General features: G+C 36.6%; 12 protein-coding genes and 1 long non-coding RNA gene across 24 annotated transcripts; 5 read left to right on the top strand and 8 right to left on the bottom strand.

Annotated features, from left to right (window-relative positions):
• Positions 1-9,109: 9,109 nt before the first annotated feature.
• LOC123880533 (CCR4-NOT transcription complex subunit 1-like) lies at positions 9,110-26,889 on the bottom strand. The gene is made up of 10 exons (XM_045928691.1): positions 26,832-26,889; positions 25,777-25,887; positions 23,898-24,254; positions 23,040-23,180; positions 22,260-22,394; positions 15,944-16,375; positions 13,521-13,705; positions 11,607-11,867; positions 10,719-10,753; positions 9,110-9,594 (listed from the first exon to the last, which is right to left on the bottom strand). The coding sequence occupies exons 2-10, from the start codon at positions 25,789-25,791 to the stop codon at positions 9,575-9,577; spliced, it is 1,581 nt and encodes a 526-aa protein (XP_045784647.1). The 5' UTR covers positions 25,792-25,887; positions 26,832-26,889; the 3' UTR covers positions 9,110-9,574.
• Positions 26,890-27,926: 1,037 nt separating this feature from the next.
• On the bottom strand, positions 27,927-28,702 carry LOC123880540. The gene is made up of 2 exons (XR_006799281.1): positions 28,666-28,702; positions 27,927-28,093 (listed from the first exon to the last, which is right to left on the bottom strand). It is a non-coding gene; the product is annotated as an uncharacterized LOC123880540 (long non-coding RNA).
• Positions 28,703-29,362: 660 nt separating this feature from the next.
• LOC123880532 (transcription factor 25) lies at positions 29,363-66,511 on the top strand. Of its 4 annotated transcripts, none has more exons than XR_006799278.1 (15): positions 29,363-29,582; positions 29,776-29,871; positions 31,229-31,362; positions 31,455-31,631; positions 35,096-35,274; positions 35,621-35,700; positions 37,011-37,122; positions 39,270-39,336; positions 40,958-41,068; positions 42,677-42,992; positions 43,394-43,538; positions 44,232-44,376; positions 45,826-45,939; positions 53,222-55,133; positions 65,550-66,511. XR_006799278.1 is itself a non-coding variant. In XM_045928689.1 (15 exons), the coding sequence occupies exons 3-14, from the start codon at positions 31,243-31,245 to the stop codon at positions 50,652-50,654; spliced, it is 1,674 nt and encodes a 557-aa protein (XP_045784645.1). In that variant the 5' UTR covers positions 29,364-29,582; positions 29,796-29,871; positions 31,229-31,242; the 3' UTR covers positions 50,655-50,696; positions 53,222-53,354. The 4 variants fall into 4 exon arrangements, 3 of the variants coding, with proteins under 3 accessions (XP_045784646.1, XP_045784645.1, XP_045784644.1); XM_045928689.1 differs by lacking the exon at positions 65,550-66,511 and adding an exon at positions 50,547-50,696 and having other exon boundaries at positions 29,364-29,582; positions 29,796-29,871; positions 53,222-53,354; XM_045928688.1 differs by lacking the exon at positions 65,550-66,511 and adding an exon at positions 50,547-50,696 and having other exon boundaries at positions 29,364-29,582; positions 53,222-53,354.
• Positions 57,423-59,212, bottom strand: LOC123880537 (ATP synthase subunit O, mitochondrial-like). The gene is made up of 4 exons (XM_045928703.1): positions 59,060-59,212; positions 58,730-58,984; positions 57,901-58,092; positions 57,423-57,678 (listed from the first exon to the last, which is right to left on the bottom strand). The coding sequence occupies exons 1-4, from the start codon at positions 59,084-59,086 to the stop codon at positions 57,523-57,525; spliced, it is 630 nt and encodes a 209-aa protein (XP_045784659.1). The 5' UTR covers positions 59,087-59,212; the 3' UTR covers positions 57,423-57,522.
• LOC123880531 (histone-lysine N-methyltransferase SUV39H2-like) lies at positions 61,548-65,415 on the top strand. The gene is made up of 3 exons (XM_045928685.1): positions 61,548-61,800; positions 62,185-62,359; positions 63,876-65,415. Exons 1-3 carry the CDS (start codon positions 61,741-61,743, stop codon positions 65,399-65,401), a joined length of 1,761 nt encoding a protein of 586 aa, XP_045784641.1. The 5' UTR covers positions 61,548-61,740; the 3' UTR covers positions 65,402-65,415.
• A 5,321-nt stretch (positions 66,512-71,832) lies between the features above and the next one.
• Positions 71,833-96,342, top strand: LOC123880528 (solute carrier family 15 member 2-like). Of its 4 annotated transcripts, XM_045928678.1 has the most exons (16): positions 71,833-71,916; positions 72,142-72,225; positions 73,151-73,292; positions 74,336-74,422; positions 75,729-75,813; positions 76,495-76,684; positions 77,247-77,329; positions 79,268-79,447; positions 80,085-80,321; positions 81,809-82,054; positions 89,188-89,291; positions 90,047-90,193; positions 91,537-91,780; positions 92,613-92,720; positions 93,199-93,342; positions 96,051-96,342. In XM_045928678.1, the coding sequence occupies exons 2-16, from the start codon at positions 72,144-72,146 to the stop codon at positions 96,243-96,245; spliced, it is 2,274 nt and encodes a 757-aa protein (XP_045784634.1). In that variant the 5' UTR covers positions 71,833-71,916; positions 72,142-72,143; the 3' UTR covers positions 96,246-96,342. The 4 variants fall into 4 exon arrangements, with proteins under 4 accessions (XP_045784634.1, XP_045784635.1, XP_045784632.1 ...); XM_045928679.1 differs by lacking the exon at positions 71,833-71,916 and having other exon boundaries at positions 72,008-72,225; positions 90,047-90,175; XM_045928676.1 differs by lacking the exon at positions 71,833-71,916 and having other exon boundaries at positions 72,008-72,225.
• Positions 96,343-98,063: 1,721 nt separating this feature from the next.
• LOC123880535 (trypsin beta-like) lies at positions 98,064-120,543 on the top strand. 5 transcript variants are annotated; one of them, XM_045928699.1, is made up of 8 exons: positions 98,064-98,169; positions 99,269-99,396; positions 101,265-101,398; positions 101,877-102,038; positions 103,627-103,717; positions 104,733-104,855; positions 105,756-105,952; positions 120,438-120,543. In XM_045928699.1, the coding sequence occupies exons 1-8, from the start codon at positions 98,151-98,153 to the stop codon at positions 120,463-120,465; spliced, it is 882 nt and encodes a 293-aa protein (XP_045784655.1). In that variant the 5' UTR covers positions 98,064-98,150; the 3' UTR covers positions 120,466-120,543. The 5 variants fall into 5 exon arrangements, with proteins under 5 accessions (XP_045784655.1, XP_045784653.1, XP_045784656.1 ...); XM_045928697.1 differs by lacking the exon at positions 120,438-120,543 and adding an exon at positions 106,942-107,427; XM_045928698.1 differs by lacking the exons at positions 98,064-98,169; positions 101,265-101,398; positions 101,877-102,038; positions 120,438-120,543 and adding exons at positions 102,104-102,626; positions 106,942-107,427 and having other exon boundaries at positions 99,353-99,396.
• On the bottom strand, positions 107,990-135,260 carry LOC123880529 (protein scabrous-like). The gene is made up of 6 exons (XM_045928681.1): positions 134,998-135,260; positions 123,027-123,192; positions 121,697-121,864; positions 110,369-110,830; positions 110,066-110,266; positions 107,990-109,933 (listed from the first exon to the last, which is right to left on the bottom strand). The coding sequence occupies exons 1-6, from the start codon at positions 135,162-135,164 to the stop codon at positions 109,211-109,213; spliced, it is 1,887 nt and encodes a 628-aa protein (XP_045784637.1). The 5' UTR covers positions 135,165-135,260; the 3' UTR covers positions 107,990-109,210.
• A 14,026-nt stretch (positions 135,261-149,286) lies between these two features.
• On the bottom strand, positions 149,287-174,037 carry LOC123880527 (intraflagellar transport protein 122 homolog). Its single transcript, XM_045928675.1, has 25 exons — positions 173,889-174,037; positions 172,867-172,980; positions 170,426-170,656; positions 170,033-170,243; positions 169,521-169,668; positions 167,921-168,075; positions 166,771-166,968; positions 166,127-166,264; positions 165,055-165,183; positions 164,333-164,497; positions 163,682-163,822; positions 162,620-162,717; positions 162,230-162,383; positions 161,709-161,867; positions 160,962-161,122; positions 160,275-160,403; positions 159,584-159,729; positions 158,521-158,671; positions 157,754-157,942; positions 156,929-157,037; positions 156,365-156,530; positions 155,524-155,702; positions 154,795-154,947; positions 154,058-154,261; positions 149,287-151,435 (listed from the first exon to the last, which is right to left on the bottom strand). Exons 2-24 carry the CDS (start codon positions 172,926-172,928, stop codon positions 154,079-154,081), a joined length of 3,555 nt encoding a protein of 1,184 aa, XP_045784631.1. The 5' UTR covers positions 172,929-172,980; positions 173,889-174,037; the 3' UTR covers positions 149,287-151,435; positions 154,058-154,078.
• LOC123880536 lies at positions 170,079-172,727 on the top strand. Its single transcript, XM_045928702.1, has 3 exons — positions 170,079-170,197; positions 170,746-170,837; positions 171,127-172,727. Exon 3 carries the CDS (start codon positions 171,133-171,135, stop codon positions 172,180-172,182), a length of 1,050 nt encoding a protein of 349 aa, XP_045784658.1. The 5' UTR covers positions 170,079-170,197; positions 170,746-170,837; positions 171,127-171,132; the 3' UTR covers positions 172,183-172,727.
• Positions 174,038-223,917: 49,880 nt separating the features above from the next.
• On the bottom strand, positions 223,918-232,117 carry LOC123880234 (fork head domain-containing protein crocodile-like). The gene is made up of 2 exons (XM_045928231.1): positions 231,029-232,117; positions 223,918-224,218 (listed from the first exon to the last, which is right to left on the bottom strand). The coding sequence occupies exon 1, from the start codon at positions 232,054-232,056 to the stop codon at positions 231,043-231,045; it is 1,014 nt and encodes a 337-aa protein (XP_045784187.1). The 5' UTR covers positions 232,057-232,117; the 3' UTR covers positions 223,918-224,218; positions 231,029-231,042.
• Positions 232,118-240,006: 7,889 nt separating this feature from the next.
• On the bottom strand, positions 240,007-241,570 carry LOC123880233 (origin recognition complex subunit 5-like). Its single transcript, XM_045928230.1, has one exon. The coding sequence runs from the start codon at positions 241,467-241,469 to the stop codon at positions 240,063-240,065; it is 1,407 nt and encodes a 468-aa protein (XP_045784186.1). The 5' UTR covers positions 241,470-241,570; the 3' UTR covers positions 240,007-240,062.
• A 3,981-nt stretch (positions 241,571-245,551) lies between these two features.
• On the bottom strand, positions 245,552-247,390 carry LOC123880235. 2 transcript variants are annotated; one of them, XM_045928233.1, is made up of 4 exons: positions 247,280-247,386; positions 247,083-247,193; positions 246,112-246,245; positions 245,552-245,825 (listed from the first exon to the last, which is right to left on the bottom strand). In XM_045928233.1, exons 1-4 carry the CDS (start codon positions 247,287-247,289, stop codon positions 245,733-245,735), a joined length of 348 nt encoding a protein of 115 aa, XP_045784189.1. In that variant the 5' UTR covers positions 247,290-247,386; the 3' UTR covers positions 245,552-245,732. The 2 variants fall into 2 exon arrangements, with proteins under 2 accessions (XP_045784189.1, XP_045784188.1); XM_045928232.1 differs by having other exon boundaries at positions 247,083-247,390.
• Between the last annotated feature and the right edge of the window lie 3,836 nt (positions 247,391-251,226).

Genomic DNA, 251,226 nt, shown 5'->3' with positions numbered 1-251,226 from the left:
GTCGCACTATACGTACAAGGATCTTTTGGTAGGTACTAGGTAGCATGACATTGACAGGGGGGCGTAGTTCAAGAACAAAGGCTGCCAGTAAATAAAATATCCTCAATTTTAGAGAATATTATGTTGAAAATGTCAATGATAAAAACCGAGTAAGCTATATTTACTTTTAACTGAATGAGAAATTGAGCTATTTCCACAGCGAGAAAGAATCATAAAAACTATTGATAGGTACCATGAACTAGCAACCTATGATATTTACCTGCTCAAGTAATTTATTTACGTAGTGCTAAATACATATAGTTAGTTAAAAGATGGAGACACATATTTTTGCAGTATCTATGGCGCATGAGACGGCTCTGCACGCGCATTTCAAAATTAATTTGGTTTTTAGCTTTAACTAATACGACAAAGTAGGCTTTGGCAATTTAATTCCGACAATGGCAGTATCATTTTCACAGGATTACATAAAAATCTTTACTTGAAAGTATTCAGTTTAAGAAATTAGTTAAAATAATGAGTTTGACATGAGTTACTCACAAATTAGTCGATACTATAGCTAATTTCTTAAAGTAGACCCTTTCAAGTAAAATTTTTTTAAAAACCTGTAAGGATGACACTGGCATTTACGCAATTAAAATGCCATAAGCCTATGTTGTCGTATTATTTTACAAATTGCGAAAAACTAAATTAAATTAGAATTTCGCGGGCAGACCCGTCTCATACCCCTTAATGTCTAATCTACCTATACGGAGTGATGGAACGACTCTAATATTTTAAAAAAAAGGGAACTTCAGATTATTTTACAGCTACACCACATAGAGTCCGACAAGGATCTTTTGGAAATCATTGGCAAGGGGCATAGTTGTAGCACAGCACAAAAGCTGCCACTAAATAAAATCTTCTCAAGCTTAAGGAATATCTTGTAAATATCAATGTTGAAAATCGAGTCAGTTTTATTTAATTTTAAATGAAAGAGAAATTAGGAAAACCGTTCCTGTCTGTTGTATGAAAAAGAATCATAAAAACCATTGATAGAATAGAAACCTATCATGATTACCTGCTCAAATACATACTACATTTATACCTATTCCTAAATATAGCTATAAGATGCACCATTTCTGATGTACCTATCTATTATCAGGATCCATCGTGATGTTATGATTAATTGGAATGGTTTGAATATTAAAAGTAAAAATGGTGCATTTTAGAGTTTTTACTTAGCAACACCACGCACAAGGCGACAGCGTGACACTTCACAAGATGGCGGCGTTGGGCGTCAGCTGTTCCAATTTTGGCCACGCGCCAAAAGAGCCTTTTGCTTGTCGCTAAGGATTATATCGATGGCAGAAAAAAATATAATAAACTAGTAGGTACCTAAATTAGTAAAATCCATCAATCCACAATTATTTGTGTTAGTCATTTACAGCACTGAGATTAATTATAGGGTTGCTCTACTTAACTAAATAAAACAAAACATTTGAGTTCCAAAATAGGTACCTATTCTTTTTTCGGTCGCACTTGTAATTATGAAATTATCACTGTCATAAAACAATAAAAATAATAATAATTACAATAAAGTTAAACATCCATAAAGCCCGACTACTACCGCCGATAGATAGTGATAGATATAGTCTGGCTAATGAAAGATGAGACTGAAATCGCCCGGCAAATTTAAAAAAATATCGGAGGGCATCCCCAAACTTATAGTGAATAAATTTGAATAACTTAATTTGATACTTGCAATTATTTAATTTTTTAAATGTTAATTTACAGATTAGAAATCTTTTCACACACATCTGGTTTTACAAACTTCTACGATTTTAAAAACTCATCAAGGGATTGGGGGTTCGATTCCCAGACACTGACGTCCCTGATACATCATCCAGTTTTATTATCAAAGGAAACATTTTTTGTGTTAAAATCAGAAATCATAACCAATGATGTAATATCGTATCGCTTATAATCGTAATATATAATTTGTAAATATATCATATAGAACTGGAGATATTAAATAAAACAAATTTTCAGCTTTAAAAATTATCATATAATTTGAAACACACCAATAATCAAAATACAAAAAAATAACTCAAAAACAAAAATCGAATCTCTTCTAAAAATCAAAATAAAAAATCAAAATTATTGCTCGAAATTGAGACTGTGTAAACTGAGACGTCTCAAATTACTCACAGCTTTTAATTAGTTTAAGCACCTAAAATAATTCAGACAGTTATACTAATAATGTTTTTAAGTAGTTTTTCTAATTTTAACAACTTTGTTTTGAAATCAAATTAAGTATCAAAAGTAGGTACCTAGGTTTTAATCTGTAAAAAATTGAATGTTTGGCACTTAGATTGACTAAATCACATTAAGTAATACTTGCACGTTATTACAATTAGGTACAACGTTCTAAAATTAATTATTACCTCTATGAGGTATTTTCGTCTTAATTCTAATTTATTCAGTCTTAAATCTACATAATTATCATCTTCAGTCTTTACAGTAACAGAAATCAGTCAGTTTAATTAATTAACAACAAAACAAAGTACCTAAAATAACTTTATAAAATTCTTATTTTTGATTAGTTTCTAAAAGCTCAACAATATATGTACAGTTGCGAGATCAGTATAAATCAAATATGGCACATAACTAGACATTTTTTCATTTAACTATAACAATTGAACTTATTTATTAATATTTAAAAAAAATTCCTCTTTTAACTTGACTGGGGTTTATTTTCTTCAGTATTTTAGTAATATGAATTGTCATTATATCGTCCACTGTTGGGAATATATAAATACCCTTCTTTTCCGAAAAGCACCTCATAAATCGGCATGTTACGTTGTTGCCAACAATGTTTTGAACTTGTGCAATAAATTTCTTTTTTGTTTGTTTCTTTGAATTGTTATTATACAATAGTTCGACAACAACAAAAGAAGTTGGTGATATTTCTTTTGATTTATTTAGGATTTCACGATCAATATCTTTAGAGCAACCAGCTTCATCATCTCCATGAAGTAATGTTAAACTGTTCGTATGTGAGAACTGAGAGCTCATAACATGGAGGTTAGAGAGGAGGAGAACGATCGCTGTAGAAAATAGTGTCCCCGAAATACGGACAAAATAAGTGAGGCGCTGCGATCGCTAAGTTGTCTCAATAAAAGCGGGCTGTTGTGCGCTAATTTGAAATGATATATCAACGTTTAATATACGTGTATATAATATTATTCAAAGGAAAAAAAAAAATAATGAAATTATTATTCAATGTGCTACTATGAAGATAATACCTTTGGTACTTTAAAAAATGATGATTGACGTAAATTGTTTTTCACTCTATTTTTCAGATCAGATGCTAAACCACTTGTACATCCACGCACAATACAATATTTCACCATTTTTTAATGTTTCTTTTCGTCAAAAATTAAAAAATTACGGAGCACGATTATTTTCTCACCGATGCCGCGAAGAAAATTTACACATTATGCAACTAACTTCATCTACTTGTACTCATAAACAGCTAACTTCACAGATACTCCTTACCGACGACAGCGCGGCTGGTGGCTGAAAAACGAATTATAAATTCTACCAATTTTCAGGGACAGGCGCGCTAATGCTTTAGCGCGTAGCGATCGTTCTCCTTCTCTCTAACCTCCATGGCTCATAAGATCAATCTGTACCGGAAGCGGAAACCTGGTTCTTTATGCTAGTAAGTAGTAACCTAGGGCGCGTTTTGCTACCGCGTGCAATTACGTAAGCCTTCTGAATCTTTAAAAGGAAGGCACTATTAAAATCACAGTGAATAAAACAAAAAACAATTTTCAAAAAAAACTTTAAAATGTTTATTTTAAATAAAAAAATATAAGTACAAAACTATGGTTATTACGGGCCTGCCCGACAATGGACCACTTTAGTTTCATATAGGCACTATTTGGTGCTATTGATGTTTACACTTTGTTTTTACTTGCGCCACCCAATCGATCACCGGCTGGTGAGATCGGGCATCTCCGGGAAGCTCTGACAGCTTCTCCTCCGCGCAGACAGAGCTCGCGGGCAAAAACTGGCTTGCTCAGAAAAGTCTTCAGTTTCTTCACGGAGCGGTGTAGGGCGCGTGCGCAGTGGACGACTGTAGCCAATCCGTGAAAATTCGGTCCGTGCGCTTCCTGTTATATCAGTGAGATTTTGTATCGCAAATCCCCATACGATTTTGTATGGAGAATTTTTGTGGAAATACTTGGAGCGCTTGAATGTTTTTCATTAAATAATGAAAGCACAAAAGTCTAAAATAAGATGGCCAATTCTACTTCAATTTCTTTCATTTGTAAAAAGGATTTTTGTTTCGTGTTTACTGCAGTAGACAAATCATATTTACGGGAACTTTACAAGGCGTTTTGGTTGATTTTTCGTGATTTTAGCAATGTGTTTCATTTTTTCTTTGGATAAATAAGGTATTTTCGTCAAATCCGAAAGGCTCTCAAAGAAGATCAACCTTTTAAACTTGCTACACTATTTTTTGTTTCTCAAAATATTTCTGTTTAATACGTTAAACAAAGGTAATTCGTGAGCATGTTTAGCGTATAAGACCCTTAACTTGTGCGCGTTAAAATAATTGAATTTTTATTGAAAAGTTTATTTTACGATAAGTACTTATGTAGAAATAAATAATTAATCACGTTTACTTTTAAATGTACCTATATACTAAACTAAGTCCGTAGTATTTATCTGACTTTCGGAGATAGGTATAATAATATTTTTACCTAGACCATCTATTTAATCCCTCAGCTCAATTCAATTTAAAAAAATTACCTAATAATTTCATAACGTATTTTAATGAATACCCGGACCTTAAGTCTTGTATTCTTGCATTTTGATTTAAGGGCATGAAACGGGCCTGCCCGCGAAATTCAAATTTAATTTGGTTTTTCGCAATTTGTAAACTAATACGATAACGTAGGCTTATGGTATTTTATATGCGACAGTGACAGTGTCATATAAAAATCTATACTTGAAAGGGTCCAGTTTAAGAAATTAATTCCAGTATCGACTATTCTCACAAATTAGTCGATACTAGAATTAATTTCTTAACAGGGCTCTCTCCGTCACTCGTTTTATACAATCGTAGTTCCAATTTCATTTGAATATCAAGCAACCAAAGTCCATGAAATTTTGCAGATATATTCTAGAAACTAATATCTGTGTCTGTGGTGTTTTAGATTTTTCTAAAAATATGTAGTTTTAAAATTACAGGGGCTCAAAGATTTGTATGTAAATTTTTAAGACCGCGTAACTTTGAAACCGAATATTTTAACAGAAATCTGGAAAACCACAGACATAGATATTAGTTTCTAGAATATGGAAAACCAAATTAAATTTGAATTTCGCGGGTAGGCCCGTCGCTCCCACCATAAGGACCCATAAGTTAAATGAAAAATCCGAAGCACTACCAACTCTTGAAACGTAATAATAATATAATTATTTATTTAATTCTGTTATTTTTTCTGTTGTTTTTGTTATTTTATTGTTTGTTGTTTAAAAATAGGGTAAAATGTGAAAAAAAAATGATAGAAAAAAAAAATGAGAGAAAAAAAATATATAATTATAATAAAAATAAAATACTTATATACTAATAATACTATAAAGTCTTATTCATAAAAATTTGTAGAAGCTTTATTAGCTTGTTATAAGCAAAGTTCTCAAAAACATTATTCATAAACGTTCAATAGTGCTAAAAGTGTTCAATAGCGGCTCCATAACTTATAATAGGCTGAACCCTACTATAAACCCTTATTAAAGAACAAGATGGCCGCCGTCTTGTCTTAACAGCTGATAATTTGTTTGACATACGAGATTGAAGTGAGGTTATTTTGTTTTGGTTGATTGTAGTGTCATTGCATTGTAATTATTATTTAAGTACGTTATTTTTTCTGGATTCGAGAGGCTGTGGTAATTGACCAGAGTTGCAAGTTTTAACTGCCATAAGATGCTAGGGACGTCGTAAAGTAGGTACCTAAAAGTTCCTACTTAATTTCGAAGTTTCTTTTCATGTAATCATTCCTTTAGATAGGTATGTGATTTCTTCTAACGTAAGAAATATGGCGGTGATTCAGCTCAGAACCTAACTACATAAACCGAGGATTTGGGTAAAAAAAGGGTTGGCTCATTTTTTGCGCAACGGATCAGCCTGGCTGTCCAGCGTGGAAACGCAGCCAGTATTCTTGGCACCATTCCACACGGGCATGATTGTATAGTAATTAGATAAGGCTAGCTTTAAGTTTTACTATAATATTTTCAATTAAAAAAAAGGATTACATGAATGTCCAGGTACTGTATCTAATACATACTTTTACCTAATACATGTTTTTTTTAAATAGTATAATAAAATCTAACGCTAATTTCTAAATTCCTTTCTGTTTCCATTTTTAATTTAAATAAATCGGAACAAAACTCCGAACGATAATACCTAACTATCCTCCAGAACTCAGACAATTGACCGAAAACAAATGTCACACCTGCGTCACTTCTCTGTGTAGAGCCCAGTTTTTTTTGCAATTTTGTCTATGAATTCATCAGAACGACAACATTACAAAGCGAAACTAGCCTATAGCGAGAATTTAGTTGAGAGCGGTTTATTGAACTTTTATGAATAAAGAAAGTTATGAAACGTTTAATAGGCCTAATGAGCATTTTAGCTAATGAACGTTTTAAACCTATAATAAGGGATTTTTATGAATAAGACTCGAATAAACTATACTTAATAAATACTTATAAATATGAGTAACATTTTCAGCAATACCTACTTATACTATAATGAGATCTTTATTAGAGGTATTATAGTAAGTATAACAAAATATTCTTAGTTACAAGAAAGAAGGAAGAAGGTCCAAAGGCATTTGTGGGAATGGAAATAATCTTTTATAACAAAATTCCTCAGCCAATTTTGGACTTTCCTTTACACAGGTTCAAAAAATCTATTAAAAATATGCTCCTGAGAAAAGCATATTATACTATCGAAGATTATGTAAATGATAAAAGACCGTGGATTAGACCTGCAATTCGCTCCAGCAATGCGCGGGACTTCAATTGCTTTTATACATGGCTTAATATGTATTGTATATCAAATCTTTGAAAAGAGCAACCGCCGAGTTTCTTGCTGGTTTTTATCGGTAGGAAAGGCATTCCGAACCAGTGGTAGATGCTTTTGACGAACTTGTAAAAGTCTAATTGAATAAAAATATTTTGAATTTTGAATTTTACTTATAAAAATATGAGTATCTAATATTTTCAGGAATACCTACTTATAATATAATGAGATCTTTATTAGAGGTATTATAGTATAACTAAATAGTTAATAATTGTTTGTAAACTTAAACAAATGTAAATACTTATAAAATATGAGCAAAATTTTCAGGAATACCTATTATAATATAGGAACTTTATAAAAGATATTTAGTTGCTAAATAGTTATTTTTTGTACTAAATGATTACTTACTCAAATAAATATTTATATAATGAGATCTTTAACTAAATAGTTAATATAGTTAATTTTTTGTAGACTTATAAAAATATGAGCAAAATTTTAGAAATAACCTACCTATAATAAATAATGAGATCTTTATTAAAGGTATTATAGTATAACTGAATAGTTAACATTTTGTAGACTTTATATAATAAAATACGAGCAAAATTTTATTACAAAAAATAACTCTGTAATTATTTAATAATAATAATAAAAAAAATTGTACTACTCAAATAAATATTTATATGAGATCCTTGTTAAAGGTATTATAGTATAACTAGTTAATATAGTTAATTTTTTGTAGCCTTATAAAAATATGAGCAAAATTTTCAGAAATAACCTACCTATAATAAATAATGAGATCTTTATTAAAGGTACTAGCGACCCGCCCCGGCTTCGCACGGGTGGTAATTTATTTTTTCTATTTTCCGGGATAAAATATAGCCAATACGGATTCGGAAGAATCCCTCTAAGTAATGGTAAAAGAAATTTTGAAATCGGTCCAGTAGTTTTTGAGCCTATTCAATACAAACATACAAAAATACAAAGGTTTCCTCTTTATAATATTAGTATAGATATAGATTATAGTATAACTGAATAGTTAACATTTTGTAGACTTTATATAATAAAATACGAGCAAAATTTTATTATATATATACCTATTATAATATAGGAACTTTATAAAAGATATTTAGTTAAACTAAATAGTTATTTTTTGTACTAAATGATTACTTACTCAAATAAATATTTATATAATGAGATCTTTATTAAAGGTATTATAGTATAACTGAATAGTTAACATTTTGTAGACTTTATATAATAAAATACGAGCAAAATTTTATTATATATATATATACCTATTATAATATAGGAACTTTATAAAAGATATTTAGTTGAACTAAATAGTTATTTTTTGTACTAAATGATTACTTACTCAAATAAATATTTATATAATGAGATCTTTACTAAAGGTATTATAACTAAATAGTTAATATAGTTAATTTTTTGTAGACTTATAAACATATGAGCAAAATTTTCAGGAATAACCTACCTATAATAAATAATGAGATCTTTATTAAAGGTATTAATAGTATAACTGAATAGTTAACATTTTGTAGACTTTATATAATAAGATACGAGCAAAATTTTATTATATATATATATATATATATATATATATATATATATATTATAATATAATATTATAATATAGGAACTTTATAAAAGATATTTAGTTGAACTAAATAGTTATTTTTTGTACTAAATGATTACTTACTCAAATAAATATTTATATAATGAGATCTTTATTAAAGGTATTATAACTAAATAGTTAATATACTTAGTTAATTTTTTGTAGACTTATAAACATATGAGCAAAATTTTCAGGAATAACCTACCTATAATAAATAATGAGATCTTTATTAAAGGTATTATAGTATAACTGAATAGTTAACATTTTGTAGACTTACTTTTGTATTTTGTTGAACTAAATAGTTATTTTTTGTGCTAATTATTTACTCAAATAAATATTTATTAAAATATGAGTAATATTTTAATAAATACGTATAATACCTAATATAGATACTTTATTAAAGGTATTAAGTTTTTTTTCTACAGTAAATCTAGCACCCATCTAGCACCTAGATATTAATATAGAATAAACATAGCAAACATAGAAAACATTTGCTATGTTTATTATATTTACAATATGTAAAAATAGGTAACAAAGTGTATAAACATGTATTATATTATATATGTTGCTATGCAACAAAATATAAGTTTTTATACAAAAAATGTCGTTAGTGACATTATCCGGTAAAAAGTCGAGTTTAGCCACATCACCTATATAATCAGGCGAGCTGGGAGTAAAGACGGGTATGCGTTAAATAAAAGCGACGCACCGCTTTTATTTAACGGCAATTAATGCAGTCATTGTGAGGCCAAGCGGCGTTGTTCTGGTGCTGAGGTGTAAAATAGATGACCAATGGTTTGACGAATCCTTGATAACCTCAAGCATCTCGATACTGCTAGACATTGCGTTCGTGTTACAGGACGAAGAACCAATCAAATCTGTTGTCCATTGTCTGAAAGCAGTAGTTTTTTTAAGAAAAAAAATCCTTCAGGCCCAAAATGTTGAATTCTTATATTTAATTTGCAAAATATCGAGTCTAAAATGTTGAATTTGCAAAATGTTGAATCCTAAAATATTGAATTCGCTAAATGTTGGATCTTAAAAAAAAAAAAGAATCAACAAAGACTTCCCGTCTATGTAGTCAATTTTTGACCATTTTTGTGGCTATCTCAAAAGTTAAGTTTGTCCCTGAATCCAGTTTATCTTTTCGTTAAAGAACTATTTACATACCCAAGTTACATACCTACAACATTATACGGAACTCTCAGAACGCGAGTCCAACTTGCACTTGGCTGTTTTTCTGTTAATTACGTTTAAGCATATGTGAATTAAATGCTTACCTTTAAGATTCAACATTTTGGGATTCAACATTTTGCAACTCCGAAATTCATCATTTTGCAAATTCAACATTATGAGAATTCAACTTTTTAGAAATTCAACATTTTGAACCTGAAGGAATAAATATAAAAACCGTTTCCGCGTTTAAAAAAATAGAGCTTCAAGCAGGACTCTGTCATCATGATCATCATCATCATCATTATTAGCAACCGATAGACGTCCAGAGCTGGACATAGGTTTGGACTTCCACATGCCACGGTGTTGCACCGCCTGAATCCAGCGGCTTCCTGCGACTCGTTTGATGTCGACCGTCTCCTATAAAGAGGGATCAGCTAGTCCTTCATAAAAAAGACTTCCATCATTCTTACGCACATTATAAATTGCGTTGCATGAAATACATACATTGTAAACAATTTCAGATTATCTTCTTCAAGGAATATATTACTCTGATCCTCTTTCAGAAAACACTTTATTTTAAGTTTGAAATATACAATTGTCAATTGACTATCGGATTGGTTTAAAAAACGAAAACCAGCTGTATTTCACAAATAAAACAATAACTTGCTTTGTCACGCTTATAAGCTGCCACGTATGTACAAGTATCTTGCATGCAAGTTAGACAGTACCCAGCAGGTGGCAGAAAATATTGCAAATCGACCTTTGGAAAGAGATAGCGGTTTCGTATAGCGTTGTCTCTATCGTTGAGATCGACAAAACGTCACATAGGTAAATACTTACAAATACGATGTCGGGTTGCGATAATGCGAGCCACACTGGAAACAAAGACCACATATGAACGCTAATGCCAAGCCAACGTGCAGGTAATCATAAATAGCCCACAAGGCGTAAAAATATGCCCAAAAATACCCAGCGTCGATTAACACACAGTACTAGACAGAAAAGATTGTTACAAATCGAGCCTAGATAGATATAACTTCCTCATCAACAGAGACGACTCATATAGAGTCGACGAGACTGACAAGTCAGAGACAAATGTGAAATAGATATAGTATGGGTATATTCATACCTTAAACATATAATTACATTATGGACTATAATTGTGTTATCTTTTCTGCCAGGTACTGTATTTTATATATTTTTTTTGTTTATTAGGTTTATTAACAGTTTATAACCTCTAAATCAATTACAATATTAAGTAAGTTTACAAAGTTCTTAGACAAAATGATAAGCTAATTATTATAGGTAAATACTGTATGCGAATAAAGAGTGTCAAGTAATCTAGCAACTAAGAATTAAGAGGGCAGCGAAGGATGAATTGCCCATACAAACGTAATACCAAAATAATTTGTAATTCGAGAATATCTCTACCGTATTATGCGTTTATTTGGATTCAAATAGTATTTACCTAGGTTCCTGGACATATATATATATATATTTTCAAAATACTTTCTAATTTCTATTGCCGCTATAACAACAAATAATAAGAATTTCAAAATGACCGTCAGGTACGGAGCCCTTCGTGTGTGAGCCCCTCTCGCGCTTGACCGATTTATTCCCTTTTATAAATATAAACATGTTACGGCTGGATCCATGTCTTGTCAACGAGATCATTGGTAATAACACCCCGCCGACGAATCCAAAAATAAATTAAAATTACATACTTACTTTCCGATGTCTTGCTTGCAACGGACGACGAACTCCTGCGTCCAAAATTTATAAACAGGATCGTGAACAAGTTTGTTTAGGGTGACGAGTATTCCCCAAGGAATCGGGCGCTCCGCAAGGAATCTTTCGAACAAAACCCGTGTTATTTGTTCTTTTATATTGACAGCTTCCGCGAACAAATACAGCAGACAGCAGCTAAAATAGTGCGTGTGACTATTCGGGTATCGCAACTGATTTGCGATCGCGTTCAGAAACAGCGCTCTGAAAAGGTAATAGATAATTCAACAAAAGACGTAAGACATTAAATGCCCCCAGCATTTAATGTCTTACGTCACGGGTGGCCGGTGGGTAATAAATAATTGATTTCAATAACACCACAATATAACGTTTCGTTATATTGTGCGTTTCGTTATATTGTGGTGTTATAGAACACACCACGGACTTCGTCTGTGGTGGTGTTTGCTGGCGCGCGTGCTCTGCCTTTTTGGAGTGTTTTTTTGTCAAACGTGGCCGGGATTTGTGTTTTACTGGTGTTTTTGGTGGTGGAACTGACTGGCAAGCGCTCTAAGGGGGTGCCGCGCGTTTGTCGGCGAGCGCCGGCACAGACGAAGTCCATACCTATATAGTTTCCCTAACTTGTAAATAACTACAAACTTGACATTGGCTAATCTTTGTAAAGCCAGACGAGAGAGAAAAAAAAAGACGTTTCGCAGATAACTTTGGGAGGGAATTTTCAATAGTCTTAACTCTATGGTTCGTGTTTTTGGCAAGTGAAAGAGACGCCATCCCTCATCAAAGCGAGATAGAAAATTTAAATCACGCAAGTGAGAGGGATGCCATCATACGTCTAAGTGAGACAGAAATAGCAGCATGACAACTAAAACCTCCTTGTAAGGTTACATTACATCCCTTAAGGCTAACTGTCTGACTAACTGTGGATTTCAGTACAACATTGGAACCTGGCTAAGTCATAGGAACCTTTAGTGGTGTGAAAAGATGATTACAATTTTGTGTACTGCAGTTTCCATACACTGATGCAACACATGCCAGCCATGTTGTTGTGTAGTAGCGAGAGCAAGGTGGCTACACTTGTATTTAGTAGTGACTACGTCCGTCTAAACATTATATTGCTGTTTTGGATTTTGGATTCTATAATCGAATTTCTGCACATATGTATATAATAAAACTTTTATATAGCCACTTACAACTCAGAATTGTAGGTACGACTTGCACTTCACTATATTTCGACCCCACCTACGCATTATGTCGTAAGGCACTTTGGTGAAAAATTAGATTTTTAGCTCATTCCAATAACAAACATTAACTTTTCTTCATAATAACCGTGATATTCAAAATCGTGGTTATTTTCTAAATCTTTCAACATTTTTTCACCTGAAACCTAGTTTCGAAGTAGACATTATGCGTAGGAGGCGTCGATTTTTAGGATCACTTCGTTGACTTTACGTTTGTCTGTTTTGTCGTGTCTGTCAATTCGTGGGAATCAAAACCTATAGGTAGGTACTTTCCAATGACCTAAAATCATGAAGTTTGGCAGGCAGCAAAGTCTAATAGCACAAAGTCTTAAAACCGTGATTTTATGTTTACATCCCAAAAGAAGAAAAAAACAGTGTTCGCAGCCAAATAATAGCGTACGTACGTCATTAACTTTCAGTGCTCTACAGTTGTTTGTTGGAGCGACATACTGATTTGAGATTTCTTGTACGATGGTACGGAATCCTTCGTGTACGAGTCCGACATACCGATGACCGATAATATGTCACATCTGACATCACCATTTCAACGTATCAAAAGCACCTTCGTAGCGTACCGCAGTGGTTGTCATTTATTGATTAGTGACATCAAATGTTACTAATCAATAAATGATAACCACTTTGCGCTCGAATATTTACTCACCGTCCTTCACAGTCAAAGTCAACTGCAAAGTTTTGGAATATATCCATATGCGCTGAGTGGGCTATAGTAGTCATATTCGGCGTTTGTCCTTTCGCCCTTATGTGAGCGATAGCTTTCGTGCCCACGTACAGAACCACTGCGTTCATCATTTTGGTATCATATCGGCTACCCAGCTCGTTTACTACCTGCAAGGCAATTTTTTTTATCGATTACAAGTTAGTTCTTGACTCTGAACTCCCCTGATGGTAAGTAATGAAGCGCGCTAACTTGGGAGGGGTGTGTAAGTTTTTATTAAACCCACACCCCTTATTGGTTTCTGTAATCGGGAATCGAACCCTAGACCTAGCATTTATAAGACCACAGCGCTCGCCATTGCGCTAAGGAGGTCGTCAAAATTCGTATTCATATGAGACTGGAGACTAAAATTACTTTTAGTGCTAATCTACCTGGTAAGTCGGGCGTAATTTTCTTCCACTTGCTCGGAAATCGGTTGATTATTAAAAAAAAAAACATCAGTTGGCTTTTATCGGTACGCAACAAAATACGGCAATTTCTAATAGGATATAGTATATTTCATTAGAAGTGTGGAAAGGCTGTCATTGCAAAGAGTTCCGACAAATGTCTCCCCGAGCCGAGGCGTAGCCGAAGGCGAGGGTTGACAGTCGGAACAAGTTGCAATGACGGTTCCGCACGTGTACTGAACGACTATTTTTAATACAGTTGCGAAAAAATGAAGCAATTTTATAAAATAATAAAAACACAATAAACTCAACTAACTTAATTTAATTTAATTTAAAACAACTTTATTGTTAATAGATAGAAAAAAACTAGGTTCAAAATTACTCATTTTGTGCAACAAACAACTAAACTCGCAAAGAAAATTTCTGAAAATTGTTAGAAGTAGAAGTAGAAAAGAGTAGAAGTTTTTTATTGATATGAAATGAAAATGAAATTTAATGAGATGAAATGAAATGAAACCTATCCAAACTCATTCAATCAATTAAATCTGATATTGAAACAAATTAGTAGCTTCTTATTAGAAATACGTATTTGCATGAATCATAAAAACTTCTATTAATTTTTTTAGTAAAAACTTCATGGTTGGTTTTTCTTTTTAATATTTTGACAGTTGGGAAAGAAAAAGCACGAGTGCGGGAAAGGTAAAGAAAAAGCACGAGTATGTAATAGCCCACATCCCGAACGCTATACGTCCCTGCAATACGCCACTTTTTGAGCAACTGTATTAAAAATAATATAATAGCCTGAATGATGCAATGAAACTTAATGAAAATCATGTTTTCATAACAAGTTGTTAAATATGTGTTGTATATGAGTATTTCTTTCACCGAAATAAGAATCATTACATTACATTTTACAAGGCAAATGTATTCAGTTATAATTACCGCTGTCTAGCTGTACAAACTGAATTCCATTTTTAGGGTTTCATACATCAAAAGGAAAAACGAAATCCTTATAGGGTCACTTTGTTTTATGTCTGTCTGTCCGTGTGTCGTGTATGTTAAGAAAACCTATAGGGTACTTCCCGCTCACCTAGACTCATAAAGGCCTAGGTCTTACAGCACAAGTAAAAAAAAATCACGAGTCACGAGTTTAGCTAATACCTAATAGCAAACAATTTCGCGAATGCGTTTTACTAAATTTATAACAATACTAGCTGATGCCCGCAGCTTCGCCGGCGCGGATTTAAGGTCTGAAATCCCGTGGGAACTTTTGATTTCCCAGGACAAAAGTAGACTATCTGTAATAGCCCGTCCCGGGGATGCAACGTGTTTCTGTACAATTGTACAATACAAATGTATTTACAATACAAATGTATTTAAAAATCTCGAGGGATCACCAGAATTTAGGAACGCAATTCCTTACAGCATCAGGGTTGAAGAGTTGGGTCCTCGAAGTCAACGACAAAGTCTTTACTTGGTACAGTTACCTTCAATATCAATCAATTTATAACCAACAGTTTCTAAATCCCATCAGTATTGATGGTGAGGTCCCCTGCAGCATCAGGATTGATCAGTTAGAATCCAATTTTTTTATGAAACAATGTAGCAAAGTTCCTCTATCGATTAAAAAAAAAATTACGCAAATCGGTTCAGAAATCTCGGAGATTTCGGTGTACATAGGCAGAAAAACATAACTCCCTCTTTGAAAGTCGGTTAAAAAAGTAGCCTATGTTACACCCTGGTCAATTCTCTACTTGTCTGTGAAAATCCCGTCAAAATCGGTTCAGCCGTTCCAAAGATTAGCCTTTTCAAACAGACAGACAGACAAAAATTTTAAAAACATGTGATTCAGTGTTGGTATCGTTCAAATAACCATATGAGCTTAATATGAGGTAATTATTTTGAAATTACAGACAGACACTCCAATTTTATTTATTAGTAGTATAGATATAGATAATTCACCTGTATGTTGCTCCGCAGCTCTGATAGGAAGGTAACAGGCGCTTGGGCCTCTAAGTACGCGTCCAGATCCTTCTTGAGTTTCGACGAGGGGATTATGGCCTCAAAATGTATGGCTGTACGCGGCGGTAAGCTCATCTCGGCTATCAGATCCACATCTAGATTCAGCGAGAGCGGGTAGGGCGGTATCATGTTCATCGGGTAGGCCGAGAGGATAATATTTCTCATCTGTATGCAATTCGGCGGAATCTCATCGCAGAACCTGTAGTGGTAATCGCACAGGAACTCCGGAAAATCGTGGACCAGAACCAGTAACACTTTCAGGGTCCCTTTGTACAGCATAATGACCGGCGGGGCCCACTCCGTGTTACGCAGGAACGGGTGGAGGAACTCGAAAAGGAGGATGAGCAGCGTACAATACATCATCCCCGCTCCCTATAAAGGAACAATCGACATTTAGTATCAGAGCGCACCGACGATTACACCTCAATGGAAAAGCGATGATCAAGCAATATAATTATGAACATTAAACATATTTTAGGCGTATGAAATATTTCTTTTCCGAGCGAGAACACCGAAATAAACCATCGAAGAATAACACAAAACATGTTCGTTCTTCGGTACTTCCCATTGACCTAGATTCATGAAATTTGGTAGGTAGGTAGGTCTTATAGCACAAGTAAAGGAAAAAATCCATAATAGTTCTTGATTTATCGAGCAAAATATCGGCAAAAATACCCGAGTATGGAACCCTCGATGCGCGAGTCTGACTCGCACTTAGCCGGTTTTTTTATTGCAAGATAGACTTGTTCTCGACGACAGCCACTACTTGATGGAAGACAAAGATTCCACAGCAAGAATAGAAATAAGAATAGCTACTCAAGTTATATGGCAAGTTGTACGAGTTGTTTGTGATAAACAATTTTAATAAAATTCAAATAGGTAATTTAGTTTATTTTTTTTAAAATAAACAATTTCAGATTTCATGAGGTTCCTTTCATTTAATTATCAAGTTTCTTAGAGAGATTTGATCCTTATAATTGATCCTAACGATCTATGCAATAAAAGTACACATTGTGATTTTTACAGATTTTAGTCAGTTCGATTCCCGGGTGTGGCAAGCGAATTTGCAAAAATCTTTGAATGCAGTTTTCTTTCTATTCAAAAATAAAGGAATGTTTTCTTTAAGTAAAATTTTCTATCTACAGTATTAAGAGTACTTTCCCTCCAGGTGGCATTACAAAATTCCACCCTGTATATGTATAGTCAGTAATGTATAGTGAGTTTGGAGTCAGTCTCTTAGTTAAATAAAAAACAATTACACAATATATTATTGGCCAAATACTGTAAATTTGAGTTAAATAGTATTTTTTTAAATTCTAGTATGAGTTAGAACATTTGCGCAACGCTGTGAGATTATGAGTATCATAAGACTACAATGTCAGAGCAGAATGGAGACTAAGCCCCTGTTTTAAAGACGACATTCAGTACTTCCATTTGTATTTTGGAAAGTTTCCACATGGTTACGGCAATTTAGGTCCGATTCACTTTGCCGTTATAGTATTTGTTCGAAATGTATTAATGTTTTCGCTGTCTCGTTCTGACTAAATCTGCTCAATTTCTAAATGTAGTTTATCCCTAAGATGATTATCTAATGAGTAAGCTAATAATAATAATAATAATTTATTTTTAGCAATTAGCAACTGTAGTCGGAAAAACAGATTTCTCATTGAAGATAGTTACCAAAACACAAATGAGAGTTACATGTAACAATACTGAAATCTACAAAAAGGTTATACAGTTAGTTAGAGAACATAATCTTATAGGTCACACGTTTACACAAAAAAATGAAAGACCATACAGGATTGTAATTAAAAACCTACATCACACCACACCCCTGGAAGCTATAAATGATGCAATAGAAAAAACTGGCAACAAAGTCAAAGGGCAAATAGTAAATGCTAAGTATGGGTCGGAGAAAATCCCACTATCTACATTCTTTGTCAATCTAGAACCCGGACCCAATAATAAAGCGGCTAAAGAAATCAAACAAATCTATAATACCATAGTGACCATAGAAGACCCCAAACGCAAAAAGACAGTGCCACAATGCAAACGTTGCCAACAATATGGCCACACGCAAAATAACTGCATGAGACCTTATAGATGTGTCAAATGTGCAGGGGCACACAGAACTACAGAATGTACCAAGAAGGACCGCAATACTCCTGCTAAGTGTGCCCTATGTCTTGGCGACCATCCTGCTAACTACAAAGGCTGCAATGTTTATCTGGAAATTAAAAACCGAAAATTCAATAAGAAAACTGATCAGTCAAACGTGTACAACAAACCAAATCCACGTTCAAGGGAAAAAGATGACCCAGCAAGCCAAAAGCACACTGACCTCCAGACAGAGCAAACAGAACATAACAATCGAAGTGAATCACATACCACCAAATCTACTAGAAAAACATATGCACAAGCTGCTGCCAACAAAGATTCAACACATCTAGAAAAACTCGAACATCTTCTCACAAAACAAGCTGAAAAGCTAGATATACTGATTGGACAAATGAGCACCCTTATGGGCTTACTGACCACAGTCATTAACAAACTAGCCAAATAACGGCACTTAGAATAGCAGCATGGAACATAAACGGCCTTTTAGGCCACAAACTAGAATTATCCACAATGATAAACATAAATAAAGTTGACATTATGCTCATAAGTGAGTCACACCTAACAGAATCAACAGCCTTTTCGCTTCAAGAATTTTGTGTGTACACAACTAATCACCCCGATGGTACAAGTCACGGAGGCACTGCAATACTCGTAAGAAAGAACATCAAGCACAATCTTGCACCATCATTCCGCACAGAATATATACAAGCAACAACAATATGTATACATGACAAAATTGGTATATTTAATGTGACTGCTGTATACTGCCCTCCAAAGCATAAGATAGATGAAGCTACCTTTACCAATTTTATCAAATCTCTGGGCCCAAGATTCCTAGCAGGTGGAGATTGGAACGCGAAAAATGAATGCTGGGGTTCTAGGCTTACTTTAACCAGGGGCAGGGAACTAAAAAATGCGATGGACAAGAACAATACTAAAGCGCTCAGTACAGGACAACCAACATACTTTCCTGCAGATCCTAACAGAAGGCCAGATCTTCTAGATTTCTTCCTTTACAAAGGTTTCACAGAGCACTACCTGAAGATAGAAAGTTGTTTCGATACGTCAGATGACCACTCGCCTATTATCGCTACTATCAGCACTACTATAATTGATAAAAGCCTTAAACAACATCTATACAATAAAAGAACTGACTGGTATGCATTTAGCGAGTTTATTACTGAACACATTAACCTCAACGTATCTCTTAAGACAGAGGAAGAAATCGAAATAGCGACGGTCAATTTCACAAACTTGGTTCAAAAAGCTTGTTGGTTGAGTACACCTCAAGAATCAGCCAAGCCAATTGCGTTCCAAAATGTACCTCTTTTGACTAAAGAAAAAGTGTTGGAGAAAAGACGCCTAAGAAGAATATGGCAAACACAAAGAAGAGCAACAGACAAATCGCAACTTAATAAAGCCATTCATGACCTAAAAGCATATCTGAGAGAAGTAGAAGATGAAACCCTTCAAAACAGATTAGAAAATATGTCTCCAACAGGCAATAAAGAACATTCCTTATGGAAGGCTATTAAGTCGACTACTGGCCCGCTGATTCAGTCACACCCGTTGAAATTAGACGATAACACATGGGCAAAAACTGACTCTCATAAGGCAGAAGTGTATGCACAATTTCTCAATACAATTTTTACCCCGAACACAAGGGACGAAACCTACAATAATGAAAAAGAAATTGACGATTACCTGAACAGCGATCTCCAACTTAGTCTTCCTATCAAATGCTTTACCCCAGCAGAAGTCTCGCGAGCAATAAAACGCCTTGATAACAAAAAAGCACCAGGATTTGACCTTATAACTGGAGAAGTTCTTAAGCAACTCCCAAAGAAAGCTATCGTATTTCTCACAACACTTTTCAACTGTATACTCAGGACATCATATTTTCCACAAGTATGGAAAGTTTCCCATATAATTATGATACCAAAACCTGGGAAAGACCCCCTTATTGTCTCATCATATAGACCCATCAGCCTACTACCTGTCATATCAAAACTCTTCGAAAAACTTCTTCTAAGTCGTTTAAAAGCTATTATCACGAAAGAAGCTCTTATACCAGATCACCAGTTTGGCTTTCGACAAGGTCACTCAACCATAGAACAAATCCATAGAGTAGTTAACAAAATAAGGCAATCCCTAGAAAGAAAAGAATATTGCTCAGCCGCATTTTTGGATGTTCAGCAGGCCTTTGACAGGGTTTGGCACAAAGGCCTTTTATACAAAATAAAGATTAACTTTCCTCATAATATTTATACTCTGCTGAAGTCGTATCTACAAGACAGGATATTCCAAGTCGTAGTAGGAGAGCATTGTTCCCAGTTCTACGATATCAAAGCTGGTGTTCCACAGGGATCAGTGCTAGGGCCGACCCTTTATACCCTATACACAGCCGACTTACCCGAGACACCGAGTATCCTCACCGCAACGTTTGCTGACGACACAGCGGCACTGAGTACTCACTCAAATCCAACGGTAGCATCCCAGCGACTACAGGGCCACTTGGATAATATTGATAAATGGATGCGAAAGTGGAGAATCAAGGCTAGTGCATCCAAATCAACCCACGTAACCTTTACACTTAGGCCCGGCGATTGCCCAGAGGTGAAACTTGGCAACGAAACTCTGCCACATGGTAATGTAGCCAAATATCTTGGTATGCATCTTGATAGAAGGCAAACATGGCAAACACATATAAAAAAAAAGAGAGAAGAGCTGCGTATACGCACGAGATCGCTAATGTGGTTACTTGGCAGACACTCCCGACTATCACTCAATAACAAAGTACTCATATACAAGAGCTTTTTAAAACCCGTATGGACATATGGCTTGGAGTTGTGGGGCACAGCCAGCAATTCTAACATAGAAATACTACAGCGCTATCAAAACTCAGTCTTTCGCACAATACTGAATGCTCCATGGTTTACCAAAACAAGTGAAACACATGAGTATCTTGCAATGCCCACAATCAAAGAAATTAATAATAATGCTAAAAAACACAAAGCCAAGCTAGAAGTCCATGCGAATAGTCTGGCAGTGTCACTTACCACATGCAGCAGAGTAAATAGGCTAAAACGAGCCACAATAGAAGAACTGTCGTGTGGAGAATAAAGCCAGGGATAGCCCTATGAGAAGAGTCTCTTGATGGAGTGACCTTCTCCAAACCCGCAACGCACTCATACAATCTGATTATAGTCGGCAAATGACTGATTGCAGATAGCCTAGAAATATCAAAAAAAAAAAAAAAAAAGTTTATTTTTTTTAAAATAAACAATTTCAGATTTCATGAGGTTCCTTTCATTTAATTATCAAGTTTCTTAGAGAGATTTGATCCTTATAATTGATCCTAACGATCTATGCAATAAAAGTACACATTGTGATTTTTACAGATTTTAGTCAGTTCGATTCCCGGGTGTGGCAAGCGAATTTGCAAAAATCTTTGAATGCAGTTTTCTTTCTATTCAAAAATAAAGGAATGTTTTCTTTAAGTAAAATTTTCTATCTACAGTATTAAGAGTACTTTCCCTCCAGGTGGCATTACAAAATTCCACCCTGTATATGTATAGTCAGTAATGTATAGTGAGTTTGGAGTCAGTCTCTTAGTTAAATAAAAAACAATTACACAATATATTATTGGCCAAATACTGTAAATTTGAGTTAAATAGTATTTTTTTAAATTCTAGTATGAGTTAGAACATTTGCGCAACGCTGTGAGATTATGAGTATCATAAGACTACAATGTCAGAGCAGAATGGAGACTAAGCCCCTGTTTTAAAGACGACATTCAGTACTTCCATTTGTATTTTGGAAAGTTTCCACATGGTTACGGCAATTTAGGTCCGATTCACTTTGCCGTTATAGTATTTGTTCGAAATGTATTAATGTTTTCGCTGTCTCGTTCTGACTAAATCTGCTCAATTTCTAAATGTAGTTTATCCCTAAGATGATTATCTAATGAGTAAGCTAATAATAATAATAATAATTTATTTTTGTTGTCCGATTAATCGGACAACAAAAATCCATATAGTGTTAGTAACAAAAAAACTTAAAAATTATGTTAGTACTTAAACACTATGTAGATAGTAACAATACAAACTTAAAAACTATGCTATAGAGCTATAAATACCTGTCGTATCGAAGTGGCGACGAGCACTCTGTGCATAAAGACCCTATGCGCGACTATTTCTAGCCACGCGTAGCAGAAACCGGGTGCAGCGCTAGGTCTCACGATGCGAAGCATTTGGTAGAATTCAAAGACTACCTACACCAGGAAAATGAAAAAATACTTGTAACGTGAATTTTTCCTCCCTTCATGTCACTTTGTTTTTAATTAAAAGTTTTAAGCTGTTTGAAGAATTCCCTAACTAGATGTTAGTGAGGAACAATACTAATAGGTCTCGGCCCCTCACTAGAGATTAAAGGCCCATCGCCCGGCGAGTCTATCCGAGTAAATTTTAAGGTACCCTTTTAGGTATGTACCTAGTTGACTGGCGCCCGGCTCTATTATTTGTTTTTTCCTTGATATTTTAAAGGGGGATATATTTTATACTATGATTTTTTTTATATTTAAATTTTTAAAAATTTTCCCTTCTATTTTAAGTGAGAAAATTTTCTATGACATACTTGAAAATATACATAAAATTCGTAAACTTGGCTTGAGGTGAAATGTCTGTGATGCTATATCTTAAAGCTTCGGCCTCCTGAAATGGAGGATCCGGGGTCCGATTCCGGGCACTCTACCCACTAATGTACCATCTCTAACTTCTTTCTGGGGTCACGTGACCAACTGGCAGCGTAGTAATAAATAACAAGTATCCTTTGGTAACCTATTCGCAGAATGAAGTTATCTCAAACAAAAACAGAATCAACTTCATTCCGCGGATAGGGTATAGGTAGCGTTTGTTACCTCATAGTTGACTATTGCCATGTCCTCTTGTGTCATTTCAAGGAACAAAATTATTATCAGCCTGTGATAAGGAAGCTGATGAAAATGAATTCCATGCTCTTCCTGGTCTTGGAGCAAACGACCAGCTATCGTGTTAAGTATCTGAAAAGATCATTTGACATTATAATCCGCCACTGCGTAGAATGTCATTTCTGAGGGATATGGCTAACCTTTTTTTTTTTATTTTGATAAAAGTTAGCCCTTGACTGCGATTTCACCTGGTGGTAAGTGGATGCCGTCTAAGATGAGAGCGTGCTAAATTGGAAAGTGTATGGCTGTTTCAATAAACCCACACCCCTTTTTGGTTTCTATTTTCTACACAGCATCGTACCGTAATACTAGACCACTTGGGGGCATAGCTGTACCGTAACTAGCTATGGCCAACCCTCCCACCATACCAGACCACCTAACGGAAATCAGGGCTCCCAGTATACATTTTAGGCCGCATTTGAAGCACTTATTTCATACTGCCCACGTGAATTTCGGTTTTGTAATCCCGTAGGAACTCCTTGATTTTCCAGGAAAAGTAGCCTATGTCCTTCCCTGGGATGTATCCCAAGCCTGTACTAAATTTCACTAAAATCGGTTCAGCGGTTGGGCCGTGAAAACGTAGCAGACAGACAGACAGTGAGACACACTTTCGCATTTATAATATTAACCATATCGCTATTAGAGATATAGTCAAAGTCAAAATCATTTATTCAAAGTAGGTATACAATTGTACTCTTTTTGATGATCGAAATTGTTAAATTTGTACGATATAGTGGTGATAATTATTTATGTAACTTAAAACTAAAGCTACAAGTATATTTTACTTACCATTGGTAACAATTTGAGTTGCGGAGCGGGGTTGGCGCTGTGCGCGTTTTTTTTAATCAATAGCGAGACGAGTTTGATGAACGAATCGCACATCACATAATAATTTTCCCTCCTCGGCGGCGCCTTGTCCTTGTTGAGGAGTTGGTACACATTCTTTACACACATTTGTGTGGCGATGCGGAAGAACTCTGAGATCATTTCAACGGATTTGAAGATGCCGTTCCTGTTCGTGTGCACGAAAATGTTGAACTTCTGGTCTATCTCCATCTCATTGCGGGAACTCTGAAGGATTTTCCCCCATTCCCAGAGGAGGTTCGCCGTCTTCTCTTGGATACCGTTGTACATGTCGTTACATGACTGTTGGATATACATATATGCTCTTTTAATTATATACATATGTCTGACAACAAATTAATAAATCAGAATTTTCGATTAACAAGGTAAAGTTGAAAACTAAAAACTGACTGCGATTGTTCTAATAAACACTGAAATATTAGCGCAAAATTGTTTTTCTATCGCTTGGTATATTTTAATGTTGTATATTTATATTCATGAGCTCAGAATTTTTTCCTCTTTCATTTTACATCCCACTCAATACAATAGTAAAAAAATTTTTTGGAGCCCTCCACTTTTTGTGATGTAACATCCGTTAGGTCAATTTTTTTTGTATAAAATATTGCCTGTCACTCGAACCTTTACAACAAATCAATTGACACCTCATTCATCAAAATCAGCCCAGCAGTTTAGGCGCAACGGTGGAATACACAGAATCTGGATACAAACATACATACATACATACACACATACATACATACACACATACATACATACATAGACTGCTAAAATCATAACCCTTCCTTTTGGCTTTGTCGCAGTCGGGTTAAAAGACTTATCAGAAACGGGAGGCAAGCGGAATTATTCGCTAACTCAGTGAACATCACTGATGGACTTTGAGCCAGCGCGTGCCAGACCTTTGTACTTTCATAAAACATTGTAATGAGCCACCAGAGGAAAAATTACAATTCCAAGTTTCCCCTGCCATCATCGAACCTGGGATCTCCCACTGAGAAGACCACAGCGCCAGGGAGGCAGGCAAAAAATGTATTAAACGGCTACTCCAAACAAAAATAATTTCCTCTGCAATTGTTTTTGTTTGGAATGAACATCTAGTACTACATAAAGGTAGTTGTTAGCTTATCTTTAATATTATCATCACACTTCACACTATCACACTAATATTATAAAGCTGAAAGTTTGTGTGTATGTGTGTGTATATTTGTTACTCCATCACGCAAAAACTGGACGGATTTGGCTGAAATTTGGAATGGAGATAGATAATATCCTGGATAGGCTACTCTTTATTCCGGACAATCAAAGAGTTTCCACAGGATTTCAAAAAACCTAAATCCACGCGGAAGAAGTTGCGGGCATCAGCTAGTCATCTATATATGATAGACGACAAATCACGCAATTAAGTATGCAGTACAATGTTACTCGGGTTAGTTAACAAAGCATGGGTTGGATGGAAGCATTTGTAACATAAACACCCAGAATGCAGCACTCAGTAAGTGCGCTTTTGGCGCTTGTTATGTTATATTATTTTATGGCGCGGAGCTGCACCAGGTGGGCGCGATTTACTTCGCCAATGACGTGATATTGAAGAGACACGAGAATGGTTGGTGATAGCTGAGAATTTCGAGCAGCTTTTAAATTTGGGTAATTTTATAAGTGGCAGGTTTTTTCAGAATGTCATTTTATAGGGTTAATTTCTAGCCTGGAACGACACAATATACAAAATACACACTATATTACATGGATTTATAATTACAACTTAATATTACTTGTTATGTTAAGATGTGAATGAATATTTGGACATTACCTGTTGGGCAGTCATTTTGTCATATCCGTGTGTAGCTATGAACGCAGTGTCTCTGTTTTTGGCGGTCGCGATAGAAGGCCAGCTGCCTATGCTCCCGGCGCAGTTCGCCACCTACGACAACATCAGCATTAACTTTTAATATATAAAATGCATAATTGTTATTCAGCAAGACACTATTTCTGGCTTGAAAGAATGAGAAGGCTACATCTTGGATGGTCATAGCTTTCAGCAATCTCGCAAGTCGACTAAGTAGTGTGTGTTAAGGCCTGAAAACAAAATTTATATAAATAACTAGCTGATGCCCGCAGCTTCGCCCGCATGGATTTAGGTTTCTAAAAATCCCGTGGGAACTTATGATTTCCCAGGACAAAAGTTTCTTGCCAGAAACACGAAGCGTAGTTGGTCTCTACATGATCATATTGGTTCTGGTCCATAGACTTGAAAATTCCCTCCAAAACTTATCTGCGCAACCATATATTAGGGTGTTATTGAAATTAATTATTAATTTGAAATTAAAATGTCGAATGAAAACAATGATGACAGCAGTAATGTAACTCCGGAAACTATTAATGCTCAAAGTGTAGACGTAAATGCACTGAGTTGCTAAGATAAAATGTAGTATTGAATCGTACGGCAAGACTCCGCAAGACTCTCGTCGAGTCCCGCTACACTCAAACTTAGTATTGGCGAGTACCTACGTTTTGATAATGTAACTATGTAATGGCTACTCGATTGATGCTTAGCGAAATGCAGCAATAGTAGCAAGTACTGAATTGTTTTGCTGCACTTTTCCTTAGCGCAGCTAACATTTTCATGCAAGTACTGAAAAAATCCTTAGCAAAAAACATACTTCCAATGGAAATTTTCCTGAAATATTTTTTTGTCGTATCGGAAAGCTCCTTGGGAGTCCATTTTGTAAAAAAGTAAAAGTCTCAAAAGTGTCGATTACTGCATAAAGAGTTACGAAGGCAGAATTCCTAGTCAAACTCCTTATTCGAAATTTGGAGAAATGCTGCGAAAACACTACAAATTAAAAAGAAATTACAAATTTTTACCTGGAATATTCGTTTTTTGGCGTCCCCTGTTACCTGTGGGCGTCCCCAAAGAGTATGTACTTACTATGTAATCAAAGAGTATGTAAATACTTAGTCTGTGGTAATCACTACTCCCATGCTAGATACTCCCAGGTAGGCGAATCTTTCATAGAGTAGAGACCAAAGACTCTTTGGCAAAGAGTATATAAAAACTATGATAGAAACCAACTTGAACCTATAGTCGGAATTACAATTCGATTCCACATTTGACATTAGCTACTGTCATTTTGTAAAATTATGATACCACAGTACCACATATAATACTGTAGTGATGAACACAAAAATCGATAAACAATCGCGATTTATGTTTATGTAATCATAATATTGGTGTGCCAATTAAAGACTAAATTATTGATTTTTATTTAAATAAATAATTTTTCTCTCTCTTCTGGCTTTACAAAGATTAGCCAATGTCAAGTTTGTAGTTATTTGTAACAAGTTAGATAAACTATACTAGTATGAACCCCGTCTGTGCCGGCGCTCACCGACATACGCACAGCACCCCCGAGCAAAGACCTTACACTTCTAACTAGACTGTGCAGTGTGCACCATGGCGAAAAAGCCGGTCCGCATGAGAGGGCTCCCGTTGGTAGTGTGTCCTTTTCTAATTAGGTGACCATGATAAAACAGAACACAGGACATATTGTTTTGTATACTCCGACTTTTAACTAGATGCAGAAAAATGACATTTCGTCTTTTACTAAACTCCTAAATAACTGAAAATATTATGTACGCATGTACACTGTACTGACTCGCTACACTGAGTCTATCTGTTTCTCACACAATATTAGGTTAGGTGAAATAGCAAGCAGGGTACACCGTTACCCACGTGCGCCGGCAACTTCGGTCGAGCTTACTGCGTACTCATAAGGGTCAGAAGTACTTTTTTCTTTTCTGTAAAATAGGCATCATCTGACATACCGTTAATTTGACAACAACCTTACTAACTTTTCACTCCGTATTGAGTCAGTACAAAAAAGCTACATAATATTATTATTAAATGATTGATATGTCAAATGAACGTTATGCATATTCTAGACGAAAAAAAGACTAAAATTGCAATAATTATTTAATGATTTGTTTTTATACATTGCATTTTCCTAATATAACCAGGAATAAAGTCGTCACATTTAAAATGCGCATTGCAAACAACAGACGATTTTGAGATTTTTCCAGGCACTGCATTTCCCCACTTCAATTTCTGATTTTCATTCTTTGGAAACCTACAATACAAGAAATATAATGACTAACATAGATTAAGTTTCTGTTACTAACAAAACTTCGAGTCAACTTAAGTTAACATAACATAGTGTAACCTTGTTAGGTAGGTACCTATCCCAAAGGTGTATGCAGAGGTGAATATCACCCACATTACACCAGCTATGTTTAGGACCCAATAAAGGGCAAGTCAAGAGCTTCGCCGTTCGTCGGACAGTATTTCCAACTTCGAACTAAGATTTTTCTATATTAAAAACTAACTAGCTGCTCGACCCAGCTTCGCCCGGGAATTTCGAATAATATTTTTTATAAAACCATCTCCTGATACTAACAAACACAATAAAATGAAATATCCAATTTGGTGCCGTCGATCGGAAACTATGCGCGTACAAACATTTCGGAGATTCATTTCTATTATTTTGCAGTAAGTTTCATTTCTATTATAATAGTAGATTATTAGTATAAATCTCCAATTTAAGTCAGTCGTCGTATCTGCCTACTTCTACGAAACTAGAAAAATCTTTGATCCACATAATTCATGGTTAACCTAAAGAATAGGATTGTTGTTTTTACTTACCTATGGAAAGAAAAGCTGCTACCAGGATAAGACTCATATTGCACCCTGTCACACAACTTGAATTCACCATTTTTCATGAAAACAAACAGGTTTATTATGAAAATGTACACAATCGCAAATCGAAGTACGAAAATCAACCAAACAACCAAGTAAACAAACCACCATATTGCATTTAGTATTACCAGTCCCAAACATTTAAGTACTACTTTTACTCAGTTTTAATGGATTATTTTCTAAATACAACGAGATAATTATTATTCATATAAACTGTAAAAATATTAAAATTGAGTTTCAAAGTTTATGGTTTGTTCGTTTTGGTAAATCATAAAAATGCTAAATATAAAATTTACTACCATTACTACCAAACCCAATAAATTAGTTGAGTTGGCAAGACGTCAGACAAGGACACACTACCCCTGGAAGCCTTCTCACCAGGACCGCTTTTAGATAGCTACCGATCATAATGGAAATAGCTACCCTAAGATAATGTAATAGATCTCATTTTAGCCTAACAAAAATTTTTGGTACACAGTCTAGTTAGAAGTGTAAGGTCTTTGCCCCCGAGCGCTTTCAAAAGCGCGCTGCGTGCTCTGCCTTTTTGGAGTGTTTTTTTTGTTAAAAAAAAAACACTCCAAAAAGGCAGAGCACGCCCGCCAGCTAACACCGACACAGACAAAGTCCAAAAGCACACTCTATGCATACTGGTATATCTGTGCTGATCTGTGGTGGTGATCTGTGCGCATTTTGAGCTTGAGCTTAGCTAACCGTCCTGTTAATCTGATTATTGGTCCCTCCTATATTTCCATTTCACTGTCAAGTGTCAACAGTCCTCTTGGATCCTAACATTCAGTGAATTCTTTTTATTTCAGAATCCTGAATTCCAGTTCCAGTTGGTGTTACGTGGCATAATACTTCACGTAAGTAAATCATTTTTGTGAAGTCATTATAAAATCATTGTAGGACTTCACCATTTTTCGAAAGACCGACAATTTTGCAGACAACGAGTTGGCGGGTAGGTGGACACAAACGTACTGGAGTGACACTGCATAGGTCGCCACGTTGTCCAGATTGCTGTAGTATTTACATGTGCTCACCTGTGCTTTGTTTTAGGCATCAAGTACTTGTTCCAGAATACAGACGCGATCCGCTGCAACACAAACCGAACCTGACAACGAGATAACAAACACACTAGTAGCGCATTTCTAGGTAAGCATTCATTCATTAGTTATTGTTCTCAGTATATTTTAGGTTAGTGGTGATTAGAAATTGTTTGTTTCCAACAAGAAAACCTGAGTTGAGGTTGACAAATAGCTATACTTTGAGAATTGAGTCTTCGTAAAAATCGTTGATATAAATTATAATATGATGTCTCTATTGATTCAAGTCTATTATACAAATAAGTACTAGTTTTTTTTTTAACTTTTAAGTACTAGTTTTTGTTTAACTTTTTTGAAACTGTCTTTCATTGTTAAAGCAATTGATCTAAATCAACTATTCTATGTATTGAATCAAAAAAATGGTTTTATAAGGTTCTAATTTTTGTGATGTAGTAGGACGTACCACAATTTCAATATACTGTATTGGTGTTTTTAAGTGTTGACCTGAAAATCTGTCCTTTGGGAAAAACAAATATAGTGGACCCCCGGTAATCCGACAAACGTTTTGCAGGGCAGTGTCGGACTATCGAATTTGTCGGATTATAGAGAACTGCATAAGACCCCCTACAATCCGGCGTTTTTTATTAAAGAGTACCTTGTAATCCGACAAATTAAAGATCCAACGATAATATTCTATATGTCAAAAGTAAACCACATCACATCACACTAATATTATAAAGGGTAAAGTTTGTGTATGTGTATATGTATGTGTGTGTGTATGTTTGTTACTCCTTCACGCAAAAACTACTGAACGGATTGGGCTGAAATTAAGGATGGAGATAGATTATCCCCTGGATTAGTACATAGGCTACTTTTTATCTCGGAAAATTAAAGTGTTCTCACAGGATTTTTAAAAACCTACATCTACGCTAACGAAGTCGCGGGCATCAGCTAGTTCAATAATAAAATAAACTTGTCGGATTACAGGGGGTGCCGGATTAGACAGGGGCCGGATTACCGGGGGTCCACTGTATGTCCTAAAAAACAAATTTCATATTTATTGTTTTTTACTACAGCTGTGCCTATTTATCTCGTTTGTTAAATAAACAAAAACATAAATCAAATTAATTAATGATTAATAATAACTTTATAAATAATAAGTTAATAGCCAGGGACAGCATTTGAAATAGTTGATCCACCCAAATATCACTTAACAGTGAAAATACAGTGAAGAAACCTTGCACAGAGTTCTCCAAATGTTGAGTACATTTGGAGAACTCTCTCAGACATGCCAGTGTCAAGTGTGTCAAGTCTGCTAATCTGCACTTGGCCAGCTTGCTGGATTTTAATTATTCTCATTCTGAGAGGAAAGCCATGTTCTGAAGTGAGCCAATGGCTGTGGAAATGGGTCAATGATGATGATGATAAGTGTACAACATTCAAGTACATATTAATTTTGTTTACAGGTACTGATAAATTCATGTCTCGACAACTGAAGAAAGTACTTGGGCCACCTCAAATAGGTCCTGAGCACAGCTCGTCAGGGGAAGAGGAAGCTCATTGTTCATATGCTAGTAAAAAACGGATCTCATTTGCAGAGGTAAGTGAACAAGGTTCTTATAAAAATAAAATAGAATTTCTTAAAATAGAAAAACTAACAAAGTAATGTATTCATTGCATTTTATTTAACAGCTTGAGGTTCAGTCACCTCAATTAGAATATGAAACGTTTGAGTCGACAAGGAGTGAAGATAGTGCCTCAGAGGCACCAAGAAGTGCTATAAAGCAAACACATAAGTCCAAGAAGTCAAAGAAAAAGTCAAAGAAGAAGTCAAATAAATTGAAAACAAGTAAATCAACCTCTGCTACCGTAAGTATCAAACCAATTTTGGAAAAGAGCAACCGCCGAGTTTCTTGCTGGTTCTTCTCGGTAGGAACGGCATTTCTAACCAGTGGTAGATTATTTTGACGATTCAAAAGCATTTGTAAAAGTTAAATTGAATAAAAATATTTTGAATTTGAATTTGAATTAACTGCATGCAGTCTTGTTTTTCTTTAATTATTATTATCATTATTAAATTACTTATAAATGCACTACTGTTATAGTCCGCGCATTATGAAATGAGAGTATAAAATTACACAATGAATAAAATATAATCTACATTTAATATTTATAAATATTTTATTACATTACAAGTTATATTAATACGAATCATCTGTGTGGTCACTATCGTACACTAGTGAACATTTTCTCGTGTCTTATTAAATAGAGGCAACATGGCACTGCTTACTATCAAAATATCACTGCTCCACTTTACATTATAAAAAATAATATACTCGTAACTACATAATTACTAACTATAACTACAGTATTATTTTTATAATTAGTACTATTTAAGACGGGTAATCCAATGCTAGAGATGTCTTTTCGTATAAGAAAATAGTTATTATATATTTTCCATACAAACTTGGAGTTACCAGCTACTTATAAACCAGTAAAATAACCAGTATAAAGTTATAAACTACATTCTGTCATTTACTCGCACGAGGATGTGTTAGAATTTATTAGAAACTAGCTGTGCCCGCGACTTCGTTCGCGTGGAATAGTGACTTTTCGGGCAGCATGATTCTTTAAATTGATACATAACTTTTTTATTTATGAACCGATTGACATGAAATAAACACTAAATGTTAAGTGAAGCTTACTACAATATATTAGTGAAAATCGTATCTAATTCGAATAAGCCGTTTCTGATATTAGCGTGCACAAACATACAGACAAACAGACAAACAGATAAAAAAAAAATTACAATTTAGGGTTCGGCATCGATATAATAACAACCCCTGCTACTTTTTTTTATATATTTCCACTGTACAGACACCACTTTTCTACAATTTTATTATATGTATAGATAGATAGATATAGACTAGATGCCTGCATCTTCATCCACTTAGGTTTTTGAAAATCCCGTGGGTTCCCACGGAATTTTCAATTGCTTTCTTTGATTTTCTTGGGTAAAAAGTAGGAAACGCAACCCGCTCCAGCAATTTAATTATTTACTAAGAAATTTAATAATATTAAATCTCAAATTAAGCTGGGATATTTTTTCGGGATCAGTTTTTAATTCTTTTAAAATCAAAAATATATTATGAGTAACTATTCGAGTTTGCCCATTAATATCACCTTTTAATGTTTGAAATCCACGTTAGAGTATAAATTTTCCATTATGTAAAACTGTCGGCACCAAGCTACTGATATACAAAGCAATAATAAAGCCAATATGGTCATATGGCATACATTTTTGGGGATCAGCATGAATATTGAAGTTATATAAAGAACTCAAAGTTACATTTTGAAACAACTGTCCAACGCGCCATGGTTCCTGCAGATATCGGAAATCCACGAGCACTTAACAGGGCTCTCTCCGTCACTCGTTTCATACAATCGTAGTTCCAATTTCATTTGAATATTAAGCAACCAAAGTCCATGAAATTTTGCAGACATATTTTAGAAACTAATATCTGTGTCTGTAGTGTTTTAGATTTTTCTAAATATATGTAGTTTTAAAATTACAGGGGCTCAAAGATTTGTATGAAAATTTTTAAGACCGCGTAACTTTGAAACCGAATATTTTAACAGAAATCTGGAAAACCACAGACATAGATATTAGTTACTAGAATATGTCTGCAAAATTTCATGGACTTTGGTTGCTTAATATTCAAATGAAATTGGAACTACGATTGTATGAAACGAGTGACGGAGAGAGCCCTCTTAAACATCAACACAGTAAAGGAAGAAATTAAACCTTACAGTTGTAACTACAAAACAAGACTTACTAATCATCCAAATCGCCTGGCAGTGCAGTTGACAGCCGCAGGCAATCCGTCGACTAAAGAGAGCATATACTGGACATTTAGCTGAGACTTATAGAGTTTTCCCGCTGGGGAAGTTGTCTCCTAATGAACGCCAACTTGTCCTCCAACCAATCTGCTCATAGTCCACCGACTGATCGCATGATAAGGCAACCCCTCAAAAAAATATGTACAACTGTCAAGATCTAAGTGAGAAATAGAAATAAAATTCATGTAAAAAAGTCCTTATCTACTAGCTATCTATTAACAAGGTAACAACAACAAACAACAACAAATTCATTAAGGGTAGCTTTGGCCGCCGCGATAAGTTGGACTCAGGTAGCGAGTAGCGCACCGGTGGCACATCCTTACTGTTATTGACATTTATGGCCTGAAGACTCAATTCATAATGCGCGCACTATAGTACACTATTAATTAGTACACTACTATTACTGATAAAATATTATATTTAAGTAAAATATATGAGAGAAGCCATATTCTAGATCTAGGTAAATGCATCATGTCTTTTTCTATTTTTATTGTAACAGCATTTTTGGTTAGTGAAATAACAGAAACTAAAGATTTATATGTAGCAATTAAAATTGCCTTAAAAACACTGATAAAATTGTCTCTTCTTTGTTTTGTTTTCATTAAATCTAATTTGTGTGTTTTTTTAATAGACTAGCGCTTGGCTGTAATTAGATCTGTTGGCAAATGATGATGCAGCTTATGATGAAACTTACTTGCCTAGAAGATGTCTATTCACTAAATATAATATGTACTAGCTGTGCCCGCGACTTCGTTCGCGTGGAATAGTGACTTTTCGCGCTTTATATAGCCACGGACGCTCAGGCGCGAGGCGCCGTGATTCTTTAAATTGACATAACTTTTTTATTTATGAACCGATTGACATGCAATAAACACTAAATCCTAAGTGAAGCTTACTACAATATATTAGTGAAAACCGTATCTAAATCGAATAAGCCGTTTCTGAGATTAGCGTGCACAAACACACAGACAAACAGACAAACAGACAAAAAAAAAATTAATTACAATTTTGGGTTCGGCATCGATATAATAACAACCCCTGCTACTTTTTTTTTATATATTTCCACTGTACAGACACCACTTTTCTACAATTTTATTATATGTATAGATTGACAGATCACATATTCTGTAATCATAAGTTACCCACCAATAATAGTATATTATCTAAACTTATAAAAGGAAAAGCTGACTGACTGACCGATGCACAGCTCAAACTACGGACGGATTGAGCTGTTTGGCATGCAGATAGCTGTTATGAAGTAGACATCTGATAACAAAGGATTTTTGAAATTTTGACAGTTAAGAGGGTAAAATAGGGGTTACAAATTTGTGTAGTCCACGTGAACAAAGTTGTGCATAGTAAATAAGGAGACAAGCTAATTATGTATAAATATTTGAATCTGAAGTTTTAACTACTTTTTTATTATTTGACAGGCTGATGATATTGATGAGGTAGTCCAACAAGTGAATAATATGCTGGGAGAACCGTCTCCCAAAGAAGAAACAGTTTCAGACAAAAAACCCAAATGCAATATATTTTCAATAAGAAAAGTGCACCTAAATGCCTGTAATGAACTAGACAGGCGCTTTCCTGACGACACTCAGAAGAATCGGTGTGTTGACTACTTCTACTAGATATGGTACAAATTATAGGTATCAAAAGATGACTAAGGCATTGTGAAGCCTCAGGATGCTCCAGTGTCATTAGAGTGAAATGTACAATAAGTATGTTCTGAAAGATTTATGTTGTGTTGTGTATTGGTGGAGTGGTTACAAGCTTAATTTGCTATAATCCGCCAAAATATATAAGTCCGTATAGTACAACATGCAATACACCTCCCACTACTAAAGAAGCAGGAAAACCAAGCAACCTTGTATATCATCGATTTCCGCAAAGTAATACCTGCTTCTATAACTTATATATTATTTCTGTAACTTATATACATATTTATTTTTCAGAAGAAAACCGAAAGAAGAGCCTAGAGACATTGTTAGAAACCCAATCACTCCTCTAAAATCATATCAATTCAAATGCATGGGTAAGTGTATAAACCTATACAACTGAACCAAATGTACCTTTTCATAAATCTATATTAAGTACAATAATATAAAATATAAATAGGCATCACAAAGGAATTGAACCCCAACTATTTCCCTAAAAAACGTATTTATTATGGTAATTGGAAAAACGTCGGCCTCCTTGGCGGGGTATGATCCTGGGCACGTTTTTTTTTTTAAAAAAAAAGAATATTAGCCATGTTAAATGACTAATATTCCCTTTTCCACTCCAACTAAGCGTCAGGCTTGTGCTAGGAGTAGGTACGACAATAGTGCAACGGGCGGGGTTTGAACCGTCGACCTTTCGGTTTTCAGTCCACTCCTTTACCGGTTGAGCTATTGAGGCTCAATATTAACGTTATATATGTTTTAAACAATTAAATATCACTTGCTTGAATGGTGAACGAAAACGACCTAAGAGTCCTCCATAATGTTCTCAAAGGTGTGTGAAGTCTGCTATTTAACACTTGGCCATCTGGTGGACTATAACCAAAGTTTACCAGACTCTTAATAACCCCCGACCCAAAAAGATGGGTGGTATAAGTTTGCCGTGTGTATCTGTGGCATCGTAGCTCCTAAACTAATGAACCAATTTTAATTCAGTTTATTTTTTGTTTCAAAGGTGGCTTGATCGAAAGTGTTCTTAGCTATTATCCAAGAAAATCGGTTCAGCCGTTTGAAATTTATCAGCTCTTTTCTAGTTACTGTAACCTTCACTTGTCGGGGGTGTTATAAATTTTTAATTTACACTTGTTGAAAAAGACCTCAATAGTGAGCCGACGACGGGTTGATGATTATGATGATAAAAATGCCACTGCTTTTAGACCTGACAGTTTAGATACGCAGATTTGCTCTGGATTCGTTCGGGAGGAATCTTTCAATGGGATTCTAAGTCAGTATGAAATGTGTAACTGATGTGTGTTGTTTGTACCTTATGTGTTATTTTACCATTCATCCGATCGCAATGAAGCTTTGTACAATTCTCATTGAGACTTGCTGGAAGGTTTGAAGTTGAATCCCTCGATAATGCCCACGACTTAGTTCACGTGGCTTTAGTGGTTTTTAAGAAGCCCTTGAAAAATTTGATTTCTCAGCCCCCGGGATGCAACCTATCTCTGTAACTTTTGTCAAAATAGATTAAACACATGGCCTGTGAAAATCTAGCAGACAGACAGAAACACACTTTTACCTCCATAATATTGGTATAATTTGTATAGACACAGGGTGTCCTTAAATTGATACAAAATATATCTATTGTTATTAACTAATAAAATTGTTTGTTGTTTTTCAGGATTATCTATGGCAGTTATGTCTGTTCAAGATGGCATCACTTATTTTGCGTATACCCACAATGCAGAATACCAGACGCGCCACAAGCAAATGTTATCACTCTTGGCACAAAGGTTTGTTGTTTGCTCGAAATATATCTACTCATTTGAAATTAACCATGGCTTTCCCTATACCATAAAGATGTCTCTCCATTGAAGTTCCAAGTCCTGCGAGAGAGCATATTATGCTATTCCAATTTCGCTTTTAAGGGCAAGCTTCAGCACAGTCAACGCTTCTTATTATGGGTCAGTGTGTAAAAAATAAAATCATAAATATTAGGGACCATATTTTAACGATGAGCATAATAATAAAGTTTTAATAATAAAGTTTCACATCACTTGACCATGACCATATTTGTCACTGAGATAGCTTACATGTTGGAGTCGGAATAATAATACTTTTTATCCCGGAAAAATCCCAGAATCGCGGGCAGTAGCTAGTTTTAATAAAAGAAACATTACTGTCTAGAAGCATTAGACGCATACAAATGTTTAGCAATTGGGGATTAATTTAATGTGTTATTACAATTTTAATGTGTTATTCTACTATTATGCTTTGAATTAGTTTTCATTTATTTTTTATGCTTTGACTTATTTTTTTAATAATTATTAGAAAAGACTAATATTAATCTTATTTCGTAGCTGGTTGCGAAAAATTTGTTACCAAAGTGGATTGAAGGTTTTTCTCTCGCTCCCATGTTACCTACAGTATGGCCTCAAGGCAATAGTCCGTACTAAGGGACGCACCAGGCTGGAACTGTCCATATTATGTAGGATTTTACATACAAGTTCCATGCTCAGTAATCTTAATGGTATTTTAACTAGATAAAAAGTTGAACAGCACTAAAATCCAACTTCTACCTGAGTACTGTCTATAGATAGTACTAGTTGTATGTAGTAAAATTGTTTTTCTCTCTCAGTGTATTTTAACATTGCACTATATTTATGAACTCAAAATTTTCTACTCTTTCATTTGATATCTCACTGGATATGATAGCAAAAAAGATTACAGAGACCCCCACTTTTATGTACATAACACCTGTAACTATGTACTGATTTTGTTGTAAGTATGTACTGATTTGTTCATATAAATTGTCACCGGGACCATAATAACGAACCAATTGATACCTCATCCATCAAAATCGGCTCAGTAGTGTAAGCGCTACGGCGGAACACAAATAGAAAGAAGAAAGAAAGAAAATGAATTTATTTCATCTTGTGCAACTCACGTCAATTACAAACAAACTTAGGTTAGTAATGTGTTAGTAGTAGTTTTTAATAAGTACGTAATAATTATTCTTGCACCCACGTGGCACAAGATTAAAAAGGCCCCGGCTCAGCATTAATGCTGGAGGCTTTAAAAGTAAAACCTGAGCGCTGGTATTCTGCCGGGACCAAGACGAGTGACGCGCGAGTTCAATAGTTAAAGTAAAATAAAAAGTTATTGTGATATATAATCTTAAAGATAATGATTAGAAGGACAGTAAAATAAATAAAAATAAAAGCATAGTTAACATATTGTATGACTAGCTGTGCCTGCGACTTCGTTCGCGTGGAATAGTGACTTTTCGGGCAGCATGTACGTTAAAAATGTTCGCCGTGATTCTTTAAATTGACATAACTTTTTTATTTATGAACCGATTGACATGAAATAAACACTAAATGTTAAGTGAAGCTTACTAAAATATATTAGTGAAAACCGTATCTAAATCGAATAAGCCGTTTCTGATATTAGCGTGCACAAACACACAGACAAACAGACAAACAGACAAAAAAAAATTAATTACAATTTCGGGTTCGGCATCGATATAATAACAACCCCTGCCACTTTTTTTTATATATTTCCATTGTACAGACACCACTTTTCTACAATTTTATTATATGTATAGATAAGGTATAATAGGTATGAAAACGAGACACCAACGAGATACGGGCCAAGTGTAGTGAAAATATGTGAGTTTAATATAGCAAATAGCAGCTTCAAACCACCAAACTGAATAACCTAGAACTAATTAGAGATTTTGATCGTTTAGGAGTTTCTTTTTTAGGTTGTTCTTAAACGCGGGAACTGTACGTAGATACAATCATACAATGTACATACAAAGTACGTACATACATAGGTTGCTAAAATCGTAACTCTTCCTTTGCCGCAGTCGGGTAGAGAAGACAATAATTCACTGTCACTGTTGTCACTGTTTTTTGATTTTTCAACTTCTTTTCAGGAAAGCTGTAGAAGTAGTGCCTGTGTATGAATCGACACGCAATATGCACGTAGAGGGAATGCTAGAGGTCAGTCCAATTTTGTAATTTAATATATTTTATCTATGCTCACATCTTAAAATCTTGATTGTGAAATCAAAATGTGTTAAGTAGTTATTTTTTAAACAATTTCAAAAAAAGGAGGTTCTCAAGTTTTTTTTATTACTCCGCCAATATGAACTGATTTTGATAATTCTTTTTACGTTTGGTAGGTCATACTTCAGAGGTGGTCCCATTTTAGTTTGGTGAAGATCTGATGAATATCTTCTGAGACAGAGAACAGAGCTACTCAATGGATAAGAGTAAATTGCTCATGATCAGTTAACCAGACATAGCATATTTTAATACAGTGGGGCCACTAGAAATTGTAAAATAAAAACAAAACGAAAAAAATAGAAAAAGCTGACTTCTATAACCATAAACTCTTAAAAGTGAATAAGTGTAAATTAATAATTTATAACAACCCCTGACAAGTGAAGGTAGTAACTAGAAAAGAGAAGACTTTCAAACGGCTGAACCGATTTTCTTGGATTATAGCTAAGAGCACTCTCGAGCAAAGCCATCTTTCAAGAAAAAAAACTAAATTAAAATCGGTCCATTAGTTCAGAAGCTACGATGCCACAGACAGATACACAGATACACACGTCAAACTTATAACACCCCTGTTTTTGGGTCGGGGGTTAAAAATAATTTAATTCATTACCGAATATGTTATGTATACAAGAGGTAATGTAGTTCTATAATGTCATTTTTTGGAGTCGGTGCCAATGAGGTGCCAATGTGGAGTCACAAACAATATTAAGAATAGACTGTTCATATGCGGCTAATATACATCTTCTCCAAAAAATGTAATTTTGGAACTAAATTACCTCTTGTATACATAATATATTCGGTAATAAATTAAATTATTTTTTACTTTACTGCGTTTAATATTATTAACTTTTTTATTTTTCAAATGTACAAAGAACTTATTAGCTAGGGAAATTGGCTTTGTGGTTATTGAAGTGTGTGTTTTTTTATTTATTGAAAATGTTACAATAAAATTTAAAGTTAGACTTGTCTAATTAATTGTAGTACCAACAATTGAAATTTCATAATTTGTTAATTAAAACATTAGTTTAGTTTCAACATTAATCGGTACTCCGAGTACTATTAACATTAGCGTATCGGTTGAAACTTTTACCCATCCCAAGTCACCCACCGCGCGTAATGAAGTTTCCATGTTAAAAATGTACTGTGCAAATATTCCTGTCACAGAATAATTCTAATGGACCTATAAGATGGTTGTTGTTGTACAATCTTCATGATTTTGGAACATTAAGTACACTTACATTACACAATAAAGAAAATAATAACAAATTCAATTCAATTTTGTTTTATGGCGCGGAGCTGCAACGGATATATTAACACGTTAGCTCTAGCTTTTTACATACCAATCATACAATTTGATACGAGTAGATAACGTGATAATTTTTAGGGTTCCGTACCTCAAAAGGAAAAACGGAACCCTTATAGGATCACTTTGTTTCACGTCATCTGTCAATAATCTGATTGATCCATTAAACACATCTTCATCCATCTTCGCTGGTATCCACCAAATACCCATACACCAAGTGTCCATGGCACTAGGCTTAAAAGTATTTGTGCTTAGCTTTTCAGGCTATATTGCCAACAAGAAGAATACACCACAGCAATTACGCTGCTAGAAAATCTGATTGGCTACCTACAATTTATGGCACACCCCTTCTTCAACCTAACTAACGTAAGTATACATCTGAATCACACTAATATTATAAAGGAGTAAGTTTGTATGTGTGTGTGTGTGTGTGTGTGTGTTTGTATGTTTGTTACTCCTTCACGCAAAAACTACAAGACGGATTGGGCTGAAATTTAAAATGGAGATAGATTATACCCTGGATTAGCACATAGGCTACTTTTTATCCCGGAAAATCAAAGAGTTCCCACGGGAATTTTAAAAAACCTACATCCACGCGAACGAAGTCGCGGGCATCAGCTAGTATAGTATATACTGCTGGCCCCCGTTCGGTTGTAAACTGATCTCTAAATAATATGTTGAGTATAATCAGGGAGTGGGATGCAAGCTATACTGTATACAAGCTGTACCAAATTGCATGAAAGTCACATCAACAGATGGGCCGTGAAACCTAGCAGACAGACAGACACACTTTCTCATGTGCTTAGAAAAAATATAGACTCAATATTAGAACTTAACTACATTGTTAAATATTACCAAACAATATGAAAACCATAAAATACAACACACTTGTTATAAATTAATAATTATTTTTGTCGTACTGTAAAACAAGCTGTGTTGAGAGAACTTTCTAAAACAGGGATGTCATCTTCAAGCCTGGTGCGCCAATTAAACTTCCATCCTAGCCTCGTGAGGAAATGGGCGGTATAGTCTGAACACTTCAAGTATCAGAAGTATTTAAGAAAACCGGTATTGAAGTCACATCATATTGCAGCTCGACTTGCATTTGCAGAAAAATACATTAGGAATTCGGATACTTGGCAGCATGTGATTTTTAGTGACGAAAAAAAATTTAATCTTGATGGACCCGATGGTTTCAGTTATTATTGGCACGATTTAAGATTCGAAAAAAAAATTATGTCACGACCAGTTCAGGGAGGAAGATCTGTCATTGTTTGGGCTGGTATCTCCCGAGTTCAGAAAACCTATTAGCCTATATAAAAGGAAGAATGAACGCTGCCGGTTATCAGAATTTGCTTCATGATTACTTATTGCCTTTTATCACCTTAATTGAAGATTCCAATGTAATTTTCCAACAAGACAATGCACCATGTCATGCAGCTTCTACTACTATTCAATGGTTTAAAGAGTTCGGGATTCAGATATTGGAGTGGCCGCCTGCAAGCCCCGATCTCAGTCCAATGGAGAATGTGTGGAGCATATTAGCAAGGAAAATTTATGACCAAAATAAGGCACCAATCGCGAATGATCATCAACTAAAAGAAAGACTGGAGTTATCATGGGCTGAAATTTCAAGTTCTGTTTTGATGAAGTTGGTAGACAGTATGCCTGATAGACTGATAGATGTACTTAAAAATAAGGGAAAATGGACCAAATATTAATCAAAATTGAATTAAAAAAGACATTTGAGTTTATAATTTTTCTCAGAGTTTGTGGCATGTTGTAGACGTTATTATTAAAAACAAACAAAAATAAATATAATGTTAGGTTTTAATACTACTTGTAGTACTTTACTAACATATTTTATTTAATGTATTATTACTATCTTTTTAATTAAAGTTCTATATCTGCTTGAGTCTATATTTTTTCTTAGCACTGTAATGGATGGATGTGAAATAAATTTCATATTTACAGGTGAATCATCGGTTGGAGTACTCGTATGTTGAGAACCGAGCTTTTCACATAGCTATATTGTTATATAGTTACTTGCAGAGCAACATAGCCTGCCACAGAACCGCTCTAGAGTTGGCGAAAATGTTAACAAACCTGGACCCTTCGGACCCTTTGGGGATGATTTTTATAATTGATACATTTGCTATAAGAGCTCGGGAATACAAGTGGTTGATTGAAGCAATTGACTATTGGGAAGCGAATAGAAATGCAAAATACCTGTTTAACTTGAAGTACTCCTATGCTTTGGCCCATTTCCACATATTAAACAATAAAAAAGGTTAGTTGTAAAATGTGAACCAGCACTATACTGTTTGCTTATTTTTTGTTTTGAATTTGAACTGTGTTTATATAACGCATTGCAAGTTTTTGCATTGCGGTGTATTAGTACTTATTTATATGATTGTTTGTTTCATATTTTGTAAGACAAATCGAAAAAACTGTGTCCCGGTGATATATTAATTGTGATATGTAGTGTAATTCAACGCCTGTTACGTCTGGTTAAAGTGACTTAAAATCGGTATAGCTGTTTCAGAGTTGATCGGTTACAAACAACCAAACAAATCTTGATAATTTTAGTATAAATGTACGAAAACGGGTGAAGTCGCGGGCATCCTCTAGTAAAAACACAAGAGAGATTGATTAGAGAGATAATTAATGCATGTTTATGTGCTTTTACAGAGGATTTAAAAGTAGCAGATGACCTACTCAAGGAGGCTTTGATTATGTTTCCCATGGGCTTGATGGTTATTCTGTCCAAGGGCACGGTACCGGCGAGTAGACTGGAAAAAATTCGTTCTCATGAAATGTTCGCTGACTACAAAAGGTTAGGAAAATGTTTATAGACCTAAACTAATCATAATCATATCGTAACCTATTATTTGCTTAAAACACGTTAGCAATTATTAGGCGTTGGAAGATAATATTGTTGAGCACAAATAATTTACCTGTTGGACATGGATAATTTATTACCAGATAATGAATTATGGTAAATAAAATAAGTATTAAATAATGATACAATGATAACATAATAATAGCTTATAGTCTTTTGTACATAATCTCTAAATGAAACTAAAATGAAATGAATGCAAAACATGGAATAACACTTTATTACAATTAAAAAAATCGGTCAAGTGAGAGTCGGACTTGCACACGAAGGGTTCCGTACCATTGTACAAGATTTCGTATTTTTAACTTTTTTAGATGTCTTGGCCATTTTGATTTTTTTATTACATATTTATTTTATAGCGATATATAGCAGATATAATAATATACACACTCATTAGAAATATACACTGAAAATTTAAACCCTCTAACTATTACGGTTCATGAGATACAGCCTGCCGACACACAGACAGATGGAGGGACTGCTTAGTATTATAGAATCCCGTTGGCACCGTTCGAGTACGGATAAATGAGTTAAATATAGCAACACATAGATTTTTCTATGTATTTTTATGAGGCATTAACCATAAACCATAAAAGCAAGGCGTAATCCTGAATTTCATGAATTTTGCAGCACAATCTTTCCACTGCGTGATGTGATCAAGCTGTATGCCGCGATGGTCGGCTCGCGCTGGATGGAGCCCCCGGTGCTAGATTGGCTGCTACGGAACGTGGACAAGCTTATTCACGATTACGATTCCGACTACGGCGTTCTGGAAGTAATGTATTGCAAAAACACATAGAACATGACATACATAGACTGCTCATTTTTAACCAACTTCAAAAAAGTATTCGACTGAAATGTTTTTTTTTTTTGTATTTTGGGTGTGTGCGTTTTTCGGGAGTCCAATAAACACCGAAGTTTACTTTTTAATTAACGTTTATTCACGCACACACACAGTAATTAATAATTAATAAAAATAGTTAATATCGGAAGGTTACAAAAGAAAACATTGAACTGAGCCGTGAGCGACATACGCCTCGCGCCGGTAACGCTGTCAGACGGACTGCCCATGCATTTTCAATCTAGCGTTTTTTCTTATATGCGCTTGCGCACAATCGAGCACATTGCATGATTCACTACAACAAAATCGTGTGCAATGCGGTGGTTTGTACGTTGACAATTTAGTAGATTATAAAATTTAGAATTTAAGCTATTTCGGTTAAGTATTTATAATATATATAAATTTAAATTAATTTTAACATAGTTTCACTACAGTATGTTTGTTACCCGATTACTCCTCCAAATATGAACCGCTTTTGATTTTTTTTTTGTTTGGTACGTCATACTTCCGAGGTGGTTCTATTTTAGTTTGGTGAAGATCTGATGAATATCTTCAGAGATAGAGAACAGAACTCCTAAGTGGATAAGAGTAAATTGCTCGCGGTTGGTGTAATAGCTTAGTAAACAGTAGGGGCAACCAGGTATAGCATATTTTATTACAGAATGGCCAATTTCTGAAAAAAAAATGACTTTAATAATGACAAACACTAAAAAGTAAAAAATAATTTGATTTATTACGAACTATATTTTGTATAATGTAGTAATATAATATAATAATGATGTATAATGTGTAACAGTTAATGTAGTTCAATATTGTCATTTTTTGGAGTTGGTGCCCATGTGGAGTCACAAACAATATGAAGACTAGACGATTAGTGCGGCTTGTTGGAACCGACTCCAAAAAAATGTGAATATAGAACTACATTAACTCTTGTATACATAATATAGTCGGAAACAACTTTTACTTAGTGATTGTCGGTTTTTAATTTTTTTGAGTATTTTTTTAGCAGTTTATGTATTGGCTTTGCCATAGTCGGGTAAAAAGACGCAGTTCAAACAGATGTTAAAACGTTCATCCATTACTAAGCACGAGTTGAACGTAAATTTAAACTGCGTCTAAAGTTTTTGAAGACCATAATCAATATTGAAAAGTAAAAGCGACTGATATAAGTCATCAGTTTTGTGCCATAAGGCTATAAATCTTCCATCCATCAGCCTGTAAGCGTCCACTGCTGGACATAGTCCTTTCCAAGAGCGCGCCACCAAACACGGTCCTCCACCTTCCTCATCCACCCGCTCCCCGCTACCTCCTTCAGGTCATCGGCCCAGCGGGCTTCCATGAATCTTACTAACTTTAATTTATTTTTGTCAACTTTTTTTCTAGACGCGAGTTTATATACAATCAGAATGGCATAAGACGCTGTATAGATGCTGGCCCGTCCAGGTTGGCCGCCATCTTACTGTTATCTTCCCTTTGTCGGATTTGGTTGCAGACGGGGTAAGTCATACTTGTGCACTAGACAATAATTTTTCTTGGGGGTTTTGTCTTCTTATTAGTATTAAGGTTCATTTATGGCTCTTAAATAATAACCTCAAAATTAACATGGCTTTGCCAATAAAACAAGTAAATCTGATGACTAACATCTTGACATTTTCACTGTATGGGCTATCGGATGTAAAATAAAACAAGCTTTCAACGCTTTTTAACATTTCATTTGTAAGGCTGTTAAATGTACTAATTTTTCCAACTTAATAAACTTTGGTAACTGTAGGTTTTTAACTCAGTGACTGGTGTAATTTTTCGACAAAGTTTTTACTGTGCTTAAATACTGAGGAGGCAGCGTGGCTCTCGATCAGTGAGGCCAAGGTGCGCTACGATGTATATTGGTCTGATCATTTTCCCCTAGAGATCAATTGTAATCTTTATGCTACAAGAATTAAATCAAGGAATTATGATGTACTAACACAAAACAAAGACAAAATAAGATGGGGAGACAGAACTCAGACCAATATATATCAACAAGTATGTAACAGCTTTTTGAGAAACATTGACTTCCCTCCGGAACTAAGTGCATGTTGTGACGATATATGTACGGATGGAAGTCATAGGCTTGTGATTGATGAGTGGTACCGAAAAGTTGTCCGCGCGCTGCAGGAGGCAGCGATCGCGAGCAACCAGCCGGGACGAGTTGGGAGGCGTAGACGTGTGGTTGGATGGAATAAGTGCGTGAAGGACGCACACAGGGAGGCTTGTGAAAAATTTGAGACATGGAAAATACATGGTGTGCTCTTGTATGGTAATGAATTTCAAGACATGAAATCTAGCAAGAAGAATTTTAAAAATAAACTTAAATTTTGTCAGAGAAATAAAGAGCAATTGCAGATGGATGTATTAGCAGAGCAGCATAGAAAAAATTCCATAAATTTTGGAAGGAAACAAACAAATTAAACCCTAGAGCGAGCCTCCCTGTTAATGTCAATGGGGAAACGGATGCAAAATGTGTAGCTAACATATTTAAGGAGCATTTTAGAGTCCAATCACCATTAACTCGGAATCAGCATGCGCAGAGGGTTGATTTGCCTGCGTCGGGCTCTTCTCTATCATTTAGCGCTAACGAGGTAGAGAGTATTATAAAGAGCTTGGCGAGGGGGAAGGCTCCGGGACATGATGAACTGAGTGTAGAGCACCTGTTGAATGCGGGTTCTCATGTTTACTGGATCCTTGCTATGTTTTATAAGTTTTGCAACCGACACTCATACCTTCCTGCAGACCTAATGGAGAGTGTATAATGGAGAGTGTAGTTGTGCCTGTCGTTAAAAATAAAACGGGTGATATTGCCGATCAATGTAACTACAGGCCAATTACATTAGCCACAATATTGGGAAAGGTGTTTGATGGTCTGCTTGACCGCCAGCTCAGTGGATATATAAAATTAAATAATGCAAAGTTCGGCTTTAGAAGCAATTTATCCACGGAAAGTGCTATACTGGCGCTCAAGCAGACTGTTAAATACTATACTGACAGGAAGACACCTGTCTATGCCGCTTTTCTCGATCTTTCTAAGGCATTTGACCTTGTTTGTTACGAACAGCTGTGGACAAAGCTGAGGGACCTTAATGTGCCACCAGAATTGGTTAATATATTAAGGTTTTGGTATAGCTCACAAACGAATAGGGTAAAATGGGCTGGTGCTTTTTCGGATCAATATCACCTTGAATGCGGAGTTCGACAGGGTGGACTAACATCTCCCTCCCTGTTTAACGTCTACATTGCTCAGCTGATTGATGGACTCCGCCGAACCGGGATTTTCTGCTCTATTGATGGCACTATGGTTAATAACTTGAGTTATGCAGACGATATGGTTCTGCTGAGTCCATCAATTAGCGCACTCAGAAAGTTACTCAAGATGTGCGAGTCGTATGCTGAGTCACATGGACTCATGTATGATGTAAAAAGAGTGAGCTATTAGTTTTTAAGAGCAAAGGTAACTCGCCGGATGATATCCCTCCTGTGACTCTTAACGGAGTTCCTCTTAAAAGAGTCGCAGAGTTTAAATATCTAGGGCATATTGTTACAGAAGACATGTCTGATATAAAAGATATAGAAAGGGAGCGCAGGGCGTTGGCAGTCCGATGCAATATGGTAGCTCGCAGGTTTGCACGTTGCAACAAACAAGTAAAAATAACTCTCTTTAAGGCATATTGCCAAACTTTCTACACGTGCAGCCTGTGGGTGTCATATACGCAGAGGACCTACAATGACCTGCGCGTCCAATATAATAATGGATTCAGGGTGCTGATGGGGCTGCCGAGATTCTGCAGTGCGTCACTGATGTTTGCTGAGGCTCGTACCGACGATTTTTATGCAATTATGAGAAAAAGAGCAGCATCGGTGATGAGCAGAATCCGCGGTAGTTCCAACGACATTCTGAAGACATTGTCTGAAAAACTAGATAATCCATTTATGAGACACTGGATTGGTTTGCACATGCACTCTTAGTGTCTCATGGGTGGGTATCTAGTCAAATAAAATTATATTATAATAAATAAACAAACCTACTTACTAACATAGTCATAAGCAATTGTTTGTATTACTAACAAAATGGATGTAATATCTGGAATAAACATGATTATTATTATTATTAAATATGAGAACTTAAAGGCATGCTTTAACCTTAGTAATCTAACGATATTCAAGCAGTTTGGCTTGCTTTATGTTGTTGACTGATTTAAATTGCTAAAAGCTTTTAATAACAAGCTCATGCCCGCGACTTCGTCCACGTGGATTCACGTTTTTCAAAATCCCGTGGGAACTCTTTGATTTTCCGGGATAAAAAGTAGTCTATGTGTTAATCCAGGTTGTAATCTTTCTCCATTCCAAATTTCAGCCAAATCTGTCCAGTAGTTTTTGCGTGATTGAGTAACAAACATCCAAACTTTCACATTTATAATATAGTAGGATTACGATGTTGCCTACAAGTATGATGCGCATCTTCTTCCGCGAGGATTTAGGTTTTTAAATGCCATGTTACTCTTATTTCCTGGGATAATAAGTATCCTATCGCTCATTTGCAACAACAATGGCATATCTTAAAATATACCAATATATATCCAAGAAAATCGGTTCGGCCGTTTGAAAGCTCTTTTCTAGTTTTCTTATTAGACCGGTTGACTTATTAGACACGGTTATTAGTGGACTATCCGACCAATAAAAATTAGTGTCCAGCTAAATTCTAATAAAAATGTGTCAGGTGTTTTTTAAATTTTGAAAATTTTGTTATATTGTCTTTAGAATAATAACGACTAAATATGAATTTTTCGTTGGTTCTTATCGAAATTAAACATATATCTTGCATAATATGACGGTCGCTTATAAGATCGTGTATGTATATTATATATACTTTACTGCAACCAAACACAAATGACAAACAAAAAGAAAATTTAAAATGTAGGTACAAAAAGGCAGTCTATACATGTCTATTAGATTTTTTTAATTATACATATTTTTGTATTATTTTGACTTATGTCGTTATATATTTTTTTTAATTGAAAATTGGAAAACTATAGAAAACAAAACAACATGCCAGTAATTCAAAATTGATGTATAAATATATAAATAATATAAAGTAAAAAATGATATTTCTTTTATTTTATCTAAGATCAATCTCACTCAATCAGGGTTTAAGGACATCTAAGTTAATGTAAAGCAACGCAATAACGTAATTTGTTGTCTATACAGAGTTGGCCTGCATGTTGAAATTAAGAGTTTATATAAATTGAGAAATACACAGTTTTACAAGAAAAACTAGAGTTTTTGAGTTAAATATTCAGATATGTAATCTGTACTTGTATTTAAAATTGAAGACTTTCAAAATTGAAGACTTTCAGTTATAAAGTTGTTGTTGTGTTGTGTTGTTGTTGCGAATGAGTGCTATCCAGCTCCAGCATACGAGTTGTCACTGACAAATTTCGTAAGCTCGGTTCAGCAGGTTTGCCGGAAATTCAAGTTCAAATTCAAATTCAAAATATTTTTATCCAATTTAAACAAGTCTTTTGAATCGTCAAAATCGAAAAGGTCGTAGGTGTGTTAGTTTGTTGGGTTGTCCTTCAATCACGCCGTATTGGAGCAGGATTGACCTGGTTTTTTACATGGATATACCTAGTTGAAAACCTGGAGAGGCTACTTTTTATCTCGGAGAATCAAAGAGTTTCCACGGGTTTTAAAAACTAAATCCGCGTGGACGAAGTCGCTGGTATCAGTTAGTATATGATATCAGTAAGGATAAGTAGATTACTAAACTGGGAGGTCAGAACAAAGGTAACAATCACAGATATGGCTGATGCTGTTCACGGGATAAAGGACAACAAGATGTCAAAAATGTTAGTATGCCAGCGTCATGTCGTTGCGATATCTTTTTATGATGCCTGAAACACGAGCTATACTTATTTTAGGATCGCTTAACACAGTAAGTCTAACATTTTTGGAATCAAAGAGTTGCCCTGTGAACAGCATCAGCTATATGTGTGATATTAAGATAGTTGTACATACAGTTGTTATGACCTAGGCTACGACTAATATTGATATTTTTTATTTTCCTTACACAGTTAGTGCCGTTCATGGTCATATCTATGAAGAACGATTATTGTAACCCTTTACCGGTTGCTCGGCGTGACACTATCAATCGCTACAACTACCCGGAAAGGCGACCTTAAATCGAGAATCGAGTTCAACAAGCTGTCAAAATAGGCAACATGGTCTGTTATTTTTTTAAATGTTCCTTGGTGCAATAATATGTTTATTTTGTAAATATTACCTTATATTACTATGTTATTATTATATATATATTATATTATTTTAACCCTAACCAAACACCCTGTATATAAAGCTACTTGGGGTTACGGACTGATCGGTCCTCCTGAACAATTTTGTATGGGACTTTTTCACCATACTTTCCGAGCGCGTAAAAGTCAAAAATTCTAGGTCATTAAAATTATAGAGAGAGCTGGACGTGGAAAACTGACTGGGGCACCCCAAGGGATCTCGAAAACTATCCATCGGAGAGGTACCGTCTCGAAGCGAAAAATGTTCAAAACCTTGGGCCATTGGGTGAACCGGTGAAAAAAATATGGCCACCAAACAAAAAAAAAATCGTCTCCTTACAAAATTTTTACAAAAAGTAAATACTTGCTGTGAGCGAACTGCCACGGAACCCCAGTCACCTCAGATGGTGAGCGAGGCTGACTGGAATCAACTCATTCGCAGATATGACGAGAGATGGTTTCAGTGGATTTAACTATGGGAAATCGTCATGATTTGACACCGCCATACTAAATTATTATTTCGGTCAGTTTTAGGCACAGTAAACACGATAACTTGAAAGTTACACTAGAATTTGAAATTGTGGGTATGTTTCCAAAGTGAGAAATGGGACACCAAACTAGTTTTCGAGGTTGGTGTCAAGTGAAAGGTTTTAACGGCCAATTACGCAAACGAATCTTAAATAATTAAGATCTCGGATACTGAAAAGCCTTAACTTTAATTTAAAATACTTCTATGTTTCTTGTTGTGACTTAGTACAAGGAAAAAAAAAGAAAAAAAAAAGAAACAAGATTGTGCTTAGTGCTATCATCGTCTTGAGTGGGATTCAATACAAAGGCCGTGGTCGTGCGTTGTCGACATCAAAAAGAAAATATTCTAATTTGGTAGACAAATAAAATCATTGGGAATGCCGTCAATCAAGGATAAGAAATACGCTGTCGACAACGCACGACCACGGCCTTTGTATTGAATCTCCCTCAAGACGATGACAGCACTAAGCACAATCTTGTTTCTTTCTTTTTAGTTTATTTTACTTGTGACAAGTCGGGTTTAAGTTGTCTCATTTTTTCCGTAGCCGGGTAATAGTTTTTTCAACTTTTTTATTATTATTACCTCTTTACATACTATTTTCTATTTTTATAAGCGGTTGGATGCCCACACTAAAACGACGCTATCAAATCTTTCAGTTCACAGAAAGCACTATGAGTGTACCAGAAACAATAGGAATTTCACATACAAACTTGTTAACAAAAGCTGGCACATACAACACATTCACACATTGCCCTTATGTAGTATCTATGAATAAGCGCAAGTGTCATGAAGTCGTCTGTCTCTCTCACACGCGACCAAGCTTATGAGCGTGACAAAGAAATGTATTCTACCGATAATAATAATTGCGTATTTCGAAGTTGAAATAAAAGGTTTTCAGAAAAAATTTATCTGGAAAAACATTAAGATAACAATCATATACATATAGAAATAGGGTATAATGTGTTTTGCTATTTCATGCATCACAATAAAAACAGCGATGTACGTAATCTGTTTTTTCAAGGATTTGAAATTTTAATTTCATTATTTATAGCTTGGAAATGTTATTCATCTCTAAAAGTCGCGGCGCGCAGTGCGCCAAAAACGCTTAAGGTGACGCTGTACGCTCGATTGAAATTGCCGACGCACTTGGGTGATCTGTTTGCTATTTCACCTAATATTGTGTGAGATCCCCGGTATAAAGATACGCCGGCTGGCTCTTACCTCCACCACCCGCGCGGAGTCGAATGTTTTGGGTAGCGGCACAATGATTTTCACCGAAATCAATCGCGCGAAAATAGTTGAACAGTCGTCTGGGAAAAGTATTTTTGAGAAGAATCTACTTTTATGTCTGCAATGTAAAATTATTTCAATTTTCATGTAAAGTGTAAAATATAATTTAGAAACCCCTCAAAATATGACATTGTAGCGAGATCATTTCTCTCTAACAAGAAACAATCTCTCTATCAAGTTACAGCCCAGTAAGAACTCGGCACAATGTCTCTCAAGCAGTTAGCATCAACGCGTGTAACCTCTTCTAATCTCCTGCTCTCCTAGTACCTACCAATGGTGACATTGGTGACATGCGTATCATGCTAAATATGTCACTTACCATAAGAGGTCACCTTAAATATTTACTGACAGCTTTATAATTTTTTAGTATCGAAACTACACTTACCTGTTCTAAGAGAACACTTTCTGCAGTCACGGACTGCTCAGTCTGCAGCAACTCTCCACTCCTCAACAAGGCCGCGCCGTCAACCCTCCCCCACGAGATTCGAGATTGTTTCTTGATAGACCAAATTTTGTCGAAATCGGTTAAACGGATGCGTGAAAAGGTGACAGACACAATGTTTCGCATTTAAAATATAAGAAAGAATAAAATAATAATTGTTCCTTTAGGTATGTTTAAGAGATATTTTACTATCCACAGCTGCTAGAGCCGATAGATCTCATGGATTTCCAGGCAGAATACTGCAACCCCTTGGCGCTGGAAATCACGGAAGAGGAAGTGCGGGAACTTATGCAACCTTAGAAGATTTATATCCTTTCCTAACCAAAATGTGAAAACCCGGAGAATGTCAGAATCCCGTTTGTAATAAATATAGGTTTAGTTTTTTTTTTTGTTTTTGTTTTATAGTTTACTAGCAGATGCCCGCAACTTCGTCCGCGTGGATTTAGGTTTTCCGAAATCCCGTGGTAACTCTTTGATTTTAGTAGTAGATAAAAAGTAGCCTAAGTTCTAATCCAGGATAATATCTACCTCCATTTTACACATAGCGTGTGGAGATTTAATGTTTGTTTTAATTTATATTTTGTGGCCCATAATGAGGATATGGTTGATGCAAGTTTCGCTCCGTGATGTGGATCTAGTAGGTTTTCGTATTTTATGTACAATGTTATAATTTAACAGTAGACTATGACATTGTAAAATTTTGAAGTTGAGTTATTAATTAATATACTGATGTTCATATCACCGCATATTACTAATTTACATTCGTTAAATCATGTAACATTATATCAAGTTTAATAAAATTTGGAATGGAGATAGATAATATCCTGGATTAGCACAGGCTTCTTTTTATCCCGGAAAATCAAAGAGTTCCCACGGGATTTCGAAAAACCTAAATCCACGCGGGCGAAGTCGCGGGCATCGGCTAGTTTTAAATAATTTTATTTTTAAGTTGAAGATAAATGCATACTAATATTTATGGAAGCGTCTAGACCGGCACAAGTGGTTATTCGATTATAAAAATATCCGGCCCGGCTACGAGTTTTGCATAAAGGAACTACAAGCTAATAAATTACCTTGCGGTAATATATTGCGCTAATATATTTATTAAAAATGAAACCACCGTTTGTGCTTTATGGTACTTTCTAATGTGGCGATCGCCATTACATGTGATTGGCTGGCTGATAATAATATTATGTTGTTTTAAAGCGCTGGTTTACTAAGAATTTAAACTTTAAAAAATAGCTGTTTCTCCGAAGTATTTATAGATTAGGACATAAAAAATTTGGTAACGATCACGTATAATATTGTGAGGCTGGTGATAGGTTCACAAGACAAAGGGCAACTTTTTGATGCCAAATATTGTTGAGGTCTGCCTGCGTCTGGTTGCGTTATTTATTTAAAGCGACTGAAAAACGAGCAAGAAAGTAAGACGTACGAGTTGTAGTCATAAGAATTACGTAAGTTAAATATTCGTTTGCGTTTTGGAGCAGCCTTTCAAGGAATATGCATAAGTAAAAACGATAAAATAATTACCTGACAGTGACAAGGTATAGAAACTAACTCCAAAGTGCAACCGAATATTGATAAATCGCAGAAGTATATACAACAGACTTAAGACTACTTTCTATACCATCACCAGTATTAAGTTTCATTTTGGGCACTGTTACTCGTTTTTCAGGTGTCATAAATACTTGACGCAAACACTTAAGAGCAGGCCCACACTGCGAAATTTAAGCACTCCATTTTTTCCAGCAAAATTTTGTGACATGGAAATTGTTTGAAGCCGTTCGCGCGTATTTTTTCGTGAATTTCTATATTTACAGATATTTGGGGAAAAAATCGTGCAGTAAAAATTCGTACTACAATCAAATATAATTATTTGATTGGCCTTGCCCTTAGAGCTGACAGACTTACTTATTTATCATATTAGAGAGTTGGTCTTGGACCTTGGAAACTATCATCAGCAATATTCTTGATCGTTACGAAAGCGACTAATCTATATTTTGGATGCCATTTTCTCACCAAAAGAGGAGTTTCAGTTCAAATTTAAAAAAAGTCAAGATGCAGTTTATTTTCATAATCTATTTTTTGTCCTCCACGCAAGCTTTAGGTGCGGGCTTTGCTCTGAGAGAGTTAAATAAAATTAATAAATTCAGCCATTCACAGCAATTGCGATTGTAACCACCTTGTTATAAGAATTTACAAGGCTAGTGAGTTATTTGAATGTTTACCGGTTAATAATAACCGTTTTTTTTTTTTCGAAATTTGACTCTAGTCCTTAGAAAAGTATTTTATCTATAAACTCAGCAGTATAATAAATTGTCATTGCAACCGTTCGCACCCTTGTAGATTCTAAATCATTCAAGATTTAGAAGATTACGATTGAAGTCATATTGTTATAACAACTTATAAGTCTAGTAAGTTATTTGATTGTTTATCGATTAAAAACCGTTTTTTTTTTTCGAAATTTGACTCATTTGGTTAACTATAAAAAATTATCATAAGAAATATAGCATAATAAATATTGTCATTCGCAACCTGTGATTTCTTTGATTTAAATTGTTGCTTGACATTTTTATTTCGGTTATTGAGTCAAATTTCAATTATTTTTAATAGTCTTTTTTATAGTCTCGAGGTCTCTAGCCGACAGTGGCTTATTATAGACCTACTAGTACGTAACTTGGTCATGCAAGTGAAATAAATAAAACTTTTGTGTTTTTCACTGTAAAATAACTATATCAAGAGAAATTTTTGGAGTGAAACTTCGTGTTTTAATCATAACAGATAATATTAATAAAAATAGAACAATGGTATTGATTTCCGAATTTCATGCAGCTAACCAAGTTACGTTCTATTGACCTGTTGTCACACGTATACCTGATTAGTAGGTAGAATTAAAGATATACAGTACCTATTTCGTTATAAAAAAAAGTTGATTTATTATACGGAATCGTACTAGAGCGAGCCTGATTTATTGTTGGCCGCCGCCAAGGGCGAGTCGCTCCTAGATCTTAAACAGACAACAAGGTTCTAAATATATTTTTCTTTAAAATTTTGCTGTTTTCTTAAATAATCCTCAACAAATTCCAAAGAATTGATTGTGCTGGTATACCTAGAAATATTCAAGGTCGGTTTTGGGTAGGAGGTCCTTACCCGAAATCATTGCAGTCATCGTTATCAACAACTTTATACGTGCAGACAACAGCTAAGCTATATCTAAGCTAAGCTAAGTTTAAAGCTTGATTTCTATAATCCGCTGTTTCAGCGGATTATAGAAAGCTCATAGGGTTATTTGAACGGTACCATAACTGAATCACACATTTTTAAAATTTTTGTCTGTTTAAACTGGCTAATCTTCGGAACGGCTGAACCGATTTTGACGGGATTTTTACAGACAAGTAGAGGATTGGCCAGGGAGTAACATAAGCTACTTTTTTAACCGACTTTCAAAAATGGAGGAGTTGTGATATTCTACCTATGTACACAGATATCTCCGAGATTTCTGAACTGATTTGCGTAATTTTTAGGAACTTTGCGACATTGTTCCATAAAAAACTTGGATTCTAACTCCTCAATCCTGATGCAGCAGGGGACGTGACCACCCAAACTGATAGGATTTAGAAACTGTCGGTTATAAATTGACATTAAAGGTTTAAATAATAATAAGTAAACACTTTGTCCTTGAGCTCGAGGACCTTCCTCAACGCTGATGCTGCAAGGAATTGCATTACTAAATACTGCTGATCCCTCGGGATTTTTAAAGGATCATCCGTTTAAATGATTTTACGTAGTACAGAAACAAGTTGAATCCTGGGGATGGAATATTACAGAGGCTACTTTTGTTGTGGGAAATTTGTTCCCACAGGATTTTTAAAAACCTAAATCTATGGAATGATTTTGAGCTTACATCACAAAAAAAATTAATTGTAATTTCTGATTCTGGCACGGAACCCTCTGCAAGTCCAACTTGCACTTGACAGATTTTTGTTCTGATACAAGTTAGCCAGTGACCTGATGGTAAGTGATGATGCAGTCTAAGATGGAAACAAGCTGACCTGGAAGGTGTTTGGTACGGCAGTTTTATAAAACCCATAACGCGGCATTGTACTGGAGTAAATCATTTGGTATGTAGGTTGGTAAGTAGCCATGGTCGAGCCTCCCACCAGACAGAGACAATTTAAAAATTATTATCAACTCTGAAACTGTCCCTGCTGGGTATCGGACCTCCGACATATAAGTTACTAGCTGATGCCTGTGACGGTTTAGGTTTTAAAATCCTTTAGTTTTCTGAGAAAAGTTGACTATGTGACCATAGGTTGATCATCAACCTATGGTCACATAGTCAACTTTTGATGGCCTACTTACAAGACTATAATAAAAGGGGAAATAAAATATTCAATTGCCATTTTGTAGCAGAAGCTTTACTTCACTTGACTACAGACAAGACATAAACAATAAATTATTTGCTACTTGATCATTATACTGGATTATTTATTTGTTTATACAGCAGCACTGATAAGTTCAGTATACTTCTTGACTTTGCTGGCAACACTCATATCTACATATCTGTCACCAATTGAAACAATCATGCCTCCCATCAAAGTTGGGTCCACCTTAGCAGTAAGTTGTAGGGTCTCATTGCCTTTCAGGAATTTCTAGAAATAATAAAAATACATTTTTAATTATTTTAACAATCATAATTTAATAAACATAGTTTAAATAAATATACCTGAAATAAAAGCCAACAAGTATATTAATCTTTTCATCTTGTGATATTTTGTTAGTGAATAATATTTATTTTCCTAATTTCTTACTTTTATTAAGGTTAAAAATTCCCTAAATATTGAATGGCCTGTTATAGATGTCAGTTTTAATACCTTGAGAGCAGCTTCCAGACTTTGTTTCTGGCCCACGTCCAAGGGTTTGGCGGTAATAACCTCACAGGTAACCTCTCCACGGTGAGCTGCCATCATAACTTTGAATGCATTGATCACTGCCTCCAATTTGTCTAGGCGGCCATTTTCAGCCATTAGCCCTAACAAATTGCCTGTGTTTGCAGAAAGGCTTGTCTGTGAAATTTATAAATTATAACAATAAAAATTATCATTCTGGCATGTAAACAAAGTGTCACCAATTGGAATTGGTATACTAAGATTCCTCAATGGATTTATTCTTAGTAAGAATAATAAAGATAATTGGGGGGGGAGGGGGGGGGCTTATAAGCGATCTATAGCGATGCACTTTAAAGGTTGATAATGATGATGATCTAGCTCCATTTCACATAGATTGAAAACCTATTTTGAAAATAATTCTTTGTGGGTGTTAATTTACATTTTAGTTAGTACAAGTAGTTAATGCAAAATGTCATATTATTAGACCAAGTGGTTTGAGCTGGATGTTTATATGCCACTTTGACCTTGTTTTCATTTAGGTATGATCAAAATCGTTTACATCCTTGTTTATAATAATAATATGTATATTGGTTATATGACCCACTAGATACTCATTAGTCAAATTATAATAAGATTATCGATTAGAAGATTGATAAGTATTGTAAGATATTATTCAGTAAATAGTCTATTTTATCATTATTTTTATTACAATTGAGTAGAAGTGATACATACCCATAATAATAATTATATTTTTCAACATAATAATTTAAGCTTCAATGAAGCTTAATGAATGAATGAGTAATTTATTAAGTACCTTAGAAGTAAGATGTTTTAAAGCATCTACTTTCAAACTTCTCTTCAGAGTAGGGTTAATTATGAATTCCTTCAGCTTTGCATCAGTTTTAATAGATTGCTGAAATTGTGTCAGTTCTTTCTCAACTGCGTCTAAGCTTTTGCTCTTTGAGGCCGCCGAATATAGCGCTGATGCATATCTACCCTCCAAACCAAAAACTTGTACAGGAGGTTTTATAAGCTGAGCTGCAGCTGATGATGTGCTCAGTGAGCGAACCTGAAACGATTACGTAATGTTAGTTTACTTACTTAATATTATCAATTCATTTATTTACAACAGTTTGGGGCTTACCAGCATATTTGTCTTCATTATCGACATTATAGTTTTATTTATTTAAATAGTTTAATTCGACAACTATTCGACGACAATTTTAAAAATCACTAAAGATATAGTAGACAATCTAGATGGTCGAAACCATAGACTTTGTCGAAACCATAGAGATAGTATATACAGAATGGTCAAAAAGTCGTGGATCAAACGCAATAGGGAGATAGAGGAGGTCATTTCCAGCAAAAAAAAATTCTACAGCATGGCCATATTTAAATTGCCCTAAGAGTTATGAATATTTTTGGGTTTTTTAAGAAAATACCAGATTCTCTTACAATTAGACTAATTTAAAAAAAATGAGATAAAAAACAATAAAACAAACGATGCTGTGTCATTACTAGATAATGTATCAGCACTACAAACCTTCTATTGAGGCTCTGGCTACCAAATTACAAGAGCAATTAATTTTTTTCCAAAACTTTTAAAGCGCTACAAAAAATTAAATGTCACTTTAAAAGTGCACTGTGAAAAAAAAATGTACTACGGAAAAGTGACCCTGTATCAGAAAAACTTGCTGATTTAATGCTAATTTAAATGAGGTATAACACATTACTCTTTGTTTCGTAGTTCTGGTATTATAATCGTTTTTTCCTATCAAGGTGCAAATTTCAGTAGATTAGTTTACTTCAAAATAATTTTGAAGATTATCATGCTGCTAGTTAAACTGCTAGTTTTTTGTACGTTGGAATGCTAGAAACATCACTGTGCTTGTCACACTTAAAATTTGTGAAAAGAACAGATACTCTTCACTACCACCACATACCAGAACTACCCAGAACGCCCGTCTTGCAAGTAGTTCATCTTTTCTAGGAAACAAAAGGATAAAAAAACTATGCCTCTCGTTCACACTAATCATTCTTTCTATTTGCATTGTTGGAATAAGGAAGGATGTGAAAGAGAGGCATAGTTTTTTATCCTTTTGTTTCCTAGAAAAGAGGGCGTTCTGGGTAGTTCTGGCATGTGGTGGTAGTGAAGAGTATCTGTTCTTTTCACAAATTTTAAGTGTGACAAGCACAGTGATGTTTCTAGCATTCCAACGTACAAAAAACTAGCAGTTTAACTAGCAGCATGATAATCTTCAAAATTATTTTGAAGTAAACTAATCTACTGAAATTTGCACCTTGATAGGAAAAAACGATTATAATACCAGAATTACGAAACAAAGAGTAATGTGTTATACCTCATCTAAATTGGCATTAAATTAGCAAGTTTTTCTGATACAGGGTCACTTTACCGTAGTACATTTTTTTTTCACAGTGCGCTTTTAAAGTGACATTTAATTTGTGGTAACGCTTTAAAAGTTTTGGAAAAAATTTAATTGCTTTTGTAATTTGGTAGCCAGAGCCTCAATAGAAGGTTTGTAGTGCTGATACATTATCTAGTAATGACACAGCATCGTTTGTTTTATTGTTTTTTATCAATTTTTTTTTTAATTAGTCTAATTGAAAGAGAATCTGGTATTTTGTTAAAAAACCCAAAAATATTCATAACTCTTAGGGCAATTTAAATATGGCCATGCTGTAGAATTTTTTTTTGCTAGATGACCTCCTCTATCTCCCTATTTCGTTTGATCCACGACTTTTTGACCATCCTGTATAATCCTTATCCAAGGTCGAAACGTAGGTGATTTCATGTGACAACTGACACGCACAGATGCACAGATGACAAGCTGCACGACAAGGATCTTTTGGCAAAGAATAACATTGACAGCGGCGAGTAGAACTTGTAGAACAAAGACTGCCAGCAATTAGAATCTCCTCAATTTTAGGGAATACGTTGAAAAAGTCAATGTTGAAAGTCGAGTAAGTTTTATCAAATTTTAACTGAATGAGAAATAGTTGTTGTCTCATAGGGAAATAAATAATAAAAACTTTGTAATCTGTAGATAATCTATAGATTACATAGTCTTTGTTCGAAGAAAAGATCACCGACACAGATCACACAGAGTAGACCAAATGTGACTGAGAAATATAATCCTTCATCCAAGCTGAGAAACCCACAGGAGAAAACTAATAAATAAATCGGTGGAGAAAACCATAGGAGAAAACATTGAGAAAACGTGGTGATTGACCATTGACACTCTTTTTTTTTTTTTTATTGAAAATATTACAATAAAACTTAAAGCTAGCCTTATCTAATTACTATACAAATCATGCCCGCGTGGAATGGTGCCAAGAATACTGGCTGCATTTCCGCGTTGGACAGCCAGGCTGATCCGTTGCGCAAAAAATGAGCCAGCCCTTCTGTCACCCGATGAGGCTATTAAACGCGGTGAAATGTCAGATTTTATAACACTCTTTTGACAGATTTGATCTATGGGCCGGGCGTGATCTTTGATCTTTACGCCAAAGAGTACGTTGGTACTTTTCTTCACGTCGCGCTGACTCCCACAGACCACGAATCCGGAGACTGACTCCCGCTAGAATCAGTACCTAATGTCAGTATAGTGATTACTCATTACCTACTCTTTGGCTAGAATACCTAAAAAAACTACAGCTAGGCCTGAGGCGACGCATTATACTTTAAAGCTTAACTGTTAGATTCTAGGAAAAGTTGTGTAAAATCGTGTGATACCATTAAAACGATTTACAGCATATATTGTGTACTTTGTCATTTTACTAAAAAGTTAATTTAATTCTATAACCATGACTTCCAACGAGAACCAAGCTCGGTCAAATTTACATCAGCAAGATTTATCTAAACTGGTAAGTCTTGTCTTGTGCTGTATGAATTACTCGCAAAATATTGAAGCATGCCACCTGATTTAGAGACTTAAATAATGTATTAGTTGCATAAATGCATATTTAATGTTCAACTTATTACCTATAATATTTGTAATGGAACTGTCATCATTTCACAAGTAATTATTATAAACATAATCATAACTCTCGTCAGCCTGTGGAAGTCCACGGTTAGACACCTTTGTGTGCCACTACTGTGAAGTATCGGGATTGCAGACTTTTCAAAAATTTCCTATGGATGATTCTAAAACCAAATAACGACAGCAGAATGAGAATTTTGCTGCATTATTTGGTAATCACTTACCATTTTTAATGTGTCTCTTCAATTCCACACCCTTTTCATTTTAGGATGTCACTAAATTATCTGCCTTGTCACCTGAAGTAATATCCAGACAGGCCACTATTAACATTGGAACCATAGGACATGTCGCTCACGGAAAATCTACTGTGGTCAAAGCAATTTCTGGAGCACAAACTGTTAGATTCAAGAATGAATTGGAAAGAAATATTACTATTAAATTGGGTGAGTGTGTAGATTAATGTAAATCAAGTATCTCTAATATTTTTGATAATTCAACTATTTGTTTATTCTGGTGACTGCTCTCAAACAACACATATGAATTTAACCCATGAATAAACACACCCCAGCTATTAGTATATAGTAAACTAAACACTGCCTTTAGGTAGTCATAGATTTTATGTCTTCTTCAGACCTCACCTTTATAACAAGTTACATAAAATTGTCTTTGAATAAAGGACTCTTTGAAGGTATAAATACAAAACTTAAATTAAGGATTGGCTTCTGAAACAAACTTACTTGGATACTGAAAGACTTGGATATTCTAGTGTAACCCCACTTTACTTGTATACAAACTTGTAGACACATATTCACCAAGGCGAAAGTCCTGGTTTCCGAGACACTAGTAAAACAGGTGCACAGTAATATTTTGTTATTATAACTAATTTAAGTCAATAGGTCTTGTTATGTTTATGTTATAGTTATTGTTGAGCCAAATACATCTTTATCTTTATGGCCCTTTCAGTTCTCATGTACACTATTTAGCTTTTACTTGTACAAGTTCATACTGCACTCACTGTTTATAAAATTCTTTTTATTCATTCACTTTGTACATTTACATAATAAATTTTCTCTAAAGTAAAAAAAAGCGTTCTTCAGTGATGTCACAAACACACTGATGTATAACTGTATGTGGTTTATTTATAAGTAATTGTGACAAAAAATATAATACCATGAAGAAATAAGCATTAATTATAATGATTGCTTTTTTATTTCTTTATGAAGATATGAAAACATGGTCCTATTTGCATTACTATATAAAACTTAAGTTCTATGGCATAGATATTTTCGGTACTAGCAAACCACTACTAACATTCTCAGAGGAGTCCTATGCTCAGTATTGGGCCGGAGATGGGACAATCATGATGATGATGATGACTAGCAATCTGTGTAAAAGCGATTTTAATTTGATTTTAATAACTATTAAAGTCAAAGTTTTAGTTTTAACACTTTTCTTTAAATTTAGATCCTCCTTCCTTTAAAAACATTTAGCTGGTAAAACTATACATAATTTCTGTCATCAATTAACATGGGATGAAAACCATGCATAAAATTCGTGTTGATTTGAATTACACAAATTGGTCTATTTTCTTATTTTTTATTTTATTTATTTATTTCACTAAGACTTAATTATAAAAGAACATTTTACACTAATTGTTGTAGACCAAAGCACTAGACAAAATCTGAGACTGGTGCTTGAAATTTTGCAGCCCAAATAGACTGTAGTCTGTGCTAGGGCTATCCATTTATTATAATTACACCTTACAAGAACCAAGATCAGAATTGTTATATTCAATTTATCAATACCAGAAAACTGGATTGGCTTGTTTGCAATGCACCAAGTGGGCTAAATTGGAATGTGACATCAATCACTTGATTGATCATCATATATTTATGTAAATATTAAGTAAGTAGATAAAATTGAATGGATTAATAATTTAAAACACATGGTATGTTGCAGAACGGCTGACCGACTCAGTGGTAAGAATGTACCGCCAGAGATCAGATGAAAGAGAAGAAAATACATTTCTAGAAAATATGAAAAGAGCTAAAAAAAGATCTTTCTTTCCTACCATGGAGACAACACCTGCAGCCAAAAAACAAAAAAGACAAGGGCCAGAAGAGTACATTATAGAAAAAATAGTGGATTTTAAGTATGAATCTGGCCAAGAAATGTTTTACATTAAATGGAAAGGCTGGAATAATAATGCAAATACGTGGGAACCAATTGAGAATCTTGATAACTGCCCTGATATACTTAAAGAATTTGCGGAAAATGAAGAGCTCAAACACTATGATGAAATGGAAAAATTGAAGGAGGAGATTTCTTTTGAGGATTTGCTAAGTGAAAAGAATCTTGTTGATAGAATGCACGAGGTTGAAGAATCGGATTTTACAAAATTAAAAGTAAGCCTAATACTTAAGTTGCTATCCATGATTAATTTACCGGAACATGAGGAGCTTCATGTGTCTGATCTAGTTCAGGAGACGAGATGTACCTTACAACTCTATGTTTCAACTCGCAGACGATGTCGACAAATGATGGCAATCAAACATTGGGAAGAGCATTTGAACCAAATTGATAAGGCCAAGTTGTCTGTGGAAAACGATGTTGATCTTACTGGCCCTCCAGAAAACTTTAATTATATAAATGAGTCAATACCTGGCGCTGGTGTTACTATTCCAAACGAACCACCCATAGGTTGTGACTGTGTTGCTTGCAACTGCAGAGCTAAAGCATGTTGTGGTATGCAAGCAGGTCAGTTTGCATACACAGTCCAAAAAAGACTCCGTGTAGCCCCAGGAACACCAATATATGAATGTAATAAGGCATGCAAATGTTCTTCAAAATGTAGCAACCGAGTGGTACAAAAAGGCAGAAATGTGAAACTCACCATATTTAGAACACTGAATGGTTGCGGATGGGGTGTCAGAGCTGAACAAAAAATCAAGCAGGGCCAATTCGTATGCCAGTATGTAGGTGAAGTAATTACATTTGAAGAGGCGGAAAAACGAGGAAGGGAGTATGATGCCAATGGATTGACATATTTATTTGATCTGGACTTTAATTCTTGTGAGAATCCCTATGTGGTTGATGCATGCAATTTGGGAAACGTGTCGCATTTTATAAATCATTCATGTGACCCAAACTTAGGGGTTTGGGCAGTATGGGTGGATTGCCTAGACCCAAACCTACCAATGCTAGCTTTGTTTGCTTCAAGGGACATTGATGCAGGGGAAGAAATATGTTTTGACTATTTGCAAAAATGTAATGACAACGATGAAGAACTGAAGACTCCTGTTGTATCTAAGGATACTGCTGAAGATAATGCCTGTGTTCCGAGTGCTTCCGAAGCAAACACGGCTACATCTTCAGCATCTCCCATCAAGTCTCGCTTTGAAATACAGCAACAGAATATCACATCACTTAGAAACCGCACTGAATGTAAATGTGGATCGATTAAATGTCGAAAATATTTATTTTAATGGTTAATCTAATTGAGACTTAAGTTTTAAAATTTGGAAATGCAATTTTCTTATATCTTGTTCTGTTTAATTGATATTGCAGTCGCCTTCATAATGTTAATACAGTTTATTTTCATAATCTATTTTTTGTCCTCCACGCAAGCTTGAGGTGCGGGCTTTGCTCTGAGAGAGTTAAATAAAATTAATAAATTCAGCCATTCACAGCAATTGCGATTGTAACCACCTTGTTATAAGAATTTACAAGGCTAGTGAGTTATTTGAATGTTTACCGGTTAATAATAACCGTTTTTTTTTTCGAAATTTGACTCTAGTCCTTAGAAAAGTATTTTATCTATAAACTCAGCAGTATAATAAATTGTCATTGCAACCGTTCGCACCCTTGTAGATTCTAAATCATTCAAGATTTAGAAGATTACGATTGTAGTCATATTGTTATAACAACTTATAAGTCTAGTAAGTTATTTGATTGTTTATCGATTAAAAACCGTTTTTTTTTTCGAAATTTGACTCATTTGATTAACTATAAAAAATTATCATAAGAAATATAGCATAATAAATATTGTCATTCGCAACCTGTGATTTCTTTGATTTAAATTGTTGCTTGACATTTTTATTTCGGTTATTGAGTCAAATTTCAATTATTTTTAATAGTCTTTTTTATAGTCTCGAGGTCTCTAGCCGACAGTGGCTTATTATAGACCTACTAGTACGTAACTTGGTCATGCAAGTGAAATAAATAAAACTTTTGTGTTTTTCACTGTAAAATAACTATATCAAGAGAAATTTTTGGAGTGAAACTTCGTGTTTTAATCATAACAGATAATATTAATAAAAATAGAACAATGGTATTGATTTCCGAATTTCATGCAGCTAACCAAGTTACGTTCTATTGACCTGTTGTCACACGTATACCTGATTAGTAGGTAGAATTAAAGATATATAGTACCTATTTCGTTATAAAAAAAAGTTGATTTATTATACGGAATCGTACTAGAGCGAGCCTGATTTATTGTTGGCCGCCGCCAAGGGCGAGTCCCTCCTAGATCTTAAACAGACAACAAGGTTCTTAATATATTTTTCTTATTTATTTTATTTATTTATTTATTGTATTTACAATATTCTAAAACTATTTACATTGAATTCTTAGCGCCCTGAAGTCTTGGCGACTTGTCTGGGCGCTGCACATTCCTCTAAAAATTAACTGTATGATATACGGGTGAGACTACTCAGTACACTCAATACAAAATTATGTCGGTATAAGATAATATTATATTATGCAAGGAAGGGTACCTACTCGGTTGCACAGCGCACGAACATTAGGTAGGTATTTGTGGCGCTCGCACCGAGGCGATGCTAGCCAGCTCGTTACCGGACTTATTCACTATACAGGCTGTTCTATGTAGATAAAAATTAGATAAAAACTATAAGTAGTATAGGATATTTATAGAATGTAATTATGAATTACTATGCGTAGTATACGTGTGCGTGTATTTATGTAAGCAATTGGGTTTCTGTTATTATGTATATATTATTGAATTTTTTACGTAAGGGAAGACGTGTTTAATAAATATTCCTTGATTTTATACTTTATGTTGTTTTTTGTTATTTTATTTTTAATTTCATTTGGTAATTCGTTGATTAATTAATCTTTAAAATTTTGCTGTTTTCTTAAATCATCCTCAACAAATTCCAAAGAATTGATTGTGCTGGTATACCTAGAAATATTCAAGGTCGGTTTTGGGTAGGAGGTCCTTACCCGAAATCATTGCAGTCATCGTTATCAACAACTTTATACGTGCAGACAACAGCTAAGCTATATCTAAGCTAAGCTAAGTTTAAAGCTTGATTTCTATAATCCGCTGTTTCAGCGGATTATAGAAAGCTCATAGGGTTATTTGAACGGTACCATAACTGAATCACACATTTTTAAAATTTTTGTCTGTTTAAACTGGCTAATCTTCGGAACGGCTGAACCGATTTTGACGGGATTTTCACAGACAAGTAGAGGATTGGCCAGGGAGTAACATAGGCTACTTTTTTAACCGACTTTCAAAAATGGAGGAGTTGTGATTTTCTACCTATGTACACATATCTCCGAGATTTCTGAACTTAATTGCGTAATTTTTAGGAACTTTGCGACATTGTTCCATAAAAAACTTGGATTCTAACTCCTCAATCCTGATGCAGCAGGGGACGTGACCACCCAAACTGATAGGATTTAGAAACTGTCGGTTATAAATTGACATTAAAGGTTTAAATAATAATAAGTAAACACTTTGTCCTTGAGCTCGAGGACCTTCCTCAACGCTGATGCTGTAAGGAATTGCATTACTAAATACTCTGCTGATCCCTCGGGATTTTTAAAGGATCATCCGTTTAAATGATTTTACGTAGTACAGAAACAAGTTGAATCCTGGGGATGGAATATTACAGAGGCTACTTTTGTTGTGGGAAATTTGTTCCCACAGGATTTTTAAAAACCTAAATGTATGGAATGATTTTGAGCTTACATCACAAAAAAAATTAATTGTAATTTCTGATTCTGGCACGGAACCCTCTGCAAGTCCAACTTGCACTTGACCGATTTTTGTTCTGATACAAGTTAGCCAGTGACCTGATGGTAAGTGATGATGCAGTCTAAGATGGAAACAAGCTGACCTGGAAGGTGTTTGGTACGGCAGTTTTATAAAACCCATAACGCGGCATCGTACTGGAGTAAATCATTTGGTATGTAGGTTGGTAAGTAGCCATGGTCGAGCCTCCCACCAGACAGAGACAATTTAAAAATTATTATCAACTCTGAAACTGTCCCTGCTGGGTATCGGACCTCCGACATATAAGTTACTCGGTTGTATGTATAGACTCGAGGTATAGATCGGTGGGAAAAAATTATCCCATTTTTAGGGAAATTTCAAGATTTTCGGGAAATTGTAAAAAATAGAAATACGCACTTTTAGCAAAATCCGAGTATGAGCGATTACGTGTTTTGCTCGTACAAATGACATTTGGGTATTTTTGTCGCCGGAGACTGGCAACACTGGAATTTATAAAAGAAAAAGTGATTTTCGACATGGTCTTTTTCACGGTATCCCCTTTCGTGTGGGTGCGAGCGAGAGGAAAGATTGAAACGTCATCGGGAGCGGTATATCCTGTAGTTAATAGGAAAATTATGAAACCGTGTAAAATTTTCTGTGAAACAAGTTGGCAGCCATTTTGTATTTTTTTTAATTTTTTGAAATTTTGACCACGTTTTTGAGGCAGTTGGCAACATTTTGGAAAGTCAATATGTATGAATCGATTGTGTGTCTCGGCTGGCAGTATCGAGATATGCAACCGGTGTTGCCACTTTTGGGGAGATTTTCGAGATTTTCAACTAAGAAACTCCTGTAAAATTTTGTATGAAAAATTTTTTTTTCACTGATGGTGTCGTATAGAAAACAAAAAGTTAGTGAGCCAAAATTATGGAGAGAGCTGATGATCGAATGTTTCGGAGACGGGTGGAGGGCCCGCTTAAGGTTTTGAAGATAGGTGGGGGGTGCTCGAGCAAATGTCATTCATGACGTCATCCAATTGCCAAAAAGCTGAAAAAAAATTCAAAATGGCGAAGAAAAGATGGCCGCCATACAAATTGCACCGGTGTCCAGCTCGGAGGGTATAAAAGATGGAAGTGTGGTTTCTTGGCAAAAGGTGATCAGGATCCAAAGGTCTACTCGATGAACAGAAAAAAAAATCAAAATGGCGGAATTTATTTTCCCATACATTTTGTATGGCGAATATTGAATGTCTCATTCTCCTAGAAAGAGACGGAAAACGATACGATAATGTAGGGGAGATGTGTTCGGGTGGGGGAGGAGAGTGGGGAAAAAGTATGACATTTCATAAAAACAAGATGGCGACCGACGTGATTTTTGCAACTCTTTTGTTTTCCAACCGATTTCGTTGAAACTCGCAATCTTTGAAGAATGTAGTAAAGGATTAATAGAAAAAGTGGATTTTTTTTAAAAAACAAGATGGCCGCCGTACAAATTTCGTCGGTGTCTATCTCGGAGGCTATAAAAGATGGAAGAGTGGTTTCTTGGCAAAAGATGATCAGGGTCCGAAGATCTACTCGGTGGAACAATGCCTGCATGCTCGCGGACCACTTTAGTGGTCCGCGCACCCACGCACCCTACTTTATTAACCTCAACTACCCCGTTTTTACAAAAAATGATATGGATATCGTTTTCAGAGTTTTCCAGGGTGCTGATTTTGATAACGACATTTATTTTGAAATCCAAGATGGCGGATATGCACTTTTTAAGAAAAAAATGGATATGGGTGTCGATTTCAGGGTTTTCCAGAGCACTGATTTTGATGACGACATTCATTTTCAAATCCAAAATGTATGGAATGATTTTGAGCTTACATCACAAAAAAAATTAATTGTAATTTCTGATTCTGGCACGGAACCCTCTGCAAGTCCAACTTGCACTTGACCGATTTTTGTTCTGATACAAGTTAGCCAGTGACCTGATGGTAAGTGATGATGCAGTCTAAGATGGAAACAAGCTGACCTGGAAGGTGTTTGGTACGGCAGTTTTATAAAACCCATAACGCGGCATCGTACTGGAGTAAATCATTTGGTATGTAGGTTGGTAAGTAGCCATGGTCGAGCCTCCCACCAGACAGAGACAATTTAAAAATTATTATCAACTCTGAAACTGTCCCTGCTGGGTATCGGACCTCCGACATATAAGTTACTCGGTTGTATGTATAGACTCGAGGTATAGATCGGTGGGAAAAAATTATCCCATTTTTAGGGAAATTTCAAGATTTTCGGGAAATTGTAAAAAATAGAAATACGCACTTTTAGCAAAATCCGAGTATGAGCGATTACGTGTTTTGCTCGTACAAATGACATTTGGGTATTTTTGTCGCCGGAGACTGGCAACACTGGAATTTATAAAAGAAAAAGTGATTTTCGACATGGTCTTTTTCACGGTATCCCCTTTCGTGTGGGTGCGAGCGAGAGGAAAGATTGAAACGTCATCGGGAGCGGTATATCCTGTAGTTAATAGGAAAATTATGAAACCGTGTAAAATTTTCTGTGAAACAAGTTGGCAGCCATTTTGTATTTTTTTTAATTTTTTGAAATTTTGACCACGTTTTTGAGGCAGTTGGCAACATTTTGGAAAGTCAATATGTATGAATCGATTGTGTGTCTCGGCTGGCAGTATCGAGATATGCAACCGGTGTTGCCACTTTTGGGGAGATTTTCGAGATTTTCAACTAAGAAACTCCTGTAAAATTTTGTATGAAAAATTTTTTTTTCACTGATGGTGTCGTATAGAAAACAAAAAGTTAGTGAGCCAAAATTATGGAGAGAGCTGATGATCGAATGTTTCGGAGACGGGTGGAGGGCCCGCTTAAGGTTTTGAAGATAGGTGGGGGGTGCTCGAGCAAATGTCATTCATGACGTCATCCAATTGCCAAAAAGCTGAAAAAAAATTCAAAATGGCGAAGAAAAGATGGCCGCCATACAAATTGCACCGGTGTCCAGCTCGGAGGGTATAAAAGATGGAAGTGTGGTTTCTTGGCAAAAGGTGATCAGGATCCAAAGGTCTACTCGATGAACAGAAAAAAAAATCAAAATGGCGGAATTTATTTTCCCATACATTTTGTATGGCGAATATTGAATGTCTCATTCTCCTAGAAAGAGACGGAAAACGATACGATAATGTAGGGGAGATGTGTTCGGGTGGGGGAGGAGAGTGGGGAAAAAGTATGACATTTCATAAAAACAAGATGGCGACCGACGTGATTTTTGCAACTCTTTTGTTTTCCAACCGATTTCGTTGAAACTCGCAATCTTTGAAGAATGTAGTAAAGGATTAATAGAAAAAGTGGATTTTTTTTAAAAAACAAGATGGCCGCCGTACAAATTTCGTCGGTGTCTATCTCGGAGGCTATAAAAGATGGAAGAGTGGTTTCTTGGCAAAAGATGATCAGGGTCCGAAGATCTACTCGGTGGAACAATGCCTGCATGCTCGCGGACCACTTTAGTGGTCCGCGCACCCACGCACCCTACTTTATTAACCTCAACTACCCCGTTTTTACAAAAAATGATATGGATATCGTTTTCAGAGTTTTCCAGGGTGCTGATTTTGATAACGACATTTATTTTGAAATCCAAGATGGCGGATATGCACTTTTTAAGAAAAAAATGGATATGGGTGTCGATTTCAGGGTTTTCCAGAGCACTGATTTTGATGACGACATTCATTTTCAAATCCAAAATGGCGGACTTATACTTTTTACTAAAAATAAACACTCTGCTTGCTCGCGGACCACTTTAGTGGTCCGCGCACCCACTGCTGCAGGGTGCGCGAGGTGCTTTAGCAGCTCGCGCACCGAGCGAAACACTAGTTATCTATTATATCCATAGACTTACAATTTTTTCGCCTGAGTTTTTCGCTACATATCGATGATTCTGTCTACGTCTTGTCTATGGGTTTGACAAAGAGTAGGGTAGCTGGGTAGATATCATAGTCATAGAGATAAGAGAAAGTATTGGTATGGTTCTTCTCTCACTGCGTTTTCGTTTGACTGATATAATATCTTTATGGATACCACAGTATAATAATTATTATTGATCCATGGATACCACCAATTAAAACATTGTTTATAAGACGTATTTTTAACTAGGTATATCGGAAGTCGGAACATAATATTCTAAAATCCTAATTTAATAAATTTTTCAGATATGCCGCACGGGCATCCCACTTCAATATTTTGTATCATTGCAACAGAATTTTGTGAGAGGTTTTCCTTTTGTGGCTTAAGAAGTAAGTTCCATTCCACTTCAATCATTTTGAGAGCCCGCTGCGTGCCATCAATCACGGCCCCATGTTATAGGTCGCATTCGTACCCCTAACGTAGTATACTACAGTATAGGCACTGTTTTGATAAGCAGAAGTAAAGTTGAATTAGTGTCAATTAAAAAAAACACCTGGCAATAACTGTAAATTGACCTAAGAGTCGAAACCTCATTCTCTTAGTCGTGCTGTAATCTGAGAACTCGCCGCACTGTTATCCCAAGAGAACTCCTACCATTATGCAATTAATGGAAGCGGGTCACGACCCTCAGCAATGGGGAATACGACTATAAAGCAAACATTTGATGGCCAGACCCATTTTATGTCTCCGGATTACCTTCTGTCACACCTCGACCCGCTGCATCAGCTCAACGTACCTGATTGTATCTTTGTGACCCGCTGCCCACGTCAGATAATAGTATTCTGTGGCCGATTTTTTTTGTCGGCAAGAATGAAAAAAATATAGCAAAATGGAAACACACAGCGAAATCACCCATACTGAAATGTCTCAAATGAAAATCAACGCTGATTCTGAACTTCTGAATCGGGTGACCCGACGCCGCGTAACTATACTACTAACTTAAACTACACAATACTAACAAAAACACACCATTATAATTATACTATTATTTTTAACCCCCGCCCCAAAAAGAGGGGTGTTACAAGATTGACGTGTGTATCTGTCTGTGGCATCGTAGCTCCTAAAGTAATGAACCGATTTTAATTTAGTTTTTTATGTTTGAAAGGTGGCTTTGATCGAGAGTGTTCTTAGCTATAACCCAAGAAAATCGGTTCAGCCGTTTGAAAGTTATCAGCTCTTTTCTAGTTACTGTAACCTTCAGTTGTCGGGGGTGTTTTAAATTTTTAATTTACATCTGTTACTATATTATACTAGCTATTTTGTCGCTATATCTGCGGAACATCCTCTGCCTCCATGAAAACGCTGCCACTGTGGTGTATCATATATTTATCATGATGTGTTACTCTATGCCATTGATGGGAGCTATACTGGCAGACAACTACATTGGCCGATACAGGTTTGTGATTAACGTTCTTATGAGTGGCAATACGCAGCCATAAGAATGGCTTAAGAATTCCTTAAGCGCATTATAATTCCAAAATTTCAAAAACAAATTGTTTTTCGGTAGGTACCTAATCACGAGGTTAAAAATTAAGAGCAGTAAGGTAGATATTTTATAAAATCTAAATCTTTACTTTGGCTAATAATTATCATAAGTATATCAATACATATCATATTTTTATATTAGAAACTGAATGACTGACATTATCAACGTTCACTGGGTATAGACACTTGACATTTTTCATACAGCTTTTCTCAGTAAAGGAAACTTCCTACGAGAAGCTAGAAGGAGTAAGAAACTGGTGGTTTCTCTTTTCAATAATGAAAAAAAGTACAATAATATTTAAGCATACAATGTATATAAACTATCGTGAGTAACATCCATTATTATAAAATACTAGAGGATGCCCGTGACTTCGTCCGCGTGGATTTAGGTTTTTAAAGATGAAGAAAGATGGGAACTGTTTGATTTTCCGGGATAAAAAGTAGCCTATGTTCTTCCCCGGAATGTATCCTAAGTCTGTACAAATTTTCATTAAAATCGGTTCAGCGGTTGAGCCGTAAAAGCGTAGCAGACAGACAGACAGACACACTTTCGCATTTATAATATTAGTATGGATGTAAACGTCGCGAGCAGAGGCCCATTGAAAAAGGATCCAGGTTCGAAGATAGTCGGACGGGTTCGAAACCAGTCGGGCATACTCTGATTAACACATGAGTTTCTTGCTACTTCTTCTCGGTAGGAACGGCATTCCGAACAAGTGGTAGATTATTTTGACGATTCAAAAGCACTTGTGAAAAGTTTATTTGAATAAATATCTATTCTATTCTATGAGAGTTGTTACAAGTTGAAACACTGAGATCTAGCGTCACGTCATCACACCCGTCCCGCACTGCTCCACTAAACTGCAGGAATCTACTCAGTTATGTGCTGTACTCGTACCTATAGATATAAAATTAATTGTAAAATGCTATGTTGTTGTATTTGTTCCGTTTCAGAGTAATTCTATATTTTTCTATAATTTACTTTGTCGGGACTCTACTGCTGTGTTGCTCGGCCATACCCCCATTGATGTTGCCTCCGACGTAAGTATTTAAGGGGCATGAGACGGGCCTGCCCGCGAAATTCAATTTTAATTTAGTTTTTCGCAATTTGTAAATGAATACGACAAATTAGGCTTATGGCATTCTAATTCCGACAATGGCAGTATCATCATGTTGTGCTGTTGTTTTCTACAGAGTGGGTAGCGAAAGATTGACTGAGGAACCAATGCGACGGCACAGACTACAGATATCCCCACCGTCCCCTTACTTAATACATAGTTCGGTTAGCTTATGCCCACGACTTCGTCCATGTGGACTGCACAAATTTCATACATTTATCACTGAATTTTCAAAAATCCTTTCTTAGCGGATATCTATGTGTATGCCAAATTTCAGCCCGATCAGTCCAGTATTTTGAACTGTGCGTTGACAGATCAGTCAGTTAGTCAGTACGTTTTTAATTTTTAACCCCCGACCCAAAAAGAGGGGTGTTATAAGTTTGACGTGTGTATCTGTGTATCTGTCTGTGGCATCGTAGCTCCTAAACTAATGAACCGATTTTAATTTAGTTTTTTTTGTTTGAAAGGTGTCTTGATCGAGAGTGTTCTTAGCTATAATCCAAGAAAATCGGTTCAGCCGTTTGAAAGTTATCAGCTCTTTTCTAGTTCTTACTGTAACCTTCACTTGACGGGGGTGTTATAAATTTTTAATTTACACTTGTATATATATCCAGATAAATGAATACTGACCCCGTCGGTTGTTCACCTTCAGAGTAGGTCTATCCCACTGCTGGATATAGGTCACTTGTAGAGACTTCCACACGCAATGAATCCAGCGGCTCTCTGCGACTCGTTTGATGTCGTAGTGAGGTAGGATGAGTGGCGACTGCATCTCGTCTAGCTTATTTTATCTTATCTATGGTTTCGGTGAGAAACTACACGTCTTGGAAAAGTTGGTCAGCTACGCTAAGCTGTCTAAGCTTAGCGTAGCTTGTCTGAGCCATCTTAGCTTGCGTGTGGTTTGTGCTGGTAGCTGCACATTGTGGGGTGACCGCTGTCGTAACAGTTAATCACCGTCACCTCTAGAACCGCGAAGCTATTTAAACAACCCTCTGAGCTAAATGTACTCGTATGACCACTAGAATCGTATTTAGGTATCTTTTAACAATATAATCCATGTCTAACGTTTACATGGCAATTGCAATGAGTAGGTAGGTAAGTACTACTACAATAGTGCAACGGGTAGAGTTTAAACAGCCGACATTTCGGTTTTCACTTCGCTTCTTGACCGTTGAGTTATTGAGGCTATATATTTCTTTTTGTAGCCAGCGATACTTATTATATTTCAGTTCAATGTCAATGATTGGTCTGGTGTTGATCGCAACGGGCACTGGTGGGATTAAGCCCTGTGTAGCAGCTTTTGGAGGTGATCAGGTAATGATCTAAAATCTAGGACATATAATTTAAGTGAGCTAGAGTGAGGGAACTCGGTTTGATCATGACTCGACGATATGTCAAATGCTAGGGTACAGGTGACGTGAAATCAAAGAAAGATAAGCGTTTTATAGGCTGCCTAACATCAAATGTATTTAACACTAGCCGATGCCCGCGACTTCGCCCGCGTGGATTTAGGTTTATTGAAATCCCGTGGGAACTCTTTGATTTTCCGGGATAAAAAGTAGCCTATGTGATAATCCAGGATATTATCTATCTCCATTCCAAATTTCAGCCAAATCAGTCCAGTAGTTTTTGCGTGAATGAGTAACATACATACACACACACACACATACAAACTTTCGCCTTTATAATATTAGTGTGATTAATTGACGCCTGCCTGTGACGTCGAAGCCTCGACGTTTTGTTGAAAATTCCCTATCATGAATTCAGAGGGGCCTGAGAAATAATTTGGGTTGTTGCGCAAGGAATTCAAGTCCTGAGACTTGAATTCCTTCCTTGTCTGATGGTAGCTAACGGTAGTCGTGCGTATGTGTATCCGTACACATAATTTTGTGCTAAAAATTATTTCCCATGGGGTAAATTAGGATAAACAGATAACAAACCTAACACGTAGCTACCTTTAAACAAAGGGGTGATATTATAATAGTTTTTTCGCAGTTTCGTTTACCAGAAGACAATAACCAGTTACAGAAGTTTTTCTCTACGTTCTATTGCATCGTGAACCTAGGTGGCTTTATGGGCATGGTTGTCACACCGGCTTTACGCAGGGGCGTCATGTGTTTCGGTGATGATGCCTGCTACGCGCTTGGCTTCGGCTTTCCGGCAGTACTTGTTTTAATTTCTATCGGTTAGTATTTCTTTGGAGTTAAACCGAACGTATTGTTAACCCCCGACCTAAAAAGAGTGGTGTTATAAGTTTGACGTGTGTATCTGTGTATCTGTCTGTGGCATCGTAGCTCCTAAACTAATGAACCGATTTTAATTTAGTTTTTTTTTTGTTTGAAAGGTAGCTTGATCGAGAGTATTTTTAGCTATAATTCAAGAAAATCAGTTCAGCCGTTTGAAAGTTATCAGCTCTTTACTAGTTACTGTGACCTTCACTTGTCGGGGGTGCTATAAATTTTTAATTTACACTTGTTACTTTTGAGTATAAAACTTAGCATCAGTAGAGGTGAAGTGTCTACTAGCTGTACTGTACTCTCATACAGACAACCAAGGCAGAGGTTCAGCGCTCGTCCAGTTACAAGGTGCAACGCAGGGTATTCATCTGTCATCATAAGAATAATTGATGTACCTATCCCCATTAGCCATTGGTTGAGTAGTTGACTATTGAGATTTACACAACATAGCCTGTCCGATATACTGGTATTATTAAGTTCCTAATTTTATTTTTCTATCTTTGTTTTTAGTTATTTTTGTGATGGGAAAACCTTGGTACAGAATTAAGCAACCACGACATAACGTTACGTTGAAGTTTGTTGCATGCGCCTGGGTAAGAAAATTTACCTATTAACTCATCGTCCACTGAGCTGGACATTTAGTTTCTTGTAGGGACTTCCACACGCCACAGTCTTGCGTCGCCTGAATTCAGCGGCTCCCTGCAACCCGTATGATGTCATCCATACATATCTAAATCTATACAGAGCTATTATATTATAGTGAATAAAAAGTATAGTTCGAATAAGCCATAGAGTTGGGGTCCCGATCTGCTAGGATGACGACCTCGCACTGTAAAATGCAACGTTGAAAGACTACAAAGTGCTAGAGCTAGACGTTAGGCATCGACGTAGTACCCTTTGCCGACTCCTACGGCAGGCGTAGCGCAGCGTAGCAATGAGCTACGTCAAATACCTGCCCCATTTCGTCAGCGCGGCGTAGTGGGAAAATAAAATAATTATTTACGCTAATTTTTTTGGGCAGAACTGCTCGATGTTTCATCAAGCAGCAGTGTCAGTTTCCGTGATAAGGCGAGTAGTGTTTTCATCATCTTTTGATGCTTACTTCCCGCTCACTTTGGCTCTAATCTCACTGGTTGCGTCGCTGCGTTCCCATTCCTCATTATATTTTGACACTTATGCCCTATCCAAATGGATAGGGGTAAACAAAAAATTAAAAAAATTGGTTGTCTGTAAAGTCGGTTTACTGAAGATAGTTGAACGTGACAACAAAGGCCGATCGCGGCGTTACCGTCGGCGGTATGGTATAAACGGCGTATGAGTCATGTCGAGGTAACGCCGCATGAGTCATGTTTTTTCGTGCGTGCAGCCGGCTGTATCGAATTATAAGACGTTGTCACGTCAAAAAAAAATTATATATTTTTTTGTGACCCTGGGCTTTCTTATGAGATCCATGCTTCGGACAAACAAATACGAATTTCAAATCTCGACGAACACATTCTTTCATTTGTAAACTGGAAATGTATTGTTACGTTATTGTGGAGCTTATAAAGTGTATGCTAGGTGTTATTGATGGCCCAGCGTCGATAATGCCAAAGGGTACTCGGCACATCCATCATTTCAATAGAATCGCTGTAGGAAAATAGGATCAATCAATTTCCTATTGCCACGCACTGTCCTCTTTATCGGTAATATTTGTTGACATATACATATTTTTTGGATTTTTTATCTAAGTGGTGATTTACAGCTAGTTATTTAAAAAGTTTTTTACATTGAAATTTGTGCTAGTATTTTCTCCATAGCATAGTTAATAACAAAGTCTTTTACTCATGGATATGTAATAGCCCGATCCTAGGATTGCGAAGCACCAGGCATAATTAAAGAAAAAAATATATATTTCATATTAAATAATTTTATTGATCAGACCAAATTATAGTGGGAATAAGTTTTTAGTGAAAATGGTGTCGATATTACAGTGACCTATTTAGGGCGGTTTGTTCTATTCATTGATGAGTGTGTGCAGAGCTTCATCCGCTTATACCAGTAGAAACAATACTAACAAGCTTACTTATTCGGAAATCGAGCTGTTTGAATTCCATTTGATTAGCTAATTAAATGGAATATCTGTTCCGAGAAATTAATTATAATGGATGTTTTCGATCATCATATGTTGCAACTCATTTGTTATATCTCATCATCCATGATAACAAATATATTATATCCATATTTAATACTAATATTATAATGAATACGAAAGCTTGTCTGTATGCTATCTTTTCAATGTGGCCTAACCGAGTTACTGATTTTGACGGACACAGGGACAACTTGCATCACGAGGACAAAATCAAAATGTTCCAACAGTATTTATGAAAACCTAAATCGTCGAAGTAAAGTCGCGGGTTCCATGTTTTGATACAGAGATAGCTTGCATACCGGACACAGACATAGGCTATTTTTTCACGCCATTCTAAAAATTTAAATCCATACGGACGAATGCTACAATAATACTTAATATGTTTATTATATTATTTCAGTATGCTTTAAAAAAACGTATCAATTACGACCGAAATATAGACGGTCCGCCAAATGAGCACTGGTTGGATTATTCTATAGACAAGTATGGAGAGAAACTTGTTACTGATATGAAAATTGTATTCTCTATATTATATTTGTATTTGCCTGTACCGATTTTTTGGTCCCTCTTCGACCAACAGGTTAGATTTTGATTTAGAATTTAGAATTAGTATGCTAATCATCAAATAATATATTTTTGACGATCGTGATATTAGTTTCATAATTACGAGGTTCCGGGTTTGTTCCTGGCGGGAGTGATTTAGGAGTTTATAATTCTAAACTTAAAATAGCGTAGGTCATCTGGCCTGGTACCGGCATGACCATCAAGCGATTTTGTGTTCCAGTGATTAGGGATGAATAAAGTTCCTAAATGGAGATAAGCATTAAAGTATTCAGGACGCCTGCACCATATTGCAGTACAAAGGTTTTTTTTATCTTAGATATTATATTTCTCCTATTTACAATATTACTCGTATTAATATTTCTAACAGTACGCATGAAATTTTACATCTCGAAATCGTTTATAGAATTTAAGCGTAATAACACTTTAATGAGAAAACAATGGGCCGTAATGCCTAGTTGTAAAGCTAAAGTTTGTCCATACATCTTTAGCCAGTATTTCAAGCGAAATCCTTGAGAAATAAAATGCAGTGGTAACAAATGTGTGGCATTTAATTCAAGGGCCTTTAGATTAATTTTACTTTGATGTTATTGTGTTTCCACTCTGGAATTTTATCAACGTTGGCGAGAATGTAAAATCTCATACTAATCCGACAGGGTTCCCGCTGGACTTTTCAAGCTTCGAGATTGCGAAGCGAAATTTTTGGTATAACTCTAATGCCTGACCAGCTTCAAGTGATGAACCCTGCTATGGTGCTCCTTATGATACCAGTGTGTCCTGGTGGGGCTTGGCCAGTTTTACCTGAGCTTTCGTCTCTGCACAAAATGTTCGCTGGAGGAATCCTAGCTGCAATGGCTTTTTTTTGTGCCGGCATACTTCAGATAAGCATAGAGGTATTGTAGAGGATAAGTTAAATGGATATTGTTCATTGTTGACATTCCATCTACACGCACGAAACGTTTTGCGTCTCATACGCATGGCTAAGGTTTGGAATACTCTTCCGCGATCTGTGTTTCCTACCAATTACAATCCGGGTATTTTTAAAACAACAGTGAATAGGCACCTTCTAGGTAAACGCGTCCCATCTTAGACCACATCATCACTTTCCATCAGGTATGATTGTGGTCCAGCGCTTACCTATAGTGAATAAAAAAAAAAGGTCTAGTGCATAATTGAGTAGGCTCCTGTGGTAGTGGAGAGGTGCGGGAGGGGTGGCAGTGGTCACAAGTTGAGGAATCACTGAGCTCTCGCGTTACGTCATCACACCCGTCCCGCACCGGAAGAACCTACTCAGTTATACGTTATGCTTGTAATATTACGTATCCTGGCTTCGATTAGCGTTTAGTTAGCAGTTTTGAGGACTCGGCCACATAAGACCCCCGATAATTAAGCGCTTGTAGTATATTCGACGATTCTTAAGATTAGTAGGTATAGTTAAGGTTACCAATAGGAAACAAGGATAATACTTAATAATAACAAGGTTGCATAAGAAAACAAGTATATAATAGTCATTTAGGCCAGGAAAAGTAAACAGTAGGTACACATACAGTAAACATTTCGAAAAAACAGTACTTTTTATTTAATGTTTTATTTACATAATATTTCTTAGTAGGTGTACTTGTCCTGAAAATGCTTTATCAAAGGTCAGACAGTCACCGAACTCTGCTGCGATCATTTCTTTGACGGGCTCATGCAGCGGACATTTGGTCCTTACGTCACACTCATTACCAGCATTGAAAAATGCGTCCGTCACAAGCTTTTTTGCAGCTATTTTGGGCTTCTCTAGTACCTAAATATCAATACTGTCACAATATTTAGATGACATGTTTTCAAAGAGATTCCTAGTTCCATGGGTATACCTACTAGACCTGTTTTATATCTTTTTCTTTACATTCGTGGAAACGCATTTTGTATTTTTATAGTAAAAAACAACTCTTCGTTAGATGTAAAATGTTAGACCGGACATTAAGTTCAAAGTTATTAAAAGGAAAGGAAGCTAGTGGAGATTAATTAGTCTAAAGCTTCTTTAAATATATCTTAGTTGAGGGTTGCTAACTTGCTCTTTGAATAATGAAATCACTTTTAGCCACTAAATAGAGAATTTTCTCCTCGCTAAAATGTTTAAAAGAATACTAGATGAAAAAGAATTTTCAGTTTTATAAGCTCGAATTGTACTACCTAGTACCAACTGGTTTTGAAGGCGTACTGGAAACGCTGTGGTCTAATAAATAGGAGTTCCTGGGTTCGATGCCCGTCATGAGCAATTTGGAAAAATATAATTTCTGTACAACAAGCAAATCTGTCGGAGCCGACTCATTCCCAAACTTTCTTGCCATTTGAATAGTAAGTTTTTCAACATATTCATCAAGTATCATTCCAGCGATCGACATTACAAGTACCAGGACATCATCAAACCGGTATTATATTGCTGAACACTTTGGCGTGCTCTGTGGAGTTAGCAGTGAGCGGGGAAGGACTGGTGCGCGTCGGGCCAGGCGGCACGGCAGTTGTGACACCGTTGCCACGTCTGATCTATGCCATTGTAGCAACCTGCCCGAAGAATTGCGCCGGCAGGATTATGAAACAGCGCTGTATTAAAATTAATTTGAGAACTGTATCAGGAATGGTAAATAAGCCAAGCATACTTGGGCCGAAATCTATAGAGTGTACTTTGATTTTGTACGGTAAAACGAGACAGATTTTTGTCAGCGATATCGTGCTGTTTCATTTTGCAAAGATCCTTCTATAGATTTCAACCTTATCGGTGAAGTACGCACGCGCTGTCTCTATACCTATCATCCATACTAATATTATAAATGCGAAAGTGTGTCTGATTGTTTGTATGTCTGTTAGCTTTTCGCAGCCGATCCGTGAAACCGATTTTGATAAAGTTTGATACAGAGTTAACTTAAATCCCTGAGAAGAACTTTGTGTTCCAGAAAATTAAAGAGTTCCCACGAGATCTTTGGAGACGGATACAGGCTACTTTTAATATTGGAAATACGAGGCGTTCCCAAGAGATCTTTGAAAAACCAAAACCCATGCGTACGAAGTAGCGGGTATCATCTAATTAGTTATCTGTAAAGGTGCCCACGCACACGAACTGAACTGCAGTAGAACTGCGCGTCGCGGCAGCGCCCCGCAGTTCAGCTGCAGTTCAGTTCGAGTGCGTGGGCACCTTAAGTGTAGTGTACCTACATACTTTTAAGGACGCAAGGTTTTAGTTTGGGTCTTTTACCACTAGGATTGTAGTACACAGCATTCTTTATATATAGTTTGGTTATACAGTTGGTTCTATAGTTGTAATATACATATTTAATGTAACGTAACCGCAACTCCATGGTTTCATTCATCGGAACGTTGTTTCTCGTGGTTAGCCACTCAATTCACTTTTGCTCGCGAGCATATTGTAGACCACTCTGCGGTTATTTGAAACGATCAATTATACTTCATGCTTCGTACTCGAGATTATATAGACTAGGTAGTATACGCGTGCATAGTGGATACCGTTCACTTTATTGAGATTTATGAAATATATTTTTAAAAATAGGGTAGGTTGATATACTATTGCCTTAACGCCCGTACGTCGCCGACTCATTCGCTTTTTAGTGCGCTACCGTTCCATACATGCTTAAATGCACCGTTGGATTATCAAGGTAAGGTTGGAAAATTACGACGAATACAGCGTCGACCCTACGAGCGTATTAATTTTTAATACTTGATGGTGATTTGGCTCATCGTAGATTTCACATAGTATCGTAGGCAGTACCTACGTTGTGACTGATTCTTCAATAATTACACGATACGGTTAATGTTGTGAATAAGTACTAACCCTTGAGCAGGGACACAGTATTGTGGACAGTTCTTGCTTTTTCGCATTGGGGCTGTTTCTTACTGTTTATTTACTCGTGATAACTAATAAACTTAAATGAATATGTTTCTTTTTTACGAAACACACAGTATTGTGGACAGTACTTGTTTTTGCATTGGGACTGTTTCTTACTGTTTATTTTACTCGTGATAAATAATAAACCTGAGTGAATATGTTTTTTACAAAACACACAGTATTGTGGACAGTACTTGTTTTTGCATTGGGACTGTTTCTTACTGTTTATTTTACTCGTGATAACTAATAAACTTGATTGAACATGTTTTCATACGAAACACAGTATTGTGGGCAGTACTTGCTTTTGCATTGGGACTGTTTCTTACTGTTTATTAATAAACCTCAGTGAATGTGTTTTCTTACGAAACACACAGTATTGTGGACAGTACTTGCTTTTGCATTGGGACTGTTTCTTACTGTTTATTGGTTAGTTTGTGGGCAGTACTTGCTTTTGTATTGGGACTGCTTCTCACTGCATATTATTCACTTAAGTAGAAGTCTATTTAAACTATATGACTTACTATGCGGTAGCTATCTATTAAAATTATGAATAGTAGAATACAAGAATAATAAAGTAAAGAAGTAATAGAATAAAAGAATGATGGCGTCACGCCGATCTTAAACGGAGTTTAAGGATCTTAAACGGAGCTTAACGAACAAGAGCCGGAAATAAACCCAAATTCAAGCCCGGGTACTTCAAGTGCGGTTCTATCCAAACTTCCGCTAGAATCTGGTTCTTCTAAAGAACTTATGAATAAAAACTGATTCTTCGGAATATTCTATTCGGAATACCTACAGCTGAAAACTAGTAATAAACTAGTAACTAAATAGTGAGTTGTGGATATTATTGATATCTAGATATTCTTCATATAGAACCATTGATAGGTAGATAAAAAATATGGCAAGGAAGTACAAAAAGATTTCTGTATTAAGTTCCAGTATTGCACCACTGTGAGTCTAATAAAACAACAGTGTAAGTAGCTAAATGAAAAATATTTAACTTCTGAATCTTTCAAGTTGATAGCTATCCGCCAATATTAAACGCAGAGATAAAAGCAACTGTTTCATATATTGTTACAACGCGATAAAGCAATAAAAGACAATCAAGCTAATATGTCTTCGGCTATTAGTTGTAATTATGAATCACACTGTTATTCTTAAAACAGAGATATACTACTTTGCTCAAACTATGAACGGGCGCGTCGCTTTACGGCAAAGAAAGCGCCCTTGCAAGGAGAAATTATCTTATGTGCGGAGTAAAGAAAGAGCTCCAGGAACAGCTAGAACAGGTTTCTTTACGGCGAGGACCTTTTGAGACGTCGAAGTCGGCAAAAGCCATAAATAGATCAGGAACTGATCCCCAGTACCCAAGATATTTCCAAATTCTGCCAGTTCATACTAGAAGGGTCAAGGCCCGGCTCGCAGGCCAGTGAGACCCACAAGGACCAGCGATGGCCTCGAATCGGCAAGTCAAACACAGTCGGTAAGACTACTCGAAGCAGTAGCACAGCAGCGAGCTATAAACGTCGATAAACATGATAAAACCTGCTGGCTAAAAAATCTATTTAAGGTATGGTCTATATGATCACTAACAACCCTGTGGTTCTTTCATACATCAAGGATTACAAAATTCCTTTTTCACATTCGTGTTCGCCACGGGTATTCACCAGTCCAAAGAGTACCTCTTAGTAACCGTGTATAATGTATATTATAGCAAATAAAGAGTACATTTTATGATGCTATTAGTAAATGATTTAATAGCTTAGACGCTATTTCAAAATGTAAAGCTCAGTAGGTAACATTCTTTTAATACCTACATAATTAATGGATAGAGGTGCTTTATTTATAATTTAAAATCATTAAACAAAACAGATACGAATCATTTCAAGCTGAAAGAATTAAGAACTTTTCTAAAATTAATATGAAAAATAATAGTTTGATGTGCACAATAGACTTAAAAGACGTGTATTTTTTAACTTAAGATACATGAGGATAATCAAAGTTATCTCAGGTTCCCGTTTAATGATTCTATTTATGAATTTAAGGCCTTTTGGCTTAAAATATTATTGCTCCTTTTGTGTTCTATAAAGTTATGAAAACGGGAGTAGTTATTGAAAACATGCTAATACATGTCTACTTTATACTTAGACGATATTTGTCTTATTGGATACGACTATGAAACGTCATCGAAACTTACAACAAACCAGAAACTTGTTTATGAGTCTATTTTTCATTATAAATAATGAGAAAAGTAATTTTAATCCATGTTAAAAGTTCTCAGGATATTATATAGTAGACATAGAAAATTTTCAAGTCACAAAACTTAATAGAATCAAATCAAATCAGAAATTATAAAAATTTCGAGAATCAACCGTAAATTAGAGTGTTTGCCAGTTTTTTCGTTTATTGGTATATCTGCTTGCTCTGCTGTTCAGTACGGTTGGCTTAATACAAAACTTTTTAATAGGTGTAAGTACCTAAGTTTTTTTGAAAATTTCATGAACATACAAAGTACATCAAAACATGAGTTTGAATGGTGGGATCGTACTACTGGCCAGCCAGTATGTAAAATTAATATTAAACAATTACCTGGATAATTTTTTTCTGATGTCTCAACGACTGGGTGGCCTTGCCTGTGGAGATCAAAGAGCTCTGACTTATGGAATGGCAATGAATGTAATGCATATATTCATTTTTTGGAAATTTTAGCTCCCTTCATTCGTCTAAAAATATTTGCCGAAAAACTGTTTACACACAGGTTACACTTCCTAATTGATAATAACCACAGCAATTTCATACGTTAATTCAATGGGTTTAGACATTTGACAATTAATGTTAATACAAAATAATACAAACCAGCTGTGGCAATGGTGTGAAAACCGAAAATTGTATGTTTTTTAATTCATTTATTAGCTCTTCGGAGAACTCTAAACCAGACCAAGAGTCTAGACGTAAGTGTGCATCCAAATATTGAATAACAACTTGTAGATTACCTACGCTTAAAGCTTAAATTATATATAAGCTTGATTCTCCAAATATAGATTTATTTACAAATCGATTGTTGAATAATAAATGTCAGAGATACGTCTCATGGCACAGTGATCCACGTGCGTACGCAGCTTTTACTATTTCATGGTTTAATCTTTATTTTTATGCATTTCCTCCATTTACTATGGTTTTTTAAATCGTTATGTTAAATTATTTATGATAATTCCAAAGGTATAATGATTGTTATAGACTGGCCTACCCAGCCATGACATCCACTGTTTAAAAATATTTTAGTGTTAGAAACGTTGTAATGTTTATGGCTGACAATGGATTAATCTTATCCAAAGATTGCAGTAGCCACCACGTAGGTAACTCTACCTGGTGGCAGGAGTCTTATCCATTCGGAGAAGTGTTCCAGGTCCATCTTTGGATATCGTTATGAGCTCTCTGTCAGAAAACACTTATAAACAATATGAAGAATGCTACAAAAAGTGGCTCCTTTATTGTAATCAGAATAATTTGAATATGTCTGAAGTACCAATGCCCGATATTAAAGCTTTGGTAACTACGATATATGATAAGGTTTTTTCGATATGGGACATTAAATTCATATCGGTCAGCTATAGCGTTGAACGACGATGTTAAAAGATTTTTTTTAAGGATGTTTGTCGTTCTTGATCAACGCGGCCAAAGTATGACGATACATGGGATACGTCATTGGTCTTAAATTACCTAGGTAACTTATACATTAATTAAATCATAAATCTTGAAACAATTTCTTAAAAATTAGTTACTCTTTTAGCACTCATTACTGCACAAAAAGTGCAAACTTTATCAACAATAAAAGTTTGTAACATATATCTATCAGATATCAAATAAATATACTAGATTTTATTAAAACCCTAGATGGTTGGAATAAACCAACCCGTCTTAGTCATTCCTGCATTTTAAAGAAAAATTACAGTTTAGTCCGGGAATAACGGTACATACTAGATTTACTAAAAAAAAAAAAAAAAAAAATTACTAAATCACTCTGGAAAAATGCAGAACAATTATTGTTCATTAGTTTAAAAAAAAAAAAAAAAAAAAAACAATTTTTTTACAAACTTTATCAAGTTTCCTTGAGCCAAAGCGGAATTGATACTTCTACGTTTTTTCCGACATGCTGCGCAAAGATTAGGTCTTTCAGTAAGTGCATCAAATTATGGAAACTGCAGGCTGGAACTCAAGTTCCCATACTTTTGCTAGCTTTTACATTTGGCCTATTAAGGCCCAGACATTTATTGTTTTAGCAGGTCTATTATAAATGACTCAAAAGAAATATAAATTGTTAATTGATTCTTATATTAACTCAATAGTTATTGTTTATGATTAGAGGAAATACTCTTTATAGTTATTTGTTAAAAATATAATAGATAATTTGTAACATTTAAATCAAAATTTTCTTTTAACAACACGCTTTCTCATATTTTACGAATCTTATCTCTAAAAGTCTACCTAGTCTATATAATCTCGAGTACGAAGCATGAAGTATAATTAATGATTAAACGAACTTACCTGTAAGTGAAGTTCTATCATAATTATACGAAGGCTTCGTACGAAGAGATTATAGTAACCCTCCCACCCTCACGCTACGCGTTTACCCTTAATCGTAAAATATGAGGCGATAAATAATTTTATTAGCTAAACTCTAAACTAAATGAGTCGGCGACGTACGGGCGTTAAGGCAATAGTATATCAACCTACCCTATTTTTAAAAATATATTTCATAAATCTCAATAAAGTGAACGGTATCCACTATGCACGCGTATACTACCTAGTCTATATAATCTCTTCGTACGAAGCCTTCGTATAATTATGATAGAACTTCACTTACAGGTAAGTTCGTTTAATCATTAATTATAAAGTAAAGACTAGATTATCGAATTGCAGCCGGAGCGGCGAGGGCTTCGGTATAGAGCTACCATCAAATTAGTCTCAAATCCAGGACTAGAAATATCAGTACAGGTTTCAGATAAAACTTGAAAGTAATTTTAATGTTGCCAAAGTTATGACGCTTTGTTACGGGTGTATTATAGTTTGTTCATTTGTTGTAACTAGGGGTATTGTTGTTGTAACTGGTAACTGGTAGTTACAACAACTGTTTGTTGTTGTATCTATGTATTGGAATTCTAAAACGACAGCATGCTCCAGTTTCACTCCACTCCATCTGTGAGCGATGATTGTCACATCAGGGACGATCCGCGTATACTAGACGAGTGGCAACCCTTTGAAAGGGCTTCGTGAAACAATAATAACTGCGCTGCACTCATCGCGACCTTCCCGATTGATTGCGACGTCACAACCGTGAAACATTGAGCTTGAACACAAGACTAGAAATTAACTAGGTACTTTCAAACACTATAAGTACGGACTATTGTGCCGAATACTGATAATCTTTCTCCGAACACATTATTTGGATAGCATGTAGCGTAGGTACTAACATGTATCCATAACACGACTACTACTTAGTATTTAAAACTTGTATTTAAAAATATTTAAATGAAAATTGAATTTTCAAGGAGGGCGTGACAGCTGAAAGGCAGCGTCATTGTTCATGGATAAAGAGCCAATTTGTATAACCGAACAGACAAATAAATTTTGATATGTGTTGTAATGGAATCTGACTGCAGTGTAGGGATTTCAGTAGATAATTTTTTTTCTGCCAAAAAAAAGCTGCAGTAAGTAGGATTTTCTTAGTAGCGGCATCGTATGCTGTAAGTTGAACCATATCTGGTAAACCATAAGTATCTGGCTTACATAGCAAATTGAGCTTGATGTTGGTTGTATATCAGGTATCACTTCCGTAAAGTAGGGCCTGCTTTAATCCAACATTTCATTTTCAGTTTATGCCAGTCATCGTTGGACAAAACTCCGACGATCAATTATCATTCTATTTCATGGATCCTGGTCCGTTTGCGAAGTCTCTAACGGGCAAACCAAAATTGAAGTAAGAAATGAAAATGAAAAATGTTTATTTATTCAATTCACTTGTACAATTTTTTATGTGTATATAAAAAATTGTAAAATATCATATTACTATAACGTATAAATATATATTATAGTAATATGAAACAATCACGCGTCGCTCGTAGACAACTGCACGACTCGATATTCTCGATATTTCGGGTATTTTTTCTGACATTTTGCTCGATAAATCAAAAACTCTTATGCATAAAAATAAATAGAAATCTGTTTTAGAATGCAATGCAGTTTGGTGAGATACATTTTATGTGGATTATTTTGTGTCTTTAAATTAATAAATTTAAAAAAAAATGTACAAGTAATGCCCTTTTATATGATACCCCACTTGGTATAGTTATCTTACTTTGAAAATTGAAACACATTTTTTTTCCTATCATGTAACCATCAATTCACAGTTTTCAGATTTATTCCTTTGCTTGTGCTATAAGACCAACCTACCTGCCAAATTTCATGATTCTAGGTCAACGGGAAGTACCCTATAGGTTTTTTTGACTGACACGACGGACTGACGTACGGACAGACAAACAGACAGACAACAAAGTGATGCTATAAGGGTTCCATTTTTCCTTTTGAGGTACGGAGCCTTAAAAAACGGTCAGTATCCGTTTATTTATCGGTTAAACGTCACTCGACGTTGGTGAAATCGGCTCTTACTTAGTATGCTAGTAGCCTTTCCGACAGGCTGTTCAATTAATTGTAATGCAGAGTATTCGGTTTCAGGGTGGTATATATAGGCGATACAGGGCCAAACAAGAACGTTTCCATAGCGGTGGAAACTGACAAGCGGCTATGTGATGTATACTTCGTGTCAGATGCGCCTGTCGATCACATCGGCGAGTCAGCTTACATGTGTGTTCAGCCCGGCAAGTAAGGGCCGGCGCACATATGGCGGAGCGCAGCGCAGAGCATGCCTGCGAAGTTTTCTAATCGCGTGACACAATACGCGAATTTATACCAGAGAATGCGCGAGCACGCGCGGGACTGCGTGCGGATGCACAACTGATTTTAGATATTATTTCAATGAGGACAATGTCGATAATATTTTGACTGTGAAAAATGCTCTGCGCTGCGCTCCGCCATATGTACCCCAGCCCTTAGAGTTAAAGCACCAGTGCACATTAGCCCAAAATATACAGCGAACTGCGAGAACTGCCTTATGACTTGTGTAAACATTGTTTGCGAATCTCGTCTAGATCATTGGATGTTTATATAATAACCTAAGCCTAACCTAAACCTAAAACAAAGTCGGCCGCGGTGCGTATAAGTTTGCCGAGTTCATTGACCAAATGCATTAGGCAAGTCTTTAAGGATCTTCATAATAATTTTTATACTGAACCCTTAATTTACTATTTTAAAATAAAATAAAACAAATTAAATAGGTACTTTGATTCTTAAAAATACCACAACAGACAAACTGTTCATATTTTCGAGTAAATGCAACGACGTTATTTTCGCAATCTACATAATCTGACTTTTTGAAGTTGTTGAATGAAATTTTTGAAAAGTAGGGGATTTTTATCTTTCTTTGTCTTTGTTTACTTATTGACATTATACAGTAGGTAACTACATACACTAGCTGTCAATTTAAGCGTCAGCGTTTATTGGAAAAGTGAGAACTGTTCTTCGCTTTAGATAAAAATTGTCGATAGCACGCTACGGTGCTTATTGGAAAATCTCGGAAATGAAATGTTGAAAAATGTAGCATTTAAGGCACGAGTTTATAATAGGGATGATTACTGGTCAAACGAGCGATTTTTTATCAAACACCAAAACGCTCGCTTGGTGAAATGAAATACGAAAGTATGAAATACAAGTTCCCTTACTGTAAGCGAACTGTTAAAACCCATGTTAATTGCTAAAACCCATCTACATCTGCAACTTTTTTTATCTTTGACGGCACTGACATTAATTTTATGGCTGCTTTATTTAAAATATTTTAGTTCTTAAATATTTAATTTCTACTCTAAACCTATACAGATCGACCGTATAAATATTGGAAATTCGATTCACTTTGTACGATTTTAAATCCAGATTGATCATAAAATGCTTAAGAAGATCAGTGAGAATTGATTAGGTAGTGCTATTTTCTGGATTGCTAGCGCCGACGATTAGCATGAGACGAAAATCAGCCTTGAACCTCAGAAAGGAGAGGAGGCATAATAGTGTGTAGGCTATTAATAGAGTAAAACAAAAGTTTTACCCATCCATAGATTTAGATGGCGTGCCACCAGCGCAGGCGGTGAAGTATCAGGATCAGGAGAAGGCTACCTCCGTGTTGGAGGCGTATACGTGTTGTGCCTCCGGGAGCGACTCGGCAGGCTCGACATGGCAGTGTTGCACGCGCCCAACCCTCCGAACGAACTGAATCTCGCTTGGATAGTGCCCCAATACTTGCTAGTTTCCATGGCCGAAATTATGTTTGCAGTATCGGGCCTGGAATTCTCATTTACGCAAGTATGATCCAGTATCTATCAGTCTGAAATAGTTTCAAACGTAGGCTGTTTAGGATGCGAGATGCGTATTCGCACGAATCGGAATGCTTGTAAATAGTTATTATCATCATATTATCACACTATCACACTCACAAAGTACGGGACGGAGTTGACTGTTTGGAACTGAGATAGACTATACCCTGGGTTAACACATAGGCTACTTTTTATTCCAGAAAATCATAGAGTTCCCACGGGATTTAAATAAAATACCTAACCTCACGCGGACAAAGTCGCGGGCATCTTGTAGTTTCTTCGTTTAGTAAGGTAGAGGATCCTTAATGCGCAAAGCACCCCTAGACGCTGACGTTACCTTAGCATTACGTTTGTGTGCACTAAACAACCCATCACCTTATAATCACTACCCCATAATATAAATGTGAAAGTGTGTTTGTTTATGGGTTTGTACTTCAATCACATCGCAACGAAGCATGATTTTTTTACATGGATTTTTCGGCTCAAAATTCAATCGTGGCCGGAAGCGTAAATAAAATCCTTTTGCGCTATGCCAAGCCATTAATTTGGTGTAATTCGAGAAGTGGGTAGCGAGAATGTAAACGAATGTAAAAATTGTCTATTTGTATTCTCCTTTATTGTAGCCTCCAATCCATTTTTGGCAAATACTTATATTATTTTATCTACTCTCATATATTAAAATGATTATAAAATCAAATTGTGTCACATATTGGCATATTTTACTCACCTGGACATATTTAATATTAAAAAAAAAAACAGTTAAGCACTGCTTTGTTAGGAAAATTAGATGTTATTCTTCTTCTGACTGTCATTTTTTTCAGGCTCCGAAAAGTATGAAAACTATAACAATCGCCGCTTGGTATATGTCCGTTGCGATTGGCAATCTTATTGTGATACTAGTTGCACAAGCCAAGATATTCCAATCTAGGGTATGTAATTTGAGTCAGTTGTAAGATTCTCATTTGTCTATAATGTTTAAGTTATATTTGGAGCTTCGATCGAGCTTGTATTATGTTAGAGTGTATAGACACAGCATCCGGAAGCTCAGTGGTGAGAGCTGTGGCTTATGAGTATAAGTGGAAGGTACCGGATACGATTCGTGGCTGGATCAATTTGGGAATGTGTGATATCTAAGTTGACTCAGATATGGTCTGGTGTAAGGCTTTCCACTTTGGTAGTTTCCAGTTGCCACCCGGCTAAGCCGTTCCGGTAAGATGTCTCGAAGAAACAGATTTGTCCCTTTCATCATTTCCTTACCACCAAATGCGAATTATAAACTCGTAAATCATCCATGATCTCAGTAGGTAAATCTATCTATTCATAAATGTTGTAAAATATTTGTGACTATCCCATTGAGGTTTTAGTAATAAACTAATTCGTTCTGTTGAATGGAAATCCGTCATATAGGCAATGGAATTCTTTGTGTACGCCGGCATCCTGACAGCGGCCATGCTGATATTCCTGCGGATGGCCCACGGTTATTGTGCTAGAACAATGGAGGGCGATGGCTCCTCGACTGAAAGCCATCCTTTACTGCACGGACATTCAAGGGTTAGAGACATTCATTTATAGAGAAATTTGAATTTCAAATTTTCTTGAGTATTTAAAATCGTTTTTTATTAACTTTTAATACTTCAAGTCAACACATAGGATAGTTTTATCCAAAAAAACAATAAGGGGTATGGAAAACTATTATTTTCAATAAACGTCCGTCATGGAGAACTACTGCCAATCAGTGCATGTACATGTACAGTTTGAGAATGCATTCACCATAAAGCTCTGTGTTAACTGAGAGAGTAAGGGTAAACCGTATAGTTCGCTAATCTAAGACATAGAGCCAATATGGCGAGTGCGTTCTTAAAATTTATCCATTATGTATAAAAAATGCTAAGTTTCAAAGATAACACTTCATCATTAAAGTAAATACGAACGACGAACTGTTCCGTGCCAGTTTTCGTGTCACACTTTTGCTGTAATCAACAAAGAGGTCTCAGACATGTACTCGTATCACAAAAGAAAATCTCTGCCCTATTTAAGCTTTACACATTATTTTTAACTAGAAGCACGGAATTTGCGGCGATACATCCCTCCAATGTTACGATTGTACCTACTCGTGTTATTGATGACTACGAGTACTTTAGGTACGCCCCTCAAGAAATCATATTAATCATTGCAATGAGTTAATGATGATGATCATCATTAACTCATTGCCGGCTCACTACTGAGTACGGGTCTCCTCTCAGAATAAGAAGGGGTTGACCACAGTCCACAGCGGTAGCCAAATGCGGATTTTCAGACTTCGCATACCTTTGAGAACATTAACTTTCAGGCATGCAGATTTCCTCAAGATGTTTTCATAGTCGTAATTTTATATGATGATTCCCGTGATGATTATTTTTCAAAATTAATTGGTAAAAAAGTAGGTATGTATGTAAAAATATTCCTAAGATAAGTATAAACCAATATTTTATAGGCCGTTCTCATTTGTCTTCTGTCGGGCCCGGATTTTAATCGGATGTTCCTCAATGGATGTTCAAGTGGAAGAACATTTTGACATAAAATCGGTTTCAGACAAGTGTGAATAGCTTCAAAATCAAATGTTCTGCCATTGTAACATCCGCTTAAAATCCAGATCCGACAGACGACAAGTGGAAACCGGCTCATGGACGACAGTATTCTTCAGTCTTCTTGAATAGAGTGCCCATTAATAGATCACTTTTTTAGGGTTCCGTACCTCAATAGGAAAAACGGAACCCTTATAGGATCACTTTGTTGTCGGTCTGTCTGTCTGACTGTCTGTCCGTCCGTCCGTCCGTCCGTCTGTCGTGTCAATCAACAAAACCTATAGGGTACTTTCCGTTGACCTAGAATCATGAAATTTGGCAGGAAGGTAGGTCTTATAGCACAAGTAAAGGAATAAATCTGAAAACCGTGAATTTGTGGTTGTACATCATTTAAAAAAATTAAAATGTGTTTAAATTTTCAAAGTAACATAACTATACCAAGTAGGATATCATAATATAAAAGGGCTTTACCTGTAAATTCTAAAACAGATTTTTATTTATTTTTATGTATAATAGTGAACAAATGCCGAGTACGGAACCCTCGGTGCGCGAGTCTGAATCGCACTTGGCCGGCTTTTCATTTCAATTTTTAGGCACACATAATTTTAAATTGAATCAGTACTAGACGAGCATCTAACTTCTGCGAGGTAAGTACGAGTACAATACACGGAAAGTCAATTCCATTTCATTAAAACTTGTCGTTTCTATACGCGTTGGAAGGAAAATGAGTTTCAAATTTTTTTAATTAAAAGTTTTTACCAAAATCTATTTCCTGGTTTTCAAGTTGTGATTTTACACGAAAGTGTATGTAATTTTTAACCGACTTTAAAAATACCGGTCAAGTGTGAGTTGGATTCGCACACGAAGACCTCCTCACCATCGTACAAGAAAATAAACCAGTACTAAGTATATAATAAAAAATTGCAAGTTCCACGTTGATGTGATTGTTTGAACTAATTGTTTTGAGAACACAAAACTTTAATTTTTTTCAGTATGGACCCACAAATTCACGGTTTTTGGTTATCCTTTACTTTTGCTATAAGACATTGCTATACCTGTCAAATTTCATGATTCTAGGTAGTACCCTATATTTTTTGATTCCCCCGAACTCACAGATACGACAGACAGACAGACAGACAAAAATTTTTAAAACGTGTGATTTAGTTATGGTTATGAGGTAGTTATTTCGAAAGACAGACACTTCAATTTTATTTATTAGTATAGACTATTGACAAACAAGATTTAATATATGTAGTTCTATAATAATGTTTTTCGAGTCGGTACCATTGGGGTACCAATTGCAATGTGGATGTCACAAAACAATATTAAGAGTTACAGACGGTTTGGGCGGAAGAAAAGACCCCTTCTCCATAGTGGTTTTTTTTTCACGAGAAAACCCTGTGATATGTCCTTGAGTGTGTAGTCCTTCAGTAGTGGGCTGGCAAAGGGTTGAAATGATGATGATGATGAGTAAAAAATCGGCCCAGTAGTTTAGGCGCTACGGTGGAACATACAGAATCTGGATACAAACATACATAGATAGACTGCTAAAATCATAACCCTTCCTTTCGGCTTTGCCGTAGTCGGGTAAAAAGTAGTAAGTTTGGACGCACACACTAAATTGCCGCGCCTACACTACGGCAGAAGAATGGGCTTATTAAGGCTGGACTTAATTAAAAATTAATTATTATTTAGATGATATCGGTGCACTCGGCGACTACAAGTACGCAACCATACAGCCACAGCTGCGCAAGCCGGGAAAGCAGTGCCACGTCGTGTTTGGTGCACATGGAGCGAGCGCGAACATCAGCCTGGCCCACATATACCGTTGTACATGTTGGCACCCCTAGTACCAACGACAGGAAAGCTACGACCTTAGCGAAGGACTAACTAAGGAGATGCGAACGCATTATTGAGTTGTGGTGATTTTTCTCATAAATTTTTTTTCCTGGCTATTTCCTGAACATGTAAATTTCGATGTGCCCCTTTGAATACACGCTGGCCTCCCCGCAGGACGCACCCGCTCGAATAATGCGTTCGCCTTTAAAATAAGGACTAAAATCATGCTTTTGACATGACAGTTGAGATGGCAAGTAAAGTGAGTGGTGAGTGAAGTGAATGGGGACACTTCTTTCAAAATTAAAATTTCGCCGTAAGGAACGGATATAAAGCTCACGCTTCCATACTTTACATGAGTAGAGACAGGTGGAGCCTTATGAGGTTTCTTAAAGAACATTTTTACGAAAAGAACTACCAATTTTTAAGAAAAAAAAAAACTACCATTTATGAAACAGTGAGCGCTTGAGATGGAATACTCTTCCCTGACTTCTAAACTATGATAACTAAAGAAATCTTTTTTGTAGGTCTAAGCTGCCCAAAATGAGACTTTTAAAATTGTTTAGGTACTGGGATAGATTAGATCTTTTAACATTTTACTTAAAACAACGAAACCAATAAGGTTTATACCAAAATCCTGCTTTCCGATTTTTTGAAGCATTTTGTTTAATTTCACTGGATTGTTATTGTTTTTAGTACTGAAGTATGTACCTACAGAGTACAATTACCAGTTATTTAATATTATGATATTTAAATAATGTTTTGATTATATAAGATATAGTTTTAATCTCCTCGACTGTAATAATTTGTATAAGTATATCTTTTAATATCTAGTATCTAAAGTATATTTTGAGAATTCATTAATACAATATTCTAAATAAAGGTTGTTTTTTTATTTATCTAACTTAAACGAATTAATATAGACACACCTTAAAGGTACTAAGGGGTTCCTTAGTACCTTTAAGGTGGGCAAGCCAACTAACAAACACACTTACATATTTTGGATCAGGGTTAGATACACCCTGTATCTCTGTCGAGATTGTCCTCCATGACCAAAGTTCGGTCGGAAGGACATTATTATATAGGTACAAAGCTAAATGCATTGTGTCCACCGAACGAAACGAACGGGACTGATTTTTAATTATTTTATTCTTATCCCGTTGGCCCTGTTAACGGGGACACGGCTAACGGGGCCAACAGGACTACCACGACACATTATATTTCAATAGTACCTACCTAAGTATTCGATTTCTAGGCTTGTCTATTCCATGTATACGCTGCGTTCATACACACCAAGGAATAACCCTAAGAATTCCATTGATTTGATAAGAATTCCACGTCTCTGTTCCAACTTCTAATATAGATAGGTAGTGCTGGTAAGTGTCATGGGTGGTCAAAGCAAAATTTTAAAACTAAGTATTTAAAAAAAGAAACTTTTCTACACAGTGTTCTGAAATAAATAATTGAAGTAGGTACCCGTAACAGGGCTCTCTCTGTCACTCGCTTTATACAATCGTAGTTCCAATTTCATTTCAATATTAAGCTACCAAAGTCCATGAAATTTTGCAGACATATACTAGAAACTAATATCTGTGGTGATATTAGTTTGTCATCAAAGATTTGTATGTAAATTTTTAAGACCGCGTAACTTTGAAACCGAATATTTTAACAGAAATCTGGAAAACCACAGACATAGATATTAGTTTCTAGAATATGTCTGCAAAATTTCATGGACTTTGTTTGGTTGCTTAATATTTAAATGAAATTGGAACTACGTTTGTATGAAGCGAGCGGCGGAGAGACCCCTTTTAATTACTTATCGTTATATCGAATTACTGAACTACAATCAAGACCATATAGAGTTCATTTAATTAATTATTGTGTCAGTTTAGTTACTTCTGATTTATTTACTTACGGACCTAAGTATAAAAAGAAATAATTAACATTAAATCAAACACTATGTGCAAGATATTTTTATGTGAGACTAAATTTACACGTAATTCAAATATTAGCACGATCCGTAATTAATATAACACGTGGAATGTTTTGTGATTTGATCTGGCTTGCGAAAGCGAAATCTGTTCAGCATATTTTGAGATAGTATTGCGCTTTTAACAAACCGAACGCGGTGGGCGGGCTAATTTTATGCCCAGTCCACATAATTCCAGTATTGCATATTATTCCTGAAGGGACCCAACATTGGATTCTAATTCAGTACTGGAATCGATGGCATCATCTGCATTATTCCAGTTTTTGTAGGTTTAGGAGTTGCAAAACTAAGGTTAGTTTTGCAACTCCTAAACTCCAACTGCACTCCAACTCCAATAAATAACTCCAGGTGGAGTGTATTGGTTTTTCTTATTCTGATACAAGTTAGTTCTTCACTGCGAGCTCACCAGGTGGTAAGTGATTATTCAATCTACGATGGAAGCGGGTTAACGCAGGTTGGAATAGATGTGGCAGTTTAATTAAAACCATAAACCTAATCGGTTTCTACGCGGCATCGTACCTGAACGCTAAATCGCTTGGTGGTACCGCTTTGCCGGTAGGGTGGTAAGTAGCCACGGCCGAAGCCTCCACCAGACCAGCGACAAGTTCAGAAAGAATAAATTTCCAAATTGCCCCAAGCTGGAATCAAACCCGGGACCTCCCACTTATCAAAACTACTATGCCAGAGAGGTCGTTGAAAAATTTATAATGTACTAGAGGATGCCCGCGACTTCGTCCGCGTGGATTTAGGATTTTAAAGATCCCTTGGGTACTGTTTGATTTTCCGGGATAAAAGTTGCCTATGTCAATTACAGGGGCGCAAGCTACCTCGGTAGCAAATTTCATGCAAATCGGTTAAACGGGTGGGTTTTTAGGAATCCCATGGGAACTTTTTGATTTTCCGGGATAAAAAGTGGACCGTGAAAAGGTAGCAGACAGACAGATAGACATACACACTTTCACATATATAATATTAGTATGGATATGGATTAAAATTAAAAAGCTGAGCCCATGATCCGAGTAGCAATACAGCTCTGTAAATCGGGCATTATTAGTGTATGTTTTGCTTAATTAACACATTGTTGCAGTGTTATGTATTTCAAAATACCTTACCGACGTGGTGTGGTCGAATCCGATTGAAGAGAGCTCTAACGCCTCTCTGTTTGATGTCACTGGATATCCGCTGACTGGCGATATACCTTTGCTTAACCGAAAGGTAGATAATCGTAATATGAGTAGTCAGAGTAGTAGGTAAGTATCTAAAGGCTTACATAATGATGACTGTAGAGAAGAGATGGCAATAAATCAAGTAGTCGCGATGGAACCCATATTACACCCCCCCCCCCCCCTCACTTGATACTTCTTTCGCCCCAAATAAGGGATGTCCCCTAATATACATATAGATAGAGTCACATTTAAATGGTGATAGCCTAGTGGTTAAGACTCGGTGCGCTAGATTGGGGGTCTAGGGTTCGATCCCGGGCACGCATATTATCTAACTTTTCGGAGTTATGTAACCTACGATTTAAGCAACTTTAACGGGGAACTGCCAATCCGCACTTGGCCAGCGTGGTAGACTATGGCCAAATCCTTATCATTCAGAGAGGAGATCCGTGCTCAGTAGTGAGCCGACAATGTTGCTGATGATGATGGTGATGGGTAGCATTTTACCAGTAGTTCAGTTTACAAAGAAACTGACCTACATAGTAGGTGTCTATTCTAGAAACTTGGGATTTAATTGTAGATTGTAGACTTTCAGAGTGCATTTTCAGAAATGCCAATGTCATCTTCATCATGACCAACCCATTTTTAACCGACTTCAAAAAGGAGGAGATTCCCCGATTACTCAAAGACGCCTGGACCAATTTGAAATTTTTTTTTTGTTTGAAAGGGTATATACTTTGCAGGTGGTCCCATATAAATTTGATGAAGATCTGATGAATATCTACGGAGATGAAGAACAGGACTCCTCAATGGATAAGAGCAAATTGCACGCTATCAGTGTAATAGCTTAGTAAACAGTAGTAGTGGGCCACTAAAAATTGTGAAATAAAAAATTTTCAAAACAAAAATAAAACCGACTTATAATAATTAGGAGGGAGTCGGCCTAACCACTAGGCTATCACAGCTTATAGCTTGCGTCATAGTTGTTAATATTTATGTTAAATTATGTAAAGACTCATCATTTCTATTGAATAAAATAAATCATATCAGTTATTTCAATTGAAATGTAAAACGAATGAACTGTTCATACTTCATACTACATTTAAAACCAGTGGGTTGTATCAAGTAGGTATTCGCAATTTGCATACATGTGCAGGCAGTGGTTTACGCTTGGACGGAGCTTAACGTTCGTATTTTATGATCTCTACTACTCAGTATATTCTTCGAAGTAGAGAGTTCCTCGAGGCTTCATGAAAATGATTTTCCTTTTCGTTATTAGAGGGACTTTTTGTAGAAATATATTTTTACATAACTATTCAAGACAATTTATATTGAAACAACTAGTCAAGTCCGTGTCAGAACACTTGTAAATTGGGTTCTGTATTTAGTGCAGTAATGTTAGTAAAACATATCGTGAACTAAAACCTAACATAACTAACCTAACTTCCTATATTACGAAACAAACGTTTTAGTAAACTTTTTCTCGACTCGAATTTTTTTAGTGCAAAAAATAGACGTCTTTGTAATGGGTAAAGTTTCTTCAACTGGGCTAATTTTCAACTTTATATCTAATAGTTTCTGAAAAAAATAGCCATTAGCATTAAACGGACAGACAGACTGGACGCAACTATAACTGTTTCTTGTTTTATACTTACTGACCCCTAAAGCGGTGATATAGCGTAAAGTAGAAGATTACAATCGCTTATGTTTAATCCTGATGCTGTAGGGGTACTGCCGACCTAACAATCAAAAAAAGTCTTTAATAGAATTTCGGGTTCCCACTCCTCAATTTTCATTCTGTAGGGATAATGTCCACAATAAATCATAAGGATGAAGAATCTATAGATAAAATAAATTAATATAGGCCGTAAAATAAAACTAATTTAGTTTAGTTTTTATATTATTTATCTTGTTTGTTAGATATTCAGAGGCACTCGCGTAAATGTAAGAGAGCATCCTTACGTTGTGAGCATACGAAGGAACGGCGGTCATTATGTGACTGGAACTTTGATAACAAAGAACTTAGTTTTGACGGTGGCGCATCCTATTGAGGAGTAAGTTTTTCCGCTCGTACCTTGGTTGAATAACACTTTTATAACAGTAAAAAACTATTTCTTAGGGACACGGTGATCTTGTTTGTCTAGTACTTACTTTATTCATCTTTTGATCTTGAGCATCCAGTTTTGAGTCCTAGATCTAATGCATACGTTACTAGCGAGACCACGCCCGTCTCCTGTCAGAAATCAAAGTGGATTTGGCTATAGTCTGTGGCCAAGTGCGGATTGCCAGACTTCACACACCATTGAGAACGTTATGGAGAACTCTATGTTTTTTTCTTTCTCGGAAATGTTTTCCTTCACAGTTGAAGAAAGTGATATTCAATTACTTAAAATCACATACCTATCTCCGATAAGTCAGATCTGCTTGCCCGAGATCAAACCTCGGACCTCCGATTAGGAGGCGGACGTCGTAACCACTAAGCTTTCACAGCTAATAGCATAGTACTATAGAAAATTATTCATACCACCCTAGTGTCCCGATCCAGGAGCTACGAGTGGTCACAGGCGAGAGTTACTCTGACCGTGGCACATCGCTTCTGTCTGTCATAATCATATTAATTCATCAAGACTTTGACCCGTTTACTTTAGTCGCCGATATATGTATTTTAAGATTTTTCGAAGACATAATTTACAGGTAAATCAATTTTATATTATAAATACCTACTTATTAAAATAGATATTAAAAAAAATAACTTGCAGCCGCCTATTTCGTCAGCATTTACAGCGAACTTATGCACGTGGATTTCGGTTTTTAAAAATCCTGTTGGAACTCTTTGATTTTCAACCCACTTCCAAGAAGGAGGTAGTTATTATGACGAGATACTTGAGAAATTCTAGCAAGCACTAGTTGCCCTATTGGAAAGCGTCTTACCCGAGAGGCTGTGCCTGGTTGAAGCGACTTGCAATATTACGTACTAAGAATTTTCCGAGGAAATTATTTATTAACTTAATGGTTCACTGAGTAGGTACTTGTGCATTATTTCCATTTTTCATATTTACTCTCTACTAAGTAGGCACCAACCCATTTTTTCAATCCAGCCTTGTCTACCAAATTTCAGCTTTCTATGTCTAAGGGATCAGGGTCGTTGCTGAGTCAATCAGTGAGTGGCTGAGTCAGGACTATATATATGTTTTATCAATTAAAACTGAAAAGGGGCAAATGTCAAGGAATGAAAACAAAATGCGAACTAATTAAACTAATTATTGTTTCGACTCGTGTAATGTATGTATTATAATATGGAGTCGGGCGAGCTTCAGACTTAGATTTCGAGTTTCTTTTATTATGCAAAAACAAAAATTACTACTTTTTAGTGATTGTGGTTATTGAAGTCAGTTTTTTTCTGAAAATTTTTATTTCACAATTTTTATTGGCCCCACTGTACTAAAATATGCTATGATTAGTTAAAAATCTACTGTTTTCTAAGCTATTACACTGATCGTCGGCAAATTATTCTTATCCATTGAGGAGTTCTGTTCTCCATCTCTGAGGATATTCATCAGATCTTCATCCTTTCAAACAAAAAAAAAACATTTTCAAATCGGTCCAGGCGTCTTTGAGTACCTACGTAAAAAAAAGATTTCGACGAATTGAGAACCTCCTCCTTTTTTAACCGACTTCCAAAAAAGGAGGAGGTTCTCAATTCGTCGGAATCTTTTTTTTTATGTATGTTCCCCGATTACTCAAAGACCCCTGGACCGATTTGGAATTTTTTTTTTGTTTGTAAGGGTATACTGTGCAGGTGGTCCCATATAAATTTGGTGAAGATCTGATGAATATCTTCGGAGATGGAGAACAGAACTCCTCAATTGATAAGAGCAAATCGCTCGCGATCAGTGTAACAGCTTATTAACAGTAGGGTTTTAACTGGGCATAGCATATTATAGTACAGTGGGGCCACTAAAAATTGTGAAATAAAAAAATTTCAAAAGAAAAATAAAACCGACTTCAAAAACCACAAACACTAAAAAGTAAAAAATAACTTTTGTTTAGCTACACGTGTAATGTACCTAGGTATGAAGTCAGGCGAGCTTCACTCTTGGATTTCTAATTTTGTTTTAATATGCTCGCTCGACTTCATACCTAGGTATATTACACGTGTAGCTAAACAAAAGTTATTTTTTACTTTTTGGTGTTTGTGGTTTTTGAAGTCGGTTTTATTTTTCTTTTGAAATTGTTTTATTGAAGTTGGTTAATGATTTTCCGTATCATTTGTGTATTTCAGATCTTCTGTAAAAAGCATTTCACTGGTCATGCCTCAAATGACACTATCTGGTACAGCCTTTGTCACTGGCTGGGGTCGGTGCGATTTTACGGTATGTTGATGTTGCGGGTAGGTTTTTGTGAATTAATTTGAGTCGCGGTGCATAGAATAATAATTTAAATAGATGGTTATAAAATTAATTTATACCTACTCTAGGTTTGGGCTAGACGCTATCATGAAATTAGAGCAAGTAAGTAGTAATTCAATGGTTTTAAAAAATCCTGTAGGAGTTCTTTGTTTTTGAAAACAAAATATTCTTTAGTCTACTGTCTTTAGTGATAGTGCCGCTAACTTCCCAGATCTTAAACTAATACTCTCACAAACTCGTCCACAAACTAAAAAGTGAAACTCAAAAATTTTTTTTCATCAAATCCATACGTGTGGGGTAGGTAGGTATCTATGGATAGGTCTTCAAAAATGATATTGAGGTTTCTAGTATCATTTTTTTCTAAACTGAATAGTCCGCGAGAGACACTTCCAAAATGATAAAATGTGTCCTTAAATGATTAAACTAAAAAAATATATATGCAAACTTCCTCCGAAAAGTAGTTTTTTTTTTAATTTAAAAAAATAACCCCAGTACGGAACTCTCAGTGCGCGAGTCCTGATTCGCACTTGCCCGGTTTTTTATATTTTGTTCGCAATAGTATTATAAATTACGTCTTGCATTGACATATACATAAGTGTCGTGGCAATTCCCTGCCAGATAAAGAGGTCTGGCGCTCGCTGGCTCGTAGTCCAATTCATTTCTTTAACCAAGTAATGCATTTTTGCTTACTTTGCTTGGAACTGAATTTAGAAGTAAGATAGGATGGCAAACTTATTTATTTTGTGTTTTTCTCTCTGCGTCGTATTTTTTACTGCTGAGGATCTTGACTGTTAATATTTTTTTAAGTAAAAATAACGGTCAAACGAGCAGGCGAGTCACCTGATGTTAAGTGATTACCACCGCCCACAATTTTTAATTTTCACTTGTAATATTAAGTAAGTATAGGTATGACGATGAATATTGTAGGTATATGAGCTAAAAAAGGAATAATTTTATTTATGCATTTTGCACTTTTAAGGGAAATGAGCTGTGCTTGCCACGAACGTCTCAGTACTATCCAGACGAAAAAATAGACCCGATGTTGAGAAGCGTTCCACTTACTATTAATTCACAGAACCATTATTGCGAGGGATACAAACTTGTAAGTGACTGTTTACTGATTTGCGTAGACATAGTTTTATTAACCCCCGACCCATCTGTCTGTGGCATCGTAGCTCCTAAACTAACGAACCGATTTTAATTTAGTTTGTTTTTGTTTGAAAGGTGGCTTGATCGAGAGTGTTCTTAGCTCTTATAATCCAAGAAAATCAGTTCAACCGTTTGAAAGTTATCAGCTCTTTTCTAGTTACTTGTAACCTTCACTTGTTGGGGTGTTATAAATTTATACTTGTAGGTCAGGAAATTAGGAATGTCACTGACACTAACCGATGCTCGGTCCTTGAGCTGTTTCGATATTCCTGCGTTCCAAGTTCTCTACATCCTTACGTTCAGCCAATGCGATGGCTCGGCCCTCTACATATACAAAAGTTTTGCTGTGACCATTGAATAAGGCGCAATGGATATCCTGTTGAGGGGGCATGAAGTCGAGACACAGCGTACTGTGTGTTAACATTCAAATAAACCTTTATTTACTTTGACTTGGCAGCGGCATGCTTTTTGAGTCTCCTACGAGTTTTATTTTTATCATACCAATTTCAACCTTATGTTAAAGTGAATAAAACGGAATTTAATTGTTAATTAACAAAGACGTTGCGCCTCGGGTCTACTCCGCACATGGCTTTGGCCTTAGAAGCAATTACTTTGTGTTATTGTATTACAATTTGTATTATTTAAGAATCCCGTGGGAAGTCTTTGATTTTCCGGGACAAAAAGTTGCCTATCTCCTTCCCAGGGATGTAAGCTAACTCTGTACCACATTAAAATCGGTTCAACTGTTGGGCTGTGAAAAGCTAGCATGCAGTCAGACAGACAGACACACTAGCATTTATAATATTAATATGGATTTAGTCCTAGATTAATCGTGTTTACTTTACTTTTACAGCATGGAACGGATATAGGCAAAGGTATGCTCTGTGCTGGAGGAGCTCGTGAAGAAAACTCGGCGTACCCATGTCTAGCGGTCCCCGGCGCTCCTCTCGTGCTTGGCGCCAAGTTAGTCGGAATCTTGTCGTGGGGCTTCGGCTGTGGCTTTCAACACGACTTACCGCTTATCTACACCAGCACCCAGTATTATACAAGGTTACTATGAATTTATAGAGCTATTAAGGTGCCCACGCACTCGAACTGAACTGCAACTGAACTGCGCGTCGTGTCAGCGCCCCGCACGATATTCTCTCCAGCCGCGACGCGCGTACGTCACTGTCGCGCGGCAGAGAGAATATCGTGCGGGGCGCTGACGCGACGCGCAGTTCAGCTGCAGTTCAGTTCAAGTGCGTGGGCACCTTTAATCACAGTCTTCTTTGGTGGCTGACCAATCCGAGGGTGGAAATGTTTATTCTCACCTTATATTTTATCTTACCCTGAACCATCTCAGAAACTAACATTACTGGATAGAGTAATCTAGATAGAGTAACGTAGAACACTATTTAGCAATTCAATGTCATACATTGGTAGACTACTCTTCTAAAATCTTTTCAAATTAACTGCTATAATTTATCTTCTACAGCATAAGTGGTGATAGCCTAGTGGTTAAGACTTATAGCCTCCTGTTCGAGGGTCTGAAATTCGAGTTCGTTCATGCATGTCTACTTTTCGGAGCCATCTGTTTTAAGCAAATAAATATCACTTGATTTAACGCCGTGCGAAAACATCGTAAGAAAATTTGCATTCTCCCAAATTCTCCATAATGTTGTCAAAGTTGTGTAATATCTGTCAAGCTCTTGACCAGCGTGGGTTGTAATCATAGAGATATAGTCCATCCATACGACTATACGTCCATGGTTGTAATGATGATATTACTAGCTGACGCCCGCGACTTCGTCCGCGTGGATTTAGGTTTTTCGAAATCCCGGGAGAACTCTTTATTTTTCCGGGATAAAAAGTAGCCTATGTCCTAATCCAGGATATTATCTATCTCCATTCCGAATTTCAGCCAAATCCGTCCAGTGGTTTTTGCGTGAAGGAGTAACAAACATACACAAACACACACACACACAAACACACACACACACACACACACACACACACATACAAACTTTCGCCTTTATAATATTAGTGTGATTTTTCAGTTGGATCACTCATAATATTGTAATGTTTCGGACATTATCGAACAATGATTTTACTCAATTATTTCAAGCCACAAAATCGTGTGTGCTCCTCGACTGGCTTTCGAGGACCAGAATCTCAATGCCGTTATCGCATGATCATTCCAATGTCTATAAAGAGCTTCAACTTATGAAGTTTGATGAAAAGCTTGTCATGTTGCAAGGAAGACCATACGATATAAGAGACTACATTTACGAGACAGAATTTCACAACAAAAAAATACTATTGTATGAAGAAGTTAAGAAAACGCTTGAGGAAAAACTCTCCAAGGCAGAAATTATTAAAAATGCTTCTAAATTATTACTGTTGCATAAAGTCATGCCGTTTCTAAGTAATAAATCCTTATTAGGTGTCACCTATGAAGATAATGATAATTCTGATGATGATTAAGTAATTTTTTGGGTCATCATCATCATAAGAGGCAGGTAGGTAGGTCCTATAGCACAAGAAAAGGAAAAACAAATAATTGTATTTTCAATTTTCAAAGTAAGTAAAACTTTTAATTTTTTTTTACTTTAAATTTTTATTAATTTGTTCTGACATTTTGCACGATTTCAAAAACTATTGTGCATAAAAATAAATAAAAATCTGTTTTAGAATGTACAGGTAAAGAAAGCCCATTCATATGATACCACATTTAGTATAGTTACTATGAAAATTGAAACACTTTTTAATTATTTTTTTTTGTGATATAACCACAAATTCACGGTTTTCGGATTATTTCCTTTACTTGTGCTATAAGACCTACCTACCTGCCAAATTTCATGATTCTAGGTCAACGGGAAGTACCCTATAGGTTTTCTTGATAGACACGACAGACGGACAGATGGACAGACGGATACACGGACAGACAGACCGACAGCAAAGTGATCCTATAAGGGTTCCGTTTTCCTTTTGAGGTAGGGAACCCTAAAAATTGTTGGCTAAGTATTTGTGATGTAAGTTTCTGTATTGATTTAAATATAGCTAGTAATATTACTTAAAAATAATTAGAGAAATAAAAGACTGATATAATTTTGATACTTTTATTTGGTAATTCCTTGGTATTATCTACGGTACAATCGTCATCGATATTCATCTAACATTGTTATTATTTATATGAATATAACTGGTAAATCGTTTTCATTGAAACTGGTCCACTACGGTCAACAATCAAACTTGGCTACTATGAATTAGGTATATATCTACATAATTCGAGGTTAAATTAATATGACACATTAAACATATAACTAAATATTATTACAATATTTATTGATAACTAGTTGTTGCCCGCGAATTTGTGAACGTTGAAGTTATACTTTTGCAAATTTAAATTTGCCAAATTTCATCAAGATAAAGGAACAAATAGACAGATACAATTTATCAAAAATATTAGTATATATGGATGAAATCGCCCTATTTCTAAAACAATGACAAAGTACCTTAACTATTCGAAATTACTTAACAAAAATTAATATCGAAACTAATCTAAAGTAGTAGGTAGGTATGCATAACATAATAGTATAAAAATTAATCATTTTAGGCTTATTATTATAATGTAAATACGGGTAGGTACGTACCACGATTCATACGATGATTTTACAATGTCGATATTTCAAAATCATCCTATGAATCGTGGTACGTACCCGATATTTACATTATAGTATAAAAATAATCTTACTATGACATATATTACGTACGTAATATATATCAATGCAAATAAAGATAAAATACTTTGAAATAAAGAAAAAGAATTATGATTACGGAAAATTCTTAACACTACCCAATAAAAAACACAAAGAAATAAAAATAAAAATGTCGATCGCATTATATGCTCATATAATATTAAAAAAACGCAGATTTTATATGAAAAACTGTTCGTCTTTTAACGTAAACAACCCAATAACTAAAAAAGTAATAATATTAACTAAATAAATTTAGTTAAGTAAAACTGGTTAGTGAAAATTAAGTCAGTATGTAATAAAAATGAGCAAGTTGTACTTATAGCAGTCGTAGCAAGCATTTAAAAACTCAATTTTAGAAATATTTGCATAACAACAAGATGAAGTATATTTTAATTAAAAGATTCTTATAACATCCAGAAACGTTAAATATATGTACGATTTGATTGCTTACTAGTTTATCTTTGGTATAATTACTGATAAAAGTTTATAAGCACAAAGTGCATCTATATCATCTATATTATTTTTAATAGTTATATAAAGAATTAATAATGACTTTTGTATTATTTATTCAAGCGCATCCAGGTCGACGGCGCAAACGCATTTCGCTTGAAGCAACCGCGATCCATTCGTTCCTGGCCGAATCGAACCAAGTTAGTCCTAAGGTGTACTTGCCATTAATGTTCACATGTTGGCAATGCGAGAACCACCACCCACCTTCGTAGTTGCCAGCGCAATGGGTGTTTGAAGTATCTCTGTCACGATCGATTGTTGAAAATTCCATGTGATTTTGGTATTCAAAAGCATCACTCGCATTCCCACTAAATCCACTTAGTTCTAGAATATATCCTGAGTCAGCGCTACCCACGAAAAAATGATCATATTCGGCAAACCAAACGCTTCCATAAATATCAGTCATATCGATTCTCATAGATGAGCAGTTGTCAGAGGTTAGCTGATGCATTGATTCTAAGCCCAGCCAAAATTCTGAAGCAGCATTACCAAAACCCTGAACATATTCGGCAAATTTCCTATTAAACTCAACTGTACCATTATACCGGCGTTGAAGAAGCGTACTTCCATTATTGCACCAAGTTTCGACCGGAACTTGTCCTGGATGAATTAGAAAAGTCCCAGCTGACGCTGAGATTTCCGAGCAATCCTTAGGGAGTTGACTTACAAGATCTTCGTATTCTCGTTCTACACGCTGCAGTTCCTTAACTTCACCCATGAGCTCTGGCAAAGGTATCTCTGTAGAGGTATTGTTTACCAAACCTGAATTGTTAGCCTCACTCTGTAACAATAAAAAAATACTTATATACACTTGTAGTAATGATTTTCATATTTCATATTGATCATCTCAGTATTTCTATTAGCACAAAGTAAAAAATTCATAAATGTTTTAAAGTTAAGGGAAATAAGTCACCTTGAGAATGTGGTCGTTAAGCCGATAATAGTGTTGTTTGGACCTGGTTTCTAGTTCGCACACAGTGTCATTAATCTTCCTTATTACGAGACGGTCCATCTCAGCGCGGTCGATAGTGTTGCTGACGCTTACGGCAATAGCCTTCACCGATTGTCGCAAATGCTCCTGATCTTCTTTCAAGTAAGATGACTGAGCGTTGAGCTGCAAAACACAAAATTATTAGTACGGGAGTAAAGATATATCTTTGTCTCATGTTGCATATTACATACTATAAAGTGCAGGTCTGTTTACTATAATATTTACCTGTGCATAACTGACATCCAGTTTTGAGATTTCCTTTCTGAATTCTGGGATAGTTTTATCGGCTTTGTTTTCAATACTTTCGATATCTTCACGCAGTTCTAGCACTGAGGCGTGTATTTTATTGAAGTCTGAAATTTTCTGGGACGTATTGCGAAGATCATCTCGCAAGGACTTAGTTTCCAGTTCAAGAAGGTCTACTTTTGCCGAAATAAGGTTCCAGTTGGGTTCTTCGACGCGGTCGAGTCGTCTTTGCACGTCAAGTATTTGCGTTTGTAGATTTTGTTGATACTCATCTAGTTGATCTTGACTGCGGGCCAGGCGGGAGATCTGTGCGTGAACCATTTTGTTGTGGCGTAACTTATGATTGCGCACCCGGTTTAGATTTCCCGCTTTGATCTCACGCGGCTCCAGAACCTCGTTGTAACTGTTCGGGTTCATATTTTCGAGTTTATTGTTCTTTACCTGAAACAAATAATAGTATTGTATTCATCTATATATAAAACAGAAAATTGGACTCCTTATTTCAATTCCAATTTTTTATTTTCTAAATTATTTCTCGAACCCAGATTTCAACAATCTAAGTCTAAGCTATCAACTATTCAGTTTTGTTTGCGTAAGTATTACTCTATATTTACCTGTGGAAATTATATTAAAATTTGAATTTGCACAGAGACATGGTCTACTAGTGGATTTTTTTATTAATTAAATACTTTTTCTCTATTGCGGATAATAAGTAGTGGTATTTTTAAGTAGGTATGACGAAGGTACTTAACAAGTAAACTTTAATTTATGTTTTTGATCGGTGGCGAAATTTGGCAATTAAGTAACATTGCACAGCCTGCAGCGTAAGAGATGGCTATCTAGCATAGCCATCTATTTGCCTAGCAATAAATAAAAATTCTCAATTCTCTCAAAAGTGTTTAACTTAGGTACATTTTTGTTCTTGCAAAAAGTCGATATTAACTCTATTAAATCTAAATGAGACACAAAAAAGCTAATACTCGTCTCCAGGAGCGTGAAGCAGAGATGTGTTTTTTGTTCAAAATCGGTTCAGCGGCTTAACTTTAAAAAGTTATTAGACACTCAAAGAGTATTTCTCATATGGATATCTGCTTTCATTGCAAGCCCAAGATATGAATAAAAAACGCCATCGATTGCAGTGAGCTCCACGTCGGGACCGTATCCGTTCCTATTGTTCCGAATTAATCAAAATAAAAGTATTCTCGTTCAATTTAACCTGGTACCACGGAAGCCGGACCAGTTTTCACCGCGCAGCTACTTCGGTCTGTAGGTACTAAGCCAAGCGGCAGATGCGAGCTATTTTAATGATAATTATTAATGTATGAATGAAACCAGTAATGATATCCATACTAGTATAACTTTTTATAAATCAATATGACGTTAATGGCCACAGTGTACAACTTGTAGGGATAGATGTTGTGCGCAAACGTATTTACCGATACAACCTGAATTCAATAGGAACCTTATTTTATTTAACCTACAATATGTTTATGGGGTTAGCAAAATATGTATCACTCTTTCATCGAGAGTTGCATAATCATTATTAGTTTCGTCCGCGCAAACGCGCTAAAAGAGAGAATTTTCACCGAAGTTAATTAAGAGGGGCCTCTCCGTCACTCGCTCTATACAAACGTAGTTCGTCTCTCATTGGAATACTAACCAATCATACTCAATGGAATTTTTTAGAAACGTTCCGGGAACTAATATCTCTATGCCTGTGGTTTTCCAGATTTCCATTAAAATATTCGGATTGAAAGTTACGCGGTCTTAAAAATTCATATACAAATTTTTGAGCCCCTGTAATTTTAAAACTACATATTTTTAGAAAAATCTAAAACACCACAGGCACAGATACAGACACAGACACAGAGATACAGAGACAGGCAGAGGCACCATTACAGGCGGGCGAACCTTGTGCATCATACAGGTAAAACTAGTTATACCTAACTTCTGTAGGCACGTTGGGCGATTTAACTTACAAATAATGAAATTTTGATTTTAGAAACTAAAATTAATTTAAAATCAAAAAAGAAGCACTGTTATTTCATAGACCATAGTTATAAGTTTGCACTTTTGTCAGCAATCCCCACCAACTGCCTTTTTTTGGAACATTAAAAATGATTATAAACTCAACCTAAGCTTTAGCATACAGAATCTCCTCAATGTTTCGTTGTCAGTGTAAAAAGGCTTTCAAGGGTAGTAAGCTACAGTAGCTGGCCGCTAAGTTTTTCTGAGCATCTTTGAGTTTACCATGCCGTATTCGAAAGTGCAAAAACTTCCTCTACCAGCTGTACCTTGTATTGCAAAATGACTAACATGTTATTTTCTTTTTTCCTTTCAAAAAATTAAGTAAATAATAGATATTGGTACCACGTTTGGCCACAAGTGTTTATATTTTATTAAGCTTATTATCATACCATTTTACTGATTTCATATAATATTTAAATTACACAATTTGTATGTAATCACACAACTGTTTAATCTTATTACGTAACGCAGTGTTGAAATCGTTGTACCAATATTTTACGAATGTTTATTAAATTAATCAGTAGTACAATGAATCTAGTAGAATTAAAGGGGAATTAAATTTGAAAGTAAATAAGAATGATGTCGAATGGGCGTAAATCATAATTGAAATGTACTTTAATGAAATCATAATTGAAATGATAATCATTATTTTAATAATTATTATTTAGTTTAGTTGTTTAGTTTATTATTTATTAAATCACTGTATAACGTAAAAAAAAATATTGAAATGTACTTCATTATAATTATCAGCTAATACCTCGTATAAATACAAATTTCTAGCTTTGATTTGTACAACTGACTATAGTAAGGTACAGTTCTGCTGTTGGTCTAACGCTCAGGTTGCAAACGCCTATATATCATCTTGCTTATCATTTGCAGTAATCTGACGCGGGACCACACATTATATGATTATCTTCTATTGAAATAAACGAAAATGTAGGACAGCTTCCTTGAAAACATTCCACACTATTTTCGAATGTTCGTGAAAAAGCGTTCATTTCGCTATTTTTTAGGGTTCCGTACCTCAATAGGAAAAACGGAACCCTTATCGGATCACTTTGTTTGTCTGTCTGTCTGTCCGTCCGGCCGTCCGTCCGTCCGTCCGTCGTGTCTGCCAAAAAACCTATAGGAATTAGAATCATGAAATTTGGCAGGTTGGTAGGTCTTATAGCACAAGTACAGGAATAAATCTGAAAACTGCGAATTTGTGGTTGCATCATTAAAAAAAAATTAAAATGTGTTTCAATTTTCAAAGTAAGATAACTATACCAAGTGGGGTATCATATGAAAGGGCTTTACCTGTGCATTCTAAAACAGTTTTTTATGTATTTTTATGTATAATAGTTTTTGATTTATCGTGCAAAATATTGGAAAAAATACCCGAGTACGGAACCCTCAGTGCGCGAGCCTGACTCGCACTTGGCCGGTTTTTATTTCTGACATTATTGCCGGGCACGCACCTCTGTGCCATAGGGGTCAACTGACATTAAAAAGTCATTATTTATTCTGAATAGGTAGGTAGCTACCTACGTATTACAAATGCAAAGGCTTATTCATATTGTGTGAAATTGAATCATCAATACGTATTTTATTGGTCAATCGAACCTACCTTTTATAACAGAGATTACTTGTGTTACTATGTGTGTGATATGTAGGTACGTCCATCTACAGATTATTTCATGGTAGCTATATTTGGTTGGAGTTCGGTCGCAACTGAGTTTGATATACCTGGAAGCTTTGCTGGTTTCAATCAGATTAAATTATACTGCTGTACCATACGAGCACGTATCGACTATTGCATATTGCTGTTCAATAATATACCTTCTACAGACTCTGGATGTATAACTACCCCACATGGGTACGATTTTTCCAATTTTATTCTCAGTTAAGATTTTACTTTGATCCTGCCTGTAGTAAGGCCCGATGCATTCTAAGAATCTTAAGTATAGGGAGATAGCAGTTTTATTAAATCGGTAACGACAGGTACCTACATAATTGGTTTCTACACGATCCTAAATTGCTAGATAGCACATCACACTAATATTATAAAGGCGAAAGTTTGTATGTGTGTGTGTGTGTGTGTGTGTGTGTGTGAGTCTGTGTGTGTATGTTTGTTACTCCTTCACGCAAAAACCACTGGACGGATTTGGCTGAAATTTGGAATGGAGATAGATAATATCCTGGATTTGGACATAGACTAATTTTTATCCCGTCAAATCAGTGCCCACGGGATTTCGAAAAACCTAAATCCACGCGGACGAAGTCGCGGGCGTCAGCTAGTTTTTACTAATAAGGTGGCGATTACCCCAAATCTCCCATCTGATCAATTTGAACTTATAAATACCCGAGTTACAACCAACTGTAATAATTGAGAATTTAACCTGAAACCTCCAATTTCTAGAAACCACAGCGCCATCACGTCATATCGTGCGGGAGATGAAATACAAAACCGGCCAAATGCGAGTCACAATTGCACACAAAGGGTTCCGTACTATTGTACAAGATATAACACTTTAACGTGCAATGGACAGCGCCATCTTATATAGATGATAGTAAACTAATTATTTAATCTTGAAGGAACACATTTTTTGTGATATTTGGTTGTGTGTGACTTGTGACAAATTCATGGATTTCGGATTATTTCTTTTACTTGTGCTATAAGACCTACCTACCTGCCATTCTAGGCCAACAGGAAGTAGGTACCCTATAGGTTTTGATCTACTCAATATTTGCCACAAATTCATCACATTCAGATTTTCTTATTTTTCCCCTTATGTGTGCTAGACCTACCTACCTGTCAAATTTTACGATTCTAGGTCAACGGAAAGTGCTCTATAGGTCTCTTGACATACAAAACAGACAAACAGTCCACAAGTGATTCTGTATCCAAATTTCGTCGAGAGATAAAGAAATCTAAAAAGGTCTTGGATAACCATTCATCAATCACTTTCTTTTCTAAATAAAATTGTAAGGGCAGTAATTTCGTAGCAAAGTTATAACGAACTCCTCGGGGTAACTTTTAAAGGAGTCTCAATATTATGTAGAACAAGTAACAAGTTGATATCTCTTTGTTTAAAGACCGTATTAATTGGCCGTTCAAAGAGGTGTCTCTAAAACCGGCTACTGTTATAATTTAATTTTGCTTGTGAGATTCGAATATGACTTTAACAAAGATAATTCGTTTGTTGAGTTATGTCAGTATAACCAGAGTGGAATAGATTTTAGGAACTCTCGCTTTGATCCTAAATCGACGATATGTCCTTATGTCCAATATTAGGCGATGGATGACGTGAAATCAAAGAAAAACAGGCGTTTCGTAGCCTACCTAGCGTCAAAATGTAGGTAATAACGTCGAAGAAGAATTTAGTTAGGGAACTGTGGTATTACTTTAAAGCACATTCATGAGTATTACTAGAATGATAGGGTACCTACTCTAGATATCAAAACGTCAACTTGAAAGGTTTATTTTCAGTAGGAAAGCGAAACAGTTTTGACCGCATGGATTTAAGGTTTTCAAATATCCTATTCCTTTTTAGGGTTCCTTACCTCAAAAGGAAAAATGAACCCTCACAGGATCACATCGTTGTCTGTCTGTCTCGTCTGTCAAGAAACTAATAGAGTACTTCCCGTTGACTTAGAATCATTTTTGGCAGGTAGGGAAGTCTTATACATAAGGGAAAAAATCTGAAAATTTTGAATTTGTGGTTACATCATTAAAAAAAATATTAAAATGTGCTCATGAACAAACAATATTTTCAACTTTCAAAGTGAGATTACTATACTAAGTGGGATATGATATTATGAAAGGGCTTTACTTGTACATTCTAAAACAGATTTTTATTTCTTTTTATGTATAATAGGTTTTGATTTGTCGTGCAAAATGTCGAAAAAAATACCCGAGTACCGAACCCTCGGTGCGCGACTCTGACTCGCACATTGCCGGTTTTTTCCAATTTATTATTCCATTCATTCCATGAATGTAAACACTACTTTTTATAGTTTTCGTCTCAAGGGTGAAAAGTGTCTCTATATCTATAACACTCACTTAGGGTTTTATAATCAAGAAAAGAACGAAAAGACGAGAAAAGCAGACGGATAGATAATAGACACACTTTCGCATTTGTAATACATTTATTAGTAATGTCCCACATATTACGGATATATGTATTACACAAATGCCAAAACACACCATACGTACTAACTAATATCCCTGGGACAAATTCTCTATCAAAAATTCAATCACGTCAGCTTAATCAATTACTGCCGGTGATCAACTTTCATGTAAATTGTTTCGTACGGTGTGAGGTCCTGAGTTTTTGTCGACGCAAGGGTCCGTTGAACAATATAGTGCGCAAAACGGGTTGTTGTAGGCTTTCGAAGGATAATTTCCCACGGCCGTTTCTCTTAAAACTTGAGGGTGATTTATTATTATTTTTAGAGTTCCGTACCTCAAAAGGAAAAACGGAACCCTTATAGGATCACTTTGTTGCCTGTCTGTCTGTCTGTCTGTCTGTCAAGAAACCTATAGGTTACTTCCCTTTGACTTAGAATCATGAAATTTGGCAGATAGGTAGGTCTTATAGCACAATTACAGGAATAAATCTGAAAACCGCGAATTTGTGGTTATATCATTAAAAAAAAATTAAAATGTGTTTCAATTTTCAAAATAAGATAACTATACCAAGTGGGGTATTCCTAAAACAGATTTTTATTTATTTTTATGTTTTTGTTTTATCGTAAAAAGTGTTGGAAAAAATACCCAAGCATGGAACCCTCAGTGCGCGAGTCTGACTCGCACTTGGCCGGTTTTTTTTAAGTTAAAACTAGTGACCCGCCTGGCTTCGCACTGGTGAGGAACTAAGTATTTATATGTACTGTGCGTTTTTTCCGTGTAACTTTAACTATTTACGCAGATACCTACTTACCTACCGTCTAATTATATCATCAAGGCGTTGGGTCTAGAAACTTGAGATTTTATATGAAGATACTCTCCTGTTCCGTAGAGAAAGTTGAGCGAAGCCGAGGTGGGTCAAACCCATACCTACAGAAATACCTAATGTTTTCTTACCCGATTACGCCAATAATATTACCATATCATAGAATATATAACGTTCATATCACACTAATGTTATAAAGGCGAAAGTTTGTGTGTATGTGTGTGTGTGTGTGTGTGTATGTTTGTTACTCCTTCACGCAAAAACTACTGGACGGATTTGGCTGGGAATGGAGATAGATAATATCCTGGATTAGCACATAGGCTACTTTTTATCCCGGAAAATCAAAGAGTTCCGACGGGATTTCGAAAACCTAAATCAACGCGGGCGAAGTCGCGAGCATCGGCTAGTTAAGTATATAGCGGTCAAAATCCGTTCTCTTTGATGAGTAAGAAAGAAGATAGAAGACATAGCACCTGCGCGTTTACGAGTATACATACTCGTATGTTCAATGCGGTCAAATAACTTTACTTTAGACTCATGTGCCTATTTCTTCCTTTTGGGGCTCGCACCTCTAACTTTTCGGAGTTATGTGCGTTTTGTGAAATTAAATATCACTCGCTTTAACGGCGAAGGAAAACATCGTGAGGAAACCTGCATGCTAGAGATTTCTCCATAATGTTCTCAAAGGTGTGTGTATTCTGCCAATCCACACTTAGCCAGCGTTGTGGACTATGGCCAAACCCTTCACATACTTACTGAGAGACCCGTGCTCTGTAGTGAGCCGGCGATGGGTCAGGATCGTGATCATTATAGTCATTTTAGGACATTTGATTAAATTTTTTTAAACTACTTGTTAAGTAAGGCATAAATGTTTTCTGGTTATTAAAAATTTGTGGTCTGTATAATGGGATGCTTAGTACGATCCATTGACACAACGTCGCCAGATTTTGTACAAATCATCAGTGGAATGTACTTGTCCCACCCGTTTGTTGGCGGCTCGCTTCCCACCGGCCTATTGTACTGGCGTTCAATGGAATGTCCACGGTGCATCGCAGGTGGACGCCATTCAGATTTGGCGACAGTTTTTTGCCATGCCCATATGTATACAACTACATCGCGTTCGTTTTGCGGCATTCGTTTTGTGGTGTTACAGTTTATTTTATTTTCGGAACAAAACAAAATGGAATTTTTGTATGAAAAGGGAACAGCAATGAACAAGTACCTATAGCTATATATAATTCATAGATGGAAACGCATAATATATCTACACTAGCGACCCGCTCCGGCTTCGCACGCGTGCAATTTATATTATTTTATCGTGAAATAATGTTATCCGCACGCGTTATATAACAACGGGGGTGTCCCCAGCAAATACAAAAGTAATGCCCACCCATGACGGCTTCTAAGATCCTTTGAGGTTCTATCCAAAGCTTCTACATGTGCTCTTTAATGTCTCATGGTGCACTGATCCCATTTAATAAACTATCGGAGAAAATCGTGCACTATAACTAATTGTGACTTTGCGAACCTACCTTAAAAGAGAGATATTAGCTCTCGCGGACTTTTTTTAGAACTGTTTGAGAGAAACAATTCCCCCATAAATTTTCCCATATTATTGGCTTCGTCATGATCTCGCTTACGAAAATATAATGAGTTTGGCAATTATGAGCAAACCTATTAACCGACAACACACAGACAAACAGGCCAAACTCGTAAGTTCCCCGTTCATACTCCCGTAGTCGGGTAATAAAATAACGACACAATAGTTGATTAATTATTGTTACAATGGTATTCCCTCACAATCATATTGACCGGTAAAAAGTCGCAGGCGCAACGGTTAGCGACGGTTATAATCACTGAGCGTGAAGAGGGGCGGCACCTGTTATTAAAGAGTTTCCTAGTGCATATACCTACATAGGACCCATCTCCGGTTTACCGCATAAATAATTAAAATTGTTGATCCGGAAACAATACCTCAGTGTCTCCTGTTAGGTCACCATCTCATCACACTAATATTATAAAGGCGAAAGTTTGTATGTGTGTGTGTGTGTGTGTGTGTGTGTGTGTGTGTGTGTGTGTGTGTGTGTGTGTGTGTGTGTGTGTGTGTGTGTGTGTGTGTGTGTGGGTGTGTGTGTGTGTGTGTGTATGTTTGTTACTCCTTCACGCAAAAACTACTGGACGGATTGGGCTGAAATTTAGAATGGAGATAGATTATACCCTAAATTAGCACATAGGCTACTTTTTATCCCGGAAAATCAAGAGTTCCCACGGGAATTTTAAAAAACCTACATCCACGCGAACGAAGTCGCGGGTATCAGCTAGTATCCTAATATTTTTATTAAGTACTAGAGGATGCCCGCGATTTCAACCGCGTGGATTTAGGTTTTTAAAGATCCCGTGGGAACTGTTTGATTTTCCGGGATAAAAGTTGCCTGTGTCAATTACAGGGACGCAAGCTACCTCGGTATCAAACATACAAATCGGTTACGCGGATGGGTTTTTAGGAATCCCGTGGGAACTCTTTAGTTTTCCGGGATAAAAAGTAGCCTATGTCCGTCCCCGGGATATAAGCTAATCTTGTACCAAATTTCGTCAGAATCCGTTAAACTGTTGGGCTATGAAAAGGTAGCAGACAGACAGACAGACACACTTTCGCATTTTTAATATTAGTATGGATTTTTTATTCCATTTAAAAGTTTACAGGTGTCTGGCAGAGGGTTGCCACGATACGTAGTGTCTGGCAATTCATGACCTGATTTCTAATAATATTACCCTCACGTTGAAATGTTACGAAATGACTATCCTAGCTAGAATTTATAAATCTAGGTAGATTCGGTAAATGAGACGAAAAATGCATAGCATCATGACGTACGCGTGTCATATGGGGTATACCTACGATATCCCATATGACACCGATACTAAGTATTATTCTACAAATAAGAACAATACAATAAAATAATAATAATATTATTATCGACAGCTAGAATAATAACGACGACGGTATACGAGGCGACTAGTACCGCCCTTTCTATTATGTGTAAAAAACAAGCTACATTCTGCAATGACCCCTTTGATCTTTTCAGCAGCTACGAGTGGGTGGCGGCGGCCTGATACTGAGACACTATGGCTCGAGAGACCGCAGGAAATTTTGAGGACGTGCTTGATAAAACCAGCTGTAATTTAGGATTGCGGTTCTTCTGCATTACCATTGTATATATTTGCTATCTGTATATATTTTTTGATTTTTCGTACCACTTGTTTTATGACACGGGTAAAGTGTTATTTATTCAGGATTAAAATGTGAATTGAAATACCTAAAAGTATGCCATAAAATTGTTAATCTGCCATAGACTATCTTACGGGTTTAGTTTGCCATGATCCCTTACCAACTTTTAACTTTACGACAAAAGCCTTCACAAAATTTCCTACGAGATCTCGGGCCACTAGTCTGTCTAGTTTTGTCTGAGTGCACAGGTACATATTCCCTAAAGGAATGAAAATGACGCGAATCTCCGGCGTTTTATTGGAGAAGCAACCGTTTGAGTAAGTTTTCTTTGTTATTTACCTACAAGTTTCCATATCCATTTCCTTCAAGTTAAAATTGTAATTCATTTAAGTTGTTTGACTAGTTTGATTTTATTCGAGTAATATCACTTAAACAAATTATTTACGTATTTCGTTATAAAATAAGTATGATCTTAGAATAAAGAATCCTTTGCGACGCCCTAATCGCCACACTGCTGGACAGGTGAGTTGGTAGGAAAACCCGAGTACGGAACCCTCGATACGCGAGTCTGACTCGCACTTGACCGGTTTTTAATAACAGGGAACTACAAGTAATTTTGGTACGAGATTATGAATAAATACTACAAAATGTGGTTTCCGAAATTTCGTAATATTTGAATATGAAGCTCACCATTTCTCTTAATTCCTTTTTGAGTTCAAATTTCATGTTTGTTTTCACTCATGTAGGTACATAGTTTACAATTCGGTGCGGTCTTGGCCTTTATTCCGGAAATTATATTATTCTCTTGTGAGCTCAATTATTTGAATAGGAGTTAATTAGGGGATGAAAGTTTGTATAAAAGTCGGTAATTTTTCGAATTATATTAGTATTCGCGTTTTAGGTAAAAAATAAAGAATTATCTGTTTCACGATTTTTGGAAATTCCACCCCCAAAGGTTTGTGATTCTTAGATGAAGTTATAACAGTATTATACATACTTAACTGTGAAAATTTGTCTTTGAGCTTTCGGTAAAAAAACGTACGTGTTTAAAGATTTTCAAAAATTTCACTCGAGCAAAGCTGGGGCAGGTCAGCTAATGAATGATAGAGAACTTACCTCCTTGGATAATTTTCCGAAGTGCGCACGCAACTGAGCCGCGACGCTCCTCATTTCTTGTCCTTCGTACTTAAGCCTCCCCACCTCGCCGTCCAGCTTGTCCACCCTCGCCTCTTGGGTACGAGCTAGATGGCTCAAGTCACGTGCTTCGGACAAGGCCCGTTTCAACTGCAACAAATACTTCACTTTAGAAAGATTTTCGGCCAACTTCCTGACGCTGTGGTAAGTGGAAGGTCTAGTGGTTCTAGATCATCTTGGGAGCTAAACAATTTCTAAATCTGATTTATTTGAAGCAAAATGTACAGTAAAATATAAAACTATAATTACTATTAATTACTGTACAAATCATGCCCGCGTGGAATGGTGCCAAGAATACTGGCTGCATTTCTGCGCTGGACAGTGAGGCTGATCGTTTGCACAATAACCCTGGAAGGTTTAAAAAATTGCGCAGATAAAGTAAAAGTATCAACTTACCTACTTCACTTTTTGAATAAGTACCTACTAGTTACCCAATGAGCTCTTCGCACTGTAATTACTAACTAATAAATATTGAATGATTTATAAAAGTGAATGAACCGATGACTTCAAAATGATCCTTTTATATTATATATTGTTTTTATTCTGATTAATGGGCATCTGTCGGTTAACAGAATTTCGCGTTTGCAAAATTGAACCGAAAAATGAATTTAATTAAAACACCTGAAAGCTCTCATCAACGCAATATTCTACTAACGAAACATAAATAATATTACAAACGAAAATATTGAAATCAAAGAGCTACGTTAATTAAGGAACTGATTGCAAAGGATGATTTTATTGTAATAAATTCACAAAGTGATTTCGATACACTCACTCATTGAAAGTTTAATATATGAAGCTCCAATAGCTCAACAGTAGAACTGGACTGAAACAAGTCGAAATATCCATACTAATAGAGTAAACTTAAAAGTGTTGTATCATGTAACCACAATTTTGATTAAAATCGGTCCAGTAGACCCTGAGACGAATGCCGCGCACCAAATATCATTCGGTGAATTGATTCTGCTTTATGCACATACTTACGTTCAGCATAAAGAGGTAGTTTTAGAACTTAAATTTTAGCAAATAGTATAGTTCCATATTGTAATAATTCCTACGGGATGTCCATAAGAGAATCAACAGTACTTCAATATGGATTATGCGTATTTGTCGAAGGAACTGGGAGCAGTTCGGGCATTTGGACGCGGGTCTCTTTCATAGAGCTCTTAATCTAGTCCAGGTAATCGACTAGTTGTGCTCGAGGTTATCAAAGCATATAAAAGTATCTAAAATATTATAAAGAGAAACGTACCTCATTCCGGATGGTGTGTAGCTGTCGAAGGAGCTGGGAGCTGTTGATGCTGCGGCCCAGTTCGCGCATTTCGACGCGAATTTCCTTCATAGAGGTCTTAGCCCACTCCAGAGTAACCTTCTCGTTGCGCTCGTGGTTATCCGTGCATCTCGGTACGGAGTTCTGCCTGTAAAGACACGCCTGTTATAACTAAGCTCTTTGACTACCTCCTCGGAGCACGTGAACGCTGTGGTTTTTTGGTTGTCTGTCTGTCTGTCTGTGTGTCTGTCTGTCTGTCAAGAAACCTATAGGGTACTTCCCGTTGACCTAGAATCATGAAAGGTTGGTAGGTAGGTCTTATAGCACAAGTACAGGAATAAATCTGAAAACCGCGAATTTGTGGTTACATCATTAAAAAAATTAAAATGTGTTTCAATTTTCATAGTAAGATAACTATATCAAGTGGGGTATCATATGAAAGGGTTTTACCTGTACATACTAAAACAGATTTTTATTTATTTTTATGTATAACAGTTTTTGATTTATCGTGCAAAATGTTGGAAAAAATACCCGAGTACGGAACCCTCAGTGCGCGAGTCTGACTCGCACTTGGCCGGTTTTTTTTAAAACTATATAGCCTTGTGTTTGACTGCAATCACACCAAACTGTAAATGATGGTGCAGTTCAAAGAGGAGCGCACCAGCTGAGGAGCAGCCTATTCAGCACTCACTTTTTTTTAAGCTAGCAATGTTATAGTTAAAGAAGAAAATGGAACACGGAAGGGCATTTCATGTTCATTAGCAGTGCATAATAAACGCTTAGATAATAAGAATAGCGACGTTATTAGTTATTACTTCATGAGTCTCATTTTTGCGTTCTTTGAGAAGTTATTAAAATGTTCTATACCTACAATGTCGTTTTATACAACATGGAAACTTAATATTTAACTGAAGTTTTCAGTCTGGTACATTCATTTCTTACTAATGATTATAACAATTATTTCCTTTCCTTTGTATAATTTCTTTTGAGAATAAAATTCTTTAACCACATTATTTCTATATTCTACATACGAATAACGAAAATTAAGAACAAGACTGTCTGTGATATCTAAATAATTATTATATAATAAGCTCATAAATTAGATTTAATAATATAGCAATACAATATCACTTACAGTGTGACTAACAGTGAAGGAAAATCTTATGAAGAAACCTACATGCCTGGAAAGTTTTCCATAATGTTCTCAAAAGTGAGTGTAGTCTGCCAAATGCCAATCTGCACTTGCCTGAGAGGAGACTAGTTCCTAGTAATGGCTCGGCGATGGGTCGAATTAATGAATGATAAATGAACCTCATATAATGGTTAGGTACCTAGACATTATAAAAATCTATTTTTTAACCCCCGACCCAAAAAGAGGAGTGTTATAAGTTTGACGAGTGTATCTGTGTATCTGTCTGTGGTATCGTAGCTCCTAAAGTAATGAACCGATTTTAACTCAGTTTTTTTGTTTGAAAGGTGGCTTGATCTAGAGTGTTCTTAGCTATAATTCAAGAAAATCGGTTCAGCCGTTTGAAAGTTATCAGCTCTTTTCTAGTTACTGTAACCTTCACTTGTCGGGGGTGTTATAAATTTTTTATTTACACTTTTAACTATGCTTACCTGCCTCTATGTTTGTCCGGACTTTAAAAATTTCGTGGCAGATAGACTTAACAAGAAGCTATCCTAGACTACTTTTGATTTTGGAAAAATTATATTATAACAACCTCTACCGGTTTTATAAAATTTCGAATATTTAAAATGGATCTGGTAATTTTATTTAATGTATGTACTAATGTAGGTACCATTATCTATAATCCTATGCTTTTATGGATAATCCGCTTTAAAACTACGGGCAGGCGCTTACAGGCAGAGTGGGGTAGGACAGAACTTTTTTTATTAACAACTCAAACAGATTTTTATAGATTGATTGATTGAACACAAAATAAAAAAGACTTATAGAAAAGGCAGTGCGTGGGTACATCTTATGTTCCTACACACGCTATGCAATAAAATATTAAATATAGCTTTTTATTTATTATTATTGACATAAAAAATATACAGAGAGTTTTTGTTACATTCAGCGCCACAAAAACCACAGTTGGTTTTACCGGGCACTGAGTTTATTTATAAAAGCAAAAAAAAAAAGCTTAGATTGAGTTTTTATCGAAAAAGATACCGCGCGCCGGCTCTGCCGATGTGCGTTGCGCCTTACAATACAAAATCCCGACGACAGTGATAGGACAGGACAGTGATATGGATATACAAATTGCAAAGTACGTTGCCATGGTATCCTCAAATAAAACATAGTATGTAGATGCAAAGTGTGTCAATTGAATCACTGGCACTGAGCGAACATGATGTGATATGCTACGCCAGGCGCGCTGACCGTATCTCCCTTGCATCCCTTCCACTTCCCCTAACCATTACCGCTTTATAATAAAGGGCTACGTTATGCTCTCTATGGTTCCGTACCCAAAGGGTGCCAACGGAACCCTATTACTAAACCTCCGCTGTCCGTCCGTTTGTACGTCCGTCCTCTGTCTGTAAGCGGGCTGTATCTCATGAATCGTAATAGGTAGCAAGTTGAAATTTTCACGAAATGCGTATTTCTATTGCCACTATAACAACAAATAATAAAAATATCAAAACGGCCGCCATTTATTTAAAAAAAAAAACTTTATAAAGTGTTATTTCATGTACGATGGCACGGAACCCTTCGTGTGCGAGTCCCACTCGAACTTGGGCGATTTTTTAAATCATATTGTATGTTCACGGAAATTCATTTGTAAACGACACTCGTAAATAAACTTACTGAGTCTAGTTTTGATATTATAAAGAGGTGAAGTGTTTAAGTTTGGACGTAGGTGGTAATCTCAGGATTCTAAATATTCTTTTACTCTTGATTTAAATTCTTTACGGATTTTAAAACGCACAGCAACTCGCCGCACTGCAGTGCGCGCTCTCTCTTAATCAATCACAATCCGGTGCGGAATTAATTCTGGAGTGTGCGCGCTTCTATATAAGTACCTAGTTCTGTAGTTCACAGAATTTTGCGAGAAAAAAATGTCTATCGGTCATCAATGATAATAATAATAAAATTAACTACAGTTTAAACTACGCAACATTAGCTAAGTATAACTTGTGAGGTAAGAACGTAATACTACAAGTCATCAAAGAACTACAATTATTACGAATTCAAAGATACGTAGGTACATACACAAAAAATATGATGAATTCTAATTAATTTTATTCTTTTCATTAGCCTTATCTCAGTTTGTCGAAAGTTATGGTGATACGCGAGACGGTCGAATTGATCGCTTGCCATATGTTGTCATAAAAAACGCACCACCTGTCCTTTCGGTTGGGCGTTAGAATTTTTTAACTCTCTCGTGATCTAAATACGTTCTTATGTAAGTTCAACTATTAACTGACCAGTTTCGAAATTATTAACAATCCGTTTATAACGAAAATTTTGTTTATAATGAAACACTACTGAACTGGTGACATTAGATAAAGGGAAATTATTTTGGGAAAATGGGTAGCTTTATATATTCCATTTTATACAATTGAGCTTTGTGAATTCATGAAAAAAAATTATGTTAATTCTCTGGTATAGTTATTATGTTAATGAATAACATAATAACTATACCAGAAAGAAATCTTAGAACCCCGACACTACGCAGTCTTGCCTGTCCTAACCCTAGAATTTTTGTGAAGCGCGAAGCCTAGCTCGCGAAGGACGTCCTGAATGCCTTGAGCTTACGAGGCCGAGTGGAGCAAAGAGGGACCTCCGTAGAGAAACGAAGGTCGAGGTGAGCTGAATGAAGAGGTGACGAAGTGAGTCTTATGGCATAGCCCATTTACTATGGTAGAAATCTTCCCGCAAATCCTAACAACAACTGTGCAAAGTTCCATGGTGTAGGATTCGGAAGAGACATTCATTTTTATATTTATAGATTTTAATATACTGCTTATATTATACTAGCCTCCTAAGATGAGGGCACACCAAGATTATAGTCTCTATGGTGTAATTAAGACTACACTACACTGGTTTCTATACCTACTAATACCTACTAATTATAGCACGTGTGTTAATAAGAAAATATTACAATAAAACTTAAATCTGGCCACATAATAAGTAATAATAATAATTACCATAATATTATGCTTATTTCTCATTATTATGTAATGAACTGCGGCAAAGGTAATTGTTGAAAAGACAAGAAATTAAGGTCCAATCTTGGTAGGTATTTGCTTAGTTCTAAGTACCATCGTATTATTTAATTCAAAATTTGCCACCGCCGTATTAGGGATGATGACTACTTGATCGAAAGTGTTCTTAGCTATAATCCAAGAAAATCGGTTCAGCCGTTTGAAAGTTATCTGCTCTTTTCCAGTTACTAACCTTCACTTGTCGGGGGTGTTATAAATTTTTAATTTACACTTGATAATTTAATTGATAATTTAAAATGATTAGCAAACTTAAAACTACCAGCGAATGTGGATTTTACGAATTTTGGAGCCTCTATTTAATAATTACCAAGAAATAATTTATTTTTGACCTAGGCATCATCCCCATTATGTATGGAACTTCCGGATGTGGGCTGGCGGCACATTATTTCCGCTTAGAATATAAATAAACATAAACAGCCAGATGTTCACCCCCATCGCAGCATTTAAAAAAGTACCCCTACGTAAATAAATAGTCGGGGATCCTTATACGAAAAATAATAATAAATACACTGGTGGCACGGATAAGTTAAATATTTTTAACCCCCGACCCACAAAGAGGGGTGTTGTAAGTTTGACGTGTGTATCTGTGTATCTGTCTGTGGCATCGTAGCTCCTAAACTAATGAACCGATTTTAATTTAGTTTTTTTTCGTTTAAAAAAGTTTTCAGAAATTTTTGATTTCTAGCTAGCCGGCATCCCAGTTAATAATAATTATTATGAGCACTATAAATAAAAATAATCCTTGGGTTCCAAAACTCTACCAGTTTCATATTCCTACTTTTTATCTTGACTAAATAGGCTATGGTAAATTTTTCAAAAAAATCTCTATATACCTATATAATAATAATAATAAATATCTACAGTTATTTATTGATTTTGTTGTTGATGTTATTTTATTTTATGTTGTTTCTGTTATTTTTTCTGTGTTTCTGTTATTTTTTCTATGTTTCTGTTATTTTTTCTGTGTTTCTGTTATTGTTTCTGTTGTTTCTGTTATTTTTTCTGTGTTTCTGTTATTTTTTCTGTTGTTTCTGTTATTTTTTCTGTGTTTCTGTTATTTTTTCTGTTATTTTTGTTATTTTATTGTTTATTGTTTAAAAATAGGATAAAATGGGAAAAATAAATAAATGAGAGAAATAAAATATCTACTACCTATACTTATTACAGATTGTTATAATTAATATAACTCGTATTAAATATTTTTATTCTTGTTTTTGATTCTATTTAGTTAGTTTCGAAGAATACTGATTCATTATTGATATTACAAAGTAATTAGGTAAGTAACCAGTTTACAAGTGTGAAACAAGAATGACCTTTTTAACACCATAATGGCTTTTTGGTCCTGTACGAGAGCAATATGTAGGCAAAGCTATAACAATATTTTATATAAGTAATATATTATATGGGTACGGGTACCTACATACACTCCGGGCAGGTGTGTCCGTTAAAAATAAGTTACGAATATGCCTATGCTATACATATTAAAGCTAAGACGCAAAGTACCAATGCTAAAGTGGCTTTGAGATGCCGGTTTGGCTCCTAGTAGAAAATAACGTGACGAAAATTGACCAACAAAACTTAAGAAAACAGCTGGCATCGATACATTCCAAGCATGCAAACCTATTTTGTATTCATTTCATTTTTGCAATTTAATAAAACTTGTTAAACCAGACGCTCAGGCTCACGATCTTGTAAAGGGGATTAAAAGTGGGAAAGTGGACGATGTGCTTGTATCTCAGCCGAACATTAATGTATGCACATTGCACGCGCACTGATCATTACTTGCACATCGTCTAAAGCCAGTTCTTAAGTCGACGCATTCACGGAGCAGGTGTTCAAAAATGCCGATGCCGCATGGTTTACGATCAAGTTTCGATCAATTTAACCGCTAGATGCCTCTGGTTTTACAATAATGTAAGGTGTATTAATTTTAATATTTTACTTGCTAGGTAGGTAGGTATATATTACCGATCTTGTATAATAATTTAATTATACTGTCGTCATTTTTAACATATTACATGGGAAAGGTGTACGAGATGATCCATCGGGATAAGATGATCATCTTCAATTACGGTGAACCCATGAGGTAGTAAAATATAATTCCCGCTAGCCCACACTACATCAGTTAATAGTGCATAAATGATGACATGAGTTGCTAATGAACTTTTACAACAAGTGTAAATTAAAAATTTATAACACCCCCGACAAGTGAAGGTTACAGTAACTAGAAAAGAGCTGATAACTCTCAAACGGCTGAACCGATTTTCTTGGATTATAGCTAAGAACACTCTCGATCAAGCCACCTTTCAAACAAAAAAATCTAAATTAAAATCGGTTCATTAGTTTAGGAGCTACGATGCCACAGACAGATACACAGATACACAGAAACACAGATACACAGAAACACAGATACACAGATACACACGTCAAACTTATAACACCCCTCTTTTTGGGTCGGGGGTTAAAAATACGTCAGCAAATCACTTGCATTCAGTGTCCTAGCCTCCCTTGCCCCAGAACTCGTATATCGAGGTGTCCAAAATTATTCTTTGGCAGGTGTTTTAAAAAGTAAAATATTATAATGTACAACTTTTGAAATGCACAGTATCAAAATACCAAGAAAGTAAACGCTTTCACATCTGTTTGAATTGTAAATCCTTTAAAGGACGTACTTCCTCCCTTAAGGTGAACGCACATCTAAACGCGCCGCCAGACCCGCAAGCGCAGCAGTAATCGCATTATTATATCAATCGTGCACGTGTCTACCCCAAACGAGCCATATTTAGTAAAAATACTGTAGATATAAGGCCTTATACTTACAATACCATATACCTTATACCGTCTACGGTATAGGTATACGGATTTCACCCGTGCGCACGTATGACGTCGTAGATTTGCGTTTGATGCGTATAATGCGGTGAGGGCTACAATGTGTACAGCGGAGTGATTCGCAAACTCAGTGTTCAACAATGAATGACAGCCATCGAGCTAATTTGACATTTATTTTTATTTTATTGAAGTTTTTCTAAGACAAAATTATCATAATATCACTCAGTGAAACAGCAATGCAGAACCAACTGTCACAAATGAGATCGGTGGCTATTGTTCAGTGGCGATCACCAAGAGTGGATACAATGGGGATGATGCCTAGGTCAAAAATAAATTATTTCTTAGTAATTATTAAATAGAGGGTCTTCTAAAATTCGTGGAATCCACATTCGCTGGTAGTTTTAAGTTTGCTAATAATTTTAAACTATCTATTAAACTAAAAAAGTACGTCAATTTACGTCAAATGTTATGACGTCACATGTGTGTATTTCATACTAAGTAAGCGTTTTGACATTTGATAAAAAGTCGCTGATTTGACTAGTAGTCATCATCCTTATTCCGATTCTTCACTGTACATTCAGCGCGTACGGCGCGTACTGCGCAAGAACATGAGAAGATGCGATGATTGCGGCGCTTGCGACTCCTGCGGCACGTCTGTGTGCGTTCATCTTTAAGGGACCATCTCGTACACATTATCCCTACCTACTACTTCGATTGATTCATCTCGTCATGCAAAAATAAAGGTCAGCGTTCTGTAACCTCGGAATCGAGTTACCAATCTAGTTATCGAGAGCAGCACAGTTTGTATTTTCCGTCACCTGAAAAATTGATGCCGTTAGTTGCGGCGTACCTACTATTTACTAAACGTCAAAATTGGTTAAACGGGTGGGCCCTGAAAAGTAGACAGACAGAAACATTTTCGAATTTATAATTTTATAAGTATGGATAATATTATAAGTAGGTACTAGTTATGTAGCTAGCTTTAAAGGCAAGAAAATATTTTTGATTAGGTAGGCAATCGTCAGTGATTAATAATTTTGAACGTGTTTTATAATAATTCTTTCAAAACCAAGTGGATCAGATGGCCTGGTTCGCAATAAGAGACCCTCATGATTGGAATTGATCATCGAAGGGCCCTTAATGTTCAACTTGTATATTATGACACGTTTGCTTGATTTAAGGAGCCCTTATCCCACAATTTGTAGGGTCATTAATACATATTCAAAAGTTTAAACCCAGTTTTGTGTACAAATTTTGCACTGAAATTGAGATTAACATGTCCGAGACTACCTATCTTCATGGGGACTACAGTATTATTTTATGTTACACATATTACATATCTATTTACTAGTGCCACCATATCAACACTGACCCTCCCAATCTTTCACTTTATAAGAGGTATAAGTGGTATAAGGTAAGGCAGTTTTTTTTTTTTGTAGATAAGGTGATTTTAATCCAGGGTCCAGAGATGAAGACTAGATCAAGGTTTGCACGACTTTTGGTTGACGCACTACTAACGTAGAACGCGCTTGCCTAGATAAGATGCTAGGTAATATTATGTACCTACCCAATCTATCATTTTATAAGAAGTACCTAAACGTATGGCAATTTTCTGGACTTTACCGGTAGATAAGGTAATTTCAATCCCGGGATGAAGACCAGATGCTCCTGGTGGTGCATACTAAGGTAGAACACGCTTGCCTAAATCATTTATGCATTCGGCGTAAATATATCATATCCATGGTGTATTATAACATGGCTAGGTATATGAATTTTGGAAATGCCCTATCCGGGAATCGAACCTTCAAACTTGCTTGCCTCATAATTGATCAGTCAGAGGTATTAAAAAATATGAAAGATCATTAAAAATTGATGTCTATCAGATGACCTAGTTTCGTAGTGAGGCGCTACGCCACTTTATAGTTGAACTTCAGTGACGTTCAATGGAACTTCATTGTTAAACTTGTACTCTCACATAATGTTAGGTTTGCAGTTTTCCTGAAAGCTTGTCGTATCTCCCATACTACTTTAAAAAGCTTCATTGAAACAGGGGCCCTAGTACCAAGTTGTGATATAATTATGCTATCCCATCAAAATGTCTTCTCATTCAAAATTCCTCAATGCTTGGAGACGAAAGTCCCCGAAGAGAAGATTGTAAATGATTTTGAATGATTTGAGTGAAGTTCAAGTGAGATCCGAGACATGGGGTCTCAAATTAAGAAAGCTTTGAGTCACTCAGCGGGTCATGGAAAGAGATATGCTTAGAGTTTCTCTACGTTGGAGAACCAGAGTAACCGACATAGTTCAAAGGGTTGCAAAGCTCAAGTGTCAATGGCATGAAATTCGCAAAGCCGATGGACGTTGGGGTCCCAAAGAGGGTTGGGGTCAAATGGCGTCTTAGCACCGAAAAGTGCAGCGTTGAGAGATCTCCCACTAGGTAGACAGATGACATCAAACGAGTTGCAGGACTCGCAGGCAGCCGCTGGATCCAGGCGACGCAAGACCGTGGCGTGTGGAAGTCCCTACAAGTCATCGTCAAGATCTGCATCCGTACGTAGTTGAAATTCCTCGGACACTCTTCCAGCATCAGTTTTCTCCTCCATTTTCAATATATTCAAATTCAAATTCAAATTATTTTTATTCAATTAAACTTTTACAAGTGCTTTTGAATCGTCAAAACAATCTACCACTGGTTCGGAATGCTGTTCCTACCGAGAAGAACCAGCAAGAAACTCGGCGGTTGCTCTTTTCAAATGTACAATATGTTGAAGGTACTAGAGTTAATAGGCAACGTCTAGGCAAGCACGCTCCATCTTAGGCTGCATCATCACTTGCTAGCAGGTCTGATTGCAGTCAAGCGCTAGTCTATAAATTAAAAAAAGAAAAGAGACCTATCCAGTCCAGTAGCCCCGCTGTGGACGTCTAAGTATGATGATGATCTCGTCTCATGAGGAAATCGAAAAAGTAGAAAGTGCGCGTGTTTTTTGTACACGTATTTGTGCTCTACGCTTACCTAACTTGTCAGTCGGAGTCCCTATGATATTGACCAAAATTCGGTCAGAAGAAACATACATTCTGCATTAACTTTTTCTCTCTTTCTCTTCTTCTTTCTTTTTTTTGCGTCGTCCTCATTGCCGAGGGTTGTGCCCCCTTTTCATTAACTTCATAAAGGTAGGAATTTACTTGGAAGTTGGAACGATAATTGCGCTTCTTTTCTGAATCAAATTAACTTTCCCACAACTAGTCAAAATATACAGGGTGAAGGATAAATCATGAGAATTTTACTCTCACACGTCACATTTCCTCCGCGTTGTCCTCTTAACGTGGCCTATGGGAATAGAATTATACTGCGCGGATAAAACGCGGAAGAGAATTTCCGCTTTTTCACTGAATTGCTCCTGACCTTAAATACGCTCATAAGTTCCACAAATAATTATTAAGAAAAGTTATACGACGTTTGCAATTTAATAATTACCAAATTCGGGCAATTCGTGCTAAGGGCATCTACGCCGAGCCCTAATTATGGTCTATATCTACTCCATACGAGCGGACTGCATTTGGACTACAAACTGACTGTAAAATCGCAGTAGGCAGTTGCCATGCAGTTGTTTCAACTGCATTAATCATCATCATGATCAACCCATCACCGGCTCACTACAGGTTTTCTCTCAGAATAAGGGGTTTGGCCACTGGCAGACTTGACACACCTTTGAAAACATTATGGAGAACTCTTAGGTGTGCAGGTTCCCTCTCGATGTTTTCCTTCGCCGTTAAATCAAGTGATATTCAATTCACTAAAAACGCACATATGTCCAAAAAGTTAGAGGTCATACCCGGGATCGAACCCCCGACCTCCGATTACGAGACGAACTCTTAAGCACTTAGCTATCACAGCTTATTACTGCAAGATTTGCTGCCTTAACCCAACTGGCGGTCCAAATGTGGTTCGTCTGTCCAGATTCTTAGTTTAACAATTATTTGAAACGATAGCCAAAATATATACATATGTATACACCTTTGAATATATCTATTTATAACTTTTTCTACGCTGTTAAAATAAAATTATAAGTTAAATAGTGATGAATTTGGTTCGTAAGATAAAACTTCACCTGCTACTAAATGATGCTGCGAAGGAAATAATTTATGGCCCTTTTAGGGTTCCGTATATATACCTGTAAATTCTCTTTAAAATTGTCAAACCTTCAAAGCTTCAAACCGTCAAACCTTCAATACACGATGCATAAAAATAAACCGCACAAGTGCTTCAACTTGCATTATTTACCGACAGTGCGAGCTTGCACGCACGTGAAAACTGAAAACCCATACATTTTCTTCCCGCGTAAGCATCTAACCAGCGCAATTCATAATATATTACATGTATATGCATCGTTGTACACAAGGTATAAACATCGTTTTTGAAAGTCACGTAATAAGTGGCTTTAAGTATATATATCTCATCTAATTACTAATTAAACATATTTGCTTTTTTTAAACCGATAAATTTAAGTAAGTCGAAAACAGCTTCGGCACTAAAATACCTTTTAGTGGCAGTTTTTTAAACATACCGGATCATACATGCCCATTTTATGAAAAGTCGTTGAACATTAATCGCAATGCAAATTTTAATTTTTGAACGACTCCTTTTTCCTAAATTCAAACTTAACGGTAAATTATTTTCGATACCTACATTTCTATATCTGTATAAGCAATATTAGTAGTAATATTTTACAATTAAATACATAATTAATAAATCTTAGTTAAAACATTTAAAAAAAATTCGCTGGAGCGGGAGGTCCTGAATTTTTTCATTTACATTCGCATTTGCTTAGTAAAAAAGTTATAGAAGAAATATAGAAAAGAATAAAGAGAGATTTCTTAACTAAAAACTTACTTGAGTTCATCAATTTCTTTCTTGAGGCGGGAAGTATCAGCTAGGTGCATCGTTTTCAGCAACTCGAATTGTTCGGTCAATGCGGCCAACTCTTGCTTGAACGTGGTTTCCCGCGCATTTGCAGTCCATATACAAATAAAAAGAGCACACACGTGTACGCACTTCATTTTCACGGCGGTAAGTTTCAACTCGGATGATACGAGGAATTCGCGAGTGAGCGTCTATATCGCTCGACGGTCCCGACAGGAATGAGCCGCGGGCCGGCCAAACGCTTAATATTATATAGAATGCAGGCTGCGTTTAAGGTTTAGTAAGCGCAGATGCGTTCAACAGTTGCTCCGAAGCCCGAAGCCCAAGCTCGCTTAATCTGCACCATGCCATGAATTTGAATCAAACCCCACAACTTTCGACTCTATCAAAACACCTTTATGTGGTGATATAGAATATAAATACACCACGTTCTCAGCCTCGAGAACGCTTGATTAAGAAGTTCTGTTACTCATTCCCGAATAAGCCGGTTTGGGAAAACAAATAATCTAGTCTCGACTGGGAGGTGGATATGTTAGGCTACGATTGAATACATCTTACTGTTGAAATGAAACCTATACTTACTCTGTTGAAACTGTGGCATTGTAACGTTCATCCAGCGTTCTGTGCCTTCGCACAGATGACCTCATCTATTCTATTGACTAAGAATATGATAAACAAAAACTTCCTCATAAACCTACAAAATTATGGTGTAACCCGCATTGAAATCTTTTAAAAAGTTTAGAAATTATAAGCGAATATACAGACAAACACGAATTGCGACTTTGTTTCAAAATAGTATTTGAAAACTTCAGTAAAACTAGTCCAAAAATCAAGCACGGAATAAATTCATTAGCGAATTACGCTGGAGTATACCTACAGGTTTTCAAAACCTGGTATGGTAAGTTCTTGTATTTCAAAAACCTACCGCTTGCTCTATTTAATCTGATATGCTGCACGCGGTAGATTTTGAAATACAAGAAAAACTTCATAATAGGCAAATAAGAAATTATAGGTGGACTTTATTTTTTATTTGAATTATACGACATTCAGGCAATATGATATTCGGGAAGCCTTTGAAGTTTGAAGCATATTGGCACAAGTTTACATTCGCATTTTATCTACCTATTTCGCAAAAAATAGGTACACGTGTGCATGCTTAGGGGTTACAAAGCCCAAAAATGCAATACAAGGACTCGATGTTATATCACGCCAGATATTTTGTCCTAAAAGCTGGATGTCATAATTTTTTTATTTGACGAACATGCTTAGCCAAATATTAGGTACTAGATGATGCCCGCGACTTCGTCCGCGTAGATTTAGGTTTTTTCAAATTCCCGTGGGAACTCTTTGATTTTCCGGGATAAAAGTAGCTTATGTCCCTCCCCGGGATGTAAGCTAACTCTGTACCTTTCATCAAAATCGTTTTAACTGTTGGTCCGTGAAAAGTTACCAGACAAACAGACAGACAGGCAGACAGACACACTTCCAATTTATAATATTAGTATGGATATTATTACTTTAGACAAAATTTTTTATTGATTTACAAGTGTAAATTAAAAATTTATAGCACCCCCTACAAGTGAAGGTTACATAACTAAAAAAGAGCCGATAACTTTCAAACAGATTATAGCTAAGAGCACTCTTGATCCTTTCAAACAAAAAAAAAACTAAATTAAATACGGTTCATTAGTTTAGGAGCTACGATGCCACAGACACAGATACACACGCCAAACTTATAACACCCCTCTTTTTGGGTCGGGGGTTAATTAAATAGTTTATCACAGTTTTTATTTTTTACAATCACCATTTTTTATTTATGATAATCAATAACCTATAGGCCGGCTCACTACTGAGCACAGGTCTTCTCTTAGAATTAGAAGGGTTTAGCCATAGTTTACCACGCTGCCTCGTCTTTGTGTGAGAAAACCTGTGATCAGTAGTGGGCCAACGACAGTTTGATCATGATTATGATGAATTAAAATGAGGAATTATTTTTTAAGAGTTTATGGAGTTCCAACATCCTACTTATACAAGACTAGAGGATGCCCGCGATTTCGTCCGCGTGCATTTAGGTTTTTAAAGATCCCGTGGGAACTGTTTGATTTTTCAGGATAAAAATTTGCCTATGTCAATAACAGAGACGCAAGCTACCTCGGTACTAAATTTCATACAAATCGATCAAACGGATGAGTATTTAGGAATCCCGCGGAAACTGTTTGTTTATCCGGGATAAAAAGTAGCCTATGTCCTTCCCCGGAATGTATCCTAAGTCTGTACAAAATTTCATTAAAATCGGTTCAGTGGTTGAGCCGTGAAAGCGTAGCAGACAGACAGACAGACAGACACACTTTCGCATTTATAATATTAGTATGGATTAAGTTGAAAATTAAAACCCGACTGCGATCGTCTTAATAAACGCTGAAATATTAAAATTGTTTTTCTGTCTCTTGGTATATTTTAAAGTTGTAATACATTTATATTTATGAACTCAGAATTTTCTCCTCTTTCATTTGATATCCCACTCGATACAATAGCAAAAAAAAATTTTGAAGACCCCCACTTTTTTCATGTAACATCCGTTAGGTCAATTTTTTTCATATAAAATATAGCCTATGTCACCCGGACCTTTACGACAAATCGATTGAACACCTCATTCATTAAAAATGGCCCAGTAGTTTAGACGCTACGATGGAACATACAGAATCTGGATGCAAATATACACACATGCGTACATGCCTGCTAAAATCATAACCCTTCCTTTTGGCTTTGCCGCAGTCGGGTAAAATGCATCGTCGGCTTGTAATATGACAAACCGCGGGCAACCATTGTAAAATAATACGATAGGTAGACCTGCATTTAATTTTATTATTCTACACGTTTCTATAAATTATTCAAATAAGTGAAATTGAAAACTAAATCCTTATTCTGCGATTGCGAAACAATTGCGTGTTTACTTTATAATTTGATATGGTTATTTATCAAAGCAAATGAAGTTGGATATACTTCTTTAAAATTGGACATAACTTTTATATTTTTAATAAGAAAACCTTTTCAAACCCCAGTTACCTATCCATTTTATGCATCTGATTTCCAGGCTACGTAGATACCTTTGAAAAATCTGAACCGATTTTGACTAGGCTTTCGCAGGGATATAAATACAAGGTACATGTGGGTACATATTATAAGTATGTAAGTATAAGTGTTTTTAGAAATTGTGCAAAAAGTGAACAACTCTACTTTTTACCCGACTACAGCAAAGCCAAGCGGAAGGTTATGATTTTGGCAGTCTTTGTATTTATATATTTGCTATGTATGTATGTTTGTATCAGATTCTGTGTTTATTGTAATGTCTGCTCTTCACCCGCGTGCGAATTGCGCCGCGAAAGTCAACTTCGCCTCCGAGTTCTAACACTAGAAGCCGATTATGACTGTCCTGGGGCCCTACTACCACCGCTTAAAGTAATAATGTTCCAATATTGTTTCGACATTTTCATACAAAACTTGTATGAAAATGTCAAAATAATATTAAAACATTACTACTAAGCGATGGTAGTGCTGCTTTGTTGCAGTTTGCACTTTACACCAATCGACTTTTCCGAAGGTTTGCATGTTCTTTCACAAATTAATTTTCTTAATGTTCGTATGTGAGTAAATAGACATCTTAGATAGTTCTCATCATTGCTCTTGATTAGGCTTAGCAGGCGTCAAGCGCAGGTCCATCTCACGATAAAAATTTAAAAAACAAGTCCGTCTGCCTATTATGTGTTCGTGGCCTGCCTATGTGTTCGAACATCTTGAACTGAAACTTTGTTGTCAGCACTTTCGTGATTTCACGAAGATCGTACCTAATATTGTAAATGCGAAGGCGTGTTTGTTAGTCCTTCAATCACACCACAGCGGAGTAATGTACCTATCTGCTTCATTTTTACTTGGATAAAGTTAAAGATATTAGAAGAACTAGAGAGTGACATACTTAGGTTACTTTTATCCCGAAACATCTAAGAGTTTCCACTAAAGTTTAAAACCTAAATCTACGCGGATGAAGTCGCGGGCATCAGCTAGTAATACAAATATGCACGTAATAGGAAGACGGTTTTTCTTTACTAATGTACAGTACGTCAAGAAAGCTTGAAAGACGCAACTCTCACTTACACATCGTAAAAGCTGCAGCTTTCGGAAATTCGTGACTACCTACTCTCGAAATGAGTTTTGACTGTAATCTCGTGCCTGACAAAGAACTTACCAGACACATCTAATATAGAGAGTGCACCTTCCTGAGACGGTGTCTGTAGTGACGAGTTCCATATTTTGATCAAACTCCATAATATATAGGTAGGTACACTGGTTGCGTATTTAATATGACTATTCTCACAAATTAGTCGATACTTTAATTAATTTCTTAAACTGGACCTTTTCAAGTAAAGATTTTTATATAAACCTGTGAGGATGATACTGTCGGAATCAGAATGCCATAAGCCTACGTTGTCGTATTAGTTTACAAATTGCGAAAAACCAAATTAAATTTGAATTTCGCAGGCAAGCCGGTCTCATGGCCCTTAACCAGTCTAATTAAAAAGTTAACCATAGTCAACATTTACTCGGACCCTACGATACAGGTCATATCCTAGTGTAGGGTCCATTGGTAAAAGTTTAAACAAGTATAAGTAAGTAAGTATAATATATACCTAGTGACTAGTATCCAAAAAATCTTACCTACTATCTATTGAATATATTTATACACAATGAAACGTTCACAAAGAAACATTATATAGTTTATAAGTACTTTCATCCATTCGTTAAGAATTCAAAAAATAATTCTTTGTTATAACTTTTTTTGTAACATTGTAAATATTGTGTTTTGATAACATTAAAAAAATAACAATATGTACTACGTGTATGTGTGTATGTAATACGTGCCAATTACCTATTAAAATATTTATTGCTTGTGCTAGTATTTATTAATCGTAAAATTATAACGCACAACAGTACGTTATAATTTTACGATTAATAAATACTAGCTGACGCCCGCGACTTCGTCCGCGTGGATTTAGGTTTATTGAAATCCAGTGGGAACTCTTTGATTTTTCGGGATAAAAAGTAGCCTATGTGCTAATCCCGGATATTATCTATCTCCATTCCAAATTTCAGCCAAATACGTCCAGTAGTTTTTGCGTGAAGGAGTGACAAACATACACACACACATACACACAAACTTTCGCCTTTATAATATTAAGTGTAAAGTGTGATTCTAATTCTAATATTCTTAGTTATGATTTGTAAAGTTCATTGTAAGAGTTTCAAGACGTTTACACTCACGCACATCTATTACCTACGAGTATTTTGTCTTCATAGAAAGTAAACCGTCAGAAGACTCATCGACAACCATGCGCTGGTCAATTCAGCATCGGTGTAAATGATTCTAAGCTCCAAAATTTAGAGCATCGGCGCAAAAATTGTCTGTCTGTCGGTATTCTACTACGGGAAATACTTCAGAAAGTGTGCTAAGAAACTATCTAATTTCCCTCCTCATTTCCCCCTAGCCAATTTACCTACTAAGTATCGGAGCGCAAAGCACCGAGGTTGGCACCCTTACATAGTCGAATTTACAAATCGATTCGCTTCCTTGTTTCTAATACGCACTTCCAGAATATGGTTTTCGTTTTCCCCGCCAATAGCAATAGATTGGGACCTTCAAAAAAGAAACCTTCTAGATAAACACGTCCCATCTGCATCATCACCTACTTTTTGGTGTGATTGCGGTCAAGCGCATATCTCATGTTTTATTTTATTTCTCTCTCTGCTTCTATATCCTTGATGGATGAATTGAGCTGGTTATACATTAAGAAAAATTGATCCAAAATTAAACACGGCCCTTCTGTTTCTGTTGGCTGTTATTGGAAAAGTTATCAAATACATCGTCCATGCTAGTTAAGGTGATGTCCACAACACCACCAAAAAAATTAAATTGAAACGATGGCTCGAATTGCAATATGAATACGGAATATCATACCAATTTCGTTAGGTTAGACAGTTTTTACGTACCTACCTGTAATAGGTACATGTAGTACTCGGAGTATGAGCACCGGCATAATTGGATACTCGATATTTATTCCAAATTCGTCAGAAAATCTACGATTGTAGAGGCTAAAGGTTGCTTCAACCGATCTGATACCACATAACAAATAATAATAGCATAGTAGGTACATTTACGATGAAACGAAAAATAAATGTCAATTCCTTTCTCGTTTAAAAAAGGTTATTTTAACCTGGTGATGATGCAGTCTAAGATGGAAGTATGGCAGTTTTATTAAACCCATTCCCCTTATCGGTTTCTACAAGGCATCGTTCCAGAACGCTAAATCGCTAGGTGGCGAGAGAGAAAGGCCGAAGACCAGAACACGAAACAATAATTATATTAAGTAGGATATAGAAGTTTAATTGAAAAATATTTACATGGGATTGCAACTATGCCAGCATTCGACGCTAACATAGTCTGTTAGACTAACTTTTATCAGCAAATTCGTATGCATACATTATTTTTGAAGACTCCATTAAAGTAAGAGAAACTTTATTCTAGAAAACTAAAAAGTCCATTCAGCCATTGCATTGCCATTGAGACTATTCTTAACTAACCCAGGCCCCAGATTAGCAGACAACCCAAAATGTTTAAGGGTGTTTAAATGGGGTAAAATTTAAATGCTCACCAAAATAATTTTTAGACCCTGAGACTAAGCGCCAAGTAAAATATATTAACTTCAAATAAAATAAATTATAAACCCACTCTATATACCGAGGTGCCTAAAGAACTACGTTTTACACTCATCAGAATAATCATAAAATAAACATAATAAAAGGCAAATCCTGGAACCATAATATCTCAAAATCACACACAGATTTCAGTTGTAATCCTTTGAAAGTACGTAGGTAATAAGTACTAGTGTAAAGTTAACTTTATATTAAGAACATCACAAATCCATGCCTGTAGCAGATGGCGCGAGCGCCAGGTGAATCCGGCTGTGGGTCCCATATCAGATCATAAACTATCTCTAATTGTAGGTACGTTCAAAATCTACATAATGTTCAGAATCTACATAATATAGGACATGTGCACTGATTTTTTTTATTGTATGACTAGCTGTGTCCGCGACTTCGTTCGCGTGGAATAGTGACTTTTCGGGCAGCATATTATACTCTGTACGTTAAAAATGTTCGCCGTGATTTTTTAAATTGACATAACTTTTTTATTTATGAACCGATTGACATGAAATAAACACTAAATGTTAAGTGAAGCTTACTACAATATATTAGTGAAAACCGTATCTAAATCGAATAAGCCGTTTCTGATATTAGCGTGCACAAACACACAGACAAACAGACAAACAGACAAAAAAAATTACTACAATTTCGGGTTCGGCATCGATATAATAACAACCCCTGCTACTTTTTTTTATATATTTCCATTGTACAGACGCCACTTTTCTACAATTTTATTATATGTATAGATATACTTACTTTATAATAGGTAGAGTAAATGCTTTGAAAAGGGAATCGTTAAGATATACGATATTGAGGCAAATATCAAGCGGTGATAGCATAGTGATAAGTCATAACGCGTGATAATCAGCTCAATACTGGCCTTGCACCAGGGAGGTTGACAACGTAGCGTAGCTTTTAACCTCCGACCCAAAATGAAGGGTGTTATAAGTTTGACGTGTATATCTGTGTATCTGTCTGTGGCACCGTAGCACCTAAACTAATGAACCGATTTTAATTTAGTTTTTTTTTTTGTTTGAAAGGTGGCTTGATCTAGAGTGTTCTTAGTTATAATTCAAGAAAATCGGTTCAGCCAATTGAAAGTTATCAGCTCTTTTCTAGTTACTATAACCTTCACTTGTCGGGGGTGTTATAAATTTTTAATTTACAATTGTAGTTCAGTATTTTATTTTATTGTAGTTCCTAAGTAATTATATACCTACCCACCATCTACTCACTCGAGATAACAGAAGACGTGGCGTCAAATACTTTTGGAAGTAATTTGGAATATTGATAGCGGGGCAGCTGTCCGTAAATTCAAAGGCTCTAGATCGGTGCGTGCCGCGTGCCCGCTACATTTAGGCCGAAACACATTGTTATTAGGAGCAGCTGCAAAGCACGTTCCTATTAAAAAATGAGCACAAATGCTTCTACCTGAGGTAGGTGGGTACAGTTTTTTGGTTTCCTTGGGGCACGGGCGGGGCGTTTAAAGATACTCCATACAAACTTAACCTCCATACAAAGTTAGGTTGGATTTTAAAAGTTTAATGAAATTAAAGCCAGATTTAGAAACTAATGATTTATTAATAGCTATAGGTCTAAGAATGGATTTCTGTCTGCCTAAAGTCCTACTTCATAGCTAGCTGACTCGCCCTGTCTTTGCTCGGGTGCTATTTTAGTGTAAACTTTGTCCTGAAATTCTGGTGAGAAATTTATTCTAATGAAAAATGTAAAGCAGTAGGCTACTAATCAACTTTAGATGTAATAATGTGGTGAATACATATAGGTAATAACGTGGATTGTGCCTTATTTCATTCTAGGTAGATATATTAAATATTCAGGTATATAGAATAGATTAACAGGGCTCTCTCCGTCACTCGTTTCATACAATCGTAGTTCTAATTTCATTTGAATATTAAGCAACCAAAGTCCATGAAATTTTGCAGACATATTCTAGAAACTAATATCTGTGTCTGTGGTGTTTTAGATTTTTCTAAAAATATATAGTTTTAAAATTACAGGGGCTCAAAGATTTGTATGAAAATTTTTAAGACCGCGTAACTTTGAAACCGAATAATTTAACAGAAATCTGGAAAACCACAGACATCTATATCTATATTAGTTTCTAGAATATGTCTGCAAAATTTCATGGACTTTGGTTGCTTAGTATTCAAATGAATACTAAGCAACCAAATGAATGGAAATACGATTGTATGAAACGAGTGCCGGAGAGAGCCCTCTTAAGGCATGTAGGTGTCTTTTTTCAGCTACAAGAAATTATTGCTGAAGAATGAAAAGAAAAAGCAATGAATTGAAAACCTTGCTGGTTTCATGTGTGTGTGTGTGTTGTGTGTTAAATGGCGATTCTAATTACACGATTTAGCTTCGCCTATAACTTTGAAATATAAAACAACCTAACGACTTACATTACACCTACTTCTAAACATAATTGTTCTTAGTATCAATTTGAAACTTATGCATTTTTAATGACAAAACAATAGCAAAGTAGGTATCGAGCTGGTTATTATAGATAAGTATTGAGCTGGATGTATGTAATAAGTACCTAAAAAATTGCTTAAAAAAGATATTTTGTACCTCAAAAGGAAACAAGAATTATAGGATCACTTAGTTTTTCGTTTTCTGTCTGCCTATCGTGTCTGTCAATTCAGGGATATCAAAACCTATGGGATACTTCCCTCTGACTTCGAATAATGAAATTTGGCCAAAGTCTCATACCACCAGTAAAGGGAAAAATCCGAAAACTGTGAATTTGTGGTTACATCACAAAAAAAAATTGTATTCACGACCAAGTGCCTAATTAGTTTACTAAATCGCATCAAGATAAGGCTGTCCGTCATTAACTTGCAGTCTTGTACAGCTGTTGGAGCGATAAATTTTATTATACTGGTTCGAGATTTCCTGTACGACGGTGCGGAACCCTTCGGCCTCTTAATGACTCTCACTTGACCGGTTTGTTTTTTCATGTTAATCATGACTAACATTCTCCGTTCCCTCTAAGCGTAAGCTTTTGCTAAGCGTAGGTACTACGTACAATAGTGCACCGGGTGGGGTTTGAACCGCCAACATTTCGGATTTCAATCCTCGAGCTATTTAGGCTCTATACGGCTGTATTATGTAGATCTCCACTATTTTTCAGGCTCTAAATTTCCAAGCAGCCTGCACTCACAGTGCAATCAAAATCCATTCAACGCTTCCGTTTCCGTTTTACGTGACTTCAATAACGAAACTTTCATGTAAATTTCCTTCTCGTGACCTAGTCCATTCAAGCTAGGTACCCTGCACTATATTTTGAATAACAATACAAAGTTTATCGATATACACTTACAGATTATACTTATAAGCCTTAGTGGTTATAACTAAGCTGCCTAATGGGTAGCTACAACTCATTGATGTCGGAGCAAGTTGTGGTCGCAAGTTGTGGCTAGACTAATATTTTGTATAGGAAATCTGGCAATACGTATACATACATTTAAAAATGAACTAAATAAAATAAAAAATGGGTGCAATATAATTTCAGGATGATGAAGATTCAGGGGAAAAAATCAAGTAAATTTAAACCACATGCATATGTCCTATTACATTGATGGTAATGACCAGAAAAATTACACACTATGTCTCCTAAAATATACATTTTGGTCCCAACGAGCGACGTGGTCGCGCCGACATCGGCGCGGGCGCGTATGGCCATATGCCGTCCGCCATCTGTCTTATCTCGTGAGTTGTGCACTTTACAAAGTAGCACACGCGTCATGATTATCCTTTACAGGATGTTCGCTTAATTTACTAGCATAGGCATCGTACGCAATACTAATAACTTGCCTAATAATTAGTGGTCAGTTCCAAAGACCGCGCTTCTATAAGTAGGTATGTCGGCTATAAGTTCGGGCCACCTGTTTTGCACCATTTAAATAACGACCCAAGACACCACAACATAGATAAACAAATATTTGGTGTTACTACTATCTATCAATACAATTTTATTTAAGAGTTTAGGCAAAAAAATCTATTTAAGTAGGTATATTATAAAAAACCGGCCAAGAACGAGTCAGACTCGCGCACTGAGGGTTCCGTACTCGGGTATTTTTTCAACATTTTGCACGATAAATCAAAAACTATTATACATAAAAATAAATAAAAATCTGTTTTAGGATATACAGGTAAAGCCCTTTCATATGATACCCTACTTGATATACCGATTTATCTTACTTTGAAAATTGAAACACGTTTTAGTTTTTTTTTTTAATGACGTAACCACAAATTCGTGATTTTCAGATTTATTCCAGCACTTGTGCTATAAGACCTACCTACCTTCCAAATTTCATGATTCTAGGTCAACGGGAAGTATCCTATAGGTTTCTTGACAGTCACGACGGACGGAAGGACGGACAGACAGACAACAAAGTGATCCAATAAGGTTTCCGTTTTTCCTTTTGAGGTACAGAACCCTAAAAAGTGTTTAAGTACTTAAATATCCAACCAACTAAAACAAATTATTACGTCTTGCGGTAGAAAATTAAGCAAATAACGATAGTTTTACGCCGATTTTTTTTTTATTAATCATTACATTACATACAACGTTGGTACCACAGTAAATACAGCTAATGTATTTATGATATGCCGATTTCTATATCAACTTCAAGGGACTAGCTTATCGATCGACAACAACCTGTATATCGATATCGGCCGAGATCGCGGCGACACCTGCGCGCACACCTGCCCGCCTCTGATTCGCCAAAAACGAACAGTCGGACTCATCACCTGCTGCACCGTCTTGCTCGTCGAATATCGACTATCGATATTAAATAGGTAGGTACTTACTACGTATCGGTTAACCTCGAAATTTTAAATTTACAATGTCACCTTATCACAGTAAATACTTACTCATCATGATCAACCCATTGCCGGCCCACTATTGAGCACGGGTTTGTTATGTGATTCGCTAACTCAGTGAATCAAAACTCAATAATAGCCACCGACCTCATTTGACATTAGTCCACATTGCTGCTTCACTTAGTGATATTAAAATATTTTTTCGTAGAAAACCTTCAATGGATTAAAAATGAGGTCGGTGGCTATCATTCAATGTTAGACACTGAGTTGTCGGATCAGCGGGCTGCTTTCAGATTGAGAAGGGGTTGGTCATAGTCTACCACGCTGGCCAAGTGCGGATTGGCAGACTTCACACACTCTTGAGAACATTGTGAAGAACTCTCATCGTGAGGAAACCTGCACGCGATGTTTTTCTGTACCGTTAAAGCAAGTAATATCTATACAAGTGTACCTAAATTAAAAATTTATAACACCCCCGACAAGTGAATGTTACAGTAACTAGAAAAGAGGTGATAACTTTCAAACGGCTGAACCGATTTTGTTGGATTATAGCTAAGAACAGTCTCGATCAAGCCACCTTTCAAACAAAAAAAACTAAATCAAAATCGTTTATTTAGTTTAGGAGCTACGATGCCACAGACAGATACACAGATACACACGTCTTTATAACACCCCTCTATTTGGTTCGGGGTTTAACCCCTCGGGGGTTAAAAACGTGCGTTTTTAACCCCCGAAAAGTTAGAAGTAGGTACGTGCCCAGGATCGAATCCCCGACCTCCCGAAAAGAAGGCCGACGTCATCACAGGTTTTGTCGGTTGTTACATTTTAATACACTGATACTAAGTAGGTGTATAATTACGGAAATTAGCGGCTCGCTGCAAGCTGTATCCACGCATATTTTAAGACTTTCATTTTGTTTCGTGATACAAGGTTAAACTGGCAAGGCACCACGTGTGTCTAATTATAAATGTGAATACATAATTAATATTGACATAACTATATATTGTATCTAAGTTTTTATTTTTAACCCCCGACCCAAAAAGAGAGGTGTTCTAAGTTCGACGTGTGTATCTGTGTATTCTGTCTGTGGCACCGTAGCGCCTAAACGAATGAACCGATTTTGATTTAGTTTTTTTTTGTTTGAAAGGTGGCTTGATGAAAAATCTGTTCAGCCGTTTGAAGATTTTTAGAGGTTTTTGTGTCGGGGGTTTTTAAATTTTTAATTTTAGGTTATGAATGGAGTATTTAGTTAGTTACACCTGAATCTAAAATCTTTTACACTAATTTTTACTGCAATTCCGTCCGCGTAAACTGTTTCGTAAAAATCCTATGGGAACTGTTTATTTTACAAGGAGTAATAGCCTTTAACGTCTCGGATGCAAACTGTATCAGTACCTACCAAATTTCATCGAAATCGGTTGAGTAGTTGGACATAAAAAAGTTACAAAACCCACTTCCAGATTTATTATAATAACTAAGTATCTACTATTAGATTGGTTTCTAGGTGCATGTGTTGACTCTAGCCTCAAAGATTATATCGATGGGAAGCGGATAGCAGGCTATGGTATGCCGTATATGTATGGTATGGTGTGCCTCCAGAGCAACAGTATAAGCATCTACCGTAAGTCTATGGTACCTACAGGATATGTCATAACTCATAAGTGCTTCAAAAGCGGCCCGAAAAATAAAAGCAAAAATAATAATTTCACCTTATTTCAAAAAATGTGTCTAATAAATAATTAGACTTATAATTGCATTTAAGTTAAGTTTTATTTTACAATTCAATAAATATTTTTGTTCTCATTTTTAACAAGTGTAAATTAAAAATTTATAACACCCGCAACAAGTGAAGGTTACAGTTACTAGAAAAGAGCTGATAACTTTCAAACGGCTGAACCGATTTTCTTGGATTATAGCTAAGAACACTCTCGATCAAGCCACCTTTCAAACAAAAAAAACTAAATTAAAATCGGTTCATTCGTTTAGGCGCTACGATGCCACAGACAGATACACAGATACACAGATACACACGTCAAACTTATAACACCCCTCTTTTTGGGTCGGGGGTTAAAAATAACCTGGCCACTCGAGCGATGTCATTTTTTTCGCGATCTGTCATCTATAGGTACGTACTATTCTAAGTATATCAATGGTCCAGAATAAAGTAATAGAGACTTCTTTACTCTGGAGGACCCCTGTATTACTCCGAAACGTGCAAATTGTGCCATTATTTTACGCAAAAGCGTAGCTGGCTAACCCTTTGTCTTATAAAGCGATATCATAATGCTTTCAGGATATGGGGCTGCCCCGTTTCTGCGCATCAGGAATGCTTACGCAGATTTTCTTTCGTTTAGTCGATTTCGTCTAACTTCCTATTATTTTAGATAGATTTACCTATCCTCGTAATGGGCTGAGAGCTCGTGGAAAATTTTTAGGCTCTCGTTGTTAAAATCTTAAGTTTTAATACTTATGGTTTCTCTATCTCACCAGAGAATGAAGCATTGGCAGCTGGTTCGTGGTAAAAGCAGCAACTTTCAGCTTATATGAAGTAAGTTTTTTTTGAACATCCTCAAAATGTCATAAGAATTTTCCTGTCTCTATCAAATAATCAGGCAGGTGTAAATTTAAGGAAGGGGGATTAAATGAATACACTAGTTTACGAGTTTCCATGTTCGTTTTATTTATTTATTACTAGGACGGTGGTTTTATCACAAAATGTTACAATGTTGCAAATACAAAATATACATACCTACTTATATAATTTTACAATAATTACCCAAATCTATATTACAAATCCTGAACATATTCTAACACTCTTTAGCTAATGTACATTTGATTTTGTTTAACACCATTTGCAGACTCAATTTTACAACATGGCGGTAGATGATAAACGGGTACAACACTATCGAATTACATGTACATTGTACCTACTTAATACAACATGCGCCATCTCGCTCGCACTCGGCCAGTGTCGTCACGGACCGATGTCATAAACATTTTTCCGTATTTTACCTCCTACTTCAAATGACTTTTCTCTGTATTTTTGTATGGGAAACACAGATAAAACTTAAGTTTATGAAATCGCTATGAAGAAAGCTATAATCTATGTCAAATGAATTCTTGCCCACAGACCCATAGACTTAGCCTAAATCTATGGTTGTCTATTCTAATTTGTTTTGTATATATAATTATGATAAATGAGATCAATAAATAAAAAGCCTTTGTTTTATTTTGTGTGTTCTATTTTGTGATTCAAATACTGCGATTTCTTTTCACTTATCATATATTATCACTCATCCTGCCACATTAATGTTAACTTATAAATAAATTATATCAATACATACTCAACTACCTTAAAACTTCAAAGTAATAATAACAGTTTAGTATTTCAGCCGAAAAAGCTGCCAGCTCTTGAATCCCGTTTTTTAATAATAACAACCCCCTTTGAACGATGATAAATGGTTCAAGCCTCCGAACCCAGTTCTCCTCAAAATGTAGCCTCCAACGAAATATTTTTTCATACTCTACATTTTATTGAGAACATTGTTTATTTGTTCCGGATACGGAGCATGACATCTGTACAATTGTTTTACGTTGTATTAGCACGATCAAAGATCAATTAATTTGTTTTTTTTACTTTGCGTTTATAGCTCTGCGAAACGACGCCTATAAAACGATATGATAAAAAATATAAATCGCTGTTTTCGTTTTTGTTGAATGGCCAGAATATCAAAATAGTAGTTTATGAAACGGTTGAATAATACGAGTTATTATGCGTTGTTTTTGAACTCTCGTGTGATACTATTATGCGTATAAGATAGATAGCGTTAAAACTAAACTATACCGCTATATATTTGTCTCTGGCTTAAAATTGAGTTAAAAAGTTAACACGTGATTTAAACACTACCACGCCTGAAATGAAATTTAAAAAACTCCACTATAAACTATAGATATTATTTATGAAGATATTTACAATAAGTGAAAATTAAAATGAAAATGTATTTATTTAACAGAAAAAGATTTAACAACCAAACAAGAGAACAAACAGATTCACTTGAACTTAAACTTAATTATACATAGGTTTATATACTTTTCCATATACATATAAATGGACTTTTACCAGTAGACCAGGATAAGTTGATAATCTGTATCGTAGGGTCCGAGTAATAGATCTATTATTTAAAATAAACTAACTTGGGTTTTGTACTTGTATCAGTATAGTTAGGGACACAGTCATATAAGGGCCGGTTTAGATAGACCGGCTCGGAGTGCATCGGAGTTTTTTTTAAACAGATTTGTAGGTCGTGGTGACGGATGCTGTTGCTCGGAGCAAACAAACAGAGCTAGTTGGCAGCACAAGTGCAAAGAGAAGAAAACCGGCTGCTCTTAGTAATGTTTCACACTGAGCGCATTCGGAGCACCCTCTAGCATCTTCTTGTCAATAAAATAAAATAAAAACTACAAATCCGGGTTCGTTTAGACTAGAATTTTACCATCTACGTTAATCATGGAGGTATGATTACCGACTTGTGCATCTCACTTTGATCTTTTTTGGCAGTAAAAGTTTAACGATCACTAAACGTACTTTAACGGCCTGTCATGCAATTGGGCTTAAATGTCATTCTTTTAAAATGATAAAATTATCTTTTGAAAAATACTATATTTTTTTCTTAACTAAGACGCAACATTTCACTGTGGTGTAGATTATTGAAATTACCCTAGTCTAAGAGCCGAATTGTATATTTTGTGGGTAGAGACATTGCAGCTGTCGATGCATTGGCCAACCAAAAGCATACGGGACCATCTGTCGAAAAATCGACATGTTGTAAGCATGAGTGTCATAAAAACCTCTTTGTTTTGGGTCTAGAACAGAAGTGGAACCTTACAAATTAAATAATAAGGTAAGTATTTAGCACTTTTCAACATGACGCTATATTGTGGTTACAAAATACAAAATGTGTGCAACATGTTGTGCTTACAATATGTTCGTAACACCATATAGAAGTTCTAAAATTCGCTCACCGAAGGCTCCGTAGCACGTAAAGAAACTAATGCATAATTACTGTTGCGTTGAATTAATCTACCATCTCAAAAACAATCCCTTTTAATTGAGATTTGTTTACCTATTACTAATTTCTAAAAACTACTAGTTAGAGTTGTATACAGAAAAAAAATTGCAATTTCTTGCATAGTTAACTAATACTTTTTTTACAGTTATAGTTTTGTTCTCCGTGACGTTGTAATTAATATGCATCAATAAAATTAAAACTAATAATAAGTAAATAGTACGTGCTTTTCCAAATACAGTGCAAGGAGTTGACCCTAACCTCATATTTTATAACACGATGGATCAATAAATGTGGTAAAGACAACTTAAACGTAACTGCAGGACCGCATAAACAACCATTTTGTGCTGCACAAAATATTTTAAGTAACTTTTTACACCAAAATGTATACGAATTAAATCCCGTTAGAGTACACGAGCAGAAGTTATGACTGACTGCTTCAACTTTCAAGTAATGACTGCATTTTTTTCCATTCCATTGCCCAGTATGCGTCCACTGACAAAGGTCTTTCCAAGAGCGCACTACCAAACACGGTCACACACCTACTTCAGTTCATCGGTCCAGAAGCTGGAGGACGACCCACACTGCGCTTACTGGATAATACTTATACGTTGTCTCAACTCCAGAACATATTTGCCACATCGGCCGTCGGTTAGCATGAACTACTACCTACCCATTGCTACTTCGGCGTGCTAATTCTTTGAACTATATCGTTCGCTTTTGTCCTTCGGCGAATTTCCTCGTTACGGATTCTACCCCTGAGAATGATATCCAACATAGCTCGCTCCATAACGCGCGGAGCGACTTATAATTTCTGGAAGGGGCCAAATGTCAGTGTTCAAGTTTTTGCTTCATATGTGACTGCATAGCGAACTGCAATCTTTCATGTTTTCAAGCAGTCGCGAATTTTTAGCCGGGTACGAAATCCAAGAGCAACTGCAGTTGAAAACAAGAAAGTACATTTTTCAACGATTAAATGCTCGATTTATTCATGCATAGAGCTTTTTTGAGCTGTTAAAATTTGCGAATGCACGCCATGAATTATTCCTTCACCGGAAAATTTCTGTTATCAATTATACTGTCAGATAACACAAACCACTACCCAAACTAAACACGAAATCCCTGACCGCAGGGAATATTAATTATCACACGGACTCTAATACACAGCAGGTGTTGCATTCCGGAAATTAATATTTAACAGTTTAGTGATCCCATTATTTCCACATCGCCTACCGAGGTATCGAGATGTTATATTACTAGAGGGTGTAGAGGTTAGGGTTATTCCACGACACTTAGGACGTTTTGACGTGTTTTGACGGTCAATGCATCGACTATCATTAACGCTGCTATTAATATTATTGTACACAGTTGGTGTAAGTGCATCAATCAGCTGTTAAAAGGCAAAATAATTAAATTTGACGAAAATTATTCTGTCAAAGCACAGGCTAGGGCATATTATACTAGAAGATGCAAAAAATTAAATTATGAAAAACTTACAAATTTTTCTTTTAATCAATAATTTCTATCCTGTTCCCAGGACAGCAGTTGGCGCCAGTTTCCCTCAGATTTGAACCAGACTATAGTTGAAGACATATGAAGACCCAGTATCCATCAAAGTGGAAATGGAGATGTGTTTAGCTGACACCAGCAGATTATTGATTATTGTTAATTATATAATAATATTTTGTTTTCATAATGGATTGGTCAACTAAACACGTCTGCATAATATGTCTACTTTGATTGATACTGGTCCGGAGTCTGGTTCAAATTTAGGGAACTGGCGCCAAACCGCGATTCAGAAAAAATAAAAATTATACAGCGCCATCTATTGCATTATTATTGTTATTGTACTACTAGCGACATCTTTGAGGCAGCAGAGTAAGCTTTATTCCCTTTTCCTAGTTATATATGGTGAGAGTGGCTTATCTATACCCGTTATTAGTATATTATCTATGAACGCTAAACAAGGGTCACCAACAAGAGATCAAATATTTAAAAACCTCCAACGCAACAAACCCCTTAAAAGTAAAAAATAATATGTGTTGGGCCTTTCTTTAGTATTATTTTAATTGAGATGTCGACTCCCTAATCGAAGACGCTTTAAGATTTTTTGTGTCGGGGGTTTTTTAAATTTTTAAATATACTAATTTTGAAAATGTGCTATCTACATTGTGAATTTTTATTGCTACAGATTTTTTATATAAAAAATTGGAAAAAAACCTACTACTTAACTGCTGTAAAATTTCACAAAATGCAAACTTACAAAATATATGCATTTCACAAAATTCGTCACTTTTCTGCGATTGATCGATGACGATTTATCTATTTTCGATTTTTTATTTTCACAACGATCTACATACCAACTTGATAAAGGTCGGTAACTACCGCCACGTGCTGCGTCCCTCGCTTGGGCTGCGTGGTGTAGAAGACCCAGATCCGTTGACCATCGAATCATCCCTACTACTCGTATCTTCGTCCTTCTTCAAATCTTCAGGTTGGTGTCTACAGAACGGGCATTGGCCCTTCGTAACCAGTTGTATCTCAAAGTCCTCTAGGTAGAAGAGCTAAAACAAAAACAAAATATAATGAAACAGAGGATGTAGCATTATTAAAAGTAATACAAAATGTTTGTTCGATTTTTATAGGGGAGGCTGAAGGATTTCAAGATTTTTAACTGGGCTACGCCAAACCTTTTGTTAGTTTTTTAAAGGGGAAGCTGAAGGATTTCAAGATTTTTAACTGGGCTACGCCAAACCTATATACAGGTTCACCTACGGATACCGCCGGCTCGCTTCATTCTGTAGCCTGTAGGAGAACCAGAGTAACCGAAATACCTCGACGAATTAGTCAATTGGCAGTGGACAGGCCATGTTTGTGACAGAACCGACGGCCGCTGGGGCAGATATGTTCTGGAATAGACACTTACCAAAAGTGTGGGACGATTTCCAACGCCTTGGGCTGACGATTAAGAGAAGGTAGCGAGAACAGGGTGGATAAAGAAGGCGGAGGGCCATGTGTGATAGCACGCTCTCGGGAAGGCCAATGTCCAGCGGTTGCCGTAAGCAAGTTGATTGATTGAAAGTTGTTTATCACTTACATTCTGACAGACGGGGCAAGGCGTAACGGGCAACTCAGGCAGCATATTCCGATAGAAAATTGGCAGCAATGGTGCCCTTTGTACCGTCACCACACAGGCGGGGCTCAGTCTAAGCAGCGCCAATCGGCTACAGACCACTACTCCTTCGTCCTCCTACAAAAATGTTACTTTAAACTAAGTATTATTAAACTCCTAAGGCCAGTTATAGTAGCCAGTTGTTTTAGCATAACTCATGCCAATAAAGGAACGAATCGAAACGAAACGGCGCAAATCACTCCATCTCATTCACACACTATACACAGTTATTGTGTTTAAGTGAGAGGAAATGATTACAGCCGCCATTTTCAATCCGTTTCTTTTTTTGGCTAGAGTTATATAATATAAATCTGTAATTTAGTAGAGACAAGCAGAAGTCGTGTTTTGTGAACTCGATACAAACTTGGCCAATAAATGCAACTTTTATGAACCTTTTAAAAAATACAATCACGTAGCGGGTACATTTTATTTTCCCACAAAATAGTATATTCAAAGACAAGCCTTCTCTGCAGTTTCTTAAATGTGAATAAAAATAACAAGTCTTGACTTCTGTTCAGTTAATTTTAGGTGACACAAAGAGAATTAGTACCAGACTAGAAACTGGCCACATTTTTTAAATAAATTTTATTGTACAAGCTTATAGGACAAAATTACTTCTACTAGAGTAATAGATGAAAAAGTAAAGTCACTAACCTCATCAACTTTATCAAGGAAAGGGTCTGTGTAATCAATATCTTCCCCTATTTGCAAAATGTCAGCACCTTCAACTTTTCCCTTCTCAACTTCTAGTATCGGCATGCGATCGATCAAATCCATAGCTTCTTCGTGCAAAATGCCCTCCGCAGGCTCGAACCGCACCAGCGGGAGAACCTCTGTTACAGATTTTAGGTTATGACTACTATTATTTTTTTATAAAGGGAGAGCGTCCTTATACTTTAATATGAACAATAAACAGTTCACAATGCATAAATTTTGAGAACGCATTCGCCTTTTGCTCTATGATACAACTGTTTACCTTTAAATTATATGACAGTTGACCCACAAAGCAAGACCTACAGTCCGACAAGGCTCTTTTGGCACTTGAGTGAGGACGCTGTTGTCGCTTTATGCCGACACAGCGAACTATCAACAAGTCCTCTTCTAGATGGCGGCTTTAGTTCCGATTTTGGCCACGCGCTAAAAGAGCCTTGTCGGACTGTATCTAAAAATGTATGCACTCTACCATTTATGTGTGTACGTGTGTGTGTGTGCGTGTACATGTGCGTACGTGCGTGTGCGTGTGTGGGCGTATGCACAAGTAAAACAATTACACACCAACACGCTGTGTGTGTTATTGTTTTACAACTCGGTCAAGCTAAGTTTGCACCTCACGTCGATTACGTACGTCACACTGACGCTTAGGTAAGCACTGACGCGACAAGACGACCGCGGGGAGATAAGCGGGGAAGTGGGAGAGGCGTCGCATTTCAGCGAGGTGCAAACTTAGCGCGACCGAGTTATACTCGTCCATTAGCATTCATTATGTTGCACCAACCGTGTGTGGCCAGGGAGTGCGTCAGGTCGTGCCTACACCTCGGGCACTGAGTGGCGAGCGGCGGCAGGTGGCGCCGACACCGCCAGCACAGCGGCGCCACCTCGTCCTCGCCGCCGCTGCCCCCGCTGCTGCCGCCGCTCTTCAGCATCAGCAGTTCCACACCTTCCTAGTTAGTCAGTAAAAACATTTTAGTCCAGGGAACCCGATCCGACCCGCCTCAGCTTCGCACGGTCATATTTCAACAAACACAAAATAATATTTAACTATACTTTATCTATTGATGAAAGTTTAAAAGATTGTTTTATACTATGTAACATATACCAACAGACTAGAAAATCATAGAATATTATTACTGAAGCAATTTAAATATTTTATCAAATCTCTGAAGTCTTTGTTTTGCTTTGAGCAAACTGGCGTTTACGCGTTTGCAACGATCACATTTAGTTGAACTAAGAATCACAAGACAAGTTTTAAACGTGATTTTTTCGAAATAATGCATCGTGGTTTGGTTCATTTTGGCATAACTGGGTCCAATTATGGGCTACAAACTAAAGCGAAACATACCTGAAATTTCTGTGGAACTTGAAGTCCTAATATTTTGTCCAACATTTGTCGCGCTAGAGTATTGGCATTGAGGACCTTAGCTTGTTTTGCCAGGCACAGATACAGGCAACTGGTCATAGTTAAGAGAAATCGATATGATATTTATGAATGAACTAGCTGATGCCCGCGACTTCGTCCGCGTGGATTTAGGTTTTTGGAAATCCCGTGGAAACTCTCTGATATTCCGGGATAAAAAGTAGCCTATGTGCTAATCTAGGTCAATATTATCTATCTCCATTCCAAATTTCAGCCAAATCCGTGCAGTAGTTTTTGTGTTAGGAATAACAAACATACATACACAATACACATATACACACAAACTTCACCTTTATCATATTAGTATGATGTACAGAAATCGTTCAGTAACAGTTTTATTATTATGTATAGTTGATTATCCTGTTATTAGGTAAGCTGGGCTGAGCGCTCGCGACTTCGTTTGCATGTACTACTCAAATTTCAAACCTCATTTTACCCCCTTAGAGATAGAACTTACAAAAGTTCTTTGTTTGTGGGTGTTGACAGCATAATAGCTATATGCATCTAAACGCCCGATCCGTCCAGTAGTTTGAGCTGTGCATTGATAGGTCATATATCAACGTCAATGAGTCAGTCAGTCTGTCAGCTTTTCCTTTTATATATTTAAGAAGATTAATGAATTTGGCTTTAATTGTTAATCCAACAGATATTAAACACGACACATTAATACAAATGATATATTAAATTAAATTAACTTAATTAGCGTCTAAAATGTGTCATACCAATGTTGTACTGATTATAAAAGGATACAACATAGATACACCAGGCGGCGGCTCTCCGTCCAGAAGGGCTAGCACGTATCGAGCCGCGTTCAGTAAAGCATCGGGTTGCGCCAAGGAGAAAGGTTCGTGAACGCACCGATGCACCACATCGTACGCGTGGTATATACGTGCGAGACGATCGTTTTGTGCGTACTGATGCAGCAATGCAGCTCTCTCACTGCAATACAAATGAAATGAAATGTTTATTTGCAGGAAATATTGTTGTACATTATATGGATATATGGATAATATTTAATATTTTATATGGATAATATTTAAAATGTCCAATATAATGCGTACATATTGAGATCTCACTCGCCATTTTAGCTCTATGATTAGACTGTCATGTCAAAAGTACAGTTAACCTTTAAATTAAGAATGTAGCGTGTGTGATCAAGCCCTTAATCATTAGTGTGTTAAGGCCTTAGGTGGTGCGCGCATGCGCGGACCAGCGAGGCCGGTTGCTAGGCGACCAGCGTTCGCGCCGGCCACGGCTAGTCGGTTAACTCGCGGCAACGAGCGTACGCGCCGCTTTCTCCCGCGTAATTATTTTGTACCGAACTCTGATTAAAAGCATATAAACCGACACTTGGACTCGTTACTGTACCCTGAAACCCCATAAGAACTAAAATCGTACTTTTGACATGAGTGTTTACACGTATAGCTAAAATGGCGAGTAAGATCTCAAAATGTATGCGCTATATGTTTCTTCAAATAATGATATGCAAAAAGAAATAGAAAAATGAGCCAAGTTACTTGTTATCAGTCCCAGCCGAATCCAGGCACTGCGTGGCTTGCAGGTGGTGCAAGTAGCCCGCATCGCTGAACCGCTCCTCGGCGACTGCATTCGTCACTAGAACACTGAACACACGCATCGCGGTCGCTGTTTCACCCGCCATGTGATACGCTGTTGAACAAGTGTCAAGTGAAATTTTTCAATCAACTTCTCTGCTATTAAGAGTTATAAATAAAACTTCTCCGCTATTAAGAGCTATAAATAAAACTTCTCCGCTATTAACAGCTATACATAAAACGTCTCCGCTATTAACAGCTATAAATAAAACTTCTCCGCTATTAACAGCTATAAATAAAACTTCTCCGTTATTAACAGCTATAAATAAAACTTCTCCGGTATTAAGGGCTACTGAGACGGTCATGCAGCTCGACGTCAAGCAAGTTGGTTTTGCTTGATCTAGCAGCTTGATGCACCCGTTAAGCAACTTGAGCCAGCAAACGGCGCTTTTCTCATTTCACACTGTCAGACAAAAATATAAAATCGCATCCATCACCGTCGAGCACGTAAACGCTTGACTCAAGCACTAAGCAAACTTTGTAAACGGTCAAAATGTTTGACCCAAGCAAAAACCTATGTGTTTGACCGTCTCGGATGCCCTTTAAAACCATGAAATGGACTGACTATCCTTGCGCAGCATATATATATATTATGTATATATATTTGTAGTCGTACGGATATATTCATATCCACGCTAGTGCGGAAATATAATGACCACCACACACCACATGCCGCTACATGACACTCTCGGCGCTATTTAATATTAACTAAAGTAAGCGTTTCGACTGTTTTTCATGCCGCAAAGCCATCATACCAGAACGCTAATTATAGCGTTATGGTACGATGCCGTGTTGAAACTGATAGGAGATATGGGTTTAATGAAAACTGCCACACCCTTTCCGACAGACTACGCTTTCATCTTAGATTGCATCATTTCTTACCACCAGGTGAGATTGCAGAAAAAGGCAAGTAAAAAATGACAGACAGACGTGCTTTCGCTTTTATAATATTAGTATGGATTAGTACCTTTCTGTGCATCAACAAATTTATTCTCCTGCGCCATACGATGTGCATACGGCAAGTACACGTCACGTCTACACTCCGCGTGTTCGCGGGCCAGTGCGAACGCGCGCGACCACTCGCCGGCTGCCACGGCCAATTGCGCGACCTTCCTGTACACACCACGGATAAAGTATAGCCCGAATTCGACAGGTAATAAAAATCAGTCCAGTTTGAGGTTCCGTACCACCGTACAAGAAAAACTCTTTTTAATTTTTATAATTTTCATGGCGGCCATTTTGAAATTTTTATTTGGTTGGTATAGCGGATATTGCCGTTGCCACATTCTGTGAAAATTTTAACTCTCTATCAATTACGATTCACAAGATACAGCCCGCGGACAGACAGATGGAGGGACAGCGGAGGCTTAGTAATAAGGTCCCATTGGCATCCTTCGGTACATACGGAACCCTAAAAAATGAGGGATGTGTGATAACAATGCACCCTATCTTATAGGGCAACACACACCTACAATTTCTTCCATTTGCAACGGATGGTCTATGAAAAGCTAACAGACAGAAGACAAACACTTTTGTATTTATAACATTGGTATGGATGATACAGGCCCGCGATTAACAATTCTAGACCCAAGTATGCCTTGTTTAAGTTTTAAGTCAATTTTGAAAAAAAAAAGGTTATAATTTATGAATAGTCTTACTTGGAATCTCCCAATCTTTGGTACACGTCTCCCGCGGTGGGATATTCGCCTACCGCCACTAACGCTTCCGCCAAGTGGCGGAGAGATTCGCTCGAGCCTTTATCCATTTTCCGCGCCAATTCTATCAACCTGAAAGACAAATACACTTCTTGGATAAGTACAAAATACGATCGCCAATCAACCAACAGCTAGAGGACTTCATTTTTCATTGCTTGATTTATAAGGGGCCGTAGACCTAAGTATTTGATGTTAATTTCAACTTGAAGCCTTCGCATTCTTAAGAGCAAAGCTTCGACAGACAAATGTCCAACGAAGTGATCCTATAAGGGTTTCTTTTTCCCCAAAAAAAAAAACCAGTCAAATGCGAGTCCAAACCAAATACTAAAATTTCAGTTTTTTAACTCATTTCATCTACAAGCTAGAAACCTGTGACACGCGGACAGATGGACAGACAGGCAAACAGCAGAGTGACATTAATAGGGCTCAGTTTTTACCCTTTGGGTACGGAACCCTAAAAACGTGCGGTGTGTTTGCCATGTGACGAAGGGCATGTAAGCGCATTCTGCAAACAGTCTCGCGGCGCACTTCACGTCAACTAACAGCTAGAGGACTTCATTTATTCATTGCGTTAACTTAGTAGCTTGCTTATTGAACAGCTCTAAGGGACCGTAGAGGGAGGAGTCTTACATGTCCTTCCGCCCGCACTCCGCGAGCAGTCTCGCGGCGCGCTTCACGTCCCCGGCGGCCAGGTACATCTCGGCGGCGGCGCGCGGCTCGTTCACGCGCCGGGCCCACTCCGCCCTCTGCCGCGCCAGCTTCGTCACGCCTTCGCCTTCACCCACATATTCCTGAAATAAAACGTGATTTTTTTAAAGTTTATGAGGTTGCTTTCTACGTATGTTATCATTACGTCTATAAATTAGTACCACTTACCAAGTTTTAGTGACAGAGTGCGCAGGTCTACAAAACGTTGTATAACTTTATCATGTTGTAAACAAACCAGTCAGTCCATCCTCACCTATGGTTCTGAAACGTGGACACTGACAAACTGCCTTGTCCCCAAATTCAAAGTTGCTCAGCGAGCAATAGAGGGGCCTTTGTTAGGAGTTTCCCTGAGGGGTAAGATCTGAAATGAGGTGATCCGCAGGAGAACCAAGGTCATTAACATAGTCCTAACTATTAGCAAGAAGAAGTGGCAGTGGGCAGGCCATACCTGTCGTAGGCGATGGCCGTTGGAGAGAAAAAGTCCTTGAGTGGAGACCGCGATCAAGCAAGCGTAGTGTGAGACGCTCTCCAGCACGATGGACTGACGATATAAAGCGCCTGGCGGGAAGTGGCTGGACGAGGAAGGCTGAGAACCGGGTGGGGTGACGCTCTTTAGGGAAGGCCTACGTCCGACAGTGGACTCCACAGGCTGATGATGATGACACTAACCTGTGCTTTGTTGAACATGCGCAGGTCGAGGAAAAGGGCGAGCGCACGGTCGTCGCGGGCCGCGCTGTGGAACGAGCGCGCCGCGTCTGCGTACCGCCCGCTGTACGCCAACACGTCGCCCACGATAACCGCGCGTTTCTCGCCGTTCTCGAAACGCTCCTGAAACATTTACAATTTACACGCATATAATAAGTAGTTTTACAGGCTTTGCCTTCAGCACAACCATTTCGGGCATAAGAAACACGATATTATGGAGCACGGAAAAGTTTATTTGATACTAGCTGATGCCCGCGACTTCGTTCGCGTGGATATAGGTTTTTTAATCCCGTAAGAATCCCTAACTTTTCGGGATAAAAAGTAGCATACGTGTTAATTTAGGGTATTCTAAATTTCAGTCAAACCCGACTACGTACGAGTAGTATTTGCGTGAAAGAAACAAACATACACACAAACTTTCGCCTTGATAATATTAGTGTGATATTAAAAAATCTTTCTAGTTCTATTGTTTTCCTATTATTTACCTGCACTTGGTCAATGAGAGTAAGGAACACAATGTTTTCGCTGCGCTGAAAAGCCTTGCGCGCGACTTCAAAGGACAATTCCTCCAGCGCTGCAGTGCCCAAGCGCTCCCAGTCCAAAGCTGTGACACCGAGACATGCTACAGCATATGCTTCGCTGAAAAGGGTAGAACAATAGTACATTACCGTCCAGGCCGAAAATAAAGCAATTTACGGCCAAGTAATATTGAACGGACCTGATTTTAAACTAAACGAGGTTGTTAATTGCTATTTCGCCGGAGACTTTTATAGTACTTTAGATATGGTCAATGTAAATCTATTTTTTTTTCTAATTGGGTTCTATCTGGGGGTTTTTCTAATTCTAATATCGTTGTAAATATTAAAAGCTCTTACTTGAACATTTTTTGTTGAACATATTGATGTACAGCATGCGACAGCGGCACATTTATTGTTTGCATTGAACTTGATTGTAGACAAAACACTCGACCACCCTGAAAGTACACAACAATATGTAATTTTATACAAGTGTAAATTAAAAATTTTCAACACCCCCGACAAATCATTTTCAAATAAATAATTATGTATATCTAAGCAACGTCCATCTTGACAGCTTGACATTTGTCAATTGACACTTGAATATTATGAACCTAAGGGTTATCTAACCTTCTTTTCTACAAGAAAACTAGAAAATAGCTGATAACTTTTAAACGACTGAACCAATTTTTTTGGATTATAGCTAAGAACACTCTCGATCAAGCCACCTTTCAAACAAAAAAAACTAAATTAAAATCGGTTCATTCGTTTAGGCGCTACGATGCCACAGACAGATACACAGATACACAGATACACAGATACACAGATACACAGATACACACGTCAAACTTATAACACCCCTCTTTTTGGGTCGGGGGTTAAAAATTAAATATTATTATGTAATAACATATAAAATAAACTTATTATGTTTAATTAAAATGATAATATATCACTAACAATAAATAATTAAAGCGACGCGTCCACGGACGCTTGGCTTTGTTTTTCACTTATGGATCATCTTCGCTGACACACAAGTAATTTATTTTCAAGTTATAACAGACGATTTCTGTGTTTAATTTTCATAGCCATCATAGTTTACAATGAAGGGGTAGCAAGGCATTTTTCATCTTGCCTATTCGAAAAATAAACATGGGCATTAGGGGATTCCGGGAACAAAATTGAATCTAGTTCCCATGGGAGTTTGAACTTTCTCTTCTGAGTGGGCTGAGTTCGTGCTTTGGAATGTGTTTTGTTTTTTTCATAGGTAGTGATGAAAAATAGAGTGTGTCACTCACTACGGTCAGGATTCTGCTTTAGAATACTTCGCTTCACTTTAACGCCCTCGAGGAACAAAATATCACTTTAGCCCCTTGTAACACATAACTATTTTTTAACTTTTTAGCTTTGTCATACAATACACACCTGAAAGCCAACAACTGATCCGGTGAGAGGCTGTGTCGCGGATGGGAAGTGTCCCGCCTTGATAGATAGCACTCCGGCGCCCGATAGGCAAAGCAATTCGTCACACCATGAGTTCCAAGATACCGACGACACATTATCTTCCTACAAGAGAATAAAAATATATTACAGAACACCATAAAACTTTACAAACTATGTACTAGGCATTGGATTAGCATTCCAAACAAAAATATTCAATACCATAACAGCTTTTGCATATAACTTGATAGGACATGTTTGGCTTTGTTTGAAAGCTTCATACGATTGTCTTTCGAAATACTCAATCAATACGTATCTAAAGTGTAGATTTAAAACTATTCACACTGGTCACATTTGAAGTTGTGTAATCTCCTATTCTCGTGCGTTTTGTATCTTCTGTCTGACCATTGATAGACTTTAAATGTGTTTAATTGAATAGACCATTCTAGTAACTTAAGTAGCAAATATAGATTATTCTTTTGTTATAGTAGTCCTAGTAGGGAACCGGAAGTAGCCTATAGTTTTCTTGACAGACACGACAGACAGATAACGAAGTGTTCCTATAAGGATTCTCTTTTTTCTTTTGAGGTACGGAACCCTAAAAATGATGCAGAAAAATTCGGCTGATATACCTACCGAATACATAAGTTCTCCATTCGGCAGGCTGTAGACGCGACACACGGATGTCTCGTCGACGACTGCGAGGCGACTACGCGACGCGCTAACATCAAGGCACCGTATACTGCCCGGACCTTGCATTATCACTTTCGCTACACCGGTGCTCGGCTCTACTTGCCAGATCTAAAATCCAAAAACAATTTGTTACAGATGTCATCAAGAAAAGGTATCAGTCAGTCTGGACGACAGAAATCATGTGTCTGGTTGACTGACGAACCAATTGCGCGGCAGCATAGTCAACCCCGTCGTTGTACAAGCAAACAGATCAATCACCCACTCAGATTTTTTTGGTGGTGTGATGTTTGCGCATTGTCATCAATGTCAATGCGCAAAACAAGTAATCTAATCTGAAATTGCAACATGGCGATCTGCGCAGGCAAGCGGTGATAGCTTTGGGAGGTCGGAGGTACGATCTCTAACTTTTCGGAGTTATACTGTGCGTTTTGAGCAATTAAACATAAGTTTGCTTTAACGGTGAAGGAAATCATCGCGAGGAAACCTTCATGATTGAGAGTTCTCCAAAATGTTCTCAATGGGGTGGCCCAGTATGGAAGATTATGCCTAAATCCTTCTCATTTTGAGAGGAGGAGACCCATGCTCAGAAGGCCGGCGATGAGTTGATCATGATAATGATGAGCCAAAACACTGTGATACAATAAAAAATCTTTTCTATCACTTACTTGGCCATTCATCAATCCAAGAAGTAAAACCTCCTGGAAGTATAATGTTGTAACTTTGACGTAGCGTATGGGGGCTGGAACCGTCCAGGACTTGGGTATCTTTACACCTATCACTGCCAGCTTCGTGTCCTAAAACACACATTTTACTGAGAATATAAAGAAGTATCCACTAATAGTAGTTAAACTTGCAGAAGTCAGCTGCAGCAAGGAACTTACACTATGTCACAGCAAGTAAATATCTTTAGTCTTGTAGAAATTAACTTGCTGAGTTTACAGTTTAAGTTTGACTTGCTTTTTTCAGTGATTGGTTACAGTGCAAGTGACTTGCTAGAGCTGACTTTTGCAAGCTTAAGCCTAGTGGTTAAAACGTCAGCCTCCTAATCGGGGAGTTCGATACCGGACGTATTTTTACTTTTCGGAGTAATGCGCATTTTAATCAATTAAATACCACATGCATTAACTGTGAAAGAAAATATAGTGAGAGAACTTGCATATCTGAAAGTCCACAATGTTCTCAAAGGTGTGTGAAGTCTGCTGATCCACACCAAGTCAGCGGGGCAGACTATGGTTAAAGCCATAGTCATTCGCGTTCGACCCGTTCTCAGTAGTGAACCGACGATTGGTTGATTATGACAGACATTCGGTCTCATTAATTGCGTCGAAAAATACGTAACGGAGTGTCCGAATTGCGGGTAATCTTAGGCCGCAATCACACCTGCCCCCCGATCGTACAAGAAAAACGTATTCATCGATATCGACATCGAAATTTCTGCCCTTTGATTAATGATTCGCTGTTTATTTATTTTTCACAGCCAATGAGCGGACAGAATATGTAACGATGAATACGTTTTTCTCACACAATTGGAGGGCTGGTTTTGCTCACGTAATAGCTTACGTAATAAACTGACAACAAATGTACTAAAGTATATGAACTTGTAAGAGTATTTACATTAGTAAATTTAAAGTTAATCATTTAAGCTATTTAAGTAAGTAAAAGTTGCAGGTGTAAACGCGGCCTTACACATACTTTTGCAATTGTGCACAGAAGCTTTAATACAGATCAATTACTTACTTGACACAGTAGCAACGCATCGCTAGTGGCAACTAACAGTGAACACTCGTTCTTCTGCACGATTTTCTCCTTTACTTTGTAAAGCATGCCATCCAGATCGCCTTGTTCGTAAACCACTACACGTTCTGGCAGTTGGACCTGAGCAATAAATTAAATGCATACATACAATGCTAAAGCTATTGAACCGATATAGAGTAAGAAAATATGAATTGTATTTAAAAATGTGAACCGTTCATTCGATGGTGGCGATAAGGTGTAGAGTTTACGACGGTTTTGGCCTTATATGGATTGGTAACGGGTCGTCATGTTTCAAATCATGCTCTCAGAAAACATTTCACTGGAAAGTGCCACCGCGCTAGTACCTTTGTAGTCTGTGCCGCCACACCTCTACGTCACACACTAATACAAGAATTTGTCTTCACTTTTTAATCAAATTGATTGCAATATTTGCATCAAACAAACAAACAGACAGACCGACAAGAAAGCAAGTTAATAGAAACCTGTCATAATACTTTACAAGCTTTACTTATTTGGAGTTTATTAACATCGTTGGGTTTTAGATGCTCGAGACATCCTTAAGTTTTGGTCAAAACACGTGTTACAAAATGCATGTATACAGGTAATACAACAAAAAAGAATCTTACTGCCAAACGATGCTTATAAATAGCTATCTTCTGCACTCTGTCATGGCACTTTATCCGAACTTTGTTGCCGGTGGTCAAATGCTGGATGATTACGTCCGTCATATTTTCTCTGTACGCGTAACGCTCACGGTATAGCCCGTGCACTGTGTTGAAAACTATTTGGAAACACCACAGCGTCCCGTCTTGACATGCTACTGCCTGAAATTTGCCATATTAAATAATATTAGTATAGCGCATAAAGAGTAGGCTCCTGCGTCAGTGGAGTTGTGTGGAAGGAACCTACTGAGTTATAGGATATGCATTACGGTAGGAAAAGTATAAAGACGCCGACGCTCAGCCAAAACTCTTGACATAGAAAACTGTAATTTTGCATGGAGGTTCTCTTATAATGTAAATAAGGAATAAAGGAGTATAGGGCGCAAATTCACAGACAGTCTCTTCTAAAGAATAAAATCATCAAGAATATACAAATGTCGCATTCCATACATATTAACTTTTTCCAAATAACCAATATAAGTTTTAGTAATTTAAAAATGTAATATTTGAAAAAAATACACATATTTTCGGTTGTTGGCACTTGTGTGAAGTATCATCAACATACAACAGGTGACGCGTAAGGGATACTGCAGCCCGAGCCAGGCTTTAGCTTGTGATGAATAAAATGAGGAGCTGGCGAACAAAACAGTGTACACATAATCACTTTTGATCAAAATATTTTTCTCCGGACATTATTGGTCCACTGAATACAAATCTGAACTCATTTCCAAGCAAAACGGCCCAAATTTTCCAAAATAGAGTCCAAAGTTCGTAATTTGCATCAATGAATATGAACTTTGAACTCTTTTTCTAGCAAAACAGCCTAAATCTGGGTTAAAATGAAGTCCAATGTTTGTAATTTTGATCAAAAATCGAACTCAACCTGTAAAATTTATTTCGTGCAATCACACAGTGGTGTGAAGAGTTCTAGGCCAGGGTAGGCATTACTTAGATCATAGGCCTTTTTACTGGCAGGTCAATAATAACTAATAAGTAAGCACTGAGCTGTTTCAACTAGGGTAAGCAGTGATTTTATGCCTCTATGACGTGCACGCCACTGCGAATCACATAGTTTTTTTCGCCAACTCCTCAAATATAATTTTACTGTAAGTACCATAGTATTGAAGGTAGGTGATGGTGCAATCGACCAGACCCATTCCAGTGGCGTTGTGAGTATTGACACACCTTCGGAAGTCAACACGGCCCAGCCGCCCACTCCGCCTACTAAAACTAGCGCTCCGAGTATGGATATTGATACTGCTGACAGACCTAGAATTTAAAATTACACTTTTTTTTAAATTGGCCAAGTGCGAGTCGAACTCGCACACGAAGGGTCCAGTACCATCATATAAGAATATAATAACACTTTTTAATTTTTCATGGCGGTCATTTTGAAATTCTTATTATTTGTTGTTATAGTAGCAATCTATCTTCTCGGGAGATATTATAGTAGACTATTCTCACAAATTAGTCGATACTAGAATTATTTTCTTACACTGGACCCTTTCAAGTAAAGATTTTTATATAAACCTGTGAGGATGATACTGCCATTGTCGCAATTAAAATACCATAAGCCTACGTTGTCGTATTAGTTTACAAATTGCGAAAAACCAAATCAAATTTGAATTTCGCGGGCAGACCCGTCGCTTCCACCTTAAGCACAGAGTAGCGAATAGAGGCAAAGCTTCTAAGAAGCGAGCAAAATTTATAACTATTTTGGTAGGCACAGGAGGATACAATTTAATAAACACTGTGCAACAAGATGGCAAAGTTTGTTTTTGTTGTGATTGCCTAGTTTAAATATCGATCTTTAAATATCGATCGATAGATCTAAATATCGATTTTGAACGAAATCGGTCAATTTACAAAGAATTACAAAATGGTGCCAACTGTTTTAAATTTTGGTAACAGTTTCCTGTTTTGTGATCCTAGGGATCCTCAGATATTGATTTTGAACGAAATCGGTACAATCACAAAGAATTTTAAAATGGCGCCGACTTTTTTAAATTTTGGTAACAGTTTCCTATTTTGTGATCCCAGGGAGCTCTAAATATCGATTTTGAACGAAATCGGTCAATTAACAAAGAATTTCAAAATGGCGTCGACTTTTTTAAATATTGGTAACAGAGTCCTATTTTGTGATCCCAGGGAGCTCTAAATATCGATTTTGAACGAAATCGGTCAATTAACAAAGAATTTCAAAATGGCGTCGACTTTTTAAAATTTTGGTAACAATTTCCTGTTTTGTGATCCTAGGGATCCTCAGATATCGATTTTGAACGAAATCGGTCAATCAACAAAGTATTTCAAAATGGCGTCGACTTTTTTAAGTTTTGGTAACAGTTTCCTATTTTGTGATCCCAGGGAGCTCTAAATATCGTTTTTGAACGAAATCGGTCAATTAACAAAGAATTTCAAAATGGCGTCGACTTTTTTAAGTTTTGGTAACAGTTTCCTGTTTTGTGATGCTAGGGAGCTCTAAGTTCAAGGAAATAGATTTTAAACACTTTTTAAATTATTAATTTAAATTAAATTAAATTAAAACACGACGCGCGAAGTGTACTGCAGCCCCTGAGCTACTCGCTAGTTCGCTACTCTTGTGACTTAAGTAAAAAGCGGATTACTATTGACAGTAGTGCGGGTACTAAAGTTCGTTGGAACATGTTACTGTGAAGTACGCCATCTAGTGGAACATTTATATCGCTGATCATTACCTATGTTTCTTTCCTTTAAAACTTGTTGACCCTGCGTGTTGTAGAAGGAGAGAGTGTCATTCCAATCTGTGACTAGAAGGGTTGACTTGGAGAAAGCAACAGCCCACACTGGAGCATCCCTAACTATTCTTTGTATTTCATCGCCTAACTGGAAGAAAATGTAATTTTATTGTGATTGGAAAGGCAGATTTGATTTGACTAAATATATAAAATATAAAGGAGTAACTAACTGACTGACCTATCAACCCACAGGTCAAACTGGTGGATGGATGGGGCTGAAATTTGGCTCGCAGATAGGCTATTACAAGGTAGACACACACTAAGAAAGGATTTTTGAAAATTCAACCTCTAAGGGGGTAAAATAGAGATTTGTTTGTGTACCCTACGCGGACTAGTTTTTAATACGAGGCCGACATTTCAACCACTAGACTTTAAACAATAAATGGATATAAATCATGTGATAACTTTACTAAAAACTAATAACTGTAAATGTTTTTTTATATTGTTTTTACCTTACTGCGAACAGAAACACCCCCATTGGCCAGGCCGATAGCTAAATGCTGCCCTGAAGGTTCCCACGAGCAGCATGTGATGCGACCCGGCACTCTATACTTCTGGACTGCTTTTACATCCGCTGACCAAAACGCAAAGTCCGAGAGAGCACATGAAGCCAAGTGGTATGTCACTGGATTATAAGCCAAACATTGGATTGCGTCGCTGTGCCTGTTTGAGAAAATTGTACCAAAACAATAAAACAAGTAATTTTTGGTCAAGTTTTAATTAAATATAGAATCGCTATAGAAATAGAGAACTCGCTCGATATATTAAAGGATTAGGTAAATTAACTAGTTTATCTCAATTATAACTACAACATTATGAAATTTAGAAGTAACATATACACTTACGAATATTTAAGTATACCCTCCATCTTAGAGGTCCATATAATGACATTTTTGTCAGCACTGCCACTTGCAAATTTTTTGCCATCATTACAATATGCAACTGCATACACTGGTCCTTTATGTGCTTGGAGTAGTTGAACAAGTGCTCCGTCTCTTGGGTCATACACCATCACCTTCTCTCCTGCGCCAACTATGAGTTGAGTGCCGTCTGGACTGAAGCATATTGTGTGGACACTGCAAAAAGCAAACATAATAACAATCTTTATATCAGAAGTAATCTATCTAAATTCTGCTTATTATTCTAAAAGCATTCATTATTTCAGGAAATTAACCACTTTCAGTTCATAAGTGGGATACAGGGAAGGTAATTTTGCTATCATCCCGGTTAAGGACTACACCCAAGGGAAAAGAAAAGGTGAGGTACTACATATTTTTATTTATTTCTTATGACTTTTCTGAATGTTTCTTTTGTTTAAATGTGTTGTTAACGTTTCATTATTGCAATTTTTTCCGCCCTTCCTTTTTTTATGTTTATGTCTTAGTGATATAAATTTTTCTTTCTTGAACACAGAAATTGATTACTATTCCACATGTTATCTTACGTTAATATAAAATAATACCTAGTATAAAACACCTTTTAGAATTTATTATAGAAAAATTCATATGCGGGTAGGAATGTATATTCTTATATTTTTGTTTTCTAGCGGAACATGGACAACCAACAAAGATTTCTCAAACGAGTGGTCATTCCCCAGTCCGATTCCGAGTCGTCGCGATCGCGCAGCAGTTCGTGCAGTCGATCAAGGCGTCGCAGTCAATCGCGACGCAAGCGGCCGCGTCACAGCAGAAATTCTCAAGAGCGTAGCCGTCGCGGATGGGCCCACAGCAGCACGCACACACACGGTGCGAGTCACACCTCGCTACCATCAACTAGTCGCCTCGACGATGACGGAGGTACTTCAGTTAATGCACTCGTTTCTACACTTCTGGAATTCATGCAGAATATGAAGAAAGACAGTAATCATGAACGTTTTCCTGGAATGAATGTGATACCAGAGTTTGATCCGTGCAAACGTAATCAAACAATTCACACGTGGCTTTCAAAAGTTAACGAATCTGCTTCCATTTACGGTTGGACGGACAAACAAACAGCGTATTATGCGTTACCTAAATTAGTAGGATTAGCTAAAAGATGGTATCAGGGATTGCCAAGTGTGAAGTTTTCATGGTCTGAGTGGGAATACAAATTAGCGTCAGCGTTTCCGAGTGAACAAAATTTCGGCCAGTTGTTAACGGAAATGCTTGTTTGCAAGGCTCAAGTTAACGATTCATTGGAAGAATATTTTTACGAAAAAATGGTTTTGTTAAATAGGTGTAAAATAAGTGGAAAAGATGCTATTGACTGTATTCTGTTTGGAATAGAAGACGGGTCCATTCGAGCTAGCGCCGAAGCAGCTCAGTTTAGAGAACCCGATAAGTTGTTAGCATATTTACGAAATGTAAAATCAAAAACACCAGCTCAGGCACTCTCCGGTACGAATCTTGTAGGTACTTCTGACTCTTTGATAAATATTTTAGGTGAAGACTTTGGTAGCATAGGTGAAGTGGTTAACAATGATGAGAGCAACAATCATTTAGAGAACAGACAAACCGACGGTTCAAAAACAACTAGGAATGAGATATCTGAGTATATTTCTAAAAGTCAATCTAAACAAAAGGGACGTTTTGACGACAAAGAACTAAAGTTCGTTTTAATGTAGGTGATTTAGTAAGAGTCGAAAGGGATATACCTTCAACTGGTGGGAGTAGAAAGATAATTTCTAAGATTCGCGGTCCGTACCGAATAGTAGAGAGACTTCCTCGTGATAGGTATATAGTACAAGATACTCCGCTATCCCGGAAGGGTAATAGAATCTTTAAAGGAACCATCCCAGTGGATAAAATTCACCATTGGATAGTTTTCAATAGAAAGAGTTAAGATTCTAGTAATGATTCGTTCAATTCGGATTGAGTCTTTTGTAAGTAAATAAAAGAATGGGTTATTTATAAATGTCCTTTCTCCGTTTATATATTAAGCTAAGGTGAATAATTGTTACATTATCTTTAATTATACTATCAAATATTGATTATATCTAAGTTTTAGGTGATTTAATGATTGTATCTAGTTAAAATGGAAATCTCAATTGTTTTAATTGTTATTGCTTATAAGTTAACAATTATAAATTATTGTTTTAGTTGTTGAATTAATTAAAATTCCTGGGGTTAGTTCCTGTTAGACTTTATAGATTATAGATTTGTTCATTTATTCTCGATTATTTATTCTAGATTAATTCTCCTACTTACTATAAATGCTAGGATGACAATTCTATTAATATCTACATGTAATATTGATTATTTTATTCTACAGTAAGATGTATAATGGCCTGTAATTATAAAACTCTTACCTTGAGAATTCAATTTTATCAGCTTCGTGAATTTTGTTTACCCATTTAGGAACAGTCCTCATAATGAAAGATCTTCAAAATAATAGTAGCAAGTTGGCCAAACAACAAGCTCAGCTACAAACAAGAATAAAAATCATCTATACTAATATTATAAACAGGATAAATTTTTTTGTTTGTTTGTAATAGGCTCAAAAACTACTGAACCAATTAAAAAAAATCTCTTAAAATATGTTAGGAGAATTTATTAAAAAAAATTTATTATTTTTTAAGTAAATTAAATGAATAATATCTTAGGAGATATCACAAATTAAAATAGTAACAATAGCAGTTCCTGCTGCATGCAACGTGATGATGTTGCATTATAGTGTATGATTTTTGCCATTTATTACCAACATTAACTTATTTTCCCAAAAGGTTCATAAATAGCAGCTTATAACGTTCTCAGATAATCCCTCTTTCTATTAGTGGAAATCGTAAGGAAATCCGTACAGTAGTTTTTGTGATTAGCCTGAACAAACACTAACTTTGTAAGGCGGGGGACTTATGTAGTGATTTTTGATACTTTGGTATACAACTTACATAGGGGAGCGAACAGGTCACCTATCAAGAAAGTTGAATCGATTTTAATATTATTTTCATTAGAAAGACAATACAATTAGATTACAAAATTCTTTAGAAGTAACATTGGCTATCTATACTTTTTGACCCGATATCCTCACGGCATCGGGATCTACGCGGGAAAATGAGTTAAGTAGGTATATATTATATTATTCTTTAGTTCGTGGACGAAGTCGCGGGCAGAAGCACCAGTTCTATATAGAGTTCTATAATAACTGTAGTAAGTGTTCATAAAACTTTGAATTATGAATTACTCTAACTGTTATTTTAGGATAAAATTACACCCGTGTGAAGTCGGAGCGGGTCGCTGTAGTACCTAATAATTTAGTGGTTTACTAATTTTACTGGTTAGCAACCAATTAGCAACCGCTTGGGGTAAAGTGTAAACAAAATAAAGTATCTACTTGTTTCCAATCTAAGTTCCCAATGCAATGATTCTATCATAATATAAGTATGTGGAATCCATTCTTCAAGTGTTTGTTTCAGAAAGAGAAAATAATAGCACTTTTTTAGTTCGATAAAGTCTGATCACTTCTTGGTAAACAACATGTAAACAAAAACTGACATACTGGTCTGTGCTGACAACTGACAAAAACGCTTTTTTCTGTGGACCATAGATTACCTACTTTAATACAGATAAAGGCTGTACCACAGAATAAAATAGACTCTCCACAGTACCAGCGGGTAACTTTAGAATCATGTCAAATGTGAATTAACGGAATTGACGATTCAATGAGGAAGTCATTTAATCGTCAATGAGGAGTGTCAGGAACTTTGGGAATTCTACCGTCATTAGTATCTTGGATGGTACTAATGAGGAGAAATCGATTTTAATCCAAACTGATGACAGTGAAAACTAAATGATTTTAATGATTTTAAGTCGCATTCTCTTCACCAAAGTATTCATTCACCATCTGGGCACTCTGCTACGAGTATGTCCAAATCTCATTCAGTTTATTGTTGAAATAATAATATATTTTCTATGACTAACCCCTTTTTTGATAAACCAAGGAATGGCTGGCGGCCTTTCTTGAATTTCATAGTACCGAATTCCTTTAGACTTGTTTATTTCTTCCCAGTATCACTTCAAATTATTTTGAATGGTATTTCCAGCAAATGAGGTTTTGATTTGAGCACGTTGAAGACAATATATTATCTTTAGGCTTCTTCATTTCCAGCTATCCCAGAGTGTGAAGGGAAGTATATCACACAAAAAAAATTAAAATGTGTTTACGAAAAATTTAATTCACTAAATCACATATAGATGGCGCACACTGTCATTAACTTATAGAGGTCTACATAAAGGTTTTAAGTATATCTTGTACCTACGATGGTACGGAACTCTTCGTATGCGGGTCCAACTCGCACTTGACCGGTTTTTTAGTGGACTAGCGATGAAGTGACGATGATGATTTAGTTTAGAGATTATTTAACCCGCCCCGGCTTCGCAAGGATCGGCTGAACTAAATTACGTAGACAAATACCTATATTATGTATTTACATACCTGTACCATGTACATACCTACCTAGTTAGGTAGGTATGTAACTTCTGTGTGAAAGGTATCCTACATACCTAATGGTGAAAACCGCATCGGCAATCCAGTAAAGGTGGATGTGTGTCGTGGATTGAGTACGTATGCAGATTTGACATTGTCACTGCCTATAGACTTCGTGCTGGACATCTCCCGACTAACAGTGTTGGTTTCCTAAATAGGATAAAGGCGTCTAGTCCAAGTTTCTCAATATGGGGTATAAGAAAATATTCACAACAGTCTGCGACTTCGACCGCGTGGATGTAGGTTTTTAAAAAACTCATGGGAAACTCTTCGATTTTCCGCTATTAAAAGTACTTATAGGAATATGTCGCTCTCCAGGTGTTTAACTAACTTATACTCGTGTAGCTCGTGACTGAAAGACAAACTAATTAAACTTTCGCAAAAATTATAATACGGTATTTTGGGTTACATCTGTTAGAATCTACCTACTTATAAACAATCCTCGTGAAATATTTTGCATAAGTACAATGAAACCAGTATTCAATTGCACTGAGAACATACTACCGTGGATGTCTATCAGATAGGTCTGTAGTAGTTAGGTAGGTATCTAGGGCTAATCGCTAATCGCTATCCTTCGTTAGTGTGTGTAAGATGGAACGAAAATTTTTTTTTAACTACCATGGCGATGAGACTTTATTAATGACGTGTGATATTCGAAACGCTACTGATGTCCGCCCAACAAGCTTTTAGCGATAGCCCATAACCCATAAATTACAAGTTTACAACAAACCAAGGAATCGTAACGAAAAGCTGGGTAGGTACTTAACACAATAGAAATAAAGTTGAAATTCCTTTAAATTCCTGGACGAGTAGGTAAAGTTTTGTTTTACGAATGACATTAGCTTTCTTCAAAGCTTAGGTGGTTCCGCTGCCGATTTTTTCTCATGGACTAGCAGACAGCCTGTCGCCGTTCCCTGCCGGATGTTGAGTAGCCAGGTAATCGTTTGGTGATGAATGATAATAAAATAATGAAAGTGGATACCAAGTAGGTTTTTTAAACCTTCATTTTAGTATCAGTATACGTAATAGTTGGTGTAATGTTTGAAATTTGAATCACCTAGCTTGAGAAATAAATACCTACCTACCGCGTAGGTATATTCTGTAAAAGATGCCAAGAAGACGCTATTGAGCGTTACGGTGACCGATCAATATTGAGCTATGCTGCGCTGTGCTGTGCGTGTGTGTTCCTCTAGAATCTAGATTATAATGAAGAAACCAACAAACCCTACGGGTCTGCGCTATGTACGGCTGTGCTTTGTTTAGACCATGGCAAGGATAACGCGATATGTCGTGCTTGCTCGTTCGGCATCGCATTGCCCAACACGTTTATGTACTAAGTATAGTACATATTTCCTATGGACGATGATGCAGCGCGGCGGCACCGCCGAGGCATCTAGCAAGTCGGAGCGTACCGGAGACCAAAGGTTAGCTTAGGTACCTAAAAGGTGAGGTACCTCCACACAAACACGGCGCAACAAACTCTGGCAGAGGGTCCAGCATGGATGGAGTCGCGAGAGACCTCGTGGCAGCAGTGGGGCAAGACCTCTCCCTGGCAGCCATGGTCAAAGCCGTGGCGGACAACGATAGGTCTTGGAAAGCGGTAGTCCTTCTGCGAAGTGATGTCGTAGAAGATCGGGAACAGCGGTTTACCTATGATCGCTCCCTATCCAACTTCACAATGAAGTAGGTAGGTAGGTATATTCAGTAAGGCACAGATACGATCTTGTAATAATTCCAACAAGATTTTTATGAAATCCTAAATCAGTAAATAATAAATATTAGGTAGGTAATTGATACGAACTAGATCTGTTGTCATTTTTTTACAAAAATATTACAAAACAAAGTAGAGTACCTACCTAAGTAAGTACTATCTAACTCGATAAGTATAGGTAAGTTAGGTAAGTGGTATATCACTCTCACGTGATCTCACTTCAGCAGGTAGCATGGTGATACTTATGTAAAACTTTAATAAGACAATTTAAATTCATAAATTCACCGAGCGCTTTTCATGAGTTTCTAAAATTCAATGGCCGCCCGATGTTCATGTGATACCCGCCTCAAGCGCGATCTGGCATTTACATTTTAATTAAAGCCTAAGGGGTTGCTTGCACTGAGGTATAGTTTCCGAATGGTTTATATCAACTAGATTATGCCCTCGACTTCATCCGCGTTACACCAATTTCAATCCCCTATTTTACCCTTTTATCTTTCACGGCTTACTGCGATGTTCTAAATAGCTCAGAAAAGAAATATTTCATACACCCAAAATATGATGACTATAATTATATTATGTATGGAACCCTAAGGGAGCGAGGCATAACTCGCACTTGACCGGATTTTTCCCTACCTATTTGAAACAACGTTTTGGAACAACCAGGCTAAAGGTTCTATCTTTTCAAAACATCCCTGGAAACAACATTTCTAGTTTTTCTTTCGAGCTGAAAGTTAACTAAGTCAACTGTCAGATGGACTAACTTTGGAGTACGCCACATACCTACCTACCTACGGCGCTGGTAGGAACATTTATTCCTGAGAACTACCTACCTTCAGCGGCAACCCGACTACTCTGCTCAATGGTAGCTACCTACATACTTACTTCTGAAGTTTGGCGTTATCTACTAATGTGGTTTGGCCCAGTACTTACTTTAGTCATCACGTAGCATACCTAACCAAAACAATAATCATTATTAGGTAGGTACTAATTTACCTATAGGTACCAACGGTACCTATTAAGTACTTACCTATAGGTAGTATAGTGAAAAGCTAAGCTCGTCTCGACGTACAAAGGGATTCCACTTCCCTTCCCTTCCCAAATCAATATCTTCCTGCCAGAAAGAGTCAGATATATATGCAAAAGGGGCGGCTCGCAACTCATATTTTAGCATCCCGCCCAACACAATTCCTCCTGACAACCCCTAGTCTCTCAACAATTCAATTTAGGGGACACGATACGTCATGTATACCTAACTAACTATATGTAGATGGTATCTATTCCGTTATAAGCGAACATAGAGCATAGAGGGAGCTTTTTTACTCCGACTACGGCAAAACCAAAGCCTGAAAGGAAGGGTTATATTTTGACAGTATATGTATGTATTTCTCTGAAGATATGGAACTTTAAAAATGTACAAATCTTTCTGATAGGTACCTACCGAATCAAAACACCGAAAGACAAATTTAAAATTAAAAATAGGCAAGGATTCACAGTGTCTGAGTTGAGTTGTGGTAGAGTTCCTTCCTATTGGGTATGTACGAAAATACAGTTAGGTATGACTGATCACCGGTCACCAAATACAAGTAAGTAGGGATTTCAGATAAATTGCTAAAGTTATCGCTGCACAGCTTTCTCAGTCTGTTCGTCTTATTCAACTCATCATTATTGCAGTAGTTACCTATTACACAACTATAATCCTTATTAAGCAAAACACAAAAGACGCAAATAAATACACCTATATACAACAGTTATGCCCTATCTGTAAGAAAAAATGGCGAGTATTAAAAATACCTAAAGTAGTATTAAGAAGTAATAATTGCACTTCAATTTCAAGTAGGTATACCTATTCTAAACCAGATGATGCCCGCAGCTTCGCCCGCGTGGATTTAGGCTTTTAAAATCCCGTGGGAACTCTTTGGATTTTCCGGGATAAAAAGTATCCTTTGTTTAATACAGGGTTATAATCTTGGTTCCTGAAATAGTTAGCTAGCATTCCAGAGGCCACTTTTCACCCCGGAAAATCTAAGAGTTCCCGTGGATTTTTTCATATAGGTACCTGGTACATCCACGCGTTACATATTCGCGAGTATCATCTAACAAGTTTTATTTTACATAGGAAGTGCTAGCACTTCCTATGTAAAATAAAACTTGTAAAACTCTAAAATAAAAAACGCAACTACTACTAGCTAGATACTAAATAGCTCATACACAGTACACACCCAGCTCGCGTCCCGCAACCGCAGTCGTCTAGATCTAAGCCAGCAATCTTAAACACTACAGGCTACTTGTACCGAGGTGCTTCGAGGCTTCAGGAAACAAAAGCACTCAAGTTTTATGCCATTTCGCCTGCATACAGGCATACTAAAAACGGTACGCGGGGATACATTGGTTTACTTTTGGTTAAGAATTTGTTATTGTAAGCCATATGGGCGCAGGGCGGCGCGGCGCGGGGTTTTTCTGTTACGACCATTGAGCTACAGAGTTAGACCATAGAGATGCAGATAGCAATTAGCATCATCAGGCCGCCTAAAATTGCCCCTATAGCAACTTTACAAAGACAAAAATAAGAATCATTCAAATAGATCAATTTTAAGTATAAAGTCGGTACAAGGTACGGTCGACCTCAGAATTCGAGTAGCAATTCCGCGAAACTATTGCATCATGACCTTTTTCATAACCGTGCTACGAGAATATGATCATTAAGGTGCTAAACGACTTACAGCCTTTGCCTGTATATACTTACTTGCTTATATTTCTTTACACTTTTTTAGGGTTCTGTACCCAAAGGGTAAAAACGGAGCCCTATTAATGTTACTGTCTGACTGTCTGTCCATTCGTCCTTCTATCTGGTGCATGTCGCCGGTCTCTAACTCGTAGACGAAATGAGTTACAAACCTGAAATTTTGGTATGTTAGGTAAGAAACACGAACAGAAATATTAAATTAGACATTCAATTAAACTACTTTTCAGGGGGGCTCCCATACATGAAAAAGGAGCCAGAAAAACCGGCGAAGTGTGGAGTCGGACTCGCGCACTGAGGGTTCCGCGTACTCGGGTTATTTTTCCAACATTTTGTACGATAAATTAAAACTATTATGCATAAAAATAAATAAAAATCTGTTTTAGAATATATAGGTAAAGCCCTTTCATATGATACCCGATTTGGTATAGTTATTTTACTTTGAAAATTAAAACACATTTAAATTTTTTGGTTTACGGATTTATTCCTGTATTTATGCTATAAGACCTACCTACCTGCCAAATTTCATAATTCTAGATCTAGGTCAACGGGAAGTACCCTATAGGTTTCTTGACAGACTCGACGGACGGACGGACAGTCCGACAGACAGACAGACAGGTAGACAACAAAGTGGTCCTAAGGGTTCCGTTTTTCCCTTTGAGGTACGGAACCCTAAAAATTGGATCTGGACGACAATGTCGTGAAGTAATATAAAAGTAAGATAAAAAATAACATAGTTATGTCCGTCTTCAGAATTCGAGCTATCTCCGCGACTTCGTCCACCTGGAATTAGATTTTTTTTAAATCCCGTGTGATTTCTTTGATTTTCTAAGACTAAAAGTAAGTTAATGTGTCCGTCCGTCCTTGGATTCAGCTATCTCTGGCAGGCAGGTACCTTAATTTACTTTTAGTCCGAGGAGCACAGCGTTTGCGGGACGTCGCCATCTCTAGTAAGTACTTGACACCTCTCTGGTTTCGACGAAATTACAGCCATCGTTAAACAATAGGACACATGCTTTGCTTAAAGACGGTCCATCTGTGACGTATACAGCATTCGCCCTTCGCTATTTGTTAAAAGTCACGTTAGATTTGGACGTTTTCTAAATGGCATATGGATGAATCTTTTCACTAATACATACATATATAAAAGTATATCCAAGTTCGGATACCGATTATCAATATTCCGGAGAGAGCCCTCGGGGTGATCTCCTCCGCCTCAAGGAATCCACTTAGCGATGAATCGATAACTAATTTATGTTCGACACTCCTTCTCTCCGATTAAATTATATTACTTACTCAAGTTCTTATCTTACAAAGTTTCTTAGACTTTGTTCTGACCGTGATATTTCTGAGTCAAGCATAATATCCTAGCAAGTTAGCAACCTAATGACTGCCACTTAGATTTTAGAATTGGTCCAATTCTTAATCTGAAGACTATAAGGTTACTTTTTAACCCCCGACCCAAAAAGAGGGGTGTTATAAGTTTGACGTGTGTATCTGTGGGGCAACAAGAGAGACTTGCATAAATACGGGTGTTTTGAAGGTATTAGTTTAGTCTCCATCTGAGATTCGGAGCGATATCGCATATTTTCGGTATTTGGCTTGTAAACTGGATAATTAGATGTTGTGATAGCAATCACGCTCTAATTAAATTATTTATTCTGCCATTAGTGTTTTTAGATTAAAACCTCTACCCATTGAACCTGTGTTTTTTGCGTAGGTTTTGGGAGAACTTTCCAATAATTCGATAAAAATATTTAAATAATACCTGCTTTTCTAAGTGACTCTTAGTACTTACCATTCCTTCTCTTCTTTAAATAGTAGGTGGCTTGTACCTTTTTGGGTTGCTTGTGAATTGTGATAAGAGATTATCCAAGATTAATATCGAAAATGAATCATAATCTTAGTGCTAAAACTTTTTTACAAGACATTTCATCGCGATAATAGCCTCATCTGGTGACAGGTCTGGCTCATTTTTTGCACAACGATCAGCCTCGCAGTCCATCACGGCTGATCCGAATGCAGCCAGTAGGTATTCTTGGCACCATTCCACTCAAGCATGATTTGTGTAGTAATTTATTTTTTTTCATTTTTTTTTTCAATTAGATAAGGATAGCTTTAAATTTTATAATAATATTTTCAATTAAAAAAAAAAGAAGAAATTATCGAAACCGCCAGTAAGAAAACGTCAAAGTTGAGTGTCTAACATGAAACGTCAATTTCCAACTTAACTTTTTGTGACGACTTCCAACAAGCTTCCAACGTAAATTAAAATATTGAACACTAGAGGATGCCCGCGACTTCGTCCTTGTGGATTTAGGTTTTTAAAGATCCCGTGGGAACTGTTTGATTTTTCCTATGTCAATAATAGGGACGCAAGTTACCTCGGTACCAAATTTCATACAAATTGGTTAAGCGGATGGGTTTTTGGGAATCCCTTGGGAACTCTTTGATTTTCCGTAATAAAAAGTATTGTTAATGCGTCATGCGTATGTCCGTCCCCGGGATATAAGTTAGCTAATCCTGTACATTTCGTCAGAATCGGTTAAACTGTGATAAGGTAGCAGACAGACAGACAGACACACTTTCGCATTTATAATATTAGTACGGATTTTCATACACCTCCCGCCTATTCATACCCTCCTGTACTTCTCCTATAGGATAGCTTGTATTTAAATTTTAACGTGGGTTGTTCCGCGTGACACAGCTACAAATAATACACTGAAATTTCAACTGTATGCGAAGAGAATAGAAACAAAAGTCGTGATAGCTGGTGAACCATGGGTACCTACTCCATTACAAATGTCATGGATTAAATCGACAGTAAAATGTGAAGTATTTATTTTACATTTACTCTTTAATTGTGCATCGTGTCAGCTTGGCAGTAGTCGCGGGCACCGGTGCTATCTTTGCCATTGCCTTCAATGAAAAGCACCTTGGACAGTTACGGGTTACCACTGTTATTTTATCATTACCTTGAACCTCCGCTGCAGTCCGCAGAGAGAGATAGCCATAGGGATGTTATAACGTCGACGAATTAATTATTATTATTTGCAATAGGTATCTCTAACGCCATATATTATTACTAGCTGATGCCCGCAGCTTCGCCCGCGTGGATTGGTCAGATCCCCTGCAGCATCAGGATTGAGGAGTTGAACTCCAAATTTTTTATGAAACAATGGCGCAAAGTTCCTCTATCGATTAAAAAAGAAATGACCCAAATCGGTTCAGAAATCTCGGAGATTTCGGTGTACATAGGTAGAAAAACACAACTCCCTTTTTAAAAGTCGGTTAAAAAAGTAGCCTATGTTACGCCCTGGTCAATCCTCTACTTGCCTGTGAAAGTCCCGTCAAAATCGGTTCAGCCGTTCCAAAGATTAGCCTTTTCAAACAGACACACAGACAGACAGACAGACAGACAGACAAAAATTTTAAAAACGTGTGATTCAGTTATGGTATCGTTCAAATAACCATATGAGCTTAATATGAGGTAGTTATTTCGAAATTACAGACAGACACTCCAATTTTATTTATTAGTATAGATGTAGATTGTAGATACCTGAAGTACGCGACAGGTACGCTACGCACAATCGGGGTGGGGACGCCCCGCACACCCGCACAGCCCCCGCGCTTACCTGGTGCAGGATAACGCGGGTGACGTGCATGTCTGTCCCCCCGCTTCATACCCCGACTGCCATATAGACCTGCCACGTACTAAGTAAGAAGTTACAACATATCAGTAACAAGATGATATCCTGCCACGTCAGCGTGAATTTAATTTCTTTTTTAAATCCCGTGGGATTCATTTTCCGGGATAAAAAGCAAGCCTTTTTTTATTCAGATACAAGTTAGCTCTTGCACTCAGTTGATGAAGGGCTAAATCGCACTGAGCCCTTAGAGTGGTTACTAGCCTCGGCTGAAGCCTTCACTAGACCAGACCAGAGATTTAGAAATAAAATTCCAAACCCCTTCCGGGAGTCGAAGCCAGCACCTCCCATTAATAAGATCACAGCGCTTATCACTGTGCCAGGAAGGTCGTCAAAAATTGCCTATGCCAAGATCCAAGCTATTTCTGTAGGTATACCTACCAAATAGGTAAATGATGTCCGCGACTTTTCCGGGATGCAAGCTACCTCTGAACCAAATTTCAAATAAATCTGTTAAAAGCATGGACCATTTAATAATTTCGTGGGAACTCTTCGATTTTCCGGGACAAAAAGGGATGTATGCTGACTCTGTACATCAAAATCGGTTAAACTGGGTCGTGAAAAGCTAACAGACAGACAGACACACTTTCGCATTTGTAATATTAGTATGGATTAAGTACGGAAGTTTGGATTCAGAAGTAATCATGAAGGCGTGTTCTACATCTAGCACAATACCACTCAAGACAAGGGAATCGTTCAATAATGGGTTGTGTAGCACGCATGCGCGGGCCCCTAGCAGCCTGCCGCAACCCCTCTTTAGTCCATGTTTGTTATATATACCACCAAAGTATCTAGGTATGTAGTTTATAATCGAGAATTGTTTCCATTCATTGGTAGGGACTAAACCCGTTCGTATCCAAAGAAAGGTTCATTAGGTAGGTATAGGAACCAGTAGGGAGATACCTACGTACCTATTCGATAGTCCTTACTATAGAACAAGTGTAAATTAAAAATTTATAACACCCCCGACAAGTGAAGGTTACAGTAACTAGAAAAGAGCTGATAACTTTCAAACGGCTGAACCGATTTTCTTGGATTATAGCTAAGAACACTCTCAATCAAGCCACCTTTCAAACAAAAAAAAAACTAAATTAAAATCGGTTCATTAGTTTAGGAGCTACGATGCCACAGACAGATACACAGATACACACGTCAAACTTATAACACCCCTCTTTTTGGGTCGGGGGTTAAAAAATAGGAGTAGGTATAAAGCTAGTTCAACGGTTGTTCATCTAATTCGATTAATATCATCACATTAGCACGTCCCGGGGGGTCTGCCCACAAAAATGCTGCCGTAGGCACTTCACGTCATTCATTCAATTCATAAATCGCTACTTTTCTACATTTTAACATAATTCATAGCATATTCCTACGCAATAAGACTTACTTTCGCACTAAGCAGTAACGCATTGAGACTGTGTAGTGGTTCCAAAGCAAATATAAGTTTTTTTTATTTTATTGAACACAACAATAGAGGCTTTTATTGGCCGTTTTGTAAATCAGAAACTGTCACGAAATGTTAACTCATCGCTCTATCGGCTGTGTAAACATTGGAAATATCGTATTATCGACTGGAGGTTCAAAAGAAATAGGATCTCTTTACATAAGCACCTAACAGCTATAAACGCTGATTATAGGTAGATACATTAGCATAATTATTCATTACATGTTCATTACCTATCATGTGTTATGTTAGACCGCCATCCAACTCTTTAGATCTTCGGCCTTTCACATTCAATCAGATGGCAGCCCCACTATTTAGTTGTCATCACTCCAACTCAATTAAGAATTAGGTAGGTAGGTACTTAGGTACTTATACGCAAATCGAAGCTTTCTCCAGTTACGTAATTTAGTAGACCATGAAAAATCTGCAAATTAAATTCCACAAATAGGTAAGTAGGTAAGTAATTTACCAAGGCCCGGTAAGTCGACCAATCAGATTCTTAATAGAGAACATGAAAAATTATCACACCATCTTTTAAAAACCCGATTGGATGACTGAAACTTCTTTTGTCCTCTCGTCTTAGGTGGAAACCGAGCCTGAAGCCTTTGAGGAGTTATAATAATAATTCATTGCCTGAAACATAATTTTTAATGGAATTCAAAACTAAACACAGATTTCTACTCTGTTTTAGAGACCTACAGACAGAATAGGAAGTACCCCAGTTTTACCTACCTTAAAAGAGGAAGTCATATTATCAGATAAGCGAGGACAAATATCTTTTCCCATCACCGGAACACTAAAGTCATTTGAACAAATAAAACTTAATCCGCATTGTGCGGTGCGTCGCAATAACACTGACTCGTAAATTCGTAACCACCACAATGGGAATTAGAAGTACGGTCCATTGTCGCAAATTGGGCAGTCCCTCGGCCGTGAAATCACCGTGGAACTATTGACAGCGGGCGTTAATAAAAACATGACGACATGTCAAAACTGACCAGATTTAGTAGGCGACAAGTGACGAGCATTGTTCGAGCTCCATTGAAATAGGTGTGGGCTCCTCGACGCCTACGTGGACTGTTCGAGATGACGGGAATGCGGCGACAGTGTTTGCGCATCGGATCGTTCCAAGACTTAATCGGCGACTTGAAAAATTAAGCACGCTCGCCTTTCATAAATCGTATTGAAGTTTGAAGGCCTGAGGGTAATGCGGGCAATCCCAGTCGTTATGACATAATGCTAATCAGTATTATCTGCCTATCTTTATAAAATCCTTAGCAAGCTTTATCTTCATCACAATCCTATTATGGATGTACAAATATTTACTAACTAGCTTTTTCCCGCGACTTCTTTCGCATGTGTTTACTTTAGATTTTTAAGACCCCATAAGAATTTACCAAAATTGTATTGGGTCGGGTTATTTTGATAAATTCCAATACCTTTTACCTGACCCATTATCTGACCTTTTATACCTATAGAGAACCTATATAAAAATCTGAAGTTTGTCCGTACCAGTAGGTATGTACCTACTTTGATGTCAGTCAGTCAGTCAGTCAGTGTCTTCTTTATTGTATAGGTAAGATAAAGTTATCTATTACATACCTACCTATTATAAAACCACACGCTACACTCTCGGAGTAGGACCTAAGTTGGCAAAAATTCCTGAAAGCTTTTCTGGGCATGCTGCTTAAATAAACCCCTAGACAGTTGTTCCACAGTTAAAGAGGAAGCGAGTAGCTATCAACTAAATATTTTCTCGTCCAATAAACGTACAATTAATGTACTCCGTGCATACTCCGTGTCAATAAAAAAGACAAAATGATAGTTGGAGGTCTAAAAAGATTTATTTATTTTATAACATCTCATAGTACCTAACCAAAAATATCAATAGTTAAAAAATACAACCCAAAATCTATGGCGTCCTTTGTACCTACTATACGTGCGGCGCTGGGCCGCGCCTCTAGTAATAACATACAGTACTAAAGCCTTTTGCACAACAAGTGTAAATTAAAAATTTATAACACCCCCGACAAGTTAAGGTTACAGTAACTAGAAAAGAGCTAATAACTTTCCAACGGCTGAACCGATTTTCTTGGATTATAGCTGAGAACACTCTCGATCAAGCCACCTTTCAAATTAAAAAAAAAAACCTAAATTAAAATCGGTTCATTAGTTTAGGAGCTACGATGCCACAGACAGATACACAGATACACACGTCAAACTTATAACACCACTCTTTTTGGGTCGGGGGTTAAAAAGAAAGTTTGATTAATTACTTAGGATTACTTATAAGTACGTCCTACTACAGTAATTCTAGGCATACAGAAAACCTATCTATTGCATCGATAGCAAGGTAGGTAGGTATTAATTTTCGGTTATTTCAGGATACATGTGTTTTCTATCAATATAATTAGTTATAATGAAACGCGTCAGGCGGGTATTATTGTAATAAACGATTCCGTTAAGCCTACGCTAAGGAATTAAGACTGATCCATATTGAGGGAATGTGAATGAGAGAGGCGCCGGCGCACGTGGCTTCGAAGTTGCATGTGGTCGCAGCCAAATGATAATTACTAAGTAACTTAATTTATAGTAAAGTGACTCCTAATAAATATGAGAATAAGTGGCTTGTTGCGGTAGACCACCGTGATTGTAGATGTAATTTCCACAAAATTTTTAGACTTATGTGCGTTTTAAGCAATTATGCATCACTTGGTTAAACGGTGAAGGAAAATATCGAGTGAGAACTTGCAATGCCTGCAAATTCATTATAATGTTCTCAAAAGTATGGGAACTCTGCTAATCCACACTTAGCCAACAAAACCTTTCTCATTCTCAGACCAGATCCTTTCTCACTAGTGAGCCGGGGTTGGGATGATGATGAGGATGACATCACCGTAGAATGTCGTAGATATTATGTAGGTGCAGCATCTGAAACACAAAAAGGATTAGGTATATTAGCACAGTTAGCCATGTTTAATTGAACCAAATTATTTATACCATTAAATAATTCTATGCCATTAAATAAAATTCAGCCACAGAGTCACAGATACGAAAATTCTGTGAACTTCGATAGCTCCACGGTTGACGGGCGGACTGAATTCTGAAATGGTTCAAACCCCACCCGTTGCAGTATAGTCGTACCCACTCCTGACACAAGATTTACGTTTAATTGGAGGGGAAAAAGGATAATTAGTCATGATTAGCATGGCTAATATTCTTTATAAAAAAAGAGCACAGAAACCAAAACGTTACATCTTGACTTCGCTCGGGGGGCTAGATCGGCGTAGTACCTATTGCGATTCGAAGTCGACTCGACTTGTTGCAAGTGGACGCTAGCCTTAAAAAGGCAAATCAAAGAGGATATCAGTCATATATTCACCTACCTAGACAGTCAGGTCCCCAATAATAAGTTGATAACAACTTGCAACCATGCTAGATTACTTGTCCCTACCAAATTCTACGGTTTGCGCTAAATCCATAGGTTTAGAATAGCGAAAAATTCGTAAGTCTATGGCTAAATCACACATCTAGCGTTTAGCTTTTGATGTTTGCAGGGTATCGTATCTAATAAATAAAAATATTAAATAAGTAATCTGGAAGTATAACAAATAAACTCATGTCGAAAGCCGAGAGTGCCTCGACACGACTCTGTTTGTGTTGTATATTATACACGGACATGCAGTCTAGGAAATCCTTCTTGAATTTCTTGTTGCGGGCCACAGGTTTTAATTTTAAATGCTTTTTAGGGTACCCAAAGGGTAAAAACGGAGTCCTATTAATGTCACTCTGCTGTCTGTCCGTCTGTCCGGATCACGTCATAGCTCTCTAACTCGTAGACGAAATGAGTTACAGACCTGAAATTTTGGTATTTGATGTAAAATGATGACCCGAACCCAAATATTCAATTCGAAATTCAATTAAATTCTTTTTCAGGGGAACTCCCATACATGAAAAAGGACAATTATGTATCACAATGCTTTAACTTTGAGGGGCAACATCGTTACCTCATGCAGGTTACGATAGGTTACGATGTTTCATAATGTTCTCAAAGGTGTGTGAAGTGTACCAATCCGCATTTGGCCAGCGTGGCGCACTTTGGCCTAAAATCTTCTCATCCTGACCTATTCTCAGTATGGATCAACGATCAGTTGATCATGAAGATGATGTAACAATAAATTTATTTTCATTGCATTTCAGTTTAATTTAAATACATAAGTACGTTGCATATTTGTTGACGGTGATCATAAGAATACCATATCACACTAATATTATAAAGGCGAAAGTTTGTATGTATGTGTGTGTGTGTGTGTGTGTGTGTGTGTGTGTGTGTATGTTTGTTACTCCTTCACGCAAAAACCACTGGACGGATTTGGCTGAAATTCGGAAAGGAGATAGATAATATTCTGGATTAGCACATAGGCTACTTTTTATCCCGGAAAACCAAAGAGTTCCCACGGGATTTCGAAAAAACCTAGATCCACGCGGACGAAGTCGTGGGCGTCAGCTAGTTCCCAATAAAACGTGTAAACATTTGTTGTAAACATTTCTTAATACAAGTACAAAACAGTTTTCAATTATTAGCCATTAACGTTCAATTCAACTATGATACAGAATTAGGTAGAATTCTATAAATAAACTTAAATCTAAATTAAAACTATCATATATATCAAATTAAAAAACTAAATATATAGTACAAATTAAATTATTTATTTTATGCATTCATATGTCATAATAATCCAAGGTCAAACGCAAACTTCAACAAGCCAAGAGGTTGCGGGAATAACTGGTAAAGGTTAAACATTGTTAAACATCGGGTTTCCATGTGCTCACCAGATTGTACTCCGCTGTGGTTACACTAAACTAATACAATACCAATATTTATCTTGTGTGGTCTATACTCTACAGTTTTATACTTCCACTTTACAGATGACGGTTATCCTGTTACTTTTTAACCCCCGACCCAAAAAGAGGGGTGTAATAAGTTTGACGTGTGTATCTGTCTATGGCATCGTAGCTTCTAAGACCTAAAGTAATGAACCGATTTTAATCAAGTTTTTTTGTTTGAAAGGTGGTTTGATCGAAAGTGTTCTTAGCTATAATTCAAGAAAATCGGTTCAGCCGTTTGAAAGTTGTCAGCTCTTTTCTAGTTATTGTAACCTTCACTTGTCGGGGGTGTTATAAATTTTTAATTTACGCTTGTTCAGTTAGTAGTATAGTAAGTCTGTAAAACTGATAGTTCGTAAAGAAAATTCTGTCATATATAATTTTAAATACACAACAAAACACTCAGCTCAGCTCAGAAACACTCTCTGTGTATCGTGCCCGGAGACACAGGTTTGAATCCTGCCAGTACCTACCACAAAAATCAAAAATTCTACTTATTACAATTATTTAGTATCCTTAAGGTCTACTTAGGTAAATAAAACACTATCACACAAATTATTTTAATGACCATAAAGTAATAACTCGGAGAGCTACCTCATTTACAATAAACAATAATATTATTGGTTTCTTCGCTTTTATAAGCTCAGGCTACTGAAATTTTGTTTTTGTTCCTCAAAAATTTAGATCTTGTTAGGGACTACTGAAAAATTAATTACAAATATCTTTTTTGTTTCATTTCTAAGCTCATGATTATCCAATCTGCGACTAAAACAATAATTAACTTTTATTCCTCTCAAAGGCACTCAATCAGTTTTAAGAGTGAAGCCCAGATCTAAACATTTTCGTTTAATTGCGACTCATTAATCCCATAGAAGAATTTTATTGTGTGCAGCAATAAACATGTTCAGAGAATCAGTCAAGAAAACTTTTTCCAAGCAAAAGCTTGCTTGAAAAGCGCAGGTTTTTGATTAAGTAGGTATATAGAAGATCAAAATTATTTTGTTTGATCGTATAAGATACTCTACTAGTAGGCAATTAAGTAGAAGTTAGTCTAACATGATAAACATTTCAATCCATTGATAAATGATTGTGAAAAACAATGCGTTTTAGTGAATATCTATTTTTAACCCCCGACCCAAAAAGAGGGGTGTTATAAGTTTGACGTGTGTATCTGTGTATCTGCCTGTGGCATCGTAGCGCCTAAACGAATGAACCGATTTTAATTTAGTTTTTTTTGTTTGAAAGGTGGCTTGATCGAGAGTGTTCTTAGCTATAACCCAAGAAAATCGGTTCAGCCGTTTGAAAGTTATCAGCTATTTTCTAGTTACTGTAACCTTCACTTGTCGGGGGTGTTATAAATTTTTAATTTACACTTGTCTAGTACAAAGCCTCTTTGTAACGTAATTAAACGTAATTAAATTGGGAAAAAGATTTAAAGTTACATCTTCTTTGAAATAAAGACGTAATTTCTAATATGCGCTCAAACAGACAGATAAGCTCTTCTATTCAACGATTCCTATATTAGGGGAGATGTGTTTATCCAAGGGGTATGTGTGTGTATATTTAATGTTAAAATAAGTCTACCGACCGAAATTAGGCGTGGAGGCTAAATCCAAATTGCAGCTGTTGGTGAGCCGACGGCGGCGTATCGATTAAATGTATCGAGATATTCTGTAAATATCTAATTTATTGAATGTTTGAACTCTCGCTGGCGATCATTGGTAATTCATTTCACAAAATTAATAAAGATTTTCGTAGAAGAGAGATTTTAGAAGCCTCAGTAGCTAACTAGTCAAGGAGAGGATCCGAAAGATTAGCGCGCGACTATTCAAACTCCGCTCGTTACAATAATTATTTTATTGTCCTATCTACCCTACATACCATAAGCTTTACGCTTGTCTGGAGGGAGACAAAAAGTGGAAATAATAGTCGTGATGGTATAAAAATGGCTTATATTTAAAATTCAGAATCAAATAATTTTAAAGATAAAAGTTTCTAGCTAAGGAATGGGTCTAACAAAAAAAACCGGGCCAAATTGTAAACCACCTCCTTTTTGGATGTCGGTCAAAACATCATATAGTCCTAGGTCCGTTTCCTAAAAAGCAGGCCGACCACGCCATTTAAATAGGTACAATTATAAAAAAAAGCTGACTGACAGACTGACTGAAGTGATCTGTGGCCTGATCTATCAACGCGTACGCAAACTACGGTACGGATCGGGCTGAAATTTGGCATTCAGTAGCTATTATAACGTAGACATCCGGTAAGGATTTTTGGAAGGATTTTTAGGGTTCCGTACCTCAAAAGGAAAAACGGAACCCTTATAGGATCACTTTGTTGTCTGTCTGTCTGTCTCTCTGTCCGTCTGTCCGTCCATCCGTCCGTCCGTGTCTGTCAAGAAACCTATAGAGTACTTCCCGTTGACCTAGAATCATGAAAGGCAGGTAGGTAGGTCTTATAGCACAAGTACAGGAATAAATCTGAAAACCGCGAATTTGTGGTCACATCATTTTTAAAAAAAATGTTTCAATTTTCTATGTAACATAACTATACCAAGTGCGGTATCATACGAAAGGGCTTTACCTGCACATTCTTAAACAAATTTTTTATTTATTTTGATGCATAATAAAAATAAAAAGTTGGAAAAAATACCCGAGTACGGAACCCTCAGTGCGCGAGTCTGACTCGCACTTGGCCGGTTTTTGAAACTTCAATCCCGAAAGAGGTTTGAAATTTGTGTTGTCCACACGGACGGAGTCGCGGGCATAAGCTGGTAAGCTATACATATTATGCGACTGCATTTTCACGCTCTATGGTAAACAATTGACCCGGTTAGTATACAGATGGATAACATTCGGACTGTTAAGTAACCAAAGAGCTTTTAATATTAGAATTGCAAAAAAGTCGTGATCTGTGCATTCGGACTGTTTAAAGCTAAATGCAAGTGTTGCTATAAATTAAGCGTGGTGTTGCCACTCAGCCCATGAATTAAATACTATAGACGTTCTTTCGTTACTTCTTTTTTGAATGGCTCAATTTATCGCGACGCCTTTGAAGTTATTATTGAAGCCCATGTCACGGCGCGAAAACTTAAGACGTCAAAGTAAATGATTCGCACTTCCTATCCAGTTGAGGTATTAGTAGGTATTGTTACATAAATGGCAAGATTCAGATGAAATAAACGCTAAAGTGAAAACCGTTGTTAGACTGTTATCACGATATTATACTGACTGACTCTCGCAATTTTTATGAAACTTGCTTATTGTGATTTGATAGTTATTTTGTAACTCACACCCAAAATCACAAATTGGTTTTTTGGCTAAATATATTTTTGCAGAAATCGCATTTACTATATTGCATCCTAGGATTTATCAAATTAGAAATTAATTAGATCCTATGGCCACCTACTGGTTGAAGTTGATTTTTAGCAGTGAAAACGTCTTTTGAGATAAAAGAAGTCCTCGTGGTTCCAGATTTCGTAGACCTTAGACATTAGAATCTCCTACTTCTTAAGAGATTCTGATGAATAAGAGCATATTTTGAGCATTTCATAGGTAGAGCTGCCGCAAAATAATTTGAGCTTCTATTTTGGGTGCTATCAGATTTAGAATGACTATAGAAACCAGTGTGCACCCAATCTACTTATGCCATACCTACTTAGTGCTTATTCAAGTAGCACGATGCTGAGGCAGTGAAAAAGCGATGATGTCTTGTCGACTAATCGAACCACGACTAGTTGGCAATAGCATAATGGCTCTAAGACATCGCGTTGATATCCTAGTTGTAGAAAACGAACGCTAGCCCTTTGGACCAATAACCTGAAAATGGGATGAAAAATAGAATAGAAAGAGCGAAATATCGTACGAGTAACACTATTTTAAGGTCTAGTTAATAAGAAGCAAAAAGGGCCAGTAGGTCTTGTCTTTACTCTTTCCGCAAAGGATTCGTGGTAATCTCAATAAACTGTTAATAGTATATTGGGTCAGGTGCGATCAATTCAAATGATTCAAACCCGGACGACGTGCAATAAACGTTTGATCATCTAAAAAGATGACAGACAGATCACAGCGGGTCGCAGAATTTTGGTCTCATCTGAAAACGATAAAATTACGCGGTTGGTACGGATATCCGCTGCGATTTTCTTTATAGATTTGTCATCACTCGTCATCACCATTAAATATCAATGTGAGTATTAAAACTCCTTTACAAAATATAATTCAATAGGTATACCCGGTATACTACCTATAAAAGTGAGAACTTAAAAATGTGCAAAGTCATAGGATAAATATTGATTTCTCAAGTTAAATAAAAAAGGAAAGAAAATAAAACTACGTGTAGGTATGTATGATCGTAAAACTGTGGTATTATGATGCTGTATCTAATTTAAACTGTACTGACATGTTGTATAAAGTAATAATTTCAACGGATGGAAACTAGTTTTCAATCAAAACAAATTCACGGCTCATCCCCATCTCATTTATTGATAGCGGACTCAATTGAACATCATTACAAAGAGCGCAGTGTAAAATATGCTGATCCGCAGACAGTTACGAATTAAAACCGCACCGAAAATAAAATTGAAAGGGGTTGCGGGCCGTGGCGAGGCGCGATAACGCGGCGCCGACGATGCGTGAGCGCTGATCCCCGGTTGCATACGCTCTGAACAAACCGTGAAAAGCGAACAATGCGAACAAAGTGAACAAACCTGCACTAATCCCCGCATTGTGCGTGCGGGCGCCCGCGACAAATCAGCGCGACCTACCTACCGCCGCCGCTACGCCACCGCGCAATGGCCGCGTCGAGTCCCACTCCTCTTTTGAGATGTCACCTAGTCAGAAATTTTTTCAAAAACACAATATCTTTTGGCTTCTGTTCTTCTAGAGAGGAAAAAGGGAGTGTTATTTCTTGTTCTTCTTTCATGGTACGGAACCATTCATTTTAAAATCCAACTCGCACTTGTTGTTTTCACATGAAAATATTTTTAGATGGTTAGGTTTATTAATCCGATACAAGTTAGCTCTTGAATTCCATCTCACCTGGTAAGAAGTAAGTGATGATGCAGTCTAAGATGGTAGTAGAGTAATCTGGAATCCGTGTAGCATACCTACCCCTGAACTTTTTCTACGCAACATCGCATCGGAACGCTTAAATCAAAAACCGTTGGCACCCTTTGGATACGGAACTCTAAAAAGGAGCCGCGCTTTGGCACCACTCCACTCCGCCTGTGAACGTTGCACCTATTTTGTGAAAGCAACCGAAACTTCCAAAAACTGATTTCCTAAAATAAGAGTCCGTATTCCTACCTACTTAATAAAGAGTAGACTTGACAATAGACGTAGACGCTCCACATCATAATAATTTTATTAGACATCCTTTTTACTAGTAAAATCGAATAATGTACTTTAACACCTCCTTACTTTTAACACCATAGCTGTTTGCTGATCATTCTTAGATAATAGATAACTTTTATATAAGTAAGATAGACATCAATGCAGTTACAAAAACTTCTAGATTCCTTTCGTTTCTCTTCGTTCTTTTAGTCATACTTACTTCATTTGCCATCAATATCTTAGTAATAGTCATCAAATAATATGCGTATTGAACAGCTATTCCGCATTGTTTTATCTTAAACAATAAACATAGAGATATTCGTAGAAAAAAACGTGTAATTTTTTTTTCTTTAACGGAGATTATTGTTTACTTTTGAAATGACATGAATGATGGTGGCCGTAGGGATTCATTAAGAAATGTAGCTGAGAAAAAATCTAAGATTTATATTTGCCGGCCGAGTTAGTAAAATTTGTATTTTCTCGTTTTGCTCCTTATATTTAATAGCGTAAGATCACTAATTGCAATTTTGGATACCCGTTTGAAAAAAAACGGGTCGAGCGGACGGGATGAATGGTGTCAAAATGACATGTCAGTTCTGATTTTTTTGCGATTTTTTAGACATCTCCGCCTTGTTGACACGGACAATATGGGGCTACATCCGACTCACTCGTTGGTCCATGCAAATTAAAATTTAACGTAATTTTATGGGTATGTTACATTGCTTTGTAAATCAAACTTGCGAAGTAATGACCTGGAGATCATGAATAACGGCCGAAATGAATAAATAATGTAATCAATCTACAAATTAATCGTTTGATACCTACCTATTACCTTTAAGTTACTGAACTACACTGTTATATTGTTATTCTATGATAATGTATTATACATATATAATATGTATTACCATTGATTTTGAAAGAGCCCTATACCTACATTACCTAAGCGCCTTAACGCGTCTAAAGTGAAGACTGCCAACCCTGCCAACTAAGATACAATGTCCCACCTCGTAGTAATTTTGCCTTGAGATTGACAATTCTGTATCGTCGTGTGAATTTAGCAAAAACAGCAAAAACACAAATTGTTATCAAAGAAATTACATTACATATCACGCATAAGTATTATATTATTTAACTAGCCGATGCCCGCGACTTCGCCCGCGTGGATTTAGGTTTTTGAAATCCCGTGGGAACTCTTTGATTTTCCGGGATAAAAAGTAGCCTATGTGCTAATCCAGGATATTATCTCCATTCCAAATTTCAGCCAAATCCGTCCAGTAGTTTTTGCGTGAAGGAGTAACAAACATACACACACACACACACACACACACACACACACATACAAACTTTCGCCTTTATAATATTAGTGTGATTTAATCTCTATTTCTATGCTCTATAAGCGAGAACGCATTTAATACAAAGATATCCAATATTAGGTAGGTATAATATGCATTCATTATCAATATTTATTATGAACATAACTTGGCCAGCGCATAATTGTTTGGACTACAATAGCCGCAAAGTATCTACCTTGTTGAAAAATGACATCTCCATACAATCGTAGTTCCAATTTCATTTGAATATTAAGCAACCAAAGTACGTGAAATTTTGCAGACATATTTTTGAAACTAATATCTGTGTCTGTGGTGTTTTAGATTTTTCTAAAAATATGTAGTTTTGAAATTACAGGGGCTCAAAGATTTGTATGTAAATTTTTAAGACCGCGTAACTTTGAAACCGAATATATTAACAGAAATCTGGAAAACCACAGACATAGATATTAGTTTCTAGAATATGTCTGCAAAATTTCATGATTTTGGTTGCTTAATATTCAAATGAAATTGGAACTACGTTTGTATGAAGCGAGTGACGGAGAGAGCCCTCTTAATTAGAAGAAAGCGCTGGCGCTCAGTGTAGGTTTTCATTGAATGCCACGTAAGTAGGTATAGTAAACAAGAGCTTACGTGTTAATTTGACGAAGCAGTAATCTGAGAGAATCGTCGCTACCTGAAATATTGAGACCACCAACAATAAGATCAAAATAGTTTTATTGTTGAAAAATTGAATTAAAGCAACACCGGTAAAAACATTGGCATAAGACGTTTTGTTACAATTTTAGAGTTCCGTGTCTATTTCAAAAGATAAATTTGGTTTCCGCGATATCTTTTTACTATAGAAGATATTTCCAAAAAATTCATCATTAATTTTCTCATCTCAGACAAATCTTTCTCTGTAAGATAATGACTGGAATATGCAGCGTGAATGAAAGCGGGCCGTATCGTTTTGAGACTCAGAATAAAGTAATAAAGCTACATGCTCGATCGTTCGCAGATATCTTCATCTAATTTTGACGTATGATTTCGTTACAGTTTACGGTCGTCTGTATCTACTGGACCCTCATCTGTGAAAGTCAAGTCGCACTTGATCAATATTATTAAGTTCGCATCAATGTTCTAAGACGCACAAAAAAGTTTAAAACGTATCAACAATAGTGTGCGGGTAATTGTTGCATTGTTAGTTTTTGCGGATTATATTGGGCCCGGGTATTGTGCCCGGGGCATGGCGAAGCGCGAGGTGGATTAGCCGCCACATTAGACCTCGGTGGTGCCCAGTCTCGCGGCAGATCGATCCCAACCTGACAATTGTTGCGCATTTTGATGTCAGTATTACAATTGGACCTTTTGATCCTCCAGGCTTTATCGTAGGTACTGCTCTATTCAATCGATACAGATTAGATCAAAACGAAACTATTTTTAAGCTATTAAGTGTTAGTTTTTTAAAGTTCCTTGCCTTTTCTTCCATTTGATTTTTTAGAGATGGCAAAATATTAAAATTAATGAATCTTATAGGTATGTTTGCCTGACATTCTTTCACGAAGCAACAATGTTTCTTTGCATAGAAAATAAAATTGTTACGTGTAAAAAAATAGTCGGTAAGAGTCCTTCCAAAAAAGAGGTGGTATTTTTTTTAACGTATGTGCCTACACCGTTTTTTCGATATTACTATGAAGCTCGTAACAAAAAAATCACGGTTTTCGGATTTTTCTCTTTACTAGAACTAAGTATACCTACCTACCTGCCAAATTCCATGATTCTAGGTCAACGGGAAGTACCCTCTAGGGTTCTTGACAGACAGACAGACAAGGAAGTAATCCTATAGTTAATATGGTGCATGAGAACTCATTTTGTATGCATTATACAGGATTTTTAAAAATTTTGCATGGAAATTTTTATAATTTTATTTCGACATTATACTTCAGCATTGTATTTATCAGATCAAAGTAGCATGGGTACGTGTCGTCTTTATATACTAACTAGATGATGCCCGCGTAAATTTAGGTTTTTTGAAATCCCGTGGGAACTCTTTGACTTTCCGGGATAAAAAATAGCCTATGTGCTAATCCTGGATATTGTCTATCTCCATTTCAAATTTCAGCCAAATCCGTCCAGTAGTTTTTGCGTGAAGGAGTAACAAACATACACACACACACACACACACATACAAACTTTCGCCTTTGTAATATTAGTGTGAAGTGTGATTACCAAACACCCTGTAGATACTTATATAGTAGCTAGTAGCTACCTACCCACCAAAATATAGCGCGGTGGTAAATTGATCGATCGTTAGCGGTAACCCCGAGCGGGCAGAGAGCGTGCTACAAGTTTGTTATGAATTACGCGGCACACCGCGCCGCCATTTTGACAATTTATCCCACATCCCTAAAAATCAATAATTTATCCCACATCCCTAAAAATTAAACTAAACTTTCGAATGATAAAAGTATATAAGTAGTGTAAATACAATTAATTTGTAAGGAGTTTTATTTATACCGTACGCAGCGATATGAGTATCAAGAAGATTTGTACCTACATAATAAGTGCTTCAAAGCGGCCTGAAAAATAAAAGCAAAAATATAGTTCGAACTTTTCAAAAGACCAACTTTTAGAATGCTTTTTAGACTAATTATTTATTATTATTACCTAGGTGTATAATATAGAATGGATATTTTTATTCTCATTTTAAAAATAAGTAGGTAGGTACGTTGCCACTTGAGTGATGTCATTTTGTTCGCGATCTGTCATCTACACCTATTCTATATCAATGACAATAAGTGTGATAGCGTAGTTATAAACGTCGGCTTTTTGTTCCGGGGACACGGGGCACAAGTCCGAGGTTAGATCCGGGCACGCTCCCGTAACTTGTTGGCGCAATTAAAAATATCACTCGCTTTAACGATAGGTAAAGAAAAAACATCATGCGGCCTGAGAGTTCTCCATAATGTACCCAAATAAAATAAAATGTTATCGGGAATACAAAGAAAGAAACAGAGAGGTGTTGGTATCTTCACTTTGGCCAACGACATAATTTGGTGTACACGATTTACGACTTCCAGATTGCGTAAAAACACGTCTATAACAAACTAAACAAACACAGGCGCGCGCGCAGCCGTCTATAAAGCGCAAGTTATCTACATTTAATTACATTTGGTATTTTTGTAAGTATGGCCGGGACCGCCTGCGACGAGCGCTACGGTGGTCACCTTCCGCTGATATTGCGGTTTCAACACCTCTTCTTTTCTTCCTTGCCGTTACTCTCTTGACAGAGCTGTGGTCGTCATTGCATTGCTGTGACACGCTTAGCAACGGATCTCCATTCCAGACTGATGGCTGCCTTCCTAGTGCATTCACGTAAGGGGATGTCCATCGCAGCCCTCACTTGGTCTATCCATCTTGAGGGGGGTTTTACCATATGCTAGCATTGAAATATACTAGATCTTCAACAGAGACATCGTCTAGATTTGTGACCAAAGAAAGTTCAATACCTCATGACAAGGTGAAAGGTTTGACGAGTTATTCGGCGTAGCAAGGATGCTTTCATCACCATCATCAACCCATTATCAGCGCACCACTGAGCAGTGATCTCCTCTCAGAATGCGTAAGGCTTAGCCGTTTAGCCCGTAGTCGCTATTGCTCACGCTGGCATCGGATTGGCAGACTTCATGAAAACATTATGGAGAACTCTCGACTTGCAGGTTTCTCCACGATATATTATTTCACCGCTACATGCAAGTGATAGTTAAATGCCAATTCGAACCTCGGACTCCTCGGATAAAAGGCCGGCGTCTTAACCATCAGGCTATACTTAGTTAACCGAGGCCGCTTAGTGACCTAATAAATGCGCAGTCTCAGATTCTATTCCCGGCTAGATCAATTTCGTTGTCGTCGTCTCGACCAATGGAATTCAATCATACCGTACACATTGTGTAGGCATATTATGTCTCTCGAAGGCATTTCCACGCCCTACGGTCTAATCGATAAGCATTTTTAATCTCCAAATTAGTTAAGGTCTGGCTTCAGTTGCAATGAGTTCGGCCTCACGAGGTCTTGAGATTTCGTGAGTTACCTTTTTCAAGGTATGTAACGCATTTCCACCTTAGATTGCATGTTCCAGGCCATCAGGTGAGATGGCAATCAGACGCATATTATAACGATAGAAAAACATTAGAAAAATGTTATCTAAATATTTTTAGGTTCCATTTAACTAAGGCATTTTAGAATAACTGAGAAAATTTAATTTACTTGCAATAATCGAAAATGTTAGCTACTAAGTAGGTAGGTACCTACTAAGTTTTCACCCTATTAACAAAACAAAACAAAAATTGGATTTCCTCAGTTTTTTCTGAAAATAAAGAAGTGTTAACTATCTACATACTATTCGAGTCTGTTAATAAGACCGTAGTTTAAATGACCGAAGCACACTTCAATGAACGTCAAAATAAATTTTTAAAACATCCAACATCTGGTAAATAAATACGTTACTCTAGATTTATTAAACTCTTTTATACACGCAAATATTTACTGAATCTTTTGAATCTCGTGTATCAAGTGTAAGTATCGTCTAACAGCTAACTGATCGCAATTTAAAAGGCGCATCTTAGAAAAAATTTAATCCAAGTCATCTGGAGGCCGGGTATTCTTCCATTAACCATTATTCCAGATCAGAACATGCAAATTATGGAGCCATGAGTTCCATTAAAGCTGGCCACATTGACATTTTCTGCTGCATTATTATATCATAGATATCATCAGTATCATCATCAAGTTTGCTCGCTCGTTTGCTCACTATTCACGAAAGAAGACACATCATCAGCTAGAATGAAAAAACTGTGCATTAGCAGTAATGTTAGTGTGTGTATTAGCAGTACCTAGAATCAAGATAAATACTTACCACAGAAATTTACTGCTTCGGAAATTAAATGTTATTGTTTATAGGTATCCATATCTCGGTTAATTTTATGTATATATTGCCCGTGACTTCGTCCGCGTGGAGCGTGGACTACATTAAACCCCTATTTCACTGCGGTTGAATTTACAAAAATCCTTTCTTAGCGGATGTCTATGTCATAATAGCTTTCTGCATGCCTTTCAGCCCGATCCATCTAGTAGTTTAAGCTGTGCGTTTATAGATTAGTCAGTCAGTCACCTTTTCCTTTTTTTAACCCCCGACCCAAAAAGAGGGGTGTTATAAGTTTGACGTGTGTATCTGTGTATCTGTGTGTCTGTGTATCTGTGTATCTGTGTATCTGTCTGTGGCACCGTAGCGCCTAAACTAATGAACCGATTTTAATTTAGTTTTTTTTGTTTGAAAGGTGGCTTGATCGAGAGTGTTCTTAGCTATAATCCAAGAAAATCGGTTCAGCCGTTTGAAAGTTATCAGCTCTTTTCTAGTTACTGTAACCTTCACTTGTCGGGGGTGTTATAAATTTTTAATTTACACTTGTATTTCTTGTTTATGTACCTATTTAGCTTAGGTATATTTTATAGGCAAATCAAAATATTGTCTTTCAGCTAATCTCCGATACTCTTACGACAAACTAAAGTAAATCCAATGAGGACTTTACATCAAAACAAAATAGGTATCTGTTCGCTTTACTAACTCGATCCTACTTGTATTTAAATTAAATTTATTCTACTTTTCCATAAAAAAATTGAATACTTTACAGTGTATACTTATGATTCGTCGACAAACGAGATAATTGCCGAAGCTGTCAAAAGGGGAATGCTATGTATTGCTGAGTATATAGGGGAGAGTGGGCAAACATCGAGCTATAAACCGTTTCCAACGAACGCCCAGGGCGGCATTGGTCCAAAAGAGGGTTGGCGGGAATAGGCTAATATTTGCCCTAAGGGCTGAGAAGCAGCCGACTAATTGTTCTTTAAATACCCCAAGCCCACCCTTCAGCAAACATTTCTAAAACCAATTTACCGAAGTCACATCCCTGGTTTTCCAAATTTTTTTTCAAATAATGGTCGGTTTACTACATACTTATTAGTATCGCAAGGGATAGCTTACAAAACAAATGTTTTCGGTATTCACCAAACACTGAATCCTGTGTGTATAGCAGATTCCTACATTGTTATGTCATTATAATACAAAAGTATGTACCTACCTATCTATCTGTTCGGGACTTCGGAAACAATTTGTATTGCAAGGCTTATAGCATTGGATACTTTTTCAGGTTATGCCACAAATAACAAGCTTTATCTGGCTTTATCCTAGTGCTTCTATTAATTGGAATTTGAGTTTATTAAATGCTTCAATAGCGGGAGCTTTATTTATTTAATTTATACCTACTTGTGTACATACCTACAGATTACCTATTCATGTGGTGATAGCCCAGTGGTTGAGATTTCGGTCTCCTTTATCTATTACATTCCGAGCCACACAATACATTATAATAAAAGATTAACTGACTGACTGACTAAAAAGATTGAGGTTCTGAATTCGGTGCGGTTTTTTTGCATGTACAAATTTTTCTCTACAAAACGTAAACCCCAACTAGGATTTTTAGAAATTCCACACGAGTGACGCCCAGGCTAGTCCTTGTCTAAAAATCGGTCAAATACGATTCGGACTCGTATACGTTAGAGTACGTACCATCGTACAAGAAAATAAATAACACTTTAGAATTTTTTGTAACATAACAAAACGTGGAACACAAATTAACGTTTTCCGGATTTTTCCCTTTACTCGTATATACATATGACATTGCTACCTGCCAAATTCCATCATTCTAGATCGACGGCAAGTAGGTAGGTACCTCATAGATTTTGATTCCCTTGACGAGTCTTGACAGACACGACATACAGACAGACAACGAAGTGATCATAATATAAGGGTTCCTTTTTTCTCTGGAGATACGGAAACCTAAAAATAGATAGATAGATAGAATACTTTATTGCACACAAAAACACAGAAAGAAGAAAACAGAAGAAACAATTGTGTGCAAAGGCGGCCTTATTGCTTGGAGCAATCTCTACCAGGCAGGATAGTTAATTTTCTTATAACCCTATAGACACGGGCATTTGCTAGTAATGTAAAGCGCAGCTCTATTTTTAAGTTAACATGAAAAATGGAATGTGAAACCATTAGCCCGGCTCTGATCGACGTTTGTTTCACTGTCAGCGTTTCTATTTTTGTCGCGTCTATTTGTCACGCTTGTCTAATTTGTGTTCATGTTGAAGTAAAGATTTATTGTTACACATAGGTTAAAATTTTATAGTTTCGTGTCACCTTTTGTCACCTTCTAAGTTGTAGTAACCTAGTAGCTCTAACGTAGTGTTTTAATTACGTTGAGGAAAAGGTTTTCAAAGATTCATAAAATTCATTAAATTAATTGTAGTTTATAAGTACCTAATGAGCCCCCACGTTTAGTGCGTAAAAAAATGAGTTAGCCAAGACAAAATTAATACCTTTGAGTAAGTACCTATATTTTTACATAACAGTAAAAGCATTCCAGGATAATTTCTTGGTCTAAACTCCAAACGTTCACAATCAAACTAGAGGAGGATTTCCCTACATTACACAATCAGTTAACCGCTGAGTGTTTCGACGAGGAGAAAGAAATTAAAATAACTAGCGGCATGGCTGGGTCCATATGGGCCGTGTCTTGGCCTACCCTTTCTGGGGCCACTATTTTTGTAATGACAGTTCGCAGGCGGCCGCAGTCGAGGCGACTGTTCTCGGGAATCACCTAATTGTACCGCTTGGCTCGGATTCGATGAATGAATCGTTATTAAAATCAATTTATTGCGCAAGACCAACGTTCTGCCCAGATTTATTGGCAGGGAAGTATAAATCTATTCACACAATACATCGTCGAGTCAATTTTGTTTTGCCGACGCGGCGTGAGATTTATATGAGGCTAGCTTCCGCCTGCGACTTCGCTCGCTTGTACCTATTTCGTCGGATTATTGTTTGACGAAACCTTAGGAATCATTTGTTTTCTTGATACGTATCATTTCAGATTATACTATCCCAAACTAAATAAATTAATCTGCCCATACCCATAAATTATCACGCACTAAATTAAGGCGAAAGTTTGTGTGTATGAGTGTGTGTGTGTGTATGTTTGTTACTCCTTCACGCAAAATCCACTGGACGGATTTGGCTGAAATTCGGAATGGAGATAGATAATATCCTGGATTAGCACATAGGCTAATTTTTATCCCTGAAAATCCCAGAATTCCCACGGGATTTCGAAAAACCTATCCACACGGATGAAGTCGCGGGCGTCAGCTAGTTAAAATATAATCTACGTAACTAAATAAATCAAAATCATGAAGTTTCCCCTCTTTTAATGACTTTTATTTTTTACTAGCCGATGCCCGCGACTTCGCCCGCGTGGATTTAGGTTTTTCGAAATCCCGTGGGAACTCTTTGATTTTCCGGGATAAAAAGTAGCCTATGTGCTAATCCAGGATATTATCTATCTTCATTCCAAATTTCAGCCAAATCCGTCCAGTAGTTTTTGCGTGAAGGAGTAACAAACACACACACACACACACACACACACACACATACAAACTTTCGCCTTTATAATATTAGTGTGATTACATCAATTATAATAACACGTTTAGATTGTTGGTAGACGCATTAGGTATAATAAGGTGCGTAGGTACAATACAATACCCACAGTTCCAAAATATTATAAAACCAATGTCGTCAGAAGATCTCACGGTTGCGTATACGCTACTAAGTCAAGGATTAATAGAATGGTTTATTTTAAAACGGCTTTATTTATTTACTTAACAAGTGCTTAGTAGTAAAACGTAAACTAAAACTAAACGAAAACGTGTGCGGCGATACCCGACGCGAGAATCAAACCCGGCGATTGATACGACGGTGGTCCGCTGTTGATATAATATGATATCATCTATTATGATATTAATTTACATACCTACGCGCTTGAATTCTTATCAGTGATTAATAAATAACTCATTGAGGACCTGGCATACAGAACGATGTAATTGCACCAAAAACTTTACAGGAGGAACAAAAAACTGAATAAAAGCTGGTGAAACTTTACCTACTGTAATTGTACCGTTTTGATCGAAATTATGAACTTAATTTTAGCACAGTTTTAGGCTGTTTTGCCTAATTTAAATGCAGTTAGTGAAAATACGAATTTTGGATTGAAGTTCAGCACAGTTTTGGGCCGTTTTGCGTTAAAATGAGTTCAGATTTGTATTCAAGGGGCTAAAAACGTCTGGATTAAAAAAAATATTTTGATCAAAATGATAATTACACCGTTTTGTTCGCCAGCTCCTCAATTGTCATCGTCTAATGTTAAAAAAATATACCTAATACAAAATATTTTCGAAAAAAAAAACCGACTGCGGTTCGCTCTTATTTTTTCAGACTGCGCGTTAAAGCGCATAAAATATGCTATTTTTTTTTTTTTTATTTATGTATGTAGGTACCTACCAGTCGCACTCGCGTCATCAATAGGAATTTGATGACGTATCATTTATCTAAATCGGTTGAGCCGAGGAGTAAGTAGATACGAGCGAACCGGAACGGATCTACATACATACATACTTACATACATACAGGTCAAACACATAACCCTTCTTTGGGCTTCGCAGCAGTCGGGTAAAAAGGCCAAAACGGCACGTCATTTGCCCATACCGTAATTTATCTGAACAGGAAACGAATTCTCGGAATGTCGCTTTCCTAAAAACTTTGGAAAACACAAAAAATCCTAAACGCCTACCGGAATGCCATTTGTTTTATATCTTATAGCTATCGTCGGCCAAAAGGAAGGCATACACAGTACGGTGGCCGGTTCCGTGCCAAATTAGACTCGATAAAGTAAATATTTATCTAAGTTTCAATATAAACGTAGGAGGTGAGATAACCGTCAAATCAAATTGCTTTTTCGAGTCGGCTGCGGGTGGTAGCGTAGTTTCTCCGATTTCCACCAATAAGCTTTTAAAGTTTTAATCTATCGAGAAACTTAAGCGGGCTTGAAACTTTTCATGAGTCGCTCCAGTAACTGTGTAATTTTAACAGATTTATTTTAAAAGTGTTGCTTTTATTTTATCTAAGTAGGTATTATTTAAGTAATTTTATAAATAAAGTTGGTTAAGTACCTATTTTTGATTTATTTAAATTATTTTTGTTACAATAGATAGCTAGGTAGTTGTGGGTAAGTATCATTAGTTGAAATGGAAATTTTAAAAGGGGTTGAATTACTGAAAAGGTCAAATATCCATATTTAAAATTCTAAAGAGGCAAAGTTTTGTTAGTCTGGTGTTGGGTAAGTCAACAAAACAATTTCTCGGAACCACGCTTAGAGCTCGGTTTCAACCTTGTTTCAACAATAACAACAACAGATAGTCTATATACTCTATACCAACTTATTTCATCGCTAAGAGCAATTTAGCTTTAGGAAAATTGGGAGAAACTTTCAAGTTTGAATCTTCTAAGCAACAATTTTGGCAACAAGGAAAAACTGCACACCCGTCTACTAAAATACTTCCATTGCTCCTAACAAATAAGTATCTAAGTATTTCCGAAAAAACCAGCCAAGTGCGAGTCAGACTGGCGCGAGGGCTCCGTACTCGGGTATTTTTTCCAACATTTTGCCCGATAAATCAAAAACTATTATACATAAAAATAAATAAAAACCTGTTTTAGAATGTACAGGTAAAGCCCTTTCATATGATACCCCACTTAGTATAGTTGTCTCACTTTGAAAATTGAAACACATTTTAATTTTTTTTTTAATGATGTAAACACAAATTCGCGGTTTTCAGATTTATTCCTGTACTTGTGCTATATAACCTACCTACCTTCCAAATTTCATGATTCTAGGTCAACGGAAAGTACCCTATACGTTTCTTGACAGACAGACAACAAAGTGATCCTATAAGGCTTCCGTTTCTCCTTTTGAGGTACGGAACCCTAAAAAAACATGGTTGAAGAAGTGGTTGAAGTTTCTCATGCTTTTCGAAATTTTTAGAATTAGCACAGAATTCGTGAATGAAAATTTTTGCGAAACTAGTCTGAATCTACTTGGCTAATTTTTTAACATGATAATAGGTATAGTTAGCTACTCTGAGCTAGGTTGTAATTTAACTTGGGTAACCGATAACCTAGTGGTTAAGAGGGCCGCCTGCTGTTCCGGAGGTAGGGAGTTCGATCCCGGGCACGCGTTTCTACCTTTTCGGAACTAAGTAGGTATGTGTGTTTTAAGCAAATAAATATCACTTGCTTTAACGGTGAAGGAAAACAGCATGTAACATGCATGCCGGAGAGTTCTCTAAACTGTTCTTTCCACTTGGCCAGCGTGGCGGACTGTGGCTTGAATAAGCTTTAATAGCTCAACGGTTGAGGAGCGGACTGAATTCCGAAAGGTCGGCGGTTCAAACCCCACCCGTTGTACTATTGTCGTACCCACTCCTGGCACAAGCTTTACGCTTAATTGGAGGGGAAAGGGGAGCATTAGTCATGATTATCATGGCTAATATTCTTTGTTTAAAAAAAACTCTTCTTATTCTGAGAGGACACCTGTGCTCTGTAGTGGGCTGACGATGATACGATCATGACGATGATAATGAAACGACGAGAGAAGAGAGACCAGAATTAGAGGAAGAGAGTAGGCAAAACTTTTCTTCCTTACAATTTGATAACTCTTACCTACAAACCAACCAAGCAAACCAAATAATATTTTTTTTTACTTGATTCAGTTCATTTGACGTTTGTTAAGGGCGAAGTTGGGGTAAATATGATTTCATGCCAACTAGCAGTCAATAAGGGCTTGACTGACAGTTGTGACAGGCTGGGGCGTATCAAGGAGGGGAGAAAGGGCGTGTGGTAAGCGTGGGGTCCGTTTCGATGGGTTTACTTTCCAGGGTTTCCGTATATCCTGTTTCTCATGTCACAATACTGACGTGAAGTGTTCACTTATCAAAATTGAATTGAATATGTAGAGAGACGGCTGGCATGAATCGTGATGTACACAAATTATATTTTTCTGCCCCAGCTGACACTGAAAAAGTGCTTTTCTATTAGATGGTAACGGTAAATTGTGAGTGACCTAAAATCATGTCAATACAAGTAGATAGTTAAAGAAATAAAATATTTATAATTTGATGGAGGCAATGGAGGCCAGAATTCATTAAGCTTAGCTTAGCTTTTAGTTTATATTATTGTAGTTTTAGAATAGTGTAAGGAGTGTAAGATATTTTTTGTAAAACTTCTCATAGCTCTTCGACGCGATCCCGGACACACCTCTATCGTTTCGGATTTATGATCGTTTTAAACAATTGAAGGAAAAAAAATGTTTTGAGTACACTTCAATGCCTGAGAATTCTTCAAATCATAAGTTCTTAACTTTTTTCAAATTTAATTTAGGTATCTTTAGTACGTTAACAAAATTACTACAGCGAGAGGTAAACGGTCATGTGTCCAACGCATTACCAAAGCTGTATGATAAATGATAATAGGAAGTATAGTCGTGTATTATATTGATTAGTTTGCCAAATAAAATAGGCTATAGATTCAATTCAATTCAATTGCTATTCAATTGCTGTATAGATTATTAAACGAATATTTACATGTGCATAATGGTCATTTTATGCTCTTTTAACGACGGAAAGAAAGTTTACCTGAGCGTATAAAAATATTTTTCCATTTTCTAACTCTTAAGAAATTGTAAAAAATCTGTTATGAAGGTAAATATTTGCACACGTATCGGTTAAAAAAAGGGTGAATTATTTGTTAATGAAGACTAAAGACGGGACTTACCTCAAATATTGAAGCTTACGCAGCGGCCGCCACCGTCGCGCGTTCCTCGTATGGTCGTAACTCACTCACTGGCTTATTTTCTTATACGTATGATACATGACTGCGTTCACATGCTTTCCATTCCGGCGCACGAAGACTATTAGAGGCATTGGATAAACAAAGGATTAAATTATCGCGTTAAGACGGAGATAATCCATACAGATGAGATGGTTGTTGACCTTCGATCCTCTAAGAAAAGCCGTCTGACTCATTCCGGTAATACATTTTCTTCGCTTTCTTCGAGTGTCAGAAAAATGATTTGTAGATTGTACTTTCGTGAGCATCTTTTATTTTCATTGTTTGAGAGCGCGCATCTTCAGACTATGTAGTTAGGTACTAAATACTTATGTGCAGGTGCTTGTATATCTTTAATTCGAATATCACACTTAATATTATAAAGGAGAAAGTTTGTATGTGTGTGTGTGTGTGCGTGTGTGTGTGTATGTTTGTTACTCCTTCACGCAAAAACTACTGGACGGATTGGGCTGAAATTTAGAATGGACATAGATTATACCCTGGATTAGCACATAGGCTACTTTTTATCCTGGAGAATCAAAGAGTTCCCACGGGAATTTTAAAAAACCTACATCCACGCGAACGAAGTCGCGGGTATCAGCTAGTAAGTAATAAAATAAGTAGGTATTTTATAAAATGTTTCGACGTTCCCTAAAATATTCAGTGGCCTACAATATAATACAGGTACTAACAGAGTTAGTAAGTGTCAAGACTCGGCCACCTATTCGGGAGGTCTCTGGTTTGATCCTGGACACACCCTCTAACTTTCGGAGCTATTAATTGCGTTTTGCGTTATTTACTACGAGTATTTAGACAAAGCATCCATGGATATTTGCAGCACCGCTGGAACCGGCAATACATTGCCAGCTTTTCAAGAATTTGATCAATGATGCAGCAATTACACCATAGAGTGGATGGGAATTTTGAACGGAGAGTAGAGTATCTTTCTAATAGTGAAAGAATTATTAAACTCGTACCTACCAGTAGTGTCAGAGTTTATCGGTCAAAAACAAACAAATCTTTCCTCTTTATAATATTACTAGGTGCTTACAAGTTGTTAAGAAATTCATTATAGGCACAACTGAACAAAATACCTATCAAGTTATGTACGTAAATAAATATCGATACGGAAGAGATTTTTATATTTTATTTTACACCACAAAATATTATATAAAACTGATCCAAGCACTAGACTTGTTGATTACACTTTTATGTACAAATCATTTTATTTCGGGATTTTATTGGGTGTTTACACTTTGAAGTTTATTCAAGCTTAAAAACGAAATGGAAATAAAAGTGAATTATTATTTTCTAATAAATTACGGATGGTTATCCTATTTACAAGATGTTTATGATGGAAGAAATATACTTAGGTAATATAATCAACATTGTCGTAAACCGAAGAGGAGCGCTTGCGTGGGCTACTAGGGTGTGTTCATAATGAGAGCGATTACCTTTTTCCATTTTATAATTTTTGTTTACTGATGGATTCGCTACACCTTACTCAAACACGTGAATGAATTATAGAAACAAAACTTACTCATGGAATTATTAGACAACTTACCTAAAACTATTCAGATTGCTTTGTTATGTATTGGGTAGGTACCTACTAAAGCGATTTCGTCCACGAGGATTTAGGTTTTTTTGAAAATCCTTTGGGGACTGTCTTTTTTCTTTTGGGCAGAAAAGCGTCCTATGCCCATTTCCGGGGTGCAAGCCATCTCTGTACCTTTAGTCAAAATCAGTCAAGCGTTTGGTTTTTTTAAAAATCTTTGGAAACTTTTCAATTCTTCGGGACCAAGAGTAGTCTCTATCCTTCTCTGGGATGTATAAAATTCCGTTTGTTAAACGAATGGATTGTGAAAAACTAGCAGACAGACAGACACTTTCGCATGTATAATATTAGGTAGGTAGTATAGATTAGGATTAGGATCTACCTTCGGGCAAGGTGACGAACATCAGAGACTTACCATGTAAAACAAATAGCACGTGTGCCAATATCAACATAGAGATGCAGAAAAACAATAAACGAACGAGTAGCGCCGGTTCATTGACCGGTATCTACGGAGAGCTCTGCCAAAATAAGCACCCCTTACCTTCAATATGAAACTGAACCTACTTACCGTTAAATATAGTAGTTCCTAAGTAGGTTTAGGTATTCCGTTTTTACCTGACTACGGCAAAGCCAAAATGAAGGGTTATGATTTCAGCAGTCTCTGTACGTATGTATGTGTGTAGGTTTGTATTTATGTGTATAGGTTTGTATTTATGTGAGTTCCACCGTAGCGCCTGAACTACTGAGCCGATTTTGATGATTGAGATTTCAATCGATTCGTTATTAAGAATCCTAGCGGTTTGAATTAGAATTCGAGGAGGTAAATCACTTGGTACGTACGTGTTCGTGGAATTTGGACTAAGTAGGTACGGGTGTAGAGTATAGACCTTGACGATGAATGAGCATACTCGACCAGATAGTATATCGAGGAGAATACCGATAGCACACGAGTAGATATCCCTATAACTTCGACTTTTTACTTTTTCCAATCTTCCAAGATCAGAAATGCGCTTGTCACCAATGACCTGAGCATTGCGCTATTTAAAGTAGGGTAAGCATTGCTTTTTTTGCTCTATGCTCTGCACACCACTGCTTGGTGCCACGACTTAGTAGGTAAGTAGTAACTGGCCACGATTGAACCTACTCATGTGGTTGAACTCAAGCATTAGACTATAACTGAACAGATTCCGAAATTATAAAACCCTAAATTGACATAGCTGGGTATAGAACTTGCACTTGGGACCACCCATTTCTAACAGACAGTTATACTACTGCGACTTAGGTGCCTACATATTTTTGTATTTAAATATTTTTCCTAACTACTTATAAAATAATTCGGTCGCATTCGTATAACCTATTCCGCTCATCACATTTTATTATTATTTTAATTTTAACTCAAGAATCAATTTGTTATAAACTAGAAGCTTTTAAAAGTTAAAATTTAAAGATTGTACTTAAAGGTTCTTAAAATGTGCACTTGTGAGTAAAGCTTCTTAACATTTTGTTATTGTGACTCAAGATTCAAACTACTTACCTACTCGGAATTAAAGTACACGTAAGGTAGAATTTCATGGGCTGTTTCGACCTCACGCTCTCGAATTTTAATTGGTATCCTATAAATATAATCTAGTCACAATCAAAACATTACGTGCACATTTATTCAAACATTGATTAGGTAGGCACTTTTTACTAACATGAAACCTGGAATAGCATCGGTGATGGTGGGTGGTGGACGTCAACTGAAGAATCCATCGCTTTGACAAGGCAGGCTCTCATGACTAACGTAGCACCCAGTATATCGTGGCCCATCCTTCAACGGATGCTTCGTACAAATAAGCCAGATCGAGGGGTCTCCGAGGCTGGCGATTGTCGCTGCATTGTTGCGATGAACCTCGGCTCCTTGAATCGCCACTTGTGTTTTTTAGTTAGCACCGGAATGCGAGGTCTAAATCAACGCTGAAGTGGCACTACTCGATGTATCGAAATGATTGCGATGATGACATTGCCCACTTTTTTACCCACTACGTCGCGTTGTGATGAGGACTTTTTTAAGCAATTCTCTTTTTATTAATATCCTATTCAAAACATAGATATACCTATACCTGCAGCTATACTTGTTATTATTATGAATTTTATTACTTACTATCAAAACTTATGAGCTCCTGAAAAAAGCATAATTACACAATCGATTATTATGTAAATGATAAAGAGCGTTGATTTGACTCGCATCTCGCTCCTGTAATGCGCGGTACTGCAATTACTTTTGTACCTAAGTAAGTGTGGCATTATTATTGTAAAGAGCAAGAAAATTGTAAGATCTAACCAATCAGGAAATAAACGATTTGAATGTGAACTTTAAAAAAACAAGAAAAATTTCACGCTTGATTCGAAATTACCTTAGATCTAAAATACATAAAATATAAAAAAATTAACATATTATGCGATGTTAATATTTTTTCTAATTTTTTTTTAAATGGTCATTTGTCTTTTATTTTACTGCGAATTTTTGGTCTCAACGGCGCGACTTTATAATTTGCCTATGGGTAGCGTTAATTTTACCACTCATTCCCGACAGTTCAACCGATTAGTTCAACCGTTGAACTAGTGAGACTTTTCCCAGTCGTTTCACTGTACCTAAATCCTTGTAAGAGTTGAACTAATGGGATTAAATAGTTTTGTAGTGCTGGGAATTCACAAAAGCTGATTAAATTAAAACGAAATTGAAAATTATTTATTAATATTCTTGCTATCAGTCCAGTTACTCTACCATTCCAGTAACCCAGCCCAGTAATTTTTTCAGTCCAGTTACTGCTCTAGTCCAGCAACTCTTCTATCCCAGTAACTTTTCCTGGTCACTTACTATCCTGGTAACAAAGACACGCACAGACGCATAATATCCTTACACTTCAAAATTAGGTCAAGTGCGAGCTGAACTCGCACAACAAGGGTTCCGCACCGCGTCGTACAAAAATAACACTTTTTCATTTATTGTCATTTTGAAATTCTTGTTATTTGATGTTACAGCGGCAATAGAAGTACACATTATGTGAAAATTTCAACTCTCTACCTATACCGTTGACAGCCTTCAGGTACGGAACCCTACAAACAGTGGCGTGCAGCTCGTATAGGCATAACAGCACTGCTTACTTTAGTTGTAATAAATCAATGCTAATTTTTCACTGTGGCCTACTAGAAAATAAGTTCATGTGTAAATGCATACCCTAGCTTCAAATTCTGTGCACGCCACTGCCTACAAAGTAGGGCCTTCGAACTTTCATCGCCTATTTTATTTCCTTAAGAGAAGAAAGCCACAGTCAGTATCCGTATTATAAATACAAAAGTGGGTCTGTAAGTTAGTTTGTCACCTCCTTCATCGGTGGAAATGATATGAAAATCTGTTCTGTAGTTTTCGAGCTTATTGCGTTCCGACTTTAGACTTCAGAGTTCAGATTGATAGACACAGCGGAAGGTCTTTACCTGGACTAGAAAACTTACTGTGGTGAAAGGGTTGCTGAACTTGAACAATAACGGGACTGATATTATTCTAAAAAACTCGATAGACTGGAAGCAATGCTGGAAGTAAGTATTACTGGAATTTGTAGGTACATTAACTGGAGTTAAAGCAATAATGTAAACACTTTTCAATTTTATGTAGGTAGGTATTTTAATTTAATCAGTTTCCGTAAATACTGTTTTTTCTGATTCAGATATACCAGTTAGCTTGATTGTAATTTCCCCTGGTGGTACTTAAGTGATGATGCAGTCTAAGATGGAGGCGGACTAGCCTGGAAGGGGTTGCAGTTTTTAATAAATCCATACTTACACTTTTTGGGTTCTACACGGTATCGAACCGGAACGCTACATCGCTTGACGACAGGGCTTTGCCAGTAGGGTGGTAAGTAGCCACGGCCTCTCACCAGACCAGACCAGGGATATATAAATTATAAAATTCCAAATCAAATCGAACCCGGGACCTTCCACTAATAAGATCACAGCGCTTACCACTGCACCAAAGAGATCGTCAAGCACAATTCCCAGCACTACTAAGTAGGTACCTGAGTTCAACTATTCAGTCCCAGTTGTTCAGTTCTTATGAGGATTTAAATGCAGTTGAACTACTAGAAAAAAGTCTGACTAGTTCAAAAGCACTTGTAAAAGTTTAATTGAATAAAAACATTTTGAATTGAATTGAGTTGGACTAATCGGTTGAACTAGTGGGGATGAGCGAATTTTGCTTGGGTAGGTGGCAGGTGCTGTCGCCTATCAGTGTCTATCACTAAGATTCAATCCTTATGATGTCAACTCAATATCTCATCTGGGTTGGTCACCAAAGTCAGTATTTACAATAAAAATTTAGGAGTTTGACTATCACACTAATATTAAGGAGAAAGTTTGTATGTGTGTGTGTGTGTGTGTGTGTATGTATGTTTGTTACTCCTTCACGCAAAAACTACCGCACGGATTGGGCTGAAATTTAGAATGGAGATAGATTATACTCTGGATTAGCATATAGGCTACTTTTTATCTCGGAAAATCAAAGAGTTCCCACGGGAATTTTAAAAAACTACATCCACGCGAACGAAGTCGCGGGTATCAGCTAGTCAATAATAATTATTTCTTGTCACTTTGTGTAGTGTAACTAAAATTAGTCACTGAGTTATGGAATAGATAATATGCTTGCTGGAGACACAATACAGAAATAAAACGGCAATTCAATATGCTAAATACAAATAACCATTTATTACGTAAATACATATGTACACACGATTAAGACAATTATCACAAAGTCATTAATTAAAATAATTTAAAAATCCATTGCTACTTATTCATAGTATTATAATCGTTACCTACAAGCTAAATCAGCAACATAGCTACTCGTAACACGTTCAAAGTTCATCGGAGTTAAAGGAGATCTTGTACTGTATATATTATGTCCCCGATTATAAACATATAGCTAACGTTACAAAGGTGAGCCTACAAAAGTGGTAACCACATTTGGATTTAGAACAAAAGGGTGCAAAATCTAAAGTCCATAGTAATAGAATAGAGAGTTGTGTAGATGTGTGATTAATCAAAACCATAATTAGTAGGTAATTATTTAAGTACGAGTGTTACCCTACTGGCAGTGTTCTATCTTTATGCTCTAGGCTATTTCGTTAAAAGCGCAACGCACACCCGCATAATGGAGTGGAGCCGAGGTACCTACAGCATCTTTCTAATTAAGTAGCTTTATTTATGTTGGCGGTCGGTAGCGGAACGCGATGAGTATTCTTTATGTATCTTCCTAAATTCAACCAATATTAAAGTATTAGATATCTACATATTATATAAAGCTGAGTGTATTCAGGGCGCTCTGCATACAAATGGAGATACACGGGCTCATTAATTTTCCTTCAAATATTGTTCCGTGTTACTATGAAAATATAATTAATTAATATTTTTTACGGAAATCTAACACACCGCAGACACAGGTATAGTAAACGGTAGGTGGAAGTCAGGTAAGTGCTGCTTACCTGGTGGCCAACAGTATTCCCACGGAACTCTTACATTGGTGGCGATCACAATGAATTGCATATGGTTGAAGTGCTATAAGGAATTCAAGGACCTATAGCCCCAGGACGAAAGAACAAGAAGACACAGAACAAGTCTACAAAAATTCATTGACTGTGATTGGTGCATATTCAAATAAGAATCATACTCCGTCTTTATTATGAAGCATTCCGAATCAAAGGGGTGCTCTGAATAAAATCCTCTTAAAAAGAAAGTTATTAAAAAGACTCGGCTCCACTCCCCTCCGTTTGTATGCGTCGACCCTAAGCATTTATTAATAATACTGTATGGGTAAGTAATAAGTGAATAGGTCAATAACGCTATGGTATACACATACAGCCTTCCTCGCGCTATATACCCATGACCATTCTATAGTTAGTTATTTATAGCAACATAGGTAGATCATTTTCTAAGTACAATACATATTATGGAAAAACTAAATTTTAAGAATGGATTTTTAATAGTAAGCTTAGTAGGTAGTAGTAGTTATTATGGTCAAGTTAATTGTGGACGTCAGCTTGTAACGATCGTATTAAAAGTTCATATTAATTATTGTAACAAAACAATCAATGTAGGTATATTAATTATCATCATACATTCTTGTTCTACGTACATCAACATTCAACATACATTGTAAAAGGCCACACAAAACTGATTTACTCATAGCAAAAATTTGAGATGGGCAGGTTTATTCACTGTGGTGTAAGCCTACCTACCGAGAAAGAGATTTAAATGCAATAATAATGGTCCGAGACGGGAACAAAAATCTAAATAAGTGCATCGTTTTCACAATAAACTAAGTATATTGTTAAATATCAATAAACATATCAACAAAATTTTGAAGTTATTAATGTTGAATGAATTGTAATAATAATAATTAGAATATTATAATTTATAATGGTATGACAAGATTGTATTCATGACTATGTTATTGTATTATTGCATACCGAAAGGTAGAATTTGGAGCACCTAACAATAATAGTTTTAAGATCTGTAAACTAACCCAAATTCGCAATAAAGATTATTGAATTGAATTGAATTGAACAAAAAATATTTCAAGACCTTTTTGGAAATTTTAATTAAGTATCCATTAAATGAAATTAAAATACAGAAATATTATTTACCGTTTCTGATTAAAACTAAAAAACTAGAAATTCGGAGTAGTTTTCGGAACTTTTTTTTATCGCAGAAATCGTATCAAACCGAAGCACAAAAAGCACAATTTATTCCACAAATTTTATTTATTAATTTATTCGCACAGTAAATATTCTTAGGCTCAGGGCACATTGCGCCTAAATGGGAGCGAAGCGACACCTATTCTAAAATATTTCTAACCAAATTTAATTTTATACACCCTATGTGATATTATGCGTGAAGAAGAATGAAAGAGTGGGACGAGTGCGCGATTAGATTTGTTTTTGTTTTGTTAAATTTATTGCTCAAAATTCGTGCCTATACTTTCTATATTAACTAGCTACGTAGCCAAGTGAAATAAGGTTTTGTTTACTTTGCTACATTACTTGAGAAAATACGCACCGTGTCGCTTCATCTTTGCCGCAATATGCCTTGAGCCTTACTTACCTTTATCTGACACATTTTTCAATTGGAACCGTCCCAGCATGTGGCCTGGATTCAGTACTGAATCCTTCGTAAATATGTTTCTATTTAATATAAATAGAAAGAGTCGATGTCATTTAACTTAACATAATATAATTGAAATAATGATAAGCAATTGTACATTAACCTCCTTTTTATCAAAAGAAATGAAAGCAAATTTAATTTTGATATTGTTTATCTATAACTCTTTACACTTTAACTTTAACTGTGCTCATTAAGCTTGTGTAAGTTAATTATGCTAACATATATATACCTAGCATAATATGTTAATTCGTTTATTACCGAATTTTCATATTATATGCGAATTAATAATATTCTTCTCAATTTTTTAGTTACAATGAGATCCTTAGGTACATAATCAAACTTAATATATTCACACCATATAAGTCGACAAAATACAGCAATACGACGAATATGTGGGGGATTCCTTATAATTTGGAATTGCCTTTCCGTCATATTTAAATGTACTAAGTATTACATAAATTACTAAAATACATAATAGTATTATTGTTTCTATGTCGTATACGTACCATATCAAATAATATAAAGTTTATGTAACTAACAGTAGGAATCTTAGAAGGAATACATATTATATTGACATAAAAGCCTTAAAAAGAAGGTTGTCAGTTTATAAAGAAAGACGTCCACTAGAGACAGGTCGGGCAACGGTGCGGCGAGCATTTTGTATGGCGGGACGGATAATAGATACATAATATTATGTATTATACATCCCGCCGCGCCTTTGTGGACGCTGGTTGTTTCATACATAGCAGGCGGATTTTTGCGTCGCAATGCGGCCTCACTCGGCCCGCCTGGTCGAAGCTATCCCTAATCCATACTAATATTATAAATGCGAAAGTCTGTCTGTCTGCTACGTTTTCACGGCCCAACCGCTGAACCGATTTTATTGAAATTTGGTACAGACTTGGGGTAACATGCTGGGGAAGGACATATGCTACTTTTTATCCCGGAAAATCAAAGATTTCCTAATGGATTAAAAAAAATCGAAATCCTTGCGGGCATCCTCTAGTTGATAGTTACAAAAGTGTGCTTACAGACGAGCAGCACTGGGTCGACGACAAGGAAGGCTGCTGCCGTCGTCGTGTGTCGCCGGATGCCGTCGACCTGACGCCTTTTATCGCAGATCGGCGGCTGCCGTCGACAATCTGACCAATGACGGCTCTTGTCGCGTCCAATACGCGACGGCAGTAGTTATCCCTGTCGTCGACAAAGTGTTGCTTGTCTGTAAGAACACTAAAATCATTATCATTAGTTATTATGTGTATAACTAATATAGTTCACTCTAGTAGAATTATTATTCTACATGCGATAAATAATTTGAAGCCTCAATAGCTCAACCGGTAAAGGAGTGGACTGAAAACCGAAATGTCGACGGTTTTAAACCCCGCCCGTTGCACTGTTGTCGTACCTACCCCTAGCACAAGCCTAACGCTTAGTTGGAGAGGAAAGGGGAATATTAGTCATTTAACATGGCTAATATTCTTTTTTTTTTTAAATTATCTTCCGAGACCGCTGATAGACAATATTGAGGAGATGCTTGTCCGAAAGTTCTAATGTAATAATTGTAAAGCTCTAAAATGTATAACTCAAAATTTAAAAAACCCCCGACACAAAAACTTCTATGAGAAAACTAGAAAAGAGCTGATAACTTTCAAACGGCTGAACCGATTTTCTTGGATTAGGTATAGCTAAGAACACTCTCGATCAAGCCACCTTTCAACCAAAAAAAAACTAAATTAAAATCGGTTCATTCGTTTAGGAGCTACGATGCCAGACAGATACACAGATACACACGTCAAACTTATAACACCCCTCTTTTTGGGTTGGGGATTAAAAATGAGACCGTTTATTTCCTTAACGGTGAAAGAACGATTTCGACGAAATTTAGTACACAGAAAGCTTTTATTACGGAAAATCAATAAGTTCCCACGTGAAAACCACCACCATAGTGTTTTATAAAGACAGGCTCAGTCTCTCTCAGTCAGTCAGCTCTCGGGAAATTATAAAAAAAACCTAATGTACCTAAATGATTTTCACACTAATATTATAAAGGCGAAAGTTTGTATGTATGTGTGTGTGTGTGTGTGTGTGTGTGTGTGTGTGTGTGTGTGTGTGTGTGTGTGTGTGTGTGTGTGTGTGTGTGTGTGTGTGTGTGTGTGTGTGTGTGTGTGTGTATGTTTGTTACTCCTTCACGCAAAAACTACTGGACGGATTTGGCTGAAATTTGGAATGGAGATAATAATATCCTGGATTAGCACATAGGCTACTTTTTATCCCGGAAAATCGAAGAGTTCCCACGGGATTTCGAAAAACCTAAATCCACGCGGGCGAAGTCGCGGGCATCGGCTAGTCTTTAATAAAACTGTAACTGATCGGTATCTTTAGTAATATATGTATTCGTGCTCCATGATTTAAAAGAAAATTATCGGAGGAAACATTATTATAGACATAGTAATACTCAATGCAGTTTTTTTTTTTAAATTGTTTTTTTTTTTAAATTGTCTGTCTGCTTGTCTGTGAGTGCTACACGCTGAAATTACTGAACAGATTTAAACGCAACTTGGCATTTTTACAGCTTATATTCATTCAAGGAATGTAATTTTAACACATTATAATTGTCTAAAGAATGGGTAAGGTAGGCGGATCAACTAGTAGGTGTGTAACAAGTCACTACTTATACCAAATTCAGTGGCGTCTGGTAGCTTATGGAAAGTGAAAGAAAAGCCTAAAAAAGAAGGTTGTATGTATATAAATATATATATTGTTATATATATTGTACATAATATGTTATGTTATATGTATGTGTATATTTTAGGCTGGTTAATATAATTTTGGAGTAATAATACAGATTTTAGGCTGTATTTGATGCGACGAAATCCTTTTTAATATTTTTTTGAACATTGCACTGTAAAATAAATGCACTACCTGTATTTTATTTCATAATAATTATAGACTTATTATGTACAATACTACGCCAATGTTTTATTTTTATACTTATATTAACGAGAAGATTTCGTTAAGAGATTATTTATTTATAACAAATATGTTTGTCAAGTTGACCACCAACAAAAATATAATAATTTAATCTATTAAACATGATAAACATTTATCATAATGGACAAATATTATCAAAGTAAAGACTAGAAAAAAATAATTTGGTGACGTAGACTTGATTTACCTGGGTTGATTGACCTAGGTGAATCAAATCTACTATTTTAAGAGGGGTCTCTCCGTCACTCGCATCATACAAACGTAGTTCCAATTTCATTTGAATATTAAGCAACGAAAGTCCATGAAATTTTGCAGACATGTTCTAGAAACTAATATCTATGTTTGTGGTTTTCCAGATTTCTGTTAAAATATTCAATTTCAAAGTTACGCGGAATTAAAAATTTACATACAAATCTTTGAGCCACATTTTTAGAAAAATCTAAAACACCACAGACACAAATATTAGTTTCTAGAATATGTTTGCATAGTTTCAGGGACTTTGGTTGCTTAATATTCAAATGAAATTGGAACTACGATTGTATGAAGCGAGTGACGGAGAGAGCCCTGTAATGCGGCTAGGTGAATCAAGTACCTACACTATTTTGTAAACTTAACTCAATGCAGCTGGGTGAATCACTTATATAGTGATAAGTAGATTTTAACACCGTTTATCATATTTTAAGAATAATTAATTAAGAGTTGGAAAAAGATAGAAGACCATTTTTTGTGCAATTTCCGCCTCATTCAAAATATCGGGGGGAGTTAATTCAATTCTACTTTCTACTTCATTATTATACTTAATCCACAATAGAACCAGAAAAACTACAAACGAAAAGCTTTGTAATTAAGCACTTTATATTTATATCTGGCTAGTTGGCAAATTAGTTGTTTTTCAGTTTAGTGCCTCATAAGGACGGATACTTTCAGGCTCAATACAGATGCGTAAATTGCATAAAATGCAGTTCGGGTACATATTAGCTAATTAAAGTCGAAATCAATAATAATTATTTATTCAAAGTTGGTACTATTGTACACTTTTTGATTATCAGTTGTTGTATTTGTAAGATGGTTGGTTGGAAGGTTGTAGTGGTGATAATTAATCACTTACGTAATTAAAACTAAAGCTTCGAATTATTCCCAAATACTTAACTACATGTGAATTAAATTTACAAAATAGTATCTATACTAGATTCAACTAGCTGCATTAGGTGAATGAATTAAGTCTACAAATTAGTACACTTAATTCACCTAGGTAAATCAACCCAGGTAAATCAAGCCTACGATCAAACAATTTTTTATCAAATAAAGCTTTACACTTACATAATAATTATTTCTATACTTATCTTAAATGTAATTTAGATTAGTATTATGTACAATTTAATAAATACATTAAGATTAAGTCACCACATAACAATGTGTAGTCTTTCACTCACATGAGAAATAAAAGCTACCACACACTAGGATACCGATGGCGACGATGCCTGGTGGACGCCCAGTGTAGCCCAGCTAAGCCAGTAGACGTGGCCACCAGTAGCTGCCACTTTGGCTGGACGGCCACTGGCTAGTCACGAGTGGCTAGAGCCATCATTATTTGGTCCGTTCTATGTTTCACAGGGCAGGCTAGCTACTAGACACGCAACCACACACACTTCCAGTTTTTTCGCTACTCAATACGATCGTAAATTATTTAAAAAATGTCTTCCACAATTTTTATGGCTAATAATAATAATAGTCGCCATCGGTGGCCCAATCTACAGTAGCTCTAAGATAAGTCACTAATAATTCGATGGGTATTACATGGGTCCATGGGGTGTACGTATAGGTACATATTCGTCACTCGACATGAATTATTTATTTATGATGCTAAGTAATTCTTGTATAGAAAATTGTATTGACTACTTTGTTTTTAGTACTGAATTTATTACGATAATCCAAGTTATAATCATAGTACCTACTATAGTTATTTAGGTATTATAAGTTCTATGGCGTTCACAATAGTAAAATTAATAATTGCATTTTGCCATCATAGATATATATTTCCATGATATTTTTTCGTTGACATTGCGCTAAATAATTTTTTTAAATGATGGAGCATTCGAAAAATTTGTTCGTCAGCAATTACTGGCCATAATCATAACTTTTCACAAAACAAATATATAGTTATAATATTATATGAAGATTAGCATAGAAGTAGTAACATAGTAATTGATTTGATTAAGTAGGTACCTACCTACTTAATAAATATAAAGATAATAGACCTATTCTTTGCTTTTACATAAGTGGTAAAAGTAAAAAAGAAAATGTTTAAAAACTAAGCAATCTAAGATTTTTACAAGATACCTACAGGATGTAACCAGAATGCTAGCGAAAACGAAGACAGTTCATAGTTTTAAAAGTTCACAATATATTGCAAATAAAACACCTGACTGACGCTAGAGATCAATGAACGTTCCGTAAATAAAGCAAATGTTTATTGGCATTGGATTGCGTTAAGGTACCTAGTATAATAATAACGCTAAGCTTTTGCTAGCGTTCTGGTTACATTCTGTATGTTTCATCCAGTTTTACTTATAGGCTTTTCTTATAATTCAGTGTGTTTCCCCATATTTTTTCATTTCGGCACTAAATACATATCTAGGTAGGTACCTACTTCAGAACCAGAATGAAATGCGATAACATTAGCGTCTAGAGTCTAGAAGCTTGTTTAACACAAATCTCACAGAATACAACGCATTGCAACGATTAATAAGTAACATATACCTACTTAGGTACATAGGTCCAAGAAGACCCAATAAAGGGAATCGGCACGGCGTTCGTAGCACATAATATGTGTTTCGGTTTACCAGTTTTACCTACCTATCTACCAACATCGATACAGTACCTACCGCCGAGAAGTATCTGATAACCTACCAACGACACATCGACGCCTGCCAGGAATTATATTTCAACATTGTAGGTAACCAAGACGTTATCGACACTTGAGAATGATGATCCTGCAAAATTGTAAACTGTTGATGCAGTTATCATCTCTCTCCACATTAGTTCATAGGTAAGTATTATTAGCACAAAGTTGCGGAGTAATACTACATAGGTACTCATTACTCTCAATAACAAGGTACCGTCGAAAATTTTGTATAGAAATCCGTTTGATGGCATATCAAGAAAATCGCCTCTTTGATTCCCGTCTTAGGTTCCCGTTGGACCATTGCACAATGTGAACGTGTGTATCACAAGTAGATGGGTAATAGGTATAATGTATTATGTCATCTATTGATGGCCTTATCTTGATTTGTCTTGTTCTCGGAACAGTTCAATGTTTATTGGAATAGTCACAAACAGCCTAGACTATAAATTCGTACATAAAAACTGTACATGTTTGTACATCCATTCCATACTTAGGACCTATTTGATTCATAGGTAACAAATTATACACGATTGCCCTGCTCTTCGCCTCCCGCTGTCTTCAATCCGTTCTACCTGGGACAATATAATAATACAATATAAGCAATTATCATTATTACTAAGAAAATATTATAATAAAATCCTTATCTAATTACTATACAAATCATGCCCTCGTGGAATGGTGCCAAGAATACTGGCTGCATTTCCACGCTGGACAGCCAGGCTGATCCGTTGCGCAAAAAATGAGCCAGCCCTTCTGTTGTCACCAGATGAGGCTATTAAACGCGGTGAAATGTCTCGTAAACATTTTTTAGCACTAAGACTCCATGGCCCCAGGGTCTCTATTATTACTTGTAAAACAACTGTCAAACAAATTATTCATGACGTAATAGAAGAAGGATAAGTATGAGTATGTTGGCATAGTGGCGAGAGTCTGTAGGATTGTGTTGAAAAAATCGCAAGTTAGCTCTTACGAACTTTCAGTTCTTGTCAAGCACCTCCTCATAATATCGGGCTCTTAGGACACGGCAGATAATAAAAATATGCACTCGATGTTAGAGACAACTCGGACTATCTCTCCATCACTTGCAAAAACGTAGTGAGATACTACGAATACTCGGTGTAATTTTATAGACACGTTCTAGAAACTATTTAATCACACTTCACACTAATCACACTAATATTATAGGAGAAAGTTTCTATGTGTGTGTGTATGTTTGTTACTCCTTCACGCAAAAACTACTGGGCGGATTGGGCTGAAATTTAGAATGGAGATAGATTATCTCCTGGATTAGCACATAGGCTACTTTTTATCCCGGAAAATCTAAGAGTTCCCACGGGAATTTTAAAAAACCTACATCCACGCGAACGAAGTCGCGGGTATCAGGATAGATAATAATGTTTAATGTGGTTCACCACATTTCTGTAAAAATAACTAGTTTTAACCTACAAGTGAATATTTTAACTGAAATTTGAAAACCACAGACAGATAGGTACCTATTAGTTACTAGAATGTAATCTACAAAATTTGATTGAATTTGATTGGTTAGTATTCAAATAAGAGGCCAAGTACGTTTGTTTGGAGAAACTGGGGCATTATGACTTATGAGTAAACCCTGTAGTAAACACAAAAATCATGTAGCGGTCCCGCTCCGACGCGACAGGAATTTCTGAAAATCTTTTCGTACTGGTAACACCCGGTAGAGAGATACTTAGTATTTAGATAAATAAAGTAATATGCAAAATATCATGCTTCTAATTATTGATTCAGCTGGTTGAGTTGTAGATAGGTTGGAAGTACGTTGTCAATATATCAGTCAGATAGTTTCTCCTTTTACATAATTATGTAATAAGTACCTAGCCAGTATAATGCTCGCAACTTGTTCCAGGTGGATTTAGGTTTTGTAAAAATCTCGTGGAACTTTTTGATTTTCCGGGACAAAAGTAGCCTATGTTTATTCCCAGTAAGTTAATCCAATAACAGGCTGTACCAATTTTGGGAAAAATCGGTTAAACGGATGGGCAGTGAAAATCCTAGCAGGCAGACAGGCTCAAGTTACCTACCTATAACTAGTTAGTTAGTTAGTAGTTAGTATAACTAGTTAGTTAGTTAGGTAGTTAGTTAGTTGTATATTAGGTACCTATAACTTTTTTTTAAATTGAAAATACAAAACTTGAAGCTAGCCTTATCTAATTACTGTAAAAATCATGCCCGCGTGGAATGATGCCAAGAAAACTGGCTTCTTTTTCGCACTGGACAGCCAGGCTTATCGTTTGCGAAAAGCCGTTCTGTCACCAGATGAGGCTATTGATTGTGGTGAAATGTCTCGTATTTTTTTAGCACTAATTATAAAATTGTAATAATAATAATAATAATTTTTTTTAATATTTTTTTATTATAGCCTACCTCTAAAACTTTTTTATCATAGAAATAGCGTAACATAAATAATTACAATACATAAACAAATACATTTTCATATAAAATAAAATACAAGTACCTATATATGTATTAAGTATACACTGTGACAACTATAATAAAATAATACGAATTGTTATTCAATACTGAGGTAAAAAAAAATTAAGTAAATATAATATTTTATACTGTATATATAACAGACGTAGGTTACAATTTAATACCTGAAATAAATTATTTATTACCAAAAAAAGTTAATATTATGAATGATAAAGTTGTAAAGCTGCTTGAGGTCGTGACATAACTACAAAAAATAATAATCTGTTTTAATCCGGAAATTTTAAATAGATTAAAATCTCAAGAAAGAAAAAAGCTGATAAAACTCTTGCTTATCTTTACGGTGAATTCCCGGAAATGCTTTACAGATTAACTACAGCGTGTGGCGATTGAGGAAAAAATATTATTAACACGGTGCAAAAAATATTATAATTTTACATAAAATGGTATATAATTGACTGATGAATTCTACTTTTATATGGATATAACGTAATTTAATGCTAGAAGCGAGTCTAAAAGTACATAAAATTAGTCTATTTTTAACCCCCGACCCAAAAAGAGGGGTGTTATAAGTTTGACGTGTGTATCTGTGTATCTGTGTGTCTGTGTATCTGTGTATCTGTGTATCTGTGTATCTGTGTATCTGTGTATCTGTGTTTCTGTGTATCTGTCTGTGGCATCGTAGCGCCTAAACGAATGAACCGATTTTAATTTAGTTTTTTTTGTTTGAAAGGTGGCTTGATCGAGAGTGTTCTTAGCTATAATCCAAAAAAATTGGTGCAGCCGTTTAAGAGTTATCAGCTCTTTTCTAGTTTTCTTGTAGAAAAGAAGGTTACATAACCGTTAGGTTCATAATATTATGTCAATTGACAAATGTCAAGCTGTCAAGATGGACGTTGCCTTGATACATAATTATTTATTTGAAAATGATGTTTTGGAAAACACTGATACTTTGGATCGTAGGCGCGGAATAGTCCAAGAAAATCGGTTCAGCCGTTTGAAAGTTATCAGGTCTTTTCGGTCTTTTCTAGTTACTGTAACTCATAGAGATAGTATATAAACAACTGTAACTTCACTTGTCGGGGGTGTTATAAATTTTTAATTTACACTTGTATATTAGGTATATTTCACTAACACAGAATACTACTCTATCCTACTCATTTTTAGGGTTCCGTACCTCAAAAAGAAAAACGGAACCCTTATAGGATCACTGTTTTGTATGTCTGTCTGTCTGTCTGCCCGTCCGTCCGTCCGTCGTGTCTGTCAAGAAAACCTCTGTTTTGTATGTCTGTCTGTCTGTCTGCCCGTCCGTCCATCCGTCGTGTCTGTCAAGAAAACCTATAGGGTACTTCGCGTTGACCTAGAATCATGAAATTTGGCAGGTAGGTAGGTCGTATAGCACAAGTAAAAGAATAAATCCGATAACCTTTTTTTCTTAAAAACTTATTTTTAGTTAAGTACATCATTAATAAAAAATTAAAATGTGTTTAAATTTTCAAAGTAAGATAACAATATCGTATAAAAGGGCTTTACTTGTACATTCTAAATCAGATTTTTATATATTTTTACGCATTATAGTTTTTGCAGTTATAGTGCAAAATGTCGAAAAAATACCCGAGTACGCAACCCTCGGTGCGCGAGTCTGACTCGCACTTGGCCGGTTTTTATCTCTGAAAATGAGAAAGGTCTGGCGACAGTGGGATATTGTACCAATATTATTACTATTACTATTCTTCTTGACTTTTCTTTTATATGTTTAGTTACATGAAAGCGTCTATATTTTACTCGTTAAACACAGTGATAGCCGGTCAAACTTAGCAACTACTTAGTCGAGACTAATAGGTATCTAAGCTTAAGCTAATGTTAGAGAGAACTTAGAGTGAGTAAGTTCTCTGTTTGGTCCTGCATCTACCTACGATATGTGAAATACAATATTAGGCGATGGGTGACGTGACATCAAAGAAAAATAGGTTATCTAGCGTCAAATGTACTAAAATTTGACGCCTGCCAGTCACGTCGAAGCCCCGCCTGTCACGAATATATGTCCGTCTGTCTGTCTGCTACGCTTTCACGGCTCAACCGCTGAACCGATTTTAATGAAATTTTGTACAGACTTAGGATACATTCCGGGGAAGGACATAGGCTACTTTTTATCCCGGAAAAACAAACAGTTCCCGTGGGATTCCTAAATACTCATCCGCTTGATCGATCCGTATGAAATTTGGTACCGAGGTAGTTTGCGTCCCTGTAATTGACATAGGCAACTTTTCATCCCGGAAAATCAAAGAGTTCCCACGGGATCTTTAAAGACCTAAATCCACGCGGACGAAGTCGCGGGCATCCTCTAGTTACTTATAAGTTAACAGTACATAGATAATGTTTGTTAGGTATGTGATGTGTTTTGCCTGTGTCGTTATCGGGCTAGTGTGGGCGCCGGCGGATAATCGTTGCGAATTAGCGTTCATCGTATAAAATTATTAGAAATTAGTGTAGCGTCATATCTTAGGAGAGGATTTTGATTAGGTGGCATTGCAAAGACCATAAGGAGCATTGCTATATAGGATTCAATGTGAAACAGCAAAAATTTTCACCGAAATATATTGTAATCGGTATTAAATTGGAAAATTGCTAAGAAATTAAAGATCTGCATGGAATTATAAAAAATCTGAATCAAAGGAAAGCTTGCATCTAAAGGAATTTAAAAAACCTAAACCTAAAACATGATTTTTTTCTTGATTTTTTAACGTCAGCTAAAGAAAAACCGGTGTATTTTGGCTCATTTTGGTTTTGAATAATTTTCTGGTTATTTAGAGAAAACCACAAAATAATAAACAAAATTCCGTACAAGGGTAGTGGTACATTTAAAACTGGGTAGGTACATTTACGATGCCACGGAACCATTTGTATGCGAGACCGACTTGTTCTGCCTACTTATCAATGTGTGCTAGTTCATGCTGTGAAGGGATCTTTTTGAGAAGACAAATGGCTGTTTGCTTGCTTCAGATTTTTTCTTCACTTAGCGCACTTGGTCACCAGATGGTCAATTTGATATTTGTCCTTGCAACTCATAAAAGGACTGCATATTTGGGTTTGGACTTCAGAGCTTCTTTTTTACTTACATACAGTTACACGTAATAGGCACGGTACATCTATACATATAATAAAATTGTAGAAAAGTGGTGTCTGTACAATGGAAATATATAAAAAAAAAGTAGCAGGGGTTATTATTATATCGATGCCGAACCCGAAATTGTAATTAATTTTTTTTTTGTCTGTCTGTTTGTCTGTTTGTCTGTGTGTTTGTGCACCCTAATCTCAGAAACGGCTTATTCGATTTAGATACGGTTTTCACTAATATATTGTAGTAAGCTTCACTTAGGATTTAGTGTTTATTTCATGTCAATCGGTTCATAAATAAAAAAGTTATGTCAATTTAAAGAATCACGGCGCCTCGCGCCTGAGCGTCCGTGGCTATATAAAGCGCGAAAAGTCACTATTCCACGCGAACGAAGTCGCGGGCACAGCTAGTACTTAATATAAAAATACTTGTCCTAACTGACTGACTGATTTATTTATCAACGCACAGCCTAAGACTTGAAATTTTGACCGTAAGTAACCTTACGTTCCTTTTATGACATAGACATAGGCGTCCACTAAGAAATGATTTCTGGAAATTCTATTCCAAAAGGGTAAGATGGGGTATGAAAGTTTGTATGAATGCGCGTCATTTTTCAAGTTAGGTGTTTATTCTATGAAAATTGATATTTGAGCTTTTGGTTATTAATGAAATAATAATTTGGATTTTCGGGCAATAGTGAAGTAGGTACATACCTACCTAGGTAGGTACATACGTGTTTCATTCAGGGTTTTTTAAATTCCACCAACTTACTAATTCTCAAAAATCCCGCTCTAGAGTTTCGCTCAGGTAGAATTTCTGAAAATCTGTTGATTAAATGGGTTGGGCATGGGTTAAATAGTTAACCTATAGTTAAAGGCCTCACTTGGAGAGTGAGTACCTACATAGTGACATAGGCCAATGTTTTGTCCCGGAAAATTTAAAAGTTCCCGTATTTTTAAAAACCTATATTCACGCGGGCAAAGTTTTTATATAAATATGAGTTTGCATACCTACCTACATGGGTACGTTATAAGTAGCTTAATTTAAATTTAAGTAACTTACTTACTGTTTAAACATTTTGCTATAAGTAAGTAGGTACTTAATCTACCAACTCTACATTGTCTATCCTTCATTCTCTTTCTCTTTACTCTGTGTCTTTACACTAAGTTACCCCTCATTCCTGAGTAGATATAATTAATTAATCACAGATCGTTCCGCGTACAATTTGACCATGGAAAGGCACATACGATTTTAACTCTAATAGGTACCTACCTAAGATGCAGTTTGTTGAAGCTCTTAAACATTAGGTAGGTACCTAAGTATAGGCGCGTGGTTTTGATTTTGAATTCCATAATTTTTTGACATATCTAAACTGAAAGTCCTGCCGCCTACACCTAGCTTGCCTAGTCACGTAGTGCCTACCGTGCATTGTAACGGATAACATCAAACACATGTAAAGTTCGACATACCTATAGGAGAGAACGGAGCGGGAGGCGGCAGGGCCGGCCGCCGATCTGTAAACAGTGGTTATCGACGCGCCGCCACTTGGCTCCACGGCATCTCAGGCTACCGCGCTATATTTATCCGCTCTGGAACTGACGCGGACGGCTAAATCCGATCGGCGCCGTGTGATGCCGGCCTCCTGCAACCACAACCACGTCACGGAACTGCCTGACGCCTACCCCGCGGCCGCCGGGGTTGAAGTCGACCGTAACTCGCACAGCGGTATTCGCGACGCCGAAACTAAACGGTACAAAGCATTCGCAGCGCTTGCAGTACGAACAAAACATAATCTCACCTGAGAGCACTATCTCAGTAGGATTTATGAGCAGCAGCGGGAGCGGCGGCCACGCACGCTTGATGATGGTAGTAGGAGGGCGCCGGCGTGCGGTAGTGGTGGTGAGGCGGCGGGGAGGCCCGGTACGGGTCCGGAGTGGGCGAGCCGCCTCGGAAGCCCGCCAGCTGACAGCTGGGCGGCTCGAACAGGTCGCGGAAGCCCGGGGGCAGCTGCTCCGCCGGCGGCTCGGGCGCGGCGTACCAGCCGCTCGTGGCCGCTCGGAATTCCTCGGCGGCCAGCGCGTAGGGCTGCGGCGAACAGTACACTGCGGACGGGGGTAATCGCGGTTCGCTAAACTCATCCATCGGTTCAGTCAGTTTGTCGTATCTCGTACAGTCAGATCCAGGTTCCCGTTTGGGTCTGCATTCGAATATTCGTGGCTTCACGTCAGGCTTGATGTCTCGAGCTTGACCCAATGCATCAGCCGAGCCGAGCGCCTCTTGTGCCGCCAGCGCTTCTTGGGCTTGCTGCAGCTGTTGCTGACGCTTCAATGCTTCCTCTTTCTCTTTGAGAGCATCTTTTTTCTTAAACCGGCGACGGCGTCTCAAGTAGGAGCCGTTGTCGAACATATTATAAGAGTCGGGGTCTAAAGTCCAGTAGCTGCCTTTGCCAGGCTTTTTATCATCTCTCGCCACTTTAACGAAACATTCGTTGAGACTTAAATTGTGCCTAATCGAATTCTGCCAACCTTGTTTATTTTCTCTGTAGTAGGGAAACCGCTCCATGATGAACTGATAGATACCGTTAAGTGTTATTCGGCGATCGGGTGCGTTCTGTATCGCCATCGCGATGAGAGCGATGTATGAGTACGGCGGTTTGACCATGTCTTTCGGAGTCCCGACGTGCTGCTGGTGCGGATGCAGATAGGGCGGCCCGTAGCCGTATCGATGGTACTGCTCGTAGGCGTACGGAGTGACCCCGGCGGAGTAGCCCCCCGGGGCTCCGCTGCGGTACGCATAGTGTCCTTGTTCCCCGAACAACGCGTGCATCGTGTCCAGGTACGTTCACTGCCACAACATGATCAACACCCGAACGCGATGTCCCCACGCACTTCTCTCACGGCAACAAAATGATGACTGACTGATTTTGTTTAGATTCACAACAAGGCCCGTTTACATAGCGGACGCTCAACGACAGGCGAATGAGCGGGATTGTGGGCGACGCCGAAGCGTGATGCGTTGCGGATGGATCCGCCCTCTCGGATGAACGTTCGTCTCGTTTCGCCGGCTGTTCCAAAGCTATATTTATCTCCCTCTACGGAAGCCAGGATGCGTTAGCTGGGCTGCTATGCAGCCTGGGCGTCGTGCTAGGCGGTGCCTGCCCGGCTTTGCGACAATGCCCGGTGTACTCGCTCCCCTTTCTCCCCAGCCCTTAATGCCCTTTGTTCGGCACAATTGTCAATTATTCTTACTGCCACAATTCAGAAAAACTGAAAGCTAGAGGGTGGAAATTCCTGTTGGTGACAACGATAATAAAACTTTAAATATTGGATAGAATCAGGCGTTACTTTGCGGAAGTTCATGTTTAGCAAGAAACAGTTAAAAATTATTTTGCTATAATCCGCCAACAGAAAAAATCTGTATGGTCAAACATGCAGTTACAAGCTAAGCACCGCTTACCTCCCCAACCAAGCAATAAAGCCAAGTTCCCAAGCAAGCACTGCCACCACCACTCACATGCACCACCAGTCCACCACACAAGACTTTTCCACTACTCTCGACGCACGTTTCGCCCTGACACCGGAGCATCCTCAGGAGATTTCGACTTTACAATGCTGTATTGTCAAGTGACACTTGACAATACAGCATTGTCAAGTGACACTTGCATGTTTGACCATACAGATTTTTTCTGTTGGCGGATTATAGCAAAATAATTTTTAACTGTTTCTTGCTAATAAAACTTTAGTTAAAAGTTACAAAACCAAAAGAGGTTATCAGATGATAATGATGATGATGAGTATTATTCGCAGATAAATTCATCGAAGTTCGTCTAGTTTTAGGGTTCCGTAGCTCAAGAAAAAAGGGAACCCGTATATAAGATCACTTTGTTGTCTGTCTGCCGCGTGACGTGTCTGTCAAGAAAAGGGAATCAAAACCAATTAGTAGATTAGACCCGTTGCCCTACTTATAATCATGAAATTGAGCAGATAGGTGGGTCCTAGCTAACACAAGTAGGTATAGGTAGTAGATACCTAAAGGAAAAAATCCGAAAACCGCGTTCCTACATCTTGTAGGTACGATGGTACGGAACCCTTCGTGTGCGAATCAGACTCGCACTTGACCAGTTTTTTAAGGTTCTGTGCCCGTAGAATGCCCTATTAGGTATGGTTAGCGAAAAAATTCTAAGTCTATAGGTATTAGCCTACCAATAAGCTTTCGCTGTCCGGCCGTCCGTCCGTCTGTCTGTCAGCGGGCCGTTTCATGAGCTGTAGACACTTAGTTAGGTTGGTAGAGAGTTGAAATTTTCACAGATTGTGTATTTCTATTGGCACTAAGTATCACAACAAATAATAAAATATTTCAAAATGGCCGCCATGCAAATTAAAAATGAGGTGTCAATCGATTCGTTTTTCGATTTACAATAGCAAAAATTTTTTTTGCTATTGTATCGAGTGGGATGTCAAATGAAAGAGGAAAAATATTGATATTGTAGATACATTAAACATTAAAGTAAGTACATTGTTATTATTAAACTCCCGACAGTGCCAACTCCTCAAACATGATGCTACGCCTACGGGTATAAATTATCCGCTTAAAACTTTAGAAAAAGTGGACCGAATTCAAAAGCACTGATGGACGTATGAATTAATGATGTTTCAATTATGTAAGTAGGTAGATACCTACTAGACTAGGTAGCAGGGACTAGATATAGATAAAGACAGGCGACATTGTGTCGGTGCTGTAAAGCTGAGCTAAGTAATTCATGTTAGGTAGATAGGTACGTACGTACATACAGTATTTATTGGACCCGGGCGCTAGATGAACTGGAGCTGACCTTGGGTAAGACGCTAAGATATTTTGGAGTATCCACCACGCAGGCGCAGGTAGGTACCTACTTACGGGTTGTCAGACCTTCACAAACCGCCGAAAACAATATTGTGGAGAACTGATGCAGGTTTCCTCACCAGGTAGTAGGTAGCTCCAAAGAATTGAAGGCGTGTGCCCGGGATCGAACCCCACGAACAGGACGCTAACGCGGTCTTAATTACTTAGTTAGGTAGGTAATATTACATGCTATAACCGTTTAATACAGCTAGTGGTTAGGTATATAAAAAGTAGCTTATTACTGTGCGTCCACACACTGTTCTGCTCGCGCAATTAATCGTGACGCACCGCACTAGGTCGTTTGCCTTTGCAACATGATGGACGTCGAAACTGTGGCAGCGTGCGCGCTATTGCTTTTACCGACAAAATAGGGAGCGATGGGCATGAACGAGGAACATGCGAGTAACGCGGCCACACTACGTCTCTGCCTCCGTTCCTCGCTTCTTACCATGCCACACGTGCAGTGTGTGGACGGGGGGTTAGATATATTATGACGTATTAGGTAAGATATAAGATATAAATAACTAATATATTACCTGTACTATACCTGTACCTAGTACCTAGCTACTTACATATTTCTGTTATGGTGCATAACGTTCCTACCCATTATATAGTAAGGATGCCCGCGACTTCGTCCGCGTGAATTTAGGTTTTTAAAGATCCCGTGGGAACTGCTTGATTTTCCGGGATGAAAAGTTGCCTATGTCAATTACAGGGACGCAAGATACCTCGGTACCAAACATACGAATCGATGAAGCGGATGAGTACTTAGGAATCCCGCGGGAACTGTTTGTTTTTCCAGGATAAAAAGTAGCCTATGTCCTTCCCCTGAATGTATCCTAAGTCTGTACAAAATTTCATTAAAATCGGTGCAGCGGTTGAGCCGTAAAAGCGTAGCAGACAGACAGACAGACAGACAGATAGACAGACAGACAGACACACTTTCGCATTTATAATATTAGTATGGATTATTAACCCCCGACCCAAAAAGAGAGCTGTGTGTCTGTGTATCTGTGTATCTGTGTATCTGTCTGTGGCATCGTAGCGCCTAAACAAATGAACCGATTTTAATTTACTTTTTTTTTGTTTGAAAGGCGGCTTGATCGAGAGTGTTCTTAGCTATAATCCAAAAAAATTGGTTCAACCGTTTAAAAATTATCAGCTCTTTTCTAGTTTTCTTGTAGAAAAGAAGGTTAGATAACCGTTAGGTTCATAATATTATGTCAATTGACAAATGTCAAGCTGTCAAGATGGACGTTGCCTAGATACATAATTATTTATTTGAAAATGATGTTATGGAAAACTCAGATACTTTGGATTGTAGGCGCGGAATAGTCCAAGAAAATCGGTTCAGCCATTTGAAAGTTATCAGCTCTTTTCTAGTTACTGTAACCTTCACTTGTCGGGGGTGTTATAAATTTTGAATTTACACTTGTCTATATATTCGAAGCCTAGGTACGCCTCCTTCTAAGGTAGGCACAACCACTAGCAGTTAGGACTGAACCCAAATACGAGATACGAATTGGGGTCAATTTTGTAAAACCATAGATATGTTGTAAAACACATGGTTGGGAGTTGGGACATTGCCATAATATTACAATATTGCCATATACAGGGTGTAACCAGAACGCTAGCAATAACGATGACAGGTGATAGTACCTACTAATGATTACTGATAAAATACCATTAAAAATTTACGATTTAAAAAAAATATAACATCTGACTGACGCTAGAGGTCAACAAACGTTCCGTAAATAGGTCACTCAAAGTCAATGCCGCATCGCATGGGGCATTGATCCGAGTTTTGCACGTTATACAATCAAACAATGCAGGTTTGAAAAATACTAAATCACTAAAACTACAACATAAGGCAAATGGTTATTGGCATTTGATTGTATTAAGGTAGTAGGTATAATTTAGAGCCTCGATAGCTCAACGGTTGAGGAGCGGACTGAATTTCGAAAGGTCGGCGGTTCAAAACCCCTCCCCCCCCCCCCCCCGTTGCACTATTGTCGTACCCCCTCCTGGCACATGCTTACGCTTAATTGGAGGGGAAAGGGGAGTATTAGTCATGAGTAGCATGGCTAATATTCTTTTTAAAAAAAATAACGTTCTGGTAACGACCTGTAAATTCAGACAAACGGAAATGCACTAATCTAAGAACAGCTATAATGTTCGGATAATGAGATGAATGAGCCGACCTTTTTTTCCCTTTCAACAAATCTTTCGCAGGTTCGCTTAGATCAACACTGCCTCCTATGACATCCGGAGATAACTTTAATCACTCGTCGAGATTCCTACCCATCAAAAAACAAAAGTTTATATCCAATAGGTATTAACATCTTCGTCGTAGCGGCAGGGGTGCGCACTAATGCACTGTTGCCGGGTGCCAGATTCGATTCCCGGCCGGGGTCATTTGAGAATTTATAATATCTACTAGATAAAGTCCGTGGCTTCGTCTGCGTGCAGTACCTACTTCCCTGGTTTTATGATATCCCTGCTTATCTCTTTAATTTTCTGGGCTAAAAAATAGGCCATGGTCAGTCTTCGATCCCGGGGACCGACATAGGCTACTTTTTATCCCAGGAAATCAAAGAATTCCCACGGGATTTTTAAAGGTCCATCCGTGTAACCAATTATATGAAATTTGGTTAAGAGGTAGATTGCGTCTCGGAAATTTACATAAGTAGGCTACTTTTTATCGCGGAAAATCAAAGAGTTCCCACGGGATTTAAAAAAAACTTAAATCCACGCGGATGATATCGCGGACATCATCTAGTACCTAAATAACAATATAAAGTATGGATTTCGTCTGGTCTGGTGAGAGGGTTCAGCCTTCAGAGAACTTCACAAGCCTTGGCTTACCAGGTAAGTATACCTACTCCACTCACGGATGTATTAAATAGGTACTTAATCATCCAAGGGCGAACTTGAATCGGAAATTTGAAATCTTCAAATTAAATAATATAATTATTCAATTCCCGGTTACCTAAATCATTTACCCTTACCATCATCCTTACCTTTCAAATTTTTAAGTTTACGTGATTTTTAATAGGTATCTAATTATTCCGAAGAAAATATGAAAAAATAGAGTTTTTAATACAGTTGCTCAAAAAGTGGCGTATTGCAGGGACGTATAGCGTTCGGGATGTGGGCTATTACATACTCGTGCTTTTTCTTTACCTTTCCCGCACTCGTGCTTTTTCTTTCCCAACTGTCAAAATATTAAAAAGAAAAACCAACCATGAAGTTTTTACTAAAAAAATTCATAGAAGTTTTTATGATTCATGCAAATACGTATTTCTAATAAGAAGCTACTAATTTGTTTCAATATCAGATTTAATGATTTGATTGAATGAGTTTGGTTAGGTTTCATTTCATTTCATCTCATTAAATTTCATTTTCATTTCATATCAATAAAAAACTTCTACTGAAGACTTGGCTGTATGGCCATAGTTCCCTTTGCCTACCAGAATGGGTGAAGAAAAAAAAAACTCTGCTTATATTCTACGGTTGGCGCGATTTTTCAGAAATTTTCTTTGCGAGTTTAGTTGTTGGTTGCCTAAAATGAGTAATTTCAACCCTAGTTTTTTATATCTATTAACAATAAAGTTGTTTTAAATTAAATTAAATTAAGTTAGTTGAGTTTATTGTGTTTTTATTATTTTATTAAATTGCTTCATTTTTCGCAACTGTATTAAAAATAGTCGTTCAGTACACGTGCGGAACCGTCATTGCAACTCGTTCCGACTGTCAACCCTCGCCTTCAGCTACGCCTCGGCTCGGGTAGACATTTGTCGGAACTCTTTGCAATGACAGCCTTTCCGCACTTGTAATGAAATATACTATTATACCACAGAACAGTGCTTTATACTTTGACGTAAGATTTTGTACACCTTTATTACCTGTTATCTCCCAAAGCCACCATGATCCGAACTTCATAGTCGCTGATCCGTGTGGGGGACAATTATTACGCAGAGAAGCTTTCAGCTTTTATATAAAACAAGCTGATGCCGGCGACTTCGTTCGCGTGGATGTAAGTTTTTAAAAAATCCCGCTATGATTTTCCGGGATAAAAAGTAGCCTAGGTATGTGCCAATCCAGGGTATAATAATCTATCTCCATTCTTTTCAGGCAAATCCGTCCCGTAGTTTTTGCGTGAAGGAGTAACAAACATACACACACGCATACACATACCTACAATACACAGAAACTTTCACCTTTATAATATTAGTGTGATAACAAATTGGTCTAACGCGCTGGCTGACTTCGTCTGTGTTGGTGTTAGCTGGCGGGCGTGCTCTGCCTTTTTGGAGTGTTTTTTTTTGTTAAAACTGACTGGAAAGCGCTCTAAGGGGGTGCTGTGCGTATGTCGGCGAGCGCCGGCACAGACGGGGTCTATACTTGTATGGTTTATCTAATTTGTTACAAATAATTATAAACTTGACATTGGCTAATCTTTGTAAAGCCAGACGAGAGAGAAAAAAAAACGCGCTGGCTCTCTCTCAGACTGCCAAGCTGGAGTTCTTCGATTTCGATAAGCTACCGAGAGCGCCATCTGTTGGAAATATAAGTAATCTTTTCATAAGCTAGAACTAAGAGCGCCATCTGTTAGTCCACAGATGAATTTCTTCGGCAAGCGCCATCTGTTAGAATTATGTTGAACTTCTTCAACACGCGCCATCTATTGGAACAATGCTGAACCACCTGAACTTCGACTCTCTAGATACACTTGATGACTAAATACTATACTTACCTCCTAGGTGGCGTTAGTAATATTTTTCATGATTTTAAACAGAATTACACATAACTGTTTAAGAATCATTTTAGATTAAATATAATGCTTCTTAAATTAAGTAGGAAAATAAATCTCAAATACTAGGTACTTATAATATGTTTTATTAATTATAAATTCTACAATATTGTTTTTTTCTTACAATTACCAGTTGCTTTACACAAAATAATTATTAGTAAACTAGCTGATGCCCGCAGCTTCGCCCGCGTGGATTTAGGGTCTGAAATCCCGTGGGAAGTTTTGATTTCCCAGGACAAAAGTAGCCTATCCGTAATAACCCGTCCCAGGGATGCAACATGTACCACGTAAAAACATTTAAACGGATGATCCTATAAAAATCCCGAGAGATCACCAGGATTTAGGAATGCAATTCCTTACAGCATCAGGGTTGAGGTGTTGGGTTCTCGAAGTCAACGACAAAGTCTTTACTTGGTACAGATACCTTCAATATCAATCAATTTATACTTAACCAACAGTTTCTAAATCCCATCAGTATTGATGGTGAGGTCCCCTGCAGCATCAGGATTGAGGAGTTGGAATCCAATTTTTTATATTTATATACGTATACATCTTGTACTATGGTACGGAACCCTTCGTGTACGAGTCCCAGTGGCACTTGACCGCTTTTTTTAAGATTTTGCGTTGCTACTATCGCGATATAGCATCGCCACAGAGGCATTGATACAATCTTGGGATGTGTGGTGGACTTTGCCTGAAACCCTTCTTGTTCAGACAGGAATTCTGTTTCAGAAGTGGGCTGGCGATGATCATAATGAAATTAAAGATTAATATGTAACACCTACTTGAAAATGAAATTTTTTGCAGTCAATAAAGTATGAATATGAATTGAATATTAAATTTTTGTTGTTACATATTATAAATTTAATTAAAAAAAAATTACGTATAAAATCTTGGATGAATAAATAAATACTCAAATATAATAAAGAAATCTCTTGTATTATGGCTGAGTAAATAAATAGAACAGTAATTATACACACATACCACATAATATGTGCATAACAAATGAATTATAATGATTTTTTGCTAAAAGATAAAAAACATGATTATGTTGTTTTCATTGGAAAATAAAACACTAAGTATAACAAATAATAAATTATGTATTTAAATAGCTCAAACTTAAAAAACAACTCTTTACTTAAATGAAGTCGTACAAATATTCATTAATATTAAAACCGACTGTTTGAGCAACTGCAGAAATAAAATTGTAACCAAGAGTGCATTTAAACTTAGGATTGTCCAGATCTATTTTCTTCCTGCCTGCAATTAACTTTAAGTCCACCAAAGTGGCTATTTGACTTAGAATACTACACGGTACATCAGTTTTCAGCTCTACTATAGAGTAAAAGATTGCCATCAATCTATTCAATGTAAAGACTCTAGGTCCGAGTTGTGTGTTTAGTTTTTCAGCCTCAATTTCAATTTTAGCCTTCTTCTTAACTGGCTGCATACTTTTTCCTTGTTTTCCATGATTTTTCATAAACAATCTCTTATCTTCCTTCGGTGGGTTGTAACTTGCTAAATAAGCAGCGATTAAAACAAATTTAGTATAGATTGGGAATTCAAATAGTTCTTCTTTACGGGGGGATGATATTGCAAGATTTGGTATGTCCATTTTTAAGTTGAGTACTTCTAAGGTTTCTTGGAGTATGGGTGTAATGTGGTGCCACAACTTTGGTAAATCAGTTGATTTAATCTCATTTCGTATGATTGGTTCACAGTATTTGGCGAAGATTACTTGCGCTTGGTACTGGTACTCCATTAAATCCCGGCACGGTCGGTAGAACTCGCTCAAGAATGCATTAAGAAAGTTTCCGAACAACTCTGGCCGTTCAAGATCTTCTTTTATACCGCAATCAACAATGTGTTTGCTTGTCAAGTGACGCACGAACGCTTTCTGATGCAGAAATATGATTTCGAACAGTTCCTCTTTAGTGTAGTTTGGGAAGTACATCTTTACAGGCTCCCGGACGGCTCGGACTCCCATTTTGAAGTAAAAGTTCTCGTAAGTGAGATGAGTAATGAAAAATGTGCAAATATTTAGGCTGCAGAACTCGCGCAATCTTAAAAACGTGGACATGATGCTTTGATCCATATTCAGAAGCTTTTCTGCTCGATCGAACACCAACACGATCGGCTCGTAGCGAGTTTGTTCAGCGCTGTATGCATTTAGGTTATTCATCAATTCCCTAAGAGAATCGCATTTGATATCTACCTGACTCTCGTAAAGTCCTGTTAAAATATACTCGTACATAATCGTCGGTGTATAACACTCTAGGCACAATATAATAACGTGTTTGAAACGTAAATATTGCAGCACTGTGTTAACACATAGACTTTTTCCAGTAGACGTGTTTCCGCTGATAAATACTGAAAGTGGTAGCGATTCATCGTCTTTACCCAAAAGATTCAACAAATCTTGAAGCTGGGTCTTTCTACAAGGCACTTTTTCATATATTTCTTCCATATTTCCCAAATAAGCAAAATCAGCGATATAAACAACGTGCTGACTCACACACGGGCGGTTCACGGGGTTCACGGCCATACCAAAGAGTCAGTGTTACCAACTTTCAAAAATATTTATCCCTAAAGTTTGTGTCAAAAACCCCTAAAATCGCCTTAATTATTGAGTTGTCCGGTGTCCCCCTAAAAAATATATGAATATAGTTACCTAACATACCAATCTTGTGGAACCTTGTAGTTGACGACTTGATAAACAAACTAAATACAAGCGGATTTTACACCATTGGTTATGCTGATGATCTCACCATCTTAATCAGTGGCAAACTAGAGAATACACTATATGAAGACATTGCGCTTGATCGAAAGATAGTGCAATGAAAATGAACTTACTGTAAATCCAAAGAAAACAGAGATGATTCTGTTTGAGAGATTCATTCAGAGATGATACCACGGATTTCTGATTTTGGAATTTTAATTTTTTTATTTCTATGTAACAAGTAAATATAATTAGACTAGCGGATGCCCGCGACTTCGCCTTCGTCCGCGTGGATTTAGGTTTTAGGGGATTCCGTGGGAACTTTTGCATTTTTCGGGATAAAAAGCGTATGTCCGTCCCCGGGATATAAGCTTACCCTGTACGAAATTTCGTCAGAATCGGTTAAACCGTTGGGCCGTAAAAATGTATCAGACAGACAGACAGACAGACACATTTTCGCATTTATAATATTAGTTTGGATTATTATACATGTTTTCATACTTAAATCAAAATAAATAATTTATTTAATAAGCTAGTAATTTTTTTTTCTCCTTCAAAAACCGCACTGAATATAAAAATGTTTGTGACCACTGTCAGTAGGCAAGGAGGTCATTGTACGAAATTCTTTGTGCTCCGTGACCGTACTTTAAACAAAATAGAGTTAACCAAACCACCAACTCTGTTCAACACAAGCCTCAAACTATCCACTGAGGTAAAGTACCTTGGTGTGGCAATTGACAGCAAGCTCAGCTGGAGAAGGCATACAGAAGATAAAATTAATAAGGATACTAAACCAATGCAAACGCATGCTGGAGAAAAAATGGGGGCTCAAACCAAAGAAAATGAAATGGTTACACCTAACGGTAGTAAGAAGCTCATTAACATATTATGCTGCCTTGATATGGTGGCCGAGAACTCTTCTTACGACCGTCCAGCAAGAATTACAGAAATTTCAACGACAAGCATGCCTCGCCATTACAGGCTGCATGAGTACCACACCAACAACAGCACTTTAAATTATACTGGAGATCCCGCCCCTGTACTTACAAGTCAAAAAAGAAGCAACGCTCGCAGCCTTGAGACTGAAAATCTCAGGTCTATGGAAAGAACAGAACACAAGGCACACTAAAATTCTAGTGCAAAGCATAACAAAAGAACCACGCCTGGAGTGGAAATGCGACAGAACCAGGAAACAATACATACTGGACAAACCATACAAAATAAATCCAGAGATAAACATAGATCTGAAGTCAACACAAGATGCAATAGAAGTGTACACCGACGGATCCAAAACAAAAACTGGCACAGGAGCAGGGGCCTACTGCCAAGAACTAAACATGAGAATAAGACACGCACTCGTTAAGGACAACTCTGTCTTCCAAGCAGAGAGTGTAAGCATTACAACCGCAGCCACAGCAATGGCAAACCGACAGGTAAGATTAACATTAACTCGGATAGCCAAGCTGTTCTCAAAGCCTTGGCTAGATTCTCGACAATCTCTGAACTCATACAAGACTGCCACAAAGCTCTGGAAACACTCGCCATATTGAATGACATCACCCTACGGTGGGTAAAGGGACATGATGGGGACCAGGGAAATGAGGCAGCGGACGCATTAGCACGCAAGGCTACGACGCTGAAGGTAACAGGGCCAGAGCCTATTGTACCCATACCCTTCAGTGAGTATAAAACTTGGTTGTACGAACTAACACTTAAAGAGCATTCCCAATTATGGACAAACGCAACTGACTGCAAGCAAGTCAAAGAGGCTTTCCCTAACATAGATATACGACAAACTTACAAACTACTCCGCCTGGACAAAGGTAAACTTAGGAAGGTGGTGGGACTCATAACAGGGCATAGCCCACTAAACAAACACCTTTTCGTTATAGGTGTTACCGACAGTCCTCTGTGCAGGGCCTGCATGGAGGTCGATGAAACACCGACGCACGTGCTCCTGGAGTGTGCGAGCGTGGCAGAACATCGAGAACGCCATCTGGGATCCCCAACCTCACTTCATGAAGCCCTCGGCAACCTGGGCGGTCTACTCGGCTTCTGGAGCGAGCTTGGATGGCTGGAGTGAAGACTTCGGCGGGGAGGGACAACACACGCACAACAGACGGAAACGTTTAAGTGCGGAAACCAGCCCAGAGAGAAGAAAGAAAGAAGATAGTTACATATAATGATTTAGAAATAATCTGCTGTAAAAATCAAAAGTTTTTTATTAAAAGTTGTTTAATACATAAAATATTTCGCCTTCGTCTGAAGATTCAGATTTTTTGAAATCATACATGTTGTCATTGAATAAATTTAACATTTTATTGGATGGATTAAATATTGTACAAGATCCACCATTTTTTTTCTTCTCTCGTCTGGCTTTACTCAGATTAGCCAATGTCAAGTTTGTAGTTATTTTCAAGTTAGTGAAACTATATAAATATGGACTTCGTCTGCGCCGGTGCCCACCGACATACGCGCGGCGCCTCTTTAGAGCGCTTCCCAGGCAGTTCTACCACCAAAAAACAGCAACTAACACAAAAACCAGCCACTCTTAGCAAAAAAAAAAAAACACTCCAAAAAGGCACAGCACGCGCGCCAGCAAACGCCAACACAGACGAAGTCCAGATCCACCATTTCGATTTAATGTAAATCGGACCATCATGATGCTTTGCAACATTTTAATAGATAGTCTATTCCGTAACTCACTCGCGTTTGAAATTGGAACAGTGTCAAAAAATCCCTAAAAATTTCAGACCCCTAAAAACTCCCATCTCACATATTTACCCCCTAAATCTGGGGGGAAAACCCCTAAGTTGGGAACACTGCAAAGAGTATGTAAACACTACGTTATAGGAGGCAGCACTTCCGTACAAAAACGAAAAGAAAATGTATGAAGTTTGTGGAGTGCTTCAATACCAACACTCAACACACACACAATACCAGTCACACTGACAGAAAAACAGTACTGCCATCATTACCAAACAAGCAGCTCTGCTAGGGTTCTTCCTAACTTTTTTTTGAAATTGAATAGGTTTAAAATAAAAGAATAGAAACATAGTAAATTGCTTATATTTATAATTATTATAAGACTTCATTCAGTAACTGAAGACAATAGGTATTTATCACCTGAGGGATAAACACAAAATATCATTTAGAATAATTAATGTGTATAACTACTACATCAATTCAAATGAAATTAATTATTTTAACTAGTAAGAGCTACAAACACCACAAACTGGCATTTCGAAGCTATAGGCACAATTCATGTTGTTACACCAGGATTCAGGGGAAAAAATCTCCAGTCTCCATATCAGCATGTATAATCTTCTAGCCCATTACTCTTGGTCAGTCAGTACAGGTCAAAACACAAAAAGCTAAAGCTGCAGAAAAAAATCCTGTAACATCGCCAAATTCTAGAATCCAGAGACGCGAAAAGGAGGAAATTAAAAAAATGCTTTGTTAAGCTATTGGCTCAGATGCTCTAAGTCTAAGTAAGATAGGTTAGTATAGAGGGATAGCAAAATAGAGTTTGACAGATGATCGACCAATCACGGGCTTCATTTCAAGGATGTTAAAATTTGTTCGCCCGTGAGCCATCTGATACGTACTATCATGGTCCATGCGTACGCAAATCGGTTCAGAAATCTCGGAGATTTCGGTGTACATAGGCAGAAAAACACAACTCCCTTTTTGAAAGTCGGTTAAAAAGTAACCTATGTTACACCCTGGCCAATCCTCTACTTGTCAGTGAAAATCCTGTCAAAATCGTTCAGCCGTTCCAAAGATTAGCCTTTTCAAACAGACAGACAGACACAGACAAAAATTTAAAAAAATGTGTGATTCAGTGTTGGTATCGTTCAAATAACCATATGACCTTAATATGAGGCAATATTTCGAAATTACAGACAGACACTCCAATTTTATTTATTAGTATAGATGTTTAGTAGGTACCTAGGTATTCATTTGTTCAATATTTGTTTACATATTGAAAAAAATATTTTTCCAAAAAACATGTTTGAGATTATGTACTTAGGTTAACCATTTGTAATTATAATAAATCTTAATTAGTAGGTAGGTAGTCCCTAAAGCTTATGAGGGCTTCCTTTTATCCCTGTCTTGTATAAGTTTGTCATAGTCTTCCTTAACCTTTTTGCATTCACTTTGTAAGTCTTCAAATTGGCTCTGAAATTAAAAATGCTGTTTGAGGATGAAAATGCTAACCACTACACTCATTATGACAGTTAAATACAAAGTAATATAATGTGCACAAAACAAGTCCAATTTGAAGTTGCAACATACTGGATTGTGCAGGGACTACTAAGACTTACATTAAAATTCAATACACAAGCTCGGCTGAGGTCTATTTAGGCACTATATATATGTATGTTGAGTTTTGAATGAACTCAATACAACAACAACAAGTATCTACTTGTTTTGCACTCTGTGAAACTGATCAAACATTTAATACCTGACATAAAAGAGATTGTTGTTTCATTGCGACACAGCTATCCATTATTTCTCTGAATTGTTCCTTTTCTGCTTTGTGTTTCTTCTCCATCTCTGTCAGCAGTTTATCTATGCGGTTTTTGTATTCCGTAACAACTGCAACATAAAGTGCAATTTTAATTAATTAAAAAAAAAAGAATATTAGCCATGCTTATCATTTATTTATTATTTATTTATTTATTTATTATTTATTTATTTAATCATCATGACTAATACTCCCCTTTCCCCTCCAATTAAGCGTAAAGCTTGAGCCAGGAGTGCAACGGTTGGGGTTTGAACCACCAACCTTTTGGGATTCAGTCCACTCCTCAACCATTGAGCTATCGAGGCTCTAAATTTCTAACAAGTCTTTTCTTGTTAGAAAAGTAAGTAGTCATCTGCCTAAATCACCTAACAGGGTCACTCAGGGGGAGATAGGGAGAGTTCAGTTCAAGTCTTTTTACATGAATACTCAAATCAGAAATGAGGAGATCCATACGAGAACAAGAGTAACCAACAAAGCTCAACTGGTAGCAAAGCAAATAGGCAGAGAACATAGTTCGAAAAACCAAAAGAATTTTGGAATCCCAAACTTGAAATTTACAAACAAACAAATCTTTCCTCTATATAATAAGATTAGAAATAAAAAATATGGTCTGAGTATATTTAAGTGATCAAATTAGAGATGAGATCTGGTATGAAAATTGAGAACATAGCTCCATGAGATGTGTAAGCAATAATATTATAGGGCACTTTGCACAAAGTTAAATAGCAACTCCCCACGAGAAAACATAACTTTGGAACACATAACTTTGGAAAACATTCAATCCCTTTATTGGGATATGGAATAAGCCTGCTGATTACTTGAGCTTTTATGCCGGCGGCGCGAGACTACACAGGAAAACATGGGTCATGAAACTGCGAAGGCGCATTAAAGAGGAAGACAATGCTTACCATTTAACTGGTATTTAGTTGATGTTAATTCTGTGAAACATCGTTCGTTAGAGCCTTTAAAATTGTCTTGAATGTAATGTAACTTCAAATATATCCCGCTAATAATCACAGCTAAAATTATACATAGCACAATCAGCCGCTGTTTTGTCAAAAGGCGAAAATTCATTTTTGGTAAATCCAAAATAAATAATATGAACCATCTCTCATCTAAAATGCACTTCACGCACTTTATTATAACTTTACTACGATACTTTTATGAAAATCTCAAATCCCAAACAAAAACAGAAAACAAAACAACCAAAGAACAACAAGTCAACAAGATTCCAACGACAATCAATTTTTTTTTTTTGGGAGCGTGTATCAGTATTGCAAGGTTGTAAAATTAAAAATCGTTAAAACCAGCTAAAAATCGAAAGAAATCGTGAGATATTTTTTATTCGGAATGAAACAAAAATATTTTATAATGGTAAAATTACATTATTTATGAAGTACATTGATTAATAGTATAATTATTGTACATTGATTAATCCGTCTGCATACCACTTCTTACTAGCTGTTTTTGTTCACAAAATTCACACAGAAAATTCTTCTTTAGTAGGTAATCACTTCTTTTTTTCGTATTACGAAATAAACGCCATTCTGTGACAATTTTTTTGGTAATCATTGACCTCTAAAAAATTGGGGAATTGTGTATACTATTGACGAAAGTTCAATTTTGCGACAATTGCCGTAGCCCTAAAAAATTATGAATTTTCATTCATTTCATCAGATTGAATTGAAAATTCAAAAATTCGAGGGATAGGATTACTAAATCAAATTATCGGGAGACAATAACCAAAATCAGTAGATCTCCCGAGAACTCGCGAAGTTTTGCAACACTATGGCAACACTGGCATCTGTTACTCTATGGTCTAAATATGCCACTAGCGGCAAAGTAACTTGAATGGGTAAAATTGGGATAGTACAGTAGGTACGGGTAATTTTGCTATAGCAGCGGGAATTTTGAGGATGCCATTTTAAGTTTTGTGTAAAAGTGGTAGTAGGTAACTCATGTTCTGTAGGATTAGGTGCTCCCAGAGGTTCCCAAATATTTTACAAAAAGAAAAGTAAATACATGAACGTGTATTAGTATTTTTCTTGTATTTTTTTATCAGATTTTTGTACTTTGAAAATGTACCATACAATTTTGGGGTGAATAGAACATTTTATTTAGGAATTCATAAAACTATACAATATAAAGAGATTTCCTGTTACTTCAGAAAAAAAGTATCATTAGTTAGGTAACTGCAAAACTGCTATGGTTTGTTTTAAACCCATCTTCATAAATAGGTAGGTATTTCTTAATCATAATAAACCGAACGATCACTAAAATTTTACCAGTAAAAGTGTGATTTTTGCTTGAATTTTGATGGTGATGTAACCTTATGTATATTATGTCGCAGCGAAATGGCATAAGCCGGGAGTTAGCTAACTCCCTTCGTTATAAATGGCTAACACCCAGGTGATGTTCAAACAACTGCGGGCGGGCATATGAATATTTATGTTCTAATCTAATTTAACCTTACTTTAGAATTTGTATTCAGATATCGTTCTGAAAAAGAAGGGCGCCAAAATCTAAAGATTGGTTAGGTTATGTTAGAACAGAATTAATGTTTATGTAAGATAATATTAGGTAATATAATTATAATCTTATTAGATGCTCAATATTCTATGAAATCATTAGATTTGTTTATTGAAATAGCCCAATTGAGTTGTCGTTTTAACATCTCCCGGGCGTTAGCCATATCCCTAAGGGAGTTGACTAACTCCGGGCTTATGCCATTTCGCTACGACATATTATATTATACAATATGTTTGAATTCATTGCCTTTTCGAATCTATAAAATAAAACACAAAATATAATATACACAGAATTTATTTAAAAAGAAACAGCTTACAATACGCACCTAGTTACTACAAAACACTAATCCTTACTAATACTTATATTTAATTAGTAGGTATCTATAGCTACTTAATTAAAATATTTAAAAAAATAACATAATATAAAAGGTACCTATATTGTACCAACTAGGTACCAACTAATTAATAATACTTATATAGGTAGGTAGGTACAGTTTGGTTCAAAAAGTCCAATCATTAGTTTGTTACGAAGTAAGTACTATTACTGTTAACTATTAATCTTTGGCATAGCCATGGATGCCCCATGTATGTTATAATTCAATTTTACTAGTATTAGTAGGTACTTAATAATTCTTTGGGCATAGCAAAGCACAAACCGATGATCAACAGAACGTCAGTGACGATGCGATGAGGGCACATATTACATGCCATGCATGCCGGTGCTTTCTTTTCTTCATATAAACGTAGGAGGGTGATTACTACTTTATTGTATGCAAAAGTCAAAACTAAGTATTCGTCCCGGTCTAGGTTTATTAATCCATACTTAATATTATAAATGCGAAAGTGAGTCTGTCTGTCTGTCTGCTACTTTTTCACGGCCGAACAGTTTAATCGATTCTGACAAAATTTGGTACAGGTTTAGCTTATATCCCTGGGACAGACATAGGCCGCTTTTTATCCCGGAAAATCATAGAGTTCCCACGGGATTCCTAAAGACTCATCCGCTTAACCAATTTGTATGAAATTTGATACCGAGGTAGCTTGCGTCCCTGTAATTGACATAGGCAATTTTTTATCCCGGAAAATCAAACCCACCCACAGGATCTTTAAAAACCTAAATCCACGCGGACGAAGTCGCGGGCATCCTCTAGTATAATATAAAACATATTGATTTTAAAGTTACGAGCCTCGAAAATGCAACTTTTAGCGTTTAAATGAATAGGATTAGGAGTATGAAAATTCTAAAACATTATAACATCAGACATAGTTTATTCATTCATTAGTTGAAATAACTTTGCAAATATACATTTAGTAGTTTTTTCTCAAAAATACTTTTCCCATCCGTCTGTTCAAACTTAACAGGGCTCTCTCCGTCACTCGTTTCATACAATCGTAGTTCCAATTTCATTTGAATATTAAGCAACCAAACTCCATGAAATTTTGCAGACATATTCTAGAAACTAATATCTGTGTCTGTGGTGTTTTAAATTTTTCTAAAAATATGTAGTTTTAAAATTACAGGGGCTCAAAGATTTGTATCAAAATTTTTAAGACCGCGTAACTTTGAAACCGAATATTTTAACAGAAATCTGGAAAACCGCAGACATAGATATTAGTTTTTAGAATATGTCTGCAAAATTTCATGGACTTTGGTTGCTTAATATTCAAATGAAATTGGAACTACGATTGTATGAAACGAGTGACGGAGAGAGCCCTCTTAAGGGTTGCGCTTGATTTCGTGAAAATCATCGTGCCTTGCACCCAAAACATTCGACTCCGCGCGGGTGGCGGAAGAAAGGCCATCCTTATCATCACATCTTGACACACACAAATGTAAGGTGAAATAACATTTAACAAACAGGTTACCCACGTGTGTTTGATGAAACTTTGATCGAGCGTACTGCGTGCCCTTAAGGAGCATGACACGGTTCTGCCCGCGAACTTCAAATTTAATTTGGTTTTTCGCAATTTGTAAACTAATACGACAAAGTAGGCTATGGTATTCTAATTCCGCAAATGGCAGTATCATCTTCACACCTCACTGGTTTACATAAAAATCTTTACTTGAACTTAAGTTTCAAAAATTAGTTCAGTTTAAAAAATTTGTCAAAATAATGAGTGTGACGTGAGTTACTCAGAAATTAGTCGATACTATAACTAATTTCTTAAACTAGACCCCTTCAAGTAAAGATTAGGTACTATAATAGCTGTTCGTGCTGATTGACTGACTCACTGACTCATTGATCACCTCTCCTGTAAAATTTTGTATGAAAAATTTTTTTTTCACTGGTGGTTTCGTATAGAGGACAAAAATTCATTCGGAGGAAAAATACGGAGAGAGCTGATGATTGAGGATTTCGGAGACGAGTGAAGAGCACGCTTAAGGTATTGAAGATAGGTGGGGGGTGCTCGAGCAAATGTCACTCGAAACGTCATCCGATTGCCAGAAAGCTGAAAAAAAATTCAAAACGGCGAAAAAAAGATGGCCGCCGTACAAATTTCATCGGTGTCTATCTCGGAGGGT

This window comes from Maniola jurtina, chromosome Z, assembly GCF_905333055.1.
Source record: "Maniola jurtina chromosome Z, ilManJurt1.1, whole genome shotgun sequence".
Lineage (NCBI taxonomy): Eukaryota > Metazoa > Arthropoda > Insecta > Lepidoptera > Nymphalidae > Maniola > Maniola jurtina.
This window is presented reverse-complemented; position numbering and strand designations above follow the sequence as displayed.

Excerpts from the sequence above, each read along its gene's own strand:
- LOC123880234 (XM_045928231.1), bottom strand. The coding sequence starts at position 232,056 with ATGCACGCGTTGTTCGGGGAACAAGGACACTATGCGTACCGCAGCGGA.
- LOC123880532 (XM_045928689.1), top strand. The coding sequence starts at position 31,243 with ATGTCTCGACAACTGAAGAAAGTACTTGGGCCACCTCAAATAGGTCCT. Across the intron at positions 35,275-35,620 it reads GACGACACTCAGAAGAATCG|AAGAAAACCGAAAGAAGAGC; the intron begins GTGTGTTGACTA and ends TTTATTTTTCAG. Across the intron at positions 39,337-40,957 it reads ACGTAGAGGGAATGCTAGAG|CTTTTCAGGCTATATTGCCA; the intron begins GTCAGTCCAATT and ends ATTTGTGCTTAG.
- LOC123880235 (XM_045928232.1), bottom strand. The coding sequence starts at position 247,248 with ATGAATTTTCGCCTTTTGACAAAACAGCGGCTGATTGTGCTATGTATA. Across the intron at positions 246,246-247,082 it reads AACTAAATACCAGTTAAATG|TTGTTACGGAATACAAAAAC; the intron begins GTAAGCATTGTC and ends TTTATGTTGCAG. Across the intron at positions 245,826-246,111 it reads AACAATCTCTTTTATGTCAG|AGCCAATTTGAAGACTTACA; the intron begins GTATTAAATGTT and ends TTTTAATTTCAG.
- LOC123880533 (XM_045928691.1), bottom strand. Across the intron at positions 13,706-15,943 it reads AGCTGCGGAGCAACATACAG|GTAGTAAACGAGCTGGGTAG; the intron begins GTGAATTATCTA and ends ATTGCCTTGCAG. Across the intron at positions 10,754-11,606 it reads TGCAAGCAAGACATCGGAAA|TGTGGCTCGCATTATCGCAA; the intron begins GTAAGTATGTAA and ends CTTTGTTTCCAG.
- LOC123880537 (XM_045928703.1), bottom strand. The coding sequence starts at position 59,086 with ATGTCGATAATGAAGACAAATATGCTG. Across the intron at positions 58,985-59,059 it reads TAATGAAGACAAATATGCTG|GTTCGCTCACTGAGCACATC; the intron begins GTAAGCCCCAAA and ends TAATCGTTTCAG. Across the intron at positions 58,093-58,729 it reads TAAAACATCTTACTTCTAAG|ACAAGCCTTTCTGCAAACAC; the intron begins GTACTTAATAAA and ends TAAATTTCACAG.
- LOC123880536 (XM_045928702.1), top strand. The coding sequence starts at position 171,133 with ATGGACAACCAACAAAGATTTCTCAAACGAGTGGTCATTCCCCAGTCC.
- LOC123880529 (XM_045928681.1), bottom strand. The coding sequence starts at position 135,164 with ATGAAGTGCGTACACGTGTGTGCTCTTTTTATTTGTATATGGACTGCA. Across the intron at positions 121,865-123,026 it reads TACACACCATCCGGAATGAG|TTGAAACGGGCCTTGTCCGA; the intron begins GTACGTTTCTCT and ends TATTTGTTGCAG. Across the intron at positions 109,934-110,065 it reads TTAACGACCACATTCTCAAG|AGTGAGGCTAACAATTCAGG; the intron begins GTGACTTATTTC and ends TTATTGTTACAG.
- LOC123880528 (XM_045928678.1), top strand. The coding sequence starts at position 72,144 with ATGCCGCACGGGCATCCCACTTCAATATTTTGTATCATTGCAACAGAA. Across the intron at positions 74,423-75,728 it reads CCATTGATGTTGCCTCCGAC|TTCAATGTCAATGATTGGTC; the intron begins GTAAGTATTTAA and ends ATTATATTTCAG. Across the intron at positions 92,721-93,198 it reads CCAAGATATTCCAATCTAGG|GCAATGGAATTCTTTGTGTA; the intron begins GTATGTAATTTG and ends TCCGTCATATAG.
- LOC123880527 (XM_045928675.1), bottom strand. The coding sequence starts at position 172,928 with ATGAGGACTGTTCCTAAATGGGTAAACAAAATTCACGAAGCTGATAAA. Across the intron at positions 162,718-163,681 it reads GATCAGTTGTTGGCTTTCAG|GGTGGTCGAGTGTTTTGTCT; the intron begins GTGTGTATTGTA and ends GTGTACTTTCAG. Across the intron at positions 157,943-158,520 it reads TCGGCTGGGACTGATAACAA|TGAGAGAGCTGCATTGCTGC; the intron begins GTAACTTGGCTC and ends TTTGTATTGCAG.
- LOC123880233 (XM_045928230.1), bottom strand. The coding sequence starts at position 241,469 with ATGGCCGTGAACCCCGTGAACCGCCCGTGTGTGAGTCAGCACGTTGTT.
- LOC123880535 (XM_045928697.1), top strand. Across the intron at positions 103,718-104,732 it reads GGGGTCGGTGCGATTTTACG|GGAAATGAGCTGTGCTTGCC; the intron begins GTATGTTGATGT and ends TGCACTTTTAAG. Across the intron at positions 105,953-106,941 it reads AGCACCCAGTATTATACAAG|TTGGATCACTCATAATATTG; the intron begins GTTACTATGAAT and ends GTGATTTTTCAG.
- LOC123880531 (XM_045928685.1), top strand. The coding sequence starts at position 61,741 with ATGACTTCCAACGAGAACCAAGCTCGGTCAAATTTACATCAGCAAGAT. Across the intron at positions 61,801-62,184 it reads AGCAAGATTTATCTAAACTG|GATGTCACTAAATTATCTGC; the intron begins GTAAGTCTTGTC and ends TTTTCATTTTAG. Across the intron at positions 62,360-63,875 it reads AAATATTACTATTAAATTGG|AACGGCTGACCGACTCAGTG; the intron begins GTGAGTGTGTAG and ends GGTATGTTGCAG.